This window comes from Notolepis coatsorum (genome assembly GCF_963971535.1).
Source record: "Notolepis coatsorum genome assembly, chromosome: 16".
NCBI lineage: Eukaryota > Metazoa > Chordata > Actinopteri > Aulopiformes > Paralepididae > Notolepis > Notolepis coatsorum.
In genome coordinates, this window is record NC_140180.1 from 17,045,729 (window position 1) to 17,334,086 (window position 288,358).

Here is a 288,358-nt window from a genome sequence, read left to right on the forward strand (position 1 = left end):
TCGGGGCCTATAACTCGCGTTCTAGGAATTACTGCTCTACACTCTAAAACACTTATATTCACGACGGTACTAACACGACAATGTATGAATGGAAAAATATAACGTTCCCAAACCCGGAACGATAGATACCCAATGTTGAATGGGCCATAGTAATGTCGATATAGCTATAATATTTAAAAAGTGATAGCCCTGCAAAGAAGGTGAGCGACTCCATAGGCTTACAGCACTGGCAGAGTGGTATAAGATGGGCAAACTGCGTGGCACAGAATGTGTTAAGGACATATAGAACACAAAGAGCATAGCCTTCACACACTCACTCACACAGACACACACACTAGGGATGCAACAATACAGTTAGCCCATGGTTCAATATGTACCTCGTTTTGGGTCACGGTTTCAGTTCAATTTTGTGCGTAAGGAGATTAATTTATAAATTTCTTTTCTATTTAGTAACACAAAATGTAATTGCAAAACCAAAAAACAAGTGTGTATTGAACCGTGGATGGCGTACCGTACAATATTATATTGAGAACCGTGGCATCCCTAACACACACACACACAGCAAAACACACGTTACCTTCTTCAGCTTCTCCTTCTTCTTCTCCTCATCTTCTGAATCACTGCCACTCTCAGAGTCTTGTTTCTTCTTCTTGTTCTTCTTGCTCTTTTTCTTCTTCTTCTTCTCTTTCATCTTCTCTCGGTGCATCTAATAGTGATGTTGATTTGACCAGGCACCAAAAAGAAAGAAAAAGGTACATCATGAGACCAACGATGACTCATCATCTTGGTACAAAATACATTTAAAACACTCCCAACACCTCTGCATTAAAATACATAGGTCCCCATCACAAGTCGAAATGATCTGAAACATTTGATCTCTCAGAGATCACAATTCTGCACAGGCTGATGATGTATTGATGAAGTGTTGTGTATCAAGAAGAAGTCTTTGACGTTTTTGTTATTTTAAACTGACTAAAGACATTTCTACATCAATGCAGCGGCAGCCTGCAACTGCACAGCACATTTCCACTGAATTCGTAAGACACATGTGCGCCACATTTGAACGTTTAGGCCACTCAAGATGTGAATACCTTTGTCACGATGGAAGCTTCAAATTATTTGGCACAGCGCTAAGCCAAAAGCTGGTAAATGACCAGACAATCAGTCTATTATATTGTAAAACCTATATTGCCGGGCTGGTATCATTCTGAATCCACTAGTAGTCACTGTGGCTAGTGGAGTTTATAAGTTTGTTTCATCAATTAGTAAGTTAGTTTTACATTTTGTGTCATTGACATGTTATGCTCTAGAAGTAGACTGTAGCCTTTTTGTTAATTTTGCGGCAGGCCGTGCCTGACCAGACCAGCTTGTGTGGACAGTTTCACTGTGCGTTGCTGTTGGGAGGGTTCTCTCTTGCTCAGCCCAACTCCATCCAACTCTGTGATTGAGCTTACTAGAGCAGCTATGTCTTTTCATGAAAATGTTCCATAGTGCATGTTTAAATGACAATGTCACATATCTCTTTTTTATTAAAATTTTTGAAATTATTTTCTCCACTTTTTCTCCCATCCCAATTTAGTCGTTATGCAAATTCCCTTCCTGGTCGTTGCGCGCATTGCCCCACTGTCGGCCTAGGGAGGGTGTAGAACTACCACGTGCCTCCTCCGATATATGTGGAGTCAGCCAGCCGCTTCTTTTCACCTGACAGCGAGGAGTCTCACTGGGGGAATGTAACGTGTGCAGAGGTTCACGCTATTTCCCCCGATCCCCTCCCTGCGCCCCGACCGATCAGTAGGAAACGCAGTTTACAACGACTAGGACACATACCCCGCCGGCTTCCCACCCGCTGACACTGCCAATTGTGTTAGTAGGGACGATTGACCAAGCCGGAGGTACCGCTGACAGCTGGATTTTTATCCCAGAGTCTCTGCGGTGGTAGGCGAGTGCATTCTCCACTGCGCTACCCAGCCACCGTCACATATCTCTTTTCATGAAAAGGTTCCATAGTGCAGGTTTAAACAACAAGGTCACATATTTCTTCTCATGAAAATGTTCCATAGTGCAGGTTTAAACAACAAGGTGACATATTTCTTCTCATGAAAATGTTCCATAGTGCAGGTTTAAACAACAAGGTCACATACCTCCAGCAGAGTCTTAGGCTGCTGGTGCTCCTCCTCCTCCTCCTCTGGCTCCTCCACCACATCCTCAAACGGAACGCAGGCCTGGCTGGTCTATAGTCGGGAACACAAGGACATCACATACTAGGGTTGTTGTCCTCCACTACCAGTCATAGGATTTGTCGAGTCAATCAATCAGTTGATTTCATCAACAAATCGGTCAAAGTTTCCCACGCATGCTGTGATGCAGAAGGACCTGGTGTTTACCAGAAATGTGCTTATCATTTCTCAGGAAAAGATTTATTCAGCATGAGAAAAAGAACATCTAATAAAAACAAACTCACAAAGTCTTGATCGACTAAGACCAAACAGACAAATTAATCGGCACGAGGGGGCAGCCCTGTCGCATACAACATTTAGTTCCAAACACGCACTGTGATACAATATAGCACTCACTCCCATACATTATTGCTCAAGTATACAACCAAAGAGATGATATCCCACACACGCATCTAAATAGACCAAAGGATCTGTCTCTTCAGTCAACTCACTGCTGCCGTTGTGATTCCAGCCGCTCCTGTGCAGTAACTCTGTTTGACCAGGGAGTGGCAGCACTTGAATCCCCAGCAGCCGTCCCTCCAGTAGGACCCCCAGATGCACTGCAGAGAGGAAATCAGAAAGAATGAAAAGCAGTCCACCTTCACAGGGGCGGGGCCTAGACTCATACTGTAGAGGTGTTCATAATGTACTGTCCTCTAGTCTTTCTGTAGGTGTTCATAATGTACTCTCCTCTAGTCTTTCTTTTTTTGTATTTTGTTTTTTTATTATTTTTTAAACAAACACTTAAACAAACATGACAACACACGATAATATATACAAGCATTAGTTGTCAGTGCACATCCAATGAAATCACATTTTAGTTAATTGTCTTATATAGGATATACCCCTAATACCTGTTATCTAAAAACCTACACACATATGCTCCAGCTCGAACCCCCCCCCTCCCGGACCCCACCTTGGATAGGACCTCCATTATCCCTCGCACCTAACCAGACACTACCATTATAAGCTAGCTTTTATTCTCTCCACCACTTCTAACCACATTGACATTTTGGATTCATTGAGACCCAGAATTCTTGCTGTAGATATTTCTTGATAAATCACATCGAGATATGTAAGAAACCAAACTTTCCGGCACATTTTTTCCGGGTGAAACCAGCGTGATGCAATCAGCTTTTTAGCTACTGTGATACCCGATAAAACAAATCTCTTTAGCTGTGGATTTACTGCAAACTCAAAAACATCATTCAATAGTAATACCGAGGGGTGTACAGGTATATTCCAAGATACGAGTTTTGATAATTGTTGGGTCACATCTTTCCAGAATGTCTTAACTGGTGGGCAGTCCCAATACATGTGCATAAATGTCCCTTCGTCCCCATTTGTACATTGGGAGCATTTGGAGTCTTGTTTAAGACCCATTCTGCTCAGTCTTATAGGAGTCAAGTATGTCCTGTGAATATAGTTAAGATTGATTTGTTAATGGTCCGGGTTCCTTGATGTAAGTCGGACATTTGCCCAGGCTCCTTGCCAATCAAAGTCACTTTCCAGGTCTGGTATATCCCTCCTCCAGGCAGAGTCTAGTTGGAGGGTTTCATACGAGGACGTTAGTAATTGATGATAAAAATCTGAAACAAAACCTCTCGATGTCTCTCTTTCATAGAAGAATTTGTGGTATCTGTGGTGTTCAATTGGTATGTCTAATGGAACACCGTGAGACTTCAAACATAGCCGTAACTGTATGTAAAAAAGCCATGTGGACTTGGTGAGATTACATTTTTTGCATATTTCTCCATAACTACAAAAACCCTGTTTGTTAAAAACATCCCCTAATGAGTGTATGCCTTGCTCTTCCCATATAGGGAATCTTATAGGTCGTTTTTCAATTAAGAGTGCATTGTTATTGAATAAGGGAGTATGATTGTGCCATTTATGTGGGTTAGGATTTATTTTTTGTGTTTCACGCCATATCCGGATCGCATGAGTAATTATGGGGCCAAATTTCCTTTCACAGTGCTTGATTGGTAGTTTAGTGTATGCTATGTCCTTCAGTCTATGTGGGGCTACTATGTTTTCTTCTAATTTTCTCCAGGATACTAATGCTTGGGGATCAGACCATGTTGTCAATGGTCTTAATGTGTACGCCTTAAAATAGTCTTTCTGTAGATGTGTTCATAATGTACTCTCTAGTCTTTCTGTAGATGTGTTCATAATGTACTCTCTAGTCTTTCTGTAGATGTGTTCATAATGTACTCTCTCGTCTTTCTGTAGAGGTGTTCATAATGTACTCTCCTCTAGTCTTTCTGTAGATGTGTTCATAATGTACTCTCTAGTCTTTCTGTAGATGTGTTCATAATGTACTCTCTAGTCTTTCTGTAGATGTGTTCATAATGTACTTTCTAGTCTTTCTGTAGAGGTGTTCATAATGTACTCTCCTCTAGTCTTTCTGTAGAGTTGTTCATAATGTAATCTCCTCTAGTCTTTCTGTAGAGGTGTTCATAATGTAATCTCCTCTAGTCTTTCTGTAGAGGTGTTCATAATGTACTCTCCTCTAGTCTTTCTGTAGATGTGTTCATAATGTACTCTCCTCTAGTCTTTCTGTAGATGTGTTCATAATGTAATCTCCTCTAGTCTTTCTGTAGATGTGTTCATAATGTAATCTCCTCTAGTCTTTCTGTAGAGGTGTTCATAATGTACTCTAGTCTTTCTGTAGATGTGTTCATAATGTACGGTAATCTCCTCTAGTCTCTGTAGGTGTTCATAATGTACTCTAGTCCTTCTGTTGATGTGTTCATGCATAATATAATTAATTATTGATTATGAATCATATCAGAATGTATTCAGTGTTCAGTGTTTCTCTGTGGTTATTTGGTTATTTGTTGGTTGGTGGCAGCTGGGATGAGCACCGTATATACAGTCAAGCAGTGGAAGATCCAATGCTGTCCTGTGAAAGGACCGTCTACATTCACAATACGAGAATATATTAAAGTGTTATTGTATCATTTTACATAATTATTGGTGGGCCTCTTTGGCGTTGTAGTGGACCGCCACAAATAAATCTATGAACTCGAAAAGAAAAAAGACTGATGATATTTTCACAAGGTTATCTGGCTAACGTGGACCTAAGCCCTCACTTACACCGTGGTTGTTGATGAGCACGTCCTCCTCGTATTTGGAGCAGGCTATAGCCTTCTCCTGTCCCTTCAGGACGGCTCCGTGGCGAGAGTACTCCACGTAGTCCTCTGTCTGGGCCAGCAGCAGCTCCCGGGGGGGTGCGTCCAAATGCTCCTCGCCTCCGTACTGTTTACACATACACAGGAAACACAAAGCAGGTGAGTGTCCATGACCAACCAATTAGGGAAGATATCACTGAGGATTTGACATTGATCAAGGAGAAAAGAAAGTTGTTGCATGAATAAGAGCATTTCAATGGGATCTTCAGTTGTTAGGTAGCAAGGACATTCCAGTTGGACAGTTTACAATATTTAAAATACAGACTGAGCAGGATTTTGAGTCGTGTCGTGATTATTGAAACAGCCTTTGTTTACAATTATTATTATAATTTTTTTAAATACATGCAATGCTATTTGCAACATGAAAATGGGAAATTGTGAAAAAGTAGATGGAAAAAAAACAATTGCGATCCTTGTCGCTACAATGTTGCAAGGTAACATTAAGTGCCTGAACTGCCCACGAGAACCAGAACCAGATAAATGCGAGCAGCCTGGCCATTTTATGTGGAAAACAATGCAGGGACTGGTGAAATGGGCAAGCTGTACAAATATTGCGGGTGTGGTTGAATATGCGTTAACTCTTGCACTCACAAGATCGCAAAATCCTGGAGGGACTGATTAAACACGAAAACAGCTGATGATCGGGTGATGCAATTGATTTTCAGTATACTGGTGGTGACCATCTTAGGGTCTTGGTATCACTTGTTTTTAAATACGTGGGCTAGAGGGCGTATCCTGCGTTCCTTTAGAGCGTACTTTGTGCACACCCTCAGAACTCACCGCTACACATACACTAGATGAGGAGTGTCAACAGTGGGAGCAGTGTGGATGTGACCGGCTAAACGCTACAAGCCACACAGGAAACTGAAGCCAAACAGGTCAGAGACTTTTTTTTTCTGCCGTGATCTCAACATAACCTCCTCGAGTGTCGCAATGTTTTATGCTTACGGTGCAAATCCAGATAGTGGAGATAGTTCACCAGGAAGACATTCTTCTATTTGGCCCTGTCTGCCCCCTAGTGGATAAAGCTTTTAATCCTCCAGGTACACAAAAAGATACGCAGGCAAGTACAGAATATTCATAGACACTCTTGAAGTGTTTGATCTGTAGATTAAAGAAATAAGCTATTTGGAACATTATGAACTTCAGATCTGTTTTACTCCAGGCAGCGAAGACGTAAACAAACCCTTTACAGTCACAAGATAGAGCAAACACTCATATTTACCTGTTGTCTAGCGTTAGTCCTTGTACCAAAACCTCAGACAACCGGCGACAATGAAAACATTACACTCAATTTATAGGTCTTGTTCCGTTTGAATCAGCGATTTGGGCCTTTAAATGGGGTCAGAAGCGGACAAAGCAGCAGCAGCAGAGTGAGTGAGTGAGTGTACCCTGTCCAGGATGGTCTCCTTCTGCTTGTCCTTGAAGTCCTCCTTCTTGACCTTGAAGGACTGGTGCAGCAGCTCCAGCTTGGTGGGGTCGGCCTGCAGGTGCACCTCCGAGCCCTTCTCATAGGCCTCCCAGGCAAACACTGACACGCAGAGCAGAGAGAGAGATCATTCAGGAAGGGACAGGTCACCATCGGAAAGGTCTTTATTGCCAAGTAGTTGACACATACAAGGACATTTATTTGGTCGTTTGGTGCGACATTAACGGACAGACAATTACGGTAGAATGAAATAATGGAATATAAACTAAATTAAAAATAGAAGTACAATAGAATAGAATTATAAATTAGGCCAGAGCTGTACAATTGTGCATGATGTGGTCCAGTATATATACACACTAATTAGAATAAAAATAACAATACAGTGGGATGGAATATTTAACAGGGCGGTGAAGTTGAGCAGTAATGTGCACGTATCCCGTATTTAAATCAAGGCACGTTGACTATTATCAAGACATTCTTGGGGAGCAGTTGCAAGGTTACATACACACATAGGAGCTGCCCATTAAAAATCAAGGGCAACTTTTTATTAAGGGTTATTATTAAGGCAGTTTACTTCCCCTCACCCAGATTTCCACCTAGCAACCGGGGGATTCTGGGGCTTCTGCCACACATTCTCCAGCCCCTAGGCTACCGTCCCCGATGCAGCCCAGAGGATTATTATGATGATTACCTACAACTTCCTCTGAAGTACTTAGGGTTTTGAACTGTGGATTCTTTCTAAGCTGTAAAGGCAAATCAAATCCCTTCAGTTCCACCCATTTTAAAAACTAGCTGTGAACAATCCCGTCATCAGTACCGTCTCTACAAATACCAACCGTAGAGCACAATAATTATACAGTATATATATATAACCAGTGATGCCACAGATTACTTGTAAAAGTAATCCGATTACTGATTATTGATTACTCCTTTAAAAAGTAATCCAAGTTACTTTACTGATTACTTGATTATCAGAGTAACTTAGTTACTTTGAAAGTAACTAGGTTACGAAGTCGTCGTCGTTCCCCCAACCGTTTTTTTTAAACGCTTTATTGAAAGTGCATAAATTGTTTTTAACTTGTTTCTCTGCACATAACGTAAATTGTTAAACTAGTGCTTCAGCTTCTGTACCATCAAGTATGGTAAAGCAACAGTCTATGATGCTCACAGCATTAGAGCAGCCAGCCAGTGGTTTTACAAAACCAGTGTATCCATTCACATCTAACAAATGCAGGCTGAACTATTCAATTATATCAACTGTAACTATTAAATTGTTTTTATAAATGTCTCTCTATAAACATACAATCAGTCTGAATGAATGAATGAATGAAAACTTTATTAACAGATTGCAGAATGGGTACAGTACAGTACGGCTCAATACATACAATTGTTAAGGGAATGCAGACCAGAGAAAGACTTTCGTCTTGTTTACATCAGGGTCCCCCATTTTCAATTCGTCTCTCTTTAACATGTAAATTAACTGTAAATCTGGCAAATAAGAGCTTTTGCTCTGCCACCATCAAATATACATTAATCAAAAGGGAAAGAAACTATCTCTCTCTTTTGCTGTTTGGCTGGCCTCCGATTCCTCCTGTACCTAGTCGAAGCGTCGGCTAGTGTTGTGATTCCAGATGCTTTCAATGCAATTGGATGTGCTGTTTTTAGCGGTAGACAGTATTTTGTTTCCTCCGCATATGAACGTGAAGTAGTGACTGACGAGCGTTTTGGGATGGAAGTCTGAACAGAAACTCACACTGGAATTCTCCGACGACGCGATTGGCGCATATGTCACATGACGTGCTGTGAAGACCCGCCCTACTCTGCCTCTGATTCGCAGACTGTGGATGGGGAATGTGATTGGACCAAGGCAGAGTCACTCACAGACAGAGTGTCCAGTCACGCCGCGGCCCGCGGGACACATTCTTGTGTAACCCTTTCACTGCCACACTACGTCACTCCCAAAAGAAAAACAGCTCAAAATGTATTTTTGACTGTCGAAAACGAAATAAAATACTGCATTCAGCCTGCATTATGAATTTATGATGAGATAGTAACGAAATAGTAATGCACAGCCACTTGGACAAGTAACTGCAATCAGATTACTGGCTTTTAAAGATTAACGCGTTAGATTACTATTTTCGGGGGAAAGTAATCAGATTACAATAACGCGTTACTTAGTAACGCGTTACCGGCATCACTGTATATAACTTACATTGTGTTTGAGCCATGGTGATCGTGTCTCCGGTGTAGCGCGCAAAATTGTCTCCAGCATATCCCACCCTGTTGAATCAAAGAGTTAGACACTCAGAATGTTTCATTCCTATGGATAATTGCCAGTCATAAGTCATTTTTTTTTCTCTCTCCAATTTTCTGTTTTTCTCCCCGTCCCAATTTAGTGACCGTGCCAATTCCCCCCCTCCCCTACCTGGCTGCTGTATGCATGTTCTCCTACGAGTCGGTACAAGGGCGTCCCGCTTCCTCCGATATGTGCGGCGACTGCCAGTGGCGTCTTTTCACTTGGCAGCGAGGACTCTCATTGGTGAAGTGTAACGCGTGGGAGGGCACGCTATCTCCACCAAGTCCTGCCCCCGCTGAGCAAGCACCGAGACCTGACCTGTAGGCGTCGCTGTCCACAACGCCAGATTCCCACCCACCAGCTTCCCACCCCCCCTAATACTGCCAATTGTATTAGTATGAACGACCAGCCAAGCTGGTAGCAACGCCGAGAGCTGGGCTCGAACCCAGCATCTCCTGCGTTGGTGACAAGCGCAATCTCCGCAACGCCACCTGACCGCTCTAAGTAGATATTTTTTAAATGATGAATGAACAATGCACTTGAGTGTAGCACTAAGGTTCGGCACTGCTAGACGAACAATACCACGGACCCTTAGCAGCCAGAGTTGAACCCCCCCTGCTGACTTCTTGTACACAATTTGTAAGTTGCAGGGTTTTCCCTAAACAATAGTACAGGGGCACCGCGCCACTATGACAACACGCCAGCGCCACCATGTGTTAATATATACTTTTTTTTTTATTGCAGTGAAAGCTTGGGGCCAGCTTAGAAACAGACGAATCATTGTCCAATATGCGATTGCTCTGTCCTCTGTTCCACTGTGTGTGGCTGTGTGCATGTTCAACTATTGTGCAACCTTATACACTGTACTTGACAAGTCATGAGCATCACTGGACTGAGAGTGAATGATAAGTCATGTGTCAGTGAGACAGAGTGAATGATAAGTCATGAGTGTCAGTGAGACAGAGTGAATGATAAGTCCTGAGTGTCAGTGAGACTGAGAGTGAATGATAGTCATGAGTGAGACTTACTCGTCTGGGTTCATGCCCGTGTTGGAGTAGGGGTTCTCTCTCATGGCTCGGGTCTTGGGGTCGTAGTAGGCAGAGTTTGGGTCCAGGTTTCTCAAGTACTATAAAAAGGACACAGTGATCTGCCTGGTTACTGGACATCTCTATATGATCAACACAGCTCTTTCCACCTCACCTAGTCTACATGGACCTCATCATGGACCTCACCTATCTATACATATCCTACTCTTACTAGTTACGCTGCTGGCTAGTAGTAGTCATACGGTCTCTATTTATATAATAATACAACTCTGTACATACATCTGATTAGCACTACACTCAGTAGTACTAAATTGTATATTTTGTAAATCAATTTAACCACCTGTACATTGTATTACTATTGCACTTTACTGCTACATTTGCATTCTGGTTGGATGCCAACTTCTTTCCATTGTACTGTACTTGTGCTGTATGATGACAATACATTTAAATTAGGGATGTCCGATATTATCGGCCTACCGATATTATCGGTCGATATTGGCATAAAAATTTGATATCGGAAAATATCGGTATCGGTAAAAAAATAATAATAATAATAATATATATATAATTCTTTTTACATTTATTTAACCTTTATTTACCCAGGCAAGCCAGTAAGAACAAATTATTATTTTATTTATTGTCAAAGTATGCATAATGTTGTGTTAATTACACAACAAGATATATGTAATGTTAATTACCTGAAATTATTCAGTTTTGGGGGGGGGACCCTGCATATATCGGTATCGGTTGATATCGGTATCGGAAATTAAGAGTTGGACAATATCGGTATATCGGTATCGGTAAAAAAGCCAATATCGAGCATCCCTAATTTAATTTTTTTTATATAATCTAATCCCCAAACCAGGGATGCCCCCTTTTCACCACTGATACCGATCGCGTGTCCTGAACATTCAGTGTCGGATGATACGGAGTACCAATTTCCATCTGTTGCTTCTACTGAACGATATAGACTTAAGACCATCAGGTTGGAGTCATTGGACAAAATGTAAGCGACCTTGGGTTTCTTTAAAGGCGCTATATACATTTTATTTATTATTATATAATAAATGCTTTCTCCATTAGAGAGATATAACATGGTTCAACATGTCAAGAATTCAGGAAATCAAGCCATGTTGCTTTGATTTCTGGCATCATGTTTTTAAGATTAGGTTCAAATTTATTGTCATTATGCAGCACAAGTACAGTACAACGAAAGGAAGTTTGGCAACCAACTTAACAGTAAAGTGCAATAGTAATGTACATGTGATTAAACTGGGTATAAAATATATATAACATAACAAATATATAACATGTGTTACACATGATTCTTGGCATCAGATGATACCCTCTCTCAGCTTGGTATTGGACCGATATCCAGTATCAGGTATCAGGGTGTCCCTATCCCAAAACAATCAAAACAAAAAGCGCAGAGTGCACTTTTTAACATTACAATATAATTACAATTTGTGTCTCCACAGTTACTGTAATGTATTCTAGTAGGAATACTTCCAACAGCCTTCCCTCTTACCTTGGCGATGTCCTCTCTGATACGCAGATTCCTGACCGTGATACGTCTCTTGGAGTCGAAGTTCTGACCGGGCATGTCAATGTCGTCTGCGTACTTATCTTCATCCTCGTCCTCACTGTCGTGCTCCCGCTCCTGAGAAAGGAATGCAAAGTTATTATTAAAAGGGGGTCCAATATTTTGTATGTGATTTTATTAAAAAAAAATATATATATACACTAGGGCTGCAACTAACGATTATTTTGGTAATCGACTAATCTGTCGATTATTTTTTCGATTAGTCGACTAATCTAACGATTATTTTTGTCATTCGATTAGTCGACTAATCTAACGATTATTTTTGTCACACCCTCAATCTCTGCTTCCTGTGGGCATGGCTCCTTCTCCAATGCATGTTTTACCTCACATGCTCAAGTCTGCACACCTGTGAATGTCACCCTGTTGTCCAGTCCCTCTGCCTTAACAGTTAACTTAACATAACATGATGATCTCATAGCAAATTAAAATAATGACTCATGAAACATTTGAATTTGGATCTTAAGCAACTTTCAATCAAAATGTATTTGAACAATACAACAATCACTCATAACAAGATAAATAAATTAAATAATACAAATGAAAGTGGAAGTGTTTAAATCACTAAAAGAAAAATATATAGCAGACTTCTTAGCTTAACATCCCAGGGAACTAATGGGATAACTGGGGGTGTTGTTTGCTCAAAGTCTCAAAGTCTGGGGTGATGGTAGACAAAGCAACTCTGAGGTCATGCTCAATGTCCAATCTGTTCCTCTGCTTTGTCTTCAGCTGGACCAGAGCTGAGAAGCCACTTTCACAAAGATAGATAGTGCAAAAAACAAATTATAAAAAAAAAAAAAAAAATGTATGACTAATCGACGCAAACATTCTGCGTCGACGAGTTTTTATGACCGACGACGTCGATTATGTCGACTAATCGTTGCAGCTCTAATATATACATATACATATATTATATGATGTCCTTGAATCTGTGGAACGTGTTGGTGAAGTAATTTTTCTGAAGAAACCTTCAGCACCTTTTTCTTCCCTTGTATTGGGCTGTTCTTGATGGTGATAATTGACGCTTCATTTTTTTATTCATTATACCCTTCCCTGTCTGGCTACCCCACACCAAAAAGCAAACATAATTTACCAACGGAGCTGTAGATTTGGTATGCAAAGAAAGAAAGGCTAAATTGATCAATTAAAGCCAATTAGTTGCTTGTGTCCTTGGTGTGACATCACAAAGGGCAATCGTTCTGAACAGCTTGTTGGAACTTGTTAATCTGAAGATTTAAATCTGTCCCAATGGCAAGGAGAGCCTATTTCATCCCCCCAGTACCTGAATAACATCTCAGCCTACCAAATCTATACAAAGAGTAGGCAAAACCCATTTCCCATAATATGTCACCTTTACACCAATCACTCTGTTCTCAAGTTAAATCCCATCCAAAATTACTCTTCTACACATTAGGTTATAGTTATCTTAGCGAACGCAGACAAGGGTCAGCCAGCAGGCTTAACAGACGTCACATTAGATTTAGAGGTAGACATGGGTGTATCGGAGGGCAGATTTAGGACACCAGAATCTACGTGCTGATCCATTCAGTTATATATTACACTAGATGCCATTTTGAACATGCACGCCTTTTATTTTATATTAAAATTTGTTTTCAATTGTGTTGTCACGACAGGTACATGTCTAGCGTTTTTGAAGCAATGCTACGAGAACGTAGGGGTGGATGGTATAAATGGTATACGGTATAAACGGTACGAATTTGCGCTACGGTATGGATTTTGACTATACCTTCATACCTTGTGACTGGTAGACTAGGGCTACGTTTAGACGGAGAGAGTCTGAACAGAAACCGCAAAAGTCGTCTTGCGGTCTCACTTTTAATGTTGCGTTTAGACTAGCGTTTTGGGATGGAATTCTCCGTGCAGACGAGGCTGTAACGACTCGAGACAACTGAGCCCCGCTGTCACACGATTGGCGCATATGTCACATGACGTGCTGTGAAGACCCGCCCTACTCTGCCTCTGATTCGCAGACTGTGGGTGGGGAATGTGATTGGACCAAAGCAGAGTCACTCACAGACAGTGGGTCCAGTCACGCCGCGGGACAGATTCTTGTGTATTTAAAAGTACTGCCAATGTAGCCTTCAGGTGATCGCCATGGATAGAATCAGACATGCTTTGTTTTTTTTTGATCAACTTTTTCTCCCATTTTCTATATTTTCTCCCATCCCAATTTCGTATCATCGAATTCAACCCTCCCCTGTCACGGACGCTGTTTCTTGCCTCCCACAAGCCGGCTGCAATGTGGACTAAGTCATACATAGCACAAGTCCCCTCCGGTACTTGAGGTAACAGCAGTCGCATCTTTTCACCTGCGCAGCTCGATCTCTCAGTGGCGAGGAGTAACGCGTGGGAGGCTCACGCTGCCCCCGACGCTTATAGCTTATCCGCAACAGTAAGTTACTTCCGGGGTAGGCCTGATTGGCCCCGACAGGCACGTGACATGCAACTTTCTCTGCCGCGCGGCACGCTCCGCGGAGCCGAGCGGCAGAGCTTGCGGAATTACGTAACCGTCCAAATACGCCATGACTTTCATTCGGCGCTTCAGCTCACCTGGCAGAGCAGCGGTCCTGCGGTCCGTTGTTGGTGAGTTCGAATCCCATCAAATCTTTTTTTTTAACGTGATTTTTTTTTTAACGTGTATTCTTTCGCCGGTTAAGGTTAGGCATGGTTAAGGTTAAGGTTAAGGTTAGGCATTGTTTCGGAGTTGGTTAAGGTTAGAACGGTTAAGTTTAGGCGCGGTTAAGGAGCTGGTTAAGGTTAGAGTTTGTCTTAGAGAATGGCAATATTCTTTCTATGGTTAAGGTTAGGCATGGTTAAGGTTAAGGTTAAGGTTAGGCATTGTTTCGGAGTTGGTTAAGGTTAGAACGGTTAAGTTTAGGCGCTGTTAAGGAGCTGGTTAAGGTTAGAGTTTGTGTTAGAGAATGGCAATAGACAGCCTATTTCCGCGCGACAGCTCTCAGCAGCCTCGTTGCGCGTCCTGAGTTTGCCGCGTCACGTGCCTGTCGGGGCCAATCAGGCCTACCCCGGAAGTCACTTACTGTTGCGGAACAGTTACAGGCGCCCCCGACACTTCCTGATTCTACTGCGCAGGCGCACCAACCGACCTGTAGGAGTCGCTGTCCACAACGCCCGATCCCCACCCATCAGTTTCCCACCCCCTAATACGGCCAATGTGTATTAGTACGGACGACCAGCTAAACTGAAAGCAAATGTGGAGCGCTGGGCTCGAACTGACGAGCCCAGCGTCTCCAGCATTTCGTGGCGAGTGCCTTGCCCACTACGCCACGTAGCCGCCCTTGAATCAGACATGCTTTGTTTACGCTTCTAGGCTACTGGCGCATACCTGTGATGTAAGCAGTACGCGCAACGAGAGCCTTGACAACTGTTGTGAAGGATCAGATTAAACCGAATATATATATTTATTTATGGATATATATTTAATAGTATTTGTATATCGTTTGATATCCCTTGTATATTCTTTGTACATATACACTGAATATCCCTTTAGTCTACTACAGCCCATAATAGTTCATTCTCTCATTGGACAAGAACCTGGCGCCAGCAGACAGGCCCCTTGAGTCAAGTTCAATAGTACCGACGAACATGTCCCAACTAGCCCCGGTTCCGCGTAGGAATACGGCTACCGAAATACGAATGGTACTATTTGTTCACCGTGCATATAAATAGGGCGCAAGTAAAGTAGAACTTTCTTTTAGTCCATTAGTCCTTTACCCTCCAACCTAGTAACAGACGTGAAGCCTCACCCACGACCCACGTGTGGTGCAGTATGGCCTATTTTGGCCCCAGAATAGGCATTGAGACCTCGTGTAAATTCATAGCTGAATTGTCATAGTTTGGCACTGTACCGTCGAGTGGGACGTATTTCTATTAAGTAATAATAGTCTATTATGTATGGTGCATCGTTCGGTTAGAGAATACTCATTTGCCTTACAAGTGCATTCAAATCATAAATGTAATTAAGTGAATGTTGTATATACCTTTTGCTATATTAAACCTTCGACTGTTATATTTGTGTGGACCTGGTTTCATATGTGGGAAAGTGTTCATCATACTTAGATATCGTGTACTGGATGGCCAGAAGTTAAAGTACATCAAGCGGTAGTGGTTTAATGATACCATACTTATCAATACAGTCAGGGAATTGTACCCCTCAGTTACAACAACCCTTTCGTCATCGTTTTATGCGGTTTGACAGTTTAGATGATAGCGCTAGGAATTCCACCCTGGAAGGTAGTCTCACTTTTTTGCGGTTTCACCCCGTAAAAACACTTTCCGTATAAACGAAAGGCACATCCGAAAAAATATTTTTGTGGATTCACCTGCTAGCGTTTCCGTCTAAACAGGGCCTAGAGCAGCTAGTCACAGCAGTAGCAATGACGTTAACGTTACTTGACGATTCACTCAACGTTTGCAGTGGTCGTTGCATAGTGTTTAAGTGTACTGAGTTTTTCTCCACTTGCTCACGGACCTTGCCATATTAGTCTGGGCATTTCAATTTGGCTAAGGAGGCTGAGAGGAGACTTGCTTTAGCGCAGCAACGGGCTAACGTTAGCCGCTAAGCTAATGTTCTAACGTGACTCTGTGGCACCAGTTTCATTAGTGAGGAAAGGGGGGGGGGGGGGTATATTGACGAGGCTTGACAACAGAGGTTCAAAGATAACTTCACATTTATTGGCTATTCGTTTCTTTATATCGCTTTATCCATTGGGCTGCTCTCATTTCCAACTCTGTGTTGACAATGACATCCTGGTGCGACATCATCAACTACGGCAACTTAGGACACTCAAACCTCAACCTCAAACCTATTACATCACACTCTCTCGCTCTCTCTTCTTTACGTTGTCAAACATGTACACTAAAGTTAAGTTATGTTGGAGTTTTATTGTGTTCGAGTTGTTTGAGGGAAAGAAACCTCTGTCCTGCAGTCGTTTTTATTTTCACTTTGTGCCACTTGATTTTATTGTATTTCATGAAAAAAGTGTTTTTCAGAGATGGAAGTAACTTGAGAAAAGGTTTTGCATTTTTCTATTGCAGTTTTGCACAATAAATGTTCTTAAAATACCTCTGTACTATGTGAAATGTCGTAGTAATACAAGAGTACAGTAATAGCTGCCAGTGTCTTAACTCTTCAGAAGCATTTATATAGACATTTTAAGATAAATGGATATACCGTGATATATACCGTTACCGTCTATGCTTCAAATTATACCGTGATATAAATTTTAGACCATACCGTCCAGCCCTATGAGAACGTTTAAACTTTAGCCGCGGAGCGCACCAACGCCAATGTCACCGCCTTGTCGACGGACCAATCAAATCAATCGAGGGGAGGGATTACAAAGCTGAGGTATCTGAAGAGAATTCGACAGGAAAACAAACCAATCGATAACGGAGGACAAGCTAATTTTGGCAGTTTCCGACAAACCTTGTTTGTACGACCAGGTCTTACCACGAACAGCAACACCTGGAGGGCTGCGAGTAGTGATGTATGTAACTTATAGAACGTTAGCTGAGGTTGCAACGGTAATCAGTGGTATCACTCGTTGTGCCCTGTGCACTTTCTTTTTTGTCCTTCTATCTTTTTCTCCCATCCCCCAATTTAATCGTTATGCCAATTCCCTTCCTGGTCGTTGCGCACGCTGCCCTACTGTGGGTCTGGGGAGGGTGTAGAACTACCACATGCCTCCTGTGATACATGTAGAGTCGCCAGCTGCTTCTTCTCACCTGGCAGCGAGGACTTTCACTGGGGGACGCAATGCGTGCGGAGGTTCACACCATCTCCCCCAGATCCCCTCCCTGCTGAACAGGCGCCCCGACCGACCAGTAGGAGTCACTGTTTGCAATAAACAGGACTCATACCCCACCGGCTTCCCACCCGCGCCGGAGGTACCGCTGACAGCTGGATTCGAACCCAGAGTCTCTGCGGTGGTAGGCGAGTACTGCCCTGTGCACTTTCTATGAGATCACAGCCTTAGTCATTCAAGAGTGTGGGCTACTTACTTGGTCCATGAGTTTTCCAGAGGCCAACTCATCCTGGAGCTTCTGGGCTTTCAGAGTCCTTTTGGCCTGAGATGAGGAAACAGACGCATAATCAAAAGCTGTGTGCTAGTATTTCCCATTGGGATCTGAATGTGTGTAAAGTGCAGCGTTTCGACCGCTTCCTCACTCACCAGGTCTACTTTGGCGTACTCCTCCACGATGCGCTCGTGATCTTCAGGGTTGTAACCGTTCCAGCGATCCCTCTTCCCGTCGTAATCCAAATCCAGCTGGACCTGACTGTGCTCGTCCGGAGCCATGCCGTGGCCGGTGAACTTTGCCCCCACTTTTCTGGGCCGCTGAGAGAGAGGTTAAGACGAGGGTCGGTTAAGTTGCTTCTACACTATGAACCCTGTCTAGACCTCTTAGGTCATCAGGGACTGGTCTGCTGACTGTTCCCAGGACCAAAGCAAAACATGGTGAAGCCGCATTCTGCTACTATGCCACACATAGCTGGAATAAACTGACAGAATATCTTCGATCTGCCCCAAACTCTGCCTATTTTTAAGAATAGGCTAAAAAACCTTGTTTGTTTCTGCTTTTAACTGCTGCTAAACCACTGCACTCTTTTTTGCACTTGCTTTGTTTCGTTTGTTTTAGTGCACCCTTCTGTGTTCCTTTTATATATATTTTTTTATTCCAGAGAATCATTATTTTTTATGCGGTGCGTTCTCCTTTTTATAGTTTTTTGTGTACAGCACTTTGGATTGCCTCCATGTATGAAATGCGCTTTATAAATAAATGTACCTTAATTGATTGATTACTACATTACTAATTGGGTGAACGTTTATTTCCTGTTAAAAGTGTTTTTGCTAATATAATAGCCGACAGGAAGGCCCAAGCTGTTCCCCTAGCAACAGAATTATTCTGAAAAGTCTATGGGATTCATGGATTACTTTAGTTGCCAATATCTGAATACCTCCAAGCAGTCCTTCTTCTTGTGTGTCAACGCACCGCAGTTTTCACAAGAGCCCTTCCGGAATTTTGTGGTGAGAGGTTTCTGTTGAGGCAAAAAAGAAAACAGGAGGTTTTACAACTTCATGGTTACGATTTCATAAGAAATGACTGACCCCCAGAATATCAAGAGAGAATCATCACAAATACATTTCACAACATAATACATTAACACGCATAAACAGTGCTCTGTGTATTTTACAGCCCTTTCTGCTGTTAATGTGTCTATTACCCTCCTCAGTCTTCTACTAACTAACTGTGAAACACTGGTACTGTTGGCAAACTCACATCTTGCACCCCTCTCTTGTACCACTGTGCGATGTCTGAGAACTGCGGCTGATTCTCCTCCTGCGGCCTCTGATGCTTCAAGGTGGGCCTCTTGGAGGGGTCAATGTACCACGGCACAGAGGAGATATACTGTGGTATGTGGGGATTGATGTCCCTGGAAGAGAAGCACGAGTTAGATTAGATTTAAAAATATATTGTCATTATACAACAGCACAAGTACAGTACAACGAAGGTTGCCATCTAACCAGAGTGCAAATGTAACAGTAAAGTGGAATAGCAATATACAGGTGATTCAACTGGGTAGAAAATACATAGATTTAGTACTACTACTGAGGAGTAATAGTGCCAATCAGATGTATGTACAGAGTTGTAGTATTAATATGTACAGTGATACAGGTATAAGAGTTAAAGACACTGTGGTAGTAAGTCATACTGGCCAGCGGGCAGCGGTGTAACTAGTAACAGTAGGTAAGGGATATGTACAGGTATATATGTATACAGATATGTAAAAAGGATCATGTGCAGGTAAAAGTGATCAGTGTTACAACAGTAGTTACATTATAGACCTTCTCAGCAGAATTCCGTTGCTAGGGGAACAGCTTGAGCCCAAGTTTATTTCCTGTCATCTACTGTATCATTAGCAAACATTGCAACAGGAAATAAACTGTTGCCCATTTAGAATGTTTACATTGTAAAATGTCTATAATGGTTTAAATGGACTGCTGTGTGCGAGTTCCACTTCACTTGTATTTAAAGGGCTAGTTCACTTTAGTAGAACTTGTAGTAGGGCTTGGTATAGAAATGCTATACTTTTACAATATCGATTGAATTGCTTCAATACTATCGCATTATAGGGAAACGCTGTGGTATTGAATGAGTGTCATTTGATACCTATCTGTGTCTGTGAGCCATAAAGCATATTTCAGATTTTGTATTTGCCATATATGCAACAAGCACAATGGAATTCCTACTCTGTTTGCTCCACAGCATAAATGAATAAAAGCATAAAAGAATAAAGTTATTTGTTCCACAATATAACATTTCTTATCTTCTGTTCACCCACAATCATCCAAAAATATAACAAAGCTTCTGACTGCCTCACACACAGCACACGCATCTCAGCAAAGTAACGTATGAATCGCATCTATGAAAACAATCCAAAAGGTTCTGGTCTGATGATCTTATAACCAGGTCCAGTGTTTGATTGATTGAAAACTTTATTAACACTTTGGTTGCCTAAGGTTAAATTAATGATATACCATAGATTGCCAGCGCTATTTGTCTATGGAGAAAGTCCCCTTCTTTGCAGGGCTATAACTTTTTAAATTCTATTGCTACATTGCCATTATTAGGGCCCATTCAAAGTCCTATATGTATTGTTCATTGTGTAGCAACGTTAAACTTTTTCATTCACATATTCATAGTAAAGTATGGTCTAATGTATAAGTATGTTTTCATCTCTTTCTGCAGCTTTCTCCAGAACGTGATATATAGCCCCAAATGCATTATATTGATGATGAAATACAGTTTGATGGCAATCAGCGCGATATAAAAAATTCCAACTAGACGTACTTCTAGAAGTTACTACACGTCATCTGATGTTGACCGGAATGGCGAGGGGGCGTTTATAATTCCGTGGGCAGCGTTATACCAATCATCTAATGTGGGTCAAATGTTGATAATATCAGTTATTATCGAAGAAGGTAACGTTACACGCTGAAACTCACCCCAGTCTCCGCGCGCCGTTGGGCGATCATCGTCGAGTAGAAATTTTATCATTATGGGATATATTTTTACCCGGTCCATCTCCAGCTTGTATAATGGTATATACGTCCAAATCATGTTGTTTATCGAGTTATTGGCAATCGATCACCGTGTAGCGTGACGAGCCAGAGTCACATGAACCATAGCGAGCGCCCGGAAGTACTACGGTCGTCATGACAACCTCTATTCAACATCCTGTTTTGGCGATTGCGCCGATCGGCCACCAGATGGCGCTCCTGAACCGCCAGAGAGCTCAGTGGGTCCTGCTGGTGGATCTCAGGCCAGCGGAGGGACATTATGAATCCGATCGCAGATTTTTGAAATATTGATATAAGGACGCTGTACAGCGTCCCCCGGCAACTTTAGCATGGCCAGCAAAGACGTGAAAAGACGTGTCCCGGCACTCAAAGTGTTAACAGATTGCAGAATGGGTACAATACAGTACAGCTCAATACATACAATTGTTAAGGGGATGCAGACCAGAGAAAGACTTTCGTCTTGTTTACATCAGGGTCCCCCATTTTCAATTCATCATAACATACATGACATACACGACATACAGATAGACAGTACTGCTACATCTATACATTGATGACATACCAGATTTGCAAATACAGTAATGTTTGTGATACAAAAAGAGTCCAGTGCATCCATACTTACTTTCCCTCCTCGTCCACCTCAGCTGGAGCGTTTCCTAGTTTCCTCTGCTCCTCCAGCTCCTTCTTCTTCCTCCAGTCCTCTCTGGTCATCTTCTTGGGCTCATCCAGACCCACCAGGCCCTCGGTCCCAGGCTCGATCCCAGGCTGGGGGCCGGGCGCCACTTCTTCAGTCATGATTCAACCTGCCAGACAGACAGCTGCGTTTTAGTCTATAAGAATAACACGTTAACTTACTGAACACCTGATTGATTGAAAATTGTATTAACAGATTGCAGAATGGGTACAATACAGTACAGCTCAATACACACAATTGTTAAGGGGATGCAGACCAGAGAAAGACTTTAGTCTTGTTTACATCAGGGTCCCCCATTTCAATTAACCATAACATATATGACATACACGACATACAGATAGACAGTACTGCTACATCTATACATTTATGACATACCTAACGGTAGATAACCAATTATTACAACTACCTCACATCATGTCACGCTAACGTTACCAAAGGCAGAGCTAGTTAGCTAACGTTAGCTAACTTTATGTCTATTGTCGTTATTGTTGTACGATATAAATCACCAGTTGAAAAGTTAACATACGTTACGTAACACCAAGTATGTGTTTATTTTGTTACCTTTGTCGAAATCCACTATAAGTAGAAATGTTCGCGATAGTTACGCAAGTTTGTCTTTTCAAAGCTAGCCAGGCTGTGTTTACAAGCGCAACACGAACATCGCCATTTTACGTTACTAACTACGTCATCACCTTCGGGCCCTTCTTTCTCTGTGGTGTTGGTAGGACTTGTGGTGGTATTACCCACGTCTGCCACCTAGTGGACAGGTTCGAGCCAGCGAAAACAATCGAAAGTAAATTCAATTCAATTCAATTCAATAAAAAAAACGTTATTAGTCCCGCAAGGGGCAATTTAAGGCATAATATCACAAACAGCTGCATTTCCTATACATTCAAGACAGAACAGGACAAAACAGGGACAAGAGACATACATGACACTTCAAAGCATAAAAGACATGACACTGCCAGAATGGGATCCCTACATTGTTGATCTGTCAGTCCAATAGATAAATAAATAGACTTGGTCGGTATAAAAAGTGCACTTTTGTCAAATATTAAAATCAAGGGGTCAAAGGGTGCACGTTTGTAAACTGACCTTTCCTTGTACTGTGGGCGGCCATTCACCAGTCGAATGGCCTCTGGTACAAACCCAAATTTCCTTCTGTTTGTTTTGCAGGCAGGCTGTCTAAAGCGCTTTCCTGAGGGCAGCAGGTCAAAACACACATGAAGGACATGTGTGGGGTCATCAATTATTTTGTGTGCTTTCTTGAGCACTTGGGCATTTTACAACTGCATTAGGGATCTTTGTGTTCTGCCGATAATTTTTTAGCTAAGGTTGACATTTACAACACCTTTGTTCTTGTCTCTTTGACAGAGGGATGTGAACCAGCATACAAATGAAAAGTTTAAAATACTCTCAATAAAGGAAGAATAAAACATTGTCAGAATTCTCTGGTCGACTCCAAAGGAGTTTAGTTTGCGAAGACAGTACAGACGCTGATGAGCCTTTTTTATTATAACATCTGTGTTGTCACTAAATTTAAGTTTGTCATCAAACACAGTTCCTAGGTATTTGTAGTTCTGGACAATTTCCACCTCAGCTCCGTGGATGCTTGTTGGGGTGACTTCTATGTGTTTTGGTGAGATAATAATTTCTTTGGTTTTGGATACATTTAAATCCAGAAAACAGCCATCACACCAGTCTACAAAGTCTTGCATTATGGGTCCGTGTGATTTATCGGACTGACTGAGAAGAGATAGGATAATACTGTAACGTAATAAGTAACGTGTTATGTAAGTATCAGGGACAACAATGGAAATAAGTCCTTTTCGTTTCTATCCTAAAGCAAATACTCATGTGATCTGTATATGTTTATGTCTAAATAAAATCAATCAATCAATCAATCAATCAATCAATCAATCAATCAATCACACACATGTAGTGATTGTAATGGTACACAATTCACCCACGGAACTATGATTGATTGAAAACTTTATTAACAGATTGCAGAATGGGTACAGTACAGTACAGCTCAATACATACAATTGTTAAGGGGATGCAGACCAGAGAAAGACTTTCGTCTTGTTTACATCAGGGTCCCCCATTTTCAATTCATCATAACATATATGACACACACGACATACAGATAGACAGTACTGCTACATCTATACATTTATGACATACCAGATTTGCAAATACAGTACTGTTTGTGATACAAAGAGTCCAGAAAAGAGAGTATATACATTTGACGTAGAAACTGTACATTGGAGGAGGTTGGGTAGGTGGGGTGGGGTTGGGTGGGAACTGTACATTGGAGGTGGTTGGGGTGGGGGGGTTGGGTTGGGTGGGGGACACTGTACACTGGAATATTGACAAAGCCAACTTGGTCATTTACTGTACATTGGAGGGGGTTGGGTTAGGACATTTGCAGGGGCCAGTTTCGAATTGCAGTCTCCTGTAGGTGTTCTTTGAGTGTTTTTGAAAGTGGGTAGTGATTCACATTGCTTTACAGCTTTGGGTAGGGCGTTCCACATTGATGTGGCATAATTGCAAAACGTGTTTAGTCCCTTGTTTGAGCCAAATCTGGGTTTAACATGATTTGTGGAGCTCCCTCTGGTGTTGTGATCGTGGTATTCACTGACCTTTGGGAAGTATTTTGACATGTACATGGGTACCATGGTCGTGTAGTGTATCTTGTAGACCAGGCCCATTGCAAGTTGCTGTACTCTGTCGTCTACTCTAAGCCATCCTAGGTTGTCAAAGTGGGCAGGGGTGAGTTCTAGGAGTCAGGTCAAGCAGTAGTCTGACCAGTTTGTTTTGAGATGTTTGTAATTTTGTTTTTAGTGCCTTTGAGGTGCTTTGGTACCATGAGGTGCAAGCATAGTCGTAGTACCCTTGAATGAGTGCTCCTGCCAGAGTCTTCAGGGTATTCTTGTTTACCAGAGAGGAGATCCGGTACAAGAATCGAGTTCGTTGGTTGACTTTTTTTATTACATTGGATGCCATTTTGTCACAGGAAAGATTAGCCTCTAGGATGGAACCCAGGTAGGTAATTTCATCTTTCCTTGTGACAATATTGAAGCCGTCGGTCTTGCTTAGTTTGTTATTTGAACCGAAGAGAATGGACTCTGTTTTGCCCATGTGTAATGATAGTTTGTTATCGGCGAGCCATATGCAGATTTTGCCTAGTTCCGAGCTGAGGGTTTTTTCAACCTGTAACTTGTTCTTGTCAGAGACCAGCAGGGCTGAGTAGTACGCAAACAGGAACAAGTTGCAGTCACAAGCTGAAGACATGTCATTTGCATAAATTAGGAACAGTAGCGGTCCTAGTATGCTTCCTTGTGGAACACCACAGCTCACTGGGAGGGGGGGGGGGATAGGGTACCGGTTACCTCCACCATATGTTCTCTCCCCTCCAGGGAAGGAACATTTAGGAACATTTAGGTTAGGAACATTAGTTCCGCCCAAACATTCTGGAACATTTGTGATGATGTCATAGCCGAACATTCTAGAACATCGAACATTCTGGAACATTTGTGGTGATGTCATAGCCGAACGTTCTAGAACATGGGTGATGTCACCTATGATGTCATGACCAATGTTCTAGACCATTTTGTGTATGTATTATGTATTCGGCAATTCTCTCAGCGTCAGTCAGTCGATTGCAAGCAACATTTAAAAATAAATATAAATATAGGATAATTTGACAACAAAATAAAAAATATGATGCCGCAAGGGATTGTGTATATAATAAGTATTGTGTACTAACGGCACTGACTTCAACGTATGTCTCTAAAATGTCTTGATGAATTGAAAATGGACCCTTATGTAAACAAGACGGAAGTATTTTTCTGGTCTTCATCCTCTTAGCAGTTGTTTGTATTGAGCTGTACTGTACACATTCTGCAATCTGTTAATAACGTTTTCAATCAACAAACTTTGATTGATTGTACATTTCCCTCCCCCGCGTATGTATATATTTACTGTTAGGATCTCTGTTTAACAGTACTGTATATTTGCATATCTTGTATGTCACAAATGTAACTACTGTATATCTGTATGTCATGATTAGATTAGATTTTTATATCTGAATACCTGTATATGTCATAAATGTCATTATGAATTGAAAATGGGGGACCCTGATGTAAACAAGACAAAAGTATTTCTCTGGTCTGCATCCCCTTAACAATTGTGTGTATTGAGTTGTACTGTACTGTGCCAATTCTGCAATCTGTTAAAGTTTTCAATCAATCAATCAGCTACTGTACCATAGCCTAATGACTGACGACCCTCCCCCACATTGTTTGCTTGCTTGTGTCCGGTTGTCTCACAGGATTGGTGGGCGGAGCTGGCAGAGCAGAGCTGGGGAGGGTCATCAGGGAAATTGAGGCACACCTGGGTCGGTGTGTCCCAGGCCTTTATACGTGGAGACTTCCTTTAGTCTTTGCTTCCTCTCTCCACCCATTTGGTTGCTTTTGTTTTAGAAGCCTGCCTTTGTTTTTACACTTTCAACATTGAATGCTGCCTGCACATACTCTCATCCATGCACTGCTTACACACTGAGATACATGTTTTGTTCTCTTGGTACTTTTCTATAGTATATTTAAATAAATTCCTTTTGTTATTTCTTAAATTGTGCGTGTCTCCCTTCTTGTTAAAAAGCTTTAGCCAGCTTAGCCATAGAAGGTCCATGTGTACATCACAGGTGAGTAGAGAATGTAAATATATATCCCCCCCCCCCCCCAATGTTTCTGTCAACAAAGTTGTGATTTTTATGTCTACTATTTCAGTGAAAAGGAGGAATTTGACAGGAAGATTGTAAAGAGATGGAAGCAAAAGGGAAGATATTGAAAGGTATTTTTTTGGGTTGGTTTGAACTTGTCAGCTCTTGATCACGGCTAGCCTGCTGCACTGAGGTAAAAATGGTAGCCGGCACGTGGGTCAAGGAGAAATCGAAAAAAAGTGAGGTCCTGGCACTCACAATTAGAAAAATATTAGGAAAACATCAGCATATAACACACACACACAGGTTGAACCATTGAGCTGTTCCTCCAGGGCCCTCCATCCACCTCTATCCATTCTTCCCTACCTCCTTCCTAGCTGGGTTGTCAATAAAAAACATAAACAAATAAACCCGTTCCATCCTCTGAGCTTTTAAAATTTACAAACTGGTTTAGGCAACTTAGATTACAAGTCAGTTTTGGGAAAGTTATGTGAACACAGAAGAGCAGTGCTCATGATAACGGCTGCAGTGGCTACTTTTGAGTTTTATATTGTTAAGATAGTGTGAGGAAGAAAAGAAAAATACATTTGATGAAGTATAGTTAATTTACTCATACAGTATGTACATCCTCTGGCCTGTTTGTAGAACTGCCCTGTGTTGTGGACAAAGCTAAACCCTATTGATATGAAGTCAAGTCAAGTAAGTCTAATGGGAACATGAGGATGCCGTCAGTATTGCACTACTGAGTTATTTGCTGCTATGTTTCAATATTATAAAAATAATAATTATTATAATAATAATAAATTGTATTTGTAGAACTATAGCACATCACAGTCCAGTCACAATACTCCAATTCAGCCACTGGGTGGGGGCGCTGAGCGGTCCTCAGATTCTGCAGCTGGATACTATTGGCTTTGATGAAAGGTTCTAGCAAAGAAATGTCTGCTATGCTTCTAGTCTTCATCGACTTATTTTCAGTTGGAAAAAAGCAAATCCTTTGCCTTCTGCGAGTCATTTCATTGGATTTTAACGACAGATTTTAACAGTCAGGACTAACTTTTGTGACTATATTTAATGTCAGCTATTGGCTACCCAATCTGACCTGGGTCCTTTTCAGTTGGGTCGCATAGTAACGTCATAGACGTTACGCTGTATGTGGCTTCATGGCGATATAGCGTCAATGAATCTATGCATCTGTACTGAACCGTTAGGTGTGTGCCAATTAAGCGTACATACGACTTCCTGTGGATAAAATGTGCCTTCAAAATAAAAGTATGGAAATGTTTTGCATACATTCATTTAGTTTGACAGTTTGAGAATAAATTAGTTTCAATGTGGCCACCAGTGATGTCATCGGGCGACATTGAATCATTGTGTTGTGTTAATTACAGCTCAATGAAGTCCCTATAAGACATGGTATTGCTATCTTTATCTATAATTTCATGGTGCTGTAATTAACAACATAAGGATTCAATGTCCCCGATTACATCACTGGTGGCCATATGCATATATTCAAACTCCTTTACGGTCAAACTAAATTAATGTGTGCAAAACCTTCAGAGCTTTTGGATGTGTGAGATTATGTGCAAAATAAAATCAGCATTGTTTTTGGTGCCCCGTTAAAGTGCCCCTTTAACAGGAAATTAGGTTTATATTGTGACATGCCTTACAATATTAAATGCGTTGTAAGTGCTATTTCTTTCATAAAATGTGTTAAAGGAAAACTCCAACATTTTGGGAAATTAGCTTATTTAACATCTTCCCTGGAGTTAGACAAGAAGATACATACCTTTTTTGTCTCTGTGCGTGCATTTAGCTTTGGGAACAGTCGCTCCGTTAGCGTAGCTTAGCTTCATCACTGGAAGTGGGGGAGATCCGGAGCTTCATCACTGGAAGTGGGGGAGATCCGGAGCCTGACGTTCTTTTACACTGTATACAGTCACGAAATACACTCCAAATACAACTCCAAAACGTTCATGTAAACATGTTGTTACCTGTGTATTCACCACGTGGAGAAATAAAAAAATAATTGAATTAGACAATTACGTTTTATAAGCAAATATACTCTATATATACTATTTTTTGCCTAACCACTCCTCTCCGAGCGCAGCCAGTGATTTCAATGTGTCGTCGTGATTGTTGACACTCATTCATTCAAAGGATCCGAACCGATTGAAGTTTATGGATACCATGACTTAAAATCCTCTTACCTTGACGATTAAAAGCCTCCCCAATTTAGAAAATAGTAATCCAATGGCTGGTATTGTTATACCGGACGCTCTGAGCTAACCGGAGCTAACACAGATCAGGATGGTAAAGCATATATAATGACTTCCTTTCTGGGGTTTTCAAAATAAAATTGCAACGTTTATAGCAGCGGAAAATGTTTATTTTGTACATTATCTAACGCTAACACGAACCTAAAGTTAGTTTAGGTTCGTGTTAACGTTAGATAATGTACAAAATAAACGTTTTCCGTTGCTATAAACGTCGCACTTTTATTTTGAAAACCCCAGAAAGGAAGTCATTATATATGCTTTACCATCCTGATCTGTGTTAGCTCAGAGCGTCCAGTATAACAATACCAGCCATTGGATTACTGTTTTCTAAATTGGGGAGGCTTTTAATCGTCAAGGTAAGAGGATTTTAAGTCATGGTATCCATAAACTTCAATTACTTCGGATCCTTTGAATGAATGAGAATGTCAACAATCACGACGACACGTTGAAATCACTGGCTGCGCTCAGAGAGAGTGGTTAGGCAAAAAATTGTTCAGAGTATATTTGCTTATAAAACATAATCGTCTAATTAAATTATTTTTTTTATTTCTCCACGTGGTGAATACACAGGTCACAACATGTTTACATGAACGTTTGAGTTGTATTTGGAGTGTATTTCGTGACTGTATACAGTGTAAGGGAACGCCAGGCTCCGGATCTCCCCCACTTCCAGTGATGAAGCTCCGGATCTCCCCCACTTCCAGTGATGAAGCTAAGCTACGCTAACGGAGCGACTGTTCCCAAAGCTAAATGCACGCACAGAGACAAAAAAGGTATGTATCTTCTTGTCTAACTCCAGGGAAGATGTTAAATAAGCTAATTTCCCAAAATGTTGAAGTTTTCCTTTAAGTAGCTCTACATTCCAACAGCCATCACTGATATAGAGTGTGAGTAACATGGGTCTCCCAGTCCCTCCGCTCTGCAGTAAACAGAAAATAAATTGTCTGGTATCCCGTTCCCACTTTATCCAATCAGGAGAGAGAACCCTAGATATTTATTTTAACTTATTTCAAGAAATCTTGCCAAGCAAAATTTGCTTACTGCACTGGTAGATTATTTTACTTGTTTCAAGGATATTATTTGCTTAACCTGTAGGAATATTTCGCCTAAAGGTACATGCCTAAGTAAATGGAAGATTGTTCCACTTCTGCAAGGTAAATTTGCATGTTCTTGGTATCTAGGAACATCTAGGGACCTGGAGGTATGTATTCCCAGTGTCAGAAATATTGTGTCCGTTACTAGGCTTGAGTAAATTGTAATGAAGAAAAGGAGAATATAAATTATTATTTATTTTTGCATCTTTGATGGTGAATAATACCATGTTAAATCTGCGGGGTACGAGAAAATGCTCAGAGCTCATTCACCACCTTATTGAGATCATGTGTACAAAAAATCTAAGCAAATGAATAAAGGGAAGATGATTAAACAGAAGGATTTGTAGATACAGTAATAAATGATAATCGATTTTAATTATAAATTCATATTTGACCTTGAACTTGACCTTATTATGGCCAAATCATACATCTATGGATAGGGAAAATGCTCCTCTTTGCAATGGCAGGGTTGAATCTGGATTTAGTCATTTCCTTGCGGTTTTACGATAATTAGCATTTTCCGATAAATTCGTATTTCCGATATTTATCCGATAAATCGTATAAAACATCGGTAAAAATTTAAATATACACTTTGACTACTGTTTCTGATATGGTTATGGTCTTTACTCTTGGCTAAAATTTTTTTTTTTTTTATAAACATTAACCTCTTAACATCCAAGGGCCCACATGTGGACGATTCACGATGCCGACCTCTAGTGGCTCGGTGTGCATTTCTTTTAATACAATATATAGATAGAATTAAAGCCCTATTTGTTGCCCGTCGATTGCCCTTTCAGGTGACAATCCGTTCAGCGGTTCTCGAGTTACATGCCGATATGCGAGGCGTGCCCCAAAGTACGCAAAAGTACACATTACCACCCCCGACTCCCGGGGCTCTCATTTGGCGATCTCGAAAACCTTTGCACAGGGTTGTAGCCAATGAGTGTGGCTTTCCACTGATACCCCATTATATGATAATTGTGGATCTAATATGGTCTCTATTGATCGATTTATGATAAAGAAAAGCAGGCTTAACAGGTTAAAAGCTAGTTTTTATTTCTTATTTTTGTCAAGACCATTTTTGAGTTCTACCTCCTGATTGAATAAAGTGAGAACAGGATACCAGAACATTTATTTTCCGTTTACTGCAGAGCGGAGGGCCAGGGAGACCCATGTTACTGACCAGACAATCTATATCAGTGATGTCTGTTGGAATGTAGAGATATTATTTTAACATGTAGACCACTTATTTTAACAAAAAAAACGAACAAACACTTTAAATTAAGGTACTGTGTTGTATCTTACATGATCATTTATCATACGCCGCTGTACTGCTAATAACCTCCATCTCTTTTACAAGAAGGCAGTAAATGTGTGATAAATGGGGACAGATGTGCCTATTGTAAAACTTTACTTATAATATTTATCATACATAAAGGAATACAGTACAGATCAGGTCAATTCAAGTGTATAATGTGTGTTTCATCCCATAAAAAAAACAAAAACAGGTCAGAACTCGGCATGAGACCAGTTGGCAAATACCATCACAAACACAAACCTAAACAATGTAAAAGACAATATGATTGATAAATACAAAACTGGGCAAAAAAAACAAAAAAAGTACATCTATCTGCCCACCTGAGGCAGGAGGGCACAAACAAGAATGTATTGTAAAACGGTAGTGCTTTAAACTGTTTAGGAATACAGTAGCTCACAGGTTCACTTCTCCGTGTGGCGGAAGTGGTTGCTACATTGGGGTTGGGGTGAATACAGGACTCTTTTCACAGGAGTCGTATAGACGGTTTCAACTTGACAAACAAAAGACAAAAAGAAACATTCTAGAACGGACTACTAGGTTGGATTTCCTGTCTGAAAATACGGCAACAGGAAAGGACCTCGAGGTCCGAGCTGTTCTCTAGCACGGTAACTCCACCGAAACACAGTCTATTGGCTAATATAAAAAATGGGCACACAAAAAAAAGTTGAAATTTTTTGTCTCAAGATCTATCCAGAGAGGCAGTACATTCTGGCAGTATTGTTTCGATAGAAGCACGATACCGTTCACTCTACTTTTAGTAGCAGTTCTACTGTGCAACTGTACTGCGGTTATAAGTAACAGGGCATCCATCCTCACGTCTCTTGAAAAATGTGTACGCAGCATTTTTGAGGCATCGTCTTTTTTCTTTTAAATGAACACTTAAAAAAATTCTCATGTAACTTTTGATTTGAAAATTTAAATATATATATATTGTTCGAATACAGCGAGTGGCGAAAATACAGAACAGATTATTATTTTTTTCTTTAGTAAATTCTTGACTTTGAATCACAGATGTTTGCCAGCCAGATACTTGGAAAAAGAGGTTTTAGCCTCTGGATCCAGCCCCCTTTCCCCATTCAGGGAATCCGGCAACCAGAGAATATCAATTCCCCCTATTGACCATATTCACTATTCACACAGTGGCCATTTTGCTCAGGTTGGGATTCCTTTCAACTCAGGAGGGGAAAGGAATCCCAACCAGAGTACGGCATAAGAGCACAGTGGCCGCCGTGTGAATACGGTCGATGAACAGTGAAGTTGCAGAAGAAAACAGAGCTATTGACGTGGTTCAAATCGCAGTACCAGAGAAGTAGTATAAGAGCAAAAACAATCAAAAACGAGAACAAATGTCAATACAAGTTATGGACTGAACTGAGGGAACCAAAGGCGTTTGAACAAATTCTGGAACACACCTTGGAGGGGGGGACCCTGGCACTTTCACAGCTTGAGTGAGAACCAACCATCGATTCAGAAGCTGCCTGACGGTTAACAATGAAACAACAATTAGATATTCTACTTGGCTTCTCCAGTAACCCAACAGTAAACTCAAGTGATGTAAAAGCGGACGGCCGCCTCTGAGACAGAGCCGTCCGCACTGAGGGGTTTCATGTGAAAAAAGGATTTACAGCACCACACCAACTCCAACTCCAGAGGTATAAAACTCTACTTCATAAAACTTTAATAAGCACGGTTCTTTATGCCATGAGTCGATATACGACTCGTATTGCTTGATTATTTACCAGATATGTACAATAAAACCACACGTCATGATTCGCAGCTCGTTCCTAAAAAAAGAAAACCGGACCGTGTTGACATCTCGGGACGTTGCTTCGTTCCCGGACAGGCGCCGTTTCACTCCATGTCGCATGAAGCGAATAAAATGCTGGATCCCCAAGTAAAATCAGAAGTAGTTTTGAATTTTTATTCCAATTCAAGAGCTGGAACAAAAAGGACCGTGTTGTGTACAAACGGTGTTAGCTTGGACACGTCTCTAGAACCCTGGAATGTTACTGCTTGTACCCGGGACCTGAGCTCCCATTTCTATTTCAGACCTTTCTGGTGTGAGAAGTTCTGCCATTTCTCGCATGATTCAAAAGCGGCGTTTATTGTTACCGAACCTCAGGAGCGTCACCCCAGTGTTTACACGTCATCTCTTTTATTTATTTATAACCTCGATCGGTGAGAACATGATATCCTTTGATCCTTCTAGATAAACCCGAAAAAAATATGAGACAAATGACATTACGTAGGACGCCGATGTGATGACACAAGTCAGTGACCTGGTGAGGTTTCTCATCCTTTTTTTTCTTTTTTGTATTCCAAAATGTAAAAAAATAATAAAAAAAATAAAATAAAAAAGGGGGGGAAAATGTAAACAAGTTTGAGAGGAGGAAGAAAATAACTCAACAGCACCAGACACTAATAAACATATTTCAACGAGAGTATGAGAGGGGGGGGGGGGGGGCTGAGTAACGTTAGTAGTTCAATCCTCTAGCCTTTTTTCTTTTCTAGCACCAGTTCACACGCCCCCTGCGTTTAGTCCGACAGCTCTGGGGGGACGGGAAGGCAGAGCAGTACCGGCATGAAGGCACCGTCGCACTCCAGTAGCAGGTACCGAGAACAAAAGACAAACACTCAAGTCTCCTGCAGAGCGTCAGTGTGGAGAAAGAGATTCACCCGACTTGAGTGGTTTGACTGGAATGGATGGAGAAAGTCTTTTGAGAGTGAGGGGGAGGTTCACTTGTCCTTGTCCCCGTCCTCCACCGACCCCCACTCCTCGCCCTCCACTTCTCCGTCATCCTCCTCGTCCTCCTCATCTATGTAGTCCCCCCACGTGTCATACACATCGCCTTCCTCCTCCTCCTCCTCCCCCAGTTCACCTCCATACTGTTCCTCGTCCTCTACTATCTCCATCTCCTCCTCCTCCTCTTCCTCCTGTCCTTCTTCCTCTGCCTGCTCCTCCTCCTCCTCCTCCTCCTCCTCATCCTGCTCCACCTCTTCCACTTCTAACTCATCTACCTCTCCATCATCATCACAATCCTCCTCCTCATCGTCCTCGTCATCCTCCTCCTCCTCCTCCTCGTCATCCTCCTCCACCTCCCCTGCGTCGTCCTCTCCCTCATCCCTGAAGGAGGAGGAGGACGGCGGGGAGAACCTCATCCCGTCCGACCCGCCCGGGGGCCTGAAGCTGGAGGTGGAGGTCTTGGTGTTGATGTAGAGGCGCGGCGGCGGCTCCTGTTTGCCGGACGTGGACGCGCCGGAGGGGGACGAGGCGAGGGCGTCGGGGGCGGAGGAGGACAGAGCCGCGGGGTCCGGCAGCAGGGGGAGGGGCACGCCACCGGGCCGTGCGGAGGAGGAGGAGGAGGCGTCGGGAACGTACTCGCGGATCTCGCCCGGCTCGAGCGGGTCGGTCCCACAGGGGTCGTGTTCGCTGCAGGACAGCTTGCCGTCCAGCTTGGAGATGAAGAGCAGCCCCTCACGGTGCTCCTGGCAGTAGGAGCTGGGGCACATCTCGCAGAAGGAGGCAGACTCCTTACCGCACAGGTCACACTGGTGCCAGGGGCACTCCCATCGTCCTGGGGAACAGAGTCATCATTACAGCCGAGGACACCATCCAACAGTACAATTTATTAGTCTATATTTAGTATAAACACAGGCCTGAAGCTTTTACAGGGTATCTGCCGGTTTCAACAAGTTACATTTAATTTAGATATATTTTAATACCACTAAAGACCAAAATGTTATACCAATTTCACGACCATACTAACCCCGCAAAAAAACAACAAACTTGAATACAAAAGCATTTCACATATTTAATATTATTTCATCTCCCAATAGCCAGGCTGCCCCCCCCCCCCCCCCCCCCAAACTTTTTAATACAATTTGAAGGCCTTAAATTGAGAATAATGACGTTTTAATACCCCGCAGATACCCTGTTTTAAGGCAAAGGTACATTTCACAGTGAAACTGTGGGTTCGCACTCGGAAGGACGACTGTGTTTAAAACCTTTCGTTAGTCGAGGAGAAGAAGCGGCTTACAGACGTTTCAGCGCCTGGCCTTCATCAGCGTACCGGCCGAGGGCTGAAACATCTGCACCAGCTTCTGCTCCTCAGTCCGCTAACTGTGGCAGTCGCATCACGGTCATCTCTTCGACTGACACTATATTATCACCGACATCCAGTTGGGGGATCCCCTTTGAACAGCCCATCTGAGGTTACGCTCCACCACTAGGTTTTTAGTGAGTCGCTCCTCATCTTCATTGGGGAAAGTGTGTCGCATATTTGGATTTTATGGTGGTTTTTGTTCTTGATCTATTGTGATGTTTCTTCTCGACTTGTACGGCCCATGGGGGCTATTCCATGCGATCTCAGGCTCTACAAATACATTTGATTTGAGGTTTCACCCGCTTCAAGTTCGAAAGGTACGTTTCATTAAAAACACATTTTCTCCCAGTTATAGTGGTATATCCTTCTACCACTAACTACACTGTGACCTGAACGTACCATACCGTTACTCATGCCTTATTGTTCTACTTTATTTATCTTTTTTAAGATTCTTTATTTTAGCATTCAAGTTTTTGTTAATATTTTTTATTCTAGTTAAATCTGTCGTTTGTGATTCTGTGTGAAGGGGGGGGACTAGCAAAGTATGATTTTCATTGTACAAATTGACAAATTAATATCTTGGTAAATGGTGGCATTTATATAGCAGCTTTTATCCAAAGTGCTTTACAATTTGTTCCTCACATTCAATCGCACACCGACGGCAGAGGCAACCATGCAAGGTGCCAACTTGCTCATCGGGAGCCATTAGGGATTAAGTGTCTCGCTCAGGGACACTTTGACACACTTCCCGGGAATCGAAAACGGGAACCTCCGGATTACCAGACGACCGCTCTACCTCCTGAGCCACGGTCGCCCCAGTATCTTGAATCTTGAACCCCCACCGCGCTCTCTTACCGGCGGGCCTCTTGGCCAGGTTCAGGCAGTCTGCGTGGTAGACCTTGGGGCAGCCGGGCTTCTTGCAGGACACCACCTGTCCTCCGTCTCCGCAGCTGAAACACTCGTCCTCGCGCTCCTTCGTCAGCTCCGGCTTGCTCTTCTTCTTCACCGGGACCTTCTTCTTCCCCTCTTTCAGCTTCTCCGCCGATGGCTGGTTCTGGTGGGGGGGGGGAGACGGGGGTCAAGGAGCGGTTACTTTCTATACTCATCTAAAATCGTCAGTTGCGTTAGTGTGCTCTCAAGAGTGTCAAAGATGCCAAGCGTTCTCGTATATACAGGTGCATGTCAATACATTTGAATATTGAGGAAATATATTGGTTGCCTCCACGCCACACCGCAGTGATTCATGCAAAAAGAGACGCGACCAAGTATTGAGTGCATATACCTTTCAGTAGGCCGACATTTCTGTAATATATATATATATCTTTTTTTTTTTATTAAAATCAAATTCTAAATCAGCAAAATTGAAAGACAAAGGCTTGAAATATTTCACTCTGTGTAATGAATCTATATAATATATGATTTTCACTTTTTAAATTTAATTACTGAAATAAGTGCCACGCCCGTCTCTCTCCTCCAAACACTAATATAAATCACCAAAGCCAATAGCAAAACACGACTCATGTCAGTAACTTAAATACTTACTTAACGTAGCCACTGTATAAACAAGCATGTCAGTAACTTAAAATACTTGGCGCGCAATCAAAGTCCACGATGATAAGTAACTAAATACTTATCTAATACACATGTCCTAGGTGAGCGGGAGGCTGATCTACCTCTACAGTATAAACATGGCTCAGAATGTCACTAATGTCAAGACTCAATACCCTGGGCTTTGGACAAACGTGCTGCCCTATAAACACGGCGCGGAAAGTCAGTAAAATGGGTTCAGCCTAATGTTTTCCTGCCAGGAGCGTTCATACCGTGGTCTGGGTAACCCGTGTCGACGCTGTGCGGAAGTGTGATTGATGTTGATGTCAACCCAATGCTTGTGGGACACCACTAGGGGGCAGAGCGGCTAAGTGTGCGTGAGCAAGTGAACGAGTGAATGAATGAATGAATAAAATGAATTAAACACTCACCCTTTAACATGCACTTTAGACACTTTAAACACTACACCATATTTGTATCGATGTATTACTAAAAGATTTGCACTACATCCCATCCCTGCATTTTGTACTTCATTGTTTGCATATTTTGTATAGTGTTTGGCCTTTATTCTTTTACTGTATGAAGCACAATCTCAGAAGTCTCATACAGAACCAAGCATTTCACTGTAATGTATGTAATGTATTATATGTGACAAATAAAACAAAACTTGAAACTAATTACATCTAAAAAAGCTTTTACCCCTAGAACTAGAACGAATAGACAGGGTCTCTTTATTTATTTATTCACTACATTGACCAGGCTCGACATCGCTGTCTAGTCTATGTATTTACCTTTGGTCTGACGCCCAGGAAGCCGCTACAGTTGGACGCTCCACACTTGCAGACTGTCTTCCCGTTGCCAAGACACTCCAGGTTGTAGTTGAAGGTCAACTCCCCGCCTGTCGGAACACAACGCATTAGATCCACGTCGTACTCGGCCTTACAAGGTTGTAGTTTTTACTTTTATACAAAATGTTGCTCTCTGCCATTCTCCCCGGCATGATGAAACGTTACAACTCGTAAACTAACCATCGTTATTTCCCCACTTTTCCCACTCGTAGTCATGACCTCCAGGGGCCGTTCAGGTGCTGCTGACTCAATATGGCAAATAGGTTTCTGAGGAGCACTTGAAGACTGTAAGACATGAACATTCTGTTGTCTCCCTACACTGGCAAATAGTTATTGTCAGACCTTTCGGGATTCTATTCCGATAGCCCTTTCACACCGGCAGGGCTTCTTGAACCGGCCGGCATGTGCAGACCGCGAATAATTGGTTCAGAACCTGAAAAGTCAGTTCTCAGCTGGAACCGAAAATGTTTTGTTTTTTTCTTAGCGAACCGTGACATCATCAGTGGGGGTGTCATATTCTAGGCTGTGAAGACAAGCGAAAACGGCGAACAGCAGAGGTTCGGCATTGCACTCAATCGATCCATTCAACAGGAAGTGATTTGCGACTGATCTAAAAATGAGATTAGATTCAAATGTATTGTTATTATACAGCACAAGTACAATACAACATCCAACCAGAGTGGATAAATAAATGCTCCAGAAATAAATAAATGCATGGAGAAAGGCTTAGTGAGGCAGCTGCACACACATACTGTATACGTGGTAAATCAATCGTTCCAGCAAAGTAGGCTTCTATTATTCTAATGACTTGTTTTATTAGGTATTATAGTAGTAAGTCCTACTGTAGAACATGACATATTAGCATGACATCTCATTTAGTAATGTCAATACTGAACGACTGCACGAATGGCTCTTGACATCTTTAATATTTTTTTATGCATTTATTTATCCACTCTGGTTGGATGGTGTTGTACTTGTGCTGTATAATGACAATACATTTGAATCTAATCTCATTTTGAGATCAGTCGCAAATCGTTTCAGCGCTACCTATTGAGTGGATCAGCATGGTGCAGATGCAATGACGAACCTTTGAAGCTGTTTTGCACACGGCACATTTTGCCACTGTTGCGTTTGCTTCCCCCTGAGTAAGGCCCATCAACCCCCCCCCCCCCCCCCCCCCCCGTTGATGATGGAGGACGGTGGAACGTTGGTTCTGCTTAAATAGGTGTAAACGTGGGCTGGTTCACCAGAAAGCACCAAGGTTCAGAGGCTCCAGAACGGAGCCGGAGCTTGAACCGGAGCCCTGCCGGTGTGAAAGGGCTGAGTGAGTTATATTCCTGTCAGACCTTTCAGGATTCTGACTCCAAGTGAGTTATATTCCTGTCAGACCTTTCAGGATTCTGACTCCAAGTGAGTTATATTCCTGTCAGACCTTTCAGGATTCTGACTCCAAGTGAGTTATATTCCTGTCAGACCTTTCAGGATTCTGACTCCAAGTGAGTTATATTCCTGTCAGACCTTTCAGGATTCTGACTCCAAGTGAGTTATATTCCTGTCAGACCTTTCAGGATTCTGACTGAGTGAGTTATATTCCTGTCAGACCTTTCGGGATTCTGACTGAGTGAGTTATATTCCTGTCAGACCTTTCGGGATTCTGACTCTAAGTGAGTTATATTCCTGTCAGACCTTTCAGGATTCTGACTGAGTGAGTTATATTCCTGTCAGACCTTTCAGGATTCTGACTCCAAGTGAGTTATATTCCTGTCAGACCTTTCAGGATTCTGACTGAGTGAGTTATATTCCTGTCAGACCTTAGGGATTCTGACTCTAAGCGAGTTATATTCCTGTCAGACCTTGCGGGATATCCTGCAGGGCGAACAGTCCCACTCTGGTGTCCCCGTTCACGGTCCACTTCTGGGTCTCACAGTTGGGTTGGCAGCAGTGGTTCATGAAGCGGGCCTGGTTCCCCTTGGGCCCGGCATCAATGATCCGGTCCTGATATATGAATCACACACACATTAGTAAAGTGCAGTCTTATGTCTCACCCAGGATGAAGAAGACCAAGTCAGTACAAGTACGCATTAAAACATGTGCTTTGCATTAGGAGCGCAATAATCTCAATACAGAATTGACACAATACTGTATCAACGACTCTCCTTCCCTCATTCTCTTTTCCATGGTCTCTCGTTTTTCTTCTTTTCTGATTGGCCAGCAGGTATGCTTTAAAACCATTTAATGCACACGTAGTTCAGTTTAATCACTGTTTAATCACCGCTACCCAACCTGTAACCATAGCAACATTAAAGAGCACAGCTGTGAAAGCTTTTACTCGTTATCAACTGCGGCGAAGCACAGCTGACTTATAAACTAACAACCTGGAAGGAAAAACATATCAATGGCAAGTGGAAAAACCTACTTACATACTTTTAGTTCATATATATATACTAATATACGAACTAATATATATATACTAACTTATATAAAATAAAAGTATGCAAGTATTTTTTTGGACATTCTATAATCAATCTTGCCAATCTATAATCACAGCTCTGTAGTAGGTGATCACATTTTGACGCATAAAGAATCGTTAGTGTCATTACACTCCTAGTTCGTATTAAACACCAAGCGTCACTTAGCCATGATAAGGACTTATTGTTTGGTGGCGAGCAGGCCAGGCAGACTGACCTTGTCCAGAGTGAGCATGTAGAAGTTACAGATGTCATTGTCCTGAGCATGTCTGATCCTGGCTCGACACTCCTCCTCATCGATCACCTCTCCCACATACTCGTTCACAAAGGCCCCCTGAAGGAGAGCGTTTAATTATTACTCATTTATATATATATATAAAAATATATATATATATATATATATAAATGTTTTATTGTTGAAATTTTAAGTTACACATACAGGATAATGAACTTAAGTTAAATAAAAACTCGCCAATGAAAGACTTATCCAGGGTATGTGCAGGTTTCAACAAGTTAAATGTAAGACTTTTTTTAATACCACTTACAGAAAGATTTTAAACCAATTTCACAACCATACTAGAACAAATAAATAAACACATTGCGACACTGAACTGGCGGCTGCACTTGTGCAGCAATTTAAATTCTTGCACGTTCCATACAAGCTCTCGCCAGATGCACCAAGCTCCCGGTAGCCCCGCAAAAAAACAACTTGAATACAAAAACATTTCATATATTTAATGTTATTTCATCTTCCGACAGCCGGGCTGCCCCCCCCCCCGAAAATGTAATACCTGTGCAAGTGAAATTAAAGAATTTTAATACCTTATAAGGCCTTGAATTGAGAATTCTGAATTTAATACTTTTTAAGACCGTTTAATATCCTGCACATACCCTGACCCTGTTATTCCACGTTTAGTTTAGTTTATTAGGATCCCCAATTAGCTACAGCATTGCAGTAGCTATTCTTCCTGGGGTCCACAAAAAAACGTACATTGTGACCGTGCAACATAATACTTACATCATAATATATAACATTACAAGTAATCCGGACTAGGACTAGTACACACACACAAGACAAGCTCCAATATACAATAATCCAATATACAATAATCAACCATCTGAAATAGCTAAGAAAACTGTACACAACTATATGCCCACACATTTGTTCATACAAGCCTAATTTAACATCTAACTAAATTGATGTTGATACATAATGATGTTGTAGTAATGCATAGTCCCAATACAGAGTATTTGACCTCATAATTGAATCTCACTTTTACAAATCACATTTGAAAAGCATAAAAAAAAAAAGTTCATGTCAACAGTTCCTACATGTCTATTGCCTGTAATGTCCTCACGCCACGCCCCCCCCCCCCCCCCCCCCCCGGCATACCTTCTTGATGTCGGCGATGCCGCGCAGGCCCCAGCCACGGGACAGCGTCCTGAAGATCTCCACGGTGGTGTACTGGCGCTTGGTGAAGGCCTGGTTCTGACAGCGCTCGCCCGCCACGCACACCTGGGGGTGGCACTCGTACATCAGCATGCGGTTGATGCACTCGGAGTCCACGCCGCACGGGCTCTCGTCCGACGCCTTGCAGTTACAGCGCGGGATCTCCGACATGTCGGCCGTGATGATCTGCACCTTACCTATCGGCCGGTTCACCTGGAAATAAATAGTGACATACGGTAAATATAAAAAATATAAAGAAAATTCATTTAAGGCGGCTGAGTGGCCACAGGCGCTCGCCACTAACGCAGGACTGATGCTGGTATCGAGCCCAGCTCTCTGCGTTGCTACCGGCTTGGCCGGCCGTCATACTAACACAATTGGCAGTGTTAGAGGGCGGGAAAGCCGGTGGGTGGGGATTGGACGTTGTGGACAGCGACTCCTACAGGTCGGTTTGGTGACGCCGGTACGGCGGAAACAGGAAGTAGCAGGGGCAGCGTGAGCCTCCAATGCGTTACTCCTCGCCACTGAGAGTTCGAGCTGCTGCGGTGAAAAGATGCGACAGGCTGCCTCCTCGTGTACCGGAGGGGACACGTGATGCAAGGCTTCTGTCCTCACTACAACCGACCAGTGGGAGGCATAGTCTAGCAACGTTCAAGACAGGGGAGGGTAGAATTGGAAATACGAAATTGGGATGGGAGAAAAAAAATTGAAAATGGGGAGAAAAGGTGGATAAAATAAATTTATTTTTTAAATTTATTTATGCATTATACAATACACCAGGAATATGTCTGAATGGAAATGTTTCCCCCTCCCTAATAAGCTAAATAAAAACCTTATTTGGGAATAAATAAATAGTAGCATTATTGAAACTAAACCGAAACCGCGACCCAAAAACCGAGGTACGTATTGAACCGTGGGCCAACTGTATTGTTGCATCGCTTGCGTGTGTGTGTGTGTGTGTGACTGTGTGTGTGACTGTGTGTCTGTCTGTGAGTGTGTGACTGTGTGTGTGTGTGACTGTGTGTGTCTGTGAGTGTGTGCGTGTGTGTGTGTGTGTGAGTCATACTACCTTGATGTGTCGATACGGAGGAGGTTTCTTGTCGTTCTTCCGGTCCTCCTGAAGCCGCCGCATCTCCTTCTCCGCCTGCAGCTCTATGAAGCGAGCGGCTGCTTCGGACAGCGCTATAGGAGGACAGACGGTAGGACCGTTACAGGACAATATGGCCAGAGTCCACACAGAGGCCAATAGAACGGCTGTCTGGCTGAACCACGTCCACACCCAACGACGACAGAGTCACTAATGTTTAGTTGCTATCGCATGCACTTATCGGTGTTTCATTACACTTATGAGTGCATGCTTACCAACTGTTTCGCCTGTTTTATTGCAACACTACTATCACCGACATCTAAGAAGGGAGATCCCCCCCCCTTGAACGGCCCTTCTAAGGTTTCTCCCCTCCACATTTCCTGTGGTGCATTTTTTCCTATTGTTAGGTTTTAGTGAGTTTTTCCTTACCTTCGCGTGTCTGGGAGTGCTGCATTTATTTAAAATTCTTTGGACTTTATGGTGTTTTTGTTTTGTTCTTGATTTATTGTGATGTTTCTTCTTGACTTGTTTAAAGAGGACATGTCCGGCCCATGGGACCATTAACGCGTGTTGTCGGGCCTTACAAATAAATTTGATTGAATGGATTTTTATTTTTTGCCTCGCTAGGAAAGGGCTCAGTGTCGAATCTCTAAGACGGCGTGCGGCTGCTCTGACCCATTAACACGGGCGCCAAAATAATTAAAAGCAAGCCGTTCCCGCAGACCGCGGGAAAACGTCCAAAGATGTACGGTTGCACTCGCCAACTAATTTAATAATTTATTTTGGCCATCAAACAAAACATGCCGACTCCTCGGCCTAGTCAGCATGCTCCGATGAAGGCTGACTAGGCCCAAAGGCTTTTATCCAAATCGCTTTACAATTTGTTCCTCATATTTTACCCCATTCACACACCGATGGGCGGAGGCAACCATGCAAGGTACCAACCTGCTCATCGGGAGCAATTAGGGGTTAAGTGTCTCGCTCAAGGACACTTCGACAAGCTGCCCGGGAGGAGCGGGAATGGAACCGGGAACCTCCGGATTACCAGACGACTGCTCTACCTCCCGAGCCCTGTCGCCCCTTATGTAGACGATCAACAGTTTATTTTCCCGTGGAGTGCTTGTGCCTACCTTTCTTGTAGACGGCGTCGGCGCCCTTGCCCATCTTCTCGATGTTCTGAGTGTCTCCCTCCATGTAAGGGAAGACCCTGGCTTGGTACGTCCACACAAAGTCTTTGGAGCCAAAGAACTGCACGGGGAACTCTCCCACCTCGTGTTTCATCCTCAAGATGGTATTGGGGACGTCTCTGGCCAGACGGACTTCAGCAGGCCACCACCTACACAGACATCAGGCGTACACAGGTCAACACTGGGCATATCCCAACACACATATAGGGTTGGGCATCGTTTGGATTTGAACTATTCCGGTTCTCCATTTCGATTCCTGTTCTTTTTTTTTCTTGATCTTTTTCCCCCTCCATTTTCCTCCGATTTTCTCCCATCCCAATGTTAGTCGTTATGCCAATTCCCAATCCCCTTCCTGGTCGCTGCGCACTTACCCCCCACAGTCGGTCTGGGAGAGTGGAGGCTACCACGTGCTTCCTCCGACACACGTCCAGCCAATCAACCGCTTCTTTTCACCTGGCAGCGCGGATTCTCATTGAGAGGGCGTAGCGTGTGGAAGGATCACACTATCCCACTCAAGTCCTATCCGCGCTTAGCAGGCGCCCCGACCGTACTGTAGGAGTCACTGTTTACAACGACCCGGACCCACCCCGCCAGCTTCTCCCACCCTCTAATACTGCCAATTGTATTAGTGTGAACGGCCAGCCAAGCTGGTGACAACCCCGGAGCTGTGAGCTGGATTCGAACAGGCGAATCTAGCCGCTCCGGGGTTTGGTGACGAACGCAATCTCCGTTACGCCACCTGACCGCCCCTTCGATTCCTGTTCTAAACTATTCTCGATTCCGATTCTTTGAGGTGCAGGTCAAAACAGGTCACAGCTTATTTTCGCAGGAGAAAAAATTTATTTTAAAAATCCTTTATTTTTTTCATACTATTCACATTGTCAGTTGACTTGATACAGTTTAATTTGGTTGCTGTACTGTAACTAGGGTATTAATTAACAAAGTAATAATTTTTTTTCTTTTTTCGAAATGCAAACATATTTTTTTTTTAATCTTTTCCCCCCTCCTTTTTTCCGATTTTTCTCCCATCCCACTGTTAGTCGTTATGCCAAGTCCCAACCCCCTTCCTGGTTTGTTGCGCACCCCCCCCTACTGTTGGTCCGGGAGGCCGGAGACTGTCACATGCTTTCCTCCGACACATGTGCAGCCAGCCGGCAGCCAGCCTGGCAGCGCAGATTCTCACCGGGAGAGTGTAACGTGTGGAAGGTCACACTACCTCCCTCCAGATCCTACCCTCGCTGTGCAGGCGCCCCGACCGAACTGTAGGGGTCGCTGTCCACAACGCCCAGGACCCACCCACGGCTTCCCTCCCCCTAACTCAGCCAAACGAGTTAGTATAGCGATGAGCCCGAGCCAAGGCAATGCTGACTCTCCGGGAGTCGAGACCGCAGCCTCTTGCATTGGTGACGAGCACAATCTCCGCTACGCCACCTGACCGCCCGCAAACATCTTCTTAACGGTTCCTGAACCGGAAGTTAGGATCTGATCAAGACGCTCTTATAAATAGAGCATGTTAAAAACGGACAAGGGACAGCAGATACAGATTAACAGTTTACTAATTATATATATAATTATATATATGCTCTACAGTGCGAGCATCTCACTCGTATTTGCCCCTAATAATATGTGTGTGCTAACCGGAAAAATCATTTACTTGCAGTGTGCGAGTGAAGATTACAAACGCTCCGCTGTTAATAGTTCAGAAAGTCCCACATTCCACAAGGCACATAAACGTCCAATCACAGCAGAGTTTCCTGCGGTGACGCGGCTGGTTTCATGCGAGTGAAAGGAAATGAGAACACAGTACGCGCTGGAAAAGAAAGTCACGGTACCGGCATAGGCAAGTTATACATTCAGAATCAGACAACGCAAAAAATGCAGCCAGCCATGAAGCCCATTAATTTTTATTTTGAGCAAAAGAGAGACGAGGAGAAAGAGGAATCCGGTGAGGCAGCTAATGTTACTGAGGCGGATAACGTTAGCGAAGTTAGCACACGCACATACACGCACACTGTGGGCCAGCCAGTGACTTTGGTGGTGTGTGCTATTGCACAGATGTGTCCCGTTCCCGTTTGCACATACACACACACGCACATAGTAAGCCATCACTGGGAACGCTCAGAGGAAAGGGGGTCTGAGAATATCTGTGTGTGTGTCTCGCTCTCTCTCCCTCTCCCTCTCTACATCTCTCTCTCCTGAACCTATTTCATTCAAAAGGAAGACATTGATGGACAGTAGCTATACGTATAAATTATAGCTCAGTTGTAGCTGTAACAGAATAATTGTATTAACTATTAATCAATAGCGTTTCAATTATAATGAATTAAATAATTGTATAAAGAATTGTCCATGTTCTGTCATCTAATAATATATTCCATTGCCTTTCCTATCTGTATCAAAGTAAAAATGTTGGTATCGTGACAAGACTACAACATACAAAAGCAGCTTGACAACCGATATCCTTTGCGTCTAGTAGGCATGGGCCAATTTGTGATTTTGGTGGTATGTGCTATTTGCACAGATGTTTAGCCCTTAGTATGCACACGCACAGTATAATATGCATGTAATAAATAGTTTGTTAATAAACTCTGTATTACTTGAACAATTTTCACTGTGCTCCTAAATTTCTTTGTGTGCCCCTACATTTTTATTTAGATTTTATTTATTTAAATTTGATTTAGGAGCACATGGGTTAGCGTAGAGCCCTATATATGGAGACATTAACATTACGTTATCAAACATAGGGACGAAGACTGTAAAAAAAGTGTTGACAATGTTTTATAATCTTTGTTAATTTTCATCATAAAAATTCTGTGCCCCCGAAATACAAAAAAGCCCCCGAAAATCAATTAAGGGGGCAAAAAAAGCCCTGGATTTTTTTTTTTCTAACCCTCATATACATCTGGTGGTGAGTGATAGGAGATTGCACAGATGTACAGGGAGTTTTACACCATATGGATTTGTAAATAAAATGTCCTTAGATCCTTCTCTAGAGCTTGGACCCCCAGACTACACCCCCCATAGACTGGCTCTAGTCCGTAACATGATCTTGATCATAGTCCTTCCCAAGCATTAGACGTGACCTAGTATTGCTCAGTCTCTTGCACAGCTTCTGATATAAGGACGACCGATAGAAGGAATATTCTGTTAACTGGTGTATTGGTGGAAGTAGGGAAACTCAAGCTCAAGGGTATCAAAAGGTGCACGTCCACAGCCTTGACCCGCGCGAGAACGCAAATACGGCCAACAGCTGGGGGGGAGGGGACTCCACGCGGCTGTTGTCCTCCGCTTACCTGTAGCGACCCCATTTGACCCACAGGATGTCCTTGATCCTGGGCTTCTTTCCAGCCTTGCAGTCGTTGCAGAACCAGCTGCCCTGAGGCATCTCCATGTTGAGACACTCCTGGTGGAAGGCAGCGGGACAGGCTTCACAGCACAGCAGGCTGCCTCCTGCTCGACCGAGAGAGAGAGAGGGGGGCGAGTGAGGTGACCGCCGCTCACAACCCCAACACGGCTTTTCAAAAGCCTTCAAAACTTTTTTTGCTTAGAAGAACATGGGAAATTAAACTTACCGTCTTGTCCAGAGAGAGAGACAAGAAGATAGATACCAGTTTCCTCTCTGTGCGTTCAGTAGAAAGCTATCTGGCTGCATGTTAGCCTAGCTTAGCACAATGAACGGAAGCGGACATGACCGGTTAGCCTTCGGGAGAGGTTGTTAGTTGGACAATGCCTCGGCTAACCAGTCATGTCGCTTCCATTCATTGTGCTAAGCTAGGCTAACGTGCAGCCAGTTCCTTTAAATATAGAACGTAAATATCAAACTTGGCTGAACAATCGTGTTGTTTTAAAAATGTATATATATACACGAGCGGACTCTGACCTTCGGAGCAGACGAAGCACCAGCTGACGTTGATGTGCTCGTGGTTCTTGCAGCCCTTGCGGGGGGTGAAGTGGTTGGGGCAGAGGAAGCTGTTGTTGGCCAGCACCAGGCTGCCCGCCGCCATGCAGTTGTCGTTGGCGTGATAGGCCACGGGGCAGCGCACGCAGCGGGCCAGGCGACCTGTGAGGGGGACAACACAATATCTCCATTACATTTCTTACATTACAGAAGTGACTACCTGGTCAAATAAAGGTTAAATAAAAAAAATTCTTGTAAATAGGAATGTGCAAGGATATGCAGGTAGCCGGTTAACCAGTCCTAGCCTCCCTACACTGGCTCCCAGTCCCACTTAGAATAGATTTCAAAATCCTCCTCCTCACCTTCAAGGCACTATCGGGTGCAGCACCCCTATACATCACCGAGCTCATCACCCCCTACGCAGCACCCAGGTCACTAAGATCCTCCAACCAGGCTCGGCTGGTCCCCCCCCGCACCAGACTAAAAAAGAGAGGCGTTCGCTCCTTCAAGGCCGTAGCCCCCAAACTATGGAACCAGCTTCCCCTGGAGATTCGATCTGCCCCTACGCTGGAGACATTTAAGGCCCGTTTAAAAACCCACTTTTATTCCCTAGCCTTCGATTCATCCTGATTCTCCCACACCCTAACCCACACACTCTCATGCAATTTTATCCTCCCTCTTGTATCTCTTCTTGTGCTCCTCTGTCCCTGGTGTGCTATACTGTACGTTGTGCTCCCCTTTCCGCTTGTCCTATTTTTTTGAATGTACTGTCCTGTCCTGTTGTGCCTTTTTGTATTTGTGTATTTTATAGGACATTGATTTTATGCTTTGACTGTACTGTACAGCACTTTGGTTGGCTCTCGAGCTTTTAAATGTGCTCTATAAATAAATTACTTGACTTTTAAATTAACCGGTTAATTGGTTGTTTTTAATTCATATATATATATATATATATATATATATATATATATATATATATATATATATATATATATATATATATATATATATATATATAATATTAACATTATATGTTACATTATGTATTCATTTTATAGGATGAATGTGTAAAGGTTTTGAATAAAGTGAAAACATGAGACAACCCATTCTCTACGTTATGTCTTTGATTTAGAGCGGAGTAAATGATTTCAGTCTATACCAGCTCTCCTGAAAACACAAGACCTTCCTCTACACTGGGCAATTGCGCGTGCCTCAGTGTGTAGTACTAAGTTCCAACAGCGCATGCCTCAGTGTGTAGTACTAAGTTCCAACAGCGCGTGCCTCAGTGTGTAGTACTAAGTTCCAACAGTACGTGCCTATGTATTAAACTGTCAATGTGGAAGATTAATTGAGCACACATGAAGTAGCCTACTGTAAACTGTGTTATGTAGCAACATGGGGGAATACTGGAGAAATGTAAATGTCATATTTGTTGAGCTTTTCAGACGACTCAGACCTTTGCAGGCCAAAGTCAGAAGAATAAACAGACTGGCAATTATCAACGTACTGGCTGGTCATGGATTATCAAAAGGTTGGCAGGTAATTGATTATCAAGAGACATACAATACTGCCCATGAAAGACCCCTTGAATAACGTTATAAAGCAGAACGAGACCGATGGCTCCATGGCTGTTTTGTGGGCTGTTTCAGACAAATTAACAAAATGGTATGCACGCCATTTTATTGCCTTTCTCTGAGTAGTATTGATGATCCATAAGGATGATTGACCATGAGCATATTACTGTAAGGCCCACGGCTAGTGGGCGTTTGTGCTGTGTGGTGAATTGAGTTTAGTCGATTACAAGTCCCATCGTTGTGGGCAATTAGTGTTTACTTGGCTCCATTGTCATGTCAGAAGACGCAACAACATTTTCTATCCATGTGCTGCACATGGTGTTGTTTTGGAAGCCAGAGTGGGTCAGCGTCATGATTTTCACAATCTCCATTTTCACCTGTTCACACTGCTACGCAACCCCCGGATTTTGCAAACGAATACCGGGTCTGTACAGTGGACATGGGTAGTCAGTTTTCCAAGTGTTGCTACTAATGATGAGTACATCACTTTACCGGGTTGGGCCAGGTTCGAAAGACAACGGAAATGCTCACTGTGTGCCAGACAGGCCACAGCACGGCTAACCCTGGCTAGCGGGGGCAAAGCATTAGTCGACTAAGAATGTCTGCCCTTGAGGACTGCCCTAGAGAACCTTTGACCTTATCACCGGCTAGGACCGCCCTAGGACCTACCTTTGGAGCTGCCGAGGCTGAGGGGGTTGGCGATGTGGCAGGACAGACAGACGTGCAGGGAGCAGCGGAAGCCTTTGTGCTGGGGTTGAGTGGCCGAGTGTTTCTCGATGCAGTCAGTGTGGTAGAACTTCCCACACATGGGGATCATGCAGCGCTTCACGCCATTGCCAGACTTCTTACACACGAAGCACGTGTGAACACCTGAAACGCACAAAAGACATTCGTTGTGGCACGGCCGGGTAGTGTAGTGGTCTAAGCACTCGCGTACTACCACCACAGAGACCCAGGTTAAATTTGCGGGGTCAATTCCTGGCCGTTGCAACAGCGACTCCCTACTGGTCGGTCGGGACACCTGTTCAGCAGGGAGGGGATCTGGGGGAGCCTCCGCGCGCATTACACTATCCCAGTGAAACTTATAGCTGGCAGGTGAAAAGAAGCGGCTGGTGACTCCACGTGTATCAGAGGAGGCGTGTGGTAGTTCTACACCCTCCCCAGACTAACAGTAGGGCAGCGCAACGACCAGGAGGGAATTGGCATAACGACTAAATTGGGGGATGGGAGAAAAAAAAATAGAAAGGCAGAAAAAGAAGACAAGGCCCTGTAGCTCAGTGCGGAGAGCATGGCACTAACTAGGGCTGGGAGGTATACCACCAAACATAAAGATGTTCCGTCATGGATCCATGCAAAGGTATGGATTGTAACTACACTGTTGCTCGCCCACAATATACACAGTACATATTGAAAAAAAAATCCTTGCAGCAGTATAAAAAAAGGTTAAAGAAAATAAGACAATTGAATGAATGAAATAGGACCATGACAATTAATAAAGATAAGATAATAAAAAAAGATCATACATAATATATTACATAATAATAAATCAAAATGTGTACTGGCTAAAGCTAAATACCATCAAAACAAAGAAATATACGGCGATATGATATTTTGGCGACATCGCCCAGCTCTATCACCAACAATGCTCAGGTTAGGGGTTCGATTCCCTCTGTTGCCACCAATACAAAATAAATATATACACAGTGCGAGGTGCTTTAAAAAATAAAAATAAAAAAGTCCACAAATGACTGCTTCCCACCCCTTCCCAAACCAACATATTGCTTCCCATCCCTTCCCTTCCCAAACCAACATACTGCCTCCCATCCCTTCCCAGAAAAACATAAGGAGTACGCACCGGTTTTGCATTCACCACAGTGGAATTTCCCCCTAGGAGCTGCCGACAGGCCAATACACTGCGGGTGAAAGGCCCCGTAGCATTGGCCCTCGCACAACAACAGCTCCCCGGTCCTCTCACACACCTGAGGGGACACCATGCGAGACAGACATCATAGATATTAAAGGTGTGTCAACAGAAGATATGTTGTAAAAAGAAGAAGGGAACAAAAGAACTCAGGATGGCGAAATTGATTCACCTGACAGACGTTCTCCTTCAAGGCTGAGGCTCCAATTTTCCCTTTAACTTCCACCTGAGAGGAGAAGCTATCATTCAGACCAGGGGAGAACGCCTAGAGGGGTAAGGAATACCAGACGGTAAGCACATTTCCCATAATGTTGGCGTGGTCCTTTAACGTTTGCTCCAGAGTCTGACAAGATAAGACACCAATTTTCCCTCTGTGCGTTCAGTTTAAAAAAGTGTTAGTTGGCCAACGGCTAGGCTAGCCGCTACGCATCCGCTTCCATTCATTTGTGCTAAGCTAGGCTAGCTTGCAGACGGATAGCTTTCTACCGAACGCTAGGGTTAGGTACCGAACTCTTCACGCTAGATCAATCGGTACCAAATGTTGGTAGCTTTACATGTTTAGTATAAGAGTGTAATATGCTAGACAAGAGGGAGTCTTTTCCAAAAAAATTATATATATTACTGTCCCGTCTCTTGGGTCTTTGGAAAGACCAGATCAGAGGTCAGAGGAGTTTGATAGTTACTGAGGATGGCCATAATATATAAAACATAATACATGATAATGCGATTTATTTTGTGTGGCGTGTGTTACAACAATAAATAACAAAATGTTCTAAATAAATAACAATGTTGAAGTTGCGAAGTTTGGACTTATTTTCTTACAACTGAAATTCATATGTGTGTTATTACAGAGAGAGTGAAGTATCGAAAAAAAAAAGTACCGTTCGGTACCGATACTGAATTCCAGGAACTGGTACTGGTACCATTATCGGTTCAAATGTGAACGGTACCCAAACCTACCGAATACGCAGAGAGGAAATCGGTATCCATCTTCTTGTCCCGACTCTGGAGAACACGGTAAGTGCATTTCCCGTGATGTCGGGGCGTTTCCTTTAAAGGGGAACTCCAACATTTTGGGAAATTAGCTTATTTAACATCTTCCCTGGAGTTAGACAAGAAGATACATACCTTTTTTGTCTCTGTGCGTGCATTTTAGCTTTGGGAATAGACGCTCCGTTAGCATAGCTTAGCTTCATCACTGGAAGTGGGGGAGGGTTAGAGCCTTACAGTGCCTTACAGTGTATTGCAAGGTCTGACATTGATCAAACTTGATATGCATGACCTTGGTGGGCTCTAGGTCAACTCCTGAAAAGGGGGTCAATGTCAGACTTTGCAATCAAAAGTTAGGGGGCTAATAACCCTTGCCATAATTTCAGTGCGCCCCTAACTTTTGATTGCAAGGTCTGACATTGACCCCCTTTTCAGGAGTTGACCTAGAGCCCACCAAGGTCATGCATATCAAGTTTGGTCAATGTCAGACCTTGCAATACACTGTAAGGCACTGTAAGGCTCTAACCCTAAGCGAACTGTCTACAAACTACCAACTACCATGTTCCATGGTATGCAGGAATGGAACTCTCTTCCCAGACATGTTAAGCAGGAGAATAGTAAATGCCGTTTCAAAATCGTGGTAAAACAACATTTTCAACCAAAGAAATTGACATTCCCTAATAGATAGTGTGTACGTAAATTAAAATGTATGTGTCTGATAAAGAGATAGGTATATATAGATGAAAAGGCATGTGTCTGATAGGGATATATTATTAAAATATTGTATAATTTTGTATTTTTATATTGTATTATGAATTTGATTAGGGTTTTTACTGTTGTTTTAATTGTCTGTATGACATGTAAATGTTGAGTGTATAAGGGTTTTTATTGTTGTTTTAATGGTCTGTATGTCATGTAAATGTTATGAGTGTATAAGGGTTTTTATTGTTGTTTTAATTGTCTGTATGACATGTAAATGTTGTGAGTGTATACGTCTGTAACTGTATTTTATGTGTTATGGACCCCAGGAAGAATAGCCCCAGCACTGCTGTGGCTAATGGGGATCCAAATAAACTTAAACTTAAACCCTCCCCCACTTCCAGTGATGAAGCTAAGCTATGCTAACGGAGCGTCTATTCCCAAAGCTAAAATGCACGCACAGAGACAAAAAAGGTATGTATCTTCTTGTCTAACTCCAGGGAAGATGTTAAATAAGCTAATTTCCCAAAATGTTGGAGTTCCCCTTTAAGCATTATGAGCTGAACACAAAACACACTGACCTCAGGCTTGGGGGTTAGCGTTCCGTTGGCTAGGCCCGGCCCGTGCCCAAGGCTGCAGCCCTCCGCCTCTTCCTCCTGCTTGGGCGTCTTCAGCCCCGGCGGGCTGGGGGACCGTGTCGGGGTGAAGACCCCCGGGACGGCGCTGCTCTCCGGGCGCTGGGCAGCAGACGTGCTCGGCACCGGCGGCTCCTGGTCCACAGATACAACCTGCCAAACGAAATAAAAGGTTTAAAAATGGTCTGACAAAATTTTGAAATACAAACTAGTTTTAAGCAAATCTGTGTTTGAAACAAGTAAAACAATCCGCCAGCAAATTTGGATTGGCAAGATTTCTTGAGATAAGTAAAAATATCTAGGGATCGCTCTCCTGATTGGATAAAGTGGGAACGGGATACCAGAAATGTATGTTCCGTTTACTGCAGAGTGGAGGGACCGGGAGACCCATGTTACTGATCAAACACTCTAGATCAGTGATGGCTGTCAGAATGTAGAGCTATTTAACACTTATTTGAACAAAAAGATACCACTTAGAGCACCTTTAATTACCGTATTGGTCCGAATATATGACAACCCTTTCTTTGTTTGAAAAAAAAAAATAGTTTGAAGACCAAATATAAAAAAATAATTTTATTTGAAAATAATCACAATGAAACATATTGTTCTATTCAATGTAGGTACTAGGTAGGCTGTTATTTGTTATCATCTTTTGGTAAAAGCATCTTCTAACATCAATAAAGTGAATCTAATCTTTCTTGGCTACTCGTCAGTTGTTTGATGACTCTGCATTGTTGATCACCGTGATCTTAAAATTGGCATCGTAACTCCTCCTCTGCAGCACCTGTCACTGCAGGCGCTGTGTGTGTGTGTGTGTGTGTGTGTGTGTGTGTGTGTGTGTGTGTGTGTGTGTGTGTGTGTTTGAGAGACAGAAAGTGCTCAGCACCGCTCTTCAGTCTCTCTCTCTGACTAGGCTCAGTATACGGTGGAAATGGACCCTACACTAGAGCTGCCGCAATTACCGCATTACCGCGGTATCGCTGTTACATCACGCCCACCGCAAGAGTAGGCTGAATACCGCGTCACAGCTGTTTTTTTTTTATAATAATAAAGCACCCTTCTCTCGTTGGGCTTGCGGCTCTGCAGATATACCCTACTCCTCTATCGAGGTTCCAAGCGACCCTATTGGGTACCAGAAAAGTCATGTGAAACATTGCAGACCACTGATTGGTCAGAAGAGAGACGCGTCACACGATGGATCGTCTTGCAGTGCTTTTACTTCCTGAATCTCAGCCATTGATCAGAGCTCAGTCACAACACGGCTAATATACGTTAGCTCCCACCGGAGACCGGAGTGGATTACCGACGTACCGTCGCTCCTCAGGGAACGAGGCATAATGATTTTACTGCAACGAAATGTTATAATAAAAGCCCTTCGTTCTATACACTTGTCTGATTGAAAACTTTATTAACAGACCGCAGAATGGGTACAACTCTGCACGCTCTGAGCAAAGAAAGGAACTGAGATATGAATTGAGTAACGCTTGCCTTGCTATGGTCCGGTAAATACGAACGTGTAACTATATAACGTAATGCCACAAAACGAATGCCTTTGTAATCATAAGTAGTAACGTTATAATAATAAGAAGAAGAAGAAAGGGTCGCGACACAGAGGGGATACTTCGAATCCGTGTTTCACTTTTAACGAATGCGTGCTTGCCGAATCCCAAACAATATTCATGCTGCAAAGTCATCCTCTAAAGATAGACATTTAGACTAGAGGCAGGCTATATGCTATAAAGAGTAGACTACAAAAAAAAATGCATTCAAACTTTTTTTGTGTGTGTGTGCGGTAATAACCGCAGCGGTTGGAAATATTTCGCAAATTTGTGCGGTAAGGAAAACATCAATACCGCGGCAGCTCTACCCTACACTCTTGCATCTCTCGGATGTGGAGTCACTTAACCCTTTCACTACAACACTACAAAAGGTTAACCTTTCACTACCCCACTACAGACAGTTAACAGTCTGTAGTGTGGCAGTGAAAGGGTTAACATTATGTAGTGTGGTTGTGAAAGGGTTAACCCTTTGTCATGTGGCAGTTTAACCTTCTGTATTGTCACAGTGAAAGGGTTAACCATTAAATGGTTAATTTTGGTAGTGTGGTAGTGAAAGGGTTAACGCACAGAGAGAAAGATGGTGGCTCGCTTGGGGAACACTCGTTTGGCACGATCTGTTGTGAATATATAAATATAATGACGTTTAAAAGTCTAGACGCCGAAAATGAGACGACACCCCTTTTCACTTTTTTCCTCTAGAAAAAAAACCCTGTCTTATATTCGGCACAATACGATACATTTAGAATGGCTTATTAACAACTCTGAATGGATCTTATTGTCAAAACAGACAGTATGTTTTGATTTTGTGAAAATGGTGCATTTACATAGCGCATTTATCCAAAGTGCTTTACAATTTGTTCCTCACATTTTACCCATTCACTCACACACCGCCGGCAGAGGCAACCATGCAAGGTGCCAACATGCTCATCGGGAGCAGTTAGGGGTTAAGTGTCTTGCTCAAGGACACTTCGACAAGCTGCCTGGGAAAAGTGGGAATCAAACCGGGAACCTGAGCCACTGTACTTACCTGAGAGTCTGTGACTAGCGACTTGACCTCCGAGGTAATTTCACTCTGTCTTTTTATCTCCTGGAAGAACAAGGAGAGAACAAAGAGTAGAAAATAATGTAATAAACGGTAAACCGACCCAAAAAAAGACAAAGAAATAAAATAAAATCACATTGGCTTTTGTTGGTCGAAACCATTTCCAACACACCTTCTTCTTTGGAGGACCGAGAGACACTTCTTCTATGGTGCATTCCAGGACTTTGTGTGCCGGCTTCCTCTGCCTCTTCCTCTCTTGGGATGATACTGGCGCTGGGGAGGAAGGAGCAAACCTAAGGTGACCACGGCTGATCTCTCATCCATCCACAAAACAGTTACACCTCAACAAAGAAAACTGTCGCCTACAAACTTTTGGGGACAGAGCATTCAGCATGGCGGCCCCCCTGCCACCCCCACCCTTTGGAACCCTCTCCCGGCTGAGATCCACTCTGCCACATCCTTGGACTCCTTCAAGACATCCCTGAAAACCCACCTGATCAGGAAGGCCCATGGCCTCTAGTCGTCTGACTCGTCTCCCTGTCATTTATTGTTATTACTATTTATTTAGTCTATTCCTTGCGTGTCTTTATTTTTTGCCTTGTAAAGCGTCCTTGGGCTTCTTGAAAGGCGCTATATAAGCTATTATTATGAATGCCCTCTTGTGTGACACATCCAATGAGGACTAACACAAGTCAAAACAAAACTTTTTTTGTCATAATAAATACGTAATGCATAAAGTGACCCCTACAATCACTTTATTCCATCATCATAACACAAGATAGAATATTAGTATTCTCATGATGCATTTCTCACCAATATGGCGCAAATACCATCAATGGAGCTCAGTGGCCATGGTTGTCATTTAATGATGACCACCTGCTATTAGATTGCAATCACCTGTCATTTTCCTACCAAGGTGTATGATTGATGATGTAATTTAATACTAAATAAATACTTGATAATGTAGCACACATGCACCAAAACAAAAGCATGCATGCGCACACACATACACTTGAGAAGCGTTTTAGTTTTTTCCAGGGCATATTATTTATCCTGCTTTAAGATCATTAACACTTTCAGAGCCCTTGCTTAACATTGATTTACCCCGTTGAATGCCCACCATCCACTTCAATGTTAGCGTTAAAAACGCCTAATCTATGTTTTAAATTATGGCTATGTGTCTAATCTGCCCGTCGCTTATTAATGACTCGTTTTCCAGTCAACATTGTCGAAGCGGATTGTTTTTTTATCGGTTCATTTTCGTTTTATAGCATTTTGAAAAGCCCTCGTTTTCAAGGAAAATATAAAGATTCCATGATAAAAGACATTTACTGGAATATTCTAGAATACACAAAAACGTTGTAATTTTTCGGCCTATTTATGAATCGTTTTCAAATAAACGCTAGATTATCGATAGTATATGTGTACGTATGCACGCTAGAGACGCAAGCTGAAAAATCGATTCTCTTATTTCCTCATCAGCGATCGCGCACACACAGACACATCACACATAGGGCAAACGCTGAGATCTCCGCGAATACAAATCTGATTATCCCAAGACTGGTAAAATAGATTCCTTACCTCAGATCAGATGTTCTCCAAAAAGATCATTCCAATTCCTGATCGCCATTCCAAATATCGATCACGCTTATTGATTGAGTATTGGCTGCTGTGAATATATATTCCAGGCTGATTCCCGTCCAGCGATGACTTCCATGTTGATCAGACTTCTTGCCAGCACAAGGAACCAGCTGGCTCCGCCTCTACATATCTACAGATCCCAGGTCAGTCTAAGCGACTGACCTGCAGTTACACAGGGATAGACGATAGGGGGCGCTTTTTTCCATCCTGAGCTCCTGGAGGAGCTGCTGTACCAACGGGAGACTCGGTTGATGAAATATGAAATCAGATCGCTAATAAAACAATAAAACGATATTTGTCGGCGGCTACGTGGCGTAGTGGGCAAGGCGCTCACCACGAATGCGGAGACGCTGGGCTCGCCTGTTCGAGCCCAGCGCTCCACATTGCTTTCAGTTTAGCTGGTCGTTCATACTAATACACATTGGAGATCGAGCTGCGCAGGTGAAAATATGCGACTGCTGTTACCTCAAGTACCGGAGGGGACTTGTGCTATGTATGACTTAGTCCACATTGCAGCCGGCTTGTGGGAGGCAAGAAACAGCGTCCGTGACAGGGGAGGGTTGAATTGGACGATACGAAATTGGGATGGGAGAAAATATAGAAAATGGGAGAAAAAGTGGATAAAAAAAAAACGATAATTGTCATCGTGGGCACTCAACGAGGGGGGGGCTGATAAAACGAGATATGTCGTCCGTGGCACTGAAACGGTTAAACTACTAGCCTACCGTGTTGTTTTCTTAACATTTACATTTTGCCCAGCAGACCTGAGAGGGCTTTGGTTTCATATGACACTTCCAGAGAATAGTGAGAGAGTCCTACTTCAATCTTCCCAAGGGCCCCGCTTTGAAAAAGCACTGCACACAGTATCTCTTTACCAGAGTCGAGAGGTAGATCCGTCCCCTCTGCGGTTTCCGTGGGGACGGGGCTTGACGAGCGTGCTACAGGGGGGAGCCCGTCCCGGGACAGGCTGCATTCCAGGGCTGCTGGTTCCACAGAAGCGGAGGCTGCGGCTGAGGTCACGACCTCCGGTGCGGCGGCGAGACGAGAGGGCCCCGTTGTTGTCGCCTCCTGCTGCGTATCGCCGCCTGTACCGGTGCACTGTGGGACAGATGGGGCAAATGGAATTCATTAGGATTCTCCCTAGAACAGGTCATACGTTGTGGTTCCCGATATGGTTTAGTTTAGTTTATTAGGATCCCCCAATTGCAGTAGCTATTCTCGCTGGGGTCCAGAAAATGTTTTACATTGTGACGTGCAACATAATACTTAACATATAACATTACAACAGGACTAGAGGACTAGAGACTTGGACTAGTACACACACGCAATACAAGCTCCAATATACAATAATCAACTACTTGATAGCTAAGAATACTTAGTACTGTACACACTATATGCTCACACATTTGTTCATACACGACTAATTTAACATCTAACTAAATTGTAATGCATTAGTCCCAATACAGAGTATTTGACCTCATAATTAAAACTCACTTTTACAAATCACATTTGAAAAGCATAAAAAAAAACTACTTTCATACATGTCAACAGTTTCTACATCTGTTCAAATATCCCTTGTCAAAAGCTGTTTTAATACTATTTTAAATGGTATTTGACTGTTTTCTTGTGTGATATGTCATTGTCTAGGTGAAAAGACAGATACTCTACCATCTTGGAGGGCTCCGTGTTCTTCTTTAATTTCTTCTTTGGGGGGAATATTTGTTCGTACTCCGCGGACGACTCCAAGAGCCGCTTACTTGGTTTCCGCAGCCGCTTGTTTTCCGAATGTGCTGTGGGAAACAAACGCCCCAAATATACGTTTACATTTACCCAACGCTTTTATCCAAAGCAAGTTACAAGTTCTGTACAACAAGTCAGCAGGAAGGGTACAACTCTTTCAGCTAAGTAACAATGTTTGTCAAAGTGTTGAGACTTGGGTGCTCCAGTCTTCAGTGCATAGTAGTAAAGACACATTAGCATAGTAGGTACTAGGTAGTGATATAGGCAAGGTAGTAGGGGACGGTGTAACGATTCGACCTCACAACGATTCAATGAATCATGAAATCTCTTAATTTGACCACGATTCGATTCGATTAATTTTCCATCAGTTAATTCCCCAAAAAGTTTTGAATACACAAATGTGGCTGGGGGAACTGATTCACTCAGCATGAATAGACTATAGGTCAATAAAAACAATACACACAAAAAAAAGAATCGATGCATCGTTACACCCCTACAAGGTAGATTACTTGGTAGCAAAGACATGATAGTAAAAGACAAGTATGATGGTTATTGGTTAGTATATTTTTTTAACTTGTAAAATCAGTAGGCTATATCACTGTGCAGAGAGCTGGCACAGTGAGAATTTGAACCTCACCGAGGTTGTCGTTAGTCTCCGAATTCTCTCCGTCCAGGTTTAGATCACCGGACCCGGTAACATCCGGCGCGCCCGCCGGGGGGGCGTCTCCGTAGACCCCGTTCACCTCGGCAGGCGCCTTACCGACGACACCCCCGGTCTCGGCCGTCGTCGTCGTCGTTGCCGCCGCCTTCCCCGGGGACGCGTCCACCACCTGCCACCGCTTCTTTGGAGCCACTTTGGAATCAGAGTTTTTATCGAGGTAGCTGGCCGGGGGAGAGACCGAGACGAGGGGGGGGCAGAACACAGGCTCGGCTAGATCAGCGTGGCCACTAACAAACTCCCTCCCGTAGGCCAGATCGGCCAGTTCGGCGGACAGGCCGGGTATGTGGACTTTCAACTTGGCAGGCAGACGCTGTTTTCTACGCTGCTTGTCCGATGAGCCCGCGTCTCGAGTGAGAACGGGCATGCCTTCACATTTGTACGTGTCGTTTTTCATGATCGCTTTAGTCCTGTTCCTGGGTTTGGCCGCCGCGCCGCCTCTGGATGCCGGGGGGTTCCCCAGCCGACCGTTCTCCATTTTGACCGCCGGTGTCCAGTTGCCTTCGGCGGAACCCCTCAGCGCCTCCTGGGTAGGGATGACCATGGGCTCCTCTTTGATCAGGGCGGGCGGGTGGGGTAGGATTAGGGGCTTGCCCTCCTTCTCCCTGGTGTCGTGCACGTCTTTCAGGAGCATCAGGAAGGTACTGAACTTGTAATTGGAGTCGGGGCGAAATGTCTCCGAGTCGCCGCGCTCCTCTTTCACCAGGGATTTGAACGTCAGCTCCTTGATGTCCTGGAAGGCGTCCATGGGGGAGAGGGTCCGGGACGGAGAGGAGCAGGAAGAGATGTCCGAGACGATGTTCTCCGTCTTGATCTTGACGGGCCGCGCGACGGAATCCGGAGGCGAAGAGGTCGACTTTATCAACGAGCCGTTGCGAATTTTCTTTTTATCCGGCTTTCTAGCGCGCCTTTTTGGCGAACTGTGGCTTGCGGGGGATAGCACCTTGCTAGGCGACTGGGAAATCTCATCTGCGCCGGACGACGAGTTTTGGCTGGAGGCCGGCGCGTCCTTGAGTTCCGTCTCTTCCTCCGCTTTCAGGGCCCTCGTCATCAGACGACTGCTGGCCGGGAGGTGCAGAGAGTGCTGGTCAAGAGAACCACCTAGCGGCTCATTAGCGCCGCCCGTACCCTGTTTAGACGTCGTAACGCTTGTCCTTTTGCCGTCTTTACATAGTGATTTATTTGACAAAATGCTAGAGGAAAAGGCAGGAGCCACGGTCTTAGGGGAGCTCTTTTTCTCAGAGCACTCGCCTTTCACCCTTTTAGAATCCTGCTCTTCGCAGACTAATCTCTCAGAGCCCTTCGTGGGCGTCACCTCCGTCCGTTTAGGACGATGGAGCATCGGGACAGAGTCCAGGTCCGAGTACGGGGAGTCCTTGGGATCGTCTCGCTCAGCTGCCGAGTGAAGCCGATTGACCACGTCCCCGATCGTCGACGGCACCTTGGATCCACCGACTATGTGGCCAAAGATGTCAGACAAGCATTTCTTCTTCTTCTTCTTACAAGGTTTCTTTTTACCGTCTTGCTCTACGGCGGCGTTCGTGACGGGGTGGTGCTCCGTTCCGTTAGGAGCGGGGCTGAGCGACGGGGGTCTCGGAGCGGGGCTGAGTGAGGGGGGTCTGGAGGCGGGGCTGAGTGAGGGGGGTCTAGGGGCGGGGCTGAGTGACGGGGGTCTAGGGGCGGGGCTGAGAGACGAGGGCCTGCTGAGGTCCACAGAGAAAGAGGAAGCATTCTGGGCTTTCTCAGCAGGCAGCAGGCTGGGCGGCCGCACCTTTTCAGCGTGCGGGTGAGTGGGGAGCCGCTCTTTTTCAGCAAGGTTCGGCGGCCGTTCTTCTCCGTTGAGACACGTGCCAGGGATGCCATCGGCGTTCCGCTGCCGAATCGGGAGCAGGTACTCTGCTTCCGCCACACTGACCTTCCACGCGGTCAACAGACTCTTGGGTATCTGCAGAGAACAGAATAGATATGGTTCAGAGGCGGCGTTTGTTTGTAATGTGAATTACACTTTCTACAACTGCCCTACACTGTAATCATAATAATCTTAACTACCCACATCATACTATATAGTCTGCCCATATACTCTGTAATGTACAACAGTGCTGGATACCTGAATTTCCCCAAGGGGATTAATAAAGTATCCATCTACAACGCATATTTACATTTATATTCTTATATTGGTCAAATGTGAGTAACAAATTGTAAAGCGATTTGGATAAAAGCGCTATATAAAAAAGCAGCCATTTACCATATATATCCATACTTGTCTGAATATACCTGCATATAACACCTCTATATACTTACTTATACTGCATATAACCCATAGCTCTGTATGATAGTACTAGTACCTACTCTTACTAGTTACACTGCTGGCCAGTATGACTACTACCGTACTGTCTTTACACCTGTATCACTGTACATATTACACTACAATCCTGTACATATACATCTGGTTAGCACTATACTCAATATACTTAGTACTCATTTGTATATCTTATACCCAGTTTAATCACCTGTACATTGTATATTAATTTACAATTGCACTTTACTATTACATTTGCACTCTGGTTGGATGCCAAACCTATTTTCGTTGTACTGTAAATGGCTGCATTTAATTTTTTTATATAGCGCTTTATCCAAAGCGCTTTAAAATTTGTTCCTCACATTTTTACCCATTCACTCACACATTCACACAACGACTGCGGAGGCAACCATGCAAGGTGCCAACCTGCTCATCGGGAGCAATTAGGGGTTAAGTGTCTTGCTCAAGGACACATCGACATTGTGATTGCCAGACGACTGCTCTACCTTCCGAGCCACTGTCGCCCCCTGTACTTTTGCTGTATGATGACAATACATTTGAATCTAATCTAAAGGCGTTTGAGACATTTCCGCGTGAAGTTAGTCACCGTATATTTGTAGGTCTTCTCCCGTTGCTTCCCTCTTCGCCGGAGGACCGGCAGGCTGTCAAACTGGTCGCCCGCCGCAAAGGGGAGGATGACTTTCCCCGGAACCCAGGAGTGTTCCGCTACCTCCCCGATCGTCTCCAGGAAGTACATGCGGCACGGTCTGCGACTGGGTGCTAAAAACGACAACAAATAATGACAATATTGTTATTGACCATATTTATTGTATTGTATAATATAACCGATAGGGCATAAAGACCCCCCCACCTGCACCTAAGATTACACTGCCTATTTGCTCATATTCAGAGTTAATTATATTGTTTAAACTGCTTATTTTTACTTTTCTACTGTACTATAATTGTATTGCCTATATTTATGTCTACTATTACCATGCCCATCCGGTTACAAGCTAGCCTAGCTTAACACAAAGGAACGGAAGCGGAATACGGACCAGCTAGCCTCGCTGATGACCCCAAAACACCTCTGCCAGTGTTTAAGCCAGGCTAGCGGTCCGTATCCATTCATTTGTGCCAAGCTAGGCTAGCTTGCAGCCGGATATCTTTCTACCGAGAGGAAATTCGTATCAATCTTCTTGTCTCTACTATGGAGAAGACAGCCAGCAAGCATATCCCACGATGTCGGCGTGTTCCTTTAAAAATCAAAGCTCACCTTTCATCTTGGTGTGCGACCCCTGCTGTGGCTCAGAGGCGATCTGGCACGGCCACCACGGGCGTCTGTTGAACTTGGCCCACACCAAGTCCCCTTCCAAATAACTCACCGCCGGGAGAGGCTTCTTCTTTGGGCTGTTGGACTGCACCGGAAAACACAAATACATTAATACAAAATGTAACCGAGTGGATTTGAACCCAAGACCGTAGGATCCACAGGCGGCTGCACTAACCAGTTGAGCTAAAAGGGTCAGACCCGGTAGCAGTTGCTGGTTGACTGCGACTGACTCATCCATAGTTTACACAAACGTGCAGGAGACAATGCGCAGAATATTTACACGTTTTCCAAAATAATATATCCTCCTTCACAATTCTAGGACAGGGTACCGGGGTCAAAAGGTCAATCCCACTGAGTAACGCCTGGGCCAACCCAGCGCCTTCAGAGTACCAGATAGCGTTTGATAACATTGTGTTAAGTTTGTTTGTACAGGAGGCTGCGCAGTTGAGGAACCCAATCCGTACTCACATTGGAGTTGCTGCCAGTAGGTGAGATGAGACCGTGGTCAGGAGTAGAGGCGAGTTCGCTGTCACTGTCCGAGTCCTCGTCCATACTCCACCCGTCTCCCATGCTTATTTCGGGCAGCGCGCTGGGGCTCAGCGTGGGGTTGAGTTCAGATATAGTCTTAGCCATCAAGTTAAAGACGCCGGGTTTGTATGTGCGGCTGCGATTGTCCGCCCCCGAGGCGGAGGAAGCGGTCACAGTCCGCTCGCGACTCGACTTCGGGGAGTGGTGAAAAGGTACAAGTTCCTCCTCATCGTCCTCCTCCTTTATGTCAGTCTTGGCCATCAAGTTAAAGACGGCGGGTTTGTATGTGCGGCTGCGATTGTTCGCCCCCGAGCCGGAGGAAGCGGTCACAGTCCGCTCGCGACTCGACTTCGAGGAGTGGTGAAAAGGTACACGTTCCTCCTTATCGTCCTCCTCCTTCATGTCCCCACCGTCAAACAGGGTGGATTCAAAATGCAAGTAGCCATTGGGGATAGGGGAGCAGCGCTCCAAGCTGTCAGGACTGTGAGGGGAGAAGCCGTTCTTGTTCAGGCCCTTGAAGGGCTCCATCTCGTCGTTGCCCGGAGAGGGGGGCAGTTCGACCAAAGGGGTCTCAAACTCATCGTCGTCGCTGATCAGGCTCGGAGAGTGCAAGTGCTTCCTGGCGCGGTTGTCCCTCTGGCGCCGAGCCGAGTTGGCCCTGTTCACCAGCGCGTTGAGGTTCTGGATCCTCCTCGGCGGACTGTACCCCTGGGCAGGTGCCTGTTTGAGGGCGGCGGGTGGAAGTTGGGCGGCTGGCGGTTGGTCCGAGCCCCGCTTCGCAGTGCTGCATTGTTTTCCATAGGAAGTGGTGGTAAGGCGGCCATTGGGGGGCCTCAGCTCTGGCTGGCCCGAGCCAAACACTGAGCCTCCCCGAACAGCCCGTCTGGAAGATTTATTCATGTTGTCATGGCTCTTTCCTGTCAAATCAGAAAGGGTACAAGTTAGGCCTGCATAACAAATGTTGCACGTAGCAGGCTTTTGTTTTGACTATAGATGTGATCAGTAAGTGCATGCAAGGTTAACTTTGGGGGCCGTGCACTGTACACACTACAATATAACAAAACAATGGGCTGACGGATACAACCTGTCACAATCGCTAAACATAGAGCGACAACCACAAATGCAGTGCGACAGAGGGCTACAAAGGAAACATAATACCGTGCACCGCGCGCGCACACACACACACACGGCCTTTTAGAATGGAGGGCAGCAATGCACGCACACGCACATACACTATAATACACCGACATTGCTGGCCTCCATTCTAAAAGGCCGTCGGTAGGCAGAAGAAGACAAAAACACAGGACACTGACCTGCGTCGTCCACGTATCGATTCACACAAAGTATGAACATATAACCCGCTTTGTCTGGTTATGATAGCAGGTCTAAATATGAGCCAATGCAACAATAATAATAATAACAACGCACAACACAAGCAGCAGCAGTAGCAGAGGTGGTGACACCGTGCCATCTCAGAAACAAGAGCTGCTCACACAAATAGGCTACCAGACATAGGAAGCTACCATTAACTTACAAAAGGGTGCTGATCGCGAACAAGTTGGGGAAACTACAAAGGCGAGAGAAACTTACCATTCGGAGGTCGGTCCCGATGACACCGACAGCGGGTGTTTTAGAAGAAGTGGCCACACAGCAGCGTGTGTTTTTCTTGATTTGTTGAAAGCGGCACTGCTGGAGGATCCCAGCTGCAGCGGCGCTGCTAGGCCGAGGCAGAGCGGCTCTCATTCTCTGCACCTCACCGCCTCATCACAGCGGCGGCCCTCCAACACACACAAAAAAACTGTCACCCCCCCAAGAAAAGACAAAATAGAAAATTGAAATCTCGCCATAATACTTTGTCACACACCATATCCTTCAAAGTGTGCCAACAATTTGTCCCCTATCAATCTCGGTATCTTATTTACTACGTGTTTTTGTGTGTGTGTGTGCCTGCTCTATCGAAGTGCCCCCTGGTTGTGTTAACCCGAGCAGCCCGCAGACTGCCTGTGTGTTGGTGAGCGGCGAGCAACCAATCGGCACAGCAGCTACCCAACCCCCCTGCAGAGAGAGGGCCGAGGCTCCAGCCCTCCTCTCTCTCTCTAGAAACACACATTCACAGTGGTTTGGTTGATTGATTGAAAACGTTATTAACAGATTGCAGAATACACAGTACAGCTCAATCAATACACACAATTGTTAACACTTTGAGTGCCAATGACAAGTCAAGTCAAGAGTTTTATTTGTCACGGCATACAAGTATACAATGAAATGCGGGTGGTCTTGCCCGCAACGATGTGCAATACAGTGGTACAACATATAATAGAATCCAATAAAAACAACATTGTGCAATAAACAGGTAACAGGTAACATGGTAGTAACACGGTAACACGCTATAGGTACAGGTAACACGCACAGGTAACACGCTATATGTTAGTTCATGCCGACCTTTGAATGCCAGAGACGACATATAGCGCTTGTTTGTCGTTTTTGTTTTTATTAGCGATTTGAATTCATATTTCATCAATCTAGTCTCACGTTAGTGCTGCAACCTCTCTCTGAGCTCCATTGGGAAAATACCGCCCCCTATCATCTCTCCCTGTTGTACTGCACCCCATGCCTTCTCTATTTGAATGACCACATCAAACAAGAGGTGGACGCAGGCAAATACTGCGGCATGGTCATGCTGGACCTACAAAAGGCCTTTGACACGGTCAATCACTCCATTCTGATTGACAAGCTAAAAGCAATTGGTTTTGATAGTCTATCAGTGAGCTGGATGCAATCCTACCTTGAGGGGAGGGAACAGATGGTGGAGGTAAACGGTACCCTATCCCCCCCTCTCACAGTGAGCTGTGGTGTTCCACAAGGAAGCATACTAGGACCGCTACTGTTCCTAATTTATGCAAATGACATGTCGTCAGCTTGTGACTGCAACTTGTTCCTGTTTGCGGACGACTCAGCCCTGCTGGTCTCTGACAAGAACAAGTTACAGGTTGAAAAAACCCTCAGCTCGGAACTAGGCAGAATCTGCATATGGCTCGCTGATAACAAACTATCATTACACATGGGCAAAACAGAGTCCATTCTCTTCGGTTCAAATAACAAACTCAGCAAGACCGACGGCTTCTCAGTTACAGTGGGTGACAATATTGTCACAAGGAAAGATGAAATTACCTACCTGGGTTCCATCCTAGAGGCTAATCTCTCCTGTGACAAAATGGCATCCAATGTAATAAAAAAAGTCAACCAACGAACTCGATTCTTGTACCGGATCTCCTCTCTGGTAAACAAGAATACCCTGAAGACTCTGGCAGGAGCACTCATTCAGGGGTACTACGACTATGCTTGCACCTCATGGTACCAAAGCACCTCAAAGGCGCTAAAAACAAAATTACAAACATCTCAAAACAAACTGGTCAGACTACTGCTTGACCTTACTCCTAGAACCCACCTCACCCCTGCCCACTTTGACAACCTAGGATGGCTTAGAGTAGATGACAGAGTACAGCAACTTGCAATGGGCCTGGTCTACAAGATACACTACACGACCAAGGTACCCATGTACATGGCAAAATACTTCCCAAAGGTCAGTGAATACCACGATCACAACACCAGAGGGAGCTCCACAAATCATGTTAAACCCAGATTCGGCTCAAATAAGGGACTAAACACGTTTCGCAATTATGCCACATCAATGTGGAACGCCCTACCCAAAGCTGTAAAGGAATGTGGATCACTACCCACTTTCAAAACCTCTCTCAAGAGACACCTACGGGAGACTGCAATTCAACACTGGCCCCTGTAAATATCCGAACCCAACCCCCTCCAATGTACAGTCATTTACCTAGTATGGTTTTGTCAATAGTCCAATGTACAATTTTGTTTGTTTGTACAGAGTCTCCCCCCCCCCTCAATGTACAGTTTTGCTTGTTTATACAGTGTGCCCCCCCCCCCCCCCCCAACCACCTCCAATGTAAATTACCCAGTATGGTTGTCAATATCCCAGTGTACCCAACCCCCCCACCCAACCTCTCCTCCAATGTACAGTTTCTACGTCAAATGTATATACTCCCTTTTCTTGACTCCTTCTGTATCACAAACAGTACTGTATTTGAAAATCTGGTATGTCATAAATGTATAGATGTAGCAGTACTGACTATCTGTATGTCATGTATGTCATATATGTCCTGATGAATTGAAAATGGGGGACCCTGGTGTAAACAAGACGAAAGTCTTTCTCTGGTCTGCATCCCCTTAACAATTGTGTGTATTGAGCTGTACTGTATTGTACCCATTCTGCAATCTGTTAATAAAGTTTTCAATCAATCAATCAATCAATTGGATTAGACTGATGGGGGGGGGGGGGGGGGGAATCCAGTTTCCTCATTTTACTTTTTCGGCAAGCCATCCGAAGAGATCCAAGTCTTCGCCGACACTCAGAACAGCGTGGAATCTGTATTTCCAGTACCCAGCGCTGAATCAATAAACGCGATCGATATTTGGAATGGCGATCAGGAATTGGAATAATCTTTTTGGAGAACATCTGATCTGAGGTAAGGAATCTATTTGACCAGTCTTAGGATAATCTGATCGGTTTTCACAGAGATATCAGCGTGTCCCATATGTGTGTGTGTGTGTGTGTGTGTGTGCTGATCAGAAAATGAGAGAATAGATTTTTCAGCTCGCTTCTCTAGTGTGCATAAGTACACATATATACTATCGATAATCTAGTGTTTATTTGAAAACGATTCATAAATAGGCAGAAAAATTACAACGTTTTTTGTGTATTCCAGAATATTCCAGTAAAGGCTGTTTATCACAGAATCTTTATATTTTCCTGAAACTTTCAAGAAAACGAGGGTTTTTCAAATGGTATAAAACGGAAATGAACCGATTAAAAAAACAATCCGTTTCGACAATGTTGACTGCAAACAAGTCATTGATAATGACGGCCAGATTAGACACATAGCCATAATTTAAGATAGAGTTTATGCGTTCACAACGCTATCATTGAAGTGGGTGCTGGCATTCAACCATGTTTTGACCATGTTCACCCGTGGCATCCAAAGTGTTAAGGGGATGCAGCAGACCAGAGAAAGACTTTCGTCTTGTTTACATCAGGGTCCCCCATTTTCAATTCATCATATGACATACATGACATACAGATAGACAGTACTGCTACATCTATACATTTATGACATACCAGATTTACAAATACAGTACTGTTTGTGATACAAAAATAGTCTAAAAAAGAGAGTATATACATTTGACGTAGAAACTGTACATTGGAGGAGGTTGGGGGGGTGGGTAGGTGGGGGACTGTACATTGGAGGTGGTTGGGGGGGGGGTTGGGTGGGGGGGAAACTGTACAACTGTACAAGCAAAACTGTACATTGGAATATCGACAAAACCTTACTTGGTCCCAAGAAGAGGGTCTCGTGGCTCGAGCCCTCCTCCCTCCCCAACACACATTCAATTCACAGTGGCTCGAGCCCTCCTCTCCCAACCAACACACATACACAGTGTCTCGAGCCCTCCTCTCCAACCAACACACATACACAGTGTCTCGAGCCCTCCTCTCCAACCAACACACATACACAGTGTCTCGAGCCCTCCTCTCCAACCAACACACATACACAGTGTCTCGAGCCCTCCTCTCCAACCAACACACATACACAGTGGCTCGAGCCCTCCTCTCCAACCAACACACATACACAGTGGCTCAAGCCCTCCTCTCCAACCAACACACATACACAGTCAGTGTCTCGAGCCCTCCTCTCCAACCAACACACATACACAGTGTCTCGAGCCCTCCTCTCCAACCAACACACATACACAGTGGCTCGAGCCCTCCTCTCCAACCAACACACATACACAGTGGCTCGAGCCCTCCTCTCCAACCAACACACATACACAGTGGCTCGAGCCCTCCTCTCCCAACACACATACACAGTGGCTCGAGCCCTCCTCTCCCAACACACATACACAGTGTCTCAAGCCCTCCTCTCCCAACACACATTCACAGTGGCTCGAGCCCTCCTCTCCCAACACACATTCACAGTGTCTCGAGCCCTCCTCTCCAACCAACACACATACACAGTGGCTCAAGCCCTCCTCTCCCCAACACACATTCACAGTGGCTCGAGCCCTCCTCTCCAACCAACACACATACACAGTGGCTCAAGCCCTCCTCTCCACAACACACATTCACAGTGTCTCGAGCCCTCCTCTCCAACCAACACACATACACAGTGGCTCGAGCCCTCCTCTCCCAACACACATTCACAGTGGCTCGAGCCCTCCTCTCCAACCAACACACATTCACAGTGGCTCGAGCCCTCCTTACCCCCCCCCCCCCCCCCACCCAACCTCCTCCAATGTACAGTTTCTACGTCAAATGTATACTCTCTTTTTTAGACTATTTTTGTATCACAAACAGTACTGTATTTGTAAATCTGGTATACATGTATAGATGTAGCAGTACTGCCTAATCTATCTGTATGTCGTGTATGTCATATATTATGATGAATTGAAAATGGGGGACCCTGATGTAAACACGACGAAAGTCTTTCTCTGGTCTGCATCCCCTTAACAATTGTGTGTATTGAGCTGTACTGTACCGTACCCATTCTGCAATCTGTTAATAAAGTTTTCAATCAATCAATCCTCTCCAACCAACACACATTCACAGTGGCTCGAGCCCTCCTCTCCTACCCCCCCCCCCCCCCCCTGCAGAGGGCCGTGGCGCGAGCCCTCCTCTCTCACAAACACACACATTCACGCACTGCTTTTTAATTTAGACACAAATCCAGGTATATGTAGAAAGTGGGGGAAACATGCCATGCACTATAACTATATATATATATTTTTACACCAAAATAAGTATTTAATTCTAGTACATACCCCGGTGGGTGAATTGTATGATATATAATATTCAACAAATCGGGTCTTCTAACAGACACCCCATGTTAGTCCCGTTGTCATAGTCCGCGTGTTTTGACTAATAAGTGAAAGCTAGAGACCTACACATGGAAAATTCACAACATTGACAGTAATGCGCGCATACGGCCTATCTGGTGGTCAAACGAAGTCCATGCGCCATATTGGCTCTCTTGACATCATGAGGAAATAGGCCGCTAGGCGCTAAAGTAAAATAAAGAAGAAAGTCAGTGGCAATAAAAAATACCATGATTGGGACGAATTCACCAGTTGGCTTCGCAAAAAAACAACCAAATGGTGCCCATCATCGGCCACGTTATCGTGATCATGCACAATAAAGTAAACCGATATGTGTCGCTTGGAAGACGCTCGCATATAAAATGTCGTCTCAAAGCACGAAGGAGCACACAATGGGCACGCGCTCCTCCAGTGGCCCAGCGCAGGTCCTCGTCGCGAGCCTGGGACACAAAGCCCATCAAGCAGCACTACGACTTGACAGGAGAAGAACTTACCTCTCTCTCTGGCCATTCGTTCATTATTATAATTCTGTGAAGGCAAGTTTAGGTAAACGTTTGTTTTGACTTGACAAGCTTTCCTATTTACCTTTCTGGTTGACGGGCTGGCAGTAGTAGTCAAATCTAAGCCATTACTAGGTAACGTTAGGTATGCGAGAAGTATGGGCTGTTCGCCCCCTGTGTGAATCAGTGGTGTTCACTTGTATGTATATGGTTGGATTGTGTGTCTGTCCCCCTCCTGTTTTCGGAGTAACGGGCATTACAATCAGCTGATTATTCAATCCCATTACCACAACATAAATGCATGTATTCAATGTATCATAATAGACAGACTGAACAAAGGGTAAATAGGGCTACCGATTACAGGAAGGTGACTTGTCTGGGGACGTGAGACCTCTTGTGTTGGCTGGAAGAAGTACATCCTTTGAATTTGGGTGACTGAAGAATCAAAATATTACCAATTCTTCCTTTATTTTGGTTACACATACAGTATATCAGCTTTTAATACATAGTCCACAAAGCAGTTTCTGTTGTTTTTTTCTTTTTTCTAATGAACGGCATAACAACATATATTTCGATCTGGATTTTCTTATTGAGAGTTTGAAAGGACAAATAAGAGAGGCGATTACAATACATAGTCAAAACCATATTCACAAAGTGTAGAAATAAGTCTTCAAGGGATTTTTATGTGTTGAGTTTTTCAATTGAAGCAAATAAAAACATGTATAACAGTAGAAAAAAAGGAAATACATACATGTCACAGTTGACAACACAAAAAGGACAACATCACTTCCACATACACTCAGGAAAAAGCTGAATGTTTCATGTTTATACAAAAAATGCATTTTGTATGAATGTAGGAAATGAACCAGACAATGAATACTAGTAATGTTACATTTTACAGTATAATGTAACTCAAATTCATGATAAAAAGATAAACGATTAATTCTCCAGTGAGATGAATATGTACTTTCATTCCTATATTGATTGTATTGTATTCCCATGCATCTCTGTCAAACAGGATAACATACTTTCTAAATAAGGAGTGATGTCTGTTTTTTTTAATAGAAGATTATGACAATGTTAACACTGTACAATGAAAAGTCATTCATAGCCGATTTTAAATGAGGAAACGGTCATTCTTCCCACATCTTGTGAGGAACGTTCTACAGAACATCCTCTTGCACATGTCATGCACACAAATGTGCTCCAAGCAAGTGGGCAGAAAGAAGTAGAGCAGTGGTACTCAGACTTGGCCAACTCGTTACAAAAACACCCTGTTCCTCAACCGAACCAACACCAGGCTACCAAATAGGCGATTTACAAGCGATGAAAAAGCATGATCATGTACTACGTGCTGTGTCAGTAGGCTACTGAGATGTGTTACTGTTACCATGGCAACCTTAACTATTGATACATATGGCAAAAATCACAAGCAGTGTATAGTTACTGGGTTTCCCCCCGGCAATTCAAATGCCTCAAGTGTCCCTGTAGTAGCCTAGGGTTACTGTCAGTCTATCAGCGCAAAGTCCATGTATGTAGTAAAGTCAATAACCGTAGAAATAGAATAATGTTGTATGCTAGACAGTCTGATGGTGGAAGAGACAGGGGGGGGAGAGAGAGAGAGACGCACACAGTTCTCCAGGTGGGAGAACATGAGTAACAGAGAGGCGATAGAGATTCACAGAGAGATAAAGAGAAACACATAACAGAAGAAGAGGGGGAGGGAGGGAGAAAGAAAGAACTTCAGGTTTACTGTAGAAAAGTAAATTAGTCTGTAAACAGTTGCAACAGAGATAAAACACAGGACTTTACCCCATTCAGTGGAATTTGTGACACTCCTGCAACTCAATACTTTTGTAATCGGGACCCTGTGCTACATGGAAACAGTGATCCGGAAGGGCGGTTCAGTTCTGTTTGACCTTTTTCAGTTATTTAGCCTCATCGGTAGGCCTCGTTACTGGACATGGGGTGTTTTCACAAAGCAGACAAATGCAACTCATCAGTGAATGTCCCGTAGCCTGCTCTTGTGTTTTTATAATTTTAGCTTCACGTTAGCATCCCACTGACAGGATGAGATGAGTGCGCACTGATGTAGAGCGTGAAACCCGAGATCACGGTTGGTAGTTAATTCAGAGAGGGGGGCGTCAAGAGTTTGATAGGTCAGTGATTGTAAAGTAATGGAAAATTAGGTTTGAATGAGTTATCACCTACTGGAAAATGTCATGGGCAAAATCTTTTTGAAACACCCGTTTAAAAACGTTTTCAAAAAAATCGAAATTGGAGACTACTAAAGAGCCTCAACATAGTCATCAAAGAGCCACATGTGACTTGCGAGCTGGAGGGTGTGAGTACCACTGCTGTAGAACCACTGCTGTAGACCCACTGCTGTAGAACCGCTGCTGTAGAACTACTGCTGTAGAACCCCTGCTGCAGAGCTACTCGTTGGCCTCCTCCACTTTTCCACTGGGATCACACAGGTCTCTTTTCTGCATCATGGCATAAGGGAAGGCTGCAACATCACAGCCAGTATAGTCCAGTTTCTTGGGGATGCTGCAGTTGCTGAAGTCTAGTTTCTTGGTGCCGTCGCAGCTGCTGAACTCTAGCTTCTTAAGCCGAGCCAGACTTTTGATGCTGCCAGGGGGCCTGCCTGGACTGACCTTATAGCCTGCCGCTTTGGTGGTGCCAAGAGGCCTTCCGGGGCTGGTTTTGAACCCAGCTGCTTTCGTGGTGCCAAGCGGACGTCCAGTGCTCGTACGGTAACCGGCCAACTTCGTGGTCCCCGACGGTCTCCCTCTTCGGCCTGATTTTGTGCTGCCCTTCTTCTTCTTGGAGGCGTCGGGCCCCGAGACCTCAGTACCTCTGATCCTCACCGTCTGGGTCTGGAAGTCATTCTGGCTCTCTTGCATTTGACATGCCATGGGTTTATGCATGCCCTGGGGCAAAGGGGGTAAGCCGGGGAGGGAAAGCTGCAAACTGGGGTTCGGGGCTGAGGGGTAGAATTTGGTGGATTGTGAGCTGCATAAGTCAAAGTGGCTGGTAGAGTGCTGGCAGTCTTCAGCCAATCCACTCATGCAATAGTCACTACTGTTGCTGGTCACCTGGTGCATCATTTTCTGTTAAGGATTCAGAAGAGAGAAATAGAAACTGTCCATAAATAGGTTCTTTCTTTACACACAAACACAAGCATGCACGCACGCGCACATACAGAGCAAACGAAAGGGTAACATTTTTCTGAACAACCTACTTTTGGCGAGCTAGCTATAGACTTAAGCATCGTAGCTTTGTAGTACATAATACATTACAAAACAAACTATAGAGTAGAGTGAGTTGAATACGTTATGCAACGAAATCTAAACGAGCAAAAAAACTAAACATGTCGAATCTACAAATGTTTTTAAGCTAAAACGAATAGCTCGTACCTTTTTTGTAGGCGGATCATGGAATGGAAATGGTTAAATTAGAATCAGATACATTTTCCCTCTTTGTCAGCCACATCATCTTTATATTGAGGCATGCAATCTACGCCCTGGCGTCCATGGATGTCGTCTTGAAGGCGGATTGCGATTTGCGGCCGTTATTTCATGCTTATTTGTTCTTTTTAGCAGAGGTTTTAGATGAGAAAGGCAGCCATTTTCGTCTGGGAAAAAAAATTAATAAAACAGAAGCATTCAAAGCGCATGCGCAAGGGACGGTAAGGAAACGCAGTTGCTTTGTTTGAATGAATTACACACAAAACAAGCCCGAGTTTAAAAGATGAACGCTAGACAACGTTGTGGAAAGATTGTGGTGACGTTTATCCATTTTGGCTGTGGCCGGTAATTCTGCGAATGCTGCTCGTCGCTTTGGCAGGAAACTTTTCCTGAAAATTTTCCCTCAGTCTTTTATCATTTACATGAGCTGGTAAAACCATGCCATTAGTTCCATCCCAATATAATTGCACATTCATATTATATTCAAACTTGAAAAAAAACTCTGAATGATTTATGAACAAAATCATGGTTTAATTAATAGTAAATTAATCAAATAAGTAATAAACTTCAACAGCTTCCTTTGGGCAAATTGTGAATACAACTCCATTTCCATATTTTCAGCATTTGTCTTTATAAGTGAACATGTGAATGACAAAGCCACAACGATTATGATGTACGTTTTTTTAATACATTAATATGAATTTTACAATAGAGACGCTGCTTTTATAGCAATTGCAGTGCTAAAAACAGGTAGCAATGTACATTTTTTAGCACCCCCCAAACCCGCCCCCCACTCCCAGTCATTCATGTTGAAAGTCCACAGAACTTAGGAATCTCTGATGAGCTTGGTCAGCTTCCGAATCTTGGTCTTAGTGGACATGTCCACATACTCGTCCCCGATACTGACGATCATGCCACCCAGGATGGAGGGGTCGGACTGCGGAGACAAGAGAAGAAGAACGCTCAGAACCAGGAAGAAATTATATTTAATGCAAAACTACAGAACAACATAAACTGTTATCTATTGATGGCTAACATTAGCTTTCAGTTGGCATTTTTTCTTCTGGGGAGCCCTTTTGAGGAGTCTTGTTTTCCTTGCACATTCTATAAATAATCTTTTTATCATTTCATTTATTTATAAATAACACCCCCAAGAAGTCACTGTATCCAAAGTTGTCCCCGTTCTTACCTTGATCTCCAGCTTAATGGTTTCTCCCTTCTTAAGGAAACCATTAAGGGCAACGGTCAGGTCAGTGAGGTTGACTTCATCCAAAGGCTGAAAAAGATCCAAATACAAAACGGGATGGTTGAATGTAAACCTTAACCCTTTCACTACCACACGACAAGGGGTTAACCCTTTCACAACCACACTACAGAAGGTTAACCTTTCACTACCACACTACAGTCAGCCAGGCAATTAACCATCTGTAGTGTGGTAGTGAAAGGTTAACCTTCTGTAGTGTGGTAGTGAAAGGGTTAAGTGCACAGCGAATAACATGCCAATGGACGACTTGTAGGTAATAGGATCGGTTTAATTGATCCGTCTACAAGCCTGCCGTTCAGTCACCATGCCAGTACAATCGGTCACCATCTTGGTCCTTGGGTTGGTACAATATACAGCAATAAGCCAAAACATTGACCTTGGATCTGTGCCGTGGATCTTTGAAAAGTATTAAATGGTGCAGGTGCTTGGCTGACGGCCAACCCATCCACCAAGCTCAAGTCCAATTTGATAAGCAATGTGCGACTTATCCCAGTCAAAGACAAACGCCCACAAATCAGGCACAAGCGATTCAAATGCCCCCTCACACACATTTGTGGCTGTGTAATACAATTATATATAATACAGATTTCAATAAGCCCACCCTCCAGTTGAACACATCTCACCAGAGCAGTGGTGACTGAGCAGGTGACCTCTCCTCGATGGGCGCTCATCATCTTGCCAAAGGCAGTGATGACAGCACCGGTATAAGGCAGACGCCCATTATCAGACAAAACCCCTGTGTGTGCGTAGGGGGGAGACAAACAAACAAACAAGTTTAATTGGTTTCAAGTAGTAACTTTTCCATTTCATTGGAAAACTCTGGATGATTGTTTGTCGACTGTGCACCATTGCTGGTATAGAATTCTAACTATTAGAAAAAACAGTTCTATACTATAGTTTTTCAGCAGCGGTCGTCCCATCACAATCTTCCAGAGTTTATAAATCACCATGCATTAAAAAGGTGTGATTCCTTCAAACAGCAACCTCTAGGCAAAAGAGCCCCACTTGGTATTGCACTTTGTTTACATGTTTTGTTTTGGTCTGGTCTGATGTGTGGGTTAGAGTTTGTCAATTTATTATACTGTGAATTTCTCCAGACATCTCTCGGCAGAGCTGCAACCCCTCCCCTATCCCGACTCAACCCACACTTCAAACTAAAACAAAACATGTAAATAAAGTGCAATACCAAGCAGGGCTCTTTTCCCTAGAGGTCGCTGTTTGACAGCACAGATTCCATCCTTAAATATCACACAAGCTTAAAATCAGAGCAGAAACTTATTTACACTTATCAGGTATATACCGGTAAGCAAATTACCTTAAACTAAAATAACCAATTGTTGTGAAACTGTGACAATATGATGAGCTGCCACAACTGTATGGGATAACCTGGGGGATATATTGTGCATTTTAAATATATATATTAAGGCTGTCAAAGTTAACGCAGTATTAACGCGTTATCGCCAGATTCTATTAACGAGCGAGATGAGGAAGGGGCAAGAGAGAAAGAGAGCTGGGAAAGTGTATGTGTGAGAGAGAGGGGGGTGTGTGATTACTCAGCCCTTGTGTGGGTGAATGTAACAAGTTCCTAACGTTTTCTTTCCCCTATTATTTCATGCACACTTTATTCATCGTTTTAAATTATTATTTTCTTTTAAGTTATTTTGTGCATCACTCCGTTTTGAATTTGATGCAAATTTGCAATGCATGAGGGTCATCCTTTTGTGTTAAATGGCTGCATAAAGCAAGCATTTGTTGACTCGCATGTTGATTGTATGTATTAAAACTTGTCTGTTTAAGGTAAAACAAAATTTAAAATATGCTATTAATTTGCGATTAATCACGAGTTAACTATGGACAATCATGCGATTAATTGAGTTAAATATTTTAATCGATTGACAGCACTAATATATATACACCGGTATATGAGGTCTTAACAAGGGATGTTTTATATTATTGTATGTTTGGATATTTCTAAGCAGGGCTTTAGAGTTTGACCATTCTTCGAGATAATGCTATTAAACATTTTAACTAGTAGCACCAGCACAACTAGGAAATATGCCCCCCGATATTTTACTCTGTAGAAATGCCTATCCGGAGTAGTCAGCCAGCTCACAACTTGGAAATATGCCCCCTGATATTTTGCTCTCTGTAGAAATGCCTATCGGGCATTTCACTGCCTGAATCAAAGATTGTTAAATGATTATGTATATTGTATTGTGTGATGACTGAATAAACTACTACTACTATCCGGAGTGGTCAGCCAGCTGCCTCTCTCTCTCTGCGACAGTAGCCCCAAAATGATAACAATCAGGACAATTGAGACAGTAGGCGATTGAGAAAAAGGCAGACATCTCCACATATGAAGGCTTGTGGACAAGCAGAAGAATAATTGGACTTTCGGTCAAACATTTAATTTAACATTTTAAAAAAAAGTCCACAAGTCAAAGTCTGTAAGATGAATTTTCGAAAAGTATAAAAGTGCAATAAATGCAGAGAATATATAGTATAGAGGCTTTATCTTTTTAGATATGACAATGACACTTTATACCGATTTTAGGCTTTCAGGAGTAAGTAGGTCCTACCTGTACATTGTATATTACTATAGCACTTTACAGTTACATTTGCACTCTGGTTGGATCCAAAAGTTATTTTCGTTGTACTGTATAATGACAATACATTTTAATCTAATCTACATAAGGGCGGGGTAATGAAATAGAAAACCATCAATACATGGTACTGAATGCTGAATTTAAGTGGTGGCGGCGCTACTAAATTCTGTGCTGGTGCTACTAAAATATTCAGTAGGTAACTCCAGTGCTACTAGTGCAAAGTTGGAGCTGTTAACCATTTCACTGCCACACTATGATAGTAAAGGGTTAACCTACTGTAGTGTGGCAGTGAAAGTGTTAACCTGCTGTTGTGTGGCAGTGAACGGGTTAACCTTCTGTGTATTGTCGCAGTGAAAGGGTTAACCTGCGGTAGTGTGGCAGTGAAAGGGTTAAGGTCATATCAAGGTCATATTTTGCATCCCAATTTGCTGGCCCCTTGAAACGGATAGGAAGCGAGAGCGGACTAAGCAGACGTGAGAAGCATGTGTTATTGTGTTCAACTTCAAATTACTTTATTTTCCTTTCGGAACTTCATTTGTGCAGTGGTTAATAAGTGTTGGCGCTTAGAGCAAACACAGGTTTTTTTTGGGAATGTATTCTGGAGATGCTGCGAGTTAAATCACCCAGTGTATTTCTACAGAGTCTCGATGCAAATTACTATTATCCCTACAACCGTGCAGAGCTCTGCAGCAGGCGCATCTGGTGTGGACAACGTGTTAGTGCCCTTCAGCGTGCATTTCCCCGTCCGTGTCGCTTCCGTCCAAGTCAGTTTCTGGGGTGAGACAGGGATCCATAGCAGCCACTTGGCCCTCCTGACCAACATGTTAACTCACTGATGAAGTTCTGAGTGATGGGAAGGACGTTCGCCTTCGTAAGAGCTTCGCTGAACATCTTCAGTTTGATGCTGCGCTTCACGTGGGGGTTCATTACGATGCTTTTCAGCACGGGCTCCTTGATCAGACCCTAAGGGAACAAAGCACATTAAATCACTGTCCTAGGAGTGAGTGAGGCTTTAACACGGGAACACACCGACATTACGGGAAATGTGCTAACAGAGTCAGACAAGAAGACAGATACCAATTTCCTCTGTGCGTTCAGTAGAAAGCTATCCGACTACAAACTAGCCTAGCTTAGCACAAATGAATGGAAGCGGATAGGGACCACTGGCCTAGCTGTTGTCCAAAAACAACTCTCCCGGAGTTATTAAGCTAGGCTTTGATTGATTGAAAACTTTATTAACAGATTGCAGAATGGGTACAGTACAGTACAGCTCAATACATACAATTGTTAAGGGGATGCAGACCAGAGAAAGACTTTCGTCTTGTTTACATCAGGGTCCCCCATTTTCAATTCATCGTAACATATGTGACATACATGACATACCGATAGACAGTACTGCTACATCTATACATTTATGACATAACAGATTTGCAATTACAGTACTGTTTGTTATACAAAAAGAGTCCAGAAAGAAAAGAGTATATACATTAGACGTAGAAACTGTACATTGGATTGGGTAGGTGGGGGTGGGGGGGGACTGTACATTGGAGGTGGTTGGGTGGGGGGGGGGGGGTTGGGTAGGAGTGGGGGGGGGGGTTGGGTAGGAGGGGTGGGTGGGGGACACTGTACAACTGTACAAACAACACTATACATTGGATTATTGACAATAATAATAATATTGGCTAGTGGTCCGTGGTTTCTAATACAACATTGTGATCATCCATTTGCTCTGAATTAATTAAGCAACTTTGAGCAGATTAGTACCCTTCATTACAACGAATGCAAGTGCAAAATAGTGCTCGTCATTTATTTTTTATTTTACTTACAGACACCTTTACCAGTTCCTTCTCCACCTGGTCGAGGTTTTTCTGCTTGCTGGCAGCTGAGAAGAGGGCAGTGGCATAGCGACCCTCCAAACCATAGATCTGGATGGGAGGCTAACGGAGGGGCAAATGGGTTAATGCCAATTTAACCAAAGTGGCGCAGTGTAATTTAAGCAAGACAGATTGAAGATTTCTTGAAATTGTAAGGCTTACTCTGATCAGTGATCGGTTGATCACAGACGAGCTGAACTGGCGGACCTAGAGGAAGCAGAAAATATATAACGTTATATTATAGGATTTCAATCCAAAAGCACTAGAACGTTTAGTCTCGACTCTCGACACCTTTAGTTAAACGTGCACTGGATGACTTTCCAAACTCTGCGCAAGGTTAGCTGCTAGAGAGCTACATGACCAGCGAGCTAGAACTCTGTGTACCGCTGTCATTGAAGGCCTCGTGGATAATCTAAGAGCATTTTAAGTCTCGGCATTGTATGAAAAGAAAACTGGAAAATAAAACAACCAGCTGTTATGTTACAAATATGCAACTGTCTGCGAGCCAATTTAGTGGATTACATGACCAAAATCATTGAATGTCTTACCTGCTGCCCTACTCTGTATGCTGCCATTTTCTCCTCTCAACTGTCTAGGGTACGACTCAAGTGCGCATGTGTATTTGAGTGAAGCGCGCTGTTGTGGGTATTGTAGTCTATGGTGCTTCTAGGTTCTTCTTCTTCTTCTTCTTCTTCCTTGGAGTTAATGGCGGGTCGCAACCACAGAAAGGTGCATACCGCCACCTACTGTACAGAAAAGAAAACAATAAAGAAAAACCAACAAACCCAGTACAAACTAAACAAAATACCCAACCCTAACATTGATTGATTGATTGAAAAGTTTATTAACAGATTGCAGAATGGGTACAGTACAGTACAGCTCAATACATACAATTGTTAAGGGGATGCAGATCAGAGAAAGACTTTCGACTTGTTTACATCAGGGTCCCCCATTTTCAATTCATCATAACATATATGACATACATGACATACAGATAGACAGTACTGCTACATCTATACATTTATGACATATCAGATTTGCAAATACAGTACTGTTTGTGATACAAAGTGTCCAGAAAAGGAGTGTATATACATTTGGCATAGAAACTGTACATTGGAGGAGGTTGGTTGGGTGGGGTGGGGTTGGGTGGGTTGGGTGAGGGCTGTACATTGGAGGTGGGGGGGGGGGGGGGGGGGGGGGTTGGGAAGGGGACACACACACATTTTACACTGTACATTTGAATATTGACAAAGCCTTACTTGGTCATTTACTGTACAACTAGGTTAGGACATTTGTAGGGGCCAGTTTCGAATTGCAGTCTCACGTAGGTGTTTTTTGAGAGTGTTTTTGAAGGTGGGTAGTGATTCACATTCCTTTACAGCTTTAGGCAGGGCGTTCCACATTGATGTGGCATAATTGCGAAACGTGTTTAGTCCCTTGTTTGATCCGAATCTGGGTTTTACATGATTTGTGGAGCTCCCTCTGGTGTTGTGATCGTGGTATTCACTGACCTTTGGGAAGTATTTTGACATGTACATGGGTACCTTGGTCGCGTAGTGTATCTTGTAGACCAGGCCCATTGCAAGTTGCTGTACTCTGTCGTCTACTCTAAGCCATCCTAGGTTGTCAAAGTGGGCAGGGGTGAGGTGGGTTCTAGGAGTCAGGTCAAGTAGTAGTCTGACTAGCTTGTTTTGAGATGTTTGTAATTTGTTTTTTAGTGCCTTTGAGGTGCTTTGGTACCATGAGGTGCAAGCATAGTCGTAGTACCCTTGAATGAGTGCTCCTGCTAGAGTCTTCAGGGTATTCTTGTTTACCAGAGAGGAGATCCGGTACAAGAATCGCGTTCGTTGGTTGACTTTTTTTATTACATTGGATGCCATTTTGTCACAGGAAAGATTAGCCTCTAGGATGGAACCCAGGTAGGTAATTTCATCTTTCCTTGTGATAATATTGTCACCCACTGTAACCGAGAAGCCGTCGGTCTTGCTGAGTTTGTTATTTGAACCGAAGAGAATGGACTCTGTTTTGCCCATGTGTAATGATAGTTTGTTGTCGGCGAGCCATATGCAGATTTTGCCTAGTTCCGAGCTGAGGGCTTTTTCAACCTGTAACTTGTTCTTGTCAGAGACCAGCAGGGCTGAGTCGTCCGCAAACAGGAACAAGTTGCAGTCACAAGCTGACGACATGTCATTTGCATAAATTAGGAATAGTAGCGGTCCTAGTATGCTTCCTTGTGGAACACCACAGCTCACTGTGAGGGGGGGGGATAGTGTACCGTTTACTTCCACCATCTGTTCCCTCCCCTCCAGGTAGGATTGTATCCAGCTCACTGATAAACTATCAAAACCAATTGCTTTTAGCTTGTCAATCAGAATGGTGTGATTGACAGTGTCGAAGGCCTTTTGTAGGTCCAGCATGACCATGCCGCAGTATTTGCCCGCGTCCACCTCTTGTTTGATGTGGTCGTTCAAGTAGAGAAGGCATGTGTCAGTGGAGTGGGATGTTCTGAAGCCAGATTGGAATTCGTAGATTAGATTTTTTTCCGCGAGGTACTTTTCGATCTGTTCGTATACTATTTTTTCCATGACTTTCGAGATGGATGTAAGGATAGAAACAGGGCGGTAGTTACCCGGGTCTAATTTGCTGCCCTTTTTGTGCAGGGGTGTTACTCTCGCAATTTTGAAGTCCTTGGGGACGTGTCCCTGTTTTATGGAGAGGTTTATTATGTGTGTGATGACTGGGGTGATGGCTGCTGCTGAGTCTCTGAGGAATTTGGAGGGGATGTTGTCATGGCCAGTGGCCTTGTTTGGTTGGAGGGCGCTCAGTTTTTTGAGTACCTCATCTGTAGTTACTATTTCCAGTTTGAAGTCGTCTTTGTGGACGCCTAGGTTCTTGTAGTATGCTACTATGTGTTCTACCCCATACTGCCCTGAGTGGGAGGGTAGTTTGTTTACCAGTGTTGTGGCTATGTTTGTGAAGAAAGTGTTTAAGTAATTGGCTACATCCAGCTTGTCTGTGATGAGCGTGTTGTCCGTCTTTATGTTTATGTTTGAGAACCTGGTTTTGAGTTTTTTACTGCAGCCTAGTTGATTGTTGAGTAATTTCCAAAGTTCACGTGGTTTATTTTTGTTTTCCTCGGTTTTGTCACATCACCACCCACCCACCAAATCCTGCACCCCTTTACTGCCTAGGTTGTTGGAGTTTATGGTCGTGTACGGGTGCGCTTGCTCGCTTTTGTGTGCGCGTGTAAGTGTGTGTGCGTGACTGCGTGTGTTTGTGTGCGTGTGTGTGTGCATGCGTGTGTGTGTGTGTGTGTGCAGTAGTAATACACTTTCTCTCTTCAGACAGCAGATGGCGACATATCACTACCGGATAGAGAAAAAAGGTGCGCTCCATTTAAGACAGCGCGTCGCTTACCGGCAAGGGCAAATTAAAACGGCTAATGGTAGCACGCCAAATACAATTGATAAAAATAACTGTGTGTACAAGAAATCATACCGTGTTGTCCTTTTATAACAGATCTCTAGTCTTTGGGTAGCCAAACGGTGCCTCTGGAGTGTCCTCGCCGACATTGCCGTGGTGGACACTATACAGTACACACTATTTGTATTTATTACAAAAAGATTTGCACGACATCCCTACCTCATTCTTACATTTTTGCATTAAAAAAAATCCTGCATTTGCACTTTATTGTTTGCATTTTGTACTTTAGGTTGTACTTTAGTTTGTATATTGAATATTTTGTAATTGTATTAGTGTTTGGCCTTTATTCTTTTGACTTTTTACTGTATGAAGCACAATCTCAGGAGGGTCATACAGAACCAAGCAGTTCACTGTAGTAATGTACATTATATGTGACAAATAAAACAGAACTTGAAACTCGAACTTGATCCAGAGAGGCACTACACGCGGGGCCTCACATTATTACCCTGTGACACTTTTCGAGTGAACCCAGACGCACCAGGCAGTCAGTCACGTAAACACCGTGGGGCTGGGTCCTCCACACACTAACAACAATTCACCGTGTTCACCTGCCAATTCAAGATCGAGAAACAAATGATGATTATCCTCCATATCATGTAAAAGGCGGACACTCGCGTTGGGACACATTTTGCAGGGACGCAAATCCGCTGTCCGGGCGCAGCAGTGTTGTTGACGCATTGATTTTTCGGGAGCGCACCGTGAGTGAGTGAGTGAGTGAGTCGGTAAGCACGACGTTCAGCTCATAACAAGCGCTGTTCACGGGCATTGAACCACCCCCTACCCCTAGGCATGGACGACAAGTCATTCACCAAGGAGTTGGATGGATGGATCGAGCAGCTCAACGAATGCAAGCAGCTGTCAGAAAACCAAGTCAAGGTCCTCTGTGAAAAGGTGAGGTTGGGATTAAACTATAACGCTGCATCCAGGATGGTTATTATTATCCATCAGTTAAGGTTGAACAATAACCGAATGTATTGACTACCAGTCTACCACATCCCTACATCCCCCTACCTCAATTTCCTAATTTTAGCATTTTGAAAATCTTGCATTTGTACTTTATTGTTTGCATTTTGTACTTCACTTTGTACTTTAGCTTGTACTTTAGTTTGTACATTGTATATTTTGTATAGTGTTAGCCTTTATTCTTTTGACTTTTGACTGTATATGAAGCACAATCTCAGGGGGCTCATACAGAACCAAGCATTTCACTTTATGATTAATTGAAAATGGGGGACCCTGATGTAAACAAGACGAAAGTCTTTCTCTGGTCTGCATGCATCCCCTTAACAATTGTGTGTATTGAGCCGTACTGTACTGTACCAATTCTGCAATCTGTTAATACAATTTTCAATCAATCAATCAAAACTGCAATGTACATGTACCTTAGTTATGTGACAAATAAAACATAACTTGAACTTGAAGCAATATGCCTCTATGATGAGGGTCCATGGCTTTGCTTTGATCCCGTCATTCAACATCAATTCAGTCAGTGTATGCTATGCTACCCCAGCCAGAATATTGAGGGGAGAACGTAATCTAGTCACGTCCACACCATCATGACTTTACACATTTGATGTATACATTAAATATATGTAATTTTGAGGGTGGCAGAAATTACCTCTAGAATATTAGTACAAATCCAGGAAATTGCCTTTTTAGAAGCCATGTTTACTAACGTTGTTAATCTACAAAAGAAAATGCTTCTTTGTGTTGTAAATATGGTAGGAGGGTAGGGCACAAACGGATCATTTTCTTGGTAGACTAATTCCACAGGTTGATGCCCCATGCAGCGATGTCCCGCCCCCTGGGTGCAGGTGATGGCAGGACACGGACACCTCAGATGAGCCAATAAAACAAAAAGTTCACGGCACACAAGAACGTCTGAATTGCTTCCTCTTTTTTATTTATTACGTCATGTGTATTATGTTGTTGTTGTTGTTGTTGTTGTTGTTGTTGTTGTTGTTGTTGTTGTTGTTGTTGTTGTTGTTGTTTTTTACATTGTCTGAGTCTTTCTGCTTGGCTAATCTTGACAATCTGTAGGATTTAGCAAGCGAACAATTTATAGTTCTAAAGTCACGACAAAGTTCTAACCATATCACAAAAAACTGAAAGAAAGATTTTTGATCTTGGAACATAGAATCACGATTCTCTATCTTTTTTTTGTTAACCCCACCCACCCCTACCTTCTCTTAACACATTGGCGGCCACTGGGATGCGTCTAATATCACTCTAGACGACCAGCATATGTAAACAGACTTGCACAGTCCGTGGGGCTGTTTGTAGAGCTAAATCTATACTTTATAGTATTGCTATCTGTCCATTCTCATTGTCAATTGAGACCATAAACCGTCCCTTCAAAATGGCTTAAAGAAAAAAAAAATACGTTCATCAATATGTTCTCATTTTATAGCGCCGTGAATATAAGCGTTATACGGGATTTGGTCTAGTATATTTCCTGGAAGGCTGGATAAAGGGCTAATAGCTACTAACGTTATATCCAATGGCATTTCCGTTATACAGAAGCTACAGTTAAAACTCAAACTGCATATGATCGGTACGATCCTCAAGCATGTATGCATGAAATGGGGGGGGGGGCGGGGGACGTCGTTTCTGATTATTGATTACCAATAACCGTGTTCATCTCAGTAGCCACATACGCTGATCGCCTGGTTGAGTATCATAACAAGCTCTGATCAGCATGTAATTTACGTGAAAAAGATCTTACCATGAGCCGGTTGGATCCCCCGAGCATTCCCCAGTTATCGATCGCCATCTGGTAGATCGATATGTCCATTGGCTGATGATATATCCCCTTACTGCATAGTGAAATCCGCGATCCAAAACGTATTCCGTGCAACAGGCAATAGCGATCGCTTCAGGTTAGTAGAAAACGACATTAGAGATCCAGAAAAAAAAAGACAGCTTCTGCCACAGGGAACACTGCATTATCGAGATAGCGCCCCTAAGAGGATCTGGCCGGTAATGCACTTTCTCGAATTCAAAGAGTAGGGTACATCTGCAGTGCCACTCGGCATCCTTGAATAGGTTATTAAAATGGAATAAAAGCCGGGGCGGCTACGTGGCGTAGTGGGCAAGGCGCTCGCCACGAATGCTGAGACGCTGGGATCGCCTGTTCGAGCCCAGCGCTCCACATTGCTTTCAGTTTAGCTGGTCGTCCGTACTAATACACATTGGCCGTATTAGGGGGTGGGAAACTGATGGGTGGGGATCGGGCGTTGTGGACAGCGACTCCTACAGGTCGGTTGGTGCGCCTGCGCAGTAGAATCAGGAAGTGTCGGGGGCAGCGTGAGCCTCCCACGCGTTACTCCTCGCCACTGAGAGATCGAGCTGCGCAGGTGAAAAGATGCGACTGCTGTTACCTCAAGTACCGGAGGGGACTTGTGCTATGTATGACTTAGTCCACATTGCAGCCGGCTTGTGGGAGGCAAGAAACAGCGTTCGTGACAGGGGAGGGTTGAGTTAAATGATACGAAATTGGGATGGGAGAAAAATAGAAAATGGGAGAAAAAGTGGATAAAAAAAAAAAAAAAATTGAATAAAAGCCAAAACAACCTTGTCACGGATATATCCGTCCTCTGTCCTTTAAGCATGGATTCGAAACACGGATATATACGTTGTTGGGCGGGATAGTGTTAAGATAAAATAAGATCTTCCTTTATTGATCCAATTGGGGAAATTCAGGCATCATAGCAGCATGGGGGAGGGGGGGGGGGGTACAGGTATGGGCAGGGTAATAGTAGAAAGACTGATAATATATTATAAGCAATACAATTGGATCTGAATATAAAAATAAGAGAAAAGATAAACAGTGTAAACAATATAACTCTGAATATAAAAATATCTCTTTCTTTAATCGCCTGCCATCCGCACCTTGTGTCTTCCTGTCTTTCTCCTCAGGCCAAGGAGATCCTGACGAAGGAGTCCAACGTGCAGGAGGTGCGATGTCCCGTCACGGTCTGTGGCGATGTCCACGGTCAGTTCCACGACCTGATGGAGCTGTTCAAGATCGGGGGGAAGTCTCCGGACACCAACTACCTCTTCATGGGAGACTATGTGGACCGGGGCTATTATTCTGTAGAAACGGTCTCTCTCCTGGTATCTCTGAAGGTAAAAACGATGACACCTGAAACACCTGTTAAAGGAACACGCCGACATTATGTATTATGTATTATATAGCACCCCCCCCCCCCCCCCCCCCAGCCCACCCACCCAACCTCCTCCAATGTATAGTTTCTTCCCCCTCAAATGTATATACTCTCTTTTGTACTCATAATCAGTACTGTATATTTGTAGATCTGGTATGTCATAAATGTCTAGATGTAACAGTACTGTCTATCCGTATGTTATGTATGTTATGATTAAATGGGGGGACCCTGATGTAAACAAGACGAAAGTCTTTCTCTGGTCTGCATCCCCTTAACAATTGTGTGTATTGAGCTGTACTGTATTCTACCCATTCTGCAATCTGTTAATAAAATGTTCAATCAATCAATCAATGTGAAATGTGCTCACCGTCTTCTCCAGGGTCAGACAAGAAGATAGTGTGTTAGATTCTGATCATTCGGCCAGTATCACGTCTTCTTGTGTTATCCTCTCTCCATCTACTCCTCTGCGTTGTGTACTTTTAATGGTCCTGACGTCTCATATACTGGCTGATACAATCCTTATCTCTCCCCATTAGTGCGATCCGCAAACCATAATAATTCTCCACCTTCGTAAGAATTCGACACTTTGACACAGCGTAATACCTTACAAGGAGAAGCAGTGTTTATTTACATAAACAGAGACCTCATAATCAGATGGGAACCAATTCGTATTGTCCTTGTAAAATCTATTCTAATGACTTTTCGGTGTGTTCAGTCTATCGTCCTTCTGCTTTTCAGTCCAATGGTGGTCAGGCCTGGTCGTAGCCAGAACCCTTCTCCCGTTAGCCGAAGCTAATGATGATGTGTCATTCCTCCTCCCCCCCCCCCCCCCCCCCCTCTCCGTGATGAGAGGAGAGAGTCTCTCAGTCCTAGTCAGATTGTAGTCTGCCCTTAGCCGCTCTTGGTCTGGCTTACACCCGGAAACACTGTCAGCTTTATAGGATCTTCGTCATAGCAACGATAGCCCGCCCCTCTTCTGGTTGTCATGCGCTGTCATGACAACGGCTAATAACCTTTCACACATTTCAAAACATTTCATTACTGTCAAAACCGCCATTGCGCTCTGCCTCTGTGTCTCCTGTGCTGCTCCGTTATCTTTGTGTCCTCGGAATTCAAAACATTCTGCTCTGCTAACGCGGCCTGTGCCTGTGAAACCGCTGGTTCACCACCGTCTATATCATCCCGTGATGATAATGGTATTACCCTCTTAAAGCGTCTCTTTATATCAGTTTATAAACCAAATATACATTGAAAAAACACCGTTTTCTCTCAAGTGGATAGCAAATTCCTCTGTGCGTTCAGTAGAAAGTGATCTGGCTGCAAGCTAGCCTAGCTTAGCACAAATGAATGGAAGCGGATACAGACCACTAGCTTAGTTGTTGGCCAAAAACACCTCTCTCTGTATAATAGGCTAGCTGGTAGCCGGAAAGCTTTCTACAGAACGCACAGAGAGGAAATTGGTATCTATCTATCTTGTCAGACTCTGGAGAAGACAGTAAGCGTATTTCCCATAATGTTGGCGTGTCCCTTTTTTAAAGTGCTATAACATTTATTTATATAAAAAAAAATATATAAAAAAAAAATGCTATCTGGAACTTGGAAGTCTATTACATGATTCCACAGTGGTGCGTAGTGTTCAGCGGGGTATCGTGGACACACAGAAATATGTGCATGTTTTTGTTTTTGTTGTCATGAATACATTATCGCTTTTTCAGGTACGGTACCGGGAACGAATCACCATTTTGAGAGGTAACCATGAGAGCAGGCAGATCACTCAAGTATACGGTTTCTACGACGAGTGCTTAAGGAAATATGGAAATGCGAACGTGTGGAAGTACTTCACAGACCTCTTTGACTATCTGCCCCTCACTGCACTGGTCGACAACCAGGTGAGATGATGCACCGGAATGGGAGATACTGTATCTGACTTGAAGGGATAGGTCAGAGTTTTGGAACCCTATCCTTTTTCCTACTTACCAATCATGTTGATCGGCAGAGTCCCCTCTCGGCACAATACATGCTGTTTCTCATACCAGCTCAGGCTAGTTAGCCACAAGCCAATGCCGAGTCAGTGGGGTCGAGCCCCTCTCTAAACAAGTGTAACGGAGGTACCGCGAGTATATCCACAGTCACGATGGGCTTCAAGTGTTGTGAAGTGACTGTGGCACGTAGCGGTACTGCAAGTAAACTCACTCCCCCTTAAAGGATAACTCCACTTTTTTTTTTAAATTAGCTTATTTAACATCTTCCCTGGAGTTAGACAAGAAGATGCATACCTTTTTTGTCTCTGTGCGTGCATTTTAGCTTTGGGAATAGACGCTCCGTTAGCATAGCTTAGCTTCATCACTGGAAGTGGGGGAGGACAGTAGCCTTACAGTGCCTTACAGTGTATTGCAAGGTCTGACATTGACCAAACTTGATATGCATGACCTTGGTGGGCTCTAGGTCAACTCCTGAAAAGGGGGTCAATGTCAGACTTTGCAATCAAAAGTTAGGGGGCTAATAACCCTTGCCATAATTTCAGTGCGCCCCTAACTTTTGATTGCAAGGTCTGACATTGACCCCCTTTTCAGGAGTTGACCTAGAGCCCACCAAGGTCATGCATATCAAGTTTGGTCAATGTCAGACCTTGCAATACACTGTAAGGCACTGTAAGGCTACTGTCCTCCCCCACTTCCAGTGATGAAGCTAAGCTATGCTAACGGAGCGTCTATTCCCAAAGCTAAAATGCACGCACAGAGACAAAAAAGGTATGCATCTTCTTGTCTAACTCCAGGGAAGATGTTAAATAAGCTAATTTAAAAAAAAAGTGGAGTTATCCTTTAAAAAGGCATACAGACACATTACCAAGAAGTGAATTCACCTCTTGGTATAGTGGTCTGTAATCGCGCCCGCGGTGTGGCCGACCCGGGTTCGACTCCCACTCAGGGCATGTCAAAATAAGACCGGTGACACGTGGCGCCCAATGTGGGGCCCTGGGTGAGTGAGTTTAGGGGGGTGAGTGTAACGGAGGTACCGCAAGTATATCCACAGTCACGATGGACTTCAAGTGTTGTGAAGTGACTGTGGCACGTAGCGGTACTGCAAGTAAACTCACTCCCCCTTAAAAGGCATCCAGACACATTACCAAGAAGTGAATTCACCTCTTGGTATAGCGGTCTGTAATCGCGCCCGCGGTGTGGCCAACCCGGGTTCGACTCCCACTCAGGGCATGTCAAGACCGGTGACACAAGCTGACTGAAGACAACTGAAATCGACTGTGTGTGCACTGTGTGGAGTAGATTTCAGTTGTCTTCACTCAGCTTGTAGAGACAGGAGCTTGACCCCATTGACTTTGCATTAGTTTGTGGCAATTTAGGCGGAGCTAGAATAATGAACACCATTGATTGTGCTGAGAAAGGACTCTTATCGATTGACAACATCATCGGTAAGTATAGGGAATATGGCTAGGGTAATATTTTTTTTTTTTTTTTTTATAAAATCTGAACTATCCCCTTGAACTCTGAACACTCTTTATACCTATATACTGCCTACAACTGTCTTACACTGTAATCATAACTACCTACTTCAACCTATAGTCTATCCATATAACATTGTATATATATACCATATATATATATTCCTGTTTATATACACACTGTATCTATATTTGTATATATCCCATACCTACTCTGTATTAGTTATACCCCTGGTCAGTATGGCTTACTACCATAGTGTATTTATATTTGTATCACTGTACATAATAATACTATACATACATCAGATTAGCATATCACTCAGTAGTTTCATTATATATATATATATTCCACTTAATTACTTGTTTACATTTAAACACACCGTATATTGTTAATGCACTTCCCTGTTACCTCTGGTTAGATGCCAACTAGTTTTTGTTGTACTGTACCTGTGCTGTACAATGACAATACCTTTGAATCTAATCTAATTGAAGGTGCACTTTGTCGTTTTGGGAGAGAAATCTGAAACTCAGAGAAGTGAATAAAAAAAGATAAATATCCTCAGAGGAAAACAGAGTAGCTGCCATAGGACACTGTTTGAAGCTAGAGAGAAGTTACTCTTGTTTATAACGGCAGGGCGTGAAAATGCATTTACCACCAAGGTACTAAGGAGCCGTTCTACAAGTACAAGCTCCTATATTGCTGTTATAAGCCCTCCTAAATGTTGTTTTATAAGATTTTAAAACGTATTCTATCTTATGTCATCATGAATCAAAAGGTTATCGTAAGCCTGGAAGATACTTCTTTGTACAGTTAGTATTGGTTGTAAACTACATTGTAGTCCCAGGTCAGCACACATAACCTTCTAGGTATCTGTCTAGCTTCAAGCAGGAGGACCCAATTAGGACCTCTAGATTTTGGGACATATATAGCATGCACACACACATGTTATTAACACAGGTGTTACACACTGCCCTGCGTCTTGTTCTTTCAGATCTTCTGCCTCCACGGAGGATTGTCCCCTTCGATAGACACGCTGGAACACATCAAAGCGCTGGATCGCTTGCAGGAGGTCCCTCATGAGGTAGATACGACCCATTGTTCCACGTCGACGTGACATCCGAAATATTTCCTCTCGATAATCCAGAATTATGTTGATTTGAGGGAATGTTATGTATTGTTGATCAAGATAAAAACATTGCAAACATTTACAGTTTATATATCTTTTATGTTTTAAGCCTCGACAAGGACATCCTAATATGCAAGTGCGATCATTAGAAGAATGTCTTTGCGGCGGTTAGGTGGCCGAGCGGAGATTGCGTTCGTCACCAACCCCGGAGCTGTGAGCTGGATTCGCCTGTTCGAATCCAGCTCACAGCTCCGGGGTTGTCACCAGCTTGGCTGGCCGTCTGCACTAATACAATTGGCTGTATTAGAGGGTGGGAGAAGCTGGCGGGGTGGGTCCGGGTCGTTGTAAACAGCGACTCCTACAGTTCGGTCGGGGCGCCTGCTAAGCGCGGATAGGACTTGAGGGGGATAGTGTGGTCCTCCCACACGCTACGCCCTCTCGATGAGAATCCGCGCTGCCAGGTGAAAAGAAGCGGTGATTGGCTGGACGTGTGTCGGAGGAAGCACGTGGTAGCCTCCACTCTCCCAGATGATCTGACTGTGGGGGGTAAGTGCGCAGCGACCAGGAAGGGACTGGGAATTGGCATACGACTAACATTGGGATGGGAGAAAATCGGAGGAAAATGGAGGGGGAAAAAGATCAATAAAAAAAAAAAAAGAGAATGTCTTTGCATCGCTGTGTCTTTTCACTCTTACCTTTTTGTTAGACCTTTCCTCTCGGACGTGAGCTTCTATCGCAGTCCAACGATAAGTGTCTTAATCATTTTGAGTATGTCATTAGGTAAAGTGGTTCGGTGGAGTTGACCTCACTCAACGTGGTGATTCTCTCTGTCTTGTAGGGTCCAATGTGTGACCTTTTGTGGTCCGACCCGGACGACCGCGGTGGCTGGGGCATCTCTCCCCGCGGCGCGGGCTACACCTTCGGGCAGGACATCTCCGAGACCTTTAATCATGCAAATGGCCTCACTCTGGTCTCAAGAGCCCACCAGCTGGTCATGGAGGTACTTTTGACCCACTTACCATAGGACATTAATAGTAATAGTTTGCCTGAAAGGCCTAATAAGTGATCCAAACGCAAACAAATTGATAGCCCCTCCACCAAAAATAAGAATGGAGACATGTTTTTATTCTCTAGTTGATTTACTGAGTCATTGATACAAGGATTTAACACTAGTCAACAGGTAAATATGAGTTTTTAATCATATTTGCTGTATTTCGATTCACAACAGGTTAAGGAAGTTACAAATAGCGTATTTTCCATCTACAGATCAATCTCTATGTATTTAAAGGAACACGCCAACATTTTGGGAAATTAGCTTACCGTCTTCTCCAGAGAGAGACAAGAAGATAGATACCAGTTTCCTCTCTGTGCGTTCAGTAGAAAGCTATCTGGCTGCATGTTAGCCTAGCTTAGCACAATGAATGGAAGCGGACATGACCGGTTAGCCTTCGGGAGAGGTGTTAGTTGGACAATGCCTAGGCCATTCATTGTGCTAAGCTAGGCTAACGTGCAGCCAGATAGCTTTCTACTGAACGTACAGAGAGGAAACTGGTATCTATCTTCTTGTCTCTCTCTGGAGAAGACAGTAAGCTAATTTCCGAAAATGTTGGCGTGTTCCTTAAGAATTTATGTATCTGAATTAGGGATGCACCGATCCGACTTTTTCAGTGCCGATACCGATACCTGGGTTTGGGTATCGGCCAATACCGATACCGATCCGATACCCATTGTCCAAATTTTTTTCTCCAATTTTTTTTAGAAATAAACATTTTAATCCACGTTTTTTTTTTATATTAAAATATATTTTGTTTTTAAGAATTGTAAAGGATCAGTGTTTTTGATTTGTTGTAAACAAAGACCGAAAATAAACTTCATTCATTCAATTAATAAACTGTATGCCTCACTGTCACTGTGTGGAAGAGACTGGGATCATTCTTTTGTGCAAGGCAAGGCTTGACTTAAAACATTACTTTCCTAACTTAGTGAAACTAAATGTAACAAATGAACACATAGATATAAATGTACTGAATTGTTATTTCATATTTTTTTTCTTTTTTTTAAGAAAAAAAAATCATATTTTTATTTTTTTTACCGATACCCGATCCAGCTATTTTACTGATATCGGCGGCCGATACCAATATCGGATCGGTGCATCCCTAATCTGAATATACCCCACATTGATATGGTCAAAACATTCACAGATTGGGGCTTTAGTGGGAATTGCATGCAGTTACATTACCAACCCTGTTTTGGTTAAGAAAAAAGAGTGTATACCTCATATACAGTAGGTACAGCCTATACCCTTTTCTTTCTAAAGATACTGGATGGACAATAGCCTATTGATTGTAAAATAACTATTACTTATTAACAGTAATGGTTATATATTAACTTGATCGATGGACAAGTGATTTTGTTGGAAGAAAATTGAACACTATGTTTGAAAAATTCTTGTAAGGGTTTATTGCAATAAGGGGTAGGACCTGATAAGCAAATAGATTATTCCTATTCCTTTTCATACAAGAGACTGTTATTATTTTATCTTACTTTATTATTTCTTTTTCTTTTCACAGCAAATTATCTTTTTACAGTTATTTCTTGATTATTTTATTGTTTGAAATAAACTATTCATCCATTCATTCATATATTTAGCTAATGTTAAAAATCTAGCTTTTTGCCTCTTTACACAGGGTTACAACTGGTGCCATGACCGTAATGTAGTGACAATCTTCAGTGCACCAAACTACTGCTATCGTTGTGGCAACCAGGCGGCAATCATGGAGCTTGACGATACACTGAAGTACTCCTTGTAAGTAAAACCATCACAGTGGGTGTAGTATGTAGTTTTGTTTTTGTATGTGAAATTAGCACGAAGTCTACAAGAGTATTGATATTATTCACAATAAATCCAGCGCGATGAATGAACTAACTGACGGTCGGAGTCGTTTCTGAGTGTTGCCGCTTGTTCCCCTCTCTCAGCCTACAGTTTGACCCCGCCCCTCGCAGAGGAGAGCCTCACGTGACCCGGCGCACCCCCGACTACTTCCTCTAAAAAAAGCTCTTCAATCTGCCTAGAAGTGCTGCAGTCAACTTGAGAAAGATGAGAGAAGGGTTACAGGTGTGAGGAAATTAAGCGTTCATTACCCCATGGACCAAAAAATATGTGCCATAATCATAATGCATTGGAAAGTGTCACATCTAGTTAATAACAAGACCACCATCCTTGCATCCTTGTTTTCTCTGTGCATGATATTTGTATCTCTGATAATGATTGTCCACATGAAGATTACGGTCACAATACCTGCTGGATTCGTCAGGAGAAAATATATCTGCTATGAACGAAGTCATTCTGAGATGAATGCCTAAATGTAAGTAACTTTTGTGTTAGGATGTTAATGACTAGAGTATATTGCCATATACAGTATATAGAAGCTGCATCTTTCACTTTGGCATGGCCTCAAATCAAAGGTTGCAGTAAAATAAGTAAATATAATGTGACTTATTTTTCTTTTGTAACTGAAACGCAAGTATTTATTTTGTGTGAACTGAGATTATAGGGGTACACGTCGGAAGTGAATTAGTTCTATTTGCACTTTTGTATTTGATTTTTAACACATGACACTGACCGATTGCATTCTTTTTATATTTCACTCCAGCGTAAGTAGCCTTGTTTCCCCCTCTGCAGTCTCGTGGAAATTAATGTGTTTACTTTGAATAGGCAATACTGGTACATAAAAAGACATAGCTTGATGTTTTGCAGCCTCAGCTATATATATATATATAATAAAGACCTGAAGTTGCTTCTTCATTTGTGTTTCTGACATTTTAATTCCCCCCCACACCTCACTGGAAGTTTGCCAAGTCACCAGTAGATGGAGGTAGATGTCCAAAAAGCTCCTAGAGCTGCTTTTACATCGCAAGGCTGCTAGGAATTCTGCATTGGATGTGATGTAGTACAATTTAATTGTCTAGTGGTCTGCAAATGTTTGGGGATTTATTATTATGAACCAGAACTCGAGTTTGCCTTAACTAACATAAACCATGGTGAATAAAATCCACATAATAGACTATAGATAGCTATATTGATTCATATTAAGATGTTTGTGTTTAAATTGTGCTGTTTTACAAGACGCTCACATTGCATAGCCTATATATACACCGGTCTAGTTCTGTGTGTGTGTGTGGGGGGTACTCCACTAACTTTTATTGATCAATTACTAATCATTTACCACTTGCTAGTAAAGTCGGCTGAAATGGTAAGTAGTAATAACGGATGTGATCATAGAAGTAACGTTACTGAAAATAAAAGCCACTTGTATTTTATAACTTGACTTCAGTTGAACTACTACACACCTATAACTCAACATTAATCTATTACTATGTTTAGCTGTTTTATAAAGCATTGTTTTGTTTTGTATACATCTCCAAGTTAAGAAGAACCTGCTGCAGCGTGAATTAGTGCTGTAAAGTAGGACTTTTATTTCCAGAGGAGATTCCTTCCACTGGGGGGGGGGGGGTGTTCACAGTTGGCTCTCTGCTGCTGACGCGACTGGTCGAGCCATTCAGGGACACCTCGTACGGACCGCTGCAACCGTGGAGCAGACACGGAGCTCGTGCAGTAAGTGATATTATCTTCTCTTTATCCGATTATCACATCGTTTCCACAGATCTAGTGCCGGTGCGCTTTCAGCCTCGCATCTGGAATTGTCTATACAGGGGTCGTTGGCTTATCTGCCCATTAAGTCTATTTGTGGATGTGGCAGGTTGAGACTAGTTGATGCAGGGGCCAGGCGCACAGCTGGGGATGTACACTGTACAGATGCTTTTATTATAATAAAACACAAGATACGTGTGCGTGCCCTAGTGATAAGGATAAACGCTTAATGAAGAAACCCGGGGTTGCCAGTGCCACACATCTGCTCAGTTTATTCTGAGGACTGATTAGAGGGAAGATATAATCGGCTATTCAAGGGGGATCATTGCGTTTCTTTTGCATGTGAATGGATTGCAGTGAGATGCTCATAGACGCTGGTGCATGTTGTCCACTTGTGATTTGGTCCAGATTTATCTGGTCTGCGTCGGGTTGAACAATTACCGACAGGCTAATGCATATATCCCTTCGACCACTTGCAAAGACACAATTGCAATTCCATACAGCTTTATACTTTGACCGTCTAATCGGTGAACGTCCAGTCATTTCATATATATTTCAAATCAAGTGCAACTAACAAGCATCATGCATAAACTGAACGTGAGCCTCACAGTAAAACATTTGGAGGTTAATGTGTAGCCTCGCAGGCCTTTGATTGGTCCAGAGTAGGGTAGGTCGGACTAGGAGCCACCGAGATGTTTTTTTTTAAAGATCAAAGACCTTCGTCGTTCAAAGTTCAATTCTCTAATATTATACAGATACAATGATGTAACACCATAACTGGACTGTGAATGTGATATGGTTCGATCACAGCCCTTGTCTCACAGAGCCTTTATAAAGACAGTAGGCCTATCATCACCACGCGCAAAAGCAGACCACTCACATCATTGTGTTGTGACTATACAGTGATATTTTGAATAGGCTTAGCAGGGAAGGGGGCTGTTCTGTTGTGCTTGTGCAATGAAACAGCTATCTCGTGAGAAACCCATGGACTTCAATTCGATTTAAAGGGACAGTAACACTGGCTCTCTCCTCATTCTACACCCGTGTGTGTTGGGAGATGGAATACCTCTGTTTTATTGTTAAACCTGCAGCCATCTTTGGTGCAGTTTCAAGGGGAATTTCATCATCCAACAGACCTGTGCATAAACTACACGAATGGTTTGTTTTCCTTGGAGAGAGAGAGAGACCCATTCCTATGTGTGCACCAGGCCTGTCCAGTTTCATATAGATATGGGCCTGCACCCCCACTTCCTCCACTGGGTTCCTGGAAGAAAAATGGTTAAAAACCAGATATGACTGGGTTACATGGTGTAACAATAATGTCACATGTCCTGTGGCCTTGCACTTTATTCTTTCACTTCAAATAATGAAGTCGATAGAAAGGCCTATAAAGTTGACGTTGTTGGTTTTGAAAGTGGCCCTTCAGCTTGACTCTATGTTATGTTATCTTGTCATTGATTCTGAAATAATCGAAAACCCCTAATAATATGCAACAACTTGTCCATAATTGAAATGGACAAAATCAGTTATAACAAAATCCTAATGCTAAGCAAGTGTGTTGTGTCCCAGACGTACACTGCACCCTATAGCCCTTCAGCTGCCTACACAAGTCAATGAATGACACATAAATAAAATATTAATATGGTTAATTAATATACCGTATCTTAGTATATAATTCGTTTGTTTATTAATTCAGCAATACTCATTAATTCTCTCTCTATCTACAGTATCTATCTATCTTTCTCTCTACTAATCTACAGTATCTATATTTCTCTCTATATATCTACATTATATATCTATCTTTCTCTCTCTACAGTATCTATCTATCTTTCTCTATCTACTGTATCGATCTATCTATCTTTCTCTATCTATATATCTATCATTATCTATCTATCTTATACAGTATCTTTCTATCTATCTATCTACACTACAGTATCTATCTATATATATCCTCTTTCTCCCTCTCTCTTTCTATCTATTTACAGTATATCTATCCTCTATGATCTATCTACAGTATCTCACTCTCTCAAACACACACACAATCCCACATTCGCAAGGCCTTGTGGCTTTTGGAAAGATGTCTTTTCACGGTGACAGTTTTTGGGGGGGTTTGGTTTGTGTGTGCCCATAATAGGGCATTGCAATTTAGCGCTTCAGAACCCTTGTGGCAGGTCAGCCTCGTCACCATAGCAACATTATGCTGAATCAGCAACATGGTAATCCAGAGAGGAGCATTTGTTTCCCCCATAGGGCTAAAGTGACCGTCTGCAACAGAAATGGACCGGGGTTCTGAGAGGAAGAGGAGAAGTATGAATTTCCTGCTTGTGGTTCATAATGGCCCCTGAAGGCCACAGGACGGTTGTTCTCAGAAACGTCCACCAATTGCTTTGTTGCTCCGCAAATCTGAGCTAATAGCCTATTTGGTTTAGAAGTTTGAGTGGACGAAATTACAGTCGAGGTGTTGTATCCTCGATACAGGATAACAATTCAGAACTTTGACCTCTCTTATCGTTGATTCCTATAACTGCTTTGGCTTTGATAAAAAAAAATTAGCACACCAGTAGGCTAATACATCTCGCCCTGATGAGGTGGAGAGATCAGTCGAGGAAAGATCCCCGCTTGGAACCGCGCCGCGAGTAAGATAAGATAAGATATTCCTTTGTTGATCCCCTTGGGGAAATTCAGGCATCATAGCAGCATGGGGATGGGGGGGGGGGGGGGGGGGTACAGGTAGTAAAAAGCAGTGTAAACAATATAACAAATCAATATGCTTAACATAACATAATTAACTCTGGACATGTGCATAATGGTCAACAAGGTGCGAGATGAGGGTATGTATGCCCTCTCAGTTATATTTGCCCTACAATAATAGTTACAATATATAATCTAATCCAATAATCTAAATGTAATCTAATATATAGTCTGGAAAAAAACCTAAATGCTAAATGCATTAGACCGCGTAGAGCGCTTAAAGACGGGATATTTTCATTCCATCTCTTCTGTTCCTTTTCCTCCAGATAATAATGGCAGCGGAGCAGCTATCCACCTCCATCAACATCAAGGAGCCACGGTGGGATCAGGGCACCTTCGTGGGCAGAGCCAAGCACTTCTTCACCGTCACAGACCCCAGGAACATCCTCCTGACCAACGAGCAGCTCGAGAGGGCACGCCAGATCATCAGCGACTACAGGTCGGTCGGAGATGACGCTTTTATCGGTTGGCTTGTTCATTTTAAGCTTTGTTTAACCCTTTCACTGCCGCACTACAGAAGGTTAACCCTTTCACTGCCACACTACAGAAGGTTAACCCTTTCACTGCCACACTACAGAAGGTTAACCCTTTCACTGCCACACTACAGAAGGTTAACCTTTCACTGCCACACTAGTGACACTACAGACGGTTAACCTTTCACTGCCACACTACAGACAGTTAACCTTTCACTGCCACACTAGTGACACTACAGAAGGTTAACCTTTTACTGCCACACTACAGAAGGTTAACCTTTCACTACCACACTACAGAAGGTTAACCTTTCACTGCCACACTACAGAATGTTAACCTTTCACTACCACACTACAGAAGGTTAACCTTTCACTGCCGCACTACAGAATGTTAACCCTTTCACTGCCACACTACAGAAGGTTAACCCTTTCACTACCACACTACAGACGGTTAACCTTTCACTACCACACTACAGACGGTTAACCCTTTCACTACCACACTACAGACGGTTAACCTTTCACTGCCACACTACAGACGGTTAACCTTTCACTGCCACACTACAGACGGTTAACCCTTTCACTGCCACACTACAGACGGTTAACCTTTCACTACCACACTACAGACAGTTAACCCTTTCACTACCACACTACAGACGGTTAACCTTTCACTACCACACTACAGATGGTTAACCTTTCACTGCCACACTACAGACGGTTAACCCTTTCACTACCACACTACAGACGGTTAACCTTTCACTGCCACACTACAGACGGTTAACCCTTTCACTGCCACTTCAGACGGTTAACCCTTTCACTGCCACACTACAGACGGTTAACCTTTCACTGCCACACTACAGACGGTTAACCTTTCACTGCCACACTACAGACGGTTAACCCTTTCACTGCCACACTACAGACGGTTAACCTTTCACTACCACACTACAGACGGTTAACCTTTCACTACCACACTACAGACGGTTAACCTTTCACTGCCACACTACAGACGGTTAACCCTTTCACTGCCACACTACAGACGGTTAACCTTTCACTACCACACTACAGACGGTTAACCTTTCACTGCCACACTACAGACGGTTAACCTTTCACTGCCACACTACAGACGGTTAACCCTTTCACTGCCACACTACAGACGGTTAACCTTTCACTACCACACTACAGACGGTTAACCTTTCACTGCCACACTACAGACGGTTAACCTTTCACTACCACACTACAGAAGGTTAACCCTTTCACTACCACACTACAGACGGTTAACCTTTCACTACCACACTACAGACGGTTAACCTTTCACTGCCACACTACATACGGTTAACCTTTCACTACCACACTACAGACGGTTAACCTTTCACTACCACACTACAGACAGTTAACCTTTCACTGCCACACTACAGACGGTTAACCTTTCACTACCACACTACAGATGGTTAACCTTTCACTACCACACTACAGACGGTTAACCTTTCACTGCCACACTACAGACGGTTAACCCTTTCACTGCCACACTACAGACAGTTAACCTTTCACTACCACACTACATACGGTTAACCCTTTCACTGCCACACTACAGACGGTTAACCTTTCACTACCACACTACATACGGTTAACCCTTTCACTGCCACACTACATACGGTTAACCTTTCACTACCACACTACAGACTGTTAACCCTTTCACTGCCACACTACATACGGTTAACCTTTCACTACCACACTACAGACGGTTAACCTTTCACTAACACACTACAGACGGTTAACCCTTTCACTGCCACACTACAGACGGTTAACCTTTCACTGCCACACTACATACAGTTAACCCTTTCACTGCCACACTACATACGGTTTACCTTTCACTACCACACTACATACGGTTAACCCTTTCACTGCCACACTACAGACGGTTAACCTTTCACTACCACACTACATACGGTTAACCCTTTCACTGTCACACTACATACGGTTAACCTTTCACTACCACACTACAGAAGGTTAACCTTTCACTGCCACACTACAGAAGGTTAACCTTTTACTACCACATTACAGACGGTTAACCTTTCACTGCCACACTACAGAAGGTTAACCTTTTACTACCACATTACAGACGGTTAACCGCCTGTAGTGTGGTAGTGAAAGGGTTAACGTTCTAGTCCTCGGTTACAGCGCTGAGAATACAAAAGGAATAGGATGAGATGAATGATGGGCGCTTGGACCGTCCCTCTACACACATCGACTGCGCTGTTTGTGAGATAGGTGTTTGTGAGATAGGTGTTTGTGAGATGAGGTGTTTGATCGGTCTGCAAAGCCCCTTTCACACTGCACCTCTCCTGACCTTAACTGCACATTAATCAGAGGGGCTGTGATGTGAGTTTACCCCCCCTGGCCCCCACGTCATAAGTCAGCGTAATGACCGACTGAGCCTGTGTGAGAATACAAGCAGGCCATTGTTCGCAGAATTCACACAGCGTGGGCGCGTTGACTAACTTAGACTAACGGTGCTCCGTGTACGCAACGATGCCGCGTGCAGTTGGCCTTTTCCCCCGCTGATGGTTAAATAAAAACGGATTGGGAGGATAAAATGTGTTATCTTCAGTCTCTCTGATTTCATTCCCGACCAAGGACAAGACACGCAAGGCATTTGTCAAATTCATATGCGAGAACACTTCTGTCACAGATAATTGCCTGCTGTTTTGCTACATGTGTGAATGGGCAACTCCAGGTGTGACAGTGGCTCAGGAGGTAGAGCAGTCTTCTGGTAATCGGAAGGTTCCCAGTTCGATTCCGGCTCCTCCTGACGGCGTGTCGAAGTGCTCTTGAGCAAGACACTTAACCCCTAACTGCTCCCGATGAGCAGGTCGGCACCTTGCATGGTCACCTCCGCCGTCAGTGTGTGAGTGTGTGAGTGAATGGGTGAATGTGAGGCATAAGTTGTAAAGCGCTTTGGATAAAAGAGCTATGTGCAGTCCATTTACCATTTACCAGGCAACGTTTTTTTTTTTTTTTTTTTTACCTGCAACAGGGCAGTTTTAAAACCAGAGACAGTGGACAGACTTGTCTTTCTTGCCTGCAACTTAAAGTAATGGCTTTGCTTGTCCAAATGACAATACTGAACAAATTGAGATTTATTTTTCTCTTGTCCATTTATTTTGTTTGCTTTCTAATTTAAAATACAGTTTGAAACCGTCTGTACACAGTAGGCTATGTGTGCTAGCAGAACTAGACTCCAGTCACGAGTCACGGTGCACATGTGCGGTGGTTTGTCCACCAAAAAAGCGCCAAAAGATCGAAAATAAACTAGCAGAGCCAGAACTGTTCAACTCCCCTGGAGCCACAGCCAGCAGAGAAGCCGGTTTACTTTCGCTTTTAAACCAGCTGCAGCCTGAGAACTGGAGTGTGAGGGGATGTAACACTAAAGATGGCGACAACGACAAAGAATTGCTGCAAAATAAACATACATCTGTTAATTTTTTTTTTTTATACTTATAACAATTCGATAATTATCGATATCGAGAAATATGATAACATTATCATATCGTTATCGCGATATGATTTTTTTCCATATCGCCCAGCCCTAAGGCAACGTACCCGATTCTCTGGCCATTGTCTAGGTGTGACAGGGGCTCAAGGTTTGCTGATCTCTGACCGTCTGTCGGTACTGATGTTGTAACTGTTCTCTACTCTGGTTATTCAGAACAACCAAACAAGCTGTGTCTGGAATGGACTACTTTCTACATTTAATATAATATTGAGCTCACTTCATTTCACGTTTAATGTGCTTAAAGGGGAATGCTTGCCATTTTAAGAATTTGTATGTTATTCATCGGTAATAATCGGGAGCTGTCTGTGCAGGGGCGGAGCTTCCTATAGGCGACGTAGGCGGTTGCCTAGAGCGCCACCCAGAGGGGGGGGGGGCAAAAACTTCACCCAGCAAAAAAAATATATATATTATTAATATTATTTGTATTATTTTGCTTGACAAGAGTTTTTTGCACCCCCTTCTATATCTGCTATGTGAATGGTAAATGGTGCATTTATATAGCGCTTTGAATCAAAGCGCTTTACAATTTTCTTCCTCACATTCACCCATTCACTCACACATTCACACACCGATGGCAAAGCAATTGACAAATTGACAATCTGCTCATCGGGAGCAATTAGGGGTTAAGTGTTTTGCTCAAGGACACTTCAACATGCTGCCCGGGAGGAGCGGGAATCAAAACCGGGAACCTTTTCGATTACCAGACGATCACTCTACCTCCTGAGCCACTGTCGCCCCCCGCTGCTATGTCTTGTATGATAGTATCCTATGTATTTATTCTGCATTTGTTTGTTATGTTGGAGCGACTGTAACCTTAATTCTTGTTTCTAAACGCTGCTGTTTTAGCCCGGTTTCTCGTGCGAAATAGGTTCTTAATCTCAATGAGACTGGTCACGTAAAGGTTAAATACATAAATAATTCCTGTGCCCTTGGAGAGTACAGTCAATACTTGAGAACAAGCAACACTTTCCCCCGAAGTTAGTGACATTGCAAGAGAGAACCATCAAACGCGAGCCGTCGTCTGGTAGTGAAGCCAGGAGGTGCTCCGTAGACAATAAACGAGGCACTAACGTCGCAGAGCCATAACATGTTAATTAAGCGGCAGAGCGTGGGAGTTTGTCGTAGTAAATTACATCCCTGCTGTGGTCGCTGGCACAAGCCACGGGCAGGTGTCGTACATCATCTCAGCCGTGATGTTATCTTTTATAGACCTTCTCAGAAGTATTCTGTTGCTATTCCGTTGCTAGGGGAACAGCTTTGGCACCCGTTTATATCCTGGCAGCAACCGAGGAAACTATAAAAGAAGGAAGGGTCACGACGTCAGAATACCAGAATACTCTGCTTGGTGCTAGTTCTATTGAAGCCTGTAAAAGATATACCAGCTATCTGAGGAAATATACATCAACCAATATATCAAACATTAGTTAACAATGCAACACATTGCAGATGATTCTGACACCCGATTTAATAACCTGTTTAAACGACATAAACGAGTCATAAACGAGTGAGTGAGCTGTGGTGTTCCACAAGGAAGCATACTAGGACCGCTACTGTTCCTAATTTATGCAAATGACATGTCGTCAGCTTGTGACTGCAACTTGTTCTTGTTCGCGGACGACTCAGCCCTGCTGGTCTCTGACAAGAACAAGTTACTTACAGGTTGAAAAAACCCTCAGCTCAGAACTCGGCAGAATATGCACCTGGCTCGCTGATAACAAACTATCATTACACATGGGCAAAACAGAGTCCATTCTCTTCGGATCAAATAACAAACTCAGCAAGACCGACGGCTTCTCAGTTACAGTGGGTGACAATATTGTCACAAGGAAAGATGAAATTACCTAGGTTCCATCCTAGAGGCAAATCTTTCCTGTGACAAAATGGCATCCAAGGTAATAAAAAAAGTCAACCAACGAACTAGATTCTTCTACCGGATCTCCTCTCTGGTAAACAAGAATACCCTGAAGACTCTGGCAGGAGCACTCATTCAAGGGTACTACGACTATGCTTGCACCTCATGGTACCAAAGCACCTCAAAGGCACTAAAAACAAGATTACAAAGTACAAACATCACAAAACAAACTGGTCAGACTACTACTTGACCTTACTCCTAGAACCCACCTCACCCCTGCCCACTTTCACTACCTAGGATGGCTTAGAGTAGACGACAGAGTACAGCAACTTGCAATGGGCCTGGTCTACAAGATACACTATACGACTAAGGTACCCATGTACATGTCAAAATACTTCCCAAAGGTCAGTGAATACCACGACCACAACGCCAGAGGAAGCTCAACAAATCATGTTAAACCCAGATTCGGCTCAAACAAGGGGCTAAACACGTTTTGCAATTATGCCACATCAATGTGGAACGCCCTAACCAAAGCTGTAAAGGAATGTGAATCCCTACCCACTTTCAAAACCGCTCTAAAAGAGCACCTACGGGAGGCTGCAATTAGAAACTGGCCACCGTAAATGTCCAAACCCCCCCACCCCCTCCTAATAGACAGTCTCCTCCCCACCGTCCGTATGTATATATTCTCTCCCCACCGTATGTATATTTCTCTCCCACCCACCCACCCCCTCCTAATGTACAGTCTTCTCCCCATCATATGTATATACTCTCTGTCAGGATCTATGGGTAACAGTACTGTATATTTGCATATCATATATGTCACAAATGTAACAGTACTATATACCTGTATGTCCCTATGCCATAAATGTCATGATGTCATGTATGTTGTGTATGTCATAAATGTCACTATGAATTGAAAATGGGGGACCCTGATGTAAACAAGACAAACGTCTTTCTCTGGTCTGCATCCCCTTAACAATTGTGTGTATTGAGCTGTATTGTACCCATTCTGCAATCTGTTAAATAAAGTTTTCATTCATTCATAAAAGAGGAGATGGCTGATCCCATTCAACTCAATGTCGGCCGAACTGAAAGTTCCCACACGTGCGTTCACGTGCTACACAGTGATATGGCGACCCTTCCTTCTTTTATAGTTTCCTTGGCAGCAGGAAATACAAAGGGGCTATTTAGAATGTGTATGTTGTCTAGTTAGAAACGGTCTATAACACACAAGCGCGGGTGTTCTATTGCTTTTATACAACCGTTTTTAAGATATCTGATTTCATTTTATATTGTGAATAAAACACTGAGATGTGAGGTTGCTGAAGAGTTAATTCAACTTGGTACGGTATATAGGTGTTGCTAAGCAACCTCTAGCCATGCTGGTCGTCCTTGGTATTATAGAAATAACACACAAATAGCTCACAAAAAGAACAATGTTGTTATTACAGTAATATTTGAATACCACGTGAGATGAATTCACTTCACAATCTTGACGTCTCTCATCTCTTCTCAGAAAAGGTGTAGTCTCCACGGGCCTGACTGAAGATGAGCTGTGGAGAGCCAAGTACATTTTCGACTCTGCGTTCCACCCGGATACCGGGGAGAAGATGATTCTGATTGGCCGCATGTCGGCCCAGGTCCCCATGAACATGACCATCACTGGATGCATGATGACGTTCTACAAGTGAGAGGACCCCTATTCTTAAGAATCTTAAGCACAGATCAGAATAGCATCATTAGTGTGGATTCGCACCATCTGCAAGCAATCACTGATCCACTGTTTTTAAGATAAGATATTCCTTTATTGATCCCCTTGGGGACATTTGGGCGTCATAGCAGCATGGGTGAGGGGAGGTACAGGTATAAGCAGGGTAATAGTAGAAAGACCAGATAAAATGAGATATGAATATAAACATATGAGAAAGAATAAACAAGTGTAAACAATATAATTAACTCTGGATATAAAAATATGAGGAAAAATAAACAGTGTAAACAAAGGAGCAGATGAGGATCTGTATGCCCTATCGGTTATATTATACTTTACAATAAATATAGTCAATAAAGAATTTGAATCTGAATATATACTATGAGTAAGAGTAAAAGTAAACGGTATACACAAGGTGCAGTATACACAAGGTACCCTAACTGGCACGACATACGTCATACGTTGTAGTCCGTGCAGGTTTCGGTGGTTAAGAGTCAGACGCACTCGGGATAGAAAGGGTTCCCTTTTGGATAGAGAGGGTTCATTTTGGGGTTGTAACGGTGACATTTACAAGAGTTCTAAAAGGATATGGATTGTTTCAGTACTCTCTCTCTCACTCCCGTCCGGAGATAAGTTTCCCCTCTTCCCTTCCTCTTCGCAGGACGACCCCGGCAGTAGTGCTTTGGCAGTGGATCAATCAGTCCTTCAACGCAATAGTGAATTATACCAACAGGAGCGGGGATGCCCCCCTATCAGTTAGGTAAGAGGCTGCCTTTTGGCCGACGGACACCGGGTGTATTAACCCCTTTAATTCGACTGGTTTTGTTTGGACAGCCTGTATGACTGACGCCTCTTTTGTTTGCAGTCAGCTCGGCACGGCCTATGTGTCCGCCACCACAGGCGCAGTAGCCACCGCTCTAGGACTAAATTCACTAACAAAGGTATCGGTTTGTGTTCAAAACCCCATTGTTTTTCTCATTAATATATTTATATTATATATCGTGTGTGTGTGTGTGTGTGTGTGTGTGTGTGTGTGTGTGTGTGTGTGTGTGTGTGTGTGTGTGTGTGTGTGTGTGTGTGTGTGTGTGTGTGTGTGTGTGTGTGTGTGTGTGTGTGTGTGTGTGTGTGTGTGTGTGTGTGTGTGTGTGTGTGTGTGTGTGTGTGTGTGTGTGTGTGTGTGTGTGTGTGTGTGTGTGTGTGTGTGTGTGTGTGTGTGTGTGTGTGTGTGTGTGCGCGGTCATGAAATTAATCACGCACCAATAGTCTCTTTGTTATGACTGCCATGTTATCTCTGGATAAGACTCGTGCGGCGGCTATCAATGCACAATCGCTGTGATATATGCTCTCGGAAGGACTTTTTGATGTATCCTACTTAAGATAAAGTACATATTCTACACAATCCTAGACGTAGTAAGTGAGCGAGTGCTCTTGTTGGTCTAGAAAAACAACATTGAGACTGATTTAACCTGCTGTTGTGTGGCAGTGAAAGGGTTAACCTGCTGTCGTGTGGCAGTGAAAGGGTTAATAGATTGTGTTTGACTTCTTCTTCTCCCTCTTCATTCAGACTCTTCTTCTCTTGTCTTCTAGCATGTCTCTCCACTGTTGGGGCGGTTTGTTCCATTCGCTGCCGTGGCCGCGGCTAACTGTATCAACATCCCACTGATGAGGCAAAGGTGCGGCAGACAAGATATACATTAGTTCTATATAGACAAGATATACATTAGTTCTATTATATACAAGACATACATTAGTTCTGTATAGACAAGATATACATTAGTTCTATTATAGACAAGACATACATTAGTTCTGTATAGACAAGATATACATTAGTTCTATTATAGACAAGACATACATTAGTTCTGTATAGACTAGATATACATTAGTTCTATTATAGACAAGACATACATTAGTTCTATTATAGACGAGACATACATTAGTTCTGTATAGACTAGATATACATTAGTTCTATTATAGTCAAGACATACATTAGTTCTATACCTTGCTATATTCTTACCCTACCTACTTTCATAAACTTCCAATGAAATTCATATTTATGATGTTAGAGTGATGCTCTGTTGTGAGGAGAAGATGACTTTTGACCTAAATCTTTTCAAAGTTGTTTAACATTCCAGTTAGGTACATCGTGAACATCACCGCCTAGCCAAGGTTGATTCTCCTAACTGGGCCATTTTCATCTGATTGAACAATCTTATCACACTTTTTACTGTAACCTTGCTATTTACATTTTAAATTTTTATGCTCGCTTATGCCTGTATTTTTTTACTGTTGTTGTATGTCCGTTCTATTTTATAATTTTTTGACTATTTTTAAACTTAATCATTTTAAACTATTTTATTATTTGTATTACTGAATGAAACTGTAAACAGCCTATTAGGATGCTAGATCCTAATGTGAAACACTGTGATTTACCATACCTTGCTATGCTCGCTCATGCCTGTATTTCTTACTGTTGTGAAGCACTTTGAACTGCAACCTCTGTATGAAAAGTGCTATACAAATAAAGTTATTATTATTATTATTATTATTATATAGACAAGATATACATTAGTTCTGTATAGACAAGATATACATTAGTAAACTATACATTCGTTCTATTATGTATACAAATAAATCAATAAATAAAAATAAAATATAGACAAGACATACATTAGTTCTATATAGACGAGACATGCATTAGTTGTTCTATTATAGACAAGATATACATTAGTTCTATATAGACAAGACATACATTAGTTCTATTATAGACGAGCCATACATTAGTTATATATAGACAAGACATACATTAGTTCTATTATAGACAAGATACACATTAGTTCTATATAGACAAGATATACATTAGTTCTATATAGACAAGATATACATGAGTTCTGTATAGACAATATATACATTAGTTCTGTATAGACAATATATACATTAGTTCTGTATAGACAAGATACACATTAGTTCTATATAGACAAGATATACATTAGTTCTATATAGACACGATATACATGAGTTCTGTATAGACAAGATATACATTAGTTCTATATAGACAAGATATACATGAGTTCTATATAGACACGATATACATGAGTTCTGTATAGACAAGATATACATTAGTTCTGTATAGACAAGATATACATTAGTTCTGTATAGACAAGATATACATTAGTTCTGTATAGACAAGCCACACATTAGTTATATATAGACACGATATACATTAGTTCTGTATAGACAAGATATACATTAGTTATATATAGACAAGACATACATTAGTTCTGTATAGACAAGATATACATTAGTTGTATATAGACAATGTGTACATTAGTTATTGTAACTGAGGGGTACAATTCCCTGACTGTATTGATAAGTATGGTATCATTAAACCACTACCGTCTTATGTACAATTCTACTGGCCATACAGTACACAGGTATCTAATGATGAACACTTCCCCACAATGAATCGGTTCCACACAAAGCTGTATTTAAGTATTTATTAGCAGCAAAAGGTACATAATATACTTTACTTTACTTCACTTTGAATGCGCTTATAAGGCAAAGGAATGTGCGTAGGCAAATCAATAACGAATGTCCATTCTCGTATTACGCAGGAGGTAATCATACAACCTGAATCTTAGGGAATTATATCTATGGTACACTAGTAATATAGCGGGAGATACTGGAAGGGTCCCCCCGGTTGTAAGCCAGCAAGGGTAGAGGATCTGTCGGTAGTAGAGTCTGGGTCAACGATGATAAGGAGACTCCGAGTACAGGAGACGGTGCAATAAGATCTTGATCCACAGACGAATACAGCTGTTCTCCGTAGCATGTAGCTCCACATGGAAGAAAGCTAGCCGGCTTCAGGCTTCTGAGGGGCGGGCTCGACGTGGCTCCTCACAGGGTAAATCCCACACACTTGTGGGTGTCGGCGATTCTCCGCTCCATTAATTACAGGACCAAAAGCAAATATAATCCAGCCGAAAAGAGCTATGCAGTCGTCGGTAGGTTATCCAGTGTACATAATCCACACGGTCCTCGTCTAGGGCCCCTCGGGTGAAAGCGCCATGATAAGCAGCCCAGCCTGGATAAGCACTCTAGCTGATACGAGGAAACGTTGGTGATGCTGGTCACTGTAGAACTTTAGCCGCACGATACACTATACACGAATAGACTATTACTGACTTAATAGAATAGGTCGAACTCGACGGTACAGCGTTAAACTCTGACACTTCAGTTATTAATTTGCACGCGGTCTCAATGCTCTATTTAGGGCCAAACAGGCCATACTTCACTGCACGTCGTATCGTGGGTGAGGCTTCAACTTTAGTTACTAAGTGCTTCTGTATTCACCTGCGCCGTATTTATACGCTTAGATGAATAAACTAGTACCAGCTTTATTCTTGTCTCATATCCTTGCGCAATACCGTTCATGTCCAGGCATGTCCCCGGCGGTGACTTTGAACCTGACTTTGGAGGCATGGCCTTGGCGCCTGTGGACCGCTGTCCAATAGGAGAATGAAATATTATGGTCTGTACTAGGCTAAAGGGATATTCCGTGTATATGTACAAGGAATATACAAGGGATATCAAACGATATACAAATATTATGCAATATATATCAATCAATAAATATATATATTCGGTTTAATCTGATCCTTTGTAACAGTTATATATAGACAAGCCATACATTAGTTCTGTATAGACGAGATATACATTAGTTATATATAGACAAGACATACAGAGGTCTATATAGACAAGACGTACAGAGTTCTGTGTAGTGCATTTTAATTTTCCATTTCTTCGACGGATAAGAATTACGTAGCCGTTCCAAATGACCTAAACCAAAGGTAATAATTTGCTCCCCAGTGCTCTGCTCCCAATAGTGAATTCATTTGACATCAATTCAACCATATTGATGTTCCTCTGACCCCCAGTAGAAATGTTGAAAGGTGTTACAGAAATTATGAATTAATTCACTATTTGGTCTAGTACACCAGTGTGAGGCTTAGCTTGCTTCTTCTGTATCCAGTACCCGAGATTAATTAATACATTTATTAATTTAGTTAGTTATGTATACTATCTATCTTGTCTACATTCTAGTAAAGTAGCCTGATAAAATGTCAATAGCATTCCCCCCCCCCCCCAGATCTACACATGTGAATGTTTGGAGAGTACCCATGTAAATATGCGTTTCTCCCTCTCTACAGGGAACTGAAACACGGCATTCCCATAACGGATGAGAACGATAACCGGTTAGGAGAGTCAACGAAAGCCGCCCAGCAGGCCATCTCTCAGGTGGTGGTCTCACGGATCCTCATGGCCTCTCCAGGAATGGGTATGAGAATGACCTTGTGTGTATGATCAGTCAAACCTGCCCACCACTGCGCTCCCTACGGTAGCTGTAACCCGCCCTCAGGCCTGAGGGAGCGGCTACATTGATCCGTCACAAAACGGAGGGAAAACAGACGGGGGGGTATTGCTGTCCGTTGGTTTGTTTCTAATTCGAATCTAACTAGCATAATTGCGCGTTTGCGGAAACAACAGCTTAGCTAACGCAGTGGTTCCCAAAGTCGGGGTCGCGACCCAAAGGTGGGCCGCGAGATGATTAAAAAAAAAATTAAAAAAAAATATTTTTTATTTTATTTTTATTAATTTTTTTGTCAGGCCACTGAACTTAGAAGCAGGCCAGGACAGTGTTTCTAGTTGTATTCTAAAATTCTATTCTATTGTATTCTAAAATGTGACTACCGGTATATGTTTTTTTTTTTTAAACTTTGACCAGTCAGCTGGTTCTTTTCGCGTTTATCGCTTTTTCCTGGTCAAGTATGACCGACAGAAACAGGTTGAATGGGGGTATAGATGGGGGGAAAGACACTCTGAGAAAGTACGGCTTGTCCGGGAGTCGAACTCGCTACCCCAGATCCGTGACGCGCACGGTTGTCCCCGACGCCGAAATAGCGTTCGAGGTACGCAGTGAGCTACTGGAGCTCCCCTCCGGTATATGGTTTTATATTAACTTAATAAATAAACAAAAACGAAAAATCTACTTATTTCAACGAACATTTCAAACTAAATAACAGATTATGCACATAAAACGCTGAAAACAACCGAAGCAACAATAGTATTTTAATGAGGCTATTATTATTATCATTATTATTTTGCAACAAGTTAGCCCTCTCATAAATAGCACATATAAATGAATAACTTGAACTAACTTAATAGGATTGAAGTGATATTTGGCTTAAAAAATCGGTCGCCTGGCAAAAAAAAGAAAAAAAAAAAGCCAGACGATGTGCATTGGGCCGCGGCTCTCTGACGCCTTATTTTCTGGGCCCTGGCCTGAAAAGTTTGGGAACCCCTGAGCTAACGGACTATGAAGTATCTGTCAGTTCCAAAAGTTTGAAAAGATACAAATCTGGACTCATCATCAGGCCTGTCATCAAACGGACACTCTTATTGTAAAATAATAAAAAAAATAGACCTAAACGGACAGGGACAACGGATCAATGTAGCCAGGCCTTAGCAGTAAATAAAACCTCATACTGTACCACCAGCATTGATATTTCGATAGCATACCACTACCTACTGTATAGTTTGATATTAGGAATGCACCAATATCACTTTTTCACTGCCTAAAACACATCTGATACCAAGTACTGATCTCATCCATTACTTATACTGAACTATACAGACTTGGACCATTAGTTTGGGGTCATTGGACAAAATTGATTGATAGATTATAATTGTATTATATGTTTTTATTCTTCATTAGATATATTTAAGATTTAAGTGTCTATGTGCCACAAATGCAGAAAGTCAAGTAGCTTTGCTTTGATTTTTGACATGTCACATATGGTTGTTGGTATCAGATTTGAGTGTTTGGCAAATTATTGGATACTGATAAGCTGTTTTAGCCTGGTATGAAGTGAACCCATCTGATATCAGAATCACAATCAGATTCTTTATTGTCACATTGCCAATACCTTTACAGTACAGAGAGTGAAACTCTCTGGGTGTTTTGCTCTCTCGACCTTGCAGCAGCAGCAGCAGCTAGCATAGAATAGCAGCTGGGCACAAAGTATCTCTAATTACACTACAGTGGACTATGATAGTCTATCATTATAGTACAATAGTCACAGTATGTCATGTGTGCAAAAATAGCTCTAAATGGTAATACAGGGATAGAGTATATCGCTGATGAGTGTATAAGTAGTGTGTATATATCTGTGTGTGTGTGTGTGTGTGTGTGTGTGTGTGTGTGTGTGTGTGTGAAAATGGATGTGTTTTGCATTGTATTGACATTTCTTCTTATTTTATATTCTTTTACAGCTATCCCCCCATTTCTAATGAACCATTTGGAAAAGAAGGCATTTCTGAAGGTAAGCATACGCTTTATTTAACTCTTGCATCTGTGGACGTTTTCCTCTGAGGCCTCTGTCCACACAAGATTTTGGGGGGGGGGGGGGGGGGGTGTGACAGTGGCTCGGAGGTAGAGCAGTCGTCTGGTAATCCAGAGGTTCCCGGTTTGATTCCCACTCATCCCAAGCAGCGTGTCGAAGTGTCCTTGAGCAAGACACTTAACCCCTAATTGCTCCCGATGAGCAGGGTCGGCACCTTCCGCCGTCGGGTGTGTGAGTGGATTGGTGAAATGTGAGGAACAAATTGTAAAGCGCGTTGGATAAACGTGCTATATAAATGCACCATTTACCATTTTACCACGCGCATAATTAACCTCTCTGGTTCCTGTAGAAGGATATTCTAATCCAACTGAATGAGACCTGGGAGATCTTGTTAACGCAGCTTTATTGGATGCACAAAGTTGTGGAGACACTTCAGTCTGCAGAGTGAAAGTTATTTATACTTCCACAATAACAAAACACATGATCACATGACCAGAACAGTATTGAGGTATTACATAATATAGGGATCACAACAAACTCATCATCGGGGGCTTGGTCAAACGATGATCACATCCCAACCCACTTTATTATGAACTGGAGGTTCTTTGAGGACACTGACTGGTCTCAACCTCTCTCCTCTCCCGAAGCTCCTTGTCATCCGTATAGACCTCAAGACATATTAAAGGAGTATTCCCAACCTTGAATATTTGAAACAGGGTTATGAATATGATACATCAAACTACTGTGTAATATTAAAGACCGTATAATCATTCTTCACACATTTCCACTACATTCCACGCACATCCACAAAGAGACATTTAGCTTTGTTAAGAGTACGGCCGGTGAACGTCTCTCTACAGGGCGAGCGCTCGATCGAGGTGTTATGGGGGGAACCTGATGGGCGTCTTCAACAGCCAACCTCCACGCCACCGACTTCCTCGTCCTTCTCGATTCTAAATAACCGCGAAAGTTTAAGCGACACGATGGGAACCTAAAACGCACTGATTATCAATCGCGCCACTCTGCTTTTTAGCGACTGCATCAGATGAATGAATGGACATGAGGCTCCAGTATCGGAATTCACTCCTGCTTTTGTGTTTCTCTCTCTGCTGGTCTTTTCAGAAGTTCCCATGGATGAGTGCACCCATTCAGGTCGGCCTGGTGGGATTCTGGTGAGTGGCCAAAGAGATGCTCCGCCGATAAAACCCCAGCCTTTTGAAGTTCCATTGTAAATGTCAAGTAAAAAAAAATTCCCACATTCCTTTCAGTTTGAAGATTGAGGTGAAGTTACTGTCAAGTGTCCCGTCTTTATGTAATATAATAATCACACAACGTTGTTTTTCTCCTTGGGAGAGAAAACATCAGCTGTTTGTAGATGTAACAAGACATACATTAGTTCTGTATAGACAAGACATTAGTTCTTGTAATGTATATAATATAACCGATAGGGCATACAGACCCTCATCTGCACCTTTGTTTACACGGTTTATTTTTCTCATATTTTTATATTCAGATAAAATGTTATTGTCTATATTCATGTCTTTCTACTATTACCCTGCCCGTACCTGTACCTCCCATCCCCCCTCCCCCATGCTGCTACAGTATGACGCCCGAATTTCATAAATAAATGAATATCTTATCTTATGTAGAGGCTATTAATGTCTTTAGGAGATTCAAACTATGATGACCAGAAGACGGGTATGAAACAAAAAAACAAACAAAAAAACTAATTATAGTATAGCGATAAACACGCTATAAATAACATAAATGTTTAGGTCACGATTCGATTTTCAATTATTTGTGCGTTAGAATTTGGGCCGTTTACATCTTGTTTTATGTAGGCCATAAAAAATGATATAGTTATATCCATATGAAACTCACACATCTCATACACTGCAACAGAAACTAGTTTTCAATCTTTTACCTTCAAACGGATGCTTCCCAAAATATAACGCAATGGTTTACATAATATATAAAGCATTTGATCTAAATATAAGCTTTCAGATTAATGAACTAATTTCTTAAAATCACAGTGGGCTAAGTAGGTCAAATGGATCAGCAGCAGAAATACTGCAGAACAGAACACAGTGTAAATTGTAGACTGATAGAAATGATGTCTTCATAGTTGTTACTGGCCGCTTTCAGCACCATGGAGAGTGCTGTGCACCATATAGGCCTTGTAGGAATGTACATTTCTCGCTGGACAGTGTTTATAAAACTCTTGGTATGTCAAGAGAGAGAAATTCGCTTAGACTTGAATCTCGCTCTTCACGGGATCCACGCTGCGTCAAATCCTCAGGTCCGTTCACACACCGGTCAGATCACATCTTCAGCTGCAGAGGCCAGTGAAACTGAAAGTGCTGGGCTGTAATTACTCAAACTGTGGCCAAAAACACAGCTCACACAGTAGCTCCTTGGAGAGAGGAGGCAACTAGCAAGCAGGGAGACACTGGTGGTGTAGGCTTCTGATGGTCTTGAGAAATCCATGTATTTAATTCAATGTAAGAATGAATGATAGTCTTATTATAGACGATCAGAAGGGGGGATAAATCACATCTGCACCTGTGATAAGAAAAAAGGAATGACCAGAGACATGAAAAGCAGAGGTAGGGAAATCCCCTGCTCGACCCCACCCTGATTATATGTATACTGGTATATCCAGTTGTCAGCTATTCTATTACACTGCTGCAGGAAATAAACGGCGGTCCATTTAGAAAGTTGAGTCAAGTTAGAAAAGGTCTGTATACGACACGTCGTGTCCAAGTCGTAAACAATGAAGATTTGCCTCAAACATTATGCTAATAGTTGCCATATCGTACCACCAGTTGAACCGAGAGACTGAGAGACTGATAGAGAATAAGACCAATAGAAGGAGAATCATCGATACCATTTAAAATCTTAATTAAAAGCGTATGACTCTGTATTGTTGCACGTGGTTCATTGTCGTGCGGTTTTGTCTTTCAGTCTGGTGTTTGCTACTCCGCTCTGCTGCGCTCTGTTCCCCCAGAAGAGGTGAGTGAAACATTCCTACTACATGATGATTGACTGAGTGAGGAATGATCCATGGAACCTTCCTAGATGTTTCTAACTCCTCTCCGCTCTAACCCCCCCTGCACCCTCCGTTTCTTATTCCTCTCTACCCATCTTCCTCTCCTCTCTGCCTTCCCTCTTCACTCTCTCCCTCTTCTCTCTCCCTCTCCTCTCTTCTCTTTCTCTCTCCCCTCTTCATCTCCTCCCCCCTCCCTCTCTCTCTTCCTATTTCCCTCTCCCTTCTTATTCTCTCCCTCTTCCTCTCTACCATATCCCTCTCTCACTCTTCCTCTATACCGATCTCCCTCCTCTTTCTCTCCCTCTCCATCTCCTCCTCTCTCCCTCCTCTTACACTCTCCCTCTTCCTCTTTCCCTCCTCTCTACCATCTCCTTCCTCTCTCTCTCTTCCATCTCCCTCTCTCTCTTCCTCTCTACCATCTCCCTCCTCTCTCTCTCTACCATCTCCCTATCTCTCTCTCTCCCTCTTCCTCTCTACCATCTCCCTCCTCTCTCTCTCCCACCCTCCACAGCTCGATTTCGGTGAGTCGCCTGGAGCCGGAGCTGCAGGCGAAGATCAGAGCGAACCACCCAGGAGTGGAGAGAGTCTACTTCAACAAAGGACTATGAGCGTCCAGAGGCCTCATCCAAGCACTGACACACACACACACACGCACACGCACACGCACACACACACACACAGTGGCAGACTCATCTCAACACTGGCCTCTCTGCCAGCCCTCTTCATTCCGTGTGCCAAAGTTAAGTTTGCTTATCCTCATTCCTCTCCTTCAGACAGACCTCCTAGGATTTCTTTCCTCAAATATTTCTTCTTTTTTAATGAGATGCTTTTGTGTCGCCGTGATTCGAGATTTATTTTAACGTAATTCGCAAAAAAATATGATTTTCTCTTAGGATTATGATGACGAAGGCTGTAGTGAGTGGTGTACAGTGAGCGTATACTGGGATGGTATTTCCATTCCCATGCAGTATTTCCTTTTTAACTCTGTGACTTTATAGGTCGCTGCCAAACCATTTATGTCTTATCGTGCCGTGTTCACGTGGGAACGACCTGGCATGGCATTCCTCACCTGTGTTATTGCAGAGGGATTCAGAATTTAACAGCGATTTTGTCGCCTACTCTGTGTTTTTATGTATTTGCCAAATCTCAACAATGATTTTGCCAGACCTCTCTCAACAGTTGCAACCTCGTAACTCCTAGTAGTGCCATTTCAAAGAACGACGTACAAGTATTCAATAAGCTCATTTTGCCAAATAAGTGACACTTAACCACTTAACCACCAAGCCTGAGGCTTTTCAGAAGCAGAACCACTTTCATTCGCCACATTCATAACACAGGAATTTGGCTTGGTGCTCGCTCACTCAAGGCAAAGACAAGACATCTAGAATAATATATACGTATATATATATACATATAGAAAAGGTGAAAAAATAGTAATAACAAAATAGAAAAAAAAGTAAGTTACATTTATACATTTTAAATGTAAATACAAGTGTTTGAAGTGTTGTGCAAGTGACGCAAAACAAAAGGATCATGAATCTGAAAACAAAGAGATTAATAACCAGGTTTCTCCCTATAAAATGTGACATTGTGATGGTAACAACCTTTAGTGGTATTACTTAAAAAAGACGGGGTGGTACATGAGGAAGATATTTCTTTACATAAATATTCTTAAGAATAATTCTTATTTTATTCCCATGATATCATATGGTCTAATAATTGGGACACCGAACAGTCAGTGCAGTGGCCGTCCTACGCCTCTCGTTAACGGCCTTTAGTAGGGCCAACATTAGCGGTGCTTCTTAAATCTTAATATAATTGATGTTTATCTTACTATTTATTCTGCTTGCTGAACATGCATGAACAAACCGCTCCTCACAGACGTGACAGAATGGCAACACAGCCGCAGGCATCTACGATCCAAAATAGTCTTTGTGTTCAGCCCGACCTTCAGTTCCGCTGAGCGGTAGCAGACTGTCATTCATACTTGTTCTTATAACAAGACACACTGGTGTTCACTTGCCTGTTCTCCACTAGAACCACGTTGCTATGAATTAAGATGAATCAGTCGCTCCGGGATCTTTTTATTTCTATTTTAACGCGATCACTATTTCTACCGAGCATCAACAATTCCAGGGGTTTACAATTTAAGCAAATCAATGCACTTTCACCAAGAAGTCTTTCCTAAGTGACAAGGACAGACCTTTATTTGATAAATTGTCACAATTCAAATGCAATAAACAGCCTTATGAGTTTTTTGTCGACAGGTAGGCCTACATCGTCCCACCTTTGCCTTTTTGAGTCGCAGTTTTCTTTTAATCCTCAAACTAGCACGAGGCGTAAAATAATCTGTTTTGATCACAAAAAAAACTCTGAATCCTGGAGGGACTTGATTAAAGGACAACATGGGGTTGTTGACATGTGGTTCAGGTTATTTTCACTCTTGATTATGAGATAATAACTGAGGCAATTACTTATTCTTTCTTGATAAATGTATTCGACTATTGCTTTATGTAGTCTGAAGAGGCTCTTCTGGCGTAATACTTCAAATAAAAGTGACCATAGGTTAGAATGGATTTCTCATCAAGTCTGTTGATTTTCATGCTTTTTCATTCAGATACAATAGACATGGGTGACAGTTATGGATCAGAAGCCAGATCAGAAGTGGTTTCCATTCCAATTAACTCAGTAATATGAAAAAAGAAGCCAAAATATTGAGGCAGGAACGACCTCAGATCCACATGTTAAAAACACTGGCATTGCTCCTTTAGTGCTTTTCAATTTCATCCTCAGCAATAGATAAGACTAATGCTGTTCCTGAACGCAACCAAGTCATTAGACTCGCAAATATCTTTATGGTCAGTGAGCCAACATGCTGATGGCTAAACCATTATGCTAAGTTACTTCACTGTCAGACACGAGTTTAGCCCAATTTGAGGCTAAGCTACGTTGATTTGGAGGAATGTGGAAGCTACCAGGCAAAGCTTGAAGCCTGTACTTTCAGCTTTCTGTTAACGCATCTCCCCCCCGTTGAGTTGCAATGCTTCTGAAAGGTAGCCTAATACACTGGATGCAGAAAACATTGCTTTCTCCTGTCGTGACGTCATTCAAACTCGTCCCAGAGTATCGCAGAGTGCCGGAACAATGACGTCACTCTCGCTAGTTTGTTGAGAGGAAGAGGCCAAACAAACTCTTGGATGTGTGGGATGAGCTTTGAGAACGTCTGCCCAGAAGACTAGCATATGTATGCCCCAGGGTCCGTATTCGCAAAGCCTCTCAAAGTGAGAGTACTGATCTAGAGTCAGTTTAGATCGTTAAAGGTCATGTAGACAAGTGCTCGTGGTCACTGACCCCAGACCAGCACTGGTACTCTGGGAAGCTTTGTGCTTGGTATTTTATTGTGAGAACCTGAATTCTACACCGATCTTATCCTCAAATGCACTGGTCAGTCTTAAAATCAGAGACCAAGGTGGGGAAAAAAGATGGTTCGAAGCCACAAAACGCATAAGCTAATATTAGCCAAATCTAACTTATGTAAAATTGCATTAATAGTATTTTCAGTGATTCTAATTACCATGTTAAGTCCTATGTGCAGTTTTTTTTTTATTTGAAGTACAAATCAATTTAAAAAAGAATATCTTGGGAACATTCTATTTGTTGAACTACATGGCTTTTTCCTCATCATAGTCTGTGATTTTCATTTTCAAAATAAAATAAGTGTTTAATGTATGAAGAATATATCTATTTACTCATATTGTTGTACAATAAAGTGGCTTTATTTTAGGTTGTCGCCGTTTCCAGAGAGAGAACCCCAGTGTTGGAGCCGTTACCCCTAATAGTTGTCGGTTTGAAGTGAGGCTTGTTGTTCCGGTGTCATTGGTGTAATTGAATGTAGCAATATTTCAATTACAGTGTATTGTCTTTTACGCACAGCCACGCTATGTTTTGGTGCAGTACTCTCCGTGTATTAGATTGTACATGCGTCCACGAAAGCACAACATAGTATGACTCGATTTAAAGCGCTGCCTATTTCCAAATCTCGGTGCGTCGGAGGTGTCATTCTACTTGTAAAGCACACAGCCGTACGTGGTACTGTACTGTACATCTCCCCAAGAGGAGTGAGGCAAAAGCACAAGGTTCTAATAGTGAAACACTGGACCCGAGTCTGAGGTAGCCAGCTAACCTTATCTAACCCATTAAATCTACCTTGATAACCCGCTTAAACTAACATCTTTACCGGATGTTCCACAGCCCTTTGATCTGCCAAATCAACTACACCGTCATGCTAGCCAAAGTGATACAAATCTACTCCAGAGGAATAAGTCATTTACAGTTTCCATTCATTTAAATGGATTTTTTTCTTTTTTTAAAGGGTATTATGAAAAGATAAATAAATAAGGTATTTAATTGTTTTGCAGTACTTTGGGATGTTGTAATGTTTAGACTAACTGGATGAAATAAAAGTTTATGAAATCATGGGGTGAGTATCTGTGCATTATGGTTTACTACTTTACGCCCTACCAAGCGAGTTGGTTGTTCTATGTTGCCACCTCCTGGTTTAAATCCAACACCGCTGAGTGAGATTATAAAAGCTCTTCATTCAAAAAGGCACCATACACCGCACCCCCCGTTTCTCGCTCCTCAAATCGAAAACCGCTGCTTCCTCCTGACAACAGTCACGATTGGAGGATCAAAAAAAGAAGGAGGGGTTTGAAATCAATTGTGAGGACCTATTGGAAGAAGAATACTACACTGACCAATCCTTCAAAGCTTGAAGCGTGTCCTTACAAAACGATGCACACACACAAAATGTATGGGCATATAACACACTCAATGAAGTAGGACGCACACGAAGATGCATAGGCCCACATGGTTAAGTGAAAAGACAAAACACGATGGCCGTGTTCAACTTGACTGACAAGTATTTATATGACAAGTTCAGACGAGAATAGCAATGTGCACGGATATAAACAGGGCTTGTTTTATGTCGTTTTCTTTTTAAGAAAAAAGCACAATGGTACATAAAAAGCACACAATACAGTACAGGAAGTCACACAGTGGAATAAAAGTTGTGTACAATCCTAAAACAAAGACACGTGATGACGTCACTAACATTCTACAACGTGTACAGTCTGATTCATAAGGCAACATATTAATGCAGAAGGTTTGCTTGTTTTCAACATCTTGCTTGGGGCAGGGCCGCTAAAAGTCTTCATCTACAGACTGGCCCCTGCTGCAGGTCCCCAGGGTCTAGGGTAGGTCTACAGACCGCTCCCTGCTGCAGGTCCCCAGGGTCTAGGGTAGGTCTACAGACCGCTCCCTGCTGCAGGTCCCCAGGGTCTAGGGTAGGTCTACAGACCGCTCCCTGCTGCAGGTCCCCAGGGTCTAGGGTAGGTCTACAGACTGCTCCCTGCTGCAGGTCCCCAGGGTCTAGGGTAGGTCTACAGACCGCTCCCTGCTGCAGGTCCCCATGGTCTAGGGTAGGGCTGGGCAGATACCACCGAAATATCACATCACAATAATATTCTTCGTTTTGATGGTATTTAGTCTTCCAGTACAAATTACATGTTCTTTTGTTGTCATCTTGGAATACGATTGTCAAGGTGCAATTTAATTCAAAATGGTTTAGTCAATAACTTACTTTTGTTGTACATTTGTATATATATATAATGTACAACAGTACAGTAAAAAATCCACACCTTCATGTTCGGTATACCCCCCAGCCCTAGTCTAGAATATTTCTTCTATTAAGTGCAAAATGACACAAACAATAATAGGAAAGGAGAGGAATCAAGAGAGTGGGATCACGGAAATATGTCCAGAAGTAACTTCGTTCATATCTGCCTTCACAATTGCCAAAAAAAACACCAAGTCCTTTTCAGTCTGGCTGTTCCATCCTCATCACATATACAAATCGCCACCATCCACAAAGCGACTTAACACGGCGAGCGAGCACAAACCATTACATTTATATTTCCTACAATGTAACAACGACCGCTGTTCGATTCACAGTGTGTGAATACTATTCACATTCATGATTACAGAACCGCCACGACGTACGACCTAAAATTAGATTTTGTTCACAGACAACACAACGTGCGTTAATTAGGGGGCGAGCGGATCCAAAGACACGTGCGCAGACCTCTCACCCACGGTGACACATCTACAGACTTCCATTTTCTCCGGTGGGCCATTTGATCTACACTTGGGCTTCAGCAGTACATCCCGCCTGTGAATCAATGACTTTATCACCGTTTCACACTCTGTGCACGTTCAGGTCAAAGTGAGCTGCTCCACACAGTGCTATCTTTGGAATGTCTTGGACTTTGCCACGCCGGCATAAAAGATTGGCACTTGGGAAACACTTAACACGGTCAAATCACTCCTTTGTGTGTTCCTCTGCAGAGAAAACGAGCTACGTCGCAAGTTCAAGTTCTTGGATTGATTATCTTGCACGTATATCTTTTTGATTTAGGCCTTCGATTATGGTACACGTCGGGAACAACAAAAACAAAAGAAAAACAAAACAGTGATAAATAAGGCTACTATAAATATTTCTTTGTAATATAATTAGAATAATATACATCACACGTTCTTCCTTTCAATGGGGAAAAACGTGCGTCTTAAAATGTCACTCTTAAAATGTCCACTCTTGACAGGGGGCGCCGTTATTAAAAAAAAAAAAAAAAAATGTCTTTGGATCGAATGTTTAAAAGATTGTCTCTGCGAAACGAGCGGGAACAAATCGTTCCTCGCTTGCGGCGCGGCGGACAGACACCTGCGTCAAAGAAGGCCCTCCGTGCTCGTGGACAAAGAGCGTTCAGCCAGGCTCCTCTTCTATAGGACGGTGTCCCCCCCGAGGACATCGCTGACCACCACAAAGGACACTCTGCCAGGGAGGGAGGGTGGGATCCTCTCCCCCGTATGCTTTGATGTGTGTGTAGTCAGTGGAAGGAGCTGAAGTGGAAAAGCAGCATATACAGCGAGGCTTCCCTCACCAGCGCCGCCCTGGGGGGCACCAGCAGTAATAGATGGATGAAGCCTATTGACCCCACTCCTTTTAGCGTAGCCTAGCTCGGGGCTATAGCCTTCCCCAGGTGAAATCATCCCAGCGTACGACACTCTTTCCTGGCCTGCGTTGCTATAAGCCTAAGCCTCACACAAACTCCTCCTCGCACAGAGCGTCCCCCACCAGCAGAGAGAGTTTGTCGGGCTCGCTGAGCGCCATGCTGTTGAGGGAATGCTTGTCGGAGCGCAGGGAGTTGATGGAGGCGCGGCTGTAGTTGACGATGCGGTCCAGCAGGCTGAGTTTGGGAGAGGACCGCCGCATGTCGCCCATGCCGATGTGGACGCTGACGTCGGACAGGCTGCCCTGCCGTCTCGGGGCGCCGCCCAGCTGGGCTTCCAGCTGCTCCGCGGTGGGCTTGGTGTAACTGCACAGGGGGGGGAGGGAGGGAGGGAGGGAGGGAGGGAGGGAGGGAGGGAGGGAGGGAGGGACAAAGATAAGAAGGAAATCAAATCCACAGGAAAGTCATATTTTGTGTTCGTAGGTGTATACGGTGTGTTTTTAGCTGATAACAATACCTATTCTGAACTTCATAAAATCATACCTCTGGAAAATGTGCCCATATTACAAAAGAAATACTGAAACTGAAACTAAATAAAAAACTAAAACTAAACATTTTCAAAGACTAAACTGAAACTAGCAAACCCTGCTGAAAACTTAACTAAAACAAAAATGAAAAAAGACAATGAAAATAAAAACAAATAAAAAATACTATATAATATAACTATAATAACCCTGCACCTGAAAGGCTTACACATATTCATCACTCAAAAATGCAGAGAGAAATAAGGCTAGGAAACGGTCATCCTGAAATGTAAATGGGTGTGAACATTACATTACCATTTGAGCAGAAGCGAAGACATGACCACAGAGACTGAAGACAGAGCCATGGCAGCGGAGCCCATCCACGGCTGCAGCACCAGGCCGATGGGCAGGAACACGCCTGCAGACAAGTACAGCGATGAACCCGGTCTGATTGCTTGATAGCTGTGGCATAGTTAGGGACGGACCGATACCACTTTCTCACGGTCGATACCCATGTACTTGGTATTGGCCAATTGCACCGATCCCATCCATCGCTTTTAATAAACAGTATAGACTTCTGAATTAGACCATCGGATTTTAGTTATTGTGGAAATTCTCTGACACAATTTCTTTGCCTTGTCACCATTAGCTATGTTCAGCCTGGCTGGGGCTACCCATGGCCAGGGTTCGTATGTTATGGCTGGGTTTGTGTCTCCATTGCGTTTCTTGTAAAATGGCTGGTTGCTCGACAAACTTTCTAAATCCTCACCAACAACTGTGGTACACAAGCTGAACCATGATGCTGCAACAGTCCCAGCCGGCTTTGGCCAGGTTGTGAAACGTGGCTGTCTCAGTCAGGGTCCAGCCAGGTCTGGCCAGGTTCTAAAGACAATGGAGACACTCACTGTGTGCCAGACAGGCACATGGCTAAACAATGACTAGTGGAGACGATGTATATTATAGGCATTAGGGGCCATGTGTGTAGGGTATGTAGCATCGGTATTGTCAATACCTGGAGATCACGTCAAAGGGACACGGGTGTTGAAGTTAACAATGCTGTTTGGGGCCGTTATGGGCCATGTGATACATTCATAGTGTGTAGTTCTATAGTATAATTAATTATCTATAGGCATGTTAGACTTTCTATGACAATGAGAAATTGAGAATGGGTTTCTTCATTGAGCGCTTATCCTTATCTTTAGGGCACGAGTATCTTGTGTTTTTAATTAAAAGTGCTATCATTTCACGTCATGCAGTCTGTGGAACATTGTTTATTTACTGTCCATGGAAATGACAATGGACGCAGCCATAAAGATGTTTTCCTTTATAGTCTGTTTACTTTTCTGATAACTACATTTATATCACTGCATAACTCATTAAGTTCATCCAACCTTAATATTTGGGAAGAGCCGGTTATGCAATTCAAAGTTATTACCGAATTTTCTTTCAAACTCATTTGGTCAAGGAGGTCAGTAAATAATCGTCAGGACGTACAGACGTAGAGACAGCTCTACTCAGGACGTACAGGCGTAGAGACAGCTCTACTCAGGACGTACAGGCGTAGAGACAGCTCTGTGCAGGACGTACAGGCGTAGAGACAGCTCTGTGCAGGACGTACAGGCGTAGAGACAGCTCTGTGCAGGACATACAGGCGTAGAGACAGCTCTGTGCAGGACATACAGGCGTAGAGACAGCTCTGTGCAGGACATACAGGCGTAGAGACAGCTCTGTGCAGGACATACAGGCGTAGAGACAGCTCTACTCAGGACGTACAGGCGTAGAGACAGCTCTGTGCAGGACGTACAGGCGTAGAGACAGCTCTACTCAGGACGTACAGGCATAGAGACAGCTCTACTCAGGACGTACAGGCATAGAGACAGCTCTACTCAGGACGTACAGGCGTAGAGACAGCTCTACTCAGGACGTACAGGCGTAGAGACAGCTCTACTCAGGACGTACAGGCATAGAGACAGCTCTACTCAGGACGTACAGGCATAGAGACAGCTCTACTCAGGACGTACAGGCGTAGAGACAGCTCTACTCAGGACGTACAGGCGTAGAGACAGCTCTACTCAGGACGTACAGGCGTAGAGACAGCTCTGTGCAGGACGTACAGGCGCAGAGACAGCTCTACTCAGGACGTACAGGCGTAGAGACAGCTCTACTCAGGACGTACAGGCATAGAGACAGCTCTACTCAGGACGTACAGGCGTAGAGACAGCTCTACTCAGGACGTACAGGCGTAGAGACAGCTCTACTCAGGACGTACAGGCGTAGAGACAGCTCTACTCAGGACGTACAGGCATAGAGACAGCTCTACTCAGGATGTACAGGCGTAGAGACAGCTCTACTCAGGACGTACAGGCGTAGAGACAGCTCTGTGCAGGACGTACAGGCGTAGAGACAGCTCTACTCAGGACGTACAGGCGTAGAGACAGCTCTACTCAGGACGTACAGGCGTAGAGACAGCTCTACTCAGGATGTACAGGCGTAGAGACAGCTCTACTCAGGACGTACAGGCGTAGAGACAGCTCTACTCAGGACGTACAGGCGTAGAGACAGCTCTACTCAGGACGTACAGGCGTAGAGACAGCTCTGTGCAGGACGTACAGGCGTAGAGACAGCTCTACTCAGGACGTACAGGCATAGAGACAGCTCTACTCAGGACGTACAGGCGTAGACACAGCTCTACTCAGGACGTACAGGCGTAGAGACAGCTCTACTCAGGACGTACAGGCGTAGAGACAGCTCTACTCAGGATGTACAGGCGTAGAGACAGCTCTACTCAGGATGTACAGGCGTAGAGACAGCTCTACTCAGGACGTACAGGCGTAGAGACAGCTCTACTCAGGATGTACAGGCGTAGAGACAGCTCTACTCAGGATGTACAGGCGTAGAGACAGCTCTACTCAGGACGTACAGGCGTAGAGACAGCTCTGTGCAGGACGTACAGGCGTAGAGACAGCTCTGTGCAGGATGTACAGGCATAGGTATGGGCTTTGATTTGTCCCTGTACACTGTTTTTTTTATAGATGCACGAATGCCTAGTGAGTGAATGTACAGAATATGTTTTAATTTAAACTGTTTTTATATTAGCTTTAATGTCCTTCTATTTTTCTGTTTCTTGTCTGGCTTAAACATCTAGCCCAGGGACTACAACTGAAAACTAGCAACCCTGCTAATGTTGGCATATTTACAGTTTTTAATTTGTATTCATTTATAAATGTATAACTGTTGATTGATATGCACTGTCCCTGATCAAATAAACTGAGTAAACTAAACTAAACTAATAGACACAGCTCTACTCAGGACGTACAGGCGTAGCTCTAGGTGTGTGTCACTTTTCACCTTTGGCTACAGTGAGGCATGTCTCCTGGTCAGATGTCTTAGCGACTGTTACCCGCAGCGATGGGAATGCCGACAAGGTTGTAGATGAGAATGTCTCATGGTCAGATGTTTTAGCGACTCTTACCAGCAGCGATGGGAATGCCGACAAGGTTGTAGATGAGAGCGAAGACGAAGTTAATCCTGATCCTCTGGACGGTCTTCTTGGACAGATCGATGCTGCCCACCACGTCCAGCAGGTCATTCTGTACACAGCACAGGAGGCAGGGATGAGTGGGGGGGGGGGGGGGGGGTTAGATAGGGCATTGTCCATCACATTAAAATAGTGAATGTCTCTATTTAAACCATAAACAAAAGAGTAACCCAGCCTCTTAAGGTCTAAACATAGGAGGCATTTTTCACTCTCAAATTCATCTCTCTTTTTCTATAGAACATTTATGTGTTTCAAACACGAGCTTCAATGTATTAAGAAACTGTGAGGTTTAATTTTTTTAATATTTTTTTTTACAAACAATGGGATCATATAGCAGGGGAAATAAATATTATTTTCCACAGGGTATCTGCAGGTTTCAACAAGTTGGATTTAAGACTTTTTAAGACCTTTGTAATACCACTTAGAGTAACATTTATACGACCATACTAGCAAAAAAAGACATAGCGACACAGAACTGGCGGCTGAACTTTTAAATTCTGATGCACCAAGCTCCCGGCTGCCCCGCAAAAAAACAACTTGAATACAAAAACATTTCATATATTTAATATTATTTCATCTCCCGACAGCCGGGCTGCCCCCCCCCCCCCAGCAGTTTAATACCTGTGCAAATTTTATTTAAGTCTTTTAATACCATTTAAGGCCTAAATTGAGAATTAAGAGAATTGAGACTTTAAGACTTTTGAATACCCTGCAGATGCCCTGTTCCATTTGACAGTCCTTCTCTCTAAGAACCTAAGCATTAACATTTGTCTGTCTCAAGACTTAGTCCTGCATGTATCAACAAATGCGCATGTTGGTGTAAATTTATGTGTGCCATTATTACTACCAACTGTAATAATTGTGGAATATTACTATAATGAGCTGTATGCGTATGAACCAAGCATCACACTGTAATGTACCTGTACTTTATACGTGACAATAAACTACTACTACTACTACTACTACTACTACATACACCTAGCGAGACGAGCCTGGGATCCTCACCCTGATCAACACCACATCCGCCGCCTCTATGGCCACGTCTGTGCCCGTTCCTATGGCGATACCCACGTCGGCCATGGCGAGAGCGGGCGAGTCGTTGACCCCGTCGCCCACCATGGCCACCCTCTTCCCCGACTGCTGCAGCTGCTCCACCTTGGCCACCTTGTGGGACGGCAGCACCTCAGCAAACACCCTCCTGATCCCCACCTGGAGACGGGGGAGACGGAGAGAGACAGGGAGGGGCACAGGGTGATTATTGAACACAGTTTGTCGAGAGGAAAGCAACGGTCGTGATTGGAGGATAGAGAAAAGAGGGCGGGGTTTGAGATAGGTTCGATTCAATAATGATGATTTGTCGTCTTTCGATCAGATCATAGCGTATAACTGAGTCATGATGGTGACATATCGTGATACGCAATTCTGTCCTCTTGAATTGATAACAAGCACATATATATATATATGATATATTTTGAATTATTATGCCCCCTTTTTTAAATGTCTTGCTCAAGGACACTTCGACATGCTACCTGGGAGGAGCGGGAATTGAACCAGACGACTGCTCTACCTACATTGCATTGTATATCCTCTACAAGTTGCTTTAAATATGTTTAATAAAAAATACAAAGTAAAGAATATATATATATATAGAAATTATTAAATATTCGAGGAAGTTACATGTCTATTACATAACCCGTGATTCTACACACGTGAGCTGGTATCGTGATATCTATATAGATGGAGAAAATTACCTTGCGATTATCGTGATATTGCTTTCTTCCATATGGCCCAGACCTAACGAACCTTAACTGATCAAACAAAGAGCGTAAAGTGGCCCCTTCATCAACAGAACAGCTTCCATAGGGAAAGCACCATGACTCCTTCTCAGTTGGTATTTGACAACCACATCCGACACTTTAGTGCCCCTTAGTGGTGAAAATGAGGGATTGAACCATTGTTCTCAGACAGGTAGGTCGATGTAAGACCCATCAAAAATACAGAAGGTCATCTCACTCAAGTCTGAGCCACTGACATAAGAATGGGCTATTCTCGTCTCTGTGGGTCAAGTATTTAAAGTCTCTACCAGTCGCATATAGTAGGACTGGGAGGTATAAAGAATATAAAGGCACCGTCATGGATCCATGCAAAGGGATTTTACTATACAGTCATCCACAATATATACATACCGGTATTGTATTTTTTTGTATATAATATATATATATATGTTTAAATCCCAACTAAAAACCCACCTGTTCAAACTGGCATATTCACTGTAACCTGTGTGTCACTGTTTTACTCTCTGTTGTTTGTTTTGTTTTTAACTTCACTGTTTTATACTCTGTTGTTTGTTTTGTTTATAACTTCACTGTTTTATACTCTGTTGTTTGTTTTGTTTTTAACTTTACTGTTTTATACTCTCTGTTGTTTGTTTAGTTTTTAACTTTGACTTGCCAAGATCACTATTTTTAACTTTGACTGTCTTGTTTTGTTTCTATGCCCTGTAAGGTGACCTTTGAGTGTTTTGAAAGACGCTTCCAAATAAAATGGATTATTATTATTATTATTATTATTATTATTATTATTATTATTATTATTATATAAATATATTATATATAGCATGTTTTATTTAATAAAAAAATAAATAAAGAAATAAGATGATTTTTTAATGAAATAGCACCATGCCAATTGGATTACAAGATAATAATAACATAAAAAAAACATTATATAACATTGTAATTTGTACTGGAAAATGAAATACTGTCAAATACGGTTATACCGTCAAACCTAAGGAAAATGATAATATGATATTTTGGCCACATCGCCCAGTCCTACCTACCATGTAGTGTAAACCAACATATGAACCATCTGAATCACATCTGCCCTAGCAATCCTGGTACTAACCCTGTACATTATTATGTACCGTCTACATCAGGGGTGACCAACCCGCGGCTTGCCCGTCAATGTGTGGCTCTTCCATCCATTAAAAAAATATATAGCGTTATATAAAATGCGGTCATTCAAGACTAGTGTCTAACACTATACCATATTTGATCTATTTGATCTATTTATTACTAAAAGATTTGCACTACATCTCTACCTCATTTTTGCAGCTGTTTGCTTTAGTTTTGCATATTGTATATTTTGTATAGTGTTTGGTCTTTATTCTTTTTACTGTATGAAGCACAATCTCAGGGGGCTCATACAGAACCAAGCATTTCACTGTAATGTACCTTATACAGGTGCAGCTCAATACATTTGAATATCGTGGAAAATCTATCTATTTTGCTGTATTGATGCAGTCATTTGCAAAAGGAGCTCCAACCAAGTACTGAGTGAACATACATGAACATACTTTTCAGAAGGCCGACATTTCTATATACATATTTTCTTTTTGATTGGTTTTATAAAACTTTCTGAGATACAGAATGTTCGGCTTTCATGCACTGTAAGCCATAATCATCAAAATTAAAACAAATAAAGGCTTGAAATATTTCACTTTGTGTGTAATGAATCTATACTCTAGGAGTTTCGCTTTTTGAATTGAATTACTGAAATTAAATAACTTTTCCACAATATTCAAATTTATTGAGCTGCACCTGTATGTGACAAATAAAACAGAACTTGAGCTTGATGTGCCAGGAGAGTCCCGTACCTGAGCAGCGATGGCCCGCGCCGTCTTGCTGTTGTCCCCGGTCATCAGCACCACCTCCAGACCCATGTGGATCAGAGTGCGGACCGCCAGCTCAGCCTCTGGCTTCACCGTGTCCGCGATGGCGATCATGGCACACAGCAGACCTGCGCGTAAGAGAGAACACTTATGACAACATGTTTGGAGAAAGAGCACAGTCATCATTTATGGAGACTTAGGACTTGACAAGCTGTCAGTAAACAGTGTGCAGCTGTTACTGTTTACAGCAAAGGGATGATTAGATTAGATTGTATTAGATTAGATACAATTAGATTAAAATGTACAGCCCAAGTACAGTACAATGAAAATACGTTTGGCATCCAACCAGAGTGCAAATGTAGCAGTAAAGTGCAACAGAAATATACAATGTACAGGTGGTTAAACTGGGTACAAAATATACAAATTAGTACTACTGAGTGTAGTGCTAATCAGATGTATGTACAGAGTTGTAGTAGTATAATAAATAAAGACAGTATGACTACTAGTAAAAGTAGGATATGTATAGATATAGTAAAGATAGTACTCACTGTCCACAGCCACCAGGACGGCGGTGCGCCCCCTGCGCTCGTGCTCCGTCATGGCCTCGTCCACGTCGTCTCTGATCTGCAGGCCGTTCCTCCTCATCCACTCCCTGTTCCCTATTAGAACCTTGTAGGAGGCTGTCTGGACCAGGGCTACACACGTAAACACACAGAAGACCAGAGTTAGAACCTTGTAGGAGGCTGTCTGGACCAGGGCTACACACGTAAACACACAGAAGACCAGAGTTAGAACCTTGTAGGAGGCTGTCTGGACCAGGGCTACACACGTAATCACACAGAAGACCAGAGTTAGAACCTTGTAGGAGGCCGTCTGGACCAGGGCTACACACGTAAACACACAGAAGACCAGAGTTAGAACCTTGTAGGAGGCCGTCTGGACCAGGGCTACACACGTAAACACACAGAAGACCAGAGTTAGAACCTTGTAGGAGGCTGTCTGGACCAGGGCTACACACGTAAACACACAGAAGACCAGAGTTAGAACCTTGTAGGAGGCCGTCTGGACCAGGGCTACACACGTAAACACACAGAAGACCAGAGTTAGAACCTTGTAGGAGGCTGTCTGGACCAGGGCTACACACGTAAACACACAGAAGACCAGAGTTAGAACCTTGTAGGAGGCCGTCTGGACCAGGGCTACACACATAAACACACAGAAGACCAGAGTTAGAACCTTGTAGGAGGCTGTCTGGACCAGGGCTACACACGTAAACACACAGAAGACCAGAGTTAGAACCTTGTAGGAGGCTGTCTGGACCAGGGCTACACACGTAAACACACAGAAGACCAGAGTTAGAACCTTGTAGGAGGCTGTCTGGACCAGGGCTACACACGTAAACACACAGAAGAGCTGAGTTAGAACCTTGTAGGAGGCTGTCTGGACCAGGGCTACACACGTAAACACACAGAAGACCAGAGTTAGAACCTTGTAGGAGGCCGTCTGGACCAGGGCTACACACGTAAATTCATGACTTTGTTCTGTCTAAATGTTGTGAGCGATTTGTAGTGTAAAATCTCCCTCGGGATGATTAAAGTATTTCTATTCTATTCTATTAACACACAGAAGACCTGAGTTAGAACCATGTAATATATATGTAACCTGTGAAGCAGGTTTTAAATGTTTCCCTCTCAGCCCCATTTGCTGATCGCCATGGCAGCACAGAGGAAAAAGTACAACGTGAAATTCAAGACGATAAAAGGGCCAGAGGGCCAGCGTGGTGGAGGAGAGAGGAGGCTTAGTACAAACTGAAGGAAACAACATTGCAGTGTCGTAATGTCTGGTAAAAATGATTCCAAGGTAGCGGAGCCTGCTTGTCCGTCTCAGCTCAGTGCCTGTGCTGAACTGGACAGTGAGAGGCAACTGAAGACAAGGTCTCTCGGAGTGAGATCAAATGAATGACTCGTGATTGATATGTTATTCGATAGCCTCATTTTTATACTTGTAACATTCAAGTATACCAACTTCATACCAACAGCCAGACTGTACAACGCCTCACTGAGTATAAATCCCTGTATATCTTCCTGTAAATTTTTTATGTATATTACTGTATATTTTTGGACTGTATATTTTAGAATGTATATCTCCGACTGTGTACTCTTATGCTTATTTTAGATTTTTCACTACCTGAATGTTCATAGTGAGCAATCTGTGGTGCTGAATTTCCATCAGGATCAATAAAGTACTTTATTCTATTCTATTCATACTAGTTTAAATACAAATATTTTATAGTATTTTCCATCTTTGCTGAGCAACAGTTTTGTGCGAAAGGAATTAAAGGCCCGTCCCATATAGACGCCGGTCCCAAATATAGACCGGTTAGAGTTAAACTATTGCAAATAAAAGCCTGGGGATATTAATTGAAGTGTTAGGGTATTCAGCTGGCGGACTTAAGGAGGACGTACTGAGTGGCTGAGGGTCCATGATGAGCGGGTGGGAGCCGGTGGAGTCGCTGATCTGGACCAGGATGGCGTTGCGCTGGTTGTTGTCGTCGCTGTCGCTGTCGTCCTGCCGCAGCAGGGCCTCCGTGTTGCTGACCTGGCAGCTGATGCCACAGCCGGGCACGGCCTGGAAGTCTGTACACGCCCCCAGGGACTCCGTGCCCAGCTCCTGCAGTGCACAGGGGGGGGGGGGGGGGGAGACACACACGTGAACAGAGGCCTCACACTGAATTATCACCATCTGTGTCGAAATCGGTTTTCCCGTGCAAAACAGCGGTTGCTATGTTGTCGATATATGAGAAATAGAAATCAACAGACATTTTATAATTGGGCGTCTTATTACTGGATCTTGTAAACAAGTCGCAGTGGAACAGTAATATCATGATTTTCTAATTATTTACTCAAAAGTGGTTAACAGGGGTTATAAGCGGCCATGTTGGAAGAGAGACAACTATACAAACATTCCGTGCATGGCCTCTATTAGAGGTGCGAATCACCAGGGACCTCGTGATTTGATTCCGATACTATTCGATATCAAATGTAAAATATATACATAACATGCTCCAGAATTATATATATACCATAGATAATATGAAGGATTATTAAGTGTAATATTGAATGAAGATGATGTTCATAAAGAGTTTTGACTCATTCTAAAAGGAAAACGATCTTCCTTATTAGAGCCCTGTTTAAATAAGCCTGTTTGACATGATAACAGACACCATACCTGTGGCTCCGAGGCAAGCCTCAATATTTCATTACTAGAAAGGAACAGTGAAATAAAGACCGTAAATGGAGCCACAGAGAGACAGCAAGTGCCAACAACAACAACAACCCAATCACAACAGCTGAGGCAGAGGCTGACCTGTTTGCAGTATTTGGTGATGGCCGACCCCAGAGGGTGTTCACTGTTGTTTTCGGCGGTCCCTACGATGGCCAGCAGCCTGGAGCGAGGCATCTTGTTACCCTCCACCACAATCTTCACCTGGATGACCTTGGGAGCGCCGTACGTGATGGTCCCCGTCTTGTCGAACACCACCGTCTGGACCTGCACAGAGAGAGACATGAGAGTCCAGGGATTAAAGCAAAAAATAAATCTCCTGACTGAACTTTTTTCAGGCGAAGTCATATTCTTATTTTAACCTCCACTATATATATATTTATTTAATAGCGTTAGCGTTTTAAGGGAACTAGATCATTTTGAACATCTTTTCGATAGCCAGTTTGCTTTTACGTAATATCAATGCTGTTTTCAATTCATTAAATGAAACTGATTGCAAGGGTTGACTGACTTTGTCATACAAATAAACAAATCTACATACTGTAACTTTTCAGTATAGTGTATAGTTCAAATTATGTATTGTCTATAGCTCAAATTCAGTATTGTGTATAGTTCAAAGTATGTATTGTGTATAGTTCAAATTCAGTATTATTGTATAGTTCAAATTATGTATTGTCTATACAGTAGTTCAAATGATGTATTGTGTATAGTTCAAATTATGTATTGTGTATAGTTGAAATTATGTATTGTGTATAGGGCAAATACAGTAAAACAATAGCATTTTAAAACTGTCCTGTAACATTTAGGACAATAGGAGCATGGGGGAGAAATGGGGGACCCTGATGTAAACAAGACAAACGTCTTTCTCTGGTCTGCATCCCCTTAACAATTGTGTGTATTGAGCTGTACTGTATTGTACCCATTCTGCAATCTGTTAATACAATTTTCAATCAATCAATCAATCAATCAATCAAGCACTCGTGTTTTCTGACATGCGTTTCTACTACTGGATCTACTGCCTGTTCATGGTCTATGTATGCTGAAGGTCGGTCAGACCAAGTTTAAAAGAATAAAAGTGATTAAATCTATTACTTGTGTCCTGTAACATTTATATGTTTAAAGAGAATGTAGCGTATAACAGCCTATGATTTATAGTAAAGTCTATTCCCACGGGGATGAGTCATCTCCGTCAAAACATCTCCTGACTGAACTTTTTTTTCAGGCAAAGTCATTCTTATTTTAACCTCCACTGTATATTTATATTTAATAGCATTAGCTAAAAGGAAAAGACAACCCGTATCAGCACTACAATTACATTTTCATATCATAACAACAGGCTGAGACTCACCGGTAGAGCTGCCGCGCCGCCGCTAACCCTTCGATAAGCGTTGTGGTCCGGGCATAAATGTGTCCATAAATCCATTTAGTTAGATCTCATCCAACACTGTCTGAATGTATCTTGCGATTATTATACATTTCCGACGATGAACTATTAACGCAATCCGGTCTCTCAAGTCGCTGCGTCCTGCCGATTGCTCGCCAATGACTATGCTTGGCGCGGCCGCGGTAGGAAAAAAATTCCATTTTTCATGATATTTGACGCCTCTGATTGGCTCAGGTTAAAATCCGTCACGACTCCGAATCAAATGACGGAACTCGGAATCAAATTGACGGATATCCGTCTCAAGACGGAACGCTTTAATGCCTGTGAGAGACATGATGAGGCTATATATAGACTTTTGGTTGGAGTCAAGTCAAGTGATTTAGGGTTAGGGTTAGGGTGGGGTATATAGCGCTTTAATCACAGGTATGGTCTGGTCCACAGTGCTTTACAAAATAGACAGAGGAAATATAAATACAAATTCACAAAACACAACGGCAAAAATAAGACTAGGTCATGGGGCGCCCTCGTGGCGCATACCATAGTGCCTTGCGCACCTACGCGGCCGACCCGGGTTCGATCCCAGCTCCCGTCGTTATTTGTCGCATGTCTTCCCCACCTTCCTCCCGTTCGCCCTCTCCTCTGTCGGTCCTGCGTGACCAAAATAAAGCTGTAAAAAATGCTAAAAAATAATAAAAAAATAAAAAAAATAAAATAAGACTAGGTCAAACACAGTTATAAAGGTTAAAGGATCAATAGGCGGACGACGATTATATTTCGACAGTAAATGATAATCACAATGTCAATCGACGTTTGACACCGATAAGACGTTCGTTCCGGTAAGGGGCAGGAGCTAAAACAACAACATCCAATCAAACAAACTTATACCGCCTATATCTCCTTTAATGAGTGAAGATATTAGGTTTTAGGGTACCGTAATTTTCGGACTATAAGCCGCAGCTTTTTTCCCCATTTTTCGACCCTGCGGCTTATATAACGGTGTGGCTTATATGTGACTCGACGTGACCAAACCCGAAAATGTAAAAATCGAAATATTGCTTTTTTGACTGCATTGAAATGTTATTTATCTGTTCCCTTATTTGCTAAACTTAATACAACTTGTAAATGAGTTAATTCTTGTTATTTGTCCGACAGTATTGTGTCCCAATGCTGGTGGGAAGACTGTAATTAAACATTAAAACACCTGTGGCTTATATATGTACACATCATTCAATTTAGCTCCTGCGGCTTATATTCAGGTGCGGCTTATAGTGCGAAAAAATTACGGTATTTAAAGGTATGATCTGCCATGCCGTCAAACAGAGCCCTAGTTGGCATTGCACTTTGTTTACTTTTAGTCTGACTGTGGGTTGGAGTTTAGTAACGTATTATACTGTGAATTTCTCCAGACCTCTCTTGGCAGAGCCTGAAGTGTGGCCAGCAGTAGTAGTAGAGAGTTGTAACTAAAGTCAAATGTATGTTTGTCATGTTTCTCCTAGGAAAGAGATGGGACAGATGGTGATTTCTATAACTACATTTTATATATTTTATACCCAGTTTAATTGCTGTTGCACTTTACTGCTACATTTGCACTCTGGTTGGATGCCAAACCTCTTTTCGTTGTACTGTACTTGTGCTGTATGACAAATATAACGTGAATCTAATCTAATCTAGATGACCGCTCCTTGTCACTCACCTTGTGTGCCATCTCAAGCGGCTCGCCTCCCTTGATGAGGATGCCGTTCTGGGCTCCCACCCCGGTGCCCACCATGACGGCCGTGGGGGTGGCCAGGCCCAGGGAGCAGGGGCAGGCGATACACAACACTGTTATGGAGGCCTGGAACGCGAAGCGAATCACCGCCTCCGTCTTGGAGATGCTCTTGTCGTAACCCTGCAGAGGGGGGTGGATAAGAGACGCGTTAGCTCCACATCAAGTAGTATCACCTTCACCTGCTCTGATTACGAAGAACTGGACGGGCAAAAGGTCATTGATAATGAAAGCTTTTAATTTTATTTAATCTATTTAACCAGGTAGGTCAGTTAAGAACAAATAATTATTTTCAATGACGGCTTGGTGAGAGGACAAAAGGTCCCCTCGAAGTGTAACAGGGAAAGGCGATAACATAAAACATTTGGAATAAAATAAATAGAAAAGAGAGAGATGGTACATACATCACAGATGAGATAAGGGAAATAATTCAAACACAAACAAATAGTTACAAAGGGGCATACATGAAGCAGAACAGTCAAATTACAGTTAAAAGTTAATAAAGGTAATTAGTAATTACCTTTAAGTTTATAACCTTCCTTGTCCAATTGTTTTAAATTAGGAAGTGGACATGAATGGATGCCAATAAGACATGGGAGTGAGTGTGGAAGGCGGGACATAAAGCTGGAGAGGGGAGTACTCACGGGGAAGTACTTCTCGACCAATGGGAAGTCCACGAAGCCGATGAGGATCCAGGAGAACAGGGTGAGGAGGGAGATGCCCATGATGAAGGGCACGAAGTAGCCGCTGATCTTATCTGCGTACTGCTGGATGGGAGCCTGGAGGCAGAGAGGTCAGAGCGAGGTCAAATGACTGAGCCCAGTTTGCTACAGTACTATGATGCAAGAGACAAGACAGTCCATCTCTGCTCACCCTCTCTTTCACTGTCAACCGTGGCTGTGACTCAACGTATGGTGGTTGCTTTTTTTCAATATTTTTTTTTTATTCCGTTTTAAACTAATTGTATTTTATATATTTATTTTTATAAAATAATAATATTAAAACCAAGAAAGTAGACAAATTTTTTTTTAATAAACATAAAATGCCCACCTCTAGAAACCAGAAAGAAATAAACAAATAAAGAAAATAAAAATAAAGAAAATATTATTGTTCTAGGTTGTAAGGGGCTGAGGGGAATGGTGATTGATGGCTTCTATGTTCCTGCCTGTTGGCTCCTCCCAATGGAGAAGAGGACTGACAGCTTCACAAACACAGCTGTTAATAATTAAGCAATCAGCATGCCTCTCAAAGAGGACAGACAAAGAACCTCAGAGGGTGTCTTGGAAGTTGAGAGCTGTTGGGAGACATCTTAAAACCGTGAGTTGACAGAGGCCCGGCCTAGTTAGGGACTGGACTACAGTAAAGGTAGTTAGGTGCTCCAATGGGAGCCAGTATGATTTTGTTCTTTTAAAAAATGTTGTTCTGCTTAAATAAATGCTCCTGGCCATTGTCCTGCGGGGAGATTTAGCTCTTGACTGTTTGATTAATTGTACAACCGTATTGCACCTTCCACCTACCCCAGTCTGCTACCTTTGTTACAAGGTGTATAAAAACAAATCTAGAAAAATATGTAAGTATCTGCATACATGCATATTTATCCACACACCTCTGACCATTTCCTACACAACTATTAATAAAAAAAGCCTGCTATTCAGCCATTTTGCACTTCAGTCATGCTGCTCTTTCATCCTGCTCTGTCACGCTGTTCTCTTTCACGCTGGTCTTAACTTCTCTTTCACGCTGCTCTTTCACGCTGGTCTAACTTCTCTTTCACTCTGCTCTTTCACGCTGGTCTAACTTCTCTTCACGCTGGTCTAACTTCTCTTTCACACTGGTCTTAACTTCTCTTTCACACTGTTCTCTCTCCTACTTGTCCCCATGCTTCTCCAAGTCCTAAGCTACCCTTAGACATCTGTGGTGGCTTTTCCCCACCCTCTCCTCCACTCTCGCTCCCCCTCATCCACTCTTCCACTCTCTCCCATCCCCCCACACTCTCCCCCCCCCCCCCTCATCCACTCTCTCCCATCCCCCCACACTCCTCTATCCCACCTTTCCTCCGCTTTCTCTCCCCTCCTCCTTTCACGGCCTGGAGGTAAAGTGGTTGCTTAACTTGCTTTAGTGGAAAGTAACTTTCTAAAGGATCCTGGCTACATACTCCAGTGAATGATATTCCACGGTGGCTCTCAGTTGTAAAACACTTAACTCATTCAAAATATTACCACTCTTCCAGAGAACAGAATGATGCATATTGTACATAATCAACACTGTGACCGCAACGACCGGTCGTCACTGACCTTTGATGTTTGCGCCTCCTCCACCAGCTTGACGATCTGAGACAGGGTGGTATCCATGCCGACGTGGGTGGCGCTGATGAGCAGAGAGCCGTTCTGGTTGATGGACCCGGCGATCACCGAGCTACCGATCTTCTTGGTCACCGGCATGGCCTCGCCTGGCGGCGCAGAGCGGCAGAGCAGGTCAGGATGTTAGAATAATAGTCGAGTTGAGGCTGCTTCAGGTGCTTTGAGAGAGACGGGTCTGCTCGATCTGCCACCGTATTGCTGTATCTATCCTCTTATATATCAATGGAAATGATCTTCAATGGGAGTCGGCGATGTGAAAACACACCCTCCTCCTCGAGACAGCATTGTGTAACTGGTGTACGAGGCTACAAACATAACAATGTTTTTGTCATCATTCTTATAATATAATTCTAAATAGAATTTAGGATAAACGCACATTACATAAACGCACATTACACACACTATCATTCACTTAAAAAAATATATAAGTAGAAGGGGAAAAAATGCTGAGAACCCACCCCCTGAGGTCCAAGCCACTCACCATCTCAAGCATCGTTCATGCGGCGTGCAAGCGTCACTTGAAGGGAGACTTCAATGACATTGTAGCTGAACCACACTTAACCCATTTTTGTAGTCTCATTGCCTGTAATCTGAACGCCCTCCATGACCCTTCACTCCCTGTGACTCACAAAAGCAGCCATTTACCATTTACCACCTGTGATGACTCATGATGACCCTGCTTCACTCCCTGTGACCCACCTGTGATGAGACTCATGACTCTGCTTCACTCCCTGTGACCCACCTGTGATGAGAGACTCGTCTGCCATGGAGTGTCCCTCGATCACCCTCCCGTCTACTGGGAACTTCCCTCCAGGCACCACCTTGACCACATCTCCCCTCTGGACCAGCTCCACGTCCACCTGCTCCTCACTGCGACCCACGGATACATAAGAGACCCGTTAGTAATTCTATAAAGTCGTGGAACTCTAGAACTCGTTAACTTTCAACAGCGCGTAGACTTTGTAATATCATCGTCAGAAAATGCTAATCTTGCATGTGAGATTGTACACTTGAAAGGGTTAATCCCTCAAACAAATCCCTTCTCTATACAGCGAGGGGTTACTGGGGTTTATTACACTGTGGTAGTGTTGTTTCTGGAGTACCCGTCCTTCACAACACTTGAACTTCATCGTCAGACAGAGATTGCCTCTGATATGTCAAATGCAAACAGTTGCTCTAATCTTATTCAAACTTTGACGGCTCAAAGTGGTTCCTAAAATTAATGGGCACAAATTTGCAATAGCTGTGACCTTTTTGTGATGGGCCACTCCCATTGCCACGCCCCATTGCCACGCCCCAATTTAACCAATTGGCCTGTAAACACACACGACCTCCATGTCAAATGTCAGCCTTGTAGGGCAAAACCTGTGGCAGCTAGAGGGGTTGGTCCATTTTTGTGGACCAATCGAACGATCAACCGACAAGAGCTGCTGGTCGCAGCTGATAAAAGCAGTATAGAGTGGGTACCTGAGCACAGACTTGTCGCTGTTGAGAGTGACCACCGTGGCTTCAGTAGCCTGCAGGGACATCAGCTTGGACAGGGCCTCGGACGTCTTGCTCTGGGTAGGAGAGACAGTAAGTCATGAATAAAATGGCTGAATGTTGATTTATACATCAGACCCACGCATCTCTACCTGCGATCATGCCTACTTTTGGGGGAAAACAAAGGCCATTTCCCTGTAGATCATTATTTAATTTGTCACATATAAAAACTGTTCTATTTATAGGCATGCGGCGGCTTCCACTCGTACACCCTGAGATTCCGTATATCATGCAGCCATTAGATCACTGGTGATACCATAACCATAACCCTTTCTACATGAAGCCATAATTAGAGATTGCACAAATGATCTCACTTTGCTATTGCAGTGAACATCTGGACCCTATGGTACACAATCCAATGATTGGCTTAAACGTTTAAAGCACCCACAGTTTGTACTGAACTTGGGAAATCTGCTTTTAGATTCTGTGCTCCTGACACATGGAATATAACCATCAAACTAATCTTTTGGTATCCCTTGTTCAGTTTAAATCCTACCACCATAACCTGCATTTGTCTTAAATTGATCATATATACTTATGTTTTACAATATTTATTGTATTTTCTATGTATGCTCGACATAACTGAAAATGAAGGCTTGTCCTCAACAAATTCTTGAGTTGAAATATAGATTGAATGAATGTCAAGCTATCACTTTTTTTTTTAAACGTCCCGTTATTGAGCATTTGTCACATTTGATAAATTTTCAGGCCCAGTTCAGCTTCCACTGCAGGATATGTCTCCATTTCCATGCCTGGACATTTAATATTACGCTTATGAATCTCCGGGTGACCTAAAGCTAAGGGGTAAGGACTATTTCTGGGACTTGATGACGTTCAATATGACTCGCTTCCGTTTGTTTTGTTCTAAAGTTGTAGATTGTGAACAAACCCTGTATACACCCCCGCATATAAGTCAGCCCCACATTCATTTATATTTATAATAAAAACAAGATACTTGTGCCCTAATAAGGAAGAGACAAAAATAGTCTGCGATGTGATGCCGGACTGATCTATTGTACACAAGTCTATTCGGGTCCTCTGCATCCAAACATTCTTACATAGGAAATGAGGGTCGGGCCATTAGTCTAAAAACACTCCTAAGCAGAAAGTAGGACAACGTTCCCCGGTCAAAACATCTCCGCGAAAAGAGTAAACTAACCGCTGCTACTTATTCTTGTATAATTTCCCCTTTAGAATGATTGAATAAATAATGTTCTATAATTGTTCCCTCTATCCTTTTTAGCCTACTTTACAAACTTAAGTGAAAGAACATACATTTCACAGTGTCTCTGGAGCCGTATTTATCCGCTGTGTCCACGCAGCCATAAAGGTATGGTGTCCTTTACGCAGACAATATTTAGTCCGTTTACCTTTCTGATAACTACAACACTGAACATAACTCAAATGTTTAGACAAGTGTAATATTTGGTTATTTGTGATACTATGTATACATGCAATTCAAAGTGATTTTTTTTTCTTTCAAACTTATTTGGTTGCAGAGGTGTTTTGTTACAGTGATACGGCACAGTGGAGTTCTGTGCTGCCGTCCCATAACTATTGTGAATTGGAAATGACAAAGATAATCTTTTCTTGTTGAATTATCATTCCCATCCTCTTTTCCCTGTCCTGATAAAGAAAAGAGGGTGGAGCTTGAGATAGGACCATGATCCCGCACCTTGGCGATCTGCTCCAGCCAGCGTCCCAGGGAGATGAAGACGAAGAGCATGGGCGGCGTGTCGAAGAAGGTGATGGGGTTGACCTTTGCCTTCTCCACCATGGCTACCATGAGGATGACCAGCGAGTAGGTGAAGGCGATGGAGGTGGCCAGCACGATCAGCACGTCCATGTTGGCCGAGCGGTGCTTCAGAGCCTTGTAGGCCTGGATGTAGAAGTAGCGCCCGCCGATGAACTGAGGACAGAGAGACGAGAGTGAGAGACGATACAGATGGTAAAACCCAGGTTCACGAGGAGCCCGTTACCAGCCAAGATCAGGGTATCTTGCAGGGTGTTAAAATGTCTTAAAGTATTAAATTAATGTTATTAAAGTCTTACATTTAATTTGAACAGGTATTACATTTTAATATTTGAAATTCAAGGTCTTAAATGTAACTTGTTGAAACCTGCAGATACCCGCATACGACTGTTGGCAGGTGTTCTGTTAATTGTTGCTTTTTATTCCTTTATGCTCCACAGCATAAGAGTAATAATCCCATTGTACTTGTTGCATATGGCAAATAAAACTACAGTATATGAATCTGCTTCGATTGGTATGGTAAACCTCTGAACTTGCTCAAACCATGGTCAGAATGTAAGATGTTATGATGCATCAAATCCTAAAGAATCAGAATTGAATTGTGTTGGAGCCAAAATGCCCTTCTGTTTATTTAGTTTTATTTTAACTCAGGGTGCAGAGGTTTGGCATTATCAGTCACCATGGCAACCACCACAGGGGGTGGTTACCCATATATACTGATCAGTGGGTGACGAGCCCCAGGTGCGCAAGGGGAATAGCCATACAGTTTTTGACCGTGTTCGAGATGTGCCGTATTGGTCGGCGGTCAGTGTTATTAGTAAAAAGAGTTTTTGTATATATATTTTGGTTGATAAGTCAATAAAAGGATTGGCATATCGAAAATTATAAGAGCTCTCTGGACATTGAATTCTTTAAGCACGCGTCTAACTCAAGCCAGTCCACTTGCCCCTCGCAGTAGGCTTATGTAAAGGAGTCTACATTAGTCAAAAACTAAGGCTCTTCGTTTGAAATGGACAATTGCCTTTGTTACTTATTGGAAGAAGAGGATAATCGCGCTCGGCGCTCAAGATTCATTCAAACAGCTGATCAGCGAGACAGCGCGCTCTGCGCTCAAGATTCAACAGCTGATCAGCGGGACGTGTGATCAGCTGTTTTGGTTCACCGTTTCGCTTGGAATTGCGCGGAACGTGGACAATCTGGACCAAGTTGCCCAGCACCAGCACCGTCGGGGAGCGGACGGACCGGGAGGAGGTGTCTCTGCCCAGCTCCGTCGGGGAGCGGACGGACCAGGAGGAGCTGCCCACCACCGTCAAGGAGCGGACGGCATCACCTGCCCCAGCACCATTTGGGCGAGGGAACGGACCAGGGAGCTGTCCACGGTACCACCGTCAAGGAGCGGACGGCATCACCTGCCCCAGCACCATTTGGGCGAGGGAACGGACCAGGGAGCTGTCCTGCGCGCAAGCAGTTTATTGAATAGCGCTCGGACAAAGAGCGCTGTTTGATGTTGAATAGCGCTCGGACAAGGAGCGCTGTTTGAAGACTTTTCGAAGTTCAAAGAATAAAGTCAAACGGCCCCGACAGCGCTGCGCAACGAACAGGTATGTAGCGCGCTACCGGTATATCTTATATGGCCATATAAAAAACAAATGTGTGCACACAGGGTCAATTGAGAAAAATATAAAAAGGGAAAATTCCAATGCATTGGTGGTATATGATTGTGCAACCCGTTCGTGTGTGTGTGTCAAGGTTTGGTTAGAACGTCATGTGATGATTAACTGTGGGTTTGTTTATTGTGATTTAACCAAAGGTACCGTTTCATATTGAATCTGTTGGTCTTATATTGCTGATATGAATTCTGATAAAGGTGTTCAGAATCCAACAAAGACCAGCGTTATGGTTGAAAAGCCAGCCACGGCTGAAACTCATTGTAAAGAACCTTCATTGGTTGAAAAGTCACAGCCCACACCCACAGTGGCTGAAACACAGTCCGAGGTGGACACAGGTCAAATCACACACAATGTTGATACCGATCAGCAGGTCACAAAACGCAAGAGCAAATTAACACCAAAAGCCCTATTGGATAAAATTGACACATTACATAAATTACATAAATCTAAATTTAACAAGGCTTCTAACTTGCAAAAAACGATTTTGGGGTTAATGCAAAGTGGATGCAAACAGGAGGTGCAATGCGCATTTATGCAATATCTCCACATATGCAAGGAAGCAGAAGCAAACCAGGAGGCTCTGTTGCCAATAGTACCTCCTGAGGAAAGGGGAAAACATGACATTTGGTTCAAAGCCAAAATGATCAATGTCAATGACTTTATTGATCACATGAATGCATGGACAAAAATGACACAACCTGTGGAAAGTGTTAATGAGGATGAGGAGGATGTGCAAAATCTAATTAATCCAAATGACAGCATTTCTAATGTGGAAAGTGTTAATAAGGATGAGGAGGACGTGCAACATCTAATTAATCCAAATGACAGCATTTCTAATGTGGGAAGTAAAAAATCTGCTCACAAAGGTCACACAAGGTCTGGTACCAGCAGGTCCAGCAGGTCCAGCAGATCTTCTACCTCAGCAGCTCGCTTACAGGCCGAGGCAGATAGAGCTTCACTTGTGATCCGCGCTGCAGCGTTAAAGGATAAACACGCTCTGGAGGAGCAGGAACAAATTCTAAAAAAGGATAAACACGCTCTGGAAGAGCAGGAACAGATCCTGAAACACGCCCTGAAAAAGGATAAACACGCTCTGGAAGAGCAGGAACAGATCCTGAAAAAGAAAAAGGAAACGATGGAGCTTGATGCACAATTGGCAGCTACCAACGCAAGAATAGCAGTATTACAATCCCCCAGTCACCAAGCTCTTTCACTCACACAGTCCGATGGAATGGACTCCTACTACAGGAAAGGAACAAGGTTAAAGGAACCCTCAGTCACTCTCAATCCTCATGCAAAAGAATATACATCACTACCACAGCAACCATCTATGCAGCCACCAGAACCACAGCAACCATCTATGCAACCACCAGAACTGCAGCAACCATCTGCACCGCAATCATGTGCAACAACCATCACTATGGAAACCACAAGCTATGCAACAGCAACAAGCACCCATTCAACAACCACCACCCTGGCAAATACCACAAGCTATGCAACAGCAACAAGCACCCATTCAACAACCACCACCCTGGCAAATACAACAACCTATGCACTTGATGCAGCCAACACCCATTCAACAGCCCCCATTTTGGCAAAGACAACAATCTATGTTGTTACAGCCAACTCCCATTCAAACACAACCGCCATCTTTACAAAGACAACATGTGTCTTGGGATGGAGCACAGGACAATACAACTCACATGGAAGCTCCTGTGCAGCTAACGACCCCAACTGTAATTTCACCCCAAAGCAATGAAACCTCAGTTGTATGTAACCTATTAAAAAGGCAAAATGAGATAACAGCAATGCTAGTGGAGCAGCAAACAACTCACTTACTGCCACCAAGAGAGATTCCATATTTTGATGGGGATCCTCTGCAGTACAGAACCTTTGTCAGAGCCTTTGTTCATTGTGTGGAGAAAAACACGAGAAACAGAGGTGATTGTTTGTACTTCTTGGAGAAGTACACCAGGGGTCAGCCTAAAGAGCTTGTACGTAGCTGTCAACACATGGCTCCAGACAGAGGCTATGATATGGCAAAGTACCTACTTGAACAACACTTTGGAGATGAATATAAAATCACAGCAGCTTACATGGAGAAGATGCTCAACTGGCCGCTAGTGAAGGCTGAAGACATAAAATCTCTTCAAGCCTATGCTCTTTTCCTTCGGGAGTGCTGTAATGCTATGGAGAATGTCCAGTACATGAGGGAACTCGATATGCCAGCGAACATGAAAGTATTGATTTCAAAGCTTCCATACAAGCTCAGAGAGAATTGGAGAGTCTCTGTATGTTCGATAATGGAAAAACACCATCGCAGACCACAATTCATGGATATTGTCACATTCATTGAGCGCCAGGTAAAGATTGTCTCAGACCCAGTCTTCGGAGACATTCAAAATACACCACCAAGTACAGGAAGTAGACCTATGAACATGAACAGAATGAAGTCACAAATTAAACCCAAATTCAAAGGAGACAGTTTTGCAACCACAGTTACTACCATCGAAACCCCTGCAAAGCAAAGAAATGAATCTGCTCACAACACCAACACTTGTGTATGTTGCTCTAAAAATCACACTCTGGATCAATGTCCTCAGATGGAGGAGAAGACACACAGGGACAAGATTACTTTTATAAGGCAAAAAGGAATCTGTTTTGGCTGCCTTCGCATTGGACATCTTAGCAGGAATTGCGAGAAGCGCTTGACTTGCAAGGTGTGCAGCCAAAACCATCCCAGTGTTCTTCATATTAATCAGAAGGAGAGAGCAAGCAACACAAACCAGCCAAAGAAACCTTCGGTGAGTAACGCACAGATCTCTTTGCAAACATGTGGACAAACAGGGGCCGGAAGCAGCAATGGGACTCTGTCAATCTTGCCTGTACAGGTGAAGTCCAGCAAGGGAGACAAAATCATCACAACATATGCATTTTTAGATCCAGGCAGCACTGACACATTTTGTTCAGAATCCCTAATGAGAAGGCTGAACCTTACAGGAAGGAAAACACAAATCAGCTTACATACCATGGGTCCAAAGGCATCTGTGTCCAGCTACATACTGACAGACTTGGAGATCTCCAGCCTCACTGGGAAACAGTTCTATGACCTGCCCAAGGTCTACACCCAGAAGAGGATGCCTGTAACCACGAGTAACATCATTAGCCAAGAGGAGTTGGCTAAGTGGCCATACTTAGATGGGGTTGCCCTTCCTCTGATTCAAGCTGATGTGGAGTTATTGATAGGTACCAATGCCTCCAAATTGCTTGAACCTTGGGAAATTGTGAATAGTCATGGCAATGGGCCATATGCCATTAAGACCCTATTGGGGTGGGTCGTTAATGGTCCCCTATCAGGCTACAGTGAGCAGCGGAGTGAGAATGTCAACCCCGCTGCTATTGTTAATAGGATCTCTATAACAAATCTGGAGGAGTTGCTGAACAATCAGTACAACCATGATTTTAATGAAAGGTCATCAGAAGACAAAGAGGAAATGTCGAGGGATGATATGAAGTTCATGGAAATCATGACTGATTCATGCAAACTGCAAGATGGACATTACACCTTGGAGCTTCCCTTTAAAAGGAAAGAAGTGTCTCTGCCAAACAATCAGTTTGTTGCTAGGCAACGCATCCTTGGACTGAAAAGGAAGTTTGGGAGAGATGAGAAGTTCCACCGAGAATACACCAACTTTCTCGACGACGTAATCAGTAAAGGATATGCTGAACGTGTTCCTGAACATCAAGTGGAACGGTGTGATGGAAAAGTGTGGTACATTCCACACCATGGAGTGTACCATCCCAGGAAGGGCAATCTGCGTGTCGTATTTGACTGTGGAGCAGAGTATAGAGGAAAATCTCTCAATAAGGAGCTTCTACAAGGCCCTTACCTCACCAGCACCTTGTTAGGAGTCCTCACACGTTTCCGGCAAGAACCTGTAGCCTTAATGACTGATGTTAAAGCGATGTTCCATCAGGTCAATGTGGCACAGAAAGACAGAGATTTTCTTCGGTTCTTGTGGTGGCCTGACGGCGACGTATCCCAAGAACTGGTAGAATATAGGATGACTGTGCATCTCTTTGGGGCAGTGTCTTCTCCTAGCTGTGCTTGTCATGCCCTCCGAAAGACAGCAGAAGATAACCACAACAGTTTCCCTGCTGAGGTACTTGACACGGTCAACAGCAACTTCTACATGGATGACTGTCTTAAGAGCTTGCCATCAGAAGAGGAGGCTGTTAAAATGGTCAAGGATTTGACAGATGTTTGTCAAAAAGGAGGCTTCCATTTGACAAAATGGATTAGCAATAACCGTGGAGTGCTGCTATCCATCCCAGAGGAAGACCGATCCAAGAATTTGCTTGACTTGGATCTCGACAGAGACCAACTGCCAGTGGAGAGGGCCCTTGGACTTCATTGGTGTGTTGATAGACACTTTTAAGTTCAAGTTGGCACTCAAAGAACAGCCTCATACTCGACGTGGGATTCTATCGATGGTCAGCTCAATCTATGATCCTTTAGGATTTCTTGCCCCACTCACACTTCCAGCCAAGCTCATACTGCAAGATATGTGTAGGAGGAACTATGGATGGGATGATCAAATTCACCCAATTCTCCAACAGCAGTGGACGAAATGGTTGAGAGACCTGGAAAGAGTGATGGCATTCAAAGTTGAAAGATGCCTCAAGCCGGCAGATTTGAGAAACCATTCGTGGTCAACTACATCACTTCTCTGATGCCAGCGAAAGTGGATATGGCACTGTGACCTATCTGAAGATATTGAAGAATTGTGGTGATTCGTCTGTGATTATAATATGAATTAATGTTGATGAGCAAAACAGTTACTCTCTGCATGGCAGAGAAGAGGTGTGACCCCTCTCTTCAGATAGTGTAAGTAGGGCAAGACTGGAGCAGGTCGCTAGGCGACCCGGTGCCTAGCAGTCACAACAGCATTCCTAAGATAAGGATGGAGCAGGAGGAGGTGGGGGGGGGGGGGGTGATTCATCTTCAGTTGAGAAATAACAGAGAGAGAGAGAGAGGATTATGAGGAGCTGATCAATTGGACTTTTATTAACGGACTTTATCAAATGAACTTTAAATCACTGGACCTTATCACAAGCTGCGTATGTCAAGGAAGACCACTTTATTCCTGTAAAACTACCCTGTCTGGTTGAATAAAGTTCTCCTTGATGATTGTCGACTGAATCGTGTGAGGTGTTCATTCTGCCTGGGATTATCAGATGTTTCCGTGAGCACACCAGAGGGATCATTAAAAAAGTACACAACGCAGGACACTATCGTCTATCCATCACTCACTGGGATTATCGGAACATCTAACAAACTTGGAGCCGTGAGCCGGATGTTGCTGCGTGGGAGGAAGCCAGAATTCTAAACGTAAGCTGATTTATGGGCTTAATCTCACATGCCAACACAAAGATAAGCATTGTGAACAAGCACACGTAAAATAAATAACCCATTGTGATCATAAGACTTGATGAATGTTGAAGTTTGTGAAGACAGAGGTTTTCCTTGTTATTTTTGGTTGAGTTTAACGAGACGGGAGGCGACGTAGACAGCCCCGTGTGTAGTATAGAGCGACGTGGACAGCTCCAGGGCGACGGTAGACAGCCCCGTAGGGTATAGAGCGACGGTGACAGCTCCAGGGCGACGGTAGACAGCCCCGTAGGGTATAGAGCGACGTGACAGCTCCAGGGCGACGGACAGCCCCGTAGGGTATAGAGCAACGTACAGCTCCAGGGCGACGGAGACAGCCCCGTAGGGTATAGGGCGACGGACAGCTCTGTTGTATGTAAGAGTTTTTCTAATAAGTCATCGGCAACTGCGGTTTTTGCTGGTGCAGTGTGGTTTTCTTTTTTTTGGATAAGAGTATTCTTCTTTTAATTTTATTTCCCACTCTAGACATAGTTTTGGATCGCACTTGTGAAGTCATGCAAGACAAAACAAAAAACTACGCGAGAGAAAGGGGGGGTAGCTCCACCGGATGTGTCGATACAGGCCATCAAAGAGAGTGTGACCAAATATATTCATGAGAAAATGGCTTTGGAAACAGTGGTGGGGACGATCGTGTCCAAATACCAGGTAGTGCCAGATGAGAGAGGAAATTGGAAATTAAACGACATTAGGAAGGCCTGGGGAAAATTCACTCGTCTCTCGGAGGCTCAGGATAAATTGATATGGGCCATTGTGATTTTGGGCCAGGCGCGACGCAATATGGTTGAGGTCGCGCGTCTTGAAGCAGATCGTCTCTTGAAATCTGAGAAGCAGAAGGTTCGCGCCCTGGATGACATCAGACAAACGCAGGCTGGGAATCTGCTGAGATTACAGCAGGAGGTTGAGAGACAGGCGGAAACCATTCGTCACCACAAGAATGGGGCTGGGAGGACAAGCGTGCCTCCCCAGACGGTAGAGCCGGGTGAAAGAGGGGCAATGGGTGGATCTCCGGCTCCCTCCAGTGGTGAACGCGGGTTGGTGCAGGGGGCTGGTGGGAGGCAGGGGAGAGATCTGGCTCCCTCTGGGGGCGTGGATATCTTTGAGGATAGTAGTGGTGAATCAGAGGAAGGAGAGGGACCTTCCACTTCACACCCCAAAAGTTTGCGGCCTTTAAAGATACATCGGCCCAAGACTGTAGCTGGAGAGCGAGTAGTGCACACCTCTTATGTTCCGGCCAAACCAGAATATATTGAGAGGTGGTGTGAGAAGGTGCGTCATCCCCGCACCGCTGGCCTGGGGGCATGGGATGAATTGAATAAATTAAGAGGGATTTACTCCCTTCACCCATGGGATGCCCTGGCCATTCTCAGTCATCGTCTCTCCACAAGAGAGAGACAGGATCTGACCGGGGTTATCAACGAGGCACTGGGAGAGGAGGGGCAGGACCTCAACGCAGGTTGGGATGCAGTCAGGGAATGGATAGCTAAACTCTCCCGGGTCAATGCGGACTGGACCCAGATCTTGGCCTGTCGCCAAGGAGAGGCAGAGTCTTTCATTGAGTTCGAAGACAGATTCAGGGTCGCTTTTGTGAGGTTTAGTGGCATAGATGATATTACAGAAGCTAATATCGGGGAGAAACAGTGCCCAGTGTTGACTCAAACGTTTGTGGCAGCCGTGGCACCTCGGCTGCAAAACGGTTTAATCATGTCCACTCCCACCTGGGGGCGGGCAGGCTATGGAGCCATAGTGGAGTCACTGTGTAGGTTAGACAGAGATCTGCAGATCATGAAGGATGCTGCAGAGCCCAAGGTTCGAGTGTTGACCGGAAATCCGGATGCCGCCACCTGTCCGGACGGTCGGGTGGGGCCACGGGGGGTGGGCCCAGAGGGGCCCAGTTGGGAGAGGGGTTTTGAGGGTTGGCCGGGGCGTGGGAGGGCGAGCCCAGAGGGGTCCCGCTGGGAGTGGGGGTCGTGCTACAACTGTGGGAGGATGGGCCATTTAGCACGCGAGTGTGACGTGGGCCGCCGCCCTAGATCCCGAGGACCACCCGCAATAGCCAGGGCACAGCCAGCCGTGGTCACGGGGGCCACGTCCCTCCCTCTGGGGACCGGCCTGACCCTCCGGGATTTACAGGATTTTCAGAGGTTGATGTCCCTCCCCCTGGCGGATCGAGACGTGTTGCTGGGGGCTTCGACTCAGACACCGCCACCGCCACCAGCGGCGGGCCATTTTTGAGTATCCCTCCCCAGCTCCGCGCACTTCAGGCTGCAGTCACCCAACGGGGAGATGGCCTGTACGTTACCATAGCAATGAATGGACAAAAGGACATTGACTTTTTAATAGACACCGGGGCGGAATTGACAGCGGTCCCGGGTTCCGACATGGTTGGTACCGGGGTGTCTTTGAGTGATACTGTGATGCGCGCAGGAGGAGCTGAGGGGGGGGGAATCTATTTGAGACAGACCAATCTGTTCTCCTTGCAGGTGGGTCCCAAAACCCTGCACACACGGGTGTGGGTGGGGCCGGTGTGCCAGCCGCTGTTGGGGTTGGACGTGTTGATGGCCTTGGACTCTTCCATCGAGTTCCAAGGGGGAAAGATGATTTGGCGTTTGAGACGCCTGGTGAAGGCGGAGGTTGCAGAACATGCAATATGGGCCGCGGACAAAAACGACTGTGGGTTGTTGGACATGGAACCTGTGAGGTTCACGGGAAAACCACCGCCATGTACCAGACAATATCCTCTGAGCGTGGAGGCTCTCAATGGGATACGGCCGCTTCTAAAAATCTTTGAGGAGCGGGGGGTCATCAAGAAGGCCCCCAGCGCGTCTAACAGCCCTGCCTGGCCGGTATTAAAGCCGACAGGGGAGTGGCGTTTGACTGTAGATTTTCGAGTGGCCAACGAGAGCGTCGACAAGTTGACACCATTGGTGGCAGATATGTCCACAATCTTTGGGACCTTGAAACCAGAACACTGTTGGTTTTCAGTGATTGACATGACACAGGGTTTCTATAGTGTGCCACTGGCGAAGGAGGTTCAACCGTGGTTCGCTTTCACCATCGAGGGAGAGCAGTACCAGTTCCTCCGGACACCAATGGGTCTCCACAACTCTCCTACGGTGTACCATCAGGCATTGCGGCGCCACCTATTGGAGACGCCGACCATCACGTCCGCCTATGTCCATTATGTGGACGACATTTTGCTGGCTAGTACCAGTGAGGCAGAGCATGAGAGGGACCTCCGAGTACTCTTGGACCATTTGCGGGCACGAGGTCATAAGGCGAGTTTCTCTAAGGCCCAGATCATGCAGGAACAGGTGATCTACCTGGGTCAGAGGATCTCTCAGGGAACGAGGGAGATCACCCAAGACCGCACCAAGGCCATCCGGGAGACGCCGGTCCCCAAAACGGTTCGGGATTTGCGGTCCTTCTTGGGAATGTGTAACTACAACAGGGCATGGGTGGATAGTTATACGACGATCGCGAAGCCCCTCACGGAGATGTTGAAAGGAAGCCCGGGGCCCAGGGAGAGGGTTGAACTCAACGAGGAACAGAGAGCCGCGTTTGAGGCCCTAAAAGGGGCTTTGGTTAGGGCTCCGGCCTTGGGGCTCCCAGACGCGGGTAGACCCTATGTTTTGTACGTGGCAGAGAAGGATGGGTACATGACGGCTGTGTTGACCCAGGAGCATGGTGGCCGCCAAAGACCGGTGGGTTATTACTCCGCTTGTCTAGACCCCGTGGCACAGGGTTTCGGCCCCTGTTTCCGAGCGGTACAGGCGGTATTCCTGGCAGTGCAGACAGTGTTGATGTTGGTGCTGGATCAGACCATAGTGGTGAAGTGTCCACACGCGGTGCACACGTTGTTGACCATGAACCGGGCCTCCCAAGTCACAGCTGCCCGGTGGGGAAAATGGCTAGCGGTGCTAGAGGCCCCGGGGGTGGTGATCGAGAGAGCGACGATAACAAATCCTGCGACCATGTTGGTCCCCGCCGAACAGGAGGGGGGGGGGGGGGGGGGGGGGCACAGGAGGGCATGATCCAGAGACAATCCAGGGATCATCCGAAGATCGAACGGGAAGATAACCAGAGTCAACGACCATGTGGAGTGTCGTGTGTGTTGATTGATAAACCCTTTAGTGACAATCAAGGTCCAGACCGTGAGAGTGCAGTTAGGCTCTAGAGTGAGGAGGTACATAGAGCTATCCGGTCTTTCCACAAAACGGGGGGGGGGGGGGGGGACGAGACAGGGTTTTCCATTTAGAGAGGTGAGGTCGTTCTACACGTCAACTACAGGGAGTTAACATGAGGGTTTTCCTTGGGAGTCTATTGGTGGTGTTGGTGGCACTGGGGGAACCAGTGTTGCACAACAGCGCCCTCCAGTGGGCACATCAAGTGGCTGACACAGTGAACGTCAAGGAATGTTATGTCTGTATGCAGATACCCTTATCTCAGCATACAGGGGTGCCACAGATGGCTGTCCCGTTCAACTCCTCTACCATGCAAGATCAGGTTGTACGACTCTCTCAGAAAACGGAGGCCGGGTTGGAACGGGCAGTGGTCTCCACCATGCTTCGGCCAGCCGAGGGCCTGGGGTTGGGGGTAGACGCCAAGTATGATCCAGGGGTGGTATGGGCGGGAGAGCAGGTGCCGGTGTCGTTAGCGCAGAACACACGGGGGTTTTATTGTCTGTCCAGGCAGGGGGGGACTAGGGAGGTGGGTACGAGTTTGTGTAGTGTGAAGACCACGCGCTGTATACCGAAAGGTATCCGAGGCCTGCACGCCTTGGAGAATGCGTTCTGGGTTTGTGGAATGACGGCATATACGTCCCTCCCGGAGGACTGGAGTGGCACCTGTTATCTGGCATTTGTTCTCCCAGGAGTGGTCGTGCACCGGACCTGGGAGTCAGTTGAGCGAATCCATGGTGTTGGTCTCCCCAGCGAGTCGAGTCAGCACTCCAGTCATCGGTATAGGAGGGAGGAGGTGTCAGGATCGATAGAGGGGTTGGTAACACAGCACGGGGTGGGGGAAGATCTCTTAATGTTCTTGTTACCAGGGGTGGGGGTGGAGCTGTTGACATGGGATGTGGGGAAGTTGGCGGGAGCCTATGGGGCTTTAGCCAATCGAACACAGGCAGCTCTGGGTCTGGTCAATGAGGAAATGGTGCAAATGCGTCAGGTGGCCTTGCAGAATCGGATGGGTTTGGACATGATCTATGCTAAGGCAGGAGGTTTGTGCCGGGTCCTGAACACGACCTGTTGTTTCTATATACCAGACAATTCCAAACCCCTCAGGGAGCAGATAGAGTTGATACGGAAGATGGCGACCCAATTTTCCCCGGCCTCTGGCTCTGGGGGGTCCTCTTTTTTCGCGTGGCTGTCGGGGAGCTCATGGTCAGCCATGTTAATGCAGTTGGCCGCGCCCATGGTATTGGTGCTGACAGTGGTGCTGGTGTTTGTCAGTCTGGTCCGTTGCCTGATCCAGCGCGTCTTGTTGGGGGGAACAGGGCCTCGGTTACGGCGTTTACAGGGGGCCTCGGTGCCCATGGAAATGATACCTCTGTAAGGATAGTGAAAGGTGCCTAGGGGGGGGGGGGGGGAATCTATTGATTAACCCTGGTATAATTTAGGGGAATAATTAATCCTGTATAATCAAGTGAACATATGTTCTGTCGAATCAAAAGGAGGGACTGAAGAATTGTGGTGATTCGTCTGTGATTATAATATGAATTAATGTTGATGAGCAAAACAGTTACTCTCTGCATGGCAGAGAAGAGGTGTGACCCCTCTCTTCAGATAGCGTAAGTAGGGCAAGACTGGAGCAGGTCGCTAGGCGACCCGGTGCCTAGCAGTCACAACAGCATTCCTAAGATAAGGATGGAGCAGGAGGAGGTGGGGGGGGGGGGGGTGATTCATCTTCAGTTGAGAAATAACAGAGAGAGAGAGAGAGGATTATGAGGAGCTGATCAATTGGACTTTTATTAACGGACTTTATCAAATGAACTTTAAATCACTGGACCTTATCACAAGCTGCGTATGTCAAGGAAGACCACTTTATTCCTGTAAAACTACCCTGTCTGGTTGAATAAAGTTCTCCTTGATGATTGTCGACTGAATCGTGTGAGGTGTTCATTCTGCCTGGGATTATCAGATGTTTCCGTGAGCACACCAGAGGGATCATTAAAAAAGTACACAACGCAGGACACTATCGTCTATCCATCACTCACTGGGATTATCGGAACATCTAACAATATGGAACAACAGCAACAGGTGTCATGTCTCTTTTCTGTTAGGTAAAGCCAGAGTTTGCCCACTAAAGCAAGTCACCATTCCACGCTTGGAACTCACTGCAGCTGTTCTTGCTGTTCGTGTGGACACCATGCTCAGAGGCGAAATTCAGCTTTGCCTTGAGAAATCTTGTTTCTGGACTGACAGTACTTCAGTTTTAAAGTACATCAGAAATGAAGACAAGAGATTTCACACCTTTGTGGCAAATAGGATTTCTACCATCCGAAGAACATCTGAAGTCACGCAGTGGAGGTACATTCATACCACTCAGAACCCTGCTGACAAAGCCTCAAGGGGAGTTACGGTGGATGATTTGCTGACCAACAGAAGTTGGATTGAAGGCCCTGAGTTTCTTTGGAAACCAGAGGAAGAGTGGCCAGATAGTATCTTGGAGTACAACATTGCTGCTGATGACCCTGAGGTCAAAAAGGATCTCGCCATCAACGCAGTAATTGTCGATGCACCAAGTGCCACACACCAACTGATCACCTACTTTTCTGACTGGAAAAGGTTGAAAAGGTCCGTTGCTTGGATCCTGAAATTACGAAAGACTCTATTGGAGATGAGTCGTAAAAGAAGCCAACTGAGTCATGAAGATGCAGACAAAGTGGAACAGGAAATGCAACAAAGTAGAGCTGCATTGGGAAACCAGAACTTAACACCAGATGATCTTTCTACAGCTGAGTCTGCCATCATTCGCTTCACTCAACAGCAAAGGTTCCCTAATGAACTTGCTGTGTTGACATCTGGAAAGGGTGAAGCAAAGAAAGACAGTCCCATCTATAAACTGGACCCCATTCTGGAGGATGGCTTGCTTAGAGTTGGAGGGAGGTTGAGTAGGGCAGCAATGTCTGAGGAATCTAAACATCCTGTTATCCTCTCGAAAGACCTCCATGTATCGACTCTCATACTAAAGCACATCCACGAACAGATGGGTCATGGTGGGAGAAACCATGTTCTCTCCAGATTGCGCCGAAAATATTGGATCACTAGTGCCAATGCAGCAACAAGAAAGGTCCTGTCTGACTGTGTCTTCTGCAAACGCCATAGAGGAAAGTTGGGTGAGCAGAAGATGTCAGACTTGCCTCTAGAGCGAATCGTTGCTGATCTTCCTCCATTTACCAATGTTGGAGTTGATTATTTCGGCCCGATTGAGGTCAAGAGGGGACGTTCCGTTGAAAAGCGCTATGGAGTCATTTTCACCTGTATGGCAAGTAGAGCAGTCCATTTGGAAGTCGCTTATTCATTGGATACGGACTCCTGTATAAATGCTCTACGCGGGTTTGTTTGTAGAAGAGGACCCATCTCTCATTTAAGATCGGACAATGGAACCAATTTTGTTGGTGCTAAAAGAGAGTTGAGGGAAGCTCTCGCTGCTTTAAACCACAGCAAAATACAATCAGCTTTTCTGGAAGAAGGAATTCAGTGGAGCTTCAACCCACCAACAGCTTCTCATCATGGAGGTGCATGGGAGCGCATCATACGGATGATTCGACGAATACTAACATCAGTTCTACACCAGCAAACCTTGAATGACGAAGGATTTCATACAGTGCTGTGTGAAGTCGAAGCCATTCTTAATGATCGCCCCATAACTAAGTTGTCTGGAGATCCCAACGATCTGGAAGCTCTCACTCCCAATCACATTCTCACAATGAAAAGAATTCCAATCTTGCCACCTGGATTGTTTGAGAAGTCTGACCTCTACCTCAAAAGGAGATGGAGACAAGTCCAATACATCTCAGACCTTTTTTGGAAACGCTGGCTGAGAGAATACTTACCTTTGCTACAGGAGCGGCAGAGGTGGAGTAAGGAGAGACGAAGTCTTGTCCCTGGAGACATTGTATTGATCGCAGACGCTACAGCTCCACGTGGTTCCTGGTTACTTGGAAGAGTCCTGGAGACCTATCCTGACAGGAAAGGACTGGTGCGTTCTGCACGAGTGAAGACAAAAACGAGCACACTGGATAGACCAGTAACTAAACTTTGCTTGCTTCAAGAAGCTGCAATTTAAAGCTTCTAATTCAAATAATTGTTTTTTGAGTTCTTTTGTATACATTTATTGGCTCCATTATGTAAATATTATTTTGAATTGTTCCTGGCCTCCTGCCATTCTCAATTAGGGGCCGGTGTGTTGGAGCCAAAATGCCCTTCTGTTTATTTAGTTTTATTTTAACTCACGGTGCAGAGGTTTGGCATTATCAGTCACCATGGCAACCACCACAGGGGGTGGTTACCCATATATACTGATCAGTGGGTGACGAGCCCCAGGTGCGCAAGGGGAATAGCCATACAGTTTTTGACCGTGTTCGAGATGTGCCGTATTGGTCGGCGGTCAGTGTTATTAGTAAAAAGAGTTTTTGTATATATATTTTGGTTGATAAGTCAATAAAAGGATTGGCATATCGAAAATTATAAGAGCTCTCTGGACATTGAATTCTTTAAGCACGCGTCTAACTCAAGCCAGTCCACTTGCCCCTCGCAGTAGGCTTATGTAAAGGAGTCTACAAATTGGTTGATTCAATTGTCAACACCCCCTGGTTTGTGTGTGTTTGTTGCGGTAGTCTCTGTGATACCGGTGTTACTCTGATCAGGTATCCACCAAGTACATTACTTGCCCATGGCCACCTGTGTATGCTTTTATTCATTTTTCTAAAAGTGTTAACAGACACAGCGGAGCAATGTAGCCGCATAACGTTAAAGATCAAAGTAAGCGCTCTACAGAGAGCATTTTGTAAAATGTCCGGTGTCACCGGTAATACCGGTGTTGTCATGAGTCATAGGAAATTCCACGTGTGTGTTTGTTGTGGTGAAAACAAAGGCTTCTCTCGCCTCTAACGACAATCATCTGAAGACGTGCTATTCATTCATAATGGTATAGTAGGTTCCTGTTACGCTTTCAGGATTTTTCAAATGCTTCCTCTGAATAGATGCCTTGCACAGAATGTTTGTGTAGTTCTCAGTCTTCCAACACGGCTGCCTGTAACCATTTTTGAAGTTTCTAGTTTGTGCAGTGGTAGAGCAGGTAAAACACTGGAAAAGCACGTTATTACTGTGACATATTTACAAGATTCAGTCATAAAAATATCAACCAGTTGTTTTGCACATAGCAACCACTGTCTTCAATTGCCATACAAAACAATGGCTGCTATGTTGAAAGACGCGAGAACTACACAAACATTCCATGCAATGTCTTGGAATTCTAAAGCTATATTAATTTTATGTGTCATCATCACTAGAATGATTGGTTCTCAAAAACATCTAGCCTCAGGGGAGTGGATCACAGTTGTGTGTGTCTCTCGACCTACCGGGACGCAGAAGAGGAAAGAGAGCAGGATCACAGTTGTGTCTCTCTCGACCTACCTGCACCGGGACGCAGAAGAGGAAAGAGAGCAGGATCACAGTTGTGTCTCTCTCGACCTACCTGCACCGGGACGCAGAAGAGGAAGGAGAGCAGGTTCATGACGGAGAGGCCCGGGAGCAGCTGTCTCTCCAGGAACATGGTGGAGTGGTAGCGCTGGTGGTCCTCCGCCGTGGCGTTGTGGTGGTGAGTCATAGTGATCTGGTGGTCCACGATCATCATGTACATCATCATGCCCATCACCGGCACGCAGAAGACCAGGCTCACCAGGAACGACTTCCTCCACCTGACAGTAAACGGCGAGAGAGAGCGAGACGTGCCTTTTGGAAATGGTTGCAGATCGGTCATGTATTTGAAACGTTGCAATTTAAAGACTGTTATTAGTATACTCTCATGTCTTGCGATGTTGTAATGTGATGTACATGGACCCCTTTTCATGGTGTGACATTGTTTTAGTCCTGAAGGGCACGCGGTAAAAACGTTACGCAACATTCCAACAGGTTCTTACACATGAACAAACATACTGTAGGCAGAGACAAACACACACATGGAATTTCCTATGACTCATGACAACACCGGTGACACCGGACATTTTACAAAATGCTCAATATCTGTAGAGTGCTTACTTTGATCTTTAACGTTATGCGGCTACATTGCTCCGCTGTGTCTGTCCGTCTACATCCGTTAACACATTTAATTTATATTCATAAAAAAATGAATAAAAGCATACACCGGTGGGTGCGGTGGGCAAGTAATGTACTTGGTGGATACCTGATCAGAGTAACACCGGTATCGCAGAGACTACCGCAACAAACACACACAAACCAGGGGGTGTTGACAATTGAATCAACCAATTCAATTCTGATTCTTTAGGATTTGATGCATCATAACATCTTACATTCTGACCATGGTTTGAGCAAGTTCAGAGGTTTATCATACCAATCGAAGCAGATTCAGATTTCAGTTTTATTTGCCATATAATGCAACAAGTACAATGGGATTCTTACTCTCCGTTTGCTCCACAGCATAAAGGAATAAAAAGCAACAATTAACGGAATAAAAAAACACAGCATTACTTAAGAATCAGTCAAGATTAATTTCAATTGATTCTTTTCATAGATCGGCAGCGTTGGATTTGACCATTTCTACCGATGATGCATCACGCAGTATTGATCATTGTCTTTACACCCGGCACCTACTGTCTGATCTCTTTACTGTGGTCCAGGTGGCTGCCGGTCCGGTCCCTCTTTACCAGCGACGCCTCAAACCCCATGTTCTGACAAACCAAAAGGCAACCACATAGTTATTCCTTCAATGTAGAGGTGCAGAAACAAATGATTTATCTGGAGAATACTGAATAAATGAATAAAAATTAATGAATAAAGGAGAAGAGGGATGAAGGGACACCTCGATCAGCTTGATGACGTCCCGCGGTCCCGTGACCTCTGGGTCATACTTGACGTGGGCTTTGTTGGTTGCCAGGGCAACAGAGGCATAGAGGATCCCTTTCTCCTTCATGAGGCTGGATTCAATTTTGTGGACACAAGAGGCACATGTCATTCCTCTGACCTGGAAGGTAAGTGGAGAGAAAGAGGCAATCACGTCGAGGGTCACAGCCAAAAATAAACCTGAAGAGATTGGATGAAGCATCCCACTTCATTTACTACTAGGGCTGCTGGAGAGGAAGAAAAGGCCCCTGGGAGGACTGCTCATGGAGGGCTCTGATTGGGGCCAAATGAAAGTCATTCTTATCACGATAATCATCTGGAATCTTTATCTGGAATTCTTATCTATATATATATATATATATATATATATATATATATATATATATATATATATATATATATAGCAATATATATAGCAATATCTGTTCATGTATGACAAATCACAAGAAAAATAATCCAATTGCTGTTCATCAGAATATGGCATGATAATGTCATCAGATTGATAATATTTTCACATCCCCTCAAACATAAAATATCAATTTTGAGAGAAGTTTTAGTTAATAGGGGTTGAGAGCAACATTTGGTAGGTTCAGAGTTGAACAAATCTGGGTATTTTATTAACTTTTCGGACAAGAGAACGTTTTGTTTATCATTTGATCTTACTTTTACATTATTTCTTGATAAATGTTATTGTTGTTCGAAATAAACCATTAATTCATTCATTCATTCAACCCTTTCTCACCACTAGCTCTAGGGTTCCGTCTGAGCCTTCGTAGTTCTCCATGACGGAGGCTGTGAAGCCGAGCTCTCTCACACACTCTGTGATCTTCAGGGGGTCGATGACATCTGGGTTGTAGCGAACCTCTGCTTTGCTGGCCATCAGCGCCACTAGTACAGAGTAGATACCTGCGTGACACAAAGGCTCCACCGTTAGATCGACCAAAGCAAAACGTGAGGGACGTACCGTCACGAGTCAAAGTGATGACGAGGTACAGCAGGAGCGCTGCAATAGAAGCATGTTTCGAATTCTTTGGAGAATTTGTCCTCCATGTTGGAAGAAACAACGGTTGCTATGTGCAAAACAACGGTTGCTATGTTTACATTTGTACATTTAGTCATTTAGCTGACGCTTTTATCCAAAGCGACTTACAAGTTCTGTACGACAAGTCATCAGGAAGGGCACAACTCTATCAGCTGAGTAACAATGTTCATCAAAGTGTTGAGTGCTAGTGTAGGTTAGTTTATTAGGACAAGTGCATTAGTTAGGGTTAGAATTTTCTTTTTCTTTTTTTTCTTTTTTCTTTCAGATAATGGTTGAAGAAGTGCGTCTTTAGTCGACGGCGAAAGATTGGACGGGTTTCGGCTGTCCTAACTGTGTGTTGATATATGAGAAATAAGTCACAGTGGAGCTGTAATATCCAGTTTTTTCTGTATTTTATCAGAAAATGTGACATTTTCTAAAGTGGTTACCAATGGCAGCCATGTTGGAAGACCGCTACACAAACCGTCAGTGCCAGGGCTCTATTAAGAGAATAGAGCGTTGTACAATTCTACAAGTGTGACTCACCGTGTTCGTTCTTGAGGTTCCTCTCGATGTTCGCCACGCAGGAGGCACAGGTCATCCCGCCTATCTGGATGAAGCACTTGGCGTGGGTGCTGCCCTTCCCCCCCTGCTGGGTGGCCTCCTCCGGGTCACTGTCCAGCTCCTTCGCTGGGCTCGAGGACAGCGGGGGACTGTGGCTCGTCACAGGCACCAGAGAGTTGCTCTCTGAGAACAACCGATAATATTATTATTACAATATGGAGTTATTCATGGAAAGCTCAATATGCCATCTGATCTGGGACAGTGTTTATTGCATGCAGGCTGCAGGTGGACTCGGCTTGATCTGACTCTTAACCCTTTCACTACCACACTACAGAAGGTTAACCTTTCACTACAGAACGTCTGTAGTGTGGTAGTGAAAGGTTAACCTTCTGTAGTGTGATTGTGAAAGGGTTAACCCTTTGTCGTGTGGCAGGGAAAGGGTTAGTTAACCTTCTGTATTGTCACAGTGAAAGGGTTAACCATTTGGTAGTGTGGTAGTGAAAGGGTTAATGGTCACTGCATTGCATGTAAACACAGTCAGTCAGCCACCTACAATACAATAAAATACAATACAACTTTATTATCCACAGGGGATGGAAATGTGTCCTTGGTAGGGCTGGGCGATTCTTGCTAAAATGTGAATCACGATTTTTCTCTCTAAGAATTGAGATCACGATTCTTCAATAAAATCATTAAAAAAGTAAAAAGTAAAAAAAGAAAATACAAATTTAATAACCTTTTTTTTATTAAAAAAGAAATCATCATAACTTAGAAATGAGATTGCATAGGTCTATGAATCGAGATCGCGATTTTTTTCTTCGATTAATTGCCCAGCCCTCCTTGGCCAGAGTAAAGTAGGCAATCTTCACCTACAGAAATGTGTGCTAAATAGTGCATCTATAGTTTCTAGTAATTCATTAATTCGCTGGCGTCAGACTGATGACGGATAATATTCTCACCCGGCAGGAAGGCGTCAAAGCCCATGTCCTCTATGGCCTCCCTCAGCTCCTCTGACGTGGTCTGGAGGGGGTCGTACTCGAACGTCCCTCTGTGGTTCGCCAGAGAAACCCGGGCCGACCTCACCCCCTTCCTCTGCGAGATCATGCCCTCGATGGACTGCACGCAGGAGCCGCACGTCATGCCCTCGATGTGGATGTCGACCGTGACCGCCAGGGGCTGGTTAAAGCAAGGCTGGGGGGCTGTGAGCTGGGCCTGGGGTGCTGCTGCTGTTGTCGTTGTTGTTGTTGTTGTTGTTGGTGGTGATGGTGAGAGAGTACGAGTGGGTGAAGTGGACGTAGGGCTGAGAGCTCCAGGCGAGCCCCAGAGTTGGGTCTTGAAGATGCCCGGCGGCAAAGCCTCGATGGCCTGCTGGAGCTGAGGCACCGTGACCTTCCGAGGATCGTAGCAGATGGACGCAGACTCCTCCTCCAGGGAGACCTCCACCGAGGACACCCCGGGCAGCATGGAGATGTTGTCCTGGATGTTGACCACACAGGAGCGGCAGTGCATACCAGTCACCCTGAGCTTGACCGGAGCCGTGTCTATGAAGATCTCCTCCGTCTCTTCCGATGTCTCCGTCGGCGAGGAGACCGCCGACTTATGATGAGAGCCTATGTACCGCTCCAGCTCACTGGGGGACAGCTGCAAGGGGCGGGGCTTGGACTTGACGGAGGCCTTGAAGCCGGCCACGGCGATCTGGTCGATGATGGTTTGGATGACGATGAGGTAAGGCAGGTAAACTATTGTAGCTTCCTGAGAGTCTAAAACAACTGGCCACAGTAGAGACAGACAAACACACATATATAAGAGTACAGGACTGACATGCATATAAAGAGAGCCTTCCTTAACACTTTGAGTGCCAACGACGAGATTTCTCTTTAGTTCATGCCAACCGTTCAGTGCCAGAGAGACGAGAGATCTCGTTTTTGATCGTTTTTTTTAAATTATTTATTAGCGATTTCCATTCATATTTCATCAATCTAGCCTCACGTTACCACTGGAACTCTCTCTGAGCTCCATTGGGAAAATACCGCCCCCTATCGTCTCTCCGGATGGTACTGCACCCCTTTGGATTGGATTGAATGAAACGCATGGAGAAAAAAAGTCCTGCTTCCACATTTTACTTGTCAGACAAGTAACCCGAGACGATCGAAGTCATTGCCGAGCCGCAGAACAGCGGAGAATGTGTGTTTCCAGTACCCAGCGTTGGATCAATAAACGCGATCGATATTTGGAATGGCGATCAGGAATTGGAATAATCTTTTTGGAGAACATCTGATCTGAGGTAAGGAATCTATTTTATCAGTCTTGGGATAATCAGAGCTTTTTTCACAGATATATCAACGTGGGCCCTATGTGTGTGTGCGTGTGTGTGCTGATCAGGAAATGGATAATCGATTTTTCAGCCCGCTTCTATAGCGTGCATAAGTACACATATACTATTTCTTGAAACTTTCAAGAAACAAGCGTTTTTCAAAATGGTATAAAACGGAAATGAACCGATTAAAAAACAATCCGTTTCGACAATGTTGACTGCAAACAAGTCATTGATTTTTTTGGAATTCGAAGCTTCGGGGCCGAGATTCGATTTTAATTCGAAGCTTCGAGAAAAAAAATAATAATAATAAAAAAAATATTTTAAATTTTTTTTATGTTGTGGGACTTGTACAGCACTTTGTTTAACTTTGTCAGTGGTGTAAAGTTTAAACCTTTTTAAATCTTAGACAAAAGAAACACTTTGCTTTCATGAAATATTGTAAGCCATTTGAGGCTTTATAAAAGCAGCACAATGAACACAAACCTGTCAGTGCCGAGTCCGACCTCATCTTAAATAACAAACAGCATGGCGTGTTGTAGTTAACAAAGAGAGGCAGTTTATTTTTTTTTTTTTTTTTTTTTTAAGAATCGAATTTTAATTTCATATTCGAATCCCATGGCCCATGCCCATCGAACGAAGCTTCGAAGTATTTAAGACAGCCCTAGCTCTATCATTGAAGTGGGTGTTGGCAGGCAACAGGGTTCCGGGGCACCGGACCCGTGGCACTCAAAGTGTTAAGAATGATACATTATCAGAATACAGGACAGAGAGAGAAAGAGAAAGAGAAAGAGAAAGAGAGAGAGAGAGAGAGAGAGAGAGAGAGAGAGAGAGAGAGAGAGAGAGAGAGAGAGAGAGAGAGAGAGAGAGAGAGAGAGAGAGAGAAGAGAAAGAGAGAGAGAGAGAGAGAGAGAGAGAGAGTGAGAAAGAAAGCGAGAGAGAGAGAGAGAGAGAGAGAGAGAGAGAGAGAGAGAGAGAGAGAGAGAGAGAGAGAGAGAGAGAGAGAGAGAGAGAGAGAGAGAGAATTAGAATGTGAAATGGGCAGATTGTGAGCACAACAGATCACTTGAAAAACACATTAAATAATTGAATAAATAAAAACATGGCTAACCGGTTTTCCTCCGGTTAGTGAATAGTGGACAGCCGGCTCTCAAAATAACCGCTACGCGCACATCCCTTTGTGGAATGACAGTACTCAAAAATCTCATCTCTTATCTGCTACATGCCAGGCCTACATAATAGCATCAGTCAAAGGATTTCATAGTGAGTCATAGACAAATCCAGTGGCTAACAACCTCCCCATGATAAACCTGTGTGCTTTAGGTGCAGGATAGCCAGAAGAGGACACACAGACAAGGTAGTTCAATAACTATGTTTACAACACTATTTAACTTCCCGGTTCTGGGAAGTCTATCACTACCGAGCGTAGTGATAGGGGTGGGAATCACCAGTTTCATCATGATACGATACGATATCGATTCTTTGGACAACGATACGATATTTGCCGATATCACAAAGTCTCTCACGATACAATACGATACGATTAGATTCAGGTGCCTGCGATCGATATGAGATGATATCATATGCCCATTTAACACAATCAGTAACATTTAGATCAACAAAAAAAAGGTAATGAAAATATCATTTGACATTTGTATTTTTGAGCTCTTCCAGACATTTAAAGGAAAATCAATCTATTGTTTTTAATACAAATAGACCTCCTGTTCACTGTAAAGTGCCAAATTTTTATATATTGAGCTTTAAACTTTAAGCTACATTTTTTGGAACTCAAAACCTCCCTCTCTCAAACCGTTCCTACAACAATTTGTTGATGTTGCATGATCATGTATAGGCCTACATTTATTATGTATTATATTGTTTATGTTTAAATAACATTTAAACATCAAACTCCTCTGACCTCATCTGGTCTTTCCAAAGACGCGCGCACACACACACACACAGAAAGGGAGAATGCTATGCTGTAACATCTACACACACGGAGCTACTGCTGTTGTTCTTGGGCGGATATGAGACTCGCCACAGGATTTTCAAAATAAGAGTATCGATATGAATCGATCTTATTACATCGCATCGATCCGATTCGATTGTTGATAATTACATCGATGTATCGATCTGGATCGATGTATCGTCCCACCCCTACGTAGTGATAGAGAGCCCAACCTGAGCTTGACATAAGAGCAAAATGGCCGCCATGTGAATATGGTCAATAAACGGAGAAGGTAAAGCAGGCTACCTTTGATCTTTTCCACGCCTTTGAGTTTCCCGATCTTCCCCTCGATGGTGGTGACGCACGAGTGGCAGGTCATCCCGTCCACGCGCAACTTCAACAGCGCCACCCCGACCCCTGCGTCACGAGACGGGCTCGGGGGAGGGCCCCTCGACGGGGGGCTGCTGGGCGCGGCGGGGGCTTCCAGAGAGGCCACGCTGGCCACCACTTCCCCCAGCTGCAGGGCGGTGGTCAGGGAGGGCACGAAAGTGACAGAGACCCCCCCCTGGTCCCGGTTCTCCCGGACGTCCAGGACTCCTTGGACCTGGGACAGTCTGGCCAGGGCGTCCTGTTGGCCCTCAGGGGTCGTCAGGCCCGAGGTGGGGACCAGCTGGGTGTCCGTGGAGACCGGCGTGGCCGCGCTGGACTCCGAGAGGCTGCATTCGAAGCCCATGTCGTCGATGGCCTCTGCCAGGGACTCTGGACTCTGTAGGCTGAGGTCAAACATGACTGTGGCATTCTTCAGCTCTAAAGACACCTGCAACACAAGAGTTATGGTTTTACAGTAATGACTTTTACAGAGCTGACGAAACGTTTTGCAGCATTCATACAAAAAAAGCTGGCCTGCCAATTTTGCCACACCCAGAGAACCACAAAACGTTAAAATAGAACAGGCTAAAATAAACAGCAGGTTAAATTTGGCATCGCTTCATTCAGCTGCGCCTTGTTCCTGTAAACGGCCCTGTAGACGGAGGACTGAGCAACATATAATCCCTGTCCTCGTGCGCAAGAGCTGCCCTTAACTCATCAATTAGGCCTTTGTGACATACAGGAGCAGAAGAGAAGCTTGTAGTCTGTGTGCACAGAGCACCACGATGACCCCAGCGCTTCTCCTTATTCCCCGCAGAGAAAACTTGTGACTCACAGACAGGGGTCACCTGACCACTATCCGTTCCCCCCCCCCCCCCCCCCCGCCCGCCACAGCTGGTGAAGCGCAACAGGGAAGTGGAGAGTGAAAGTGGGCGTCGTTAGCACTTAGTATGTGTCGTCAGGAGAGTTTGGAGGGATTATCTTGTTATGAGGAGAATAAAGTTGTTGTGAGAAAAAAAAATCAATTAACCCCCCAACCTCCCCCACCCCTATAGACGACATTTTGAATAACATAGCCTACATATGGTGCAGGCGATAAATTGTCTGAAGACACTAATACCATTTCCTGTGCACGCAGGCCGCTTTTATCGACCTGTGGTGACAGAGTTGTGTAAAGGGCAGAGCTCAGTCAGGAACACACTATTACATTATCTTCATTTGACCTCGGCCTGGGGGGTAAACACACAGCGACAGGAAAGGGCAGCGCGCAATTGCAGTCTCTCATGGACGACTGTTTATCTTCAATTAGACTAGACAGCCCTCAGGCAGGGAGTCTGGCACAAATCTATGGCTATAGTGCTATAAGATATGGATGGACCTTTGGTGAAAAAAAATATTAAAAAAGATACAGTAGACTCAACTCAGTAGAATCAACTTTAACCAAGAAATTCTAAGTAGTATAAAAAAAAAAAAAAAAAAAAAAAAAAAAAAAAAAACAGCAGCAGCAGCAGCAGATACTAAATCCCTTTTTATAATCTCACATCCCGTTTTTACCATAAAAAAGGACATTTTCTATGATTGTACCTCCCTGAGACATCCGGAGTGCAAAGTCAGCTGATTCCCAGGAAATACTCATGTGAGCTAGTTGTGCATCATGTGCATGATTATGAGCACCTAGTACTTTGTGTTGAGGGGGATCAGCTGATCTGAGTACAGTCATTCATATAGACTTATATTGACCTTAACAACAGTTTTCCTCCCCCGCCAGAGAGGCTTCACATACCCCCTTTTACAATGCAGTTATGTGGAAATAAGCGAATAGTAGTATAAAAATGGGACTGAGGTAGAGCGCAGTGAGCGATGATACGGGTCCTACCTGGGTCGGCTTTGTGTAAAAGGGTTTATGATCAACCTGTGTTGAGGCCACACTTGCATGGGTTTGACACAGTGCACTAGTTGGAACATAACAAGGCACAATAAACAGGGTGGTATTCATATTCATGTTTGAATGACGTTGTAACTGTAAATAGTTACAAACATTTTATTTGGTGAAGGAACAATGTACATGTGAAAGACCTTTATACAACAGTTAGTTACAACCGAGTCATTTGATTGGACAAGAGGCATTCCATTGGTGCTGATATTCAGTGTAACAGCACTGGGACTTTTAACTATATCTATGCATCACTCCGCCGCACAGGTGTTCTATTAATAACCTTTAATTAGGCTACATGGTTGCTCACATGCCTCCCAAGCGATTGTCAGTGTCAAGTCAACAGACTCTTATTTCACTGGTTGCACAATAAATGGAAATGTCCAGATTTATGTACATGATACAAAGTAGCTACTGTAGCCAGCGGTAACGTGGGTAGACTTATACAAAGTAGCTAACCGGCGGTAATGTGGGAAGACCTATACAAAGTAGCTAGCCAGCGGTAACGTGGGTAGAGTTATACAAAGTAGCTAACCAGTGGTAACATGTGTAGACCTATACAAAGTAGCTAGCGGGTAACATGTGTAGACCTATACAAAGTAGCTAACCAGGGGTAACATGTTTAGACATTAGGGCTGTCTTAAATACTTCGAAGCTTCGTTCGATGGGCATGGGATTCGAATATGAAAATAAAATTCGATTATAAAAAATTCAACATTTAAAAAAAATTATGTTTTTTTTTTATTTTGTGGAAAATCAACTCTGCCTCTCTTTGTTAACTACAACAAGCAATGCTGTTTGTTATTTAAGATGAGGTCGGACTCTGCACTGACAGATGTGTTCATTGTGCTGCTTTTATAAAGCCTCAGTCAAATGACGGCTTACAATATTTCATGAAAGCAAAGTGTTTTGTTTGTCTAAGATTTAAAAAGGTTTAAACTTTACAGCACTGACAAAGTTGAACAAAGTGCTGTACAAGTCCCACAACATAGATATTTATTTTTTCTAATTTTTCTTTTTTAATAATTTTTTTTTATCTCGAAGCTTCGAATTAAAATCGAATCTCGGCCCCGAAGCTTCAAATTCCAAAAAAATATTCGAAGGTAAGCCCTAGTAGACATACAAAGTAGCTAGCCAGTGGTAACATGTGTAGACCTATACAAAGTAGCTAGCTAGCCAGTGGTAATGTGGGTAGTAGACTTAGGCCCCGTTTAGACGGAAACGCTAGCAGGTGAATCCGCAAAAATATTTTTACGGATGTGCCTTTCGTTTATACGGAAACAGCGTTTTTACGGGGTGAAACCGCAAAAAAGTGAGACTACCTTCCAGGGTGGAATTCCTAGAAACGCAAAACCTTTGCGCTCTCGTCTAAACTATCAAACCGTATAAATCTGTTAAAACGATGACGAAAGGGTTGTCACGGCTCTGGTCGCGCGTACTGCTTACGTCACAGGTAGCAGGTAAGCGCCAGTAGCCGAGACGTAAACAAAGCAAGTATGTCTGACTATATCAACGGAGATCACTTGAAGGCTACATTGGCAGTACTTTTAAAGACACAAGAATCAGTCCAGTTTTAAGATACGCTATTGGAGCTGGAATTACCGCGGCTGCTGGCACCAGACTTGCCCTCCAATGGATCCTCGTTAAAGGATTTAAAGTGTACTCATTCCAATTACAGGGCCAGCAGGTGCCTCGACTGGCCCGCGCCGTTCTGTGTTCTGAACGTAGCGTTATAGCAGTACTTTTAACCAGGCATGCGTTCTTCATGGGACGGGGGTGCACTACGTGTAACCCCAGATAAGTACTCGCTATTTGCATATCAATAGCGCCGGTCGTCAGGTGTGTTAAATACGTTCTCAGATACATTCACACCTAACTTGTTGTGAATGACATGTGTTACATTCCATTCGTAGAGGCAATTAGGCACTGTCTGTAGTTTGTGCTCAAGCAAGGGGACATTAAATGCGCATTCGCGGGAGCGCGGGCACGCGCCTGGAGCGCGCATGCACGTGGCGCCATTAGGTGCGTGCAATCCCAGTTGATTTCAATAACGCACCACTGCTTTTAACCCTTTCACTACCACACGACAGAAGGTTAACCCTTTACTATCACACAACCGGCTGTCGTGTGGCAGTGAAAGGGTTAAATACACAAGAATCTGTCCCGCGGCGTGAGTGGACCCACTGTCTGTGAGTGACTCTGCTTTGGTCCAATCACATTCCCCATCCACAGTCTGCGAATCAGAGGCAGAGTAGGGCGGGTCTTCACAGCACGTCATGTGACATATGCGCCAATCGTGTGACAGTGGTGCTCCGTCGTTACAGCCTCGTCTGCACAGAGAATTCCACCCCAAAACGCTCGTCTAAATGCAAAATTAAAAGTGAAACCGCAAGACGACTTTTGCGGTTTCTGTTCACAAAACGCTCGTCTAAACGTAGCCTTATACAAAGTAGCAAGCTGTGCAGGAAAATGTTTGTGTTCAGGTTGCCTGGCAACGGTCCAAGTTCAAGAGCCCAGATGTGGAATTAATTGTTGGCGGAGCTAAATAAATTACTAAATAAACAAACATCATAATCTGTTGTTGCTTATTACTGTTAACACTTTGGTTGCCTAAGGTTAAATTCATGATATACCATAGATTGCCAGCGCTATTTGTCTATGGAGAAAGTCCCCTTCTTTGCAGGGCTATAACTTTTTAAATTCTATTGCTACATTGCCATTATTAGGGCCCATTCAAAGTCCTATATGTATTGTTCATTGTGTAGCAACGTTAAACTTTTTCATTCACATATTCATAGTAAAGTATGGTCTAATGTATAAGTATGTTTTCATCTCTTTCTGCAGCTTTCTCCAGAACGTGATATATAGCCCCAAATGCATTATATTGATGATGAAATACAGTTTGATGGCAATCAGCGCGATATAAAAAATTCCAACTAGACGTACTTCTAGAAGTTACTACACGTCATCTGATGTTGACCGGATGGGCGAGGGGGCGTTTATAATTCCGTGGGCAGCGTTATACCAATCATCTAATGTGGGTCAAATGTTGATAATAGCAGTTAGTATCGAAGACGGTAACGTTACACGCTGAAACTCACCCCAGTCTCCGCGCGCCGTTGGGCGATCATCGTCGAGTAGAAATCTTATCATTATGGGATATATTTTTACCCGGTCCATCTCCAGCTTGTATAATGGTATATACGTCCAAATCATGTTGTTTATCGAGTTATTGCCAATCGATCACCGTGTAGCGTGACGAGCCAGAGTCCCATGAACTATAGCGAGCGCCCGGAAGTACTACGGTCGTCATGACAACCTCTATTCAACATCCTGTTTGGCGATTGCGCCGATCAGCCACCAGATGGCGCTCCTGAACCGCCAGAGAGCTCAGTGGGTCCTGCTGGTGGATCTCAGGCCAGCGGAGGGGACATATGAATCCGATCGCAGATTTTTGAAATATTGATATAAGGACGCTGTACAGCGTCCCCCGGCAACTTGAGCATGGCCAGCAATGACGTGAAAAGACATTTCATGGCAGTCAAAGTGTTAACTAATAAATTATTAAATAAACAAACAAATCATAATCTGTTGTTGCTTATTACTGTTAGTGTTAACTAATAAATGCCTATTGTAGAACTGTTGTATAAAAGCAATCACACTCGAGATCATGCTGTTACTGAATATTAGCCCCTTTCGTGACTGTGATGCACCCCAACAAGGTTTGGCCGAGTGAATCCACAGTCCCTTGCTCCTCAATGGGAAACCAACCTAGATTTACTCTGAAGAACTGGTCCTACCCAAACCGTTCGTTATACAAGTATCACAGAGACATTTCAAAGGTACTCACAGTTGCATGAGGGTTTCGAACAGACAAACGTTAGGGTTTGAAAGCTTGGCGTTGCTAATACACATTTTAAATAATTTTTATAAACTGTCAACACAGCTTTATATCCGGCATTGGGTGCCTGATGCGCATGCGCTGTGATCACAGTGCAGGCGCATCAGGCAGCTAAAGCTGTTTTGAGCTGTTTTGACCAGTTTATACAAATTATTTAAAATGTGTATTAGCAACGCCAAGCTTTCAAACCCTAACGTTTGTCTGTTGGTTAGATGGTTAACCCTTTCACTATCACACTAGACGGTTAACCCTTTCACTACCACACTACATATGGTTAACCCTTTCACTAACACACTACAGATGGTTAACCCCTTCACTACCACACTACATACAGTTAACCCTTTCACTACCACACTAGACGATTAATCCTTTCACTACCACACTACAGACGGTTAACCCTTTCACTATCACACTAGACTTAACCCTTTCACTACCACACTACATACGGTTAACCCTTTCACTAACACACTACAGATGGTTAACCCTTTCACTACCACACTAGAGAAAGTTAACACTTTCACCACCACACCAGACAGTTAACCCTTTCACTACCACACTATAGACTGTTAACCCTTTCACTACCACACTACAGACGGTTAACCCTTTCACTAGCATACTATAGAAGGTTAACGTTAGGTTATGACTATAACCAAGTTCTGTTAGTTAGGGGCGATGCTTGGCATCACCTACTGCACTATCTCGCGTACGTGCACGCGTACTGAATAAACCACAAATGTACCTCTAATACCAGTATTAGTCTGACCACACCCCTCATCAGCTTACCTTCATAAGCAGGTGTGTGGTCACCTGCTCTCCTCCTTCCCAAGCTTTCACCACAAGGTGAGGTCAAGGGCTGCAGCGGCCGTCTGATGCCAAGCATCGCCCCTAACTAACAGAACTTGGTTATAGTCATAACCTAACGTTCTGTATCGTTAGTGGCCTAGCTTGGCATCACCTACTGCACAAGGGAGGCCAAGCGGAGCCACTTGGCTGACGAATACACCCCCCCAAAACCATCAGAACAGGGAGGGCCGAGCCCCCCCGACCCCCCCTAATGGAGGGTATCCCCCCTATTAGAGGCTTCACGGGAAGGCGACGGACCCGACCGTGCGAAGAGGCACTCAAGCAACTTAACGCACAGGGTGAGCAGACCGTGGCTTGACCCCACGACTACACACACGCACAACCCGCATGCCACCCGGGAACGAACGGAGGAACAACCTCGTTACTGCCCCCAGAATCACGGGGTCAAGGGCAAACCCAACCCCGTGGCAAGGCCGTAGCAGCGGAGCGCGAAGGAAGACCCAGACCCACCAAAAGGACTGGACTCCCTGGAATGGGGGCCCGGAGAAGTCCATGATGCCAGCATCAAGACCCCACCAGGGGGGCACCTAGTGACCCCGCCCCTCACATCGCCAGCGTATTCGGACAAAGGCCCCTCAGCCGAGCGGGCCCTGTCCCCCTCAACAGCACACCGCCTGGAACACAAGCCCTGCAACAGGCAGACAGCATGGTCATAACACACAAGAGTTAACCAACGGAAACAGGCAGTGCACCGGGGAAGACCAGGCAACAGGTCGTCAACCCAAGCCTGGAAAAAACTGCGGACGAGGCAGGCGCCAGAAAGGACAGCCGAAACAGCCGCCCCGGCGGAAGGGGCGTATGCTGGCGTTGTCGCATAACCAAGCTTTCAACAGCACGTCAGAAGCGGGATCCGTAGACCACACGGCCCCTGACAGCTGCCCACAGAAAAGCCCATACGATCGGCAGACGTCATGAACGTGCAGGGGCACCCTCAACCGGAGAACCGGGAGTTGACACTGCAGCAACACACCAGAGAACCAACCACCCAGGCATTACCCCATGTAATGGTTGGTCCCATAACCCCTCAGGAAAAAACCCCGAAACGCACCTGCGGCACCGCCGCAGCCCGCGTTCCGGTTCCCAACAGGGCCATCCCGGGCCTACAGGTCAACCCATAACGCACAACCCTGTGACACCCGGATCGACCTAGCATTTTTCCCCCCGAAAAAACCCTAAGTCCCTCAGGGTACCAGAACAGCAGATCTGCATCCCCAGCGGACAACGGGTGCACTGATCTGGACCAGCGCGACCAGAACCAGTCCCGTGCCCTAATCACGCCGACCTGCCAACCCCAGGAGAAGGGGCAGATATGCGCGTCTGATCCCAACATAAAAAGAAGGCGCCACCCAGACGTGTCGGTATGAACCGCGTCCGGCGGCCCACCCCTAGGGCGTGAGACCCTTCCCATATGCCCAGACCCATTCCGTCATCATCCCCTGACATGAACGGGAACCCATCGACTAGGGGTGCACCGATATGAAAATTGGCCACCGATACCGATACCGATTGTTCAACTAACACAATCGGCCGATACCGATACCGATACCGATAATTGTGGCAAAAAATAAGCATTTTTAATTTTTTTTAATATTTTTTTTAATTTTTTTTTTAATTTTTTTTTAATTTTTTTAATGAAACTACTGTATATTTGTATGTGTGTTTGTATTTGTAGGCCTCTTTACTTACTTAAAAAAGGAAACATCAAGAAATATGTTTATGGTATCACTGATCCCTCTCCCAGTATCGTCTGGCGGCCTGCAGAGGGATACTATTTTCTCAACCAGAGCTTTCAACCAATGCAATGGAACCATTCTGGCGGCCTGCAGCGGGATACTATTCTCTCAACCAGAGCTTTCAACCAATGCAATGGAACCATTTTGATTGACAGTCGATTCGGCCAATTACGCCACAGCGCTAGCACCCACCTCCTGCTTACCACCAAGCGAATATTCATTTTTCTACTTCGGGGCATGCCGCCATTGATGATCTGCTTGCGAGAATGCGAGTCAAACTCAGAACCACAACAAGCTAATAAGTTAGCTGCCCGGCAGTGCCCGCCGACCAGCGCGCTCCACAGGATGGCCAAACGAGACACAATGATTTTACTGCAACAAATGTTATAATAAAACAAAGCCTTTCTATACATTTGTCTGGTTGAAAACTTTATTAACAGATTGCAGAATGTGTAGTTGGGTACGGAATGAGCAACGGAATGTAACCGAGCTATGCACGGCTTGCTTGCTATCTTCGGGTAAATACTATGCTGATGTAATTGAACGTGTAACTAACTATAATAACGTTAATGCCACAAAACGAATGTTTGTGTCATTTTAACAGCAGATACTTTCTTAAATGCCATCCTCCCGACAGAGCGGTGTTGATGGGGAGCTCTGATGGATTCGCTTGGTTGTGTTATTACATTAGCATTGAACAGCTAACCGAAAGCTAGGGTTAACTAATGTTAAAGGTTTAGCCATAACGTTACGTTGGCTAAAGTTGGGGCTATTCTTAATCCAGTAATAATGGCTGCAGACCTGCAAGCAAAGTACAGCAAGTTGGCAAAGGAGTATTCCAACGTAAATCACATTTTCACCAGTAACGTTAGTCGTCTGCCTCCCGGCTATGAACGGACTCGGAGTAATGCCTTGCTGCTATGGGTAATAATAATATGCTGATGTTATTGTCCGTGTAACACTAACTATATAACGTTAATGCCACAAAACGAATGCCTTGTTAATCATAAATAGTAACTTTGATGCAGTAGCTTGTGTGTGTGTGGGGCGGACGGCGGGCGTTGTGCAGGTAGGTCGCGAGTGAATTTTTTTTTTTGTCTTGACGCTACACAAATGGATGGTTAGTTATCGGCGACTGCTATCGGCACATTTGAGCTTATCGGCCGATAGGCCGATAGCAGTCAACAAGGCACTTATCGGCCGATACCGATACCCGACCGATATATCGGTGCACCCCTACCATCGACAACACACAGGATGTCGGAAGAGGAAAAACCCCCATCCCAATTGCTCCATAAAAACGCTGTTTTACCAAAGCAAACGAGGCGCGCCAGTCAGCAACGGCCAAAGCACATCCTGAGCCAGCACTATGTGTGCGTTTGGACATACCCACATCAACAATAGGCCGCTTAGACCACCATATTGAATCCCCAAGACGCCCAGGGAAACGACAAGAGGGGCGAGATGCAATCAACTCCATGAATGAATGAATGAAAAAATATACCCAACAGACTGCAGTACAGGAATACACACAAAAAGATAAGGGGAGGCAGACCTGAGAAGACGTTAGTCTTGTTCCATCAGGGACCCTCATTTCATATCCATCAAGACACATTCAACTCTTTATAAAATAAAGAAAAGGCATCACATGTATGACCTAACTGCACAGCTGGGAGTAAAAAACCCTGTTTTTCACATGATTTTAATCCAGTCACTCTTTTTAATCAGAGTGTAAGACCAGATTCCCCCAGAAACACCTTCCCACATGAGACCACGGTCAAGAAAAAGATATGTAAACTGTGAGACACGTGACCAACAGACTCAAGTTTGACACAAAAACGAGCGCAGCAGGTTAAGTCCTGCGCTCTAACCTCGACATCTTTACGACACCAGCTCATGGAAGGCGTCGCCATAGCAACAACGCTATAACGGGCGGGGAAAACCCACCGGATCCTGTCATAACAGGAGTCGGTAGAATACCCCTCCCCCCCCCCCCCTCCCCCGCCAAGCACCGGCTTGGCCCTGACTGGCTCAGCAGGATGCTCAACAAACCCTCTAAACCAATCAAGTGGGAAAAAGGAGGGGTTTATCCGACACCCCCTCCCGAAAAACACACCTTCTATCCCTACACACAGAAAACAACCGTAGCCATTTTGAAAACCTCCGGTAGAACAAAATATATATAGCATAAGCTAATACAATGTTAGCTACCCACAAAGTGTAAAAGGGTTTACAACAAAACACAAGTCGCCTGTGCGTGAATCCCATACCCGCAGCCTATGCTATAGGAAGACGTTGAACGAGAGTAATGGCTAGGCCATGAAAAGTGTGTACGAGCATTACTGCAACTAACAACACAGCGTTGTGAACACATATACTTAGTTAAAGCAATGGAATATCACCAGTTCTAATTGCATGTGGAGCATCAAGCTAATAGAACCTATTACCGAGTGTAAGTTGCAGACCTTGCTTAAAAACTCGTAACACAACACAACTCATTCCCCCAACGTAACAGGGTAGATTCATAAAACACAACCCCACCACATGATTTGTATTGAAGAAACACACAGTTTGTTCGGCCAAACACAGTCCCCCTTATATCAGGGAACTTTTTATTAATAAATAATATGTGATCAAGGCACAAAATCATAGAGGGGCCGGGGAGGGTGTAGAGGAGGGGACACAGAGGGGGAAAAGTCACTCAACGGCGCCTGCCACCTCGCGCCGCTCGAGTCTTGCCACCCCGGGGAGCCCCGGAGGGACGGTAGGTCACAGTCTGCTGGACACGACGTTCCCTACCGTCTCCTCCGGTCTGGGATGGGCCGGCGGTGGCCGAAGCGTCGTTTCGTCCCCTGGCCCTCTTGGCAGGGCCAGCAGCGGCGGCGGAGGCAGTGGTAGCGGCGACGGAGACAGCTCGACGTCGCGGAAGCCTTCTGCCCCCACCGGCAAGGACGGGAGGCGGAAAATGGGGTTGGAGGATGGATCTCTCCTCTGCCATCTCTCTGCATGTTGAGGTCATCAATAGCAGGGCCTTCCCGAACAGGCCAGCGTCGGAGAGGGCGGCCGTCAGAAGAGGGGTTCTCTTCCGTTCCGGCACACGGGCCTGCTCCAGCCAAAGATGACGCTGGCCCAGGGTGGCCAGGGCGCGCACTTTACCCATGGCTATGGCTAGCACCTGGGAGAGGTGCAGCACAGCTCCCGCAGCCTGGGTGATCTGATCGCACCTCACCTCGTTCAGATCCGCGCCGCCCGTCATTATCCCCGATACAAATCTAGCCAGCGATGTTAGAGGCCACAGCCAGCGACTGTGTACCGGCGATAAATGACTGGTCACCCCAATAAGCCAATCGCCTAGCCGACCTCCCCTGGAGGACCGGCTTGCATAGGGGCTCCCACACCATATCCGGACAGAGGAGCGCGGCCATCGGATTGTCAAGCCGAGGTACGCCCTCCCCCATACCTTTGACCAACCCCGACACCCGCGTAACTGGTACGTAGGCGGGAGTTAGTCCCATGATGTTGGAGACCGCCTGACCCCGACGAACATAGGCCCCCATCGATGGGAAAAATGGGTAGACAACGTCCACCCCTCTCACCGGGGGACGCTGCCAGGGATGGCCTATGAGGTCATCAGGGACAGGAGCAGGCAATGGCTGCGGCAGCGGCACACCGTTTGCAGCGGCGGCTACCGCCATGAGCTCGGGAAACAAGGCCCGCAGTTCCCCCTGCGGACCCTCCTCCACCGACCCCGCATCCCTCGCATACAGCAGGCTGCGACTGGTCAAGGAGCCACAATCCGATGCGGCTGACAGTAGGGCATCCTGTCGATGAGGCCAAGGTGGTTCCCCGACATCCTCGAACAAGGCGCCCCGTGGAGCCATTTCTCCCCCCTCCGGGGTCTCCGGAGGAGGGATACTCCCCTCCACGGGACCATCATACAAGAACCCGTCCGCCTCCTCCATGAAGTCTTCAGTTTCCATCAGAAATCCAGAGTCGGACGCGGCCTCGCTGGTCTCCAGCAATTCCCCAAACCCAGGCCGTTCGCGTCTGCACGCCACCATGTTACGACGTGAGCGAGCAGACGCAAAAAGTTTTCGTCGCAAATCCTCTGGCTCTAAGACAATCCCCCGTTCATCAACGGGCGATTCCCCAGAAACAGAGGAACCAGAGTCGAGATCAGGCCATCGCCGGAGCGACGGCACCGAACCCTCGGCTCGTCGGTGAGAAAAACTATCCACCGGCAGTCTCCCGGGCTGGGTCGCCAACCACGAGAGTGGCAACAGCCCAGCACCGGAACGCACGACGGAGGCGGGAATGGAGAATCGGTGGTGAAGAGTAGGTCTAGCGGGTCTACTCTCCGCGGAATACATTATGACCCAAACCTTTTTCTTATATAAACAAGTGAGAGAAGAAAAAGGTTAGGCACAATGTAAACCTAGTCACAACTCTTTTCAACTATCAACGACACGTCAAGTGGGGTACTACCGAGGCACTTCCTTGTGGTGAAAGCGAGAAGGAGGAGAGCAGGTGACCACACACCTGCTTATGAAGGTAAGCTGATGAGGGGTGTGGTCAGACTAATACTGGTATTAGAGGTACATTTGTGGTTTATTCAGTACGCGTGCACGTACGCGAGATAGTGCAGTAGGTGATGCCAAGCTAAGCCACTAACAATACAGAACTTTCACATTAAAGACGGTTCTGTAGTGTGGTAGTGAAAGGTTAACCTTCTGTGGTGTGGTAGTTAAAGGGTAAAAACACAACAACCCATTTTGGATATGACGATTAAGGGGGAAGAAACCTACGAACCCTGGTCCAATTAAACGATGATGACCAACACAGGGTGGACCCGGGTCAAACCTGTGTTTAACCATGACCATTGGTGTAAAAGGAGTATTACATATAACATAATATTATTTTTTTTTTGATCCACTTTTTCTCCCATTTTCTATATTTTCTCCCATCCCAATTTCGTATCATCCAATTCAACCCTCCCCTGTCACGAACGCTGTTTCTTGCCTCCCACAAGCCGGCTGCAGTGAGGACTAAGTCATACATAGCACAAGTCCCCTCCGGTACTTGAGGTAACAGCAGTCGCATCTTTTCACCTGCGCAGCTCGATCTCTCAGTGTTCGAGGAGTAACGCGTGGGAGGCTCACGCTGCCCCCGACACTTCCTGATTCTACTGCGCAGGCGCACCAACCGACTTGTAGGAGTCGCTTGTTCACAACGTTCGATCCCCACCCTTCAGTTTTTCCCTCCCCGTAATACGGCCAATGTGTATTACTGCGGACGACCAGCCAAACTGAAAAACAATGTGGAGAGCTGGATTCGAACACGCGAATCCTAGCGTCTCCACACTGGTGGCGAGTGCCTTAGACCACTACACCACCTAGCCGCCCCACATATAACATAATATTATATTATACATGTATAATAGACAGCTTCATTTGCTGATCCACAAAACAGTGCATCTCCAATTTTCACTTAGCATTCATGATTAAAACACACTTTAACATAATCATATAGGCTATATTATGTAAGGGATAATGTATAGCTGCTACGAGGTCATTGTCGCAAAATAATTGACCGACACAGAGTTCTAATATACCTAATTCATTTTACACCATCAACAAGACGAGATCAAATGCAGACGCAGTTGTTCTGTGGCTCCTCTGTCATCGCCGGCAGCCGGCAGGTGTGTAGTCTGATTGCACTGATGAGTGCAGCTGTGCATATGCTGAGCAGCTTTCGTGACTGCGATCAAAATGCTTGATTGTGATTGGTCAATAGCGCTCTGTTACCCGTATCAGCGGTCATTATTGCGCGTTGCCCATGACAGCGGTCAGTTATCGAGAAATAACTGACCGCTGTCAGGGGCAACCGAGCGCTATAATCACAATCAAGCATTTTGGCGAATGTTAAAACGCCATGTAATAATACAATATAAACAGCATCACCTAAAAAAACTGACGGCCACAAAGAAACCTAGTCCTGAAATCGTATATGCTGTACAGTGGGGTTGTGATTTTAAAGGCCAGTCACCTTGATGTGTATTACTCCCGGCAGACCTCCGATGCGCTGCTCTATGGACTGGACGCAGGAGCCGCACGTCATGCCCTCCACTCCCAGGGTAACCGAGCACAGCCTGGTCTTCAGTGTCATGGTTCTTCAGTCTGTAAGCGGACAAGGTCAAAATATTAAACAAACTGCTGTAACGTTTCTCATGCCAATCACGGACTGTTTGCCCTCCTTCCCTCTGGGAGGCGCTGTAGGAATCTCCGTTCCAAGTCAAGCAGGCTCAGGAACAGCTTCTTCCCCTCAGCTGTCATCTCTCTGAACTCTCTACCACGATGACAGCCCCACCCCAATACTGCATAAACTCTGAACTCCATTGCCTATACTGTCTACCCATACCCATATAACTCTGTATGATAGCGTGTACAATAATGCTGTATATATCATATATATTGATATATATATATTGATATTTACCATATATATTTATTCACATGGCTGAATATACCTGCATATAATCCTTTTTACATACCTGTAGGCTATATATATATCTATATCTGTATATATCCTAGTGATGCACGATATAGCATTTTTTTTATTTTTTTTTTTACACATCGGTATTGGTCCGATATCAAGATAGGGTCGATATGGACCGATATTTTTTTTTAATCTTTTTTATTTTTTTTTTACATGTTTTGGCCTTAAATAGTTTCAAAATATCAGTCATTTCTGAAAATAAATTACAAAAGTTAAAAGAAAATGCGTTTAGGAAAATAGCTCTTTATTTGATTATCATAAAAAAGTGTTTTCTATACAGAGATATCGACATAGGTAAATATCGGTATCGGCCAGAACAGCAATATTAATATCGGTATCGGCCACAATTTTCACATCGGTGCATCACTAATATATCCCTACCTACTCTTACTAGTTATACCGCTGGCCAGTATGACTTACTCTACTACCATAGTGTTTTCATACCTGTACATAATACTATAACACTGTACATACATTATTATTACTCAGTAGTCATAAAGTGAGACTACTCGGGCAGAAAGTGAGAGAAGCAAGACTGAGATGGTTTGGACATGTGCGGAGGAGGGAGGTGGGGTACATGATATCGGGAGGAGGATGCTGGAGATGGAGCTGCCAGGAAAGAGGAGGAGGGGAAGGCCCAAGAGGAGGTTTATGGACACAGTGAAGGAGGACATGCGGGCAGCGGGAGTGACAAGAGGACGACGCAGATGACAGAAACAGATGGAAACGGATGATCCGCTGTGGCGACCCCTGACGGGAAAAGCCGAAAGAAAAAGAAGAGTACTCATTTATATACTCCAGTTCATGAAATCCTTAGTCGACTAATACTAGTCATGGATTTTGTCAACCAATCAATTCGTTAATCGACAAATCTGTAAGATTATGTTTCCCATCATGCAGAAGGACCTCTTTAAATGTAATGCTTACCAGAGATATAATATTGATATAATTATTTTCAGGATATAAATATAAGAAAAAAGCACAAAAGCACCTAATCAACTAACGTCTTGGTCGACTGTAGGGCTGTACCGAATGTCATTTGTTAACATTCGAAGCTTCGATTGAAGTATTCGAACGAAGCTCCGAATGTCTATAAAAAAAAATGTACTTCAAAAAAACAAAACAAAAATTAAAACTAAATCCTCAATTTTAATAAAGTGATTCATCTGATTAAATTAGTATTTTTCTTTTATTAAATCAACTTTCTTTAATGAATATAACTCATCAGTTTCATCAACAATCCAATAAGGGCACGGTTGGTATGAAAGTGATGGTGACTACTTATGTATAATATTATAATATTAGTGTAGCCAACCCCCCCCCCCCCCCCATTGGTTTAAACAGATAGAAAAAATAAATAAAAAAGATAAAAGAAAATATAAAAATAAATTTTTAATTAAAAATTAAAAATTCTAATGTTGATTTAGAATTCGAATGTCAACATTATGATCGAAGCTTCGAAGCATTCGGTACAGCCCTAGTCGACTGAGACCAAATCAGCCGATTAATTGACTAAGAGGGCCCTTGATTACAGAGGACAGAATAAAGATGGGCAATACAGGCAAGCTAATTCACTCACTGACGTCATACAACTTCTCATAAGGAACTCAACCCAACAGTCAGGGCTAGATCCACAAAGAATGGATTGCACGGAGCAAGTTGCACCCTTACTTAAAATTCATTATGAATTGAAAATGGGGGACCCTGATGTAAACAAGACAAAAGTCTTTCTCTGGTCTGCATCCCCTTAACAATTGTGTGTATTGAGTCGTACTGTATTGTACCCATTCTGCAATCTGTTAATAAAATGTTCATTCAATCAATCAATCTGCACGGTGATTGATTGAATGAAAACTTTATTAACAGATTGCAGAATGGGTACAATACAGTACGGCTCAATACACACAATTGTTTTTTTTTATCCACTTTTTCTCCCATTTTTCTATATTTTTCTCCCATCCCAATTTTCGTATCATCCAATTCAACCCTCCCCTGTCACGAACTCTGTTTCTTGCCTCCCACAAGCCGGCTGCAATGTGGACTAAGTCATACATAGCACAAGTCCCCTCCGGTACTTGAGGTAACAGCAGTCGCATCTTTTCACCTGCGCAGCTCGATCTCTCAGTGGCGAGGAGTAACGCGTGGGAGGCTCACGCTGCCCCGACACTTCCTGATTCTACTGCGCAGGCGCACCAACCGACCTGTAGGAGTCGCTGTCCACAACGCCCGATCCCCACCCATCAGTTTCCCACCCCCTAATACGGCCAATGTGTATTAGTATGAACGACCAGCTAAACTGAAAGCAATGTGGAGCGCTGGGCTCGAACAGGCGAGCCCAGCGTCTCCGCATTCGTGGCGAGCGCCTTGCCCACTACGCCACGTAATACACACAATTGTTTTTTTTTTATCCACGTTTTCTCCCATTTTTCTATATTTTCTCCCATCCCAATTTCGTATCATCCAATCAATACACACAATTGTTAAGGGGATGCAGACCAGAGAAAGACTTTCGTCTTGTTTACATCAGGGTCCCCCATTTTCAATTCATAATGAATTTTAAGTAAGGGTGCAACTTGCTCCGTGCAATCCATTCTTTGTGGATCTAGCCCTCAGTCTCTTACAGTCTTGGTGACCATGGCATCATAAACTGAGAAAATTCAATATTTCACTGACAACCCCTACATATTTAGCAATTCCTTCCCACACAGACATTCAAGTTTAAGTAACGTTAGGTGTATAAAACACAGTGCCCAGATAATGATATGCAACATATCTGAAAGGGATTCCCATGCAAGTCACGGAAACAACAATGAATGTATCATTCCTATGGTTTTGGGACAGTTTAGTCATAAGAGAATCAGCAAGTATTTCCCAAAGCTACAAGCAAGAGCAAAGACTCTTATAATAATTGTTTTTTTTTTTTTATAAAAAAAATAATAATTTGGTCAATAAGGAGAGGGGAAGTGAGGGGAGGGTGGGGGGAGTCAAGGGACAGGATGAAGGGAAGGGAACAATTCATTGTATTTATTTTTATTCCTGCGCTGTAGGGAACATGGAACTTAGAATAGAGGTTACCGCCATCTACAAGAGCACTGTATGTACACATGATATATGTAGGATATATGGGTATGCCCATAACATATTGTGTGTATAGCCTATAAACCCTAGGAAAAAACAGTGTAGGTATGTAAAGTATGTGTATGTGTGAGTGTGGGTGTATTCCGTGGCGGGGAGCGGAGCAGTGGCTTTGTTGCTGTGGTTTGCCTTCGTAGGGCGGAGCTCCCTCTACATGTATACTCTGTGTACAGGCTCTTTTTAAAAAATAGAAATAAACCCATACAGTTAATTTTGGCACATCAGTGCCCACATCCATCAAATAAAAAAAAATCTAATTTGGAAAATACTAAGCGTGTTATCAATACTTAATCAATCAGACAACATTATAAAAGGGAACGTGTCAGTAGATCTATTTTATAGGTCTGTGCACAGCAGTAGTAGCTTAAGTTTCACTTTCACTGAGATTTAACTTTGCATGAAGGAGAGAAAGAAGCTCTGGAGACGACACGACACGTTACACAACGATGGCAGAGGATTTGGAGATATTTCGGATTAAACCCTGCAGCACATCAACTGGAGAGGAGCTCAGACTCAGAGGACCGGTCCAGTTTGCACGATGCACTAAATAAGGCTGCAGCTACATTGATCCCTCAATGAACGGATAGAAAATTGATGGAAGGTATTACTGTCAGTTGGTTTATTTTTAAATGAGAAGAACATAACGTCAACACTGTCTGTCTGACACAGTGGATCAATGTAGCCTCATAACGTTAAAGATTAAAGTAAGCGATCTACAGATATTTCACATCACCGTGGCAACCCTAATGTATGGTATATAATACAGGTCAGGTATACCCTGTAACTGTGTCTACTGTGTGTATGTACTGTATGTGTATACTGTATGTATGCATGTATGTACTGTACTGTATCTATGCAAGCATGTTAACCTTATGAAAAAGGAGGGGGGGGAAACTGTAAACAAAAATTATAATAATTTAAATGCTCCTCCACTGATAATAAATAAGGTTTTTTTGGACACAGTGACAAGCCCCAGGGTGACAATATGGGCACATGCTACAGCAAATATATACTAGGGGTGGGAATCACCAATTTCATCATGATACGATACGATATCGATTCTTTGGACAACGATACGATATTTGCCGATATCACAAAGTCTCTCACGATACAATACGATTAGATTAGATTCAGGTGCCTGCAATCGATATGAGATGATATCATATGCCCATTTAACACAATCAGTAACATTTAGATCAACTAAAAAAAGGTAACGAAAATATCATTTGACATTTGTATTTTTGAGCTCTTCCAGACATTTAAAGGAAAATCAATCTATTGTTTTTAATACAAATAGACCTCCTGTTCACTGTAAAGTGCCACGTTTTGATATATTGAGCTTTAAACTTTAAGCTCCATTTTTTGGAACTCAAAACTCAACCTAAAACCCCTCCCTACCTCCCTCTCCCAAACCGTTCCTACAACAATTTGTTGATGTTGCATGATCATGTATAGGCCTACATTTATTATGTATTATATTGTTTATGTTTAAATAACATTTAAACATCAAACTCCTCTGACCTCATCTGGTCTTTCCAAAGACGCGCGCACACACACACACAGAAAGGGAGAATGCTATGCTGTAACGTCTACACACACGGTGCTACTGCTGTTGTTCTTGGGCGGATATGAGACTCGCCACAGGATTTTCAAAATAAGAGTATCGATATGAATCGATCTTATTACATTGCATCGATCCGATTCGATTGTTGATAATTACATCGATGTATCGATCTGGATCGATGTATCGTCCCACCCCTAATATATACCTGGTTCAAACCACACTGGAGCAGCTACAGGTCTCTATCATGAGAGCCTTGTTTCTCTCTTGAGTTGTTCACGATACTAAAGCCGTCTAAGAGAGTACATGGTAATTTGGCTCAAGGGTGGGGTTTCCTAAAAGAGGATATCGTATCAGAGAATTTCCCATTTTAGACACATGTTAGATCTCTCTAATGGAGAAACATTTGCTTATATGTCAATCATTTTTGTCCAATGACCCCAAACGAATGGTCTAAAATTTATAATATTCAATGAAATTGATGGATCAGATCTGTACTCGGTTGATACTGAATGTTTAGGACTTGGAATTGGTATCGGCAGTGAAAAGATGTTATTGTGGATTCCTAGTTTCTTCTTGGGATATTTCACTTAGACTAGATCCCCAAAATGAATGGAAGTGAATGAGAAGACTGAGTGACATGGTGTCATGGAGGTGACAGCGGACAACAGGGACAACGATGCCTTGTTTACTTGTAGATCTACACTTAGATCTGCAGAATTTTGACAAGTTCAGCTAAAGTTAAATATCCACATCAAAGCTTCATAAGCACCAACGCATGTTTCTTTCCATAAAATGACAACATCCCTTTACATGTCACTACTTATGATGAATTGAAAATGGGGGACCCTGATGTAAACAAGACGAAAGTCTTTCTCTGGTCTACATCCCCTTAACAATTGTGTCTATATTGAGCCGTACTGTACTTGTACTGTACCCATTCTGCAATTATGTTAATAAAATGTTCAATCAATCAAACTGCCTGGCACACAAGTTTTGGATAATTATGGAAGAACGGTTAAAAACAAGTCATTTACAAAACGTAAGTTAACTAAATGACAGCTAATTCCATAAAAAAATTCAGATCGGCAAATGTACCTAACGTTAACTTGTGTTCTGTAAAGTTAGCTAACGTTTAATAACTCATATAATTACCAGTAGATAACGTTAAGTTTAAATAAATCTAACTGTGGGGCAATCAGAATAAGGAATTATAAGGATATGAGTTAGAAGCTTGCAAAATGTAATTTGTCTACATAAAATATGTTGCATCTTATAATAAGACATAACGGAACAGCCAGTTAATTCTCACCTTTTACGCCTTGAGGACGTGGTTGCTGTGGTTTGTTGACGTTGAAGTGTGTCGGCTGCTAGCTGAAGCTAACAAGCTAACTAATGTTGGCTCTAACGTTGAAAGCTAGTATTGGGCGAAATGAACGAAGAAGTGGGACGTCCTAATCATTGTGACTAGCGCTACTCGTGTATCGAATTAAAAGACATTTCCTTATTCTGATAAAATAATAAAATATGACAAATCTTCTATAGCGCTAGCTATGTCCTCACTTCATTCCGACCTGCCAGGCTAACGACACAGACACTACTGCTCAACTCCAGAGGAGTCTCTGTGTGCGTGCGCCTTCAGACAATAGGGGATATCTGCAGAGCCGCAAGCCCAACGTCTGGGCGGAGTACAAGCCCCGAAGCCCCGCCCAGACGTTGGGCTTGCGGCTCTGCAGATATACCCTACTCCCTTCAGAGCACATCCCGCGGGGAGGGGCCAAGCAAACTTCCTCTCCTCCTGTATGAAAAAAAGGATCAAGAAATTGACCAAATGGGAGAAAAATATGAAAAGAATGTCGCTACCTTAGACTGTATCACTTTTCAAAGCAGTCACGGAAGACTAACTATAAATACAGCCACAGAGAAAAATCTTATCTGGATGCAGGTGTTGTGAAAATATAACAATAGACCTTGTTGAACCAGTTATGGTGCCATTCAAACCACAGAAACCACAAACCACAAAACACTAATATCTCCAATTCTGTGTAGACTATTCTAATCTTATCAGATTATTACCATTATTCTGTGTAGACTACTCTAATCTTATCAGATTATTACCATTAATAATTTACATTTTATTCTTCATTTTGGAATGCTGCCTTTTCAAATCTAAGAGACCATAGGTTGGCATTTTGGCTCAACTTTGTGTAACAAATAGAATTTATAGAGCACATTTATCTAAAGCGCATTACAACTTATGGTTATGCCTCACATTCTCATCGGTCTCAAGGACGGTAACCTTCTGATTATCAGATGACGTCTCTACCTCTTGTGTATTATTATTATTATTATTATTATTATTATTATTATTATTATTATTATTATTATTATTATTATTATTATTATTATTATTATTATTATTATTATTATTATTATTATTATTATTATTATTATTATTATTATTATTGTTGTTATTGTTGACTCAGGGTCAGATGCAAGTTTCAGAAGATGGCAGCACATTATTTAACATTAGCAGAACTTGTTTCAGCAGTTTGTCACATGTGGGGGTGAACGTAGGACCCAATTGCAGACAAGAAGAGAAGAAGAAGTCTTTATTTGTCATGCAGAATAACACACACATGCGAGATGGACAACCCACAGGAACACACACACACATGAACTGAGTCGCCAATGAAATGTCTCTCTGCACTTTTCCCATCCTGTCGTCCTTCCCCTCCCAAGGGCAGCTGGGAGAAGACAAGGGCTCCTGTCCGTCTTCGTCAGGGACAAGTCAAGTCAAGTCAAGAGTTTTAATTGTCACGGCATACAGGTATACAATGAAATGCGGGTGGTCTTGCCCGCAACGATGTGCAATACAGTGGTACATATAATAGAATCAAAAGAAGGAAACAACATTGTGCAGTAACAGGTAGCAGGTAACATGGAGTGACATCTCGGTATCTGTACATAGTTATTTACAGAGCATATGGGACATGCTAGTTAGCTTTGGTAGTGCAATACACTGTTCCTGTTATTCTAATTTAAAGTGTCCTTTCCTTTGGCCATAAGTGTGCGTGTGTGCGACATGAGTGTGTGCCCGCTCATGTTAAAGTGTTAAGTGGCTGCTCGTGTGTGAGCGTGCACAGTGTGCGTGTCGTGTGTGTGTTCATGTGTGCTTGTGTGTGGACAGTTCAATGTTCTGAGCACTCAATGTTCATTGTTCATGGCTCTGATGGCCTGGGGGAAGAAGCTGAGCCTAAGCCGCTCTGTCCTAGTAGCTGGGGTTCGCAGGCGTCTGCCTGACCTCAGCAGCTGAAACAGGCTGTTATTGGGGTGGTGAGGGTCTTTCATTATCCTGCAGGCTCTGGATTTGCACCTCTTGTTGTATAGAACCTGCAGGGGGGGTAGTGCAATACCCGTGGTACGCTCGGCTGAGCGCACCACTCTCTGTAGGGCCTTCTTGTCCTGTGCCGTGCTGTTTCCATACCAGGCAGTGATGTTTCCGGTCAGGATGCGACAGCGTTAGCGATCTGTTGTGCATGTTTTTCCATTGGGTTTATCTTATCGGGATGGGAAACCATTGCGAGCATGGGGGGAACATGCAAACTCCACACAGAAAGGCCCGGGAGATACCCCACCTGGGTACCTGTCAATCAATGAATGAATGAATGAATGAATGAAAACTTTATTTAACAGATTGCCGAATGGGTACAATACAGTACGGCTCAATACACACAATTGTTAAGGGGATGCAGACCTGAGAAAGACGTTTGTCTTGTTTCCATCAGGGTCCCCCATTTTCAATTCATATAGAAACGCGGCAAACCTGGTCCCCAAGCGGGAATCGAACCCAGGACCTTCTAGCTGTGAGGTGACAGTGTTAACCAGTAACCACTACACCACCGTGCCACTAGGGGAGACAGCTTCAAGTCCAAGGGTATATAATGATATAAACTTAGAACGGAACAAGGAACAAAACAACAAAACAAAACCTCTCAGTGACAAACTGGAAGAGGAAAAAACGTAACACAAAACAACTAACACAGGGAACACTTACTATAAATGAGGAACCTGGAAACATGGAACGAGCAACATAGACAGCGTAGTGGAGACAAGCAAAGACAATGAACCGACAGAGAACAGGAAACAAGGAACTCAAATACACATGAACAAATGACAAGAAACACCTGGGATGATTATAACTGGAGACACTGGTAACACTAGACTAACAGGGGGACATGAATTGCAAGAGCGATAGAGAACAAGAGAGATAAGGGAAAGAACACTAAGGGACATAAATACAAGGAACAAACATACAGGGATGGGGAGAGGTAGAGCAGGGGAGAACAGTCCATTAACCGGTGGGACGTGACAGTACCCCCCTCTCAAGGGACGGATTCCAGACGTCTCACACGACCGCCCGGGGATGAGCAGGGTGGGAGGGTGGTAACTGAGGCAACCCACCAGGGAGAAGGGGACTTGAGAAAAACTGGGGAAGGAGGCCAGGGAGAAGGGGACAAGGGACAGAATGCTGGGGAAGGGGATTCGGAGCAGAGGGCTGGGGAAAACAACCAGGGAGAAGGGGACTTGGGAGAAGGGGCCAAGAGAAGGAAGGTTGGGGAAAGGAACCAGGAAGGGGGTTGGAGAAGGGATGTTGGGAAAAGGAACCAGGAAGATAGGGGCTGGAGAAGGGAATTAGGGGGACGAGGGGTCCTCCTGGGGGTAGGACGAGCCAGAGGTGCAGGGGGCCCTCTGGGAGACGGGACAGAAACCGGGGACTCCGAGACTGGAGCAGGGATCTCCTCGGGGACGGGAGCGGGAATCTTGTCGGGGACTGGAGCAGGAGCAGGGAGCTTCACAGAGACAGGATCTGGGAGCTCCACAGGGACAGGAAAGAAAATGCTGGGTAGAGGGAAATCTGCTGCACTGGGCAGAGGAGAGTCCGTAGCACTGGGGAGTCAGTAGCACTCGGCAGTGGGGAATGTGTAGTACTGGGCAGTGGGGGATGTGTAGCACTGGGCAGTGGGGGATGTGTAGCACTGGGCAGTGGGGAATGTGTAGTACTGGGCAGTGGGGGATGTGTAGCACTGGGCAGTGGGGAATGTGTAGCACTGGGCAGTGGGGGATGTGTAGCACTGGGCAGTGGGGAATGTGTAGCACTGGGCAGTGGGGGATGTGTAGCACTGGGCAGTGGGGGATGTGTAGCACTGGGCAGTGGGGGATGTGTAGCACTGGGCAGTGGGGGATGTGTAGCACTGGGCAGTGGGGGATGTGTAGCACTGGGCAGTGGGGGATGTGTAGCACTGGGCAGTGGGGAATGTGTAGCACTGGGCAGTGGGGAATGTGTAGTACTGGGCAGTGGGGGATGTGTAGCACTGGGCAGTGGGGGATGTGTAGCACTGGGCAGTGGGGAATGTGTAGTACTGGGCAGTGGGGAATCCGCAGCACTGGGCAATGGATACTCAGTAGCACTGGACCGCTGAGAGAGCATGTGGTGTAGGGAACCCCGTCTCTTCTTGGAGGCCCCACGGTCCCCAGTGAAAAAGGCCAGAAGAGACCCCTCAAAAGGCGATGCCTGGACACCAGGGTAACCTCTCAGCAGCTAAATTAATGGAAGTGAATGAGGAGTCTGACACCTGGGAGGAATGGTGGTGTTGACAGTGGACGACAGGGACAGCAGTGGTCATTAGATGACTTTAGATAGAGGTAAGACTACACATTTTTGACAAGTTATACTAAAGTGTAATATCCCTTTAAAGGTTCAGATTGGTTACTGTGTGTAGATGGTAGCACATTGCACATATTAAAGGACAGGTTTACTCAGGCCCTATTTAAACATTGTCTGGCATAATGACTACAGGCCATAATTTCACTGATTGCATTAGTAATTAGAAACTGAGCACTTTGCTGCTTTCTCTCACCAGGTTGCAATACAAGCCCACAGGGCAAGAGTTTGTCAACCCCATTGGATTATACTGGAGCCTGGTGAGAGGATGCAGTTTCTCAATACTACAGCATTCAGTGATATTATGGTCTGTACTAGTCAACATCACACTAGACAATGTTTGGGGCATGGGTAAATAAATAAATCTGGGGTTTTCCCATACATTCCATATCTTCTCATTTCCTCTTGAAAAAGGATGGGTTGTGTATTTGTGGAAGTGCTAAAGCTAATTTGCCATGTAGATTTAAGATACTATTTTGCATTGCAAATCCACTGACTAATCTATCTATTGCAATATTTCCAGACTTCTTTCACACCGGATAATATGTTTGACAAAATAACCCCATCTAGCAAATCCTTCAGTTTGAATTGTGCCTTTGCCTGATAGGTTGGATGCACATTTGGCTACAAGAGAAGATTTACTTGACGGAAAACCGTAGACTATATGGCAACTTTGGAGGTTAAAAGATGACAATCTCTAACTAATAGTTTCTTACTGATTAGATAGATAGAAACTTTATTGCCATTTCAACACTGTTGATTGGGATTTGTCTTGGTGCCACATACAGTACAGACAATGTTAAAAACATACAATATAAAAACACAAGAATACAATCCCCACAATAAAAAGTTTTACACAAACAATTAAAAAGAAAGAATGCTACAGTACCTAAAATAAATTGCTCAGTGTTCCAGTTTTTAAAGTGCATATTGTCTTAAAGTGCATGTTGGCTGGTGCTAGCCCTTGTTGTGCAAAGTGCCTGTACATTTGTACTTGAGTTCAGGTGACGGACAGCCTCGGGATATGTACTGTTTCTAAAACGGGATGTCCTGCACCTGAGACTTTGGAGTCTTCTGCCAGAGGGAAGGGGGTTAAAGAGGTCGTAAGCAGGGTGAGAAGGGTCCCTGATCACCTTTTCCCCTTTCCGCCGGATTTGTGTGGCATAAATGGAGGCCATAGAGGGGAGCTCACAGCCGATGATTTTTGACGCTGTGCGTACAGTTCGTTCTAAATGTCCCCTATCATGGACGGTGGTGTTTCCGTACCACACAGTCATTGAGAAGGTAAGGACACTCTCCACAGTGGCTCTATAAAAACTAAGCATCACCTCCCTGGACACACCAAACTTTTTAAGCTGGCGCAGGGAGTGGAGCCTCTGGTGGGCTTTGCTAATTATGAGGCTGGTGTTAACTTCCCATTTTAAATGATCACATATGGTGATGCAGAGGAATTTGAAACTGTCTACCCTCTCCACCTGCTGGCCGTTTATGTACAGAGGAGGGTGGACTGCCTCCCCGCGCCGGAAGTCAACTATAATTTCCTTTGTCTTAGAGATGTTTAAAAGCAGGTCGTTCTCCTTGCACCATACAGCAAAGCTATCGACTTCAGCTCTATAGGCCGATTCATCCCCATTCTTAATTAGTCCCACTACTGTTGTGTCATCCGCATATTTAAAAAATCGGACAGAATCAGAGTGGGAGGCACAGTCATTAGTGTATAGACAGTAGAGCAGAGGAGAGAGAACACAGCCCTGGGGGGCCCCAGTGTTCAAGGTCCTGGATCTAGAGAACAAATTACCTACTTTAACCACTTGTTCTCTAATTGAGAGAAAATCTAGAATAAAATAGCACAGAGACTCATCAATTCCGAGCAATTTAAGTTTTTCAAATAGTTTAAAAGGCACAATCGTGTTAAACGCTGAACTAAAATCAATAAACAAAATTCGTACATAAGTGGCAGAGGCCTCCAGGTGCTGCAGGATGGTGTGTAAACACATAGATACAGCATCCCCTACAGACCTGTTGGGCTGATAAGCAAACTGATACATGTCTAATTTAACAATACTAGATAAATGATCACAGACAAGCCGCTCGAACACCTTCATAATGACAGAGGTCAGAGCGACGAGCCTGTAATCATTCAGACAAGCAGTGCTAGATTTCTTGGGCACAGGTATGACTATGGCAGATTTATAGCATGCCGGGACTTTAAGTGTGCTGAGAGACCAATTAAAAAGATCTGTAAAAACAGTTAGTAGGCATGAGTTCATCTTGGTTAACTGACTCTACATTACATTACCTGTTGCAAAGTGACCATTACCATTGCCTAAAGGTTCTCCAGCAATGATGCATCCATCTACTCATCAGAAAGGCAAGTATACTCATGGCTTAATATGGTTTATTAAAGACCTTTATGCCTTTACGCCCCACAATAATGTGGAACGCCCTACCCACAGGCGTAAAGGAATGGGAATCCCTACCCTCCTTCAAAACCGCTCTCAAAGAGCACCTACGGGTGGCTGCAATTAGAAACTGGCCCCGGTAAATGTCAACCCCCCCCCCCCCCCCCAATGTACAGTTTCTTCCCCTTCGGATGCATATATTTTTTTATGATCTCTTTTTCTTACACAGTACCGCATATTTGTATGTCTTGTATGTCATAAATGTCTTGATGAATTGAAAATGGAGGACCCTTATGTAAACAAGACACAAGTATTTTTCTGGTCTTCATCCTCTTAGCAGTTGTTAGTATTGAGCTGTACTGTATTGTACCCATTCTGCAATCTGTTGATAAAGTTTTCAATCAATCAATCAATTAATCAATCAATCACTGCTAACCCAATTCTGCTAAACTCCAAACATCGGGGAAAGTGGTGAAACAGGTGAAAGTGTAACACTGAACATGCAAAGGCATAATTCTACTGATAAAGCATTTCCATTCATACTATAGTGTTTTCCATTTTGCACACCAGTGTTCAATGAGTGCTTAGAATGTCTACTCATATGATGTATGTGTTTGTCATTTGAAAGAAATATACCATTTAGTGAAGAGTTAACACTGTTTTGAGGGCAAAGTGTGCTTTTGCAAGAGAAGTGTAGGATTTGGCATTTTGTGTGTGAGTTTTGTGTTTAGGGTTTGAGGAAGTCAGGTAGTCTCAGGAAATGTGTTTAAGCAATTGAGAAAAACTGTAAAGAGAAATACCATTCAATCTAAAGAGTGGTATTACACAATATCCTCATTTTGTTTGTTTTGGCGACATCTACTGGTGATAGGTGATCATTGCTGTTTTTGCACTGTATTGACTTGAATTCATGTTAACTGCAGGTAATCTTCTATTCATTCCAAACTAACTGCTGTTGCTGCTGTTGATGTAAGATATCACTTCCTGCGTGCCAGATATTATGGCCTACCAGACACTATTGTTTAGAACAGCAAAAAAAGGGGGGGGGGGGGGGGGGTTGGGTAGGAGGGGTGGGTGGGGGACACTGTACAACTGTACAAGCAAAACTGTACATTGGAATATTGACAAGACCATACTTGGTCATTTACTGTACATTGGAGGGGGTTGTGTTAGGACATTTACAGGGGCCAGTTTCGAATTGCAGTCTCCTGTAGGTGTTTTTTGAGAGTGTTTTTGAAAGTGGGTATAGTGATTCACTGTTGAATGTTGGCATGTTTTGGTGACAGAAGCCCAAATAAGATTGTAGTCACTAGATTAAATCCTCAATACGAGCTGGCGGGGTAAGTAAATAAGAGGCCTTCCTCAATAAGAGGCCTCCCTCAAAAACTGCTGTCGTTGTGCCCTTGAGCAAGGCACTTATTCCCCCAACTGCTCCAGCAGAGCTGCTCATTGGTAAACTGGTTGTAGCAAGCTCCTCCTAAGTATGAATATGTATGTCCTGTTAGGCTGCTGTATGTGTTGACATCCTTCCTTTGCAACTACTCCCCCGCAGGCTGTTGCTAGAAATAAGAACATGCTGTCTTAGATATCTTAATAGTCTGGTTAATAAAAAAATTAAAATAATTATCAAATTAAATGGATATTATAGTTTTAAATCTTTTTATTTTCATGAGGTTTCACATTCAATCGACAGATCTACAGAATGTTCAGTGTCACTCTCATGAACAATTTTCACTGTGCTCCCGAGTCCCCACTCAATCCATTCTCCCATCTCTCACTCACGCTTGCACACACTGGGACATACGCGCATGCACACGCACACACACGCATACAGGCATACACACACACAGGCACACACACGCACACACACACGCACAGGTACACACGCACACACACAAATAAATAAACAAACAAACAAACAAACAAAAAAGACAATAAATAAATCATAAGTAAATAAGTAATACGAAATAAAAGTGCAAATGTCGGTATTGTAAACAGTGACAGGTTATAGCACCCGGTTGCTCACACCCATGGATATTGATATATATCCATGGATATACCCATGGAGTATTTTTGTTATGAATAAAGTAAAGGATGTGTTAGAGTATGAGGCAATGAGAACACTCTACTGCTCACTCATCTCACCTTATATCAGTTATTGTGTTGAAGTATGGGGGAATACTTATGGGACAAATATGAAACCATTATATATACTACAGAAGAGGGCTGTACGAATCACACATAAAGTGAGTTATCGAGAACACACAAATATATTATTTATTAAATCTAGAATAATTAAACTTGAAGACATGGTTAAGTTTCAAACAATGTTAATTATGTTTAGGGCAAGAAATAATACACTGCCAGAAAAACTACAAAATCTTTTTCATTTAGAAAGTGAGTTTAGGAGAAAATACAATTTTAAACATCAGTTTGCACGTACCACACTTAAACAGATGTGTCCTTCAGTTATTGGTGTAAAGTTATGGAATTCTCTCCATAGCGAGCTTAAAGGGGAACTCCAACATTTTGGGAAATTAGCTTATTTAACATCTTCCCTGGAGTTAGACAAGAAGATACATACCTTTTTTGTCTCTGTGCATGCATTTTAGCTTTGGGAATAGACGCTCCGTTAGCATAGCTTAGCTCAGTGGCGGCTCTACCACTAGGGGCGCTCGGGCGCCGCCCCCCCTCAGCTCCTACCCTGGTTATATGAGAGAACAAGAAAAATAAGTTTTTAGTTTTTTGTTTTAAAGCCCTATAAATAATATAAACATGTTTAAAGGGGTTATGCACTGCTATTCCTAGCACTATTTGGGCAACTTTACACACTTCCTGTGAGTCTATGTAACACATCTGTAATTTCTATTCCAAAAATAATCATTGTTTTATATTTCTAATCTTGTACTCAAAACCAGCATTTTTCAGCCTCATGAAAGCAGGCTATTATTGGCTTGGCTCCACCCATACTAGCAGAATGCTTTGAGTGACAGCCACCCACCAAATAGCTCCGCCCATCTCCCCGTCAGAGATTAGGTTTCAGGTTACATACAAATATGGTATGTCATAAATATAGAGATGTAGCAGTACTGTCTATCTATATATATATAATATGTTACCATGAATTGAAATTGGGGGACCCTGATGTAAACAAGACGAAAGTCTTTCTCTGGTCTCCATCATAGCAGTACTGAGCAGTACTGTAGCAATACAAATATGGTATGTCATAAATATAGAGATGTAGCAGTACTGTCTATCTATATATATGTTACCACTATTTGTAAAAGCCACAACCACGTTACCATATTTGTAATAATGTAAATCATTGTGTCGTTGTACATATTGTGTATACACCGTTAGAAGCTAACATAGCTTAGCTTGGTAGCTATTGTGCTAACAACATATCCCGACGTCCGGCTCGCTGGCCGGCATGCACGCCCGACACAAAATGGTTCTCTCCTCTCTGTACACCCCCGTCCCCACGGGTACCCTGCCGGGGAGCCCATGGACGCGACAACGGCGGCAGCCGTAGGGTGCTCGAGCCCGCCGTAACGCTAGTGGTACACAATAGCTATGAGCTAACTAACGCTACGGCCGCCGCTGTTGTCGCGTCCACAAGCTCCCCGGCAGGACACCCGCGAGAACGGGGGCACACAAGGAGGAGAGAACCACCCCAAATCGAGCACTCATGCCGGCCGACAAGCCGGACACCGCGGTTGTTGTTAGCACAATAGTAGCCCACTGTGATGCACCGAGTGGGCCACCATTGATCAACATGCAGCGATGTGTAGCTTGCATGATGCGTGTGCAGTGCTTTGCCACACAGGTCTGAGAAGAGGACCTGCACATGATAGCAACCGGGAGCGTCGCGGAGCATTCAGCCTGCTGGCTACCTAGATCCACTTCAACCAGCCGAGCGTCGGGAGCTCCAGCAGCTTGTCGATGTGCTAATAGCCTGGAGCCAGCTACCGTTAGCTTGCAGAGGCTCCAGCACACCGACAAGCTGTGTAGCCAGCTAACGTTAGCTTGCAGAGGCTCCAGCACACCGACAAGCTGTTTAGCCAGCTACCGTTAGCTTGCAGAGGCTATTAGCACACCGACAAGCTGTGTAGCCAGCAGGCTGAATGCTCCGCGACGCTGGTTGAAGTGGATCTAGGTAGCCAGCAGGCTGAATGCTCAACGACGCTCCCGGTTGCTAACGCCGGCCCCGGCTGGTGCTAAGTAGCTAGCGATCGCTCCCGAGTCCCGAGAGCTAACGCCGGTCTGTCTGTCGAAGACCGAGGGAACCGCATCAGGCTTCAGCTGATTAGTGATCTTCTGGACAAACCTTCCACCCTGCAGGTAGCAAGAATGGAGGCGGGCATTACTAAAACCACAGAGCCAATCACATCACCGTGCGCTATAAACAGCGCCCTGTGACGTGCACCAGGTCGTCAAATCAACATGACCTGATTTACTAGAGGCAAAGAGGGGATGGGCTGTAGCTGAGGAATTCGCCAATATAGTATTTAGGCCCAAAAACACATTGATACGAACTCCTATTACTATAATACAATGCTAGAGACTGAAAAATGACATTTATAATGCATAGCACCTTTAAAATGAATAATATTTACTCATTTTAAGTATGTTTGTGTTTCCAATGCACAATATAACGTTATTATATTAAAAAAGAAATACTCGTTTTCTTGAACAGGAAGTGACGTTTTTTTTTATTTTTTCGTATTTCTCGCCCGGGCTAGAAGCGATAGCGCTCTGAGTGCGCGTCACAGTTTGATCGCTGTCTCCGTCACAGCCAATCAGTGCATACGGCGTTGTGCGTTGAAATATGACTATTATGTTGGAATCCGAGCGCGATTTGAAGCGGTCTAGCCAGCAGCGTGAACTTCCGTGAAGAATTTCCATAGCCGCATTTCGCGGAGACGCTCTCTGATTGGCCGACGCCAGTATTTTTTTCCATGGCAGAATTTCACAGAGACGATCTCTGATTGGCCGAATCCAATTTCTAATGTTCCAATTCTAGCTTCTAGCTTGGTTCCTAGGTTGGTGACGCTTCATCACTGGAAGTGAGGCAGGACAGTAGCCTTACAGTGCCTTACAGTGTATTGCAAGGTCTGACATTGACCAAACTTGATATGCATGACATTGGTGGGCTCTAGGTCAACTCCTGAAAAGGGGGTCAATGTCAGACTTTGCAATCAAAAGTTAGGGGGCTAATAACCCTTGCCATAATTTCAGTGCGCCCCCTAACTTTTGATTGCAAGGTCTGACATTGACCCCCTTTTCAGGAGTTGACCTAGAGCCCACCAAGGTCATGCATATCAAATTTGGTCAATGTCAGACCTTGCAATACACTGTAAGGCACTGTAAGGCTACTGTCCTGCCTCACTTCCAGTGATGAAGCTAAGCTATGCTAACGGAGCGTCTATTCCCAAAGCTAAAATGCACACACAGAGACAAAAAAGGTATGTATCTGTAACTGGTCTAAAGGCCACCCTCTGTGTCGTCGTCGTGTAGTGGAAGTGAAGACTCAGTTGTGGCAATTCAGTGTTTTATTTCCCCTGTTGAAACATCCCACAGGTACATGTCAACACTTGGCCAGCAGATGGCGTCAATAACTTGCATAATGCCCTGTCAGCATTCCAGATAGTCTCTTTGAATGATACATTGAAATATCACAATAATAATAAAATACACAATGAAATAATACAAATTAAATAATAAGACATCTCCAATTACCTGTTGAAACATCCCACAGGTACATGTCAACACTTGGCCAGCAGATGGCGTCAATAACTTGCATAATGCTACAGTGGGGGAGAAATGTCACGCTGTGAGAAACGAGGCCTAACACACATTGCTCAGACCATAACCACAAACTCAGTCAGCATGTGTCGTACAATAGTTCGCCAACACAGCTAAACCACATTACAAAAAGTGCAAAATTGTCCACATTAACACAGTTACCACTATATACAACTCCGGTTCATTGCCCGGCAACTTATTTACAATAGTGCGTTCTTTTAGACCTGATATATTTACAGACACTGAAAGCACGTCTTACCCCTGTCAGCATTCCAGATAATCTGGCGCGAGAGGGGAAGTGCAAGGGGAAAAACGTCACTTCGGCAGGAAGTGACGACGGCTTCAAAATAAAAGACTATTAGAGTAAAAATAATAATAAACAATTAAAATAAAACGTTAGGGAGGGATCTTTGTGGAATACAACATTAGTATATTTTATATACCTGCTACATATCTTCTTGTCTAACTCCAGGGAAGATGTTAAATAAGCTAATTGCCCAAAATGTTGGAGTTCCCCTTTAAGGGATGTAACAGTGTTTGTTACAAAGGGTCAGATTAAACCGAATATATGTATTTATTGATTGATATATATTGCATAATATTTGTATATCGTTTGATATCCCTTGTGTATTCTTTGTACATATACACGGAATATCCCTTTAACCTACTACAGACCATAATATTTCGTTCTCTTATTGGATAGCGTTCCACCAGCGCCAGTGTCTTACCCCCAGAGTCAAGTTCAAAGCTACCGTCAAGACATGTCTGTACATGCCCGGCTCTGCCCAGGACTACGAGACAGGAATAAAGCTGGTACTAGTTTATTCGCCCAACATATAAATATGGCGCAGGTGAATACAGAAGTAGAGTTACCCAATAAGTTGAAGCCTCACCCACGATACTCTGTGCGGTGAAGTATGGCCTGTTTTGGCCCCAAAATAGAGCATTGAGACCGCGTGCGAATTAATAACTGAATTGTCAGAGTTTGGCGCTATACCGTCGAGTGCGACATATTTCTATTAAGTCAGTAATAGTCTATTTGTGTATAGTGTATCGTGCGGCTAAAGTTCTACAGTGACCAGCATCACCAACGCTTCCTCGTATCAGCTAGAGTGCTTATCCAGGCTGGGCTGCTTTCATGGCGCTTTCACCCGAGGAGACCTAGACGAGAACCGTGTGGACATGTACACTGGATTAATCTACCCGACGACTACATAGCCCTTTGCGGCTGGATTATATTTGTTTTGGTCCTGTGATTTATGGAGCGGAGAATCGCCGACGCCTACACGTGTTGGATTTACCCTGTGAGGAGACCAGTCGAGTCTGCGCCTCAGAGAGCCTGAGGCCGGCTAGCTTTCTTCACTGTGGAGCTACAGTCTACGGAGAACAGCTGTATTCGTCTGTGGATCAAGAGACTATTGCACCGTCTCCTGTACTTTGAGTCTCCTTAGTCATCGTTGACCAGACTCTCTACTACCGACAGATCCTCTACCCCTGCTGGCTTACTACCGGGGGGACCCTTCCAGTATCTCCCGCTATATATTACTAGTGTACCATAGATATAATTCCCTAAGATTCAGGTTGTATAATTACCTCCTGCGTAACCAGAGAATGGACATTCATTATTGATTTGCCTACGCACATTCCTTTGCCTTATAAGCGCATCCAAAGTATAATAGAAAAGTATATTATGTACCTTTTGCTGCAATAAATACTTAATTATCACTTTGTGTAGAACCGATTCATTGTGGGAAGTGTTCAACATATTTATATATCATGTACTGTATGGCCAGTAATTAAAGTACATAAAGCGGTAGTGGTTTAATGATACCATACTTATCAATACAGTCAGGGAATTGTACCCCTCAGTTACAATTGGTCCTTCGAGCCGGAGGGTAACTAGTGTAATATTAATATAGTGGTATTAATATTGACATGGCCTATGATGAACACTCCACAAAACGGTTCTCCTAAAGTAGATCGCCCGCAGCGTAGACGGCAGACACCTCAGTACTTAGAGGATTACGTTGCCAATATACTACCTAGCTTTCTACAGACGGTAAACGCGGAAAAAGTAGATAGTAAAATTATGTCCGACCCTATCGACCAGGCTACCCCGCCAATAGAGGCCCTAGTGGGTTCTAACGTAACTGACCAAGCTCACGGTAGGGACCAGGAGGGACCCGACATGACTTTACCCCCCGCCAAGACCGAAGAAGTAGTCCCCGGAGAGCTCCAGGATAAAGACAGCTCTCCAGGGATGGAACTCTACCCGCTACAAGAAGAGGAGAGCACCCCGGAGATGGATCTCCAGGACTCGCCACAGGAGAACGGATCTCCAACGAGTACTGCCGGGAGCCGATCGCCTCGACCGGCGTCTTCCCCCAGCGAGGCGGACAAGATGCTGGCACAGGCACTCATCGCCACCCTGGCAGCCTCTACCGAACGCGATCGACTTCAGGGTGAACGCGATCGACTCCAAGCGCAACAGACGAGCGAGCGCGAACAAGCTGCAGACGAACGAGAGCGCCTTCACGCGCAACTCCAAGCGCAAGCCCTCCGTGAACGCGAACATTCTGCAACCGAGCGAGAGCGCTTCCAGGCGCAACAAAGGAGTGAAGACGACCGCATAAGACTGGAGACCAGACGCCTCCAGACGGAAGAGAACATTGAGAGAAGCCGCGCCGATGCGCAGCACGCCGCAGCCAATGCGCAGCGCGACGCCGCCAATGCCCAGCGCGAAGCAGCGCGCGACGCCGCCCATGCCCAGCGCGAGACAGAGCGCGACCGGCTGCAGGAGCAGCTGATGGACAAATTGATCACCATGGCGACACCCCCTCTCTCCGCACGGAGCTCCCGGAGATCGTCAAGACAAGGGTCTAGGACACATTCCCCTACCCGACCAAGCGACCCGGGACCCCGCCAACAGGAGGATCCTGTCCACGTCTCCGAACCCCCTCCCCGGCCGGTCCATACGAGACCCAGCAACCGGGAAGAACCGGACCACGCCGAGAGACTGAACAGAAGACTCCAGGTCCTAGCAGAGGAAGAGGAAGAGGAAGAAGAGGAATGTCAAGCCGACCAGCAGCAACGTACTCTGGACCAGGAGGCCCAGTACAGCCCAGAAGTCAGCCCCGAGGCACTACGCTACAAACCCCCGACTCAACTCACGGGTGAGTTTGACGCACCGCCAGCCCCGAGGAACAGCACCTGGGTACCCGACCTTCGGTACCCACCAAGTACCAGCCCAAGACGACACGCACGGGGAGACTCGCCCAGGAGGCCTCTTCCCCAACGCTCACCGATGTGCCAGTCATCCATGGCATCGTACCATGGCACACCGACGTTCCCGGACTTCACACACGAGAACAGAGCACAGTACACAGAGCTACGAATGTGCTTAGAGACTATGCTGTCCGACGTACAAGATGAACCGTACAAGTATGCTATCCTACTCAAGCACCTGAAGGTGCCCAGAGCGCACAATATAGCGCTGGCATATTCCAGCTCTACTACCCCATACACCGCGGCTCTAGTAGCCCTCGACCAACGCTATGGACGCATATGGGACTACGTGATACAGGAGATAAGAGACATTGACCGTCTCCCCCCAGCCAGAGACAACAGAGCATTGGATGACCTCTCTATCAAGGTACAGTCCCTGGTAGGGATGCTGGGGTCCCAAAAGGAAAAGGGGATATACGAACTGTACGCTAACTCTAATGTAGAGAGGATACTAGAGAAGCTCCCTCCCGCCCGACAAGAGCGCTTTCGGCGGCAGAGAGACCACCGCGACCCCAACGGTCCAGAGGCATCCCTCCTAGACCTATCTGAGTTCCTCGCCAGGGAGGTCAGTAGCCTACGACTCGACACGTTCGTATGGAGTGGACCAAGCCCAAGACTCGGACCTCGGGGATCAACAGATAACCGTCGGTTGGTGACCGTTATGCACCAAGCCGAATCAGTACCGCAGCGCAAGAACCACAACACCCCCTCGACGAAAAAGGACCAGTGGAAGATTGAGTGCCAGTACTGTGAGGGAGAACATCGGCTGTACCAATGCGACACTTTCGGGAAGCTGACCACGGACGAGGTGAGTCAGTGGATCAAGGACCACCGCCGCTGCTTCCGCTGCGCGCGCAGCCACCTAGCAGCTGAGTGCCGCCTGAAGAAGAAGTGCAGCAGGTGCGGTGGCACCCACTTGGAGGTCCTGCATGACATCAACAGGCGTCAGCCAGGACAACAGAGTGGGCCCGTCGCGGTAATGTACCATGCCGAGGCGGTGGCACCAGTACCGAAGAGCCACCAGACCGCTCCCTGGTGTCCCGACTGCTACAGCAGACACTGGGAGTCACGGTGCGACTCGCACCATATAGATTCTGTGTCACCACAGACAGGTGACAACCCCCCGGCAAAGGAGGTATGGAAGATCGACTGTACGTACTGCCGCGGAGGACACTGGCTGGACCAGTGCGACGTGTTCCCGGAACTGACCATCGCCGAAATGGAGCAGTGGATTGCGTCTGACCCCCCACAAGCCGGTCACCGCCGATTCTTGTGCGAGGATAACATGATAAGAATAGCCCGACGAGGCAACCGACCAACAGGAGTGCTCCACATAGACCCCAAGCAGAGCGGGACCCCCCGAGTGCTCCTCAAAGTGGTCAGAGTGCTCCTGAGCTACGAGGACAAGGTCCTGGACACTTACACCGTCCTGGACGATGGGTCTGAAAAGACTCTCCTCCTCGCTTCCGCAGCAGCCCAGTTGGGCCTGCGGGGTGTCAAAGATACCATGACCATACGCACCATCAGAAGGGACCAGAAGACCATAAAAGGTGAAAAGGTCTCCTTCAAGATAGCAGCGGTGGACCAGCCCGAGAAGCAGTATAGTATAACCAACGTCTTCACCAGCCACGACATAGGCCTGTCTCAGTACACCTACCCCATCCCACAGCTGATGGCTAAATATGTGCACCTACGTCAACTACCTATACCGCTTATCGACGGCGCCACACCGACCCTGCTCATCGGCTCCGACCACGCGGACCTCATTCTCCCAATTGAGGCGGCCCACATCAGACCCAAAGGATGCCCAGTCGCGGTTCAGACCCGACTGGGATGGACGCTCCAGGGCCCCCTCTACGGACTTGACAGTCAACCCACGTCTACACGCTGCCTACACACAAAGGCGAGCGACACCGGCCACTCCCTCGTACAGCAGAGGCTATTGACATTAAGCGAGAGGCCCGTGAGAGAACTGTGGGCACCAGAGGGAGTTCGGAACTCCACCCCCCTCAGCTGCGCTTCAGACGTAGCTGACCTCGAACCCAGCACCCCAAGCGACTCCTTGACGGGGCGGCCGGGACCGGCCCCTCCTCAGACGGGGTACAGAGCAAACAAGAGAAACAGACGGAGGAGGAGGAGGCACAGCCAAGCACAGATCAAAGCAGTCTCAGGCCCGCTTCCTCCTAAGCCCCCCTTCATCCCGTCCAGTCGTCATGACCATAGACCAGTCACTACCCCGAGCTGCGTGGCCGGCCGGCCGCGTAAGCAAAGTGACCACTGGTGCCGACGGAAAGGTCAGAGTGGCAGAAGTGCTCGGCCAAGGGCGGACATACAACCGACCCGTGGCGAGGCTGATAGAGTCGCCAAGGCTCCCCGACTCGCTTAATGATGACCATGACCCCTGACTTTGTGAACTGCCTACCCTCACAACGGACATTGAGTAGTGGACAGTGCGGTTAATCTGTCTCTGCTTAGCTAATTAGGTGGGACTAATTAGGGGGCGGCTGTTACAAAGGGTCAGATTAAACCGAATATATGTATTTATTGATTGATATATATTGCATAATATTTGTATATCGTTTGATATCCCTTGTGTATTCTTTGTACATATACACGGAATATCCCTTTAACCTACTACAGACCATAATATTTCGTTCTCTTATTGGATAGCGTTCCACCAGCGCCAGTGTCTTACCCCCAGAGTCAAGTTCAAAGCTACCGTCAAGACATGTCTGTACATGCCCGGCTCTGCCCAGGACTACGAGACAGGAATAAAGCTGGTACTAGTTTATTCGCCCAACATATAAATATGGCGCAGGTGAATACAGAAGTAGAGTTACCCAATAAGTTGAAGCCTCACCCACGATACTCCGTGCGGTGAAGTATGGCCTGTTTTGGCCCCAAAATAGAGCATTGAGACCGCGTGCGAATTAATAACTGAATTGTCAGAGTTTGGCGCTATACCGTCGAGTGCGACATATTTCTATTAAGTCAGTAATAGTCTATTTGTGTATAGTGTATCGTGCGGCTAAAGTTCTACAGTGACCAGCATCACCAACGCTTCCTCGCATCAGCTAGAGTGCTTATCCAGGCTGGGCTGCTTTCATGGCGCTTTCACCCGAGGAGACCTAGACGAGAACCGTGTGGACATGTACACTGGATTAATCTACCCGACGACTACATAGCCCTTTGCGGCTGGATTATATTTGTTTTGGTCCTGTGATTTATGGAGCGGAGAATCGCCGACGCCTACACGTGTTGGATTTACCCTGTGAGGAGACCAGTCGAGTCTGCGCCTCAGAGAGCCTGAGGCCGGCTAGCTTTCTTCACTGTGGAGCTACAGTCTACGGAGAACAGCTGTATTCGTCTGTGGATCAAGAGACTATTGCACCGTCTCCTGTACTTGGAGTCTCCTTAGTCATCGTTGACCAGACTCTCTACTACCGACAGATCCTCTACCCCTGCTGGCTTACTACCGGGGGGACCCTTCCAGTATCTCCCGCTATATATTACTAGTGTACCATAGATATAATTCCCTAAGATTCAGGTTGTATAATTACGCAGGAGCGTAACCAGAGAATGGACATTCATTATTGATTTGCCTACGCACATTCCTTTGCCTTATAAGCGCATCCAAAGTATAATAGAAAAGTATATTATGTACCTTTTGCTGCAATAAATACTTAATTATCACTTTGTGTAGAACCGATTCATTGTGGGAAGTGTTCAACATATTTATATATCATGTACTGTATGGCCAGTAATTAAAGTACATAAAGCGGTAGTGGTTTAATGATACCATACTTATCAATACAGTCAGGGAATTGTACCCCTCAGTTACAGTGTTTATCAATTCAAAAAAATGTATAAAAAAAAAAAGATTTAGTCAGTATGAAAATCAAAATGTGATCTGAATAGTGAGATCTTTTTTTTTCTCTTCTCTTTCTTTTCTTCTTTATTCTTTATCATTATTATTATTATTTAAATTTTTCTTGTTTAACTGTGGATTGTGTTTATTTTATAATGGTATAAATGATTATTTGTGTAAATAAGGTTATACGCCGACCATTAAGAAAATACATGTTAGTTTAGGAATAAGGGGCAGGTAATTATAAGATTTATTCTTCTTCCTGCTCCTTTTGTCCATGGAATGGCTATTTATGATTTTTTAATGAAGAAACTATGATTGTATTATTCCATGTGGCAAATAAAAACTCTGAACTGAACTGAACTTATAGTAATGTTATTGGTTCTGACCCAGATCATGTTTATCCCCAGATTTCATGTATTTGTATTTGTATTTATTGGTTTAAAATACAGAGACAGTGCATATTAAGGAACATTTGACTGTAAATATGCCAGTTTAGCCAAGTTGGCTAATTTTCAACTGTTGTCTCTGGGGCAGGTGACATGAGCACAACAATAATTAAAACATAGTACAATAATTAAAACAAAGTAGGAATCAGTATAGGTTACAATACACTAAAATACATACAAATAAATACATTAAAATACATTACAATACAACCCCTCAGTTAAAATGGTCGCACACTTGACCATCTCTCAACCATGATTTTAAGTTAGTAGTAACTTTGATACTCCCTGAGCTGTGTTGGCAGACTGTTCCAGGTGTGGGCTGCTCTCACGGAAAAGGCTGTCTGACTAAAAGCAGACCTCCTGTTTGGGACTACACAGTCCCCTCTGACTACAGACCTGGTATATCTGTCAGCAGATGCTTTCTGTTTTATGAAAGTACAGAGGGGGGGAGGAGCCAAGTCATGTAGGATTTTATAGGTAAGGCAGGCATCTTTGAATTTGACAAGATTGTCCCAGCTCAGTAGGTTCTGGTTTGCTATGCTATAACAATGGTGGTGGCTGTTTGTTTTCCTGTCCAGAACTTTCACAGCGTGATGGTAAACTACCTGTACAGATCGTAGTGTTGTGCAGGAGGCTTGTGTCCAGCTAAGTGTGACATAATAATGGCATTAAAATACAGTGCTGCTGCTTTTGTTGACAGAGAGTTTCTGATGTGACGGAAGTTTGATAAGTGAAACTTTGCATTGTTTACTACCGATTTGATTTGTTTTTTAAATGTAAGATTGGAGTCCAATGTGAGAGTAGACTACTGCCACAGTATTGTCACTCTCTCTCTCTCTCTCTCTCTTTCTATTCTATATTTTCAATCACATTCATTCCACTGAGCTCTAAATTATTATTCTCGCAGGGACGACACAGTCTTTTCTTGTTTCTAACTAACGTCGTTAGGGGGAGCAGTGGATTTTCTGTTACATTGTTTACTTAATTGTCCTTGCATTACTTTGCTGAAAACAAAATTAACATTTTAAGAACTATCAAACGTGTTACACCACAAAAACCTGCACATTTCCTACCTGATTCCAATATACCAAGAAAAGCGCAAGGATGCCCCTCGTGTTTCTTATTGGGGAAATAGAGATATTATAGCCACTATGTAGCTACAGTTATATTATAGCTACTAGCTAGCTATGCCACAGTGCTTAGTTTAGTTTGTTTGTTTTTGTTAGTGTCTACACGTTAAAGTCCATGTACTGTGTCTGTCCATACTGTGTTTGTCCATGTACTGTTGAATATCGAGGGTGTATGTATGTATGGTTGTAACTGACTGTAATTGCTCTCTACTGCCCTCATGACTGCATGTATATCTGTGTCCACTGGAGGGCGCTGTAGGCGGAGCGTCTACTGTCTACACCAGGTTGGGACTATATAAACCTTGGTTCCCTCCTACTGTTCCTTCTTCTCACTTCTGCCCCTCTTGGAGAGGAGATCATATGTGCTGCTGTATTATGAGACAACGTGATAAATAAACCGCTGCCAGCAGAGCAAGGCCAAAGATCGAATACCATGCCTCTTGTATACATTATTGTCGCCCTATTGCCAAATCTGTTAACAGGTTATGGGCCCAGATCTCGCAGGGGCGAAATAATAAAGGTAGTTAGCTTAGCTGACGTGTATGTAGCAGAGTGAAGTTGTCATGCTAGAATCATGGACAGAAACTGGTATCTTTTATCTTAAATAAGTAGGTCAAAATGGAAACACTCTTACTTTGAAGGAACAAAGTGGACCGAGCCCACTCTAGAGTTTTGGAGGGGTGCCTTGGTTACTAGTTTATATTAATTTCCTCACATTGAGTTACCAATTCTCCAAACGAAATCCCTTTTGGGTCTTTTATAATGGGTTTAGAGAAGATAGGATATCTTTCCATTGAATATTTGTTGTACTGTAAATACGTTCAACTAATGTACAAAATGGTTTCGCCGGTTTGTTGACGAGAGACACGCTGGTGAAAGTGCTCGCTCTCTTTGTGCTTGCTGAGAACGAGAGCACAGGTATGCGCTTTCGTTTACCTAATATTGGATTTAATTGCTTGGTATAACTTGTAAAACTGATTTATGTTTTGGTTTTGGTACTGAAATACCCTGTTGTGTAATGACATTAATTCGCCCTGTGTACAACAGCCACAGTACGTTCGTGTACTAACTCAGTATTCTGTTTGGCAATACCAGGTGGACTAAACCACGGTGACGATGGTCGATAACGCCATGTTGTGTGTATGCTGTTTGTGGTTCATTAACAGGAAATAAACACCATCAACTGAGTACCATTGTCTGAGTCTACGTCCACCTCACACCAGACACAACGCAGATTCGATCACGCTACATAGGCCAGAGCAGCACCGGGAGTACCGCATGGCTAGATACTAACTAGGCCAACGGAGCTTAAGCTACACCAACCACCTACCACCAAGAAAGAGGATGGCGACCAAGGGAAGAAGCAAGTGGCCCACATTTAACGGGAAAGCGGAAGGATATGAGCTCTGGGAAGAGCGCATGCTATGTTGTATGCACGGCGGGGCACACAGACAAAGAGTGCCGAAAGAAACGAGACCAGAGCGCCCGATACGCACATGGGCAAGATGTCGGCCAGAGACGAGGCGGCGCACATGGACAAGATGGCGGCGACGGACGAGACCGCGACTACAAACAAGATACAGGTGCGTCGTCCCACATCATCAACGACAGGAGCAGTTTCAAGAACTTCGATAAATCCTTCGAGCCGGAGGGACACAGCATGGAGCTGGCAGACGGGAAGCGCACCTACGGGTTGGCGCAAGGGAGAGGAGACGCACAGGTACGCCTTATAGACAGTAAGGGACGCCGGTGTACAGTGACATTAAAGAATGCTTTATATATACCCTCGTTCCCACAAGAACTATTCTCAGTCAAATCTGCTACTGCTAACGGCGCCGAAGTGTTCTTCAGTGAAGGTAAAGATGTTCTTGTAGAACGAGATGGTACGCGGTTTAATATTGACGTATATGGGAGAATGTATTACTTACAAACGGAGTGCAATAATAATGACAAATGTAATGTGACTGTTAGCCATGACATCCAGACGTGGCATGAAATTATGGGTCATTGTAATCACGAGGATTTGCTAAAGCTACAAGCAGTGACAGACGGTATGCACATTAAAGGTGAGAGGCATAGACCTGACAAAGAATGTGAAGTTTGCATAAGAGTGAAGTTTACTCAAACAAGGAACAGGGGCCCCACGGAGAAAGTAAAGAGACCGCTGGAGCTAGTTAACACCGACCTAGCCGGTCCAGTAAGGAACGAGTCCATAGGTGGCTTTAACTACGTACAGTCCTTTACAGATGTGGGTACAGGCGTAGTGTTCGTCTATTTCCTCAAAGCAAAGAGTGATGCGCTCCAAGCCACGGAAAGGTTCCTTGCCGATGTAGCCCCCTATGGGGAAGTAAAATGTTTGAGATCAGACAACGGGACCGAGTTTACAAACAGAGAGTTCCAATCACTGCTAAGAAAGAACAGGATCCGACACGAGACGTCATGTCCCTACTCCCCACATCAGAACGGGGTAGCAGAGAGGGAATGGCGCACCCTTTTTGAAATGGCCAGGTGTAAGCTAGACCATAGTAACATACCGAAGAGCCTGTGGCATTATGCGGTACAAGAAGCTGCTTACACCAGAAACAGGTGTTTTAATAAACACACGGGCACCACCCCATATACAGCAATGACTGGGAAAAGATGTAATCTAGCCAGAATGCACAAATTCGGATCAGTGTGCTATACTTACCAGCAGGACAGAGGCAAGCTTGAGTCCAGATGTGAAAAAGGGCTCTTTGTAGGACACGACAGAGGGAGCCCAGCACTCCTAGTCTACTATCCCGGTAAAGGGAAGGTGCAAAAGCACAGACTAGTGAAATTTGTCACCAAGACAACGTGCGAAATCGAGACACAGACAGAGGAGCCATGGCTGGACTCCGGGGTAAGGTATGGGGGGACAGAGACACCCCTGCCTAGCGTACTGAGCACAGGCGTGCAAGCAGACAGCCAGCCACCCCCAGAGGGCGATGACGAGGAGCACCCGAGGGTGACGTCAAGTGCCCCAAGCAGTGGGAGGTATCCCTCAAGGGAACACAAACCCCCAAAATATCTGATAGATTATGCCCGGAGAGGGAGTGACGAGGATGACAGTACACTCGCCGATATTGACTACTGCTACAGAGTGGTGTGTGGCGTGCCTCAGTCCTTTAAGGAAGCCATAGTGTCCCCAGAGTCGAGTAAGTGGGAGAGAGCGATGGACGAGGAGATGAGGTCCTTAGAGGACAACCACACTTTTACTCTCACACAATTGCCAGAGGGCAGACAGACAGTGGGAGGAAAATGGGTGTACTCAATCAAGGAAGGGATCGAAGGCCACGAAAAGTACAAAGCGAGATTTGTAGCTAAAGGTTTCAGCCAGAGGGAGGGGATAGACTATGGTGAAACATTTTCCCCCACCGCCAACCTGACCAGTGTAAGGGTAGTGGTTCAGAAAGCAGCTGAGGACAATCTGATTCTACATCAGATGGATGTGAAGACAGCCTATCTGCACGCACCCATAGATAGGGAGATATATATGGAACAACCTGAAGGTTATGAAAAGAAAGCGGAAAAGCTAGTGTGCAGGCTAGAAAAATCCATTTACGGCCTGAAACAGTCTGGGCGAAATTGGAACGAGATGCTCCACACATGCCTCATCAAGGATCACTTCCTACAGAATCCAGTAGACCTCTGTGTTTACTCAAGGGAGTCAAAAGAGTCAGGGAAAGTGATAATCGTCATTTGGGTGGATGATTTGATCATCGCAGCAGACAACACCAGGAACCTAGATCAGGTGAAAGGTATGCTCTCCACCAGATTCAAAATGAAAGACCTTGGCAGGTTAAAGCATTTCCTAGGTATGGACTTTGAGCAGTCGGAAAATTGTGTAACAGTATCCCAGAAGAGATATGTGGAAAAGATCCTGAAACGTTTTGACATGCAGGAATGTAGAACAAGGGAAACACCATGTGATCAGAAACTTGATTACCAAGAGGATGCTCAGAAACGGACAGATGTAAAAATGTACAGGGAAGCCGTGGGTAGCCTCATCTACTTAACAACATGTACCCGCCCTGACCTGTGTTTTGTAGTGAGTAAGTTGTCACAGCATTTCGCTGATCCCACAGAGGAACACTGGATCACAGTAAAACATGTTTTTCATTATCTAAAAGGTACAAACTACTTTGTTTCAGAAAGAGCAGCGAAGGCCTAGGGCTTAAAGCCTACAGTGATGCAGATTGGGCTGCTGACACCACAGATAGAAGGAGTACAACTGGATACTGTGTTAGTTTAAACACAAACAGCTCACTGGTTTCATGGAAAACAAAGAAGCAGCCCACAGTAGCACTGTCAACTTGTGAAGCCGAGTACATGGCTCTGGCCATGACAATACAGGAGTGTATTTACCTACAACAACTGCTCGGAGGGATGGATAACTATGTATATAAGAAAACTGTTGTTTATGAGGACAACCAAGGTACTATTGCCATTGCGAGAAACCCTGTGTGCCGACAGAGGTGTAAGCATATGGACATAAAGTACCATTTCATCAGATCTGTCATCAGAGAAGAAAGAATGACACTGATTTATTGTCCAACAGATGACATGGTAGCAGACGCTATGACGAAACCTGCTTCCAAACTGAAATTGAAAAGATTTGCAGAGGTTATGTTTGGTTAGGGCTGGGCGATATGACCAAAAACGTTATCGCGATAAAATTATAAAATTATTTTCATATAATTCGATATCGATAATTATCGTCGATATAATGTCTGTCAAGTTTAATTAACTTCTAATATGCTGCTGCAAATGTCTCAAGTCGAGTTGATGTCGTCATCAGTCCGCGCACGTTAACAGTTAGCCGACAAGCGGAGTATCTCATGACAATAAATATGACACTAAAATACTCTCTTCCGCCACAATATATTGAAACGACGTCCACTCCCACACTACTATAAACGTGGCCTCAGAATTCAAAACACACACATACTCGGCACGTAAATATATAAAACAATGCTGTGCAAGCTAGGTATCCTAGCCAGCCTGTTGCTTCTAAGCGGTGTATTCCACGACAATGTGCTAAATATGACACTAAAATACTATCTTCCGCCACAATATATTGAAACGACGTCCACTGTATACCCCACACTACTTAAACGTGGCCTCAGAATTCAAAACACACACATACTCGGCACGTAAATATATAAAACAACGGCGTGCAAGCTAATTAGCCTAGCAAGCCTTGTTGTTGAGTGAGTCCTAGTACCTCTGGGTCTCCTTCTGGATCTCGTTCGCTCTCGGCCATCTCCTTCACTGATTGGTTGTTAGCTGTTGTGCGTATGCACGTCACGTCATCACGTAACGTTGGTTGTTGTTAGTGAGTGTGCTGAGCCGAGGCTGAACGGAGCCAAGCTTTGAAATCGATATATCGAAACTTTGCGACCACGTTTCATGTTTATTTCGAGGAAATAATTTATCGCGATAGTTATCGTTATCGTTTTATCGCCCAGCCCTATGTTTGGTGTGTAAATATTGAATGCCATACTCTTTTTGATGTTCTAAGACTGTGTTATGTCCTTTGTAAATAGTTTTGAAGAGTCCATACAGAATGTTAAGCAACCATAAGTGGGAGTGTTGAATATCGAGGGTGTATGTATGGTTGTAACTGACTGTAATTGCTCTCTACTGCCCTCATGACTGCATGTATATCTGTGTCCACTGGAGGGCGCTGTAGGCGGAGCGTCTACTGTCTACACCAGGTTGGGACTATATAAACCTTGGTTCCCTCCTACTGTTCCTTCTTCTCACTTCTGCCCCTCTCGGAGAGGAGATCATATGTGCTGCTGTATTATGAGACAACGTGATAAATAAACCGCTGCCAGCAGAGCAAGGCCAAAGATAGAATACCATGCCTCTTGTATACATTATTGTCGCCCCATTGCCAAATCTGTTAACAGCCTACTATAATTCAATGTCTGTAAAGTGCTTTGAGATACCTTATGAGGCGCTATATAAAATAAATGTATTATTATTATTATACGCAACTGTAAGAGAAAATTTACTTGAGCTATAGATCATCATCCAACAGTAGCCTGCCCATGCTACTATGTTGACATTCACTATGAAAATTAGAGGTCTCTCTGAATGAATGAATGAATGAATGAAAACTTTATTTAACAGATTGCAGAATGGGTACAATACAGTACGGCTCAATACATACAATTGTTAAGGGGATGCAGACCTGAGAAAGACGTTTGTCTTGTTTCCATCAGGGTCCCCCATTTCCATTTTCAATTCATTTCAATTCATACTCTCTCTCTTTCTCCCTTTCTCAGTTTGACACACTGACCTACTTTCTCACCGCACGTGCACGCACGGAGCTCTCTGGGGGAGCGAGGGGGCAACTGTTAATAAAAACATTATTCGCGCAGGTGAAACCCTGGAAAAGTAGATTTTTTTCGGGACATTGAATTTAGAGTTTATATGATATCCTCCCGCAAATGTCTAGTAATTAATATAGACCACCGCAATACTTGCTGTATTTTGAGCTCATGGGAGAGAGCACGTGAATTAATGTTGATTAATTAATTAATCTATATGATGAATTGAAAATGGGGGACCCTGATGTAAACAAGACGAAAGTCAAGACAATTGTGTGTATTGAGCTGTACTGTATTGTACCCATTCTGCAATCTGTTAATACAATTTTCAATCAATCAATCAACCAATCAATCAATCAATCAATCAATCAATCAGCCTTGACGCAAGTTGTTGTACCTACTACGACTCTAATCAGCATTCGTTAATTGTATCCCCCACGAGCTCCATGTAACGCGGAAGTGTAACGCGGAAGTGCAGTGGTAGATTTGTATCCACGCCCACGAGCTCCATGTAACGCGGAAGTGCAGTGGGCTGTGGCGGCCATAGATATCCATCCGTGTTTTCCGTCCGTGCAGCGCGCGTCAAGCTGTTGCCAACAGGTTGCCAATGACTAGAGGAGCTTATTATTACTTATTATGGGTGTTTCTCCTGCTGCCCTATATCAGCGACAATCAGCGCTTCGATAATTATTTCAAGCGATGGCTTGTCGTTAACGGAGTCTCCCCGAACAACTAAAGTGACTACAAATTGGCATTATTTTCCAGGACGCTCAGGTAAGTTGTGTTTCAGAAACGTGTGCATGTTTTTGTAAGGCTATAATAATAACGATAATATAAGCATTGTGCTTGTTTAGCTGTTGTCAATGTATCGAGCTCATACTCATAATTATATAAGTGTATTCTACGTGGTTAAAATTACCTACTGTTTATTATTAGGTTATTACAATGTGGCGTAGATTTGCAAGTGTGTGTTTATGTTTTTCTTGCCCATCACTAACATGGCATAGTCTTTGTTTACAACATACAGTAACAACAATTCAACGATTATTTTATATTCAATTTTATTGTCATTATACAGTAGTACAGTACAACGAAATGCAACAGTAAAGTTCAATAGTAATATACTATATTGCAATAGTAATATTATACATACATGTGATTAAATTGGGTACAAAATATACAAGTTAGTAGTAGTACTACTGAGTATAGTGCTAAGAGTATTATATAAATAGAGACAGATTATAGACTGACACAATTCCGCTGACCCAGTCTGTTTTTACATGGGGGACCCTGATGTAAACAAGACCAAAGTCTTTCTCTGGTCTGCATCTGCATCCCCTTAACAATTGTTTGTATGTATTGAGCTGTACTGTACTGTACCTGTACCCATTCTGCAATCTGTTAATAAAGTTTTCAATCAATCAATCAATCAATCAAACAGAATGAAGCGGGACAGGACTAGTATCAAGTCCAAGTGCCAGACGTTCCCCACTCCCGAGGGGCGAGCAGCCAAAAGAAGAAAGAGTGGGGTCCTCCCCGCCGGTTTCACTCCAGTTCGCAATCACCCGGGCAGATACGTGGAGGACTGGGGGAACCTGCCCCATCACGTGGTCCTTCAGATCTTCCAAAACCTGTCCCTGGTGGACCGTGCTCGGGCGTCGTCCGTGTGCAGGGACTGGAACGACATCTTCCACATCCCCGACCTCTGGAGGAGGTTCGACTTTGAGCTCAACCAGCCGGCGACGTCATACCTGCGCTCCACTCACCCTGACCTCATTCAGCAGATTATCAAGAGACACGCTCAGCACCTTCAGTACGTCAGCTTCAAGGTAAAGGAGATCCCAGCAGCACCCCCTCTCTCTCGCCCCCTCTCTCACCTCACTTTATATTAAGTACATGGGCATCTGGCTGGACAGAAAGCATGCTATCTCTTTCCCACCACATTGCAAAGTTGCAGTCTTCTATAAGGTAAAGGCCAAACTCGGGTTCCTTTATAGAAACGGTTTCACTGTCTTTCACCTCTTTTGCCAGACTCACCCTCATACAAATGACCATTCTCCCCATGTTTGATTACAGTAACATTATACAACAGGTAATACTCCTGACCATGATGAATTGAAAATGGGGGACCCTGATGTAAACGAGACGAAAGTCTTTCTCTGGTCTGCATCCCCTTAACAATTGTGTGTATTGAGCCGTACTGTATTGTACCCATTCTGCAATCTGTTAATAAAATGTTCAATCAATCAATCAACCATTCTGCTATCCGGTTAGCCACAAACGCCCCCTTCAAAACACACCACTGCGCTCGTTACTCATTGGTCAACCGTGCTGTCCCTTCACACCCGTCATAACTATCACCTCACCTGTGTGAATGAATGAATGAATGAATGAAAACTTTATTTAACAGATTGCAGAATGGGTATACAATACAGTACGGCTCAATACACACAATTGTTAAGGGGATGCAGACCAGAGAAAGACATTTGTCTTGTTTATATCAGGGTCCCCCATTTTCAATAGTGACATTTATGACATACACAACAACATACATGTCACCTGCTGCACCCAATGTCAACACCTCACTCCGTATACAATTAGAAAATCCCAAAGCCAACACTTGCCTTGGTCTTGCAGCGTTGCAATCCGCTGCTGCCTGCAACTGGATTGCTCTGCAAAAAACCCTGAAACTGGATAAACATATTCACATTTATGCCATGTAATAATATAATATCACCAGGCATGATAACATTCTTATGGGGTTTTCTTCATATCTCATTTGTTGACTGTTGTTTGCTTGCCTGTGTTTTCCTGTGCTTATGTTTCGTTTTTATTATTGATGTATTTTGTATGTAACTAACATGTAACATCTTCCCTTCCCTTAACACATTGACCGCCATAAACGGTGTACGACGTGTTTGATGTCCATGCTAATTCTGCCAAACCACGCTGTACGACGTTATTGAGATCATATTTCATATTTTCGCCATGGCATTCATAATTCCGCCACCCAGCCTCTGCTGATACAGTGGGAGCCTGCACAACAGTGCAACGCTTCAATACCGCCGCCTGGTGGATGATCGGGCGAGTTACAACCGGAAATGGATCTGGTGATCTCGGTGCATCTGGGAAATCCGTCCGGCAGTCACATATCGTTGCGGGACTCTAGACACACATCCGTGTATATGGATCGCTGCCATAACTCAATAATCGATATGATTTGGCCGTTTATTGCGCCATACAAACCGGAAATGGATCTAGTCGATCGACGTCAAATAAGTGTGATCTTTTTCCTCCAGTCTCATCGGCGAACGGTAAGAGGACAGTAACGTTACTTTCAGCTTGATTGTTTATTCTTTTCAATGCAAACCGCTCTGATCAATATATCACCCATACTACATAAAGCATTTACTGACGATCACGGAATTATAAACAACCCCCCCCCCCTTTCATCCGAGCATGATGAATCATAACGTATACGATCATGTACAGTTGCATTTTTTAATATAGCGTGTATCGGCAATAAACGGCAGTTGATCTATATATGCGTTTATGCCTATAACTCACGTTCTATGAATTACTGCAGAAAACGATAAAAACATACTTATATTCTAGAAGCTATTTTTGGAAGAATCTATGAATGAAAAAGTATAACTGTTGTGAAGGGCCAGATTAAACCGAATATATATATTTATTTATATATATATATTTAATTGTATTTGTATATTCTCTAATATTCCCTGATATCCCTTGTATATTCCTTGTACAATATGCATTGAATATCCATTCTAGCCTACTGAACATCCCATAATAGTCTCCATTCTACTATTGGTCGAGACCTTGGTGCCAGGCTGCCATACCCCTCAGACCCAGTTCAAACGTACCGCTCCACATGTACGAACAAGTCCTAGTTCCGCGTAGGAATCTGGCTACCGCACCACTAATGGGACTATTTGTTCATAGTGCGTATATATACTGCGCTACTAAAGTAGGACTTTCTTTTCAGTCCAGTTTCTTACCTTCCAATAGAGTCACAGACGTAAAGCCTCCCCGCGACGCCACGTGTGGGAGTAAGGCCAAGTTCGCCTACCATCGGTATTGAGACATCGTGTATATTAATATTTGAATAGTCATATTTGGCACTATATCGTCGAGTTGGACGTAGTCTATTAAGCTAATAATAGTCTGTTAATATATAGTGCTTCGTGCGGTGAGAATACTACCGTAGTCAGTACCCCATCGTTTCGGGCAGAGAACTGGCTGCTTACCCAGGGTGGTTGACCCTATGTGAAGCTGCACCCGAGGAGCCCCAGAGCCGACGAGCGAGTGGACCTGTATACCGGATTATTCTACCGACGACAGCCCGCCTTCCCAGGCACGGATTATGCTTTGTATACTTTGATTATTCCATGGATAAAGACCCCCGACACTGCCGTGTGTTGGAACCCCCCCCCCTGGAGAGGACGCAAGGTGAGGAGACGCTCTGCAAGACGAGGTCGCTTCACGTCTCTCCCCCATGGACCGGAGAGAGCCGGCCCACAAAGAGTCCACCTGCTTTCATCTGTGGTCCAAGGATCGCCGGCGCATTGAACGGCACTACAGTGGGTTCACCTGGGATACCCTTGGCCGGACGAGGCAGCCGGATTCTACCCCCCCCCCCTCCTACTCCTGTCGGCTTACAAGCGACCGGATTAACCCCCTCTAGTGTATCTAGTATATAATCATTAAAGTATCATTGCTGTTATTCCTTAACTATTCCAGGTCGTATATTTACCACCTGCGCCTTCAGAGATTGGACATTCTCTATTGATATACCGACGAATACTCTTTGCCATAAAAGTGCATACTATTTCAATTCATAAATGTAATTAAGTGATTAAGTGCTTGTTCTACACACCATCGCTGTGTAGAAATAAAGACCTGTTTCGACTTCGTACATTTGTGTTGGATCCGTTTCATCTACGTGAGAGTGTTTATGATAATATATTTATGCCGTGTACTGGGTGGCCGAATATTAAGTACAAAGGTAGTGGTAGTAAGTATCATATCTAGTAATACAGTCAGGGAATTGTACCCCTCAGTTACAATTGGTCCTTCGAGCCGGATGGTAATTAGTGTAATATTAATATAGTGTTATTAATATTGAAATGGCCTATGATGAACACTCCACGAAACGATCCTCCTAACCAACGGCCGCAGCGCGAACGACGGCCCCCTCAGTACTTAGAGGTTTACGCTGTCAGTCAACAACCTAGTCTTCTACTAACAGTAAACGCGGTAAAACTAGAAAGTAAAGGTATGTCTAACCCCAACGCCCAGACTACCCCGACCATAGAGGCCCCTACGGGCTCTAATGTAACTGACCAAGTTCACGGTGGGGACCAGTGGGAACCAGACATGACTTCACACCCCGCCAGTACTGAAGAAGTAGTCCCCGATGAGTCCCGGGAGGAATACAACGCTACCGAGAGAGAACTCGGCACGGAAGAAGACGGGGAGAGCACCGTGGAGATAGAACTCCAAGGCTCCGCAAGGAGTACCCCGAGGGAAGGCTCCCCTATACAACCGCCTTCTCCCAGCGAGGCAGAGAGGACCCTACAGCAGGCCTTCCTCATCAGCCTGAACGCCGCTGCTGAACGCGACCGACTGCAGATCCAGCAGCGAAGCGAACACGAGCAGATACGTCTAGAAATAAGACGCATTCAGATGGAAGAGAATGTGGCCCGAGAACGAGCCGGTGCTCAACGGGACGCAGCGCGCGACAGACAGCAGTCGCAACTAATAGAACAGCTGATCAGACGGACAACACCCTCTCCCTCCGCCAGAGGCTCCAGGAACTCGTCTAGACACACCTCCAGGGCGGCATCCCCTAGCCGAGTAAACAACCCTGAACTTGACCAACAGACGAGGTCTATACCCCCCACAGACCACCTCCCCCCACCGGTCCAAGCGAGACCTAGCAACCGGGAAGGAGCAGCATATCCTGTGGAGAGGCTAAACCAGAGACTACAAGCACTGGATGACCTAACTGAAGACGAAGAGGAAGAGGAGGAGAACCACGCCCGAAGACAGCACAGTACTCTACCGGACCAGGAGGTCCGGTACAGCCCAGGCTATACTCCCGCGGAGCTGCGCTACAGACCCCCGACTCTATACACGGGTGAGCACGACGCACAACCCGCACCGAGGAACAGCACCTGGACAAGCGGGCCATGGTACACTGCCGGTACCAGCCCATACCAAGGAGCGGGAGGAGACTCGCCTAGGAGGCCTCTCCCCCAACGCTCGCCGATGTATCCACAGTCAGCGTCATACATTGGCACGCCTATGGTACCCGACTTCACCCAAGAGAACCGGGCCCAGTATACAGAACTCCGCATGTGTCTGGAGACCATGTTGATGGATGTATTGGATGAACGCCACAAATACGCCATCCTACTGAAGCACTTAAAGGTGCCCCGCGCACATAATATAGCGCTCGCCTACGCGACTTCCACCACCCCATACACAGCAGCGCTGGTAGCATTGGACCAGAGGTATGGGCGCATATGGGATTACGTGATCCAGGAGATCCGACACATCGACCGCTTACCCCCAGCAATAGACAATCGAGCACTGGACGACCTGTCCATCAGAGTGCAGTCCCTGGTAGGGATGTTGGGAGCGCAAAGAGAGAAGGGGAGGCATGAACTTTACGCCAACTCAAATGTGGAAAGGATCCTGGAGAAGCTGCCGCCCGCTCGTCAGGAGCGCTTTAGGCGGCAGAGGGACCACAGAGACCCGAATGGCCCCGAACCGAACCTCCTCGATCTAGCAGACTTCCTGGCGAGAGAAGTCAGCAGCCTACGGCTAGATACATTCGGACGGAGCACCCCTGGCTCCAGAGAAGGAACCAGACGACTAAATGATGGAAGAAGATCGGTGACTGTGATGCACCAATCGGAGTCAGTACCGAGCAGCAGGAGCCACAGTACCCCCTCCAGAACGGAGAAGTGGAAGATAGTGTGCCCCTACTGTGAGAAAGAACACTGGCTAGCGCAATGTGACTCCTTCCCCAAGCTGAACGCGGAGGAAGCAGGTCAATGGATAAAGTCCAACAAGCGCTGTTTTCGCTGTGCGCGCTCACACATGGCAGCCGAATGCCGCTTAAAGAAAAGGTGCACCAAGTGCGATGGAGCCCATCTGGACATACTTCACGACAGTAACAGACGGCGCCCTTCACCTGCACCATCCAGCCGCAAAGCGAGCGTCATGTACATCGATCCCGCCAGCAGCAGTGGAGCCCGAGTACTCCTAAAAGTAGTGCGTGTGACACTAAGCTACCAGAATAAAGTCCTGGACACTTACGCCGTCCTCGATGACGGGTCAGAGAAGACCCTGCTGCTCGCCTCCGCTGCGGCCCAGCTAGGGCTGCGGGGAAGCGAAACCCAAATGACAATTCGGACAATAAGACGAGATTTGAAGACGATAAAGGGCGAGAATGTCTCATTCTCTATCGCAGCAAGCGGCCAGCCTGAGCGACGGTACCAGATTGCAGACGCTTTCACCAGCCAAGAAATAGGACTGTCGCGGTACACATACCCCGTCGCCAAGCTGATGGAGAAATATGCACATCTGCGCAAGTTACCGATCCCGCTCATAGACAATGCTATGCCGACCCTGTTGATAGGCTCCGACCATGCAGACCTCATTGTCCCGATAGACCGGGTTCATACCGGACCCCGAGGCTGTCCTGCAGCAGTCGAGACCCGTTTGGGATGGACTCTCCAAGGCCCGCTCGCCAAATCTCTCAACCGAAGTACAGCCACTAGATGTCTCCACTCCCGAGTCACAGAGGGAGAAACCGCACTCCTGCAACACGTAGAGCGGCTATGGACCTTGGAACAAATGCCCTTTAAGAACGGAAAGAAAGACATTCGCTCTAAAGATGACATTTACGCCATTCACCTCCTCGAGACAGGGACCAAGAGAGTCCCGGTCAACGGCGTGTTGAGATACGCCACGCCACTCCTGCGGCGAGAAGGAATGCCTACTTTCCACGCCAAGACAGACGCCACAGAACGGTACCTGCTGAACACGGAGCGGCGCTTAGCCAAGAACCCCGCCCAAGAGAGTGTATACCGCGCTGAGATTGAGAAGCTCATCACAGCGGGACACGTCACAAAGATGGACATTAAAGAGGCTGACCAGACCACTGAATCGTGGTACGTGCCCCACCACAAGGTCCATCACAACGGTAAAGACCGCATAGTATTTAACTGCAGCTACCAGATCGGATCCCAAAATCTAAATAAAGAGTTACTGCCCGGTCCCACACTCGGCCCCTCCCTACTCGGCGTTCTACTCCGCTTCCGCCAGGAAAAGGTGGCCATCAGCGGGGACATTAAAGGAATGTTCCTGCAGGTGAGATTAGTAGAGGCGGACAAGCCCCTGTTACGGTTCCTATGGAGAGAGAAGCCAGGAGATGAGCACCCAGCCATCTACCAATGGGAAGTCCTCCCCTTCGGAACGACGTGCAGCCCCTGCTGTGCGACATTTGCACTACAGAAACATGTAGCAGAGGACCCAGCAGCGGACGAAGAGGTCCGACACAGCGTAAAGAACAGCTTCTACATAGACAACTGTCTACAAAGCCTTTCAACCCAGGAAGGAGCCGAGGCTCTCCTGATTAAACTCCGCGCCTCATTGATCAAAGGCGGCTTTGATCTCAGGCAGTGGGCCAGCAGCGATCCGCAAGTACTGCGCAGCCTCTCCTCCGAGGACAAGGCAGCCAGCAGCGAGACCTGGATGGCTACAATCCCGGGAGAAGCCCAGGAGATGACCCTGGGATTGGTGTGGCGATTCAAAACAGATTCGCTTCACTACAGACACAAGCCCCTGACTACGGAGCAGGGAAGGCCGGCGGCGGCGCCGACCACCAGACGGAGTGTGTACACAACACTCGCTCGACAATATGACCCGCTAGGATGTATTCTACCATACACCACCAGGGCAAAAATGATTGTACGAGCATTGTGGGACAAGGACCAGGGCTGGGACGACCCCATTCCCGCACACCTTGCATCCACCTGGAGAGAGTGGGAGATGGAGCTCCACTCACTCCCAGGCGTTAATATGCGCCGAAGCTACTTCCCACCCACGGTGAGGCCAGAGACATGTAAAATGGACTTACACGTCTTCAGTGACGCCTCAGAGGTCGCATACGGATCAGTAGCCTACTTGCGGGCCCAAGACCAGGGGGGAGAGATCTACACAGCATTTGTCCTCGCCCGCTCGAGAATAGCCCCACGCAAGCAACAATCTATCCCACGTCTAGAGCTCTGCGCAGCCCTAGCCGGAGCGCACCTAGCCACGCTCATCCAACGTGAGCTCACCATACCGGTGTCTAGAACAATCCTGTGGTCAGATTCCACGACGGTACTCGCCTGGATCAAATCGGACTCATGCAAGTACAAAGTCTTCGTGGGAGTCAGAGTCACCGAGATTCAAGACTTAACCGAAGAGTTAACCGGAGAAACAGAGTGGCGCTACGTTGATACAAAACAGAACCCAGCTGACGTCATCACCCGGGGGATGCCCCTGGATGACCTCACCCGTCGCAATGTCTACAGTGACGGCCCAGCATTCCTAAAGCCCCCGGAAGGAGAGTGGCCCACGCCTATCCCGAGGGAAGCCAGTCAGGAGGAGGCTGAGAATAAGAAGCCTGTGTTCTGTGGATTGAGCACTGTTATCTCCGCAGACCCCAACACACTCCTGATGGGGCGGCTAGATCCTGCATTACCACAGACAATGTACCGGCCTGAAGAAGCGAACGGCCGACGAATGTGGAGGTACAGCCAAGTATTAGCCGACAAGTTTTGGAACAGTTTCCTACTGCACTACCTACCGTCTCTACAGACCCGCCAGAAGTGGGTAAAGGAGAGAGACAATTTGACAGAAGGAACAGTCGTCATGATTATTGATCAATCACTGCCCAGAGCTATGTGGCCGGCCGGCCGCGTAAGCAAAGTGATCACCGGTGCCGACGGCAAGGTCCGAGCAGCTGAAGTGCTCGTCCAGGGTCGCACTTACACCCGTCCCGTGGCGAGGCTCATAGAACTGCCTCGACTCCCAGACACAATCGATGATGACCATGACCCTACAACCCTATGACTTTGTGAAGTTGACTGACCCCTACAGCAAACCCTTATGTGTAAATAGACAACGCGATTAATCTGTCTCTGTTTAACTGATTAGGTCTGGGACCTATTCAGGGGGTGGCTGTTGTGAAGGGCCAGATTAAACCGAATATATATATTTATTTATATATATATATTTAATTGTATTTGTATATTCTCTAATATTCCCTGATATCCCTTGTATATTCCTTGTACAATATGCATTGAATATCCATTCTAGCCTACTGAACATCCCATAATAGTCTCCATTCTACTATTGGTCGAGACCTTGGTGCCAGGCTGCCATACCCCTCAGACCCAGTTCAAACGTACCGCTCCACATGTACGAACAAGTCCTAGTTCCGCGTAGGAATCTGGCTACCGCACCACTAATGGGACTATTTGTTCATAGTGCGTATATATACTGCGCTACTAAAGTAGGACTTTCTTTTCAGTCCAGTTTCTTACCCTCCAATAGAGTCACAGACGTAAAGCCTCCCCGCGACGCCACGTGTGGGAGTAAGGCCAAGTTCGCCTACCATCGGTATTGAGACATCGTGTATATTAATATTTGAATAGTCATATTTGGCACTATATCGTCGAGTTGGACGTAGTCTATTAAGCTAATAATAGTCTGTTAATATATAGTGCTTCGTGCGGTGAGAATACTACCGTAGTCAGTACCCCATCGTTTCGGGCAGAGAACTGGCTGCTTACCCAGGGTGGTTGACCCTATGTGAAGCTGCACCCGAGGAGCCCCAGAGCCGACGAGCGAGTGGACCTGTATACCGGATTATTCTACCGACGACAGCCCGCCTTCCCAGGCACGGATTATGCTTTGTATACTTTGATTATTCCATGGATAAAGACCCCCGACACTGCCGTGTGTTGGAACCCCCCCCCCCCTGGAGAGGACGCAAGGTGAGGAGACGCTCTGCAAGACGAGGTCGCTTCACGTCTCTCCCCCGTGGACCGGAGAGAGCCGGCCCACAAAGAGTCCACCTGCTTTCATCTGTGGTCCAAGGATCGCCGGCGCATTGAACGGCACTACAGTGGGTTCACCTGGGATACCCTTGGCCGGACGAGGCAGCCGGATTCTACCCCCCCCCCCCTCCTACTCCTGTCGGCTTACAAGCGACCGGATTAACCCCCTCTAGTGTATCTAGTATATAATCATTAAAGTATCATTGCTGTTATTCCTTAACTATTCCAGGTCGTATATTTACCACCTGCGCCTTCAGAGATTGGACATTCTCTATTGATATACCGACGAATACTCTTTGCCATAAAAGTGCATACTATTTCAATTCATAAATGTAATTAAGTGATTAAGTGCTTGTTCTACACACCATCGCTGTGTAGAAATAAAGACCTGTTTCGACTTCGTACATTTGTGTTGGATCCGTTTCATCTACGTGAGAGTGTTTATGATAATATATTTATGCCGTGTACTGGGTGGCCGAATATTAAGTACAAAGGTAGTGGTAGTAAGTATCATATCTAGTAATACAGTCAGGGAATTGTACCCCTCAGTTACAATAACGTTCCTACATCCTGAACGATAGACAATCGATGTTGAATGGGCCATAGTAATGTCAATTTAGCAATACAATTTAAAAAGTTATAGCCCTGCAAAGAAGGTGAACAGCTCCATAGGCTTAGACTGGTGGCAGTGAGCCTACATTGATGGATAGAAGCGTGGCAGTCAATGTGTTAAGTAGCTCTTGTCACTTGTCAGGCCGCTATTGTAAATAAGAATTTGTTCTTAAAGGGGCAGTTCACCTAAAAACAATGCTAATTTATTTTGCACATAATCTCACACACATCCAAAAACTGTAAACCGTTTTGCACACATTAATTTAGTTTGACAGTTATTGAGAGTAAATGTGTTTGAATATGGCCAGGGATGTCATCAGGGACATTGAGTCCTTGTGCTGTGTTAATTACAGCTCAATGAAAATTATGTAGATGAAAAATGGCAATACCTTGGCTTATAGGGACTGCTATAAAAAAAGTCAATCAACGAACTCGATTCTTGTACCGGATCTCCTCCCTGGTAAACAAGAATACCCTGAAGACTCTGGCAGGAGCACTCATTCAAGGGTATTACGACTATGCTTGCACCTCATGGTACCAAAGCACCTCAAAGGCACTAAAAACCAAATTACAAACATCTCAAAACAAACTAGTCAGACTACTGCTTGACCTGACTCCTAGAACCCACCTCACCCCTGCACACTTTGCCAACCTAGGATGGCTTAGAGTAGACGACAGAGTACAGCAACTTGCAATGGGCCTGGTCTACAAGATACACTACACGACCAAGGTACCCATGTACATGTCAAAATACTTCCCAAAGGTCAGTGAATATACCACGATCACAACACCAGAGGGAGCTCCACAAATCATGTAAAACCCAGATTCGGCTCAAACAAGGGACTAAACACGTTTCGCAATTATGCCACAACAATGTGGAACGCCCTACCCAAAGCTGTAAAGGAATGTGAATCACTACCCACCTTCAAAAACACTCTCAAAGAACACCTACGGGAGACTGCAATTCAAAACTGGCCCCTACAAATGTCCTAACCCAGTTGTACAATAAAGACCAAGCATGGCTTTGTCAGTATTCCAATGTACAGCCCCACCCAACCCCACCCCACCTACCCAACCTCCTCCAATGTACAGTTTCTATGTCAAATGTATGTCAGTATTCCAATGAACAGTGTCCCCCCCCCCCCTACCCAACCCCCCCCCCCCCACCTCCAATGTACAGCCCCACCCCACCTACCCAACCTCCCCCAATGCACAGTTTCTATGTCAAATGTATATACACTCTTTTTCTGGATTTTTTTAGTATCACAAACGGTACTGTATTTGAAAATCTGGTATGTCATAAATGTATAGATGTAGCAGTACTGTCTATCTGTATGTTGTGTGTGTCATATGATGAATTGAAAATGGGGGACCCTGATGGAAACAAGACGAAAGTCTTTCTCAGGTCTGCATCCTCTTAACAATTGTATGTATTGAGCTGTACTGTACTGTACCCATTCTGCAATCTGTTAATAAACTTTTCAATCAATCAATCAAAAACCTTATCATTTAATTGAGCTGTAATTAACACAAGACAAGGATCCAATGTCCTCGATGACATCGCTGGTGGCCATATTCAAACAAATTTACTCGCAATTACTGTCAAACTAAATGAATGTGTGCAAAACTGAGTGTTTGGATGCGTGTGAGATTGTGTGCAAAATAAATCTGCATTGTTTTTTTTGGTGAACTGCCCCTTTTAATGACTTGCTGAATAAAATAGATAAACCTCCCCCATCTCACCCCCCCCCCCCCTCCCCATCTCTGCCACATTCATAGACACCAAGCTACACAGAGGTGTAGGTGTGCAAAGTACGCTTATGACAGAGCTGTTGAAACAATGTGTGACCTTCTTCATTCAGACTGCTGTAGAAGTGATGATGACGCACCACCCCTACTGGAGCTAATGGGTTTAACACGGTGATGCTGTGAGGTGTGTCTGCCTGGGATTCTAACAGGCGGTAGGTAGCGCAGTACAGACGTGGAGCACTTGGCAAATTAACATAGACTGAAATTAACTTTTGTTCTCCCGGGCGACGGCGCATCGTGTCATTTCATTTGACTTGCTCAGAAGCCTTTTATATTAACCTAAATATAAAATCCAGGCCGGTTATTTGTCAAACACTTGCCCCGAAGTTGTCCACGATGGTCCAGATAAATATAGATGGATAGATAGATAAAGGAAGGGGGAAAAAAGGACACTTTAAGAAAATAACTTGTTGTGATTATTGCATAGTATAGTTAGTAATAGCAAGTATAGCATAGGGACATAGAAGTAAAACTGTATATTGTATAGTAGTGTACATAGGACCCAGTGCCTTTAAGTCGTAGCTCAACATTGTATTGCAATTATCTCAGGATTTATTAACATGTCTATTTTATCACGTCTATTTTATGTCTACTTTATCATCTTCTACTTATTTTATTTACTATTGTATTCTTGCACAATTGTAGCGGGCATGGCCAACCGCATTTCACTGTATGCCCTGGTATGTAATGTATGTGATAAATAAACCTCTTGAATCTTGATAGATAGATAGATAGATAGATAGATAGATAGATACTGTACTTTATTGATCCCCTTGGGGAAATTCAGGTCTTCAATAGCTCTCATCAGTTGACAAACGTTAAAATAGATACAATTGGACACACAATAAAAGAGTCAAATGAGTAAAGCAATGTGGTGGACAAACAATAAAATCAGTACTTAAGTTAAAAAGTAAAAAAAAAAAATAATAAAAGTAGCAGCAGTAAAATATATCAATATTCAATATATATCAAAAGTCTGTTTACTGGGTAAGTCTGTACTGGGTGCTGCCGTGAAGAATTGAATGTGATCTCGACACATTTTACATTGTAATCAAGATGTCAGCCCCATAGCCCACCAGCGCTAGCAAGGCACACTAGTGCTACATTTTCACTGCCGATACCAATTATCATTACTGACTGAGTATCGATCAACATGGAACAGGGGTGGAGCTTCCTATAGGCGACATAGGTGATTGCCTAGAGCGCCACCCAGAGGGGGCGCCAATTGCTTGTATTTTCTGTTTACTGCAGAGCAGAGGGACTGGGAGACCCATGTTAATACTGACCAGACACTCTATATCAGTGATGTCTGTCGGACTGTAGAGCTATTATTTGAACTTGTATTATTTTAACAAACAAAAAAATACCACTTATAGCACCTTAAGATCTATTCTTCTATGTGCCAAATATGCAGTAAATGAAAAACATGTGGCTCTCTCCGTATCAGAATTCATTCATCAGGGAGGTTCTTCGATACCGATACCCCCCGTTTAGGGATGTCCGATATTATCGGCCGACCGATATTATCGGCCGATATCGGCAGTAAAATGTGATATCGGAAAATATCGGTATCGGTTTAAAAAAAGAAAAAAACAATAACAATGTGTGTTATATATATATCCAGTGAAATTATTAGTTACCTGAAATTATTCAATTTTTTGGGGGGGAAAACCCTGCATATATCGGTATCGGTTGATATCGGTTGATATCGGTATCGGAAATTAAGAGTTGGACAATATCGGAATATCGGTATCGGTAAAAAAGCCAATATCGAGCATCCCTACCCCCGTTGGTATATAGACCTGATATCAGATATCAGTATCGGTGTCTGTAGATTACTAATCCGCCTCCTCTGCTTTATTTCTGCCCCTCCTGAAAACGGTAAATCACGGTGAAGGTGGACAGCTGCACGGAGTCTGCTGAGGCAGCCTGCAACATCCTCTCCCAGCTGGTGAACTGCACCATCAAAACCCTGGGGCTGATCTCCACGGCGCGGCCCAGCTTCATGGACGTGTCCCAGGTGAGAGGGAATTACACCCAGAGACGGGCCGCGTGCCTCGTACACGTACCGCGTCGGAGACCCGACTTGACTTGCCAAATACAAACGATTAGGGCCGTCCTTGACTTAAAGGTGCTGGTATTATTTTGTTGAAATAAGTGTTAAATAGCTCTACACTCTGACAACCATCAGTGATATAGAGTGTTTGGTCAGTAACATGGGTCTCTCAGTCCCTCCGCTCTGCAGTAAACAGAAAATACATTTTCTGGTAACTCTTCCCACTTACCCTAGATGTTTTTACTTGTTTCAAGAAATCTTGGCAAGCCAAACTTGCTGGCAGATTAGTTTACTTGTTTCAAGGACACATTTGCTTAAAACTAGTTGTTTCTATCAGTTTCAGCCATCATTCTGTCAGATCATTTTGCAGTGTGGAGTTCTCTCTCCTGATTGGATAAAGTGAGAACGGGATACCAGCACATTTATTTTCAGTTTACTGCAGAGCAGGAGGGACTGGGAAACCCATGTTACCAAACCCTCTATATCAGTGATGGCTATCAGAATGTAGAGCTATTATCTTAACATGTAGACTACTTGTTTTAACAAACAAAACAAATACCACTTACAGCTCCTTTTTAAGATATTCTTAGCCGACTAATAAGTCATTGGACCTTGTCGAAAAATCGATTTTGATTGTTGATTGAGTGTTGATTGTTGATTTAATCAACACAAACCTGTAAAATGGTCTTCACCGCATTTAATCACACAGACTAATCAACTGACAAAGAATGAACCGACCTGATTAATCGTCAAAATATGGCCATCCCTGCAAATAATGTATAGGAGTTTGTCTTGGTCACAACAGTGCAGAGACATTCAGCAACTCACAAGGTCCATAGTATAACAGACACGTATGGTAATAATACTGTAACATACCTCTGACACCATTGATTGATTGAAAACTTTTTGCAGAATGGGTACAATACAGTACAGCTCAATACTAACAACTGCTAAGAGGATGAAGACCAGAAAAATACTTTCGTCTTGTTTACATAACTCCATTTTCAATTCATCAAGACATCTATGACATACAAGACATACAAATATACAGTCCTGTGTAAGAAAAAGAGATCATAAAAAAATATATACATCCGAAGGGGAAGAAACTGTACATTGGAGGGGGTTGGGTGGGTGGTGGGAGGGGGGGGGGGGGGGGATTTTGACATTTACCGGGGCCATATTTCTAATTGCAGCCACCCGTAGGTGCTCTTTGAGAGAGGTTTTGAAGGAGGGTAGGGATTCACATTCATTTACGGCTGTGGGTAGGGCGTTTCACATTATTGTGGCAAAATTGTGAAACGTGTTTAGTCCCTTGTTTGAGCCGAATCTGGGTTAAACGTGATTAGTGGAGCTCCCTCTGGTGTTGTGGTCGTGGACTTCACTGACCTTTGGGAAGTATTTCGACAGGTACATGGGTATCTTAGTGGTGTAGTGTATCTTGTAGACCAGGCCCATTGCAAGTTGCTGTACTCTGTCGTCCACTCTAAGCCATCCTAGATTGTCAAAATGGGCAGGGGTAAGGTGGGTTTTAGGAGTAAGGCCAAGAAGTAGTCAGTAACTCTCAGTAACTCAGTAACCACACTCGCATTACAGTTGAAAATTTGCCAACCTGGCTAAACTGGCATATTTACAGTAAAATGTTCCTTAATATGAACTGTCTCTGTATTTTAAACCAATAAGTAATACAAAATAGACACAGGGGAACTTATAGGGCTCAGGGACAGTATGTCAACAACAGAAATAATACTATGCATCACTCTCCATATATGTACGTAAGTATTAGCAGTAGTTTGCGGCTGTGGGGTGGGTGGGTATGCGGGTGTGTGTGTGTGTGTGTGTGGGGGGGGGGGGGGGAGAGTTGTTACGTGCCCAGTCGTGGGTAGACCAGAATATCTAGGGCAGTGTCTCCGTTTTGACACAAAGGGCCAAGGACTGAAATGTAACACGAGTGGTCGCCTGTGGGCAAAGTAATACACAGGACACTGATAATAGGCTTAAATAACAGTGTCTAGTGTCAGAATGTATAAATATACCTTTGTAAACAGTCAGATAGTTAAATTGCAACTGGGTAAAAAGAAAGATGCCATAATGTTAGAGGTTAAACTAGAACCAAATGAAAGCAGATAACAGTCAAAACTATTTGGATTCAATGCTATTGCGTGACAAATATTGGATGAGTTGTTTCTTCGAGGAATGAAAGGTTGAACAGTTTCTGAAGATAGTTGTGTGTACTTAGAACACTATCACGGACCCCTGAGCACTTTACCAGCTGTCCCACATGACACATGACACACATGCAAGAGTGACCCTGACGATTGTGCATGCTTCTAGCTTGGTAACAACAACTGAACTTGCACGTAATAGAGGTTATATTTGTCCAGGGTATCTGCGGGGTATTAAAAGGAGAATTAAATTCATAATTCTCAATTATGGCCGTAAAAGTTAAAACGGGATCATTTTAATTGACACGCAAGTGTCGCAAGTGCAGCCGCCAGTTCAGTGTTTCTATGTTTTTTGTTTTATTTTGCTAGTATGGTCGTGAAATTGGTATTTACATGCTCTAAGTGGTATTAAGAAGGTCTTAAATTGAACTTGTTGAAACCTGCAGATACCCTGTTTTCAATTTGAATCTGCTTTCAATTTGAATTGGCTTTGTACTGTCATACCGTATCACAGAACAGGAACAGTACTGTACTCTTAATTGTGTTTTTCTGAATAAATAATGTTCGTAGGGTATTTCTTTGATTAATTTGAAGAATTAATTCTCACACGCACAACTGTCACAATAGTCTAACGGACAGCACCAGACATTCCAGAGACACCAGTCTGATTGTTAGCTGCTACCAGGTCACTCTGTCAGTTGGTTTGTCAGTTGGTCCACAAGAATTTCCCAACCCTCAGCCCTGAGAGGCTGAAATGGAGGTCAAGTGTGTATATGTGTGAAGGTGTGTGTGAAGGTGTGAAGGTGTGTGTGTGTGTGTGTGTGTGTGTGTGTGTTCATGCCAATTAGCTCAAAGGGGGTGTGGCAAAGGGAATGACCTAAAGCCAACATGTTGCAGCTATTGTGAATGTGTGCTTGTTTATATATAACCAAGGCCATGTCTTGTCATGATATTTTTAAAAGTAGATGAGGTCCGGGCGGCCGGGTAGCGCAGCGGACTAAGTGTCTGTCTACCACCACAGAGACAGTGCGATTGAATCCAGCTGTGGTGCTTCCGGGTTGGCCGACCGTCCATACTAACACAAAACAATTGGCAGTGTTAGCGGGTGGGAAACCCGGCGAGGGTGGGTCCTGGTTGTTGTAAAACAGCGACTCCTACAGTTCGGTCGGGGCGCCTGCACAGCAAGGGAAAGATCTGGAAGAGGTAGTGTGACCTTCCACACGTTACACTCTCCCAATGAGAGTCCACGCTGCCAGGTGAAAAGAAGCGGTGGGCTGGGTACACATGTGTCGGAGGAAGCATGTGATAGTCTCCGCCCTCCCGGACCGACGGTAGGGGGTAGAGTGCGCAACGACCAGGAAGGGGATTGGGAATTGGCATAATAACAACTAACATTGGGATGGGAGACAAACGGAAAAAGAAGGGGGGAAAAGATAATAAAAAAAAATTAAAAAAGTAGATGAGGTCTGCACTTTTTTTTCAGATGAAAAGTCTTATAAATCTGACGTATGAATTAGTCTTATAAACCTTAGAGTCTAATAAATCAGATAAATGTATCTGAAAGTATTGCAGACACTGGGCCAACACATCGTCACCTACTAAATAGAAGTGGGTGTTTTGCTGCTGTTATCTTGGTTGTGATGCTGTGTTCTAACTTCACACTTCAAACTGCCTGTAAAGTGAACTGAGTGGAGGAATAACTGTAGTTCTTGCCGTTGGGAACAATACAAAATAATTCCATTAATGTTGTGAGAGTAGTCTTTTAACTGCCCTGATCAGTTATCAGTGTTTCCCCTAGGATCTTTTTCTGGGGGGGTGATAGGCCCCCCGAAACTACGGATACGTGGTGTCAACAGTGTCATCATAGACTTGCGCAGTAAGGCGGTTGTTAGTATCGGTGCATTTGTCTACACTGAGCTGAAATGAAAGTTGGGACGGGCATGCGTGGCACACACACACACACACACACACACACACACACACACACACACACACACACACACACACACACACACACACACACACACACACACACACACACACACACACACACACACACACACACACACACACACACACACACACACACACACACACACACACACACACACACAGAAAGGGAGAATGGCTGCGTCTCCGTAGACCGTGCCGCGCCACCGCTTTAAAGTCGTAGTGAAGATAGATTTATATGAAAACCGATTTATGTATAATTTAGCTAGCTCTCCAACGTTACTGGGATTAAAGCAAGCATAATTTGTTTTTAAAACATGGTACACCATTTGACCATTGTAACCATTGGCAACCACCTTTTCTGGTCAATATATTTATTGAGCTTTCTGACACGCAGACAATCACAAAACAGGCCATTAGACCACACAGTCTCAAAGAGGAAGGCTATAATAGAATAGAAGTACTTTATTGATCCCCAGGGAAATTCAGCACTACAGATCGCTCACAATAAACATTTAGGTAGTAAATTTGATCACAAAAAGAATAAACATTTAGGTGGTCAAAATCCCAAATAAGAATAAAAATACAGTCTGGGATATACATTCTAACATATTACTTGGAAAAGAAACACATCCTCCTCACAGATGGTGTCATAGTTTTGCACTTCCCAATATGCAGTACAGCATCATATACGTTTAACACACCCAAATACACAGACCAGTACAAAAACAAACAAATTAAACAAAGACAAAACAAAAACAAAAGCATTACGAAATAAGATAACATAGGTAAATAAAAAAGCTGGTTACCCCCTGTACAGTACAGCATCCCTGACACTTACCATGCAAAGTGCCGACCTGCTCATCGGGAGCAATTAGGGGGTTAAGTGTCTTGCTCAAGGACACTTTGACACACGCTGCCCGGGAGGAGCCGGAATCGAACCGGGAACCTTCCAATTACCAGACGACCAATCTGCCTCCTGAGCCACTGTTGCCCCCGTGATGTTACTCTTCCACTGTGACTTGCATCCAGTAAAAAGACACAGAATTATCAGATTATCTTTCATACGGTATATCAACACATTGTCTCCTCCGACATGGAGGACAAATTGTAAACATTCCGTGAAAGGCGTCTCATTACGATGTCTTTTCTTCCCCGCCTCCAGGCCCACTTTGTGTCCGCGCTGACGGTGGTCTTCGTCAACTCCAAGTCTCTGTCCTCCATCAAGATGGACGACACGCCGGTGGACGACCCGTCCCTGGAGGTGCTGGTGGCCAACAACAGAGACACGCTGAAGCTGCTGAAGATGAGCAGCTGTCCTCACGTCTCCCCGGCAGGTCCGTGTACACACTGCTAGTGTTGTCAAAAATAGCGATCTTTCGATACATATCGATTCTGAATATTTAAAACAGTTTCAATACTCATTTCCCGCAATATCGATATTTAATTATTCATTAAAAAATATATACATAAAATACATTTTCTTTTTGTATAAGGAAGTTGCATTGTTTATTTCAATACCTGTAATAGTACAGTAGTCCACACACACACACACACACACACACACACACACACACACACACACACACACACACACACACACACACACTCTCTTAGCTGTCCATCGTGTTCGATGATGACGCTTGCTCCAGGGATGGGGAGAGGGGGGGGTGGGGAGGGGAGTTAGCGACACTGCCGCTGGTGCCACTTCTCGTGGGCGTTGAGTCCGATCCTTGAGCCGCACACCCGTCCACAGATGGCGCAAGGGAAGCCAGATACCTGGGGGATGCCAGCCGCCCGCTGGTGTCGTTGCGTGCATTTTCTTTTTGTATAAGGAAGTTGCATTGTTTATTTCAATACCTGTAATAGTACAGTAGTCCACACACACACACACACACACACACACACACACACACACACACACACACACACACACACACACACACACACACACACACACACACACACACACACACACACACACACACACACACACACACACACACACACACACACACACACACACACACACATTGCATTCAGTTAAGTTGGAATATGACTGTAATACAAACAGTTCAGTTTGTCAGGTACATGCAACACAGATTACAGTGTTGACATCTGTCTGCTTGAGAAAATACCATGTTCTGCAATAAAAATGATTGAAGTGAGATGAACAGTTATTTTTAAATGTGTGATCTAAAGATAAACAAAGGGTTTTAAAAGTGTTATATTTATCTTCTCTTATAGTACCAGAGAGAAGCTGAGGAGAATCAACCAGCAACAAAAGCAAAATCTATAAATATATATATATTTATCTTTTTTATCTTCTTTTTTTTAACATTTTCGGTGGTATCGAAAATGGTATCGAATATCGATACTTTTCAAGGTATCGTATCGAAGTTCGAAATTCCAGTATCGTGACAACACTACACACTGCAGTGTTGTAGTCGGGTCACCGAGTCCGAGTCGAGTCTCGAGTCCCCAGTGTTCGAGTCCGAGTCCGAGTCACCAAAGAAGAGCCAGAGTCGAGTCCCCATTACCCTAGTCCGAGTCCAAGTCATCAAGGTTGAGTCCACTCCACTCTGGCAGTCAACAAGCTGACATACAAATGAAAAAAGGTCTACATTAAACATGCCCTTGCACAAAATTAAATAATGTTACGTATTAATATAGCCATCAATATCGTATGCCAAATGATTAGGGCCTATTACAAAAAAATTATTTTCCGAGTCCGAGTCCGAACCTTCCAAGTCCGAATGCGGTCAATGATTGAGTCCAAGTCCGAGTCATCAGTGCTCAAGTTCAAGTCGAGTCACGAGTCCTGAAAATCAGTCCAGGACTCGGACTCAAGTCCGATTCCTGGACTCGAGTACTACAACACTGACATACTGTATACACATATATATATATATTTTATCAAAGAGATGTTTTCTACCCAGAAGACAACACAGCTTCTTCCTCATTTGAAATTCAATAGCAATTGGCATACAAACCTTAAACATTACTGACACCTTCCCCCTATACACGTTGTGGAAGATCCTCGATGGCTTTGTGCCGTCAAGGAGGGTAAACGGAGGCGATGTCACTCGCCATCGTGTGCTATGAAGAAATTGGGGTGCAGTTACAACATGTCCGCATTAGAAGGCTTTATAGAAGATTATTCATATAATATAATATCTTTGATACACAGGAAAGGCTGGATTGATAGCGATGTGTATATAGGCTCAATCCCAACAACCCCCACTTGGCCCTACCCCTCCATTTTGCATGTGGTAGGGTAGGGTGTCCCGGTTGCGTCTATTCGAATCCTAACGCATTTATGCTTCCGCGTTCGCGTTTTGCGAATCTGATTGGCCACTGCCGTTTCTGGTGCGATCTGATTGGCCACTGACGTTTCTGGTCATGTGACATGTGCGCCAAATCGTGTGACGCGCCCATTTCTGCCTCGACCAGCAGCAAACTACCTAATGCCTAGTTTATCACTGGTTAAGCTTAGGCGACTCTTTCGAAGTTGGTTAAGGTTAGAGTTTGGAATCAGGGCTGGCGTTCTATCGCCCTGCTCTAAGACAAACTCTAACCTTAACCAACTTCGAAAGAGTGCCTAAGCTTAACCGGCGAAAGAACTTGCCGTCACACGATTGGTGCGACCAGACACATCAGTGTCCAATCAGAGCGCAAAACGCGAACGCGGAAGCATAAATGCGTTAGGATTCGAATAGACGCGTCCCGGTTCCTTTGTGGATCAAGGAGTAGTGGTCATGGCCCTCCAACTGGCTCTCCAAAGTGTTTTCAGATGCTGACTCGGAATGTAGGGGTAGAAGGGAGAACATAAAGGACTTTGCGTTTCTGTAGTGATACGTGTATATTTTGTATGTACATAATATGGATATTTTCTTTTTTTTCTCCCCATTTTCAAATGTTCTCCCATCCCAATTTCGTATTATTCAATTCTTCCCTCCCCTGTCTTGAACGTTGCTAGACTATGCCTCCCACTGGTCGGTTGTAGTGAGGACAGAAGCCTTACATCACGTGTCCCCTCCGGTACACGAGGAGGCAGCCTGTCGCATCTTTTCACCGCAGCAGCTCGAACTCTCAGTGGCGAGGAGTAACGCGTGGGAGGCTCACGCTGCCCCCGTTACTTCCTGCTTCCGCCGCACCGGCTTTCCCACCCTCTAACACTTGCCAATCGCTTTTTTTCGATCTCACTTCTCTCCAGATGCACACCGTTCCAAAAATTATTACAGCGGTTTCCACTGCTCTAAATCAGAAAATTAAAGGTTATTGGTATCTTTTCTTTTTTTTATATTTGATATTTTTATTCGTTTTTTTAGACATTACAGTAGACAATACGAACGTGACATACATACACTTATCGACAAAACAAAAAAAAAACAGACCAATACCAAAAAATATGTAGGAAGAAATATATAATAATAATAATAATAATAATAATAATAATAATAATAATAATAATAATAATAATAATAATAATAATAATAATAATAATAATAATAATAATAATAATAATAATAATAATAATATATATATAATATATAATAATAATATATATAACATAATATATAATAATAATATATATATATATATAATTATATATAATAATAATAATAATAATAATAATAATAATAATAATAATAATAATAATAATAATAATAATAATAATAATAATAATAATAATGATAATAATTTAATTAAAAATTAAAAATTAAATAAAAAAAGATATGTATATATAAAAAAAAGATAAAAAAATGTAAAGTTCTCAGAGTATTTCGTGTTACAGAGTCGTTCCTATACAGTGTCCTTGTTTCAGGAGGTGAGAGACGTAGTCAACCGTTCCACATACGAGATAAAGGGTTGCCACACCACATCAAATTTCCCACTTGATCCCCGTAAAGTATATTTAATCTTTTCAACTTTTAAATGGAAAATTACATCGCAAATCCACCTGCCAAATGAGGGAGGATGTTCATCTTTCCAGTTCATAAGAATGAGACGTCTTGCTAGAAGGGAGGAGTAAGCGATGCAGTTCAGTTGTGCTTTTGGTAGATGTAAGTCGTCGGAAAGAACACCAAAAAAACCCAGGTTATTGGTATCTTTTCACGGTGGACACAATAGTTGTCAGTTTAACAATCAGAAACTGCTGAACCGGGCATTACCGTGCCTCATTCCAGATTTGTTTTCTTTGCGGCCGGGATCAAAATGTAGGAGTAACTCGCAGGTGTTGCGGTGATATTGAGGAAAAACACTGAATTGTTCTCTCCTTTTGATACATACCGTACAATAAATATGTAGGCCTATCATTATTATATGTAATTACACTGTAGGTTACGTTTCTAGGCCATGCAAAAACCAAACAGGCCGATACGTACAAAATACACGTATCACTACAGAAATATGTACAGTAAATCCTTTTTACTACTGATGACGTAACAAGTGGTGTCCCATTTCCTAGGTAAAGATTTCAACCCCTTCCCCTTGTAGCTCTGTTCTGAAGGGCCACTCTTAGGGCACTCCAGGGGCAGGGCCAAGGGAAGGGAACTGGGATTGGCCCATAATAGAACTGTCTGATACAAGGGCGGGCATGTTTCACTTCACTGAGGCGTCTGTAATAAATATCATTCCTTGGGTCGGCCAGTCCTTAGCTCGTCTTATCAGGATTGTAACGGACTTGATAATCAAGGGATAAGCAACAAGTCTTAACAACCGTTTAATGCACACCTACTCGTTGATTATTCCGCTTATACCATTTGCCAACAATAAAAGCATCCGTACAATGTCGGTATTGGTTTTCAAAAAAAATTATTGGGGGGGGGGGGGGGGGGGACCTTGCATATATCGGTATCGGTTGATATCAGTATCGGAAATTAAGAGTTGGACAATATCGGTCTATCGGTATCGGTAAAAAATCCAATATCGAGCATCCCTATAATAATAGCACTTTATGGATGTGAAGTACAATTCTGTGATTGTTGAGAAGATATTTTAATGAACACCATAAATGAAGGCTTTCTTTGAAAGTAATGGCCGCCATCCATTCGAACAAAGAATTCTATGAGCGTACCGCACCTACTGACACTGTCCCTCTTTATTTGAAGCGCAAGTCTGCTGTAACTCTTTATTGTCGCAGCTCAAGTTACATTGCGAGTGTATTGCACCCCATACCTCCCACTGGCTCAGTGAAGTTAGGCCTCCAATAATATTAGCCTTGTGTGCCATGAGGAACACAGGATACATGAGAGATTAGATTCGATTCTAAATGTATGGCCATTATACAGCACAAGTACTGTACAATGAAAAGAAGTTTGGCATCCAACCAGAGTGCGAATGTAACAGTAAAGTGCAATAGTAATATACAATGTACGGGTGATTTAAGCTGGGTATAAAATATATAAATGAGTACTAATGAGTAATAGCGCTAATCAGATGTATGTACAGAGTTGTAATATTAATATGTACAGTGATACAGGTATAAAGACAGTATGGTAGTAAGTCATAATGGCCAGCAGCGTATAGTAAGAGTAGGTAAGGGATATGTACAGATATAGTATCTACAAATATGTAAAAAGGATTATATGCAGGTATGTACAGATATATGTAGATAGTTGTATATACGGTAAGAATAAATATATATACAGTATATACTGCATTATTGTACATGCTATCATACAGAGTTATATGGGTTGTATGCAGGTGTATAAGTAGGTATATGTAGAAGGATTATATGCAGGTATATTCAGACAGATAAGGATATATGTATGTATGTATGCTGTAAATATAAATATATAAATGTATATATACGGTATACACAGCACTATTGTACATGCTATCATACTGAGTTATATGGGCAGACTATAGTATGAGGTAGGTGGATTATTATCATTACTATGATTACAGAGTAGGGCAGTTGGTAGGTATAAAGGTGCTCATTCAACGCATCTCTATGATAGGATGGTACAGTACTTATCCATTCATTCATCCAGAAATGTACTCAAACTACTTTTTTATGTTACTTTTAATGTTTGAATTTCTGCTTTGGCAATAAAGTGCACATGTATGTCATGCAAAATAAATCTCTTTACATTTAAGTGTTATTTGTACTGTAAGTGCGAGTAGTGTCTCACAATATGAAACGCTGAACTGTCGTGTACCAAACACATTTGTTACAAAAAGAAAAACATTTTAATTGAATTAACCAAACTTGTGGAATTAAAAGAGTGTTAAACAATATACAGAATATGAGAAATGTGTTTATTGTAGGGCTGTACCGAATGTCACTTTTTAACACTTTAACTGCCGAAGGTTAAATTCATGATATACCATCCCTTGCCAGCTCTATTTGTCTATGGAGAAGTTCCCCTTCTTTGCAGGGCTATAACTTTTTAAATTCTATTGCTAGATTGCCATTATTAGGGCCCATTCAATGTCCTATATGTATTGTTCAGGGTGTATGAACGTTAAACTTTTTCATTCACATATTCATACTAAAATATGGTCTAAAGTATAAGTATGTTTTTATCTTTTTCTGCAGCTTTCTCCAGAACGTGATTTATAGCTCCAAATGCATTATATTGATGATGAAATACAGTTTGATAGCGATCTGTGCCAGATAAAAAATGTCAACTGGAGGTACTTCTAGAAGTTACTACACGTCATCTGATGTTGACCGGATGGGCGAGGGGGCGTTTATAATTCCGTGGGCAACGTTATACCATTCATCTAATGTGGGTCATATGTTCATCATAGCAGTTAGTAAAGAAGACGTTAGAGAATACGCTGAATCTTACCGTGGCTTCCTCGCGCCGCTGGACGATGAGCGTGGAACTGAAATATTCCTATTATGGGATGTAGAAATATCCGATCCATTTCCAGGTTGTATAATAGTATATACGTCCAAATAACGTTGTTTATTGAGTTAGGGCGAGCGATCTATTATCCAGTGTTTCAAGATGGAGTCGCAGGAGCTATAGAGAGTGGCCGGACCACATTTGGATGAGTACTACTGGTTCAAAGGGTGACTTCCTGTTGGGCGATCTGCCGATCGGCCACCAGATGGCGCTCTTGAACCGCTAGAGGGTTGAGAGGAGACCAGCACTGTGTCTCAGGGCTGCGGAGGAAAAATATGATTTCGATCACAGATTTTTGAAATATTGATATTAAAGACGAGTTAGGGCGTCCTCGGCAACTTGAGCATGGCTAGGAAAGACGCCTAAACACGTTTTCGGCACTTAAAGTGTTAACATTCAAAGCTTCTATTGAAGTATTCGAACGAAGCTTCGAATGTCAAAAAAAATAATTATTATAGTTTTTTTTTTAAACTAAATCCTCAATTTGAATAAAGTGATTAATCTGATTAAATGAGTATTTTTTTTTATTAAATCAACTTTCTTTAATGAATATAACTCATCAGTTTCGTCAAATATAAATAATCCAATAAGGGCACGGTTGGTACGAAAGTGATGGTGACGTCTTATAGTATAATATTATAATATTAGTGTAGCCTAAACTTTATCTGCAACTTTGAAGAAAAACCCCATTGGTTTAAACAGATTGAATAGACATATACAAAACATATTTATAAAAAAAAAAAATTGAATGTTGATTTAGAATTCGAATGTCAACATTTAAACATTATGATCGAAGCTTCGAAGCATTCGGTACAGCCCTAGTTTATTGTTGAAGCTTTAGGGCTTGTGTCCATAGCGGAAGTTTTTTTCAAGGCGGACCGCTTTGAAAAGCAAACTGCCGCGGCTCCCCCGCTTGCTCGATGTTGATTGGTCGGTCGGAAAAAGTTACCTTGATGACGGGCGCTCCTTTCCAAAAGTTGAACTAGTTTCAACTTTAGGCGCTGGGAGCGCTCCGCCCCAAAAACGCTGCCGCCGAGAGCGCTAAAACGCGAGGCGCGGCACTGAGAAAAGGAGCGCGCCTGTCGCGTCTGTAGCATAGAAATGAATGACAGAAAGGAGCTGACAACTCATAAAACGTCCGCTGTGGACACAAGCCCTTAGACTTCAACCATTTTTAAATGTTGACGTGGCTTTCCTCTCTCCGCAGGGATCCTCTGTGTGGCCGACCAGTGCCACGGACTCCGGGAGCTGGCGCTGAACTACCACCTGCTGAGCGACGACCTCCTGCTGGCGCTCTCCTCCGAGAAGCACGTCCACCTGGAGCACCTGCGGGTCGACGTGGTGAGCGAGAACCCCGGCCAGACGCACTTCCACGCCGTCAAGAGGAGCAGCTGGGAGGCCCTGGTCCGCCACTCGCCCGAGGTCAACGTCGTCATGTACTTCTTCCTCTACGAGGAGGAGTTCGAGCCCTTCCTCCGCGAGGAGACCCCCGTCACCCACCTGTACTTCGGCCGGGCGGTCAGCAAGGAGATGCTGGGCCGCGTCGGCCTCCACTGCCCGCGGCTGGTGGAGCTGGTGGTCTGCGCCAACGGCGTGGAGCCCCTGGACGAGGAGCTGATCCGCATCGCCGAGCGCTGCAAGAACCTCACGGCCGTCGGCCTGGGCGAGTGCGAGGTCACCTGCAGCGGCTTCGTGGAGTTCGTCAAGACGTGCGGCGGCAGGCTGACTCAGCTGTCCATCATGGAGGAGGTGCTCATCCCGGATAGCGGCTACAGCGTGGAGCAGATCCACAGTGAGGTGTCCAAGCACCTGGGTCGCATGTGGTTTCCTGATATGATGCCCACCTGGTAGACTGACGGCAGGCACGTGCACACATAGAGCCCAAGGGGTGCTTGAGCACCTGCCTTTTTGAGCCTCATAAAAAAAGTGCCCTTTTTGAAAAATCTTTTATTTTTTTTGTTGTCGTTACGCATATAGACTGCCCTTCCAACTGAAAAATGTCAGGATAGAATCAAAATATTAGGTAAAGAGAGAGAGATGCCCCATATTCCATTGCAGTTTGCACGGCCTCCTCAGCGTGCCTCTCCGCGGACCTATATATTTTATGCATAGCGTGGGTGGTGATGATGATGATGATAGAAACCGCTGTGGCGCATACAGTTGAATGCTGGTATTACACTCATTGAGGGACACGAAGAAGTCAAGTCCGATGGGATTTGGGAATCTCAAATACAAATCGGGATTGGAATAAAAAATGCATTTATATTAAACAATACAGAATATACAGCACTTCTTGGGGTCTGTAGGGTGAGCACTTATTCCCTCCCCCCTGAACATTTACGGAGATGTATGGGCCTTTTAAGTCAGTGATAAAAGTGTCTTTCAAGGATAAGTGAGCTCCTGCACTGATTATTATAGTTCAATATTCAATATTTGATCACCAAAACCCCCCAAAAAGCATAAAAAGGGGGGCCCCCCGCCCGAAAAGGGCCCTTAAAAATCGGGCTTGCGCACTACGCGCGCTCGGTTAAAACACACACAGGTATAGTGCCCTTTTCAGCCTTTGAGCACCTGCCCCTCTAAAGTCCTGTGCACGTCCCTGACTGACGGAGTCGGAGAGAGGCGGGGGGAGATGCGTTGCACGGACAAAAATACTCGACAGACTTCTGCCTATCTGGTATATACTGTATGCATCTACAGACTTCTGCCTATCTGGTATATAATACTGTATGCATCTACATCTGATATTTGTTTTTGTTTTTGTTTAACCTTTATTTACCCAGGGCCACTGAGCAACTCCACTGGAGCAGTTGGGGGGTTTAGTGCCTTGCTCAAGGGCACTTCAGCGGTAGATATATACTGTACACGTCTCTACAGACTTCTGCCTATCTGGTATATACTGTACACGTCTACAGACTTCTGCCTATCTGGTATACACTGTATGCATCTACAGACTTCTGCCTATCGGGTATATACTGTACAGTGTGCACATCTACAGACTTCTGCCTATCGGGTATATACTGTACGAGTCTACAGACTTCTGCCTATCGGGTATATACTGTACGTACGCGGCCACATCAGGTTGCATGTCCCATCTTCACACCGTAGATGGTCAAGAGAGCGGTGAAAAGAGGGGGAGGAGGAGATTATCTCCAAGGTGTTTTCTGTCTGTGTCTCTGGTTGTATTTCTTCCTGCTGTAAATCCATCGTAAGATTCTCACAAAATGTATGATGATTTCTCTCCAGTTACAGTTAACGCTACACTACAGACGGTTAACGCTTTCACTACCACACTACTACAGACGGTTAACCTTTCACTACCACACGTGGTAGTGAAAGGGTTAACCTTCTGTAGTGTGGTAGTGAAAGGGTTAAAGCTGCACTATGGAAGATTGGCACCCTGTGGCCATGAGAGGTAACAGCACCTTATTTAAAACATGGCGGATAAGAGAAGATGTCACCAACAAAAAATAAATACATTTCTTCAAGCAAGGCTTGAATGACTGTTTTACATATGTTGTGCATATGTTCTACAGAATATGGGTTTTGTGACGCTGGTCGTGCCCGACCAGAAGAGCTTCACTGTGTTTCATTGCATCGCTGTTGGGAGGGGGTTTCTTTTCAGGCCAACTTGGCCCAACTCAGTGATTTAGCTAAATAAGCGTTGTTTTTAGCTGCGACCAGCAGCTCTATAGCTAATAGGGATGGGCATTTTAAAGAAAAATCCAGATAGATTGATTGCATGCTATACTCGATTAATCGTGTATTACTCGAAAAGGGAAAAAAAACGTAAAAAAAAAAGAAAATTTTAGAATTTTATTTATTATTATTATAATTATTATATTATTTTTTACTTATTTTTGTTCATTCACGTATATATGTTTAAGGAAACCAACAAACAGTTATAATCTCACACATACATGTGAAAATATATGTAAAAAAAAAAATTATAATAATAAAAAGAAAATCATAAAAATTTATAATTTCGATTCCCCCCCCCCCCCCCCCCGATTTTTCTCATAGCTACGAGTAATCGATTACTCACGCCCATCCCTAATAGCTCACTCTGTTGGTTGGTTGGTCCACAAAAGTGTCCCCACCTTCTAGCGGCCACAGTCTTCGCCCTATAGGAGGCTGACATTTGCCCTGGAGGTCGAGAGCTTGTGTGAGGGGGCGTGTGTGTGTCTGTGTCTGTGAATGCATGTGTGCATACGTGGTCACAGCTATTGTGGATTCATGCTTTCTTTTAATTAAAAAGTTCCATAGTGCAGGTTTAAAGTATGAACATTCAGCTTTTTCCCCCCTGTGTGCATATAGATATTCTAATAGATTTGGGATTTAAATGGTGACTGAACATAATTTTCTTTGATGGAGCAGTTTGTGGGCCGTTCATCATCGTCACTTTTTAACATGGTCTTGATATACAGTCGACCCACACAGTGCAATATTTTAAAGATGCACTCAGTAAAATGTGAATGAGGACCATGTAGACTCAACCGTGTCCAATAATTGCGTGGCACGTAATGTAATGATTGAGTCTACACAATCCTTACTCAACATTTTGAACTATTGAAAATCCTATAGAGTGCTTATCGTTCTTTTTGCATATATATATATATATATATATATATATATATATATATATATATATATATATATATATATATATATATTTTTTTTTTACTATTTGGATGGAGCCACGTGTTGACCTCGGGGGCAGCTGGGTATTATTGCTGGCTCAAATACTGTGAAAATCAACATGAAAGTTGTCTGCAGTTGACTTATGTTTTTATATTTCTCCGTTTAAAAGGGGAGCTTTACTGCAAATATCTAATATTTAGGTGTGTGTTATATTGCTATTCTTTTACCACATGGAAAAGTCTGGTTTTGTGCAAAAAAAGTTATTTCAGTACATTACAAAAGGCACACAGTTTCCAGCGACAACTTGTGCCACAAGATGAAAGTGTTTGTAATATCTGTCTTGAATCCATTGATTTGTCAAATCTGTCTTGAATCCATTGATTTGTCTTAACTTTATACTAAATACTAAATACAAGTACGTTTGTTTATGTTGTGGAACTATTCGCTGGCACAAACAAATCGCTATTGTGCATTTGTTTTATTTTGTTCTCAATAAAATGTATGGTACGAGTCACCGATCCATTTTCTTGTGGCTATAGCAGACATTTAATGCAGTTAAGCATTTTACCAGTATTTTGGTTTTCAGATTTTCAGCCTGGGTTTTCCAATGACATTGTCCCGTTTGACCTTTCTGCAACTCCACCATCGAACACTAGAGGGGAGCACAGCTCTAAAAAAAGGAGGCCATTCAATGTTATATAAACATTGTATAATGAAGTATACCAATGATGTCTCAGTCAGACCTTTTCAGACGCGGGCTTTGGCCACAGTTCAGTAATATAGGAAATGGATTTCATATTTATCTTTTTTTCCTTTTCAATTTCAGTGTTTTCTTAATATATTCATGATATCCTGCATGTTTTGAAAAGGAGACATTGTTGTTACTAAATAATTTAAATAAGTCACTATTTTCATATTTATTACCATGGAATCTTTTACAACAACATACAAATATACACATATATATATTTATTTATATATACATATTCACAGGCTCAGCCTTAAAAACAACACACACCATTTTGTTTTCTGACACCATCATACATAACTGCCCTAAATATAGACAAATTAACTGAAAATACCATAACTCTGTGTGCCATCTGCAAACCACAAGTGCACCATGATCAGTTTGGAGCTCGGATGAGGCATGCCGCCTCACAGATCAAGAGGCAGAGAGTGACTATCTGGGGCAAATAATTACACTCGGGTGTCTAGGTGTGAGGCGAATATTTTAAACGGACTGAGTGCTTTGTTCTGGAAAAGTGACGTTTTGTGTTTTTTTCTTCTTCTTCTTTGTGGAAATGCGGGTACTAGCGTGACTGATTGGGTTACCACTGTGCTCTGAAACCCATCAGGAGAGTAACAGGCTTATGTCTTGGCTGTGGAGGCTTGTTACAAGCAAGCGGGGGCCTTCTTTCTCCTCAAGCGTTCCACTACAGTATGGAAACAGCAGCCCTAATGGTTTGTTATAGGACAAAGAGGGACAATTTGCCACTTTGACAAACAGCTTCTCTCCCAGTTTGCGCTCATATACTGTATCGTAAAGAATAGGAAAAAAACAAACATTAAATAACATTTTACACTGGGACATATCCAGATATGAGCCAGTTCAAACATATTGATTCAGTCTCAGTGTTGGAACGGCACAGTAATAAATAACGGTTAGTAGTACAGTGAGTCTTTCCCCCCCTTCAAGTCAACAACGTACTAAAGGGTTCTCCCCGGTCTCCCCCCGGACTCCGAGGGTTCTCCGAGCTTACGGGGGGGTTCCTCCACAACTCCTCTCCGTGAAGACGTTCAGCGTGATGTCGTCGTCTCCCGTGGCAACGAAGGGGCTGGGGGACAGGGGACAAGGGTCCCAGAGGGAGTCCGTGGTGGAGGAGGGGGGCGAGGGCGGGGCGGATGGCCCGGAGCAGCGAGCAGCCGCACCCCCCGTCCCCCTCAGACTCCTCCACTCCTGTATCCACTGTGCCCTGACGGAGGGGTCCAGTCGGTCCAGATGCCTGGCTCGTGTGAGGGGGGAGGGGTTGAGAGTGTTGCTCAGCACGTGGAACATGTACCTGGGGGGGGGGGGGGGGGAGAAGTAGGCCAGTGAAAAACATGCGCCCCCTTTGATGTAAGTCAGAGCGTTCTGAGCAGCACTCTGAAGATCAGCTCATTCAGAGGCGTCAGAGAGAGAGAGAGAGAGAGAGAGAGAGCCAGGCTGAGCGGCTGTTCTGTCATTCCTTCCTGACCTTCACTATTTACGTTCTTCAGTTACAAATAAACGGTAAAGACTAGGCATTTTTGGAGGCAGGGGCCTCTCCCGCACCGAGGTACCTCTTCTTTTATGTATATGCCCCATTTTAAGTGAAGTTGATGGTAAACTAAAACGTATATCCAAAGAAATACACCACATTCTTAAGATAACACTTCATGTATGACAGGGCAAAGGGGACAGGCACTCTACTGTATCTGTGTGCATGTCTGTGTAAAGAGAAATGCTTCTATTAAATGTATACCCACGGGAGACACTGAATCCTTGTGTGGCGTTCATTACAGCTCAGTGATTTTTCTTTTTATAATAGCAATCATCAATTGATTGAGCTGTAATGAACACAAAACAAGGATTCAGTGTCCTCCAACTGCATGACTGGAATACATTTAAATGAGGATTCAGTGTCCTCCAACTGCATGACTGGAAGACGTATTCAAACGCATTAACTCTCAATAAACTGTCACACTACATTAATGTGTGCCAAACTGTTTAGAGTCGTGGGACATATGTGTGAGATTATGTGCAAAATAAATCAGTCTGCGAAGTGTCCCTTTAATGGGAGGGAGGATGGAGGATGGACAGAAAATGGATGGACAGATGGTAGTACCTGGGCAGCAGAGCCACCACGGTGGTGATGATGCAGACCAGGTAGAAGATGGGATCGGCCATCTGGTTCTGGAGGATCCAGTATCCGTCGCACGTCACACAGATGGCGCTGTAAGCCAAGGTCACGATGAAGTACAAGGCCACGCTGCCCAGGATGACCGCCGCATGGATCACCGTCTGAGAGCCGAGGAGAGAATCACAGTCAACACATCACCGGAGTCAACAAGCCCTCGACGACCTTAGAACCTAACATAGACATTCTAGATGGGCCCGAGTGTTTCTCCTGTCGCAGTGTTTGCTTAGCGACAGCGGACGGGAAATAGGCACTTTTTCCAAAGTGACAACAATAATGTTTTAAAAGCAGAGCCATTTGGCACCAGAGTTTGGCAAGGTTGGATAGTATGGCCGGGCGCCGCATTGTGGCCACATAGAGAGTCATAAGTCTCACTGACACTCTGGAACTCTTTTTGAAACCTTGCTGTACAAACTCTGGTAATAAATAGCTCTGTCTAAAAGGACCCATGTTAATTTCCTGTTGCAATGTTTGCTAATGCAATAGTTGACAGGAAATACATTTGGGCTCAAACTGTTCCCCTAGCAACGGAATTCCAGTGAAACCGTCTATAATCATGGGCCCAGGCTGCTCCCCTAGCAACGGAATCCCCTAGCAACTAAATTCTACTGAAAAGGTCTACGTATACGAGGTACGTTGAAATAGGAAAACAGAAAAGATTTGTATGGCAAACACGGTGAAGTATTGTAATTGTACGTCTGATAATAAATGTTTCTCCTTTCTCTTATATTAATTGCACGAGTAAACACAGTCAAAGATACTATTTAATATTTTCTTAGGCTGCCATCAGAAAGTGAATAAAAGATGTGGGGGCTTGTTATGGTACAACGGTAGGCCTACTCAGAATTATATTCTAGGATCATATAGATATAGGTTACTGTAGGTCCAACGACACCCACCCATTGCTTGATCTCTATGGACAGATGCAGTAGTATGGTGAATAAGGACACCGTGTTCATTGGGTTTCCCAGGGTAAAGATGTCAACGTCTGAACCTTGGTAGGTCTGGAAGAGTAAAACATAGCGGTCATGTTATTACTGTACATACAGTAGGAAGTAACTGAGCGATGACATATCAGGTTACATTGATAAGAGTTCATCCAGGTAGGATAGATAAACCGTTGCACAATGTATGACAAAAGATTTAGCTTTGAACCCTTTCACTACCACACTACAGACGGTGTGGTACTGTAGTGAAAGGGTTAACCTTTTGTATTGTCGCAGTGAAATGGGTTAACCTTCTGTATTGTCGCAGTGAAAGGGTTAACCTTCTGTAGTGTGGTTGTGAAAGGGTTAACCACTTGGTAGTGTGGTAGTGAAAGGGTTAAATCTCTCTTACCCAGTAGGGGATGAAGAAACACACGAGACTCTGGTAAAAGGCATCCAGGATGGTGATCCAAAATGTTGACATCTTGTATTTCTACACACACACACACACACACACACACACACACACACACACACACACACACACGCACACACACACACACACACACACACACACACACACACACACACACACACACACACACACACACACACACACACACACACACACACACACACACACACACACACACACAACAAACAAACAAAAAACAGGATGTTTGTTAAAAATACGGGATATTTATGAAACTTAATCCAAATCATACTGCATCTCACCAATGAGCATCAATTGGCTATATAGAGTTCAAGGTTTAAGTTTCAAGTTTTGTTTTATATGAATAAAGACCAAACACTATACAAAATATACAACACATACAAACTAAAGTACAAAATGCAAACAATGCAAAAATGCTAAAATGTGGTAGAGAGGTAGTGCAAATCCTTTAGTAATACATAGATCAAATATGGTGTAGTGTTAAAAAGTGTCATACTTCAGAGCTAACAGGGTAGGAAGAAAACGTTTACTGTCACTGACCCCTGACCCCTGTCCAGTCCTATACAACTCTGGGAGGCCCAGCAGTGTCTCCGCAGAGACATCCTTGTCCACAATCCCAAACATGATGGGCGGGGCTGAGGTGAAGAAGAGGTTGAAGAAGATCAGCAGCCAGTTGTCTATCATGAGTGTGCCAGAGAAGCCACAAAAGAACTGGTACCAAAACAGGAGATTGACGTAGGCCTGGGAACGATTCAGATTCAGATTCAGACACAGATTCAGATACAGATACAGATACAGATTCAGATTCAGACTCAGACTCAGACTCAGATACAAATTCAGACTCAGATTCAGACTCAGATTCAGATTCAGATTCAGATTCAGTTTCAGTTTCAGATTCAGATTCAGATTCAGTTTAGATTCAGTTTCAGATTCAGATTCAGATTCAGATTCAGTTTAGATTCAGTTTCAGATTCAGATTCAATTTTGTATCATCCAATTCTACCCTCCCCTGTCTCGAACGCTGTTAGGCCATGCCTCCCACAAGCCGGCTGCAATGTGGACGAAGCCTTACATCACGTGTCCCCTCCGGTACTCGAGGAAGCAGCCGTCGCATCTTTTCACCTGCACAGCGCGATCTCTCAGTGGCGGGGGTCTATGTGGGAGGGACACGCCGCCCCCGTCGCTTCCTGATTCTGCTGCGCAGGCGCACCAACCGACCTGTAGGAGTCGCTGTCCACAACGTCCGATCCCCACCCATCAGCTTTCCCACCCCTAACACTGCCAATTGTGTTAGTATGAACGACCAGCCAAGCTGATAGCAATGCGGAGATCTGGGCTCGAACCCAGCGTCTCCTGCATTGGTGGCAAGCGCCTTGCCCACTACACCACATAGCCGCCCCTAAGAATGGCCATTTCTTAAAAGATATAATTTTTATAGAATGTAATAAAAAAAATTATGTCAGTAGTCTTGCATTGCCAGACCTACCACTGTTGCAGTCCAAGGGAAGCAACAGTTGTGATTGGAGGATCAAGAAAAGAGGGCAAGGTTTGAGATAGGTCAATTGTCAGTAAGGCTGAGACGATATGCCATTTGGAAGAATCGATAAATCGGGACCAAATTATTGATAAATATCGATATTTGTATTAGTATTAAAAAAATATTATAATAAATGACACTGGCACTTTTTTTTTAAAACAACAAATGTATGTTTATTTTGCAGCAATTCTTTGTTGTTGCCGCCATCTTTAGTGTTACAGATTTCCCCATTCAAAACTACCACAGTGATCCTTCTCATTTTATCCAGGTGGTCTCTGGATGTGATGGAGGAGTGCACTGCATATTGAATGCACAGTGCAGAGTTGCAATTCAACTGAATTTACATGAAATGGGGATGTTTTAAATAAAACATGCCACAATACCTAGTATTTTAGTATAGTAGCCTATAAAGTATTACATTTTTTTTTAAATTATTTTCTTTACATGCAAATATATCGATATGTGACGCCACTTATCGATATCACGCAGTTATCGATAATTATCGATATATTGATAATACTGAGTAATTGGTGATGCAAGGGTAAAATAAAAGAACGATCAACCTGTTAAGCCGTAAGGTCCCCCAATTGGGGGATCCTGCTTTTCTTTATCATAAATCTATCAATAGAAACCATATTAGATCCCAAATTATCATATCATGGGGTATCATTGGAAAGCCACACTCATTGGCTACAACCCTGTCCAAAATCTTTCGAGATCGCCAAATGATTGACGGAGCTAGAGCCCCCGGAGGTCGGGGGTGGTAATGTGTACTTTGGTGCACACCTCACATATCGGCATGTAACTCGAGAACGGCTGAACGGATTTTGTCACCTGAAAGGGCAATTGACAGGCAACAAATAGGGCTTTAATTCTATCTATATATTGTATTAAAATAAATGCACACCCGAGCCGCTAGAGGTCGGCAAAGTGGCGCGTAGCGAATCATCCTCATGAGGGCCCACATGTTTTTTTTTTAATTATTATTATTTTTTAGCCAAGAGTAAAGACCATAACCCTATCAAAACAGCAGTCAAAGCGGCGGTTAGGTGGCCGAGCGGAGATTGCGTTCGTCACCAGCCCCGGAGCTGTGAGCTGGATTCGCCTGTTCGAATCCAGCTCACAGCTCCGGGGTTGTCACCAGCTTGGCTGGCCGTCTGCACTAATACAATTGGCTGTATTAGAGGGTGGGAGAAGCTGGCGGGGTGGGTCCGGGTCGTTGTAAACAGTGACTCCTACAGTTCGGTCGGGGCGCCTGCTAAGCGCGGATAGGACTCGAGGGGGATAGTGTGGTCCTCCCACACGCTACGCCCTCTCGATGAGAATCCGCGCTGCCAGGTGAAAAGAAGCGGTGATTGGCTGGACGTGTGTCGGAGGAAGCACGTGGTAGCCTCCACTCTCCCAGATTATCTGACTGTGGGGGGTAAGTGCGCAGCGACCAGGAAGGGACTGGGAATTGGCATACGACTAACATTGGGATGGGAGAAAATCGGAGGAAAATGGAGGGGGAAAAAGACCAAAAAAAAAAAAAAAAAAAAAGCAGTCAAAGTGTATATTTTAATTTTTACCGATGTTACCAAAGATTTACCCAAAATAAGAATTTATCGAAAAAATGCTAATTATATCTCTTTTATCGTAAAACCGTGAGGAAATGACTAAACCCAGATTTAACCCTGCCATTGGAAAGAGGAGCCTTTTCCCTATCCATAGATGTATGATCATAGATGTATGATTTGGCCATAATAAGGTCAAGGTCAAGTTCAAGGTCAAATATGAATTTATAATTAAAATCGATCATCATTTATCATTTATTAACACTATGATCGCCGCGGACGAGTTTTCACGTCATTCCGAGCCGTGCTCATTCTGCCGAAGACGCCGTAACTCGTCTTTGATGTCAATATTTCAAAAATCTGTCATCGAAATCATATTTCCTTTCCGGAGCCCTGAGACACACTGCTGATCTCCTCTCAACTCTCTAGCGGTTCAAGAGCGCCATCTGGTGGCCGATCGGCAGATCGCCAACCGGATATTAACCTTTGAACCGGTAGTGCTCATCCATATGTGGTCCGGCCACTCGCTATAGCTCCCGCGACTCCATCTTGAAACACTGGATAATAGATCGCTTGCCCTAACTCAATAAACAACGTTATTTGGACGTATATACTATTATACAACCTGGAAATGGATCGGGCATTTCTACATCCCATAATAGAAAAAAATCTGTTCCACGCTCATCTGCCAGCGGCGCGAGGAAGCCACGGTAAGATTCAGCGTTATTTTCTAACGTATTCTATACTAACTGATCTGATGAACATATGACCCACTCTGGATGAATCATCTAACGCTGCCCACGGAATTATAAACGATCCCCCGCCCATCCGGTCATCATCAGATGATGCGTAGAAACTTCTAGAACCACGTCCAGTTGAAACTTTTTATCTCGCACAGATTCCTACCAAACTGTATTTGATCATCAATATAATGCATTTAGGGCTATAAATCACGTTCTGAAGAAAGCTGCAGAAAACGATAAAAACATACTTATACTTTAGACCATATTTTAGTATGAATATGTGAATGAAAAAATTTAACGTTGCTACACCCTGAACAATACATATAGGACATTGAATGGGCCATAATAATGGCAATTTAGCAATAGAATTTAAAAAGTTATAGCCCTGCAAAGAAGGGGAACTTCTCCATAGACAAATAGAGCTGACGAGGGATGGTAAATTATGAATTTAACCCATGGCGATTAAAGTGTTAATTAGCTTAGATTTTTTGTACACTTGATCTCAATAAGGTGGTGAATGAGCTCATGGAGCGAAATCTCTTTGTTACAATTCTAACATGGTGTTATTCACCGGCACAGATGCAAAAAAACATCATAATTTATATTCTCCTTTTTTTCATTACAATTTACTCAAGCCTAGTAACAGACACAGTATTTATGACACTGGGAATACATACCCCCAGGTCCCTAGATGTTCCTAGATACCAAGAACATGCAAATTGACCTTGTAGAAGTGGAGAAATCTTCCATTTACTTAGGCATGTACCTTTAGGGCGAAATTTCTGAAAATAGGGACAGCTTAACAGGTTCAGTTGATGATCACATCCAACTCGTCGTACGTGTCCCTCTGAACTCTACGCGACCCCATCGTCACCTGTCACTGTGTTGACATTCCCTGTACACTTGTTGTATTCGGTGGACAAAGTGTTCCCCGGTGACGGTTTGCGACATAAAAATTATTATTCATACACAGTACACAGCTCTAACGTAGACAGGAGGAGACTCACCACGTTCTTATAGAAGAAGTACATGGTCATGCTGGCCAGCCGGGCGTGGCACCAGTGTCCGTGGACCAGCAGCAGCTTCTTCAGGTATTTGAAACGGGAGATGGCGAAGTCGCTCGCCATGACAGCCTTGAGGAAATAAACACAAGCCTTTATTACTTCATTCAATTCAATCGTTCATTTTATTCACCCATTCACACACAGACGGCGGAGGTGACCGAGCATGCAAGGTGCCAACCTGCTCATCGGGAGCAGTTAGGGGTTAAGCGTCTTGCTCAAGAGTACTTCGACACGCTGCGAGGAGGAGGAGCCGGAATCAAACCAGTGAACCTCCCGATTACCAGACGACCGTTCTACCTCCTGAGCCACTGTCGCCCTATTCGTTGCCATGTGGTGTGGTGGACAAGGAAACAGTTTAACCTCTCGGGGACAATAAAGATGTATTTTCTCCTTTTCGCATCTCGTCTAGTCTGGCATAGCCCTGCAATATGTTAGAGAGGTCTGGCTGAACCTATTATCATTCCACTATAGAGGGAGAAAAGAAAGCAGGAGTTTGTTTGTATTTCTAAACCAATCACATCATCCTGGACGGCGCTGAGTCCAAGATGCAGCGATGGCAAAGAGTCTGGATATAGGAAGAGGGAAGACAGGTGGGAAAATGAACAGGAGGAGATGTCCTCACTGAAGACTCTACACACGTCATTCAAAATGAATGGGAGGCGATGTCCTGAAAACTCAACCCTAAACATGGCAAATCTGCTGCTCAATCAAACAAGCCTCATCTACGTTTACTGGTATAAGCAACGTTACGTCTCACTCCATTCATCTCGTAGCGTCTCGGAAATAGTCGGCCAACGGCACATCCTGTGAGTCAGACTAGACCTCATCTAACCTCTCATCTCATTTCATCTCCTCTCGTCTCATCCCGGACAGTACAGTATAGTATATATACTATATAGTAGTGAGGAGAACATTTGTGAAGAAGTAAAAGAGGTTGCAACCTGCATCCCCTCCTGACCAGACACCCCGATGCCGACATCAGCCGCTTGGATCATGTTGACATCGTTGGCACCGTCACCTGAAGTCACAGAGGTAAGATGACCTTTACACCACGGACATCAAAGAGAGGGTGATGATAAAGTCACAGTGCACACATGGCTACATCTAGAGAGCACGCCGTCCATGATGTAAATGATGAATGGCAAATTATCCAAATTATCCAAAGCGCTTTACAATTTTTACATTTGGACCCATTCATGCCGACGGTGGAGGCGACCATGCAAGGTGCCAACCTGCTCATCGGGAGCAGTTAGGGGTAAAGTGTCTTGCTCAAGGACACTTCGACACGCTGCCTGGGAGGAGTGGGAATCGAACTGGGAATCGAACCGGGGACCTCCGGATTACCGGACGACTGCTCTACCTCCGCTTTACCTGCTCTACCTCCTGAGCCACTGTTGCTCCCAGTGCTCGCTAATAGCTACTGGCACTCACAACAGGGTCAACTAGTATTTGTGATTCATTATCTAGTGTTTGTTTTAACCTGCGTGGAGTGTTGGATGGGTGGGGTTTGCTACACAGGACAAGACAATGAGTGCCGGCAAGCTATTCGAAAGATTTTTTTTTTATATTTGTCGGTTAGTATACGTACTTACCTAACCTAACTATCTGAATTCTCCTGATGTGGTAAACCCCACCCATTCGGTTCTTTATGTAGACTAAATCAAACCTTAGATTAGATTAGATTAAAATGTATTGTCATCGTACGGTCGTACGTAAGTACAGTACAACGAAAAGAAGTTGGCATCTAACAAATTTGATCACAAAAAAAATTAGTTGGCATCTAACCAGAGTGCAAGGTAACAGTAAAGTGCATTAACAATATGTGATTAAATATAACAAAGCTACTGAGTAAATATGCTAATTTGATGTATGTACAGTATTATTATGTACAGTGAGTTTAAGAATGAATCATAAATAGTATTTGACCCAGTATTTGACTGGCACCTGACAGTGTTTGACTGGCACCTGACAGTATTGGACTGGCACCTGACAGTATTTGACTGGCACCTGACAGTATTGGACTGGCACCTGACAGTATCTGACTGGCACCTGACAGTATTGGACTGGCACCTCACAGTATTGGACTGGCACCTGACAGTATCTGACTGGCACCTGACAGTATCTGACTGGCACCTGACAGTATTGGACTGGCACCTGACAGTATCTGACTGGCACCTGACAGTATTGGACTGGCACCTGACAGTATCTGACTGGCACCTGACAGTATTGGACTGGCACCTGACAATGTTTGACTGGCACCTGACAGTATTTGACTGGCACCTGGCAGTATTTGACTGGCACCTGACAGTATTTGACTGGCACCTGACAGTGTTTGACTGGCACCTGACAGTATTTGACTGGCACCTGACAGTATTTGACTGGCACCTGACAGTATTTGGTGGCACCTGACAGTATTTGACTGGCACCTGACAGTATTTGACTGGCACCTGGCAGTATTTGACTGGCACCTGACAGTATTTGACTGGCACCTGGCAGTATTTGACTGGCACCTGACAGTATTTGACTGGCACCTGACAGTATTTGACTGGCACCTGGCAGTATTTGACTGGCACCTGACAGTATTTGACTGGCACCTGACAGTATTTGACTGGCACCTGACAGTATTTGGTGGCACCTGGCAGTATTTGACTGGCACCTGGCAGTATTTGACTGGCACCTGACAGTATTTGACCGGCACCTGGCAGTATTTGGTGGCACCTGACAGTATTTGACTGGCACCTGACAGTATTTGGTGGCTAGTCAGAGTCAGAGTCAGAGATTTTATTTGCCATGTATGGACGAATCCACATTGGAATACAGGTACTACAGAGCAAACACTGTGTGTCTACACTCTACAACTAATCCAATACAGGAGCAGAGTAGAAACAGTACAGATTTTTTTTAAAAACACAGACAGTATAAAAGGACAAATGCTAAAGTTGATATCAACATCCGCTAAAGTGCATATCATAGTAAAGTGCATAATGCATAGTAGGGATGGGCATTTTAAAGAAAAATCCAGATTGATTGATCGCATGCTATACTCGATTGATCGTGTATTACTCGAAAAGGGGAAAAAAACTTTAAAAAGAAAAAAAGAAAAAAAAATTAGTTTTTTTATATATATATTTTTTAACTTATTTTTGTTCATTCACATATATATGTTTAAGGAAACCAACAAACAGTTATAATCTTACACATACATGTAAAAAGATATGTAAAAAAAAAATATATATACAAAAAAAAGAAATCTTAAAAATGTATCATTTCGATTTTTCTCTCTCGATTTTTCTCATAGCTACGAGTAATCGTTTGCCCATCCCTAATGCATAGAGGCATAATTTACAGTAAAAGTGCATATAATCAAAGTGCGTGATGCACAGACACACAGAAACAGCACTTCCAGTATGTTTTCCTGTCATCTTCACCAGTCCTTGGGAGTTTCTTACCAACTGCGAGGGTCATGACCTGGAGCTTCTCCTTGATGACCTTGACCACGGCGGCTTTCTGTAAGGGGGTGACCCTGCAGCACAGCACGGCGCGGCAGAGCTGAGCCAGCTCCACGAAGCGGTCCCGCAGGTCCGTCTCCAGGGCCATGGCCAGCGTGCCGCCGTCGATCACCAGGGCCGTGGTGGGACCCAAGCCATCCCTGTATTTCCTCACCTCCTCCAGGGTACAGTCCAAGGTGGACGCACACATGAGCTGGAAAACACAGTCACATTGTATTTTTTTTTTATGCTTTTTTTTTTTATGGTCTTTCGGTTGTCTCTGTAATTGAGGAGACTTTGCAAGATGAGAGTGTGTCACGGTAAATCTCAGAGAGCATACGTTATTTTACTTTACTTTACTTTCCTTTTTACATATCTGTAGATACTATATCAATCTGTACATATCCTACTCTTACTAGTTACGCTGCTGATGCAGGTGTCTTTACACCTGTATCACATATTAATACTACAACTCTGTACATAAATCTGATTAGTACTACACTCAGTAGTACTAATTTGTATATTTTGTAACCAGTTTAATCACCTGTACATTGTATATTACTATTGCACTCTAGTTGGATGCCAAACTTCTTTTTGTTGTACTGTACTTGTGCTGTATAATGACAATACATTTTAATCTAATCTAATCTTTAGGTTGTTGATTTGCGTGCAAAAGCCATCACTGTTGAACAAGAGAAAGTCACAAGTTTAAAGAGACACAATGACCCCCTCTACTCGTGACAACCTAGTTAAAACTACATAGAAACGCTTTGAGAACAGCACACACATTTCTTTGAATGCTTGTTAGTGGTTTAGGAGGTAGACTGAGTGATCATCTGGTAATCTGAAAGTCCCTGGTTCGATCCCGGCTCTTCCTGGCAGCGTGTCAAAGTGTCCTTGAACCTCTAACTGCTCCTGCCAAGCATGGTTGCCTCTGCTGTCAGTCTGTGTGTCTGTGTGCGAGTGTGAGTGAATAGGTGAATGTGAGGCATAAGTTGTAAAGCGCTTTGGATGAAAGTGAAGGGAGTCTGACGTGCGGATTGGAGTTGAGTGGGGGATAGGGGGGAGGGGTATTGCCAGCCACATCTCAGACTCTGTCTGGAGAAATTCTCTGTATGATCACGTACTCTATAGCTATATATATTATATTATAAATATATGATGTAGTAGCTATATAGTAAGTTATTATAGTGTGGATAGAGCCAGCAATAGCGACCGCTCCCCTATACCCATTCAAAGGCCCCCTCTGTTCCAAAAAGGCTCCCCGTACATCCCTTATACTTATAGAGAAGTGAAGGAGCTGAGAGGTGATTTCAGTGTATTTGAGATGAGGGATGATTAGACAGGGGGCCACCAGGTTGTTATGAACGGGGCTCCACTCCTTCACACAGAGCCACAGGATCTTTTAATGACCAGGGCCTCCTCACCTGACAACCCGTCTCGCTGAGATGGAAATGTTAGGATTCGACCTTTTGGCTAAATAATGTAAATGTGCTTAAAAGCTTTGGCCACTTAAATCAGAGGAAGACAAGTCTCACAATTCAATGTCTCCCGAACAGTTGGCACTTCGGAGAGAGGATGGAAAGGGTCTGTCAGATGAAAATGCTGTCTGTGGATGAAATGAGAGTTAGAAGCTATTTCCTCCTTCACTCCTGGATCCAGAACTAGTCCTGCCTACTTCAAAATGCTTTCAAGTGAAATGGAATGCAATGCAGTCTGATTATCGGGCAAGCGGATACCCAACCGAGTGGGTAGAATCGTGGATGAACTGTACATATGAACCCAACCAGTAATTCAGTTTTCATTTAACTGATACTGTTCAACAAGGAAAGGGTGGCAGTAATGACTAGGCCGGTAATGCGACACTTACTCGCGTAATTCAAACACATTATCAAAGGATGTGTTGAAATAACACAGTATACGTTGTCCCTGTTAGCGCTCAGAAGCACCGTTAATAACCGCCTTTTAATAAATTGGATCTTTTTTTACTGGAACTTGTAAACAGTAATCCCTAGTGTCTTCCAACATGGCTGTATGTAACATAGCAGCCATTTTTTTTGTAAATGGAAACTGTTTGCTATGTGTTGATTATGAGAAATATATCCACAACATTTTAATAAATTGGATCTTTTATTACTAAACAGTAGTCCCTAGTGTCTTCCAACATGGCTGCCTGTAACATAGCATCCATTGTTTTGTAAATGGAAACTGGTTGCTATGTGTTCAAGATCAAGATTCAAGAGGGTTATTTGTCACATACATACCAGGGCATACAGTGAAATGCGGATGGTCATGCCAGCTTCGATTGTGCAATAATACAATAATAAAATAGACATAAAAAAAAAAAGTAATAAGAAGACATAAGATGTGCATGATAAAATAGACATGCTAAATTCCTGAGAAGGCACTGGTTCCTATGTATACTACTACACAATATACAATTTTAACTCTGTCATTCTGCTATACTTACTATATCTAAACTATACTATACAAGAACCACATCTGTTCTTTCCTTAAAGTGACCTTTATATTCCTATATAAGAAATATATCCACAGACATTTGATAAATTGGATATTTTATTACTGGACCTTGTCAACAGTAATCCCTAGTGTCTTCCAACAGGGCTGCCTGTAACATAGCAGCCATTGTTTTGTAAATGGAAACGGGTTGCTATGTGTTGATTTATTAGAAATATATCCACAGAAATGTAATAAATTGGATCTTTTATTACTGAATCTTGTGAACAGTAGTCACAGTGAAACAGTAATATAATGCATTTCCAGTGTTTCTGTACACGCTCTACCACAGCATAGAAATGAGGCATTGAGCGCGGTTACCAGCGGTTACAGACGGCCATGTTGGGGCCGGGGGAAACAGAACCACACCGTGGTTCAGTGATTGACACGTGTAGTAAAGCGGTCTCCAGTAAAGACGCCGGGGACCTTCGGGGACAGAGTTGTCCTCACCTTGTTCCTGGAGCTCATGTTCACCACCAGGTCTCCCTCGTCCAGTAGCCTGCAGGCGTAAGCGATGTTGACAGCCGTCTCTGGCTTGTCGCCGGTCAGCACCCACACCTGGATCCCCGCCTCCCGCAGCGCCTGGATGGTGTCGGGGACGCTCTCCTGCAGGCGGTCCTCGATGCCCGTGGCCCCTGGGGGACACGGAACGTCCAAGGAGGTTAGGCTTCAGCCGGCTTGGATTTAAGGGCTGGTATTGTGCATGAACAAGTCGGAGATTCTATGCCTTTTGATAAGGTGAATTGAGGTACCAGTTTTTCCCCCCAGTGTGTACTTAAAGGAACTCGCCAACCTTTTGGGAAATTAGCTTATCGTCTTCTCCAGAGAGAGACAAGAAGATACATACCAGTTTCCTCTCTGTGCGTTCAGTAGAAAGCTATCTGGCTGCATGTTAGCCTAGCTTAGCACAATGAATGGAAGCGGACATGGCCGGTTAGCCTTCGGGAGAGGTTTTAGTTGGACAATGTCTAGGCTAACGGGCCATGTCCGCTTCCATTCATTGTGCTAAGCCAGGCTAACGTGTAGCCAGATAGCTTTCTACTGAACGCACAGAGAGGAAACTGGTATCTATCTTCTTGTCTCTCTCTGGAGAAGACGGTAAGCTAATTTCCCCAAATGTTGGCGTGTTCCTTTAAGAAAAAGAAAGAGTGTGTGTGTGTGTGTGTGTGTGTGTGTGTGTGTGTGTGTGTGTGTGTGTGTGTGTGTGTGTGTGTGTGTGTGTGTGTGTGTGTGTGTGTGTGTGCTTGTCTGTGAGTGCAGATACCTAGAAGGGTGAGGTCCGTCTCTAAGCAGACAGCGGTGTCCATTAGGAGTTCCTCTCTCTTGTCTATAGCAGCCTGAGCTCTCTGTCTGGAGAGAGACCAGTCCTTATATACATTCTCACTCAGCACCTGGAAGCACAGAGCGGAGAGGACATGTAGATGAGAGGACATTCAAGTTACGAAATGTCAAATTAATTTGATTTGAGAGTTATCAAAAAGAAGGGGAAGCCACTAAAGCAGCTCTATAGCAGCATTATTTGAATTACCTTGTAGAACATTAAAAAGTTACGTGTTTCCGTCGACACTGACCTTCGTCAGGTCAAATTAGTGCTTGTTTGAAGGCCAAATTAATTTGAACAAGACCGTTTTTGAGATGGTAGGTGGTAAACGGACTGCATTTATATAGTGGCTTTTATCCAAAGCACTTTACAACTTATGCCTCACATTCACCCATTCACTCACACATTCACACACCGACGGCAGAGGTGCCAACCTGCTCATCGGGAGCAGTTAGGGGTTAAGTGTCTTGCTCAAGGGCACTTTGATAGGCTGCCCGGGAGGAGCCGGAATCGAACCGGGAACATTTTGATTACCAGACCTCTTGAGCCACTGTTACCCCCAAGATATAATGTGAGCAGGGGCATCATGTAACCAAAACCTTTGAGGGAGGTGCAAATTCATACAAATATGTCCATGGTGCCAATTAATAGAGAGCTGATGTAGAATACATTTAGAAATGTAAAAATAAACGATGCCATGATACTGTCACCAAACATTGCAATAACTGTGTTTTTAATTAAAAAAAAATGCATAGGAAGCAGCACGACTACAGAACACTGGGATGGTGGATTACGTCACATCACAGTGTCTCCTCCACTGCCAATAAAAGACCCATCATCACCTTTGAGTGCATGTGACCACACTGATGCACGCGGATACAAAGAGAGAGAGAGACACTATTCAGGAGGACATTGCTAAATATAACCAGTGAGAGTGATGGTAATTAGCTGCATTGCCATGAAAAGATTCTCTCGGCTATCCTTTCAACAATATGAAAACAGGATGCTGTCGTGTACTGACTGACTGTCTGGCTAGTTTGTACTGTATGTGAAAATGTAAACTGAATCTGAGAGACGTCAGATATCAAAGATCTCAAGGGGTGTGTGAGATATTAAAATATGCGCAATAGTGCACATGTTGATATCCATCCTTGAAACATACTGTATACTACCTTCTTTGCAAAGCAGAGTGTCCGCAGCCCTTCCTTGGCGTACCAGTCCAGGTGTTTCTGAGTGCTCGCTGCAATGTTCTTATGGTTCCCTTTAAGGTTCTCTGGAAATTACAATAATGACAAGAGATTTTATTAGATTTTTGCCAGACTTGTTCTTTACAGGTCTGCCTTTGCATTGTCATAAGCATCAGTATCAGTGAGGAAAGCGGCGTCTATCTACTGTGTCATGATGTAAATCATTGTGCCATAATTGCATCCAAGGGCGTAGGTCTGGTTTCAACATGGGGGGGGGTGGGGGGGGGGGGGGTACCTTAAGCGTGGGGTCTGGGGGTCCTCCCCCATGAAAATCTGCATTCTAGTGTACTTTTCTGCACCAATTTGTGCCTTTTCTGCATCAATTTATGGTGGAAACAACATTCAGGTACCAGCTAGATACAAATATAATGGAATATAATGCAGTAAAGCCACTGACTGAATGCGAGTGAGAGGCACGTCTGCAAGTTGGAGATGGTACGGTCCTGTAGGGCAGGGGTTCTCAACCTTTCTGCTGCCAAGGCACCCCTGTGTTTAATAAAATATTCCAGGGCACCCCTACATACGATAAAGACTTTTATGGTCCTGTCTTTTTAGCTACAATGATGACAAAAGTGCTTGCTTTCAAAATAATGTTTATTTAAGAAACCGGGAAGCGTGTAGCTTTATGCCAAGCAAGCAGTGCAAAAATTTACCGTAGTGGCGTGCAGTAATGCGCCTTTCATTTTCCGCCGCCCAGCGCCCAGGTCGCGCGGAAATAGGCTGTCTATTGCCATTCTCTTTGACAAACTCTAACCTTAACCAGCTCCTTAACAACGCCTAAACTTAACCGTTCTAACCTTAACCAACTCCGAAACAATGCCTAACCTTAACCTTAACCTTAACCATGCCTAACCTTAACCATAGAAATTATATTGCCATTCTCTTTGACAAACTCTAACCTTAACCAGCTCCTTAACAGCGCCTAAACTTAACCGTTCTAACCTTAACCAACTCCGAAACAATGCCTAACCTTAACCTTAACCTTAACCATGCCTAACCTTAACCGACGAAAGAATACACGTTAAAAAAAAATCACGTTAAAAAATATTTTCGATGGGATTCGAACTCGCCAGCAAACGAGCCATAGGATCCACAGCCATGTGGCCTTGCCAATTGAGCTATTGCTAGATACTGAATAAGGGGCGGTGACTTATATATATTGAGCTCCGCTCGTGTCGAACCAAGGCGGGATCTCATGCGCATGCGCGGGCACCTCGCGCGAGCACGCCGGCGCACGCACGCACCTGAGCGAGCACGCCGCCGCCGGTGCACGCACGGTAGCATTTGTCTGAAAAGAAGGGCGCTTTACCGCACTGGCGTGCGGTGACGAATGCGGAAGCATTTTTGCACTGCTTGCTTGGCATAAAGCTACAGGCAACCGGGAAACACATTTGTGTGTATATGCAGGCTATATAATGCATTATTAACAGGTGTTTCAGGTCTAAATGGCTTAGTACTGTTGACATTACACTTCTTGTAGTAGTAAATCAAATAGCATATTTCTTTAAATAAAATTACAGATAATTATCACTAAAGTGCCATCTGTTGCAGCTGCACACTTTCCCATACAACTAGCATATTTGGATAAGTGTGACCATTTCTCAAAAACTGAAAATCATGTATTTTTTTTTAAATACAGAAAAGGATCACTAAGTGCTATCTGTTGCAGCTGCACTGTTCTCCATAAAAATAGCACATTTGGATAAGTTTGACCATTTCTCAAAAACAGAAAATCATGTATTTCTTTTTAAATACAGAAAAGGATCACCAAGTTACCATTTCTCAAAAAATATAAATAAATACAGAAAATAAGCACTCGTTCACTCAGTGGACATTTCTAGCTCAATGCGAGGTCTGCTGCTGCTGGCTAATAATACGGTCAATACGTGGGGAGATCTTTGACAAGGCAACACGCATGTCATCCTCAAGGCTCAACTTGGCCCTATATTTTGTTTTCAGAGCTGTCATGGATGAAAAGCCAGCTTCACACAGATATGTGGTGCTGAATGGTATCAACACCTTAACTGCTGCATCATGAGATACTTGGTACTCAGCACCACACTCTGAAACTAGCTCTCCAGGTGGTATCAGCAGTGGCGGCTCTGCCACTAGGGGCGCAAGGGCGCCGACCCACCTGCTGTTTAATCAGAGAAGAAGAAAATAAAACTTTTTAGTTTTTTGTTTTATAGCCCTATAAATAATATAAACATGTTTAAAATTAATAATATTTACTCATTATAAGTATGTTTGTATTTCCAATGCACAATATAACGTTATTATCTAAAATAAAAAAACACTCGTTTTCCTGAGCAGGAAGTGACGTTTTTTTTATTTATTTATTTTTTCGTATTTCTCGGCCCGGGCTAGACGCGATAGCGCTCTGAGTGCGCGTCACAGTTTGATCGCTGTATCCGTCACAGCCAATCAGTGCATAACGCGTTGTGCGTTGAAATATGACTATTATGTTGGAATCCGGGCGCGATTTGAAGCGGTCTAGCCAGTAGCGTCAAGAATTTCTGTAGCCGCATTTCGCGGAGACGCTCTCTGATTGGCCGACGGCAGTATTTTTTTCCGTAGCAGAATTTCACAGAGACGATCTCTGATTGGCCGAATCCAATTTCTAATGTTCCAATTCTAGCTTCCTAGGTTGGTCCGTTGGTGAGAGATAGTTGTGTTGTTGTGTTGTTGTGAGATGCAGGCAGCAGAGCGTGCCGTGACTGCAAGTTCTTTAGACGGTTAAGCTTAGGCACTCTTTCAAAGTTGGTTAAGGTTAGAGTTTGTCTTAGAGCATGGCGATAGAACGCCAGGTAGTTTGCAGTCTGTTCGACGCGGAAAAATGGACAAAGAAATGTACTTGTGTTGTGCTAACAAGCTAACACTTGGCTAACAAGCTATATGGTGGATGCAGTCTGGAGACAGTGGACAGTGGTCTGGAATACATCAACAGTGGATTATACACGTTTATCAAGCTCTCCTGCCCTGGACGTTTCAACTAAACAGTGAGTCTCTCTCTCTCTCTCTCTCTCTCTCTCTCTCTCGCTCTCTCTCTCTCGCTATACACAGCTGTCTCCGCGAAATGCGGCTACGGAAAAAAGTATTGACTGTGCTTGCTGAGACGATAATTAATAGGCTAGCGATTCAAAACGCGCTGCTGTGTTGTGAACTATAACATTAATTTAGCTGCTGCTGATGCATAATGAATGAATGGTGAGTTGTTTAAAATGACAACATACATGTGTTAATTATTTGATTTGATTGATCCGAGAGACAGAGAGAGATTGCTCCAGAGCATCTCAGAGCATTACATTTTCAACTCGACCTATTAACGTGAACTGCGACCCACAAGGCACCAGCGCCAGCGGCCGCCACTGGGTATCAGATGAGATTTCAATGAGTTCTTCCAAGAGTTTGGATGGAGATGTGTCAGGAAGCTTTGTCTCAATGTTGTCTGTAAAGTTTTTCTTTTAACCAGAGTAACTTGGTGATCCTTTTCTGTGTTTTATTAAATAATGATTTTCAGATTTTGAGAAATGGTCAAACTTATCCAAATATGGTATTGTCATGGAAAACAGTGCAGCTGCAACAGATAGCACTTGTCTTTAGTGATAATTTTCTGTAATCCAAAAAAAAAAAAAAAAAAAAAAAAAAAAAAATTTATCTCAAGGCACCCCTGGCAGCTCTCTGCGGCACCCTAGGGTGTCGCGGCACCTCTGTTGAGAACCGCTGCTGTAGGGGTGTCTGAAATAGTTGGTTAATATATAGTTACAGGTAAGAAGGATATATAAATGTCTTGACCCCCTTATTATTTTTACCTCTTTTGGGGAAGGGGTTGTGTCTTTCATATTAGCTATATTTTTTGAGGGGGACAAATTGACCTCTTCTCAATATTGAGGGGGACATGTCCCCTGCAACCCCCCCCTAAATCTATGCATATGACTGCATCTAATTATTACAACCCCTGATACCCGTGCATACTGTACCTGCATATGGCGCCACGAGTAGCTCCATGATGCAGTAGTCGGCTCCTTTAGTGTAGAGGACCAGCTCTCTGGTGACCGGGTGTCGCACCAGTATAGACATCCTCTTCCTGTACGAGTCAAAGGTCAAGGTGTCCAGCACCTCGAACACCAGCTCCTCCCCGTCAGGCAGGCTCACGGTGACACTGTGGGGCGTCCTCGCCAGCAGGGTAAAGCCGTAGGCCTTAGCCGCGTACACCAAAGCCGCCTCGTCCGGACTCTCGGCCTCGTAGCACAGTTTACCGGAGTTCATCCCGGGCTCGGTGGTGTCGAACGGGTTAGGGAGACTACTGCCGTGCCCCTGGGCGCCGCCGAGGTCTCCGGGGGCGCCGGGGGCACGGGGGTCCAGGGCACTGCTCTTCCCAGGCATGGGCTGCCAGGAGGCCAGGGTGTGGCGCAGGGAGCCCACCTTCCTCACCAGGTCGGACAGAGTGTCCAGTGGGTTGCTGGACAGAGGGGCGCTTGGAAGTCTACTTGACTGGGGAGAGGAAGAAAATGAGATGACATGAGATGTTTTCCATTGCTGTTTGACCTTTTAAGGTAATAAAACCATAATATTCCTGTTTTTTTTATTTACTATAGAAATACTATAGTGAATCACTATAGATGCCGTGTTATGTCTATGGACTCTTTAGTCTGTAGCAAATAAACCACTGGAATACTACAACGATTCACCATAAATCTCTATAATATTCCACTCGTGAATCACTATAACATGTCTATGGTAAATCTATATACCGTGTATGAAAAAAGAAACACAGGAAGATGATGAATCACTAAAGTATGTGATGTCTGTGGTCAATCGAACGAAACAGAAGAATGCCGTCGTTTTTACTTCGTCTTATGAGCGGATTGTGATGACCTCACACACGGACATCAAACACCACTTCAACAGAACCTCGCAGGTCCGTCGTGGAAAAAGCACGGCAAAGACACTCGGCACACCGGCAGGAATAATGAGTTCCTTTTTACCGTGCCTCAACCTTCCCGTACAAAACTCCCGTCCCCCGCCAGACGAAAGTCAAGAACAGCGCAGTCATGAACAACGGGGTAATCAAGTTAATAAGGAGCGACCCTAGCCGTGCGGTTCATTTGGAAAAGAGACAAAAGCCATTTCATCTTGGGCTTTAAAGAGCAATTATGGGAATTAGCACTGACCACTGATGAGAGAGTAGAAACTTTTGGCCAACTTTTTCTGCCCCCGGCATGTGAGATTCAGTAAACGCTGAGTGAGCGCTGACTTAATAAGTGTCTTATGCTGCTGCTACTGTTGCAGCCAGAATGATTTGGGTTTTTCTTTAAGTCTTACTGAAGGATCTCTGGATCAGCAGGGTAGACCTACTCTAAGAATAATGACATCACCGGATTCTCCGGAAGAGGCTGTTAGATGAAATTAGATTCGATTCGATTTAAACGTATTGTCATTATACCAGATACAGCACAAGTGCAGTACAACGAAAATAAGTTTGCCATCCAACCAGAGTGCAAATGTAACAGTAAAGTGCGATAGTAATATACAATGTACAGGTGATTCAACGGGGTATAAAATATATAAATTAGTACTACTGGGTGTAGTGCTAATCAGATGCACAATATGTACAGAGTTGTAATATTAATATTAATATTTACAGTGATACAGGTATAAAGACATTATGGTAGTAAGTCATACTGGCCAGCAATGTAACTAGTAAGAGTAGGTAAGGGATATGTACAGATATAGATATAGTATCTACTGATATGTAAAAAGATTAAATGGTAAAAAGTATGGTTTTAAGCATTTAGTATGCATGGAGGTTTATGGTATATAAATTAATATATAGAGATGGGCCTACAGACAGATAGACAGATATACGCACAGACAGTGTCACGCACGCACACACACACACGCATACGCACACGCACACGCGCACACACACACACACCACACACACACACACGCACACACACACACACACACACACACACGCACGCACACACGCACAGACACACACACACACATTCCGTAGAGACCCCAGATATCAACAGGCCTATGGATAGTGGGGGGTGTCCATCTCAAGACGAGGCACCGTGTGTCCGTCCTGTTCTCCCTCACTGCACCCTGCTGCTACAGTAGTGCCTCCCTGCTTCTAATCCGGTGTCACACTGAACGAAGCGCTCACCCTCTGCCTCTGAGCTGTTGCCGTGGAAACCACCACAGTGTTGCAGATGGCGAGAGCCAGGAAAAAGTCCAGGTAGTGATCTTCTACCTCCCGGCTGCCGCCTCTGCCGCCGCCACCGCCGCCTGCCTTCGTAATCCACCGGAGGAGCTTCCTGTCTGGAATCACCTGCGTTTCCTGTCCGTGTAGAGAGGTTCATCAGTTTGTTAATTAATAGCGCTCGTTAGCCACACACGCACACGCACACATGCACACACGCACACACACACACACACACACACGCACACATGCACACACGCACACACACACACACACGCACACACACACACACGCACGCACACACGCACACACGCACATACACACACACACACACACACACACACACACACACACACACACACCTCCTTCGTTGAGCAATCACTGGTCTGACGTGACTTAACTAGACAAATCTCTGCAAACGTTTAAGTTTGTTTATCCATTTGTCGTTCTGTGCTTCTGATGCATGACTTAGAGGAGAGAAGAGGATGACGTGAAATGAAGGGATGACGACAATAAGGAAGGAAGAAAGGAAGGAAGAAAGGAAGGAAGGAAGGAAGGAAGGAAGGAAGGAAGGAAGGAAGGAAGGAAGGAAGGAAGGAAGGAAGGAAGGAAGGAAGGAAGGAAGGAAGGAAGGAAGGAAGGAAGGAAGGAAGGAAGGAAGGAAGGAAGGAAGGAAGGAAGGAAGGAAGGAAGGAAGGAAGGAAAAAAGGAAGGAAGGAAGGAAGGAAGGAAGGAAGGAAGGAAGGAAGGAAGGAGAGAAGGAGGCAGGGAGGAGGGAAAGAAGGAAGGAGGGAAGGAAGGAAGGAAGGAAGGAGAGAAGAAAAGGAAGGAGAAAATAAGGAAGGATGCTTTTATTTACAGAGTAATGTTCAGTTGCAGAACCAAAGTAATAAACCTCATGAAATACACTGTAACATTAACAAGGACACATAGTGTCATACATTAAATACACTGTAAAATAGTACATGTAACATAATGTCATACTGTAGATGAAATGCACTGTTATCTTAATAAGGACACATCACATAGTGTCATAGATTAAATACACTATTATTTTAACAAGGACACATCGTGTCATAGATTAAAATACACTGTTATTTTAACAAGGACACATTGTGTCATAGATTAAATACACTGTTATTTTAACAAGGACACATTGTGTCATAGATTAAATACACTGTTATTTTAACAAGGACACATTGTGTCATAGATTAAATACACTGTTATTTTAACAAGGACACATTGTGTCATAGATTAAATACACTGTTGTGTTATGTAACAGGGACACATAGTTAGATGAGAAGCTCGTCCTGTTGTGTTAACTCAGGGTGCGGTGGCCTTTACGCACAGATTTGCCAGCACAACAAACACACATGCCTGTGATATTGGCCGTCGGTCGGGTCTGCAAGTGTTGCACATGGTGATCTTTGTTGTCCAGAAGTCAAGTATAGCTTGAACTGGTTTTACACAAAGTGCCATGTATGCCTGTCTGTCTGTCTGTCTGTCTGTCTGTCTGTCTGTCTGTCTGTCTGTCTGTCTGTCTGTCTGTCTGTCTGTCTGTCTGTCTGTCTGTCTGTCTGTCTGTCTGTCTGTCTGTCTGTCTGTCTGTCTGTCTGTCTGTCTGTCTGTCTGTCTGTCTGTCTCTCTCTCTCTCTCTCTCTCTCTCTCTCTCTCTCTCTCTCTCTCTCTCTCTCTCTCTCTCTCTCTCTCTCTCTCTCTCTCTCTCTCTCGGATTGACACAATTTGAGTGTCTAAATGAATGACAAAGTGATTCATAGGAATGAAGAGAAACAAGTGAAGAAGAATGGAATCAGTAAGATCAAAGACAGGCTCAGTCAGTGTTGACAGTAGGGGACCAAGAGCAGAGTTCAGCCAGAGTTAAAAGTTTTGTATTTTTCATTCGTTTAAATTTTTCATTCGTTTTGAATTTTTGTTTTCATTTCAGTTTAGTTTCAGTTAGTTTTCAGAGTGGGTTTGCTAGTTTCAGACATCGTCCCAGTCTCAATTAACTTTATGCACCAATGACTCCTCATGCTTGCCGTGTGGACACATTTGACCAAACTGACAAAGGCTAAAACTAAAGACAGCCTCTGTTTATTTTACATTTACATTTTTGTTTAGTTTTAGTTAACTATAATTACCTAGTTTTAGTTTAGTTTGAGTTAGCTATAATAACCTAGTTTTAGTTTTTTGTTTAGTTTTAGTTAGCTATAATAACCTAGTTTTAGTTTTTAGTTTAGTTTTAGTTAGCTTTAATAACCTAGTTTTAGTTTTTTCGTTTAGTTTTAGTTTACTATAATAACCTAGTTTCAGTTTTTTGTTTAGTTTTAATTACTGTAGCTATAATAACACACTTCTCCGTGGAAGAAACGCTGGCCTGTACTCTTCCTCCGTTTGTCAAAAATAGAAACAGAGCTACTGTACTGTATATATATCAAGACCACGGTGACTCATCTATAGTAGACGTTTACAGTCTATGTGCCATCAGTAGCTTGTGCGTAATGTAACCCAGCATGACCATATGTTCCCTCACAGACACCGGGGTCAAACTCTGAGCCAAAATGGATGTGGCTACTACTCCTCTCCGACACCTGGCAGCTTGGCCATCTGCAACGGGGGCCGGGACCGCCAGGCCTTGTGTGTGTGGGTCAGATCTGGGTAAATTAAAGGCAAATGGAGGTATTTAGAGCGAGTATTGAGATCCGACGTCTATTATGCTTGAAAATTCTATCTTTCTGTACATTAGTTATTTTCTACATTAACAAAATGTGCTTCGCTGTTGACAGCTGAGATATTAATCTTAGATGGACTTGCCCCATATGAGTCTGTACTTGTAAGCAAAACTCGGCTTGAGCGAGGAAGCTAATTACCTGACCAGTGTGTAATAAATCAAACCAAACAACAAGGCATCTCAAATACTCCAGAGGAAAGATGTGTGTCCGTGTCTAATTTTTGCTACCGAAGAAATAGTGGGGTTTTAAATCGCTTCTTACTGCCCAGTTTAATCATTTCATCACAGTATATTATGGTGTAGGAGAGCTCTTTCCCTAATGGTGAATGTGAAGCCAGAAGAATGTAATGTATGATGTCATATATACTGATGCACAGTGTGTAGCTGCTTGACTCACAACGAGATGAACAGTGACATCGTAGACTCGTACAACGTTTGCCTGAACATTTAAGCCTTTAACCCTTTCACCACACTACCAAACGGTTAACCCTTTCACTGCGACAATCCACAGAAGGTTAACCCTTTCACCGCCACACGACAGCCGGTTAACCCTTTCACTGCCACACTACAGAAGGTTAACCCTTTACTATCGCACTACCGACGGTTACCCATCGGTAGTGTGATAGTAAAGGGTTAACCTTCTGTAGTGTGGCAGTGAAAGGGTTATAGGATCTTTCAAAACCTTTAGATCCATTTCCCCTCCTTTTTATGACCATCTTTATTCCGTTTCTGAAATGGGAGAGACTAAACATAATATTTTTATGTTATGGAGGGGGGGGGGGGGGGGGGGGGGGGGGGGGGCAAAGAGAATCGACAACACCTCACCCTATGGGGCATTTATAGTCTAGCTTGTAGTGTGGAAGTGCTAGCACAGCATTTATTAAAGACATTGACGTATATTTATAACCCCTCCCCTTTTTTATGTTTACAATGTTTGAGATTGAACTATTTGTCAATTTGCTATGTGTTTATTGATATCCAATCGGCCATCAGTATGTCTGCAGAGCAAGGAGACGTATTGTGATAGCAAGAAGACTAAATAAGGGACAAAAGGTGGGACTGAAGGGGATACCAAATGCGCGTTAAACAGCCTCTCTCAGTCAGACATGAAATAATACCAAATAAGCCTATCTGGGTTCTTCACAGAAAAACAAAGTCCATCAAACGTGTCTTGCACAATCTTAACAGGTAAAACAGTCAACCATTATTGGTGATCTCCCACCCTACATCACCTCATTGCTGGATTGGAGCTCTGGACCTTACCATACTCGCTCTGGTGATTGGCTTTTACACTTAAGGTTCCTAGCATTTCCACTGAATTAGGAAAATCTGCATTTAGCTTCTATGCCACAGAAACGTGGAATGTTTTGCACTTTAGAACTAAATTCATTAGTATCTATTGTTAATAGCAAACCACTTCCCCACAGTTTGCAGTCTGTTTCTATATTGATCTTTCTGTTTCTGTTTCTCTCAATGACCCTTCCAGATTAAATAAAGACTGAATTGAATGAATGAATGTTGAACTGGCACCTTTTTAGACCATTTACCAACAATGGTCTGAGTAGAATCTCATATGACTCACTCAAAGTTCTTGTTCCTCCCTTTCATAGACAATCAGCTACGTTACAGCAAACGCAATCATTTGATAGGAAATACGCAAGGAAACACATATCTGTGAAATAAACAACATTTGGAAGATCCAAATGCAAGAGTATTCTACACACCAAACAGCGCTGTCCATGGTTCTGAAACAACAGCACTATCTCCTGTCCTCTCCACACCTGTCCCCTCTGCTTGAAGCCTTTTTACAACGCATCCGCGTTTCCGGGTTCCCGTTTTGCGCTCTGATTGGCCAGGTCATGTGACATGAGCGCCAATCGTGGGACGGCAAGTTTCTACACTGGTTAAGCTTAGGCACTCTTCGAAGTTGGTTAAGGTTAGAGTTTGTCTTAGAGCATGGCGATAGAACGCCAGGTAGTTTGCAGGCTGTTCGACGCGGAAATGGGCAAACACGCTATTGGGCGCACATGTCACATGACCTGGTCAATCAGAGCGCCGCGTTGTAAAAAGGCTACACGCGGCCCCTCTCCTCCCCTCTCCTTTCCCCTCCTCTCCTCTCCTCTCCACACCAGTCCCCTCTCCTCTCCTCTCCTCTCCTCTCCTCTCCTCTCCTCTCCTCTCCTCTCCTCTCCTCTCCTCTCCTCTCCTCTCCTCTCTTCTCCTCTCCTCTCCTCTCCTCTCCTCTCCTCTCCTCTCCACACCAGTCCCCTCCCCTCTCCTCTCCTCTCCTCTCCTCTCCTCTCCTCTCCACACCAGTCCCCTCTCCTCTCCTCTCCTCTCCTTTCCCCTCCTCCTCTCCTCTCCTCTCCTCTCCTCTCCTCTCCTCTCCTCTCCTCTCCTCTCCTCTCCTCTCCTCTCCTCTCCTCTCCTCTCCTCTCCTCTCCTCTCCTCTCCTCTCCTCTCCGTCTCCTCTCCTCTCCTCTCCTCTCCTCTCCTCTCCTCTCCTCTCCTCTCCTCTCCTCTCCCCTCTCTTTATCACAGAGAATTTGGCAGTAAATATAAAGGACAAGGGAAGTCCCACATGGGACAAACCAATTTAGCCCAATATACGGGATGTCCCGACTAACACGGGTGCTGTTGGCACCTCCGTGTGGACCCTCCCTACAGTACGAGGCTCTGCCTCCTGCCTGAGCTGGCGTCTCCCCGCTCTACTGCTGAGGGCCGCATCCCCTCGAGGCCCCTCCCGTAGACCGGCCTCTGTGTTGGCTGCCTTATAGTATAAAACAGACCGAATGCAACAGACCACCATTCCACCGCGGACTCTCTTGGTCTCTTCTGTCCTGTCTAAGCTACTGTCTCACCAGCGGACTGCTGAACGCCACATCCCCCGCGGTGCTTCCGGTGACCTTGCCACCGCGGTGATGTTTCATGGCTTCGGGGGTGGCGTCCTCCGTGTGCAGGCTCCATCCGGGCCGCGTGGACGACCGCGGCTCCTGGTGGAAGATGACCTCCTCCTCGGAATTGGGCTCATCGAGGATGGCCAGACGAATGGCTGCAAAGACCCAAAAAGAATCTTCAGTCACACATACACTTAGCGGTGGTGCCAATGGTCATTTGGAGCTTCTCGTTGTGTCATTGTGTATCGTTCTTTCCTTTATTTACCCAGGGTAGATTCTCTGAGTACATACAGTGTACTTCTTTTTCAGCTGGGGGAGTATTGGTAAAATGGTACACTTTTTGGGAACATGGGAAAATTTGCTTTCTGTAATAACTTACATTACATAATCATCCCAATATCTTATCCCACAACAGGATACCATTCTAAAGACCTCTTCTATACAATACAAGAGAACATAAAGATGTATTAAACACTCTTGACACCTCTTCAAACTCAAAGTGTCCAGAGAGCAGTTCTTTTTAGCCGCTATTGGCAAAATGGGACGCCTTCATTAGCAAAATTTGACTCTACAGATGCAAACTATTTTAATAATTAAATATAGAATTGTTTTTATATTTTCAGGATAATCTTTAACTAGTCATACAATGGAAATACATTAAAACGATATAGATACTTTTGTAAAAATTATCTTGGCATCTTGGAAACTTCAGCATTCCCCCTTTCATGCTATATACATGGTCTTCTACATGGTCAAAGATCACTCAGAATCAATATATTTTGTATTTAATTTCAAAACAAATAAATAAGAACTCTATATTAAAAGCATAAAACACTTAATAACCTTACATGTTATTAAAAAGGTAGGAACAACACATTGTAGGGGTTAGGGGTTAGCTTTCACTGATGTAGTGAAACAACAACTGAACTTTTTTTCCTTTTTAGAAAATGTATTTCTCTTAAACTGTAAATTGTATGATCCTGAAAACATTATCACTATTATTTTGTAGTTTTTGCTTTTTTTCTCAAAAATGTTGTCCTTATGCCAATCCCCAGCGTGCGTCACGGTCCTGGTTGTTACTACCCTCTGTCTGGGGAGGGTGTGTAGACTATACCACATGTCTCCTCCGATCCATGTGGAGTCGCCAGCCGCTTCTTTTCACCTGACAGCAAGGAGTTCACGCTATCTCCCCCAGATCCCCTCCCTGCCGAACAGGTGCCAAGTCCTACAGTACTACGCATTCACACAGTTCCGCACGTTCACACCTGAAAGCTGCCCAGTAACAACCACAGTCTTCAACGGTTGGCCACTGAGCTGCTCCACTGAGTGCCTTGCTCATGGGCACTTCGGCAGTGGGATGTTCAGGGAGGAGCATGCGTTATAAGTTCAGATTTTCTTGCCGGTTGCAGGGATTGCACCCCGGGGACCTTCTGATCACAAGCATGCATCTCTTACCTTCAAGCTGCTGAAGCTAGAGGTCGGTTGGAATGTACAGTATGTGTGTTATTGTTGAGGGAGAGGTCGGTTGGATGTACAGTATGTCTGCAAACTGGTGCGTCTTTGTGTGTCACATATGACTGTTTGAAGTATACAGTAGCAGCACACTCATAGCTCCAGTGCCATAATTTATTGGGACATTCATCACTAATTATAGACACGAGAAGGTTTATGAGATGGTTGGTTGGTCCTCTTTAAGGCCCTTATTGGTAAGCTACCTCCTTATACTACACCATTATTGGAATGGAATTTTGGAATGTATGGAACCCATTCTAGTGACTGGCTGGTCCTTAAGATTACCCCTAGCTCATGGAATGAACTCCAACAGTCTTTAAAGCTTGAGATTCTCCCCTCTGTTGCAGAGTTTAAAACCTTGATCTCCAACCTTTGTCAGTCAAGTTGTATGTGTTTTAATTAATTTGTTATCCTTGCTTTTTTCACCGTGTTGTCTTATTGTTATGATTTCATATGCTGTGTGATTTGATATGCTCTTTTTGCTCATTTATGTACTGTATGTACGTGACTGTAAATGAGGGAAACCGCAATTGCCTTTCGAGTTTAAATAAAGTCAAAAACCTTTTCAACAGCTAAAGCGGCTTTCGTCAGGGTAGCTTATCGGTCGAAACATCAGCTTTTAATGTCTCCCAATAAATTATTGCATGGGAGCTATGCGTGTGCCGGCTTCCTCTATCATTGCCACACTTGTTTATCACCAGCTGCCACCACATCAATACAGGAGGAGGAGTGTGTTCTACCCACTTCGCCCCTACAAGTGTTCGTTTACCGTTCTCGCTGTGGGAGAACTCGGTGCCCATGACGGTGCATCGGCGGAACACCATCTTGTTCTCGGTGAGCGTCCCGGTCTTGTCGCAGAAGACGTGCTGGATCTGGCCCAGGTCCTCTGTGATGTTCAGGGCCCTGCACTGCATGCGGCTGTCCGAGTCCTCGTCGTACAGGTCAATGTCGTTGGTGATGAGGAAGATCTGGCTGATCTTAACCAGCTCCATGGACACATAGAGGGCGATGGGAATCATGACCTGGGTGGATGGAGAGAGAGAGAGAGAGAGAGAGAGAGAGAGAGAGAGTGAGAGAGAGAGAGAGAGAGAGAGAGAGAGGGAGAGAGAGAGAGAGAGGGAAGGGGGGTATGAGAAGGGAGGAGAGGAGAGAGGGGGAGAGGAGAGAAGAGAGGGGGGAGAGAGGAGACAAGAGGGGGAGAGGAGAGGAGCAGAGGGATGGAGAGAGAAACGGAGAGAGAGAAGAGGGAAGGGGGATAGGAGGAGGGAGGAGAGGAGAGGGGGAGAGGAGAGGAGCAGAGAGGATGGCAGAGGGAGGGAGAAAGGAGAATCCCGATTGGTGGTTGGTGGATGGTATTAGAATTCAGCAAAACATACTGACACTGTAGCAGTCAGTGATGGAAAGGCAGGCAGACAAAGCATGCATGCACATACACACACGTACACACACACACACACGCACACACACACACACACACACACACACACACACACACACACACACACACACACACACACACACACACACACACACACACACACACACACACACACACACACACACACACACACACACACACACACACACACACACACACACACACACACACACACACACACACACGCAAGCACACACAAACAAACCTGCAACAGGATGATCATGGTGAAGAACACGTAGAAGCTGGACAGGGAAGGAGAGCGGAGGTGGCCGTGGCTGTCAGGGACCAGGTAGGGGGCCAGGCTGGGCAGTCCCTGCAGCCAGATGAAGTGACCTGTTTGCGTAAGGACAGGGGATTAATCACACCGAGCCCGTCTGCGAGGGGAGCAGCTATTTCTGGCTCTAGTCCTTCCTCCGCTTCCGACCCTCTTTCCCACTTACAGTACGCATACGGGCTCGTGGCCAAGTGACTGATAGGGGGGTGTGGGGTGCATTAGAAATATAGGACACATGTCCTCTCACAAACGATCGTCCCATTAATCTTCAACTTGAACCCGTCTTTGTGTAATATGCGGTGGCTGTGTGGTGGCTGTGTGGTGGCTGTGTGGTGGCTGTGTGGTGGCTGTGTGTTGATCTGTGCGATGATCTGTGCGGTTCATCACCGTACCTAGCGCCCCGAACAGACACATGGCGAAGAGGAGGATGACGCAGAAGATGACGTCGATGTTCAGCCTCCGCTCCAGCTTGCTACGCTTGTATCTCGGCCCCCTGTTGTTAAGCATGGACTTGGTCTCGTGGCCTTAGAGGTGGGAATAAGGGCAATTATATGATTAGTAGCGCTACCGGGAACACAATAAATAGCGTATAGCCCGCACAGGAGGGGAATTGATTATTGATCGCAAAGACTCCGTCCAATAACTATTTAATTGGTTCACTATTCTTTACAAGACCTTTATGGGAAACACTTCCGTGAGGCCCTCAGGGAAGGTGGTAATACAGACAGACAGACGTACAGACAGATAGATCATGTGCCAAGGACAGTTCAGTCGATATATTCGTGAACGTGCGCCACTCTTTCCAGAAGCTATAGAAACAAGAGAGGGAACGGTGGTGGAACCAGAGAGGTAAATTAAGCGCGTGATCGAATCATCTCGGTTGGTACAAATATGTATTGTTAAAACATGGTGAATACAAATACAATTTAGGTTAGGAGTTCGGTAGAGGACTTGACGTTCTCTGGCCAGAAGAATTGGGTCAAGCACCCCCCCCCCCCCCCCCTCTCTCTGTGGGGTCACTTTATAAACTATCTGGGATGAAAAGTGGGCGGGGGAGGGATGACCAGGTGAGGGGTGAGGGAAGGAGGGTACAGGGGGGGTGGGTGGTGTTAACAAAAGACCATGAAAGGAGAGTGTCTGGTAGGAGTGAGGGATAATGGAGGTACTATCCAAGGAGGGGTCCGGGAGGGGGGGGTTCGAGCTGGAGCATATGTGTGTAGGGTTTTAGATAATAGGTATTAGGGGTATATCCTGTATAAGACATTGGTATAATTGGTAATTTCGTTGGATATACACTGTATACGGTAAAATATTATTATATACTTTTTTTTGTTTTCTGTTTCTGTACTTGCATGTCATTTTAGCCACCTAAATTGTTAGTTTCATTATGCATTGTGTGTTGAGTACTGACTTTTAATAATTTTGTTTTGCAATAATAAAAAAAAAAAAAAAAAAAAAAGGAGATTCCATATAATCCTGTGATTTCTGCTCCTTAGACATTAAATGCAGCGGTGAGAGAGGACTATGTATAGAACACACCATACCTGCGTACACCACGAAGCCCACGGCGTGGTCCGTGTTCCTCACGGTGCAGCCTCTCAGCAGCAGGCTCTCTATTCCAACACCCACCTTCATCCGAGGGGGATTTTCTCTGAGGCGGGGGAGAAAGAGAGAACTTCCTCTTTTACTGTAAAATCTCGTTAGGTATTCATTACTCGCCTATTAGGGGTGTAACGATGCGACCTCACAACGATTAATTTAGATTACGCTTTATTCAGGCAACGATTCAATGCATCATGAAATCTCTTCATTTTTGACCACGATTCGATTCGATTCGATACATTTTCGATCAATTTTCATTAACTGATTTTCATTAATCAGTTAATTCCCCCAAAATATTTTAATACACAAATGTGGCTGGGGGAACTGATTCACTCAGCATGAATGGACTATAGGTAAATAAAAACAATACACACACAAAAATAAAATAAAATAAAAAATGTATAAAATAAAATTTAGATTCGATTATAATCGATTCTAACATTTTCAAATCGATGCAGTTGAATCGTCACATTAGAATCGATGCATTTCGATTAATCGATACAGCAATTCCCATCCTCTTTGTGTCCTGGCTGGACACGACAGGATGGGGGTAGACTGCCTATAAAAGCCCCCCCCCCCCCCCCCCCCCCCGAAGGAAATCGATTATAGCCCATTACAGTCCCGGCGATGCTCCTGGCGGTGCTGGAAGGTGTGAGTGAGCGGGTTGGAATTGGTTTAGCCTCGGCTTCGTTCGGAGGCTCAAATAACTGTTTGGGGAAAATCCTTTCCTTGTGATTCCTGCGGTTGATATATTATATATATATATACTCACACATAACACTTGAAGTGGTTCAGATTGTTATTGGGCCTTTCACACATGACCGAACCGTTGAATCTTTCCGGCTCGAATGGAGAAGTCTGAGGGGGAAAAAAGAGACAAGGTACGAAGATGTTGCTTATTAAATGGTCGGGATTGGAAGATGTCGGCCGTGCAAGTCAACGTGTAAAACTAGTGAGTCGTTATTACGTGCTGACAAGACATTAGAGCGTCACTCAATAGAACTAGTTTTGTAAGTGTAACGGAGGTACCGCATGTCTATCCACAGTCACAAGGGACTTGTATAGTGAAGTGGCTGTGGACGTTAATGGGTTAAGCGGTACTGCAAGTAAACTCACTCCCAAGAGGCATCCAGACCCAGTACTTAGAAGTGAATTCACCTCTTGGTACAGTGGTCTGTGATTGATTGATTGATTGATTGATTGATTGAAAACTTTATTAACAGATTGCAGAATGGGTACAATACAGTACAGCACAATACACACAATTGTTAAGGGGATGCAGACCAGAGAAAGACTTTCATCTTGTTTACATCAGTGTCCCCCATTTTCAATTCATCAGGACATATATGACATACTTGACATACAGATAGTCAGTACTGCTACATCTATACATTTATGACATACCAGATTTGCAAATACAGTACTGTTTGTGATACAGAAGGAGTCAAGAAAAGGGAGTATATACATTTGACGTAGAAACTGTACATTGGAGGAGGTTGGGTGGGGGGGGTTGGGTACATTGGGATATTGACAACCATACTGGGTAATTTACATTGGAGGTGGTTGGGGGGGGGGGGGGGGGGGGGGGGAGAAACACTGTATAAACAAGCAGCAAAACTGTACAATTGAGGGGGGGGGGGGAGACACTGTACAAACAAACAAAATTGTACATTGGACTATTGACAAAACCATACTAGGTAAATTACTGTACATTGGAGGGGGTTGGGTTAGGATATTTACAGGGGCCAGTTTTGAATTGCAGTCTCCCGTAGGTGTCCCTTGAGAGAGGTTTTGAAAGTGGGTAGTGATCCACATTCCTTTACAGCTTTGGGTAGGGCGTTCCACATTGATGTGGCATAATTGCGAAACATGTTTAGTCCCTTATTTGAGCCGAATCTGGGTTTAACATGATTTGTGGAGCTCCCTCTGGTGTTGTGATCGTGGTATTCACTGACCTTTGGGAACTATTTTGACATGTACATGGGTACCTTGGTCGTGTAGTGTATCTTGTAGACCAGGCCCATTGCAAGTTGCTGTACTCTGTCGTCTACTCTAAGCCATCCTAGGTTGTCAAAGTGGGCAGGGGTGAGGTGGGTTCTAGGAGTCAGGTCAAGCAGTAGTCTGACCAGTTTGTTTTGAGATGTTTGTAATTTTGTTTTTAGCGCCTTTGAGGTGCTTTGGTACCATGAGGTGCAAGCATAGTCGTAGTACCCCTGAATGAGTGCTCCTGCCAGAGTCTTCAGGGTATTCTTGTTTACCAGAGAGGAGATCCGGTACAAGAATCGAGTTTGTTGGTTGACTTTTTTTATTACATTGGATGCCATTTTGTCACAGGAGAGATTAGCCTCTAGGATGGAACCCAGGTATAGGTAATTTCATCTTTCCTTGTGACAATATTGTCACCCACTGTAACCGAGAAGCCGTCGGTCTTGCTGAGTTTGTTATTTGAACCGAAGAGAATGGACTCTGTTTTGCCCAGGTGTAATGATAGTTTGTTATCGGCGAGCCATATGCAGATTCTGCCGAGTTCTGAGCTGAGGGTTTTTTCAACCTGTAACTTGTTCTTGTCAGAGACCAGCAGGGCGGGGGACCGGGGTTCAACTCCCACTCAGGGCGATCCCTTAACAGGGGTCGAATCGAAACACAATGCAGAGCGAGATCACACCGGTCACACGTGGTGCCGTGACCCGGATGCCCTGGGTGGAGTGAGTTTAGGGGGGTGAGTGTAACGGAGGTACCGCATGTCTATCCACAGTCACGAGGGACTTGTATAGTGAAGTGGCTGTGGACGTTAAGCGGTACTGCAAGTAAACTCACTCCCCAGAGGCATCTAGACCCAGTACTTAGAAATGAATTCACCTCTTGGTACAGTGGTCTGTGATGCCGCCCGCGGTTCGGGGTTCAACTCCCACTCAGGGCGATCCCTTAACAGGGGTCGAATCGAAACACAATGCAGAGCGAGATCACACCGGTCACATAAGCAGGCTTTGGACGCACTGTACTGTGCTTGACTTGTGATCTGAAGACGTTCAGCTGCACACAGAGATG

The 288,358-nt window shown here is 44.0% G+C and overlaps 9 protein-coding genes across 9 annotated transcripts in view; 3 read left to right on the plus strand and 6 right to left on the minus strand.

Annotated features, from left to right (window-relative positions):
• The window catches only part of slu7 (SLU7 homolog, splicing factor), a 26,508-nt gene extending 4,215 nt beyond the window's left edge, over positions 1 to 22,293 (minus strand). Inside the window, exons 1-14 of the mRNA XM_084331221.1 lie at positions 22,159 to 22,293; positions 21,526 to 21,706; positions 19,102 to 19,255; positions 18,779 to 18,859; positions 17,994 to 18,158; positions 17,824 to 17,889; positions 11,710 to 11,841; positions 10,164 to 10,261; positions 9,052 to 9,119; positions 6,802 to 6,941; positions 5,316 to 5,477; positions 2,669 to 2,776; positions 2,142 to 2,231; positions 578 to 706 (exon numbers count right to left, since the gene is read on the minus strand). Of these exons, the coding sequence (XP_084187347.1) occupies positions 578 to 706; positions 2,142 to 2,231; positions 2,669 to 2,776; positions 5,316 to 5,477; positions 6,802 to 6,941; positions 9,052 to 9,119; positions 10,164 to 10,261; positions 11,710 to 11,841; positions 17,824 to 17,889; positions 17,994 to 18,158; positions 18,779 to 18,859; positions 19,102 to 19,255; positions 21,526 to 21,698 (1,566 nt within the window). The 5' untranslated portion in view covers positions 21,699 to 21,706; positions 22,159 to 22,293. The remainder of the gene's footprint in view (positions 1 to 577; positions 707 to 2,141; positions 2,232 to 2,668; positions 2,777 to 5,315; positions 5,478 to 6,801; positions 6,942 to 9,051; positions 9,120 to 10,163; positions 10,262 to 11,709; positions 11,842 to 17,823; positions 17,890 to 17,993; positions 18,159 to 18,778; positions 18,860 to 19,101; positions 19,256 to 21,525; positions 21,707 to 22,158) is intronic.
• An 8,780-nt stretch (positions 22,294 to 31,073) lies between these two features.
• nsd1a (nuclear receptor binding SET domain protein 1a) lies at positions 31,074 to 66,128 on the minus strand. The gene is made up of 23 exons (XM_084331258.1): positions 65,867 to 66,128; positions 64,217 to 65,193; positions 63,692 to 63,833; positions 63,026 to 63,198; positions 60,039 to 62,064; positions 59,330 to 59,451; positions 58,537 to 58,759; positions 56,193 to 56,293; positions 56,006 to 56,065; positions 53,366 to 53,572; positions 51,268 to 51,360; positions 51,030 to 51,153; positions 49,844 to 50,044; positions 47,583 to 47,762; positions 46,996 to 47,152; positions 43,646 to 43,851; positions 42,498 to 42,610; positions 41,372 to 41,641; positions 40,196 to 40,312; positions 39,364 to 39,505; positions 37,454 to 37,560; positions 35,970 to 36,168; positions 31,074 to 34,586 (listed from the first exon to the last, which is right to left on the minus strand). Exons 2-23 carry the CDS (start codon positions 65,174 to 65,176, stop codon positions 33,748 to 33,750), a joined length of 6,762 nt encoding a protein of 2,253 aa, XP_084187384.1. The 5' UTR covers positions 65,177 to 65,193; positions 65,867 to 66,128; the 3' UTR covers positions 31,074 to 33,747.
• Positions 66,129 to 72,200: 6,072 nt separating this feature from the next.
• LOC311243183 (UPF0461 protein C5orf24 homolog) lies at positions 72,201 to 75,360 on the minus strand. Its single transcript, XM_084332307.1, has 2 exons — positions 75,150 to 75,360; positions 72,201 to 74,843 (listed from the first exon to the last, which is right to left on the minus strand). The coding sequence occupies exon 2, from the start codon at positions 74,838 to 74,840 to the stop codon at positions 74,166 to 74,168; it is 675 nt and encodes a 224-aa protein (XP_084188433.1). The 5' UTR covers positions 74,841 to 74,843; positions 75,150 to 75,360; the 3' UTR covers positions 72,201 to 74,165.
• A 610-nt stretch (positions 75,361 to 75,970) lies between these two features.
• atp5po (ATP synthase peripheral stalk subunit OSCP) lies at positions 75,971 to 81,574 on the minus strand. The gene is made up of 7 exons (XM_084332308.1): positions 81,496 to 81,574; positions 81,110 to 81,154; positions 80,900 to 81,010; positions 79,907 to 80,036; positions 77,088 to 77,200; positions 76,390 to 76,476; positions 75,971 to 76,137 (listed from the first exon to the last, which is right to left on the minus strand). Exons 1-7 carry the CDS (start codon positions 81,520 to 81,522, stop codon positions 76,027 to 76,029), a joined length of 624 nt encoding a protein of 207 aa, XP_084188434.1. The 5' UTR covers positions 81,523 to 81,574; the 3' UTR covers positions 75,971 to 76,026.
• A 3,341-nt stretch (positions 81,575 to 84,915) lies between these two features.
• Positions 84,916 to 96,963, plus strand: LOC311242708 (serine/threonine-protein phosphatase 2A catalytic subunit alpha isoform-like). Its single transcript, XM_084331715.1, has 7 exons — positions 84,916 to 85,321; positions 88,349 to 88,558; positions 90,312 to 90,485; positions 93,046 to 93,135; positions 94,019 to 94,180; positions 95,868 to 95,986; positions 96,157 to 96,963. Exons 1-7 carry the CDS (start codon positions 85,220 to 85,222, stop codon positions 96,227 to 96,229), a joined length of 930 nt encoding a protein of 309 aa, XP_084187841.1. The 5' UTR covers positions 84,916 to 85,219; the 3' UTR covers positions 96,230 to 96,963.
• A 763-nt stretch (positions 96,964 to 97,726) lies between these two features.
• On the plus strand, positions 97,727 to 123,034 carry sfxn1 (sideroflexin 1). The gene is made up of 11 exons (XM_084331711.1): positions 97,727 to 97,795; positions 100,849 to 101,021; positions 107,974 to 108,144; positions 108,827 to 108,925; positions 109,031 to 109,106; positions 109,753 to 109,838; positions 113,373 to 113,500; positions 115,495 to 115,544; positions 116,688 to 116,737; positions 118,530 to 118,577; positions 119,126 to 123,034. Exons 2-11 carry the CDS (start codon positions 100,855 to 100,857, stop codon positions 119,220 to 119,222), a joined length of 972 nt encoding a protein of 323 aa, XP_084187837.1. The 5' UTR covers positions 97,727 to 97,795; positions 100,849 to 100,854; the 3' UTR covers positions 119,223 to 123,034.
• Positions 123,035 to 123,566: 532 nt separating this feature from the next.
• atp7a (ATPase copper transporting alpha) lies at positions 123,567 to 191,180 on the minus strand. Its single transcript, XM_084332272.1, has 23 exons — positions 190,916 to 191,180; positions 184,398 to 184,528; positions 169,859 to 170,369; positions 166,250 to 167,059; positions 165,273 to 165,473; positions 164,448 to 164,611; positions 163,665 to 163,826; positions 163,457 to 163,533; positions 162,321 to 162,543; positions 145,419 to 145,652; positions 143,669 to 143,760; positions 142,944 to 143,071; positions 142,136 to 142,290; positions 140,486 to 140,620; positions 139,770 to 139,964; positions 136,777 to 136,959; positions 135,876 to 136,080; positions 133,959 to 134,105; positions 133,396 to 133,538; positions 130,749 to 130,952; positions 129,678 to 129,795; positions 126,521 to 126,623; positions 123,567 to 126,047 (listed from the first exon to the last, which is right to left on the minus strand). The coding sequence occupies exons 2-23, from the start codon at positions 184,515 to 184,517 to the stop codon at positions 125,771 to 125,773; spliced, it is 4,587 nt and encodes a 1,528-aa protein (XP_084188398.1). The 5' UTR covers positions 184,518 to 184,528; positions 190,916 to 191,180; the 3' UTR covers positions 123,567 to 125,770.
• Positions 191,181 to 219,373: 28,193 nt separating this feature from the next.
• On the plus strand, positions 219,374 to 248,256 carry fbxl3l (F-box and leucine-rich repeat protein 3, like). The gene is made up of 5 exons (XM_084331783.1): positions 219,374 to 219,400; positions 220,068 to 220,455; positions 234,086 to 234,208; positions 239,522 to 239,693; positions 247,426 to 248,256. Exons 2-5 carry the CDS (start codon positions 220,069 to 220,071, stop codon positions 248,067 to 248,069), a joined length of 1,326 nt encoding a protein of 441 aa, XP_084187909.1. The 5' UTR covers positions 219,374 to 219,400; position 220,068; the 3' UTR covers positions 248,070 to 248,256.
• A 3,505-nt stretch (positions 248,257 to 251,761) lies between these two features.
• The window catches only part of atp10b (ATPase phospholipid transporting 10B), a 49,759-nt gene continuing 13,162 nt past the window's right edge, over positions 251,762 to 288,358 (minus strand). The window contains exons 3-21 of the mRNA XM_084331736.1: positions 286,083 to 286,168; positions 285,253 to 285,359; positions 284,101 to 284,232; positions 283,640 to 283,767; positions 282,766 to 283,018; positions 280,449 to 280,639; positions 274,821 to 274,994; positions 272,626 to 273,139; positions 268,571 to 268,671; positions 267,342 to 267,468; positions 266,528 to 266,712; positions 263,522 to 263,774; positions 261,014 to 261,090; positions 260,016 to 260,141; positions 255,716 to 255,916; positions 255,134 to 255,214; positions 254,695 to 254,799; positions 253,724 to 253,899; positions 251,762 to 252,919 (exon numbers count right to left, since the gene is read on the minus strand). Of these exons, the coding sequence (XP_084187862.1) occupies positions 252,616 to 252,919; positions 253,724 to 253,899; positions 254,695 to 254,799; positions 255,134 to 255,214; positions 255,716 to 255,916; positions 260,016 to 260,141; positions 261,014 to 261,090; positions 263,522 to 263,774; positions 266,528 to 266,712; positions 267,342 to 267,468; positions 268,571 to 268,671; positions 272,626 to 273,139; positions 274,821 to 274,994; positions 280,449 to 280,639; positions 282,766 to 283,018; positions 283,640 to 283,767; positions 284,101 to 284,232; positions 285,253 to 285,359; positions 286,083 to 286,168 (3,321 nt within the window). The 3' untranslated portion in view covers positions 251,762 to 252,615. The remainder of the gene's footprint in view (positions 252,920 to 253,723; positions 253,900 to 254,694; positions 254,800 to 255,133; positions 255,215 to 255,715; positions 255,917 to 260,015; positions 260,142 to 261,013; positions 261,091 to 263,521; positions 263,775 to 266,527; positions 266,713 to 267,341; positions 267,469 to 268,570; positions 268,672 to 272,625; positions 273,140 to 274,820; positions 274,995 to 280,448; positions 280,640 to 282,765; positions 283,019 to 283,639; positions 283,768 to 284,100; positions 284,233 to 285,252; positions 285,360 to 286,082; positions 286,169 to 288,358) is intronic.

Excerpts from the sequence above, each read along its gene's own strand:
- nsd1a (XM_084331258.1), bottom strand. The coding sequence starts at position 65,176 with ATGAATAAATCTTCCAGACGGGCTGTTCGGGGAGGCTCAGTGTTTGGC. Across the intron at positions 47,153-47,582 it reads GTGCTTCGTCTGCTCCGAAG|GAGGCAGCCTGCTGTGCTGT; the intron begins GTCAGAGTCCGC and ends TCGGTCGAGCAG. Across the intron at positions 39,506-40,195 it reads ACATGCTCACTCTGGACAAG|GACCGGATCATTGATGCCGG; the intron begins GTCAGTCTGCCT and ends TTCATATATCAG.
- LOC311243183 (XM_084332307.1), bottom strand. The coding sequence starts at position 74,840 with ATGATGCACCAGGTGACCAGCAACAGTAGTGACTATTGCATGAGTGGA.
- atp5po (XM_084332308.1), bottom strand. The coding sequence starts at position 81,522 with ATGGCAGCATACAGAGTAGGGCAGCAG. Across the intron at positions 76,477-77,087 it reads GCTCAGTCACCACTGCTCTG|CCTTTGGATGAAGTCAACCT; the intron begins GTGAGATGTGTT and ends GATCTTTTTCAG. Across the intron at positions 76,138-76,389 it reads CCATTAAGCTGGAGATCAAG|TCCGACCCCTCCATCCTGGG; the intron begins GTAAGAACGGGG and ends TTGTCTCCGCAG.
- LOC311242708 (XM_084331715.1), top strand. The coding sequence starts at position 85,220 with ATGGACGACAAGTCATTCACCAAGGAGTTGGATGGATGGATCGAGCAG. Across the intron at positions 90,486-93,045 it reads CTGCACTGGTCGACAACCAG|ATCTTCTGCCTCCACGGAGG; the intron begins GTGAGATGATGC and ends TTGTTCTTTCAG. Across the intron at positions 95,987-96,156 it reads GATACACTGAAGTACTCCTT|CCTACAGTTTGACCCCGCCC; the intron begins GTAAGTAAAACC and ends CCCCTCTCTCAG.
- sfxn1 (XM_084331711.1), top strand. The coding sequence starts at position 100,855 with ATGGCAGCGGAGCAGCTATCCACCTCCATCAACATCAAGGAGCCACGG. Across the intron at positions 101,022-107,973 it reads CAGATCATCAGCGACTACAG|AAAAGGTGTAGTCTCCACGG; the intron begins GTCGGTCGGAGA and ends ATCTCTTCTCAG. Across the intron at positions 116,738-118,529 it reads GTCGGCCTGGTGGGATTCTG|TCTGGTGTTTGCTACTCCGC; the intron begins GTGAGTGGCCAA and ends TTTGTCTTTCAG.
- atp7a (XM_084332272.1), bottom strand. The coding sequence starts at position 184,517 with ATGACACTGAAGACCAGGCTGTGCTCGGTTACCCTGGGAGTGGAGGGC. Across the intron at positions 142,291-142,943 it reads AGACGAGTCTCTCATCACAG|GCGAGGCCATGCCGGTGACC; the intron begins GTGGGTCACAGG and ends CTGCGCCGCCAG. Across the intron at positions 134,106-135,875 it reads CATGGACCCTCAGCCACTCA|CCCTGGTCCAGACAGCCTCC; the intron begins GTACGTCCTCCT and ends TTACGTGTGTAG.
- fbxl3l (XM_084331783.1), top strand. The coding sequence starts at position 220,069 with ATGAAGCGGGACAGGACTAGTATCAAGTCCAAGTGCCAGACGTTCCCC. Across the intron at positions 234,209-239,521 it reads GCTTCATGGACGTGTCCCAG|GCCCACTTTGTGTCCGCGCT; the intron begins GTGAGAGGGAAT and ends CCCCGCCTCCAG. Across the intron at positions 239,694-247,425 it reads TCCTCACGTCTCCCCGGCAG|GGATCCTCTGTGTGGCCGAC; the intron begins GTCCGTGTACAC and ends CTCTCTCCGCAG.